At 43.8% G+C, this 274,771-nt stretch overlaps 6 protein-coding genes and 1 long non-coding RNA gene across 30 annotated transcripts; 4 read left to right on the top strand and 3 right to left on the bottom strand.

Annotated features, from left to right (window-relative positions):
• Positions 1-4,353: 4,353 nt before the first annotated feature.
• Positions 4,354-22,805, top strand: GOLGA5 (golgin A5). 10 transcript variants are annotated; one of them, XM_074584166.1, is made up of 13 exons: positions 4,354-4,472; positions 5,266-5,852; positions 8,661-8,882; positions 9,994-10,213; positions 10,763-10,886; positions 11,698-11,901; positions 13,085-13,255; positions 13,922-14,050; positions 15,999-16,097; positions 17,743-17,968; positions 19,197-19,302; positions 20,578-20,641; positions 22,292-22,805. In XM_074584166.1, exons 2-13 carry the CDS (start codon positions 5,288-5,290, stop codon positions 22,370-22,372), a joined length of 2,211 nt encoding a protein of 736 aa, XP_074440267.1. In that variant the 5' UTR covers positions 4,354-4,472; positions 5,266-5,287; the 3' UTR covers positions 22,373-22,805. The 10 variants fall into 10 exon arrangements, with proteins under 10 accessions (XP_074440267.1, XP_074440268.1, XP_074440274.1 ...); XM_074584167.1 differs by having other exon boundaries at positions 4,362-4,472; positions 5,279-5,852; XM_074584173.1 differs by having other exon boundaries at positions 4,367-4,500; positions 5,279-5,852.
• Positions 22,806-62,616: 39,811 nt separating this feature from the next.
• On the top strand, positions 62,617-75,255 carry CHGA (chromogranin A). 4 transcript variants are annotated; one of them, XM_074584162.1, is made up of 8 exons: positions 62,617-62,850; positions 63,627-63,673; positions 67,628-67,721; positions 68,150-68,218; positions 69,889-69,987; positions 71,613-72,116; positions 72,567-73,036; positions 74,683-75,255. In XM_074584162.1, the coding sequence occupies exons 1-8, from the start codon at positions 62,805-62,807 to the stop codon at positions 74,764-74,766; spliced, it is 1,413 nt and encodes a 470-aa protein (XP_074440263.1). In that variant the 5' UTR covers positions 62,617-62,804; the 3' UTR covers positions 74,767-75,255. The 4 variants fall into 4 exon arrangements, with proteins under 4 accessions (XP_074440263.1, XP_074440262.1, XP_074440265.1 ...); XM_074584161.1 differs by having other exon boundaries at positions 72,567-73,042; XM_074584164.1 differs by lacking the exon at positions 69,889-69,987 and having other exon boundaries at positions 62,669-62,850.
• Positions 75,256-77,030: 1,775 nt separating this feature from the next.
• ITPK1 (inositol-tetrakisphosphate 1-kinase) lies at positions 77,031-237,253 on the bottom strand. Of its 10 annotated transcripts, none has more exons than XM_074584153.1 (11): positions 237,166-237,242; positions 236,477-236,678; positions 199,774-199,798; positions 160,493-160,618; positions 146,898-147,015; positions 98,838-98,936; positions 96,890-96,930; positions 91,973-92,138; positions 89,755-89,822; positions 88,103-88,265; positions 77,031-83,684 (listed from the first exon to the last, which is right to left on the bottom strand). In XM_074584153.1, the coding sequence occupies exons 2-11, from the start codon at positions 236,569-236,571 to the stop codon at positions 83,362-83,364; spliced, it is 1,224 nt and encodes a 407-aa protein (XP_074440254.1). In that variant the 5' UTR covers positions 236,572-236,678; positions 237,166-237,242; the 3' UTR covers positions 77,031-83,361. The 10 variants fall into 10 exon arrangements, with proteins under 10 accessions (XP_074440254.1, XP_074440256.1, XP_074440252.1 ...); XM_074584155.1 differs by having other exon boundaries at positions 237,192-237,234; XM_074584151.1 differs by having other exon boundaries at positions 236,974-237,220.
• A 3,123-nt stretch (positions 237,254-240,376) lies between these two features.
• On the bottom strand, positions 240,377-251,840 carry LOC141742275 (uncharacterized). The gene is made up of 4 exons (XR_012586647.1): positions 251,641-251,840; positions 250,411-250,489; positions 250,126-250,192; positions 240,377-240,494 (listed from the first exon to the last, which is right to left on the bottom strand). It is a non-coding gene; the product is annotated as an uncharacterized LOC141742275 (long non-coding RNA).
• Positions 251,841-251,964: 124 nt separating this feature from the next.
• LYSET (lysosomal enzyme trafficking factor) lies at positions 251,965-255,114 on the top strand. 3 transcript variants are annotated; one of them, XM_074584148.1, is made up of 2 exons: positions 251,965-252,103; positions 254,254-255,114. In XM_074584148.1, exon 2 carries the CDS (start codon positions 254,270-254,272, stop codon positions 254,663-254,665), a length of 396 nt encoding a protein of 131 aa, XP_074440249.1. In that variant the 5' UTR covers positions 251,965-252,103; positions 254,254-254,269; the 3' UTR covers positions 254,666-255,114. The 3 variants fall into 3 exon arrangements, with proteins under 3 accessions (XP_074440249.1, XP_074440250.1, XP_074440248.1); XM_074584149.1 differs by lacking the exon at positions 251,965-252,103 and adding an exon at positions 252,139-252,259; XM_074584147.1 differs by lacking the exon at positions 251,965-252,103 and adding an exon at positions 252,323-252,478.
• Positions 255,115-260,665: 5,551 nt separating this feature from the next.
• Positions 260,666-261,694, bottom strand: GON7 (GON7 subunit of KEOPS complex). The gene is made up of 2 exons (XM_074584150.1): positions 261,220-261,694; positions 260,666-261,137 (listed from the first exon to the last, which is right to left on the bottom strand). Exons 1-2 carry the CDS (start codon positions 261,434-261,436, stop codon positions 261,016-261,018), a joined length of 339 nt encoding a protein of 112 aa, XP_074440251.1. The 5' UTR covers positions 261,437-261,694; the 3' UTR covers positions 260,666-261,015.
• On the top strand, positions 261,555-273,774 carry UBR7 (ubiquitin protein ligase E3 component n-recognin 7). The gene is made up of 11 exons (XM_074584146.1): positions 261,555-261,719; positions 262,197-262,330; positions 263,883-263,943; positions 265,511-265,606; positions 266,740-266,793; positions 267,977-268,082; positions 269,298-269,482; positions 270,036-270,167; positions 270,559-270,721; positions 271,527-271,588; positions 272,397-273,774. The coding sequence occupies exons 1-11, from the start codon at positions 261,555-261,557 to the stop codon at positions 272,487-272,489; spliced, it is 1,251 nt and encodes a 416-aa protein (XP_074440247.1). The 3' UTR covers positions 272,490-273,774.
• Positions 273,775-274,771: the final 997 nt, after the last annotated feature.

The following is a 274,771-nucleotide window of genomic DNA, read 5'->3' as shown; positions in this document are numbered from 1 at the left end:
ATTAGGTTACCTCCACTCCCACCCAGTCCCTTTATCAATATGGGATCCCAGTTTTTAAGATTTTGCATTAACAGGGGAAGAGGGTTGCCATGGAATTTACTTCAAGGTAAATAACTATGTCATCTGCAAGAACCAGTAATTCTTAGGCTGTGGGCAGTTCGTACATGGTCCTAGGAGGCTGCCTATGTAATATTGAACAAAAGACAATTATTTTCAAACATTTATTAATCTAAACTAGACTGCATCTCTAAGATGATCCAATCAAACAAGCACCATGCAATAGCTGCAGAGTGGAATAGGACGTGTTAAAATGTGTGTTGAATTCCACTTGCTGCTTATGTATCTCTACTGTGGGTATATTTCCTAAAAAAGTTTTCAGACTCTAACTAATGCAGATAAAAGCTTATTAGATACAGTGATGCAATTAGGTATTTTATTGAAATATGCTTTGTCTGTATTCTCTGTGTAAAAAACAGAAATAACCTAGGGCATTGGCTTTGGCCCTTCTTGTTTCTTTGGTGATAGATCTGTTCACGTCACTTTGGTCTTCAATGATCTAATACTTCAAACATTCACAATAGCATGTGAATTTTCCACTGAGGGGATTTGTAATGTGTTTTGAAGACCAAAGAAGTGGAATAAAACTAGAATTAACTTGTAATTAATACAGTCTCTTAAAAAAACCCTCCTCTTTCTTATTGGTTTACATGAAAATTAGTTGTGCCATTGCCTGTTGAAATCTGAACAGACGATACTATAACACTTAAAAACAATCCCGCCACATACTGCAAATATCTTTAGCTCTAGGATGTTATGATTAACTTGAGTGGTCTAGATGAGCTTCCCATCCCACACCGGTGGCATTGGTTGTTAGGGTTTTAAATATTATGTGAAAAGGAGTTACCCTACCTATTTCTGGACTTCTGTAGGGTCCTGAACTCTTTTTTCCTTAGTGTCTGAAAAGGTGATATATTCACATTAATTGAAATTATGATTATGCACAGCTGAGTCACATGATGTAGAAGTTGAAGGTTGTGAATTCATTTGGTTTATTATTTCCAATGTGTTGCTTAATCTGTCATGAGGCAAGATGGATTTTCTATTAACTCATCCTAGTACTAGTGCTGTGAGTACATTCTGAGTAGGCAGCAGGGCTGATGTCTCCTCCCTGGGTTTAGGTCCTAATGAGGCCCAATAATAATTCATATCTGTAGACAAACATTTTGGAGTCTTTGTCCTACATAAGAGCTCTTCCCAAGCCTTGTGGGTTCCCCATAGGGAAAGGATTACCATAATAAGATGTAAGGAAACTTCAGTGAACCAAAGGAGCCTACCTGATAACAACATTCAGCATACTTGTGAATTTATCCAGAGAATACTTGTAAGGTGTGATCTGACAAGATGACATCTAGAGCTCTAGGGAAATGTGGATGTAAGACACCAACCATGCATTCAGCATTATAATCAGAAACTCAGGAGGAGAAGAGGTCCTCAACAGAGGAGGATGTGAAGTGGCAGAAGCTGTAAGCATTGTCTTCATTCACATTCTTGCTGGTGCCTCAGGCACGAGTAGAAGTTCTGTGTGGAGAAAGTATCTGAATACTGGTTAGTTGCAATGTGTTGGTATAGAAGATTGTTTGAGGAAACAAACAGAGAGATGATGGGAGAAAGAACAACAAAGCCCCCTAACCTAATATTATATACACTTTAACAACTATCCTTCCTAAGAATAAGCATTTATAGAAGAGAGAAAACAGCCATAAAGCTTGAAAGGGTTTGGGACACTGAGTCACAGATGATGAGAAAGGAGTTGCAGTGACAAGTATGGGGACATCCACAGTGTGGGAGTCCCTCTAAACAATGCTTGTCAAGTCTTCATTCAAACACCCCATCTGAGAGAGAGTCTAAATAGTAAAATGGATACGGACAAGAATATGAGAGGCATCTTGAGATCTCACATATAAATCTGACATCAACCAAAAGGTTTTGACTTGAAACAGTGACTGAAAATTACTGAAAATACTATCTCTAAGTCAGAGTAGACTTACTTGTTAAGAGTAAGTAAATGCGAATTTCGTTTTGTCAAGGGAATTTGCCGTATTATATATTTGCTTTTAGGACGGGAACAATTGTGAAAGAAAATCCATTCTTATTCTTTTGCATGTGACATGAGCCATATTCCTGAAACCACCCCTTCCAACCTTTGCCTTAGATGACCTCTCAGATAACAAGTTGCAAGATAGCCTTCCACAAAAAGTTGTTTTTCTTTTTCACTCACCATCATGTGCTTAATATGCAAAACAGATGTCTGGGCTCCACTTCCGCTTTCAGCTAATGAGGACAGTAACTTCAAGACAGATGAAACAACATCACAACAAAATTATTCTTTTCTTCTCACCCTACTATAAAAGCTGTTCTGAAATTAGCTAAAAGTTACTTGCTGTTTACTTCAACCCCCATACACACAAAGCCATAGTAAAAGTCTCCTGTTCATCTGTCAGAAAAGCTAGAATCCTTCCTTCCTCCTGAATATTCATTTTATCTAATTAATGCTAATAAATATTCAAAAGTATCACTCACTGTTGAAGCAGAATTTTATTCCTTGCAGGATGTTAGTAGTTTTCACTTAACAAAAGTAATTTTTAAAGTCTTTTTTTTCTTCTTTGGGTGGAGGCAGAACTTGCCTAATAGTGCAAATCTATCCAAAAAGACTGCTGAGCACGTTCTTTATGCTAAGCCCCTTGGTTTCAGTGGGGCCAAGTGCCCTTCTTTTGTCATACAAACCTCTAAATCATGGGGCTTTGAAAAAGGAAATGGCGTCAGAAAATCGTGAGTGCTTTTGTGGAAGGGAAACCTAAGACTGAAAAAATCGGGGCTTTAATTTTTTTCTTTACCAGTCCCAGGATATTCTGTTATAAAGGAGTCCCTAAGCCCTTACGTTAACCTCAACTAATGTCTCTTCTAAGACTAGTCATGATCTTAATCTGAAAAAGAAGTAAAGACAACCTCAGTATATTTACCTGTTACCTAAGTAAGAGTCACCTTTGCTTGCACAGCACCACTCAAGTATTTTCAGCAGAAACAAGGTGGTATTAGTGTTACCATACAGGACAAACGTAGGGGAAGGACTGTTGCAACAGGATGAGTGTGAGCCTGGACATTAAAGGTTCTGATAGAAGTTTTGTGAATCCAAGTTAAAAGGATGCCTTTAGTTATTTGCATTTGCTTGGGGGGGGGTGTGTGTGGTGTTTATATCATAGATGTTTATACCCATGTTCCTTGGTATCTTACAGTTACCCTTGAGGATCAGCAGGTCATTCCCTTCACATCTTCCCCAAGTTGTGGAGAACAGAACTTAAGTGCCCCATGTAGTTTCTTCTTGTTGAAATTCCTGTCATTTATTGGCAGTATCAAGGCTGAGGTGTTTTTTTCCAGTGGGCCTGTATGATGGTCTAACATCCCAACCCAGGCAACAGAGACAAGAAGGACTTCCCGAGTCTGGAGCGAGACAGGGGTACCCCAAACGGCTCATCCGCCATTTAAAATCATTGAACTGTCTAGGTTGTAAGGGACCTTTAAGATCATTGAGTACAACCATCAACACAACACTGACAAAAACACCACTAAACTATGTCCCTAAGCACCAGATCTACCTGTCTTTTAAATACCTCTAGGGATGGTGATTCCACTTTCCCTGGGCAGCCTGTTCCAATGTTTGATAACCCTTTTGGTGAAGAAATTTTTCCTAATAGCCAACCTAAACCTCCCCTGGCGCAACTTGAGGCCGTTTCCTCTTGTCCTGTCGCCTGTTACTTGGGAGAAGAGACCGACCCCCTCCGGCTACACCCTCCTTTCAGGGAGCTGTAGAGAGCGATAAGGTCTCTCTTCAGCCTTCTCTTCTCCAGGCTGAACAACCCCATCTCCCTCAGCCGCTCCTCGTAAGACTTGTGCTCCAGACCCCTCCCCAGCTTCATTGCCCTTCTCTGGACACACTCTGACACCTTAATGCCTTTTTTTGTTGTGAGGGGCCCAAACCTGCCTCTGCCCAGAAAGCTTCTGTCAGGCCAAGCCGCCATTTTACACACTACCAGCCTTCGACGCTAGCAAAGACGGAGACCGTCGCGCTTGCCTGTTTCTAACAGCCACGCCGAAGACCTTTCTCGCCCCCTCTCTCCCTGCAGGGCTGCAGCTCCTCCTGCCATCCCAAGGCAGAAGTGCAGGAATCACGAAGGGCCGGTCTCCTCAGAGGCCGCCATTACCGCCCCGCCCCGCCCCACCCCACCCCACCCCACCCCACCCCTCCCACCGGGACGCGGGGCTTGATGCGACGTGCTACGTCACACGTCTCCCCCCGCGCCTGCGCGTCACGTCCCGGAAGCGCGGCCACGTCTGCCGGAAGATGCGGTAGCGCCGCCGAGCCCGGTCCGGGGCCTCGCTAGTGACTTTCGCCCCCTCACGACTCCCCCTCCTCGGTAAGGGGGTCTCCCCCGCTGGGAGGAGGTGAGGGTCGGGCTGTACCGAGGCCTCCGCCGCTCCTGAGGGCTGCCGGGTAGGGCTGAGGGACAGGCAGCCGTGCAGAGGGAGAGAGGGGGTGGGGAGGCTGAGGCCACCCGGAGCGTCGCCAGGCCTTGCCTGGAGGTGTGCTGGGCCAAGGGACCCTCCACAAGCTTGCCCTGGGGTGAAGGGGCCCTTCCTAGGAGCTGGGGTGTGACACGTCGCCTGTGTGGTCTCGCAGGCCCTGGGTGGAAGTGAAGGCCTGCTCCTGTCCCCCGTGTTGGTGTCATGGAAGGCTGCAAAGTTTGCTGGGAGAAGTTCGTCTGACCCAGATTATGAATCTGTAGGCCAAACATCTAAGGCTGTGTCGTTACCAATTGCTGTAATAATCATCTGGCCACTTCTCCTCCTCCAACAGAGTTTGGTTTTGTCAGGTGCAAGTAAATTTTATTTTCTGTTATTGTTCCAGATTGGCTATCAGGCTGGATGCTCTGCAGCAGGTGCAGATGCCAGAAACAGATGTGCCGGTCTGATAGCTAAGCCTTGGTTTTGTCTGCTTTCTGCAGAAACTGATTTGGTTTGTTTCCATCCGTTACCAAAACAGTGAAATACCAAGTGAGCAGCAGAAAAGTGTTAAAATAATTACAGCACTAAGAGATTACCACAACAGTTGTTTAGGTAACCCATACATCTTCCCTTACCAACACCAGTCTGATTTGTAATCATTCTATGTCTTTTGCAGCATATGGTCCTGAAATTTTAATTTTTTAGAGTTTGTTAACAGGCATCCATCATGTCTTGGCTTGCTGATCTCGCTGGAAAGGCAGAGGATCTACTCAACAGAGTTGATCAAGGAGCTGCATCGGCTCTGAGCAAAAAAGACACAACAAGCAGTGCAGCTTATGATCATAAGAATTTGGACTCTGCTAATGAATATTCTGAATTGCGTCAGCATACTGGAGAACTCAAGTATCAGACATCATCCAAAGCAGCCTACATCTCCTCAGCAGCTGAAAATATTAAACATCAGAAGGCCACAATCCTGGCAGGAACAGCAAATGTTAAACCAGCACGTAGGACATCTTCAGACGTCGCTTCTCCCGTAGAAAGTGTTTCCACACCCAGAGCTGCGTCACATTTTGTCAGAAGAAAAAAGTCAGAACCTGATGATGAGCTGCTCTTTGATTTTCTCAACAGTTCGGAGAAAGAGCCTAATGGAAGGATGGACTCTAAAAAAGAGAAGAGCAAGGCACCTGTTCTTCAAAATCACTCTCGGACTTCAAGCATTAGTTCTGTGTCTACAAGTACACAGAGTGCAAAAACTACTGAAGATAATTCCATCAGGAGCCAAGGCAATGGTAGTTAACTAGTATTGAACCTAGAGATATTTAAAACTCAAGTGTGTTTAGGGTAAGGCTAGGTAATGGATTTACTGTCACTTCACGAAACATTTAGTGGTAGTAGTATGTCAAATGTGTGGAGTACAGCAGGGTCTTTAACGTTTTTTCATCACTTAGATACCATGCTAATTTGACAAACTGTGTAATTAATACCTAAATCTTTTATGTTCTTCATCCACCTCATTGCTGCTGCTCATCTTGACCTCCCTGAGCTATGACCTAACCTTGCCTCAGTCCCCATACATCCCCGCTTGGAAGCACAGGCACTGCTGCATTTGTTTGATCACTCAGGGGCCCTTACCCGTTGTTGCCACGTAGGAGAGTGAGTGACTTTCACTGGCTGGTAGCTGGTGTTGGCTGTTGTCCAGTGTACTGGCTGAGGTGATGTGAGGTTTTCTCTGTTCCACCATGGAAGAGGGGTATGCTGTCAAACCCGCTGGTCCTGTGAAGTGGGAGTTTGTATGTGAAGACAGGCTGTTGTAGAGCTACAGGCGTGAGAGAGCTGGATAGATAAAGCGTTTGGATTTGGCAGAAGTAGGTCATTACTGCAGTCTAAATGGGGACGCCTGAAAGAACCTCCAGGCCACATGGTCAAAAGTTGGGGCTATGCTCAAGTCAATGCAAAGGACAGTGTGTCTGGGAAGTGTCAGGAACTTGTGTTCTCTGTCAGGCTGTCCGATCTATACTCACTCCTTGCTGTTGCTGTGCTACAGACTGCTGCTGTTTATTCTCTGAAGTTGAAGCAAATGGTTATATTATTTCCAAATAATGTTGTTAGAGTACTTCATTATTTGTTCAGAACTTTGAGTGTGTAAAGCATCGTAAATGCCAGTTTTTTACTTAGTACATTAAGTATGATGAAAAGTTTAAGACATAAAAAGGATCATTTCCAAAGATGTGAATATTTTTGTATTTCTGTGTCTGTAACTTTTCAGTAAGGTTTATTACTACTCCTAATAATAATTCAAATATGTTAGACCTGGCTATATCACCTTGCTGATTGGTGCTTGAGAAACATAGTTGTTTTGCTCAATGTGGTCTGTTGAATTTTCTTCTGAAGATTTTTGAGAGGAGTTTGCATTGTGGAACTGCCAGATGAGGAAACATGCAATTACAACATAGAGTTTGAGCACACTGGTTTCAAAGTTGATTGTATAGATACGTCTGTGTGATTTAAATGTTCTGTATAGCATCTGTTGAAGTAGCTTATGATACATTAGCTATAGACAAAAAAATTAACATTATTCTTTGTACATTGCCATGGGTATAATGTAATATGTGTTATAAATGGCTAATTTATTGCTTTGTTAGCTTCATTTATATATTGATTTTTCTGGACGACAGATTGAGGATAAATTGTCCGTTGATTTGGAAATTGTGTAAGTGAATCAAAAGGAAGGAAACGGCACTCGTTAGAACTGCTTAAATAGGAAAGGGGTTTGAGAAAATGTGGAAGAAATCTTGTTGCTGCCACTACTTGTCGGTATGGTGTTGTTCAGAATTAATAGTCTGCCCCAGCTCCCTGGGCTCAGGGTGATAGGGGCTGTTGCAGTGGTAACAAGGAAGGTGGAGCCAGGTTGGTTGGTGATCACAAGGTGGAGTAAAGAACGTTGTAACAGCTAAACTGCAGTCTTGTTTGCAATTAGTTGCAGTCTGTCCCCCTGGATTTTCAGCAGTTACTCATCTGGGACAGTAAATTCAGAAGTAATGTTTGTGGATTGCCTGCTTGTTTGCTTATTGCGTGCTATGTTGTTCTATGTTAATACTGCTTCAAAGCTTCCAACTATCTGCCCGCTGAAATCTGTTACAGTGGATGTGTCAATTTCACAGCATCAATCCAGGACACCCAGTGTGTGTTTGTGCATGATGGGGAAAGGCTGTTGGTTCCTCCTTCCTTGCAGGTTCAGAATACTGCCAGGAGTTCCCTTACTGTTCTCACCGAGGTTCTAAGATTTTAAAAAAGAAAAATAAACCCCTCTATTTTGGTTTCTATAATCTACAGAATTTGAGTTTGTATTGGCAGAAAGCTTTTAACAGTTTGACAGAGTATATCTACTTTATATTTTTATATTTTATATTTTTTCATTAGAGAAAGGAAAGATCATGCTCCTGCTTCAAATCACTGCAGCTTGATTTCTCAAGTGCTTTTGAAAAAATATTTTGAGAGAATTGTTAATACAGAATTATCAGTAAGATCATGTTTTGATCTTTGAAATAATTCTTAAAAGGCTTTTTTACATAAAGATAACTAAAATATGTAGCTACGTGGCTGAGTTACATGTCTAGGTTTGATATCAAAATAAGTATAGCCACCTGAAGAGATTTTTTTTTAAATAAAATTTACATCCTCGAAATCAAAATCGTAATGGAAAACTAGAATGAACTTGTACTGAAAATTCCCTTAGTTAGTTACTATGTATATTTAATCTCTTCTGTTGCTGTCTCATCTTCTGAAGACATCTCTGGGCAACATAGTCATAAAAAAGTATTCAGGTTTTGAAAATTGTGAGTTTGACATTAATGTAATAAGAAATTTTATAACTTCCACATCTTGTCTTGCAGGATTAACAAAAATGATGCATCTATGCTATGTAATAGTCCTATTTTGTGGAAGTCCCTTGGGAGAAGCAGCTCCATATTCCATTTCAATAAGCTGTTGTTATTTATTTATTCATTTAACCGCTGATGCAGAACATGGAATTGCTGTTTACATCAAGGCAACTTACAAATGCATGTGTTAGTTTTAACTTGCATCTCTCTGTACAGAAACTCCAGACAGTTCAGATTCTGGACTGGGAACACAAGGTGATGGTGTGAAGGATACATCACTAAGTCCAGTAACTAATCCCAGCCTTTCAGCTAATGATGATTGCAAATCACATGAGCTATCCAATCTTCGTCTGGAGAATCAGCTGCTGCGGAATGAAGTTCAATCTTTAAATCAAGAAATGGCTTCATTAATTCAGAGGTCCAAAGAAACACAAGAAGGTACTGTGGTTTGGAAGCTCAACTGTAACGTATTATTAAAATGCTAGTGAACTAGAAAACAATGCTATTTCTATGTTAGTGTTTTCTATTCATAATAAAATCTTTCTAGTTAAATTTCCATGTATGATTTGCCAAGCAAAATGATTCTTGGTTTCAGAATAATGAGCTGGAAAAAAACCTAAAAGGCTTGTTCAACTACAAAGATAACACAAATGTTGATTAAAATGGTGCAATCAAGTTAGTTCCAAAACTTACATCATATTAAAACAGCGCTGGAAAATCTTATCAGTATTAAAATACTTTTCCTGCATTTTAATGGCTATTGCAAAATACCTATTTTTAAATTAATAATACTTCAAATATAATACATTACATTTATACAAATAAAATAATAATACTTCAAAGTCTGACTACTTTCTGGCTCTAGGCTGTAATCTCTGATGTCTAGAAACTAACAGTAAAAATTTTTAGTGTTTTTGTATGACTTGTATGACTAGCTTTTTCAAAGCCAAATGAAGTAACAAATATAAAAAATATGAGTATAAATTAAACACTTAAGTGATAAAACCTTGAGCAAACTCCTGCTGTTAGGCATACAACTGAGGGACCACGTTTTTTTCAAAGTAATCAGATGAGCTAGAGAATTGTAATTTCCATTGGAGTTTAATATGTGATGTTTGATTAAAAACAGAAGCCTCTGTAAATATTCAGGCATTATTTCAACACTGGTGTGTTTTTCTACTGTTAGGTTGAGCTTATTGTCACATTGTCTTGAACTAGGTGCTTTATGCAGAGGTTTCCAGAGGCTTGTTTGCACAGGGGTATTTGACAGTAGATCATTGCAAGGGGTGGGGCAGGTAAAATTTGTCAAGTGCAGTGTGACACAGAATGAAATGCCTGTTTTGAAATCACCTGCACATTTTTATGGGTTGTGCTCTGCAGCCAGTCTGGCATTTGTTACTTCTTGGTAGCTTGTAAAGTTGTAAGCGTTACTTCAACTTGGTTGTATTTAATTCCTTTCTTTAAGAAATGTGATGTGTGTATCCTGACCATTTACAAGGCCTTGCAGTATCTGCATTTATAAACTTCAAAGAAACTTCTCATTTTATAGAATTGAACAAATCCCGGGAAAGGGTTGAGAAGTGGAACGTCGACCATTCAAAGAGCGACAGGATGGTTAGAGAACTTCGAGCTCGAGTCGATGATCTGACAGAAGCTGTTGGTGCCAAGGATTCACAGCTAGCTGTGCTGAAAGTACGGTTGCAAGAAGCTGATCAGCTCTTAAGTGCTCGGAAAGAAGCTTTGGAAGCATTGCAGAGTGAAAAATCACGGTACTTCATAATTCCATACTTCATAATTCTGCAAATAGTAATAAGTCGGAAAATTTAAGGTAGATAATTTAGTCTCTTTAAGAATAAAAATGAATAAATTAATGGGGAAAGGGATTGTATCAAGATTTGAAATACGAGGATTAAAGTTTGCTCTCAGCCCGTTATATCATAGCTGGCAGTGGGAAGAGGGCAAAAATAGGAGCAGTTGTCACCTCATTATTGAAATCCATTTTGTATAAAGTATTTGTGTTTGTGTCAGACGCCTGAAGCTGAAGATCTCAAGAAAAATGTTTTTGTCTTGAAAAATACATTTGCTTATCCACAAATATGAAGACTTCTCTGCCTTACCTCAGTGCTGGGATATGAATTGGCAATTGGATACTCCAGAATATAGGTCAGGGAGGAGATGCGAGTCACTAACTCCAGCCCTCACACCATGTTTAGTAGTTTACTGGGTAAATTTTCAAAGCTGGTCTGAAAACCAGGTAGTCCTATTACTACATGAAATTCACACTAGATTTCTTCTTTTTCAATATGTCGCTCTTTCAGGATAATACAAGACCACAGTGAAGGGAGCAGTTTGCAAAATCAAGCCCTTCAAACTCTTCAAGAAAGGCTGCGTGATGCAGACTCCGCACTCAAGCGAGAGCAAGAAAGTTACAAACAAATGCAGGTTAGACATGAAGAGTAAGGAAGAGTTTCAGACTGCCTTTGAGATCAAATCTATGAGGTTCCAACTGCTCTCTTCTCGTTGACTTCAGTTGCCGTGCAGGGTACTGAGTGCTTGGGAGGATGTGCTGTCTGCTGCATCCTCATGATGCTAATTTACTTTTTATATGTTATTTTGAAAGCTTCGTGATTAAAAGTTTTTGGGGATCAATGCTGATAATTTTTACTGTTTTTTTTCATGCTAACTTTAGCATGTAAACATGTTTTCAAACTAAATTAGTAATCAATTTAATTTTCCGTACTATGTTCTTACACAACAGATTGTTACACAATTTGAATATATAAACTTAAGAACATTAAGCTGGACATAACTTGTGTGGTAAATATGTGAGTACATCATTGCTAGAGACTGCTTTCCACACTTGGCTTAGCCTTTGTTATGTATAGTAGCGTCTTTGAAAATCTTTATCAGAGTCTGGTTTGGGTTTTTTTACATCAAAATATGGCAGACTACATTTGATAAAAATTTTGGAGGGGAAAGCTTGCTTTTTGTTTACCAAATGTAAAAATAGGAAGATTGTTATTCCCTCACTATTTCTGGTGGGGGGAAAGAAATGCCTATTTTTTACTGACACTAGCACTTGCTTAAGCAAGCAAGATTTCTTTGCACATGGCACTAATGCAACTTTAAGTTGGAGGTGGTAGATAAGAGGTGTTGTGTCATGTGTGGTTGCTTTTAAACTTTCTTTTTTCCTTTCTAGGTTAAAGTTGAGATTGTGTTTAAACACAAAGTGTTGTTTCTTTATTGCTAATAGAATGAGTTTGCGGCTCGTCTAAGTAAAATGGAAGCAGAACGTCAGAACTTGGCAGAAGGGATAACTGTAGCAGAAAGAAAGTATTTAGATGAAAAGAGGAGAGCTGATGAGCTTCAGCAGCAAGTCAAAGTAACTAAAAACCACCTAGAATCTGCAAAACAGGAACTGGCAGACTATAAACAGAAAGCTACTCGCATACTCCAAGTAAGCAGTTTTGTAAAGAAATTCACCTTGATTTGGACACTTACCTTTTTTTACAGTGTTGTCCTTCAAATAATCTAATTTGTGGATTTTTTTTCATGTGACCTGTAATATATTTTGGGGCATATCTATAATGATACCTGTACAGAAGAGCTACCAGTCTGCATTGTGTAAATTTAAGTTTACAGATTGAGTTAAGTGACTGAAATGGAAGTTCAGGTCCTGAACTTGAAAAATCCAGGTGAACCGTTGCACTTAACTGTGCAACATCCATCAGTGTGTTCTGTATCTAAGAGTCCAATCTTAGGCAGACAGGTAAATAGATGTAACCTATTATTTGTTCCACACCCAGTATTCTTGAATCAAGAATATTGCTCTATTCTACTTGGGGCCAAAGCATCGCATATAATGGCTTCTTATGTGTAAACCAAAGGAAATATTTTTATATATCCTGAAAGGTTGCATGTGATCAGCATTATATAAACAATGGCAAAATTAGGTATTTTGTGCAGAATTCTGTGCTACTTAAGTTGTCAACTATACCAACTCCAAAAGTGGTCAGTCTTGTTTATAAAAGTTAGCAAAACGTTGAAGATAAAGGTGTCTGTTTAGAGTTATTAATTTAGTCTGATATCTAAGGACAGGTTTTAAATCGTCTTGATAGATGTGAGAAACATGAGATCAGAAGTCAATGCCGAGCTGAGATTTGGTTGACTCTGAATAAAATGGTTCATCCTCTTTCCCAGGAGAGTTGTTGCTGTATTTGGCTCTTATTTGGGTTTGTTGGCAGGAGAAAGGATGGAATGAAAGGGAGTCAGTTTTGGGTTTAGTCTCTGTTAGTGTCTGTCTTCTCTCTTATGGTATCTAGAAAGTCAAAATTGTTATCTAGGACATGTTTGACATTCCAGGCACTTCTAAAGAGAAAAGCTGTACTTCTCCTCAGATAACATGGATTTTCAGTAAATGTGGTCTCATGGCATACAGGAAGTCAGAAAAATTATCAGTAGGGAAGTATTTTCACTTTAAATTTCATTTCATTAATTAGTAACTTGGCTAAAAGAACAAATACAGCAGTTCTTTTACTGTATGTCTACATTTGAATTTTAAAGCAAAGTCATTTTGGTGTATTGTAGTTGAGCACTTGTTAAATACTGCAATAAATAACATGTTGATTTAATTATTTCAGTCTAAAGAAAAGTTAATAAACAGCTTAAAAGAAGGCTCTGGTATTGAAGGCCTGGATAGCAATACTGCAAGCACAATGGAACTAGAAGAACTGAGACATGAGCGAGACACTCAGAGAGAAGAAATACAGAAACTAATGGGACAAATACAACAGATGAGAACAGAGCTGCAGGTAGCTATGATTATGTACACATGTATTTGTAGTTAACCATGCACAAAGGACTGTTTTCTGGTATACTTTAGGGCTGTTGCTTCTAGTGTTTATTTGACCTAGTTTTAAAATAAGCCAACTTTTGCTCAAGGTGAGGCAAGTGCTTATTGATACCTGATTTCTTTCCATGCCCTCTCTCACCACTTCAGGTCATGTGGGAGGAATACTATAGATAGCACTTCTCTCTTCCCTCACTACTGTGTGCTCCTTTTGAGGGAAGCATTTCTTTCCAAACAAGCGTGATGATTTCTCCAGAGATCGCCTATATCTCTTTCTGCAAGGGCTACTAATCCTTGAAGCAACTGTAATCCAAGTCGTCTGCTGGCATAATTGGCTCAACCCAGCAGTTGCACGCAAGTCTACTTTACACAGTTTTAGCCTGTAGACAGTAGAAGGGAAAAATTGGAGGCCTTTCATGTTCACAAAATGCATTTCTTCTGTTACTACATTAGTAAAAAATATTTTTTTTCTAAGATGACCAAATGCCACTTATTCTATACAATTGATTTTACAATTCATTTTCTTTTGAAGCAATATTGCAGATATAACTTTGTTTTGCTGTCACCTGTGACAGATTGCAGTACTGTGTGAACGTTAGTGAGATGGTAACATTTCTGTTCGTTTCAGGATATGGAGACTCAGCAGGTAAGTGAAGCTGAGTCAGTGAGAGAGCAGCTTCAAGACCTACAAGAACAAATAGCAGCACATAAAATGGCCAAACAAGAGGCAGAAGCTGAACTAGAACGGCAAAAACAGGTAAGGAATTCTTGAAAGCTGAAAGGCCTTATTTTAAGCCTCGTGTTGTGTCCTCAGTGAAGCATTTGGCTTAATAAGAGAGTAGCTTATACAGTATTTGGGGTTTTTTTTTGTGTCTAGTATTCCAAAGAAATACCCAAAAGCTTAATGAATGTCACAGGGACAAAGAAAGCGCAACCAGTATTAAGCAATTTTCAGGGCCTTCTGGATGCTCCTGGTAAACAGAGATCTCACTATTTTATTAAAGAATAAACATGACCCTAGGGAGTGCACAAAATTGATCATCATCATAAATTTTATTCAGCGGGGCAACAATCGAACAATGGGGATATAGTAACATTTGTAACTGTTATTTATATCAAAAAACTCAAATGCTAAAAATGGTTACTGTGGAACTTCCTGTGCTCAATTACTACATAAGATTTAGCTTGTAAAACAATGCTATTGTAGTACCAATTCATAGATTATTTTCTTTTGATCCACTTGTTACTCAGTTCTGAATCCAAATGTTGTTACTTCCCAACTGCTCCTTAAGACAAATTGCTGAAAAAAATTATATTAATGAATTTTGTCAGATTATTTCATCCTTTTAAGCAAACTCCCCCTTGATTTAAACAGTTTTGTGCTAAAAAGAGGGAGGGAAAAAGGCAAGCTCATATTCCACGTGAACAAACCTACTATTCAGTAGAAGCAGACAAATGCTTTGCACCCTATTAAAAAACTTCTCTGTAAGAAAAAACTCATGTAAAGAGAATGAATAATGAGGAGAGCAGGAGAGTACACTGTATCTGCTAGGAACAATTTATCTTATAGGATTATCTGTCCTTCCAGAATTTACATTTTAATGAGATGCTAGCAGCTTGAACTAATTAAAAGGCAGAAGTCGAGGTCTGCTCGTGATGGATAGCTGATGTTTATTACATTAAAGCAGATGGTAGATTGTATTTTGTTACTCCTGCCCTTCTGAGGGGTATATTTTAAGTCAACACTACATATAGAAAAAATGAGGTGAACTAAGAAAAAAAAGGCATTATCAGTTATTACGGAAACTGAAATATTCCTTTTGATGACACACGTTTACATGTGCTTTTAAAGTAATTGTGTGTATTGATACTTAATACAATTATAGTCTGTCCAGTCTGGGAGTTCCTTTAACTGTTGCCATGAAGTTTCTGAGACTGAAGATGGAAAATTAGTAGGGGTGTTATTTCTTGTAAATCTGATGGTTTGAAGGGAGAATAGGATTATCTGTTTTCTGTAGCAACTGACAGCTGAAGTGATACAGTGATTTGAAGACTGTCTTAATTTAAAGGAGAAGCACAACAGGTCTTTAAGTTGGAGTTAAAATAGCCACTAAATCATGGGAATAACAAAATTTATGGTTAGATTTGCTATTGAATTGTCCCTTACTAATATTCCTTCCCCTTTTTGTTATGTTAATTTATCCTAAACTTTAAAGGAAGATCTATGTCATACAGAATTACAGATAGATATACCGGGGGGTTTTAAACGCTTTAAAAAAGGTATCTCAGATTGACAGTTTACTTTAGGGATACAGATTCCCCTCCAAAGTATTTCCTAGTTGTTTGAGTTACATTATTGCCATCGTTTCAAGGTAGCAATATAATAAATGGTGAGAGTATAAGGAAGATAAATCATGGTCCCAGTGAAATTGTGTGACTCTTAGTAAACAAGTCTGAATTAATATTTATATTAGGTCAGTCTCCACAGAAGAATTTGATAAGTCTTTTGAGTTGTGTCTTTGTGATAGGCTCTCTTATTTTTTTTTCCCCGTCCTAGCCAGGCACTTAACTAAAATTAAATTTCAGTTTTTATTTGATTGCAGCATATTGCCTTTCTGTGTTCTACTGTGAAACTCTAGATAAGAGGATGTCTCTCAAAATACATATATGTATAAAATCTTTTGTGATTGTAATACGTTTCATAGGAACTCCATTATACCGAAGAAGAATTGTATCGAACAAAGAATACTTTGCAAAGCAGAATAAAAGACAGAGAGGAAGAAATTCAGAAGCTCAGAAATCAGGTACTCTGTGTGTATAAAAAATAACTTGATCACCTTCAGTAATGAAAACAGTGATGAGAACTATTAATTTGAATTAACTGTACAAAAGCAACATAAAGGCTCTACTAAGTACTATGTACTTGTTTTCGGTACAGAGTAGAGTTTTGAGTGGAGGGAGTACAAGGGAACCATGAAGTAGTAAGTGGCCTAATTCATAATTGTATGTGCTTTTGTCTTTGGCGGGGGGTGGGGTGGGGGTGGGAATCAACCTGTGTCCCAACTAGATATGATGGAGTGGTGCCGGATCAACACTCTTCTTTTTGAAAACTGAAAAAAGTCATTGGCGCTTGATGAGGTCATCAAGATTTCTACAAAGATCCCTTTAACTGGGCATAAGAACATAAGTAACGTCCTACAGACTCAGTGATCCATCTAGCCCACTGTTCTGTTTTGGACAGTGGCAATGGGGCCAGTATATGAGTCTGGCTGCTTTCTTCAGTCCCTTGTCCTCGCTCAGCATCAGCAATTGAATTAGGGACATTAGTGTTTAAGTCCCTGCTAAATCCCACCAGTGTATTTATCGACCTGTTTTCCTTGAGTCAATCTAATCCCTTTTGGAACCTTCTGATACTTGTCAGGCCCCGCAGTCTCTTTGGGCAGCATAAAGGCATAGGCCTCGTTTTCTGTAAATTATTTTAGCATAAAGAAAAGTACTCTATATGTAGAGAAATTGATAGTCTAGAGTCGACTATGGTCGGCTGTACAGTTACAGCATCAGAGGATTTGTAAGTTGTTTTGTTGCAGTACAAATTTCTTGAGCCTGTTAGCTGATGATTCTTGTGGTAATACTGGCTTCAGGATTACCTGCCCTGGTGCATTGCATATAATTTGTATTTTTAATATCTCACTGCCCTGGTTTCTGCTGATCCTATTTTTTCATCATTTGAAGCTACATCTTTGTGGTATATGATGCTACAAGTGGCTGAAATCCAAGACCAGTGAACAGATGAGCTATTGCACATAGAGCAATCTGGAGATTCCCATTTGCTTTAAATATTTTCTGCAAATCGGGTGACATGACCCATGTCTTCATTTGCTGTCCGTGCAGTTTCTGTTTGCTAGTATAATCATGTTTTCTGCCTCAGTGCTCCTCAATTCATCTGCAACGTATCCTGTATTTTCACCACTTCCATTCAAGCTTTCCTGTAGAATGGCGTCAGATTTTCCTCGTTTGTACTGAGTTTTTCCTCCCTCGCTTGAAAATGTTTTGCATACTTGTTTTGTGAAGTTGCAAGTATGATAGCCAGACTGGATTATCTTGCTACTGTCATGCCTACTGTTTAAACTCAGCTCTGAGGCGTAGCATTGATTTTTGTGATCAAACTTATGATTATAGAGAAATGTTCATCTGATTAAAGGTGGAAAATGTAGGAATACGTTTTTACACAGGGTTTCTTGTGTCAGGTAAAATCTTGTTTTAGCAACTGTCCAAATCAAGTTTCTTCTGTATTGCCCTCATTGGTCATTGTTTTGATAGTATTATCCTGAAAAATGCTGTGATGGAGTAACTTGGTTCTTGGAGGGCTTAGATTTTTAGAGTTTTGTAATATGTTAGTTGGTCAGGCTTTGAACTTATTCTGATTTTTTTCTTTGCTTTGTTTTTTAGCTCACAAACAAGGCTCTAAGTAGTAGTAGTCAGACAGAATTAGAAAACCGGCTTCATCAGCTGACAGAAACACTAATACAGAAGCAAACCATGTTAGAGAACCTGAGCACAGAGAAAAACTCACTTGTCTATCAACTGGAACGACTTGAGCAACAGCTGAAGGCTATCCAAGGCACTAGTACTAATGGACCTTCCATTAATATGGCAGGCATTGACAGTGCTGAAGGTAAATAAGGACGTATGATACTTAAAACTGTGTCCTTCTGCAGTTCAGGCTTTTGTATTTCCGAATGCCTTTACCTGATAGTCTGAGTTTATAAGGAAAAAACAAAATCCTGAAAATACGCAACTTATGCCAGAGACCTTGTCAACAGCAGCCAGTATCGTAAAAAATAGTTAAGTAGAAGCTCCTTCTTGTGTGTAAATTACTTACAGTGAACTTAATAAAGCCAATTTCTTCTTTAATTTTCAATGCTATGGCACTATTGGAACAATCATATTTACAAATCCTGTCACAGGTGCAAGTAAATCTGTCTTTTGAGGTTTAAACTGAATGTCAGAAGCAGGATAGAAGTATTCCCTTGTAAGAAGGGTTTGGGAAGTGAGCAAGAATGGGATACATCCTTTTGAGAGTTGATCAGAATCAATGATCCGATGAAATCAGTTTCCTCACTGCTCTCTGTTTTTCTTGAAAAGCAGCTTAAAATATGGTGGTTCTGCTGAGGTTGGTTTGTCTGTACTGTGTAGCGATCATCCTGTATCCCTAGGAGAACCTCAGCAGTCAATCCGTGGTTTTGAGATACTACTTTTCAAAGTCAAAGTTTGTAATTGTGTATGTATGGAAAGTAACTTTAAAATTACTAAGAGTTGAAAAATGATGGTCCAGACTCTTGTTTCTCTGCTAATGAAAGACTTTTAAAGAAATAAGTCAGGAGAACTAGCAAATTTGAAATAGATTTCCTTTTGGCTTGTTTTTAAGTAACTTCAGTAAGCTTAAGTTTAGTAGTACAAAGGTAACGTTATCTGAGAATCTTTTTTTTTTTTTTTAGTTGATACATAGTAAAAATTTAAATAAAGTAGAAATTTTGGGAATATTTGAATTAGTATCAGAAATGCTATCAAAGTTTTAACTGTGGCAGTATCAAACCCATCATTTTATACACCTAATAATAGAATTATTATATGATAGAACTATCAAGATGTCCATCTAGTAAAGCAAAATAAATTTAAAAAATATACTAAATTGAAGAAACATTTGACTTGATTGTAAGGCTATCAAGAATCTTACCCTCAAAACACACTCCTCTGACCCCAGCAAAACGGCAGTAAATCAGATTAATCACTATTTTTATGTTGTTTTTATCTTTGTTATACACTACGAATTGTTCTATTTAAACAACTACTTAGCTGATTTTAGACTAATGAGGTTTATTGCTTTTTTTCCCTTCAAATAGGTGCTCGTATGCGTAATGTTCCTGTCCTGTTCAGTGACATGGATACTAACATGGCAGGAATGTATGGGAGAGTTCGCAAAGCTGCCAGTAGTATAGATCAGTTTAGGTAAGAGTGTCGTAAGGGAACGTGTTTTGTAATTGCTGGAATCCTTTTGCAGTTTCAGGTGGCACACCTTCTGTTTTGAATTGCTTCTATGAAGGTAAAAGTAAAAAATAATAAAGCTAAAGTACAGTACAAATTACTAAATATTCACCTAGTTGACTTGTGCTTTCCTATGCTATTAATATCCTTTGGGCTTTTGCAAATTATAGTCAATTATTTAAACAACGTTTTTGTAGATTTGGATACAAGAGAATGACTAAACTGTGTACAAAAACCCCTAACCTTTATCATTACCACCTTCTACCTTTTTTGCTTTCAGAGGTTTTGACTATGTCTGTGATAAACTCTGTAAGAGTGTATTAGCGGGGGAATATCGTATGTATTCTTTTAGTCCTGTTTAGGCATCGTCATGAAGACAAGCTTCTGGGTTCTGATAGATAGGTTGAAAGATAATCTGTTCAAGGAATTAGTAAACAAAAATCATTCTGGGTGCAGCAAAAGACTTGCTTTGATCCCTTTTCTGAGCCGTTAAGTTAATTGTCAATATTGACAACAAAGATGTGTTCCAAAACTTGAATGAAATACCAATAGAAAACAAAATTTGGTAATACATATTAGTGCTTCGAAAGCAAGATACCTTCGTAGAAAGTCCTTTATGATTCCATGGTACGTCAGGTTCATTGTGAAAGAATAATCAGGATTTCCATGAGTGGGACCTATTACATGTGATGTTTTAATACTAAACTTCATTTGGCAGTATCATACTCACTTCAGTGCGCATGTGGGGTTTTTTAACAGATGTTACTGAGTGCACATTGAGTGCAGTATGCTTTGTAGCACTGTAGCAGGAAACTTGGAAAACCTAGTAAACTAATGAAATATAAGAATGGTAGTGATCTATCAGTTTTTTCAAGGGAATCCAAAGTTTTAGTTGCTGAAATCTTTTTGAAAGATTCATGACAGCTCCTCAAAGTAATGAAATTTGACAACTGGATAGCGTATTTGTGAGTTTTAAAAAACCCGTACAACTCTTGAGTCTTAGCTCTTTTTCACTCTGCGTCTAGGATGTAACGGAAAAACTTAGGAGAATATGTTTTATGGTCTGAATTCTGAATTTTCTCACTTCATTTACTGTCTTGAGAACGTGAAGTAAAATTCAATCAGAAACGCAGCCGTGTGTATAACTAGTCAGCTGATGTTCATGAGTTTGTGGTGATTGGAATGACAGGAATTTATTGCTCAGTGCTAACTCGTGCACTTTGGTTTTCTCTTGTGTAGCATTCGGCTGGGAATCTTTCTAAGGCGCTATCCCATAGCAAGGGTCTTCGTAATCATTTACATGGTGAGTAAGCTTTCTTTAAAGTAGGAAGTTTAATGCAACATTTCTATAGCCGATTATAGAATACTATTTAAATTGCAAGATGTTTGATGTTCAAAAGGCTATATAATTAACTTCAAAAACTCGATGTATTTTTTTGTGTAGCAGACTAAAGAGTACTTACATAGCAGCATTTTGGAGTTGCGTTGCTTGGCAGTTTTCAGTTTTCCCCAGGCATTCTTAGTATAGCAGTCCTAAAGGTGTTTATGTAACTACCGTTTAAAAGACTGTAAAAGTACTAAAATACAGAATGATAGTGACCTGTTGCCAAGGTTAACCCACCACACCTGCGTGCAATTGCATTTAGGAAATGACATGTTGTAGCTTTTTTTAATATTTGGCACTTCACTTTTCATTCAGTGACTAATAATCACACTTCTCTAGTAGCTGAAAAAGTAGCAAGAAAAGTTTTTCTTGCTAGACTTTAAACAAATAGCAGAAAGTTGCCCATCCTTACCAGATGAGATTATCTATCGAGGCTTGCAGTTGATAAAAATTAATTTCCTCCGTTTTCCACTGGAGGGCAGATGTCCCTCAGTTTAAGTGACCTGTGGTAAGGCAGGTTTGCAGTCTCCTCGCTTGAAAATATTCCACTGGTTGAGCCTTTGAGTCTTTGAAATGAAAGACAAAAATGTTCCTTGAGAAGGCAAAATGATTCTTCTGAACAGAGTTTCCAGGAACAGCTGTTACTATTTCAGGATATAAAGCACACAGACACAGGTGAATAAAGGAAATGGTGGTTCCCCCCTGCAATTGCTTCTTCCAGCCTATTCAGTACCAGAAGGAACAGGGATATTTAATTCCTAACCTCTCTCTCTCTTCTTGTTCGTGACTTAGATTTTTCAATATATGAATAAAATGCTTTGTACCCAAACACTGAAGACTTCTGCCACCTAAGCTGCTCTCTGAAGTGAAGCTCAATGATGGTTGCATAGGAGCTGTACATCGGGCAGTCAGTGGCAGTTACCCTTTTTCAACCTGAACCTTCACTATAACTATTATAACTTGAGTATTATTTTTTTTAAGGAAATGTGGTTTGTGTATTCTGTCAGTTATCGCCCTTGTTGCACCCTCAGCAGCTTCTATTCTAATTGGATAGCTTCAGCCAAATTCAAATGAGAATTAGCATTCCTAAAAAGTTCATAAAAGTGCCTCAAACCAGTGCCTGTGGTAAGGAAAATGGAACTCAGATGTTTTACAGTCTGGTATCAGCCCCTCGGCACAGGAATAGTGACTTACCAGTCACTCGAGGCAGATCACACAGTTCTGGCTGGGAGATGGATATCTGAGAGAACAGCTGGAGTTACTGGGGCACGGAGGGAAAGCAAAGCCAGAGGGTATAAAGCAGCCTGGTTTCCTACAGATTTAGTTCTGCTGTTTGTGTAAAATCTTCAGTTTTCTGCAAATGGCTTCTGTGGAATCTGACTCAGCAGTTCATTCTGCAAATAGGAATTCTTTTTTTTAGGAGTATCTGAATAATATAAAATATATTTAATCAAAATATTTTTACAATACTAGGTGTTATTAGCTCTCATTGAGAGCTCTCATTTTTACAGCTGCTCTGAAAGGCGGTTGTCAGTGCTGAGAAGTTAATTCTTTCTTTTCTTTTCCCAGGCATTGCTTCATCTCTGGGTCATGATTGTTCTACTCACCTACACCCCAGAAATGCATCATGAGAGTCCCAGTGGCAGATAGACCGAGACGGGACCATGCGCTGCGCTAATGCAATTTGGACCGGCAGTGTCTTTAGAATCATCAGTTCTGAAATATCAACAAACTTTCCCTCGTGGTTTTTAGGAAGAATGAAAACCATCATTCTTGATTTATCACTACTTTTCAAATACGTGTATAATACTCTGTAGCTTTTTCAGTTTACCTAAAGGAGCATCACTTTCCTGGAGAAATAAAGCTATTAAGTTAAGCTATGATTAGCCTTTACATTTTATGTAAACCTTCTGGTGATTAGTGTAAAAGGAAAGGGTTGTACCTACAGAGACATGCAAGGATTTCTGAAATTATAGATATATATGATACAAACTATTTTGGATCATACTGGATGTGGGCTATAGTCAGGTAATAAACTGTACTTAGCAATTTAAATAAACTTTATTCTTTCTGGTTTCTTTCAGTCTACTTTTGCACTTCTGTTTTTAACTTTGTAAATAATAGGTTTTTCCTTAACATGTTAAACTGAAAAAGGACAATGGATTGGTGCAATATCTTTCTGTAAATAAGTTTAAAAATAAAATATTATGCATTCTTCGCTTATGTACCTCTAGTGCAATAGATGTATCTTGCCTACCAGCTGAATAGTGGCACTGCCTATTTAAAGGCTGGTATTTTAGCTTTATTAGAGGAAGAGAGAGCTGGTTTTGAGGAAAAAAAGGTTTGAATTCTTTAGAAATAATGGTGTTTCTTTTTGCACTTAAAATTTATATATTTTAACTGCATTTTCTTATACCTCTCTCATTATACGTGTCTTAATCAGATCTGATATTCATCGAAATATTTATTTTCTAAAGCTTTGGGTACTTCATTAAAACTATTTCTATACAAAATCAATCAAAACATCAAAAAATTCTCATGTCTAAACGCGTACCAAATGTACTATTAACAAACCTCATCAAATAATTATCGTGAACCCCATAATACCAAATGTACTGTAATGGTTCTATTGTTAGACCGCGGCATTCAGCGATTATGAATTCTCAGTACATAATACTACAAGGTCACTTTATTTCCCTACGAAATTTTGTGTTTTCTTGTGTGGTGCTCAAAGCAGAGTAAGGAGAAGGTGGCTACAAGCAATTTTGTCACTCCTGCTCTTCAGAACACAGTCCGGTTTCCACGCAGCTTGAAGACACCAAGTATTAGTCCCGTGACCCAAGTCTGTCACGCCAACTCCTAGGAAATGTTACAGTAGGCAAATGACTGTATTGCTGCTCTGAGTCAGATCTCCCAGAGAAAACTGAAATGCTTTGATGAACTAACTAATAAAAGAGAGCATTTACTGTAAGCTGTGTCCCTGCCCTCTGTCACATTTGCTGTGCTTTGACTAATTCCTGTTACCTGTTTTGTTTTCAATTCTGATATTAAAGCCACTTCTGAACCCTGGGGAGAGCTGATTGCTATAGGAGGAGATCAGGTAAGGTCCTCTGTACAATCTTTTTCTATACATATGCATTTTTTTTCATGTAAAACCTTCCAACCACTGGATCTTTTTGTACTCCAGTATACTGTGACAATTTTGGGGAACATCCCTGGTGGTATATATCTCTTACAGCTTTGCTGACGTCGCACCAACTGCACATCTATTCTTGATTCCTTTCTGCCCGTGTTTTTCTCTTGTCCTTCCTTTTGGGTATTTCCTTTTGTAGAGATCACCTCTTGGAATCCACAGACACTTTTTTTTCCCCGATAACTTACTAAAGCCACTACAGTGCTTCTAGAACCCTTTATCATAGATTCGTACTCTTCAGTTCTTCCAGATTTTATGCTAGAAATTTTACAGGGGTGAGCACTGAGAGATTCCAGCTGACTTTTGCCTTTGAACTAGGCTCTTGCATTCCAGTATCAGTTTGGGCTTAGCTGATGGTGACCCCTGGGATGTCTTAGAGTTGAGAATAACATCCTTAGCGCAGGGCACTGAATAGCATCAGCCTCATGTGTGTTGCTAAGACGTTTCTGGTTTTATTCCTTGTCCGTGAAATGATGTATAACATACTTTTCTTGTTGCAACTTCAGTTCCCATCTCTACCATCTATTTTCCTTTTTTTTTTTTAGTGCTTGTAAAAGAAAGGCACGGCTGTTTGAGTACCTGATTATATTCTGATTTTTAAAAGGTGCAATGTTAACAACCAAACTGTGAATCGCTGTGTTTTCCCCTAGTAAAAAAAACCTGGAAGCAGGCAGCTGATAGTAGCAATTCCTTGCCAGACGAAGGGCTGTTCAGTGAGGAGAGGAAACAAATGCTACGGTACCACTAAAGGCTGTACTACCGTATGTAAACACCTTTAAACTCTCTTTAAAACACAGAGGAGTATGAAAAGCCTTTATTAGGGTGTTAAACTGTTTCAGAGCTATACAACAAATACAAAGAACTGCTCCTTAAAGCTTGTGTTTAAACACACTGGAGTTTTGTCCCCATAACTCATTTTAATAAGCTGCACGTGACGCAGTGCAAGGGCACGCAGGACCGTGTGATGGCGTCTATCTGAATATAAATGTCAGTTTTTGAGTTGAAGGGTAAGATACGCTTCCCGTCTCAGATCAGCAACGTTGGGCTCTGGTGTCATCTGTAGGGATCTGCAGAGTGTGCCACAGCTACGGGTCAAAGGTGACATGGGGACACACCATTTTGACAAGCAGCTCCTGATGGTGTCAGGAGGTTGCCATACTGAACAGATGGCTGCGGAGCCACGAAGAAGCTTGTGCTAGCCTCTATCCTCAGTGGCGGGAGAATATTCCAAGCGCCAAGTCTATTCTTGAGCGACTATCATGCTACAGGGCAGTTAAACTACCCCGACTTCGGGACACCAGCGTAGCAATTTAGGGTTTTTAAAAAATATTTTACAAATGCTGAGCCTATTTTTCCATGCTCTGTAGCCTAGCACCGGGAATAAATGCCCATAGTAACAACTCACGGAAAATAGGAATATCTGTCTCCCAGCTGCAGTATCCCGCTGTCTTGAGAGCACAATAGGCTATTGTGTGGCTGAAGAAAAGTCCTTTTTCATTTCTTTCCTGCTAGGAGTGAAACTGCTGCAGGTACCAAGCGTGCACCTTGAAAGAATAAAAAAATATGAAAAACGAGGAAGAGAGGGTTGATGGGGAGCATGAGATTATTTATTTATATTTAATATTCATTTCCCCCCTCCCCATTTACACTCCATTTACGTGCTGTGGTCCACAGCAGGACCGAGTGCACTATGCCGCCTTTCATGGAAGGGGGTGAGAGGAGATGTCCCCCGGGATGGCCGGCAGCGGGCCGACCGCAGGCGAGGGTGGGAGCTGCCCGGGCGGAGGGAGGTGGGATGTGTAGCAAGAGCAAAGCTACCCTTTCTCTGACTTTTTGCAGCCTAGAAAAGGCCTATTTCTTTCAGATGCTGGTCACCTTGGTACACGATCAGTTAGGCAGATGTCCTCGGTGCCAGATTTGGGTTTCTACGAAAGGGGGCTGTGTGTGTATACTCACCAGCCCCTGCGTGGCAACAAACTCTTCTTCGCCACCTTGGTTTGCTGATATCTGCCGTCTGCCTTATTGACTGTGCTAGGTCAGCCACGTGTACACCAAGACCCTGTACGAGGGTAGTGACTTTATTCCTTGATGGCAGATAACATGAACAAGGGGGAAATCAGACTTGCACAGTAATTAACTTACTAATTTCTCCTCGTTTTAGATGAGACAGATGCTGCTTTATCACAGAGAATGGATTTCTTTGCTTCCCTTCTCTGCTGACCGATTGCAGCCTGGTTGTAAGATTTGCCTGTGAATGTGTTGCTAGGTATTTAGCCATGAAATTGTAAGGCAATTTTTATGAATAATGCAGAGAATTCATTACAATTTCAATTGCTTTCCTCTGTATGTTACCGTCTTGCCCTATGGCTTGAGTTTAGAAAGCCTTGACTTGGAAACAGGCGGGCAAATGTCAGCCAACCAGAAATTATGAGAAATTAATAGTAGCTCCCAAAATTACCTGCATTATTCTAGCAGGCATCTGTGTACATGTACTCATATAAATAATCCTCTTAGACATACAGTTTCCTTTCAGATATGTGCTCATGAATTTAATCTGTATTTTACAGTGCGTGTTGGGCTCCTGGCAGAACCCGGCCCCACCGCTGAATTCCAGAAGAGTGGAATAATCTTCTGAGCTCTCCCTGCCTGATGTTTCTTCCTGCCAATATGGCTTGAATTAAATGCTTGTGCACCAAGGAGCCCGGGCAAGCTCTTCAGAGAAAGTACCCAGTGCCGCAGGCAGCTCGAGGAGCTGTGGGAATCGTGGAGTGTTGAAGAGATCCGGGGCATAAGTGAAGGAAGGTGAGGAAAAAGCTTGGGCAGGGAGCACAAAAACTCTTGTTCAAGTTTGGGAGGAAAAACCAAAAAGCTGCTGATTTATGATTAATAAACTTTCTAATGACATAGTTAAAAGTCTGACAGGTTAAATCTCACGCATGAGAGTTCTTGTGAGAAAAGAAAAGATAATAGAAGGGAGGAATGACCTTTTTGTGCCATGACTAAGGCTTCTCTAATGAAGGAATTGGAAGCATGGATGGGTGTCTTGGCTAAAATTGACCTTTCCTGTGCTGGAATTTAACTCTTTTCAGACAGATGTTGCATGTACAGCTTCTTATGTTTGCTTGTTCAGTTCAAATCAGGCAAAGTGTATTTTGAGTCCACATTTGTCGAAGAGAAACTGGAGGATGACACAAATAATCCGGAACCTGACCTCTGTGGCAGCAAGTGGATGGGCTCCACATGTTCTGCAAAATCAAGCAGATGTGTTTGATAATCATCTTTGATAGGAATATAGCATTCATAGTGAAGAGGATCATTGTCAAAGCCAAGACTTTCTCCAGTCTTGTGCTCATGTACTTGGCATGTTTTCCCAAAAGTTTATAAAGAAAATATCACCTTAACGCTAGTGTTTCACAGCAACCTGGAATAGAGAATAATTATTTCTATGTAAACTCAAGCAATAATTAAGTCCTAAATTGCTCATTTTAAAAAATTAAGAAGCTTGTTGAAAGCGTTTGCATTGATATCTTTAGTGGCAAGAAAACATAATGATTCACAATTAATTTGTAATTAGAAAATGTATTCTGCTGGCTGAGAGATGGGAAATGCCAGGTTTTTGCCCAAACAGGTAGGTGCTGGAGGAGATCCCTGCCCGCCAGCGTGCTGTCTCCATTGCAGCATCCCTGGCAAGCTGGGAGGGAGCCTTCCAGCTCCACTCCGCTGTGAGAGCTTGGGAGGCTGCACAGACGCAGCAGATGAAACAAAGAACAGAAATTCGTATTTCCCCAGCTGTTCATGCTGATGTTCAGCCTCCCCATACAATAAAGCCGGCTCAGCTTCAATTTCCTACCAGTTTCTGCCAACTGAATATGGGGATTGACACCTTCCCAAGCGGGATCTCCTAAATACATATTTATGCACCTGAAGGAAGGAGTCTGTGTTTTTGGTTTGGAAAGCCTTGATTCTTTAGCACTGTGCTAACTTAGTGGGCCATGACTTTGACCTTTATGGGACAGTCAGCTGGCCACAAGATGTTCAGATATGAACTTCTGCAGCCTTTACTTCAGGAAAGCAAGGAAGGCTTTGCTTTCGCAGCACCACATCTGCGCTTCTGCTTCTTCGGAGAGCCGTGCTGATGGTGGAAGGTGCCTCGTTTTGCAAGTGTGTGACCGTGGCCCTGTGGAGGCTGGTTTCCCCAGGCTGCTGCCAGACCCCGGGCAGAGAGTCCGGCATTGGAAATGCAATATCCTGGTGGTCACGGGAGTGGGAACGGCTGTGGTAGGAGATCAAGGACAAAGATGGGTTGGGCTTGGAGCAACCTGGTCTAGTGGGAGGTGTCCCTGCCAACAGAGGGGGGGTTGGAACTAGATGGTCTTTAAGGTCCCTTCCAACCCAAACCATTCTGTGATTCTAAGACACGCTGGTTCATCTGTGGTGTGCGTGGCCACCGGAGGGTGTCTGATCGCACATGGCATTTTTGCAGGATAGCAGTAGGGGAAGTTGTCCAAGCTTCTGCTTACAAGTTGGAAACCGAAGCAGTGCTGCCTGTGGAGGCCATGGGGTTGATGTTGCCTCTGCTGCTGGACCTGGGGGCTGAAGACACACCAGGGCTGGGCACAGCTGGGAACTGTTTACAGGATAAAAATCCTGCCTCTGCCTGCGGAGGTCAGGGAGGGAAATAAGGGTTGTGCAAGGACTGCGGCCCCGGCTTTGCAGCCTGGACAGACATTTCCATAGGCATAAAGTGGAGCTGTGTGATCGCCTGTATCAGTTAGTTATACATGACTATTTATCACAAATCCAAGGTTATTGAAAGCATCGGTTTGAACTTCCAGCATCTGCTGCTTCCCAAGGGTTCACGCAGAGATCAATTATGCAACGAGAGCATTTAATAAAAGCAAGTGGTGCAGCTGCTGCCTCGGCAGGGGCTGTGCCCTCCCAGCCTGGTTGGGCTGTGAGCAGAGCCAGCCACAAGGCCCGTCGTGGCTGCGTCTGGGCAAACATCGCCTTGCCCTGGCTTTGCCCACCTCCAGCACCGTGGGTTTGGTGGGATGAGAGGGTGCACCCACCCACTGTCAGTGCTGCCGGAGCAGTGGGTGGTGGGCGCACACCTCAGCAGCTCCGTGACGGGCAGGTGCCTCTTGAACTGGCTACTGGGAATGTAGAGTTTAGGATCCTGCACAACTTTGAGGTAGCGGCAATTTAAGGCACGTATTTTACCTATAACTCCAGAGGTGAGAGGAGCACCAGATGCCTGCACCAGGAAGAGGAAACCCATCAGCAATCACAGCTGCCAAAGTAACCCCAGGGACCTGGTGCCAACCTCAAGACATATGGAGGCGTTGAAACCTAAGGTGCTTCTGAGCAGCACTCTTCCTCACACGTCATCTGGTGATCCCTCAGGAAGGCTGCACTTTTCTTAGCGCTTCAGATATTTCAAGGCATCTTCTGAGTGAAGGAATTTTTTTGAAATTTTGGCATTATCATGTTAAGTCCAAGTTGAACCATTCCCTGCTGCAAGGATTTACGTTTATGAAAAATTAATTCTCAATGCTTGACCGTGAAAAAGTTATGGCAGTGTTGCCATGATTTCAGCAATTAATGCCATGGTATTAAAAAAGAAACCTGGTGTCATATAATGACATCTGAGCTGAGGTTGGGGTTTGATATGTCCGTTTCTTCCCACCAAGCTGGTGTAGCATCAGTTCAATGATTTCTTACGGCCTGAAAACCACAGTTTGTCACAGAATAAAGACAGACCTTGTTTGGTTTGAACTGTGGCACAATTCTCACTAAGTAAGACCCAAGTTTGTGTTTAAGACGTGGTGTTCTGAGGGGCAGCCGAGGCAGCAGCGGGCAGAATGGGGTCTAGGCTGCCTCCTCCAGCTGTGACCTCCACTGAAGCTAAAGTTTGGTGGGTTACAGTGAAACCACAGCCATAAAACATCCCCAATGGAGGACTTCCTTAAATGCGGGTGTGCTGAGTCCTCGGGAAACAGACTTAGGGGGAGCGGGAGCAGGCCTCGCCATGGTGGGCTGCTGCGGAGGGGAGGAGGAGCCCGTTCTTCATGGAGCTGCGACTCTCATCTTTTCCACCTAGTTATCAGCCAGATCTGGCTTTGAACAGTAGCATGCTTGCCTAAACGGCCGGTCGCTAAATGATGTTTTTCTGTGGAGAATGAGGTAAATGCGTATTTTATCTAGCTAATTAATCTGAGGGATAGAGCTAACATGATTATTGTGTTCTCCTTGCCCTCGCTCCTGTCAATATGGCCATGTGGCATTTGTATCTCAGAGCCTTTATTAAACTGGTTTATTTGTAAGCAATCAAACAAGGAAAATCATAAGGACGGGATGATTTTGTTCAGCCTGTCACCTTTATCCAGCACTAATACGGCAGGAAATGGCACTGCCTTTTATTGTCTTCCTATCTCTGTAAACTCGCTTTTATTAAAAAAAAAAATAAAGCTCTTAAATAAGCAAAGAGGAACGGGCTTGGAAAATTCTGTGGACTCCAAGGTGCTTCTCTGTTTTTCCTCTGCAGGAACAAACACCACCCGTTCCCCCTTTCCCACACTCCGAACCTTTTTATTAGCATGTCAGGAAACATGACTCAATCTGCAGCTTTGTCAAGACACAGACAGGAAATTTAGGTGCTTGCATTACCAACTGCTACTGCTTGTAACATTTTTTTCTCCTTAGATCTTGACGGTTTAATGCCTTAGCACAGGCTGTTTCTTCAAATATAGTGACTAATAAGATAGTCAAAGTTGGCTCAGCATTAAAGCTTCTTTGGGATGGCAATGAGTGAAGAAAGGTGAAGAAAATGCTATTGCAGGCTAAGAGGAAAGAGGTAGGAGAGTGTGTCACCTGTAGCTCTAGGGAAAGTCACCCATAGGTACCCATCCATAGGTGCCTATCCACAGGTATCCATCCACAGCTACCCATTTTTCCTGTACCCCATGTCTCCAGAGACCATGCAACAAAAATCTTTCCATGTCCTCTTCAGTTGGAGCAGAAGCCAAGGTGTAAGCTCAAATGGGTCACTGTTTGGTCCTGTCAAGGTCCTGTTTGACCAAGGTCAAACTGCCTGACCTCGGGTACAACTGCAGTACCATAGGCCCTGGCCACTCGTGTAAGCTACATCCTCATGTTTTGTTTTTTTTTTCTAGCAGCTGTCTCCTTGAAAATTTATGGGTTGCAGTGTGTGTTTTCCAAAGGCTGAAGCCCAGGCATAGACTCCAGGTGCCTCACTGTCCTGAGCTGTCTGTGCCACCACAGCAAGCACTGCAAAACAGCAATGGTCTGCCAGCTAGGAGACTGGAAAAAGTGTTTTCTTCCAAGTTTCAAAGGTTTTACAGCTTGCTCAGCACATTTTTTTTTTATTTTCCACATAGGTTTAAATAACAATTGAAATTACTGTTTAGTGCAGAACCTGAGATCTTTTGGAAATGACCATTCTGGCTGCACAAAGATTTAAATATTCACAGTCAAGTAAATTAATTCCATATTTTAATGTCAGAAGGAGAGAAAGAATATAAAGGTATTAGACCTGGCTCCGTGCCCAGGGTGAGCAAAGTGACCTGGCCCAGCATGGGCTGGAGAGCTGAGCGGTCGTCTCTGGTTTCATAAGGGCTGCAGCTTGTAAAAATAATAATAAAATAAAATAATAAAATAATCCCCGAGACCATAGCCTTTACAGAGCCCCCTTATGATCCCCTCTTTCACAAATGAACATCTTAGTTTTCCAGACTTATGCCGATTAACAAGAACAACCCCAACAGAGACAGTGTCGATCTCTTGCACCGTCCCGAAGATGGTTTTACAAAGCTCATAAATCCAGAGTGCTTTTATTTACCAGTGCTGCATTTAAAGAAGCCAGGATAACGTAGCTGCTCAGATTTGATTCTTACTCTGCCTAGCACAGATATCCTGCGTGAATGTCTGGTGTGTCCTAGCATGTTTTTATTGGAAAGAAGAGTTTGAGCAAAATAGTTCTTTCTAATCTTCTGACACCACAATGGCTACTTTCCCAATATGAGCCATGTCCCCCCAGCCTCTGCTCTCCTGCATGTAAAGAACGTGTAAGCTAATTAGCACGCTGTGCAAGGGGACATCTCGACGATCAGTGCCCTGCTGCGCTCATGGCCGAGCGTGGGTGTAAAGGGGAGATAGGTGGGCCAGCAGTTCCCAGCGTCGGGTGGATGGGAGGTGAGCTCAGAGCCCTGCAGGACGCGGGCTGGGAAGTGAGCGGTGGGACGGTCCTGCAGCCACCCCCCACCCCAGTCATGGCAAAGGGACGGTGTCCTGGTGTCCGCTACAGCAGTTGATCTCACTGGGTGCCTGTGATTATAAACCATGGGGTTTAAAGGAGGGATGGCTCCAGGGCTGCTTGGACCCCATCCTGGCTCTCTTTGAGCACCATCCGCTGGCTGTGTAGGTGAGAGGACAGCTGGGTGTCCTCAGCCCTGTTACAGAAGTGTGGCACCAGACCCGGGAAGAACGCTTCCCCTTCACTTCTCCTTCAACTCCAGCCCCTGGCTGTACGGTCTCTTAAAAGGAAATTATGTCTACACGTCAAATGCAAAGAAACAACTTCTTTCTGAAATGTCAATGCCTTTTCATTAAAATTATTCCCCTGACGGGCTGGAAACCCCGGTATGGTAAAATATCACATTGCAGGAGGAAGTGGGACTGACTGTCAGAAATTAATTCCTACATTCATCCAGCCTCTGGTCATTGTCCGCATGGGGTCAAGTAAGACAGACAAACTCGGAAGAAAAATCTGATCTTCTTCAAAAAAACAAGAGCAATTGTAATTTAAATAACTGAAGGAATTACTTAGGGCGTAGGAGAAGATGGTAACGTGTGCTGAAGATTCTTCAGATCCTGTATTTTTCAGTCTGGATCAGTGGTCAAGAAGGAAGTTTAGAAGATTCAGTGGTGTGTGTCTGTCCAGTTGACTGCACACAAGAAAGTGGGGTGTGCCTGGTTGCAAAACCGGTACTGCATGCTCCTTCACCTGAAGAAGAAGCAGGTCAGCAGTTCTGAGGAAGCAACTAGGTCTGAGTAACAGGTTTTGAAGAGGGACAGTGATCTCAAGGCCAAAGTTGAGCCGCATGCTCTGGACCCAGGAAGGTTGAGTTCATCCCTGGCTAATAGCATCACCTGTCTCTCACTTTTGCCTCAGCACACTGTAGACATTTAAGGACATGGACCATCTCCTAAATCTGTTCAACAGACTATTTCAACTTTATTCCCTCATGATGCCGAAAGAAATCAGCGAACGTCTCCTACCTGTCATTATTTTAATCATGTTCCTTACCTGGAAAATTAACTGTCTTCTGTACTGCAGAACCTGAGAACAGTACAAATGAGGCAGAGAACGGACATGTCTTTCTATGCTTTTAATAGGCACCTTGATGCAGAATTTCCCAGTAAAAGATATTTTTCCCTGAATACTTTATTAGCATGAGACTAATATACGTTTCCAAAGAGATTAGATTTCTCTTGTGCTCTCTCTGAAGGGTGAGAGGGTGGCAGCTGGTATTCCAGAGCACTGCTTTCCTGAGAAGCTGAGATCTAATATCCTTCTGAAGGACTGTCAAGCACATGTTATTGCTGATTGCTACTATCTATTCTGTTTTCAAATTAATTCTAAAGTGCTCCATTTAATGCTGACAGATGGGTTGTCCTGAATAGGCATGGCTTGCCCAAGCTAGTTTGGGGGACCTACATAATTTTTTTTTTAAAAGCTACTGCTCCAAGATTCCTTTAACTGTCCCATCTAATCCTGAACCTTGAATCCTTTAGCCCCAACCATCGTACTGCTTAGCCTGAATCCTGCCTCTCCAAACCAGCAACCCAGTCCCAGGTCCCTGCCTCCCCTTTTTGTTCTCACCCAGAAACATAACGATCCTGGCCATGGGAGGCTCAGAGCTAATTGTGGAACTCCTTTCCTCAGGATGTTAGGGATGCTGAAAGCTTAAATGGCTTCAAAATTTGATTAAACTCATTCTTGGAAGAAAAACCCACCAAAGGCTCTTAAACCAAAAGATGTCATCTCTGGCACAGGAAGCCTCTGTGCTGCTGATCACTGGAGGCATGCAGTGATCGTCCAGCCTTAGATATTTCCCTGAGCACCTGGTTTGGGCTGCTGGCTGGGGCTTTGGTTTTGTTCAGGGAGAGCTGGCACTGCCTCAGGCTCTGCAGACCAGTGTCCCATGGCCAGTGCACGCAGAGGACATCCTCCTGCCTGGCTGTGGTGTCTCCTGCCCAGATGGTATTGGGGACAGCACAATGAGCTACACAGACCTCTGGGCTGACTTAATAAAGCTCCTCTTATACCGAATGGATGCTAACATGGGCCCTGGCACTGTGCGAAGTCCTGCCAAACAGACATCTGCCCGGTTGCGTGGCTGAGCAGAGGGTGCAGACCCCCAAGGTCTCGAGCGGCCATCTGCCCCATGTATATCTGTGACAGCTCTGCCGAAGTGATCTCCACCACTACTGCAGAGACACCAGTGGTGGCAAAAGCAGCCTTATGCTAGATGATCATATTTTCATCTAAATAACTGAAATGGGAAGGAGTTATTCAGTCAGTACTAACCACTTGCCCTCTTTGAAAGCCAATCTTACGGGCCATGGATCGCAGTGACAGGTAAAGAGAGCGGCAGGTCTGCTGGAGGAGGTTTGCACGGGCTTCCCCTTGGTGCTGAGCTCCAGCAGTGGCTCTGACTGAACAGCAGTCACGTACATGTTGCCACATGCCTTAATCCTCTATCCATGATGTGCTGCAAAATTTGCCGCCCACGTGCTCGTACCGGCTAGGTGACTCATGGCCTCCCTGCTCCTGGCTCACCAGGCAGCCCTGAAAACACGGGAAAGCAGGGAGCCGAACTCCCACCCTGCCCAGTGGCAGGAGGGTACCCCTGCCTTCTGTGGCTCTCTGAGCACCCACAGCTGCCTGTGGCCACCGGTTTCGGCATCTCAGTGTACAGTGATCTGAGTTCAGATCCTTGTAATGAATTAAAAATAGAGAGGGTAGGCCTTGGGTTACTTGGGAAGCAAATAGTGTGAGGGGAAGGGGTGTTTCCGGTGGCACACTGTCACAGAGCAGTGTGAAGGGTGCAGATTAGCAGGGAACTGCAAGTCTGAATGTGAATAATATATGAGTCAAGCCATGCATGTGGAGAAAGCATCTTACACCTTCCAAATCTGCGAGAGCAAGAGCTGTGACTGAGAGGCACTGCAGCCTTTCCTGGCTGTGTGGTGATCACACTCTGCTTCCACAAGTTGGTGGATGAAGAAGCTGGTGGCAGCAAACTGCTGTTGGATACAGTTCACCGTGCTGGAACCACTGGCAGGGTGTATCTGGAGGTGTCCATGCAAGCCCCTGGAGCAGGCAGCGAAGCAGACCTGCCTTGAGACGGAGCTGCAGCAGGGTGTCCGGCACCCAGGTCTTGCAGGAAGAGGTCCATGTTTCTCAGCGACCTTCTGGTTTTGCAGGGGCATGAAGGAGCACTGTAGGGCTGATGTGGGTACATGGGAAAGTCAAAGGGACACTCTCTTTCACAAATCCGCCAGCGCTTGGATTGAAAGTCCACATAACATGGATGCATGCCAGTCTGAGTATGTTTTGGAACCAATGGTGGGGGCAGCTTCCTTCTGTGCGCTAGTCCTCTCTCTTTTATGTCTGGCCTAAAGTTGGGAAAAGCCCAAGTCCTTGAGTTTAAGCCCAACCTAGAGTGATTTCTGCCTTCACTGCTGTGACATCTAACGTAATAGCTTGACAACAAGGTGGAGCAGTTGGTGGTGAGCTGTGGGTGTAAAGGCTTAAGTCACATGGTCACCTGTCCACATGGCAGCTCACAGCTGTGGCCTGGGTCCAGCAGTTTGCCACTTTACCACTGGACCAGCCCTGGAGAAGTCTTGGACTCCCCAGGCCAAGGCATCTTATCAGGCTGGAAGTGCTCTTTTCCCTGCACCCCAAAGCCAACAGACAGAAAGACCAAAGAAACAACCCCCAAACCCAGAGCAGGGGTCTGTCCCCTCTCTGCATTTCTGTGCTTGCACCATCATCTTTTTGCAAATCAGAGCAAGAGGACAGGGAAGTGGTTGAGGCACCATCCCTGGAGGTATTTAAAAGACGGGTAGATGTAGTGCTTAGAGATACAACTTAGTGATGGTTTTTGTCAGAGTTAGGTTGATGGTTGAACTGGGTGATCTGAAAAGTCCCTTCCAACTTAGGCAATTCTATGATTCTATGATTCTATGACAGTCTGCCCAGCCACAGGTGGAAAAGGTCTTGTAAATGCGCAAAGCTGAAGAGCCCCGGGCTGCCTGCTGCTCGCTGCTCCCTGCCAGGATCCTGCCTCCCACACTGCCTACAAGGCAGATGCAGCCATGGAGCCGTTTGGCAGGGTCCCACGTGGCTGCATCATTCCTCAGCCAGCGGTAGCGAGCTGCCCACGTTCAGCAGGGCTGGTTGAACTAGCTGCCTTGGGGCCTCCTAGCACGAAAGGCTGCAGCACATCACCACTAGCAGAAGTGATACGTGCTCCACTCCCTTCCGTGTCTGCCATGCCCCAGTGTCAGGTGCTACCTGTCCCCCATCGCACGTATCTCATTAAGTACTTGCTTCTGGCAGACCTTTGGAAGCTGTCGCACAGTGGAGGAGTAGAGGAAGTAGGAGGGTGTGGGTAAAGGGTACAGCCAGCAGTCTGTGCTCCCAGGGGACCCTAAAACTAATGCATTGCTTTGTATGGCTAGGGATCCACTTTTGACCTTAAGAAGTAAGACCTGGAATGCTAAAGCAAAGAAGAAAACTCACCGCCATAAGCATGAGCTCATTAGTAACTTACTGATAATAGCTCGGCCACATCTGGGGCAGAGGGCAGTGACCCTAGCATGGTTTCAAAGGGACCTGAGTGATTGGCAGCTTGTCTGAAACACTCAAATTCCCCACATTAACGAGCACTCTAGGTCTGCCATGCGTCAGGTCCCATGCCCACCCTGCAATGTCACCTCACCAAATTAACGCTGCTACAGAGATGAATGAAAATGTGGCCCTCCATGTGCCTGTGTTGTACAAGACTTCAGGCAGGCCTTCAAAATCGTGCTCTGGCTAATGTGCCAGCATCCCCTAAAACATCAGAGATCTGGATGTGAGCAGCTGTGACTGTGACTTAGCCCTTCCCTGAGTATTTTAAACTATTTTAAACAACTGTTCACGTCTTAGCTGCTGGAACTCTCATAGGGAAAATCACCCCAAAGAAATTACACTTCTGCAGCAACGTGTCCAAGATAAGAGCTGCGCGGCTCATTGCCCAAGCTGTTGGGGAAAACAGATGAAGATAATTTGCTAATTTGTAGCGTCCAACCAAAGTGCACGGCTTGAGTATCAGCATTACCGAGCAGTGGAGGTTCCTGCTCATGTCCCCCAGGTTGGTGACTGTTTGGCTCCGCTTAGCATCAGGCATAACAAGTCCTGGCCACAGAGTCCAGAAATGGTGGCACCCAGAATCAAGACTGATTTTTAAAAATTAATGTGTTTTAAGCTGCATTAACCTGTCTGCACCAGGTTCCCCAGCTGTCAAAGAGGAGTGTGGTACCTGCATGCTAATGATGTGGTGAATTCCTGCTGCTGTGACATTTGAATAATGTAATATTCAGAAAGTTTGGAAAAATGGCTTTTTTAATTTCATGTTGTTCCTTTTAGGGGAGGAACTGAGGATGGAACTGATCATTTCTCTGCCATCCCCCCTGCTTTGCCAGTATACCCAGTGCTCTGCTACCCACGCCACCAGTGAGTCCAAACCACAGGACAGAGGTTTCTCACTGACAGTTCCTGGTCCCTTCCTAACAAGCCCTCTGCCCAGGGGCTCTCTTTCCTGCCTGATCCTGGAAAGGTCTCCTGCCTGATCTTGTTTTTCTTTTCTGCCACAAGGACCAGGGCTCCCTTCTGGCTCTGGCTTTGGGGTTTCCAAACAGGGAGGTGGAATGGGTTAGGGCATGTCCCCACGGATGAGAGTTGAGAAATGCTCTCAGTTACAGCATTTGATGTATACTGCACTATTGAAAGTACCCAGCAGCGTGCAGTATGCACAACCTGTCTTTCAGAGCCCTTTAACAAACTCAGAGGCACTTGCATTGGTCGTATCTGGATGAGGATGTAAAAGGGGGATGAGAGTTTTAAGGGTCTTTTGAATCCCATAGACCTCCTAAAACTCTTCAGATAATCTTAGAATATTATCAACAATATATTCATTCAACTAGCTAATATCTGTACCAGAATGGACTGATTTTTCTTGTATGTATGATTTAATCTCCAAATACAACAATTGCCTGCTGTGCCAGGAAGAAGCTTATTCTGATGCTTTGACCAAGTCTGAAGTCAGGCGTATTCACCTTTACCTGTTGTTTCCAATAAAGCAGTGTTCCAATATTTGGACCTTTTCCCTAGCAGGCTTTTGGCTTCTCCAGAGTTTGTGCCTGCAGCTTCACCTGTATTGTCAGGATGCACAGACATGGAAAATATGCAGAGTCTGAGGTGGGAAAGATCCGTGTTTTCCTCCCCAGGTCTTTGAGCAGCCTATTTCCAGCCCTTTGCTTAGGCTGCGATTTGGTTTTAGCCTTCAGCTGATACTGTTTGCTACCCAGACTCTTCTGCTAGCTCTTGTAACTCTAGATTTTTTTCCTACCACATCATAAGTCATTTGATTTGGGAATCCCAAACACCACGAAAAAAACCCAGACCTCCTGTGTTTGCAGGAACCATGTTGCATTTCCAAGGAAGTGCTAAGCCCAGCTTGAAAGCTATGAACATCTTTTTTGAAATCTCTTGAATCTCTCCTTTCTCACTTGAATTCCCACCTTCCTTGGGCAGGGTTTGAACCCATCTGGCTGGATCCTCTGGCTGCAGCACACACATGTACCAAATTCCGCTGGGAGCAATGTTAAAATGTACTTACTTCAATGGATAAGATATCAAGGTATTGACTGGAGGCACGAGTCGATGTCACTGTTAATTTGTGCACCTCATTATGGTACTCAATCAGAGAGTTCTCGTTCCACTGGGAAATGTTGCTCTAATTAAGATCCTGGAGCTTTTTGAGAAAAAGGAGTAGAAACAAAATAAATTGAAGGGGAGCTGCCCTCAACTTCTGTAAAAAGCAGTAGTTACACTTGACTTCTCTGCCAAGCCAGAAGAGCAGTGTTCGACACACGTCATTGATTGCTTGGAAGCAAATTACAGAGCCAGACCGAGAGTGGTGGTGTGAGTAAGTACTGGCTTCAGGGGGAAAATACGGTGTGCGACAGCTGAGGTCTTGAAGCGTTGTCTCAAAGAGGGGACGCTGTGCCGGTAGGACGCCCTGGGCCAGGCCAGGTGCTGTGCCCATGCAGCCTCCCAGCACACGTCATGGTGCTGCTTTCCCTGGTGATCTCCTATCACAAAGGTAATACGCTAACTTGACAACACGTGCCCCATTGCTTTATACCTGGATATAGGTTAAACAAGTAAATATAAAAATGCTCAACCAGTTAATCATAAAAGGAGAAGATACATCCCTTCTCTTCCCTCCTAAGCTCTTTCCTCTAACCTTCATTCGTTTACTTGTTATTGTATTAAAGATCAGTTAGATAAACCCTAACACGGATTTCTCAATAATCTCTGTTTGCATGGTAGAGAGAGCAGCTGGAGATGGAGACCAGGAGGGAAAAAGCTGTTTTCACTTCCCTATCAACATGAGGTGTTCAGCATTAAAGAGCAGAAATGAAGATCTGGCCTCACAGAGCTGGCATAAGGGTCACACCTTGGCAGGGACGTCACCCAGCCTGTAGCACTGGCCTGCAACCGATAATCTCCTGATACTATTACAGGCAGTGCCATTATGACTGTCAACTTTAATTAAGCGCACTCCCATTTGCTGTGTCCTTCTAAACATCGCTCCAGGGCCGCAGCTAATTCAGCGTGCAGCCAAGTTTCATCAGGAGCGGGTTTTGCCTTGTCGAAATCAGGGTTTGATCAGCCACTGGTGGGGTTCGCTCTGCATTTCTGTGCCTGCAGCGAGAAGACCCTTTGCATTGCGGTGGGGGACAGCAGTGGGAGGGGGTCACCCACGTTCCCCCAAACTCTCATCTGGTGGTGGTGCTGCTCCTGGGGCTCCTGGCTCCCATGGGGGCTCAAGGCAGAGCCCCCTCCCCTGCTCCAGGCCAGGGGGAGCCATGCAAAGGGGTGCCTGGAATCCTCCAGCAGCTGAGCTGTGGGGACATGGCCACCACAAAGCCCCTCCGCATACAACCTTCAACAGAGTCTTCAGCATTTCATGTCTTTCAGCCTCTGCCTTCAGTTTATTGCGCAAATATGAATTAAGCATTAGGGCACCTCTGTTCTTGCAAGGACACTGAGCACTGACACAGCCCCGTGTTTTATTCATTATGAAGGATTGAATCCTATTACTTTAAAAATTCAGATATTAAACTGTATTATATGGACATGTAGGGGATATATGTCTGTGTATTGACATATCCATTTATTCATAGGCCCTGTAGGGTCCTAGCTATAGGTACAAATAAAGGGAAATTAAGTTACTCACCCAGCCTCATACAGTAAATTGGTAGCTGAGTCAGGGGAAGCACTGAGGAGATGTTATTATTCACTGTTGGTCACACAGGGAAGCTTAGAGCCTCCACCCAAGGGTCGGTTTACGTTTGCAAATTATAACTGGCTTTCCTGAGGTGGGGTTTGTCTAACGCTTTGAGAATTCCCTCGTCAGCTGCTGAGAAAAAGTTGTTATGGCCTCTTTTCTATTCTTCCACACAGTTCTTCTTTGAAGTCAACAAATGACTTGTCCTGCTCTTCTTAGCATGTGAGCTTGAATGACCATTCCTAAGCTGAGCTTGGTCCTGCTTGAATGGGCGCCTGGCTCCTGTCAGCATGAAGAGCATGGCTGGAAAGACAGGCAGGGGTAAAGGCTGCAGGGTCCGGTCCCCCAGCCACCCCTGGAGGTATTTAAAAGACATGTAGACATGGTTCTGAGGGACATGGTTTCATGGTGGACTTGGCAGTGCTAGGTTAACAGTTGGGCTTGATGATCTTAAAGGTCTTTTCCAACCAAAATGATTCTATGAATCTGTGATTCTATGATTCATCTCTCACCTGCAAGGAGCAGGAGCCAAGTCGTGCTCTTACAGACCCGCTCCCCCGGCATGAGGTGCAGCTGGGGACACCTTCCCTCTTGAGCCCTGCAAGAGCTCAGAAGCGCTGGGCTGCCCGCACAAACCCCGGGTGTGTTTTGTGCACATCCAACCCGTACGCTTGGGCTGGGTGAATAAAGCGTTTGCTCCTCCAAAGCATCAAGGAGTCAGGCAGACAATGCTACACAAAAATTTCGCTTCCTACATCCTGAAGACTGAACACTGGCCTTCCCCATCCAGAGTGTTTTTATTTGTGCCAGAAAAACTCCTTCATCTCTGGCTCCATCAAAAGTCACACTAGGAAATTTGTCCTCAGCCCTTTGCCCGAAATAGCTGCTTTCTAGAGCAACATGCTCTAATTTGAAGATTACTGGCCATTAGTGGCTATATTATCCCTTAGCTAAGTCTTCCAAAAGAGCAACCCTGGCAGTGATCTGATCTCACCTGGACACTCAAGTGCATATTCGTGGAAAATACCCAGAGGGTAGAGGAAGGTCATCACTGTCCGCAGTACATAATTATGGAGAAATGACGGTAACAGCTGTAAACAATAGGTCCATTACGGCCTAATGGCTTCCACAAAATTTCACACATCTGTGAAGGGGAATGGCAGGGAGAAAAAGGAAAACATGAGTTGGACTGGCAGTGTAGTTTTCTCTCAGTTGAGATCAGGCCTGGTCAACAGAACTAGATGATCTTTAAGGTCCCTTCTAACCCGAACCATTCTATAATTCTATGATTCTATAAGTACTGCATAAATCTAAAGGGTATTTAAGTGGTGCATTGACAACATCTCCTTGTCCCTTGTGGTATTCCTGTCATTCCCCCTGCTGAAGTTGGAAAACTTTTTTCAGGGAAAACACCTTGCTGAAAAATGTATGTCCAAATTCACTGAAGCTAGTAAGAAAAGGGGAGGTGCATAAAGGACCCTCCAGTGCCATGTTGAATTTGGCAATTTAATAGCCTGTCCCTGGGGCAGCACAGACGGGATGATATGGGGTTTGTCCTCCAAAGGCACCTCTAAGAAAGGATGGCATAGTGATGGCATAGTTGCAGCCCAGTAGTCTGTGTCCCCTTGTTTAGCCGACTTTTTTTTTTTTAATGCCACTCACATTTAGCCAATAGAGTGGCTAAAAATTGGTGAATCTGAGTGTAGAAATAGGGTCAATGGAGGCCCAGTTTGGTTGGAGATCTCTCTCAGTTTCCCCAGCCATGAGACAAGGAGACTGGCATATAAGCTCTTGGTTTTGTGGAGAGCTTGTGCGAACTGCTCAGCTGTGTGTGAGTGCAAAGGCCTAAGTAATACTGCGTGACACCACTTATGTGTGAGAACTTGTTCCATTTCAGAAAGTACAGGAGACAAATAGACTTTTCAAACTTTAAAGAAATTAAAAAGGACAATTTCAGAATAATAAATTTAAAATATGACCTGAATACATAAGGAAGAGCTTATTCTGTGTTGCTCAAGAAATACAGTTTCCTGCAGTGCAGGGATCAGCACAGTGAGATAATCTTGAAGATTAAGGAGTGACTTGTTTTTTAGTTCTGCATTTGTTAGTCGTGACATTGTGGCTTGGGTGAGGTATCCAGGCAACAAGCCGGTCTTCATGATTAGCAATATAATACCTGGCTGAATAAATATTTCACACACACAGATCTAATGAGGCTGGTGCTAGGGAAAATGCACATTAAAAAGTTAATTAAGATATGCTTTTTGAAACGCATTATTCCTTATTGTTGCTGGTGTATCACCTGCAATGCCCAGCATGGTTCAGGGAAGGCTGTAGCCAGATATAGTTACAGAACATCTGCTGAAGAACAAAGCGTGAGTGTCCTCTGCAGAGCAGCCGCACCACACTGAAGGGAGATTTGATGCAATAGCAGTAGCCTTAGTTATAGCCTTGCATGCAGCAAGTCTTGCATAAGAGTGTGGAGGTCAATGCAGTGTATCCCAGGATCTGAGGGCAGCTCTCACCATCTAAACTTCTCAGGGTGAAATAAATTTAATGGTGGGTAGCCCTGTTTTAACCATTCCACGGGAAGGCACGTGGAGGAACACAGTTTGTCTCCCAGAGCATAGTTTTGGTGCTGGCACACCTCCAACCATGCCACCTACCACCCACCTGTGAGCCAGGAGGCACAAGCGTTCCCAGGCACCGGCTTGTTTAAAACATCAGGAGACCTTCTTCTCTGCTTGCTTGTCAACTGGGAAGGAGCTTCGCAGCAATAAATTGTTGTAATAGGCTTTGGTTGTGGTAGATAATGTTTGATCAAACATAGGTTAGGATACGCGCGTCAAACTAGTTACTCTTCAAGGTGATTTTTGCCCTAGTTTCTCAAAATCATTTTGTGTGTTTGCTTGACCATAAGTGTAGGGTACCTATTAAATTTGAAAGGCTTGTTGGGCAAACATGCCCAGCTAGAGTCTGTACAAACTGCAAAACATGGCTCAAATCAAGTGACTTTGTGTTTGAAAACCAATAAAGTAGCTATGTGTTCTTTGTACTCCCCCAGTTAATTTCACAAATACTCATAATGCAAAAGATTTAGTTACATGGTCCTTTTTGTTAGTTGATAATTACCGTATATGCAATGAAAAAATAATGAAAGTGGAAGTACGATGAAAAGACCCTGCTCCGAGTATCTTATTAGAGAAAAACAAAAGCGAAGCTACTAGGCTGAATTTGTTACTGGTATAGCTGTATTTAATTCCATGAGGTTGTAACAACGCTGCACTTGAGCCACTGAGCCTCAAAGCTCTTAATGCTTAAACTTTACAGCAAAAGGAGTGATTGGGATGCAAGTTTCAGAAGCTGTTTCTATGGTTGTTTGGGTGATTTTGTATGAACAAAGGCTTTTGGTACAGATTTCAGACATATGCTTCAGAAAGGTTGCTAACGCGCCTGCCCAGCTCTCTGCTTTCCTCCCAAGAGGTGCATCCAGCTTTGTGATCAGAGGCGCAGGGTCTGGATATAAGAGGCATCTTGCAATAAATATGCAGGTTTCCTAATGAATGGATGTATAAATTCAGAGAAGCTCCTACAAAGAAAAAGGAGGAGGAGGTTGTGTTCTGAAGAGATAATGATCCAGCAGCGGCTGAAACATCCACTGTCATTTTCTGCTTCAGACTTCCTAGAAAGGTTGATTATAACCAGGTGTTGAACACAATTGAAACATATAACAAGAGGATTGGAGCCACGGAGCGGAATAAGGAAAGAAGAGCTTAAAGAATATTTAGATTAGCGAGATGGGTTCCAGCCTGCAGAACCAGACAAAATTCATCTGCAAGGGCTTAAGAAACCATCCAAAGCCATTTCCGAGCTATTAGCAATTGCTTTTGAGTAGCTGGGGAATAAGAGGGACAGAAGAGGAATAGCAAGGGAGCGCTAAGTATCTACCTGGAAGGGAAAGCCAAGGAATTTAAATCAATCATCTGCCTAACTTTAATTCTTGGAAAGATTGCCGGAACAAATTATGAAACCCTAAATTTGTAATCATCCACAGGTTAGTCAGTTGATATGAAACACACTGCAGGGATTTGTCAAGAGTAAACTGTGTCAACGCGTTTCATTTTTTCCTCTTTGGTCTAGTGGTCAAGGGAAACGGACTTAATTCTAAGACGAGTTTGGACACTTTCCTAGAGAACATGCTCAGGTGTGCACTAGAGAAACATGGTCTAGACTTCACTGTGAGAAAAGGGCCCAGCTACCTGATAAACTGCAAGAGTAAAAGGTGGGCCAAAGCACTGTAAGAGCCGGGGGTTGTGTGCTCAGCCCGTGTCTGACCAGTGTGTGAAAGAACAGTGGATGATGGGGAGGGGAGGGCAGCTATAAGATGCCTGAATAAAGCCAAGTTGTTAGACCTTGCAAGACATTTGGAAGACAGACTTATAATTCAAAATTGTCTTGATGACTAAGAAAAGTGTTATGAAATCCTCAAGACAAAATTGAGCAAGGAGAAGAGCAAAGTACTGGAAGCCAAAAGGGGAATAAATGCACAACTACATAGGGATCCACAAAGAAGGTTCAAGGGAAACAGCAGCAACAAACTAGGAATGAATGGATACTGCCCAGGTATTGCAAAAAAAAAAAAAAAGAAATGGGTTTAAACTACCTATGAAAACAATTGAGCTGGAAACGAGAAGAATATTGGAGTGAATCTTTCACCTTTCTCTGATCCTCACAACTGCATCACATAGTATTTTCTCAAAATTTGTTCACACACCACAGGTGCACAGGCAGTAAAAATTCAATACTCTCTCAGTCCTCAGCTGCAATAACATGGTACTTCTTTCACCTTTTTCTTTCAGACATCGTTTGAAGAATTATTGTATTAGAAATCATTTTCAAAGCCACATGAACCTTAGTCCTGCCCAGTACCACAGGGCATCTTTTTAGTTTACAATCCTGAAACAAATTCTTCTGGAAGGGTAATAATTGGCAGCAAAATGAGAGGGAAAGAGGTGATGGGTGCGAGGAAGAGGGCACAGAAGGTGTGCCCCTGATAAATTCCCACACAGATGCTAAATCTTGGGGGGAGGACGACGTACCCAGGATTTAATAGTAAATGACTGTCAAGGGAAACCAATTGTTTTACTGTTTGCAAGACTGAAACCACAGTGGGTGTTAACACCAGACTTCAGAGTGTGATGATCTCTGTTCACTCTCCTAATAAATAATTTTCTTCAATTAGCCTGCCCTGTGAAATGGCTCTGACTTGTTGGACCCTTTGAATGGGCTGATGAATGTTCTCTCAGCTTAATGACTGCCCGTAACCTTGCTGCTCCCTCAACCAGTTGTTCATCACTGCCAGCTTTTTCCCCCCTCCAGGAGGTTGTTTATCTGACAATCAGGGGCACTGCTACTGGAGCATTTCTAAAAAGATTATTCTGCTAATTATTCAGAGGTCATTAATTGGAAGGTGAAGCAGGCACCAGCTCTCGGCTTTGAGCTCTCCTGTTCTACAAGAATGTTCCTGTTACAGAAAAAGCCGTTGTTTTTTTTTTCTTCTGCGGCACTTAATCTTCTCGCAGCCTTTGAAGGAAGGTTTCAGCTCCAGCAGATGTGCTTTGTTTGTAAGAAATGGAAGTTTAGCTTTCAGTAAGCACAGCAAGCTAAAGACACTTCTCCTGCCTTTTCCCATGACAGGTTGTGTCATGACTGGGGGGAAAAAGCAAAAGCGGGTGCCCAGCAGCTGCCCAGGCAGTCACAGATGGACATCAGTGGCATCCACAGATGGACACTGCAACTACCCCCTCAAACACAGGCAGGTTTTGCCTGAAAAACTTGGATTTTATTTCTTCCCTAATAACTTCAGAGGTCTATAGAAATAGATACATGTTAAAAGTCACCTATGGGTCGGGTAGAGGGCTTTAAAGGGATCGTGGACTCTGAACATGCCCCTCTGCTTGTGCTCTCACTCAGAGCTCAGCACTTCATGGAGAAGGGGCAAATCCCTGCAGTGCACAGCTCTTCTGGAGCCGCTCTGCTTCCCTCAATGGTTTTGTTTTGCCCAGGTCTACAGAGCTGCCTGGCAAACAGCTGCAAAAATATTGTTAAAGAGCTGATGAAGAAAGGCTGAAACAAGTCCCCAAAGAAGGTGCACGCAGGTATGACAGAAGGTGAAACAGCCATGGGTTGCAAAACAGGTTTGCAGGTGATAACTACGCTGTTTTGGGTAGCCAAATGTCATGCCAATTCTAGCTTCAGAGGAACCTCACAGAGCTGGTGAATGGACAAGGTGCTGGCAGGTGATCTTCAGTGGAGATAAAGCGGGTAATGCAGCTGGGGGAAAAATATCCTAAACCATCACAAGCACCTGAATCAATGTGTGGGATGGAGCATCTGAAAGAGGCAGGAAGAGAAGCACAAAGGTTGGGACCCTTTGGTTTAGAGAAAAGAAGGCTATGGAAGGATATGAGTGGGATTCACAAAATCATGAAGATGGAGGATAGGGTGAATGCAGAGCTGATATTCCCCAAATCCTGTAGCACTAGAAGTTGAAGATCTCTAGTTAAAGAGTGGGATACTGCATTAAAGCCAGTGAGGTAGTTCTCTGCAGAGCAGGCTGTGAACTGCCTGCCTGAAACTGTGACTGTTTGTCCCCAGGCTGACTCTGGCGGCTCTGGTTGAAAACACTGACTGGAATTCAGTTTGCAGTGAGGTTATACTGAGAAAAGCTGCATTCCTGGCTTTACCTACTGGACAAGGCTTGGGTGAAACCCAGCAAGTTTTACTCCAGCAGAGGTTTCAGTTCAAAACTAAAAACACGGTTCCCACAAAACGCAACATTAGAAAACTCATTTGGGAAGATTCCTAGCACCGGGGTGTCACCCAGCACATTTCTGAGTCTCCTTCAGCTGCAGAAGCCCAGGGGTAAGACAGACATCGGTGCCTCTGAAGGGCTGGCTCTCACAGCTCCTTGGTGCTGCATGGGCTAATGCGGTGGCAGCATTAGCCGTTTGGTAGAAGCATTTGGACCACTGACATCCTCAGTGACAAAGACTCTGGAGTCAAGACCCCATGGTGGGGCTGTTAGAGGGGACTAGAAAAAGCAGGTTTTGTTAACTCTGCTGCTCACAGAACAATTTATCATAGAACTATAGAATGGTTTGGGTTGGAAGGGACCTTTAAAGCCCATCTAGTCCAACCCCCTGCCATGAGCAGGGACATCTTCAACTAGATCAGGTTGCTCAGAGCCCCGTCCAACCTGACCTGGAATGTTTCCAGGGATGGGGCATCTCCCACCTCTCTGGGCAACCTGGGCCAGTGTTTGACCACCCTCAGTGTAAAAAATTTCTTCCTTATATCTAGTCTAAATCTTCCAACTTTTAGTTTAAAACCATTACCCCTTGTCCTATCGCAACAGACCCTGCTGAAAGTCTGCCCCCATCTTTCCTGTAGCCCCCTTTAGGTACTGAAAGGCCACAATAAGATCTCCCCAGAGCCTTCACTTCTCCAGGCTGAACAGCCCCAACTCTCTCAGCCTGTCCTCGTAGGAGAGGTGCTCCAGCCTCTGATCATCTTTGTGTCTTTATTCACTCAAAATGTGCTGCGGGGAGCGAGTCCCTTCTGGAGATGCACCGAGGAAGGTGCCTGACGGTTGTCCTTATCAGCACATCTCTGCTGGCCGGTCTGAGCCTGACAAGACCCATCGCTCTTTAAATCATGCTGTTTGTCACTAATTCCATTTCCAGCCTTGTAATTGCTAAATATCACTTCATGCACATATTTATTTGCTCCATAGTTACTACCAGGCAATCAACCAGTAGTTACTCAAAGCCGTTTGCCCAGTCTCTGGACTGCAGCCTTACAAATTCACAACCAACATTTGCAATTAAAGAGTGTAAGTTAAAAAATACTCAGCCTCAATAATAGAAAGAAAAAGCTGAGTTATGGCTCCCCGAGGGCTCGCAAAGTGCTCTGGCTTAGGTGGCTGCGACTCCCTTGTTTGCTAATGGAAGGCAAGGGCCAGAATTGCAAACATACAGCCTCTGACATGGGAGAAGGGCTTTGCCACAGAAGCAAGTGTTTCATGGTGAAATCCAGGCCTGCCAGAAGCGGAGCATTTGGGGAAGGGTAGGATCAACTGCACTTTGTATTTTCTAGATGTTTCAGCCAATGTTAGTGTCTGTAACACTAAGAGAGGATTTGGAAAATAACTAGTTGTGTCTAAAAAAGGCCTGGAGAACATGTCAAAACTAAGAAGACAAGGAGCAGCACGCTGAAGAGTAAAAGGTTTATATTTAATTTGTGTATTAGCTGTCTATTAATGATAGCTGTGTGGAGGGACATGGCCATAGCTCCCCAGCACACAGACATCCCCTCTGCCCCTTATGCTCCACGTGAGTGAGAAATGAGATGATTATATCATGAGCGTCAACTCAATCCCACAGCCCCAAGGACTGCTCTTCTCACCATCGAGCACTGCCGCTTTTTCAGCGCCTTCCCTGCTGCCATCGACATTATTGATCCCTTCTGTAGGGCAGTGGGGAAGGTCAATCCCTCCCTCTGCACAGCAAAGCCCCCCCACCGGCTTGGAGGGCCTGGCTACAAAGGCATTACGGAGACTGGCTGCGGACAAATTCTTGGCACCATGACCCACAGCCTGGAGAGAAAGATGTGATGGGCAGGGCAGCTCTGGATGGTTCCTCAAACCCCAGGCTGGAGGTTGGCCATGTCCCCCCACATCATGGGAAGAGGGGGCTGGAGCCACTGGTGAAGTGCTGGGCATTTGATGTCTTCTCTAGGAAAAGCTGGAGCTGTTTGAGGCGCCCAAGAAAAGCACAGGCTGGCCACCAGTGTCTCAGAGTTAATTTGGAAGATCCACCATGCCACAAGCGAACCAGGCATGATCCCTGGGCACAGACTGGCACCTACAAGAGACTTTCTTCTTCCTGCTGTCTGGATGAAAGGGGATGCTGACAGTCCCTGGAGACCCACCAACCACTACTGCAGTCTTGTCTTGTGGCGGCCTCTGCCAACAGCTCCCACTGCATTTTATTCAGGCACCTTTCCCCATCGACAGGACATGCCTCTCTGGACAGGAGGATGCTGAGATCCTGAGCTCCTAGGAGAGTTTTTTTGTACCAAGAGCTAAGAGTGATCTGCAACAGGGATTCCCATCCGTTGAGCAGAGCACACTGTACCCTGGCTGGTGGTGCCTTGGCTGCCACTGCAGCCCAGCTTGGAACTTGCTGGGGAAACCCAGAGAGGTGACTGCATGCAGCACTGCATGCCTAAATGGTACCACGGAGATAACTGGTGCAGGCAGCAGCTCCAGCAGGGGTGGTCACCATCCGCAGGCACCCCATGCCAAGCAGACAGACCAGCAACCATGGCACCACCTTTTTCCTCCCCACCCTTCAGAGAATCTGGCTGTGCTGAGAAGCATCTCCAGCTCTTTGCCTTTTCAAAGCAACCGTGCTAACGCGAAGCAGCGATACCATGCGGGTAGAGCATCCCCCTTGCTCTCTCCCCAGCCAAACAGGATTTACACTTGCTCTGTGGCATCTGCCTCCAAAATCCCTGGGCCACTGCCCTGCTGGGGGACACTTGGGCCCCTCAGCATCCTCCAGCCCTTGCAGACGGGCTCCCAAAGTGCCTGTGCTTCAGTTCATCCCTTCAGGGCTCACTCTTGCCCGAGGCAGCTGATTAGCAATTCTGCAGCAGCAAAACTGCTCTGCCGCATAAGCCAGGTTTAGATCGTGATCCGTGAAAACAGGAATGATCTCCGTCAGAACGGCTTTCTTAAATCCTGAGATAGATGCTGCTACTTGCACTAAATTGTTTTTCTGTGTATTAGCTATTTAATGGCATTAGCATAATATGTGCTCCCATTTACAGAGGAAGCGTTTATCTATGTGGTTTCACCAAAAAGTGGGTTTGATTAATTAAAAAAGGAGGACGGATGGGATTGCTGTGAGGATTTGAATGTAAATGCACTAGCAGATGCTTCCTGATCCTCCCAGCAGAGTACATCACTTTTAATAAACTCAGAACAGATGGCTGACTGCGATGGCAAAGATGATATGTATCAAAGTGCTCTGCGCTCCCCTCCCAGCCAACTCTGTCCTCAAGCCTCCAAATCCAGAGGGGTGGATCCTCACCGGCAGTTCTCTGGCAAAGCTCCCTCCACCCCAGGGGTGCTGCGCTGTCTCACTGCAGCCCTCCCAGAGCTGTGCAGGGTTTCTGCTCCACCACTCCTGTGGAAACGCGATAGAGCCGCTTGCTGGAATGCAGAGCCCGCAGTTAGATTAATTAGTCCGCACGAGAAGCAGCAAGAGATAAGTCCAGCTAGTTAGAAGTTCAGGCGTTCCTCTCCTTTCTCCTCCAAGGAAGCTGGGTCCTGCTGACCCTCTTAGTTCAAAAAGGTGTTGGCAGGACTGAAGTGACCTCTCCCTGAAACATCTGTTGTACCAAAATTGCCACTGAAACTGTTTATGTGTTTGCCTGATCTCTTGACCAAAAGACAGGATGAGGAAACCAAATAAGAAAATTACAGAAAATGAATAATCAATGCTTTCTCAGGTTTTTCATTCCTAGGTCCCAGTGCCCTCTCCAAAGATGTGAAGCATCACTGGGATTTTGTCTAAGGAGTAAACTGAGGCACAGAGCTGTTAAATGTGTTGCAGTGGTCATGTGGGAAGAAAATAGCAAAGCTGAGCATAGGCACCAGGTCCCCAAGCTTTTATCGCAAGCTGAGCTATTTCCTCAATTTAAGCATGTCCGTTACCTGACTCATTGCCAGCTTAGTTAGTGCTGGTTTGATCCAAACTATGCAATCAGGCTCCTGACTCCTTCACACCGATTTTCTGCCTGCTGCCACTGCTGCCTGGTCTGGCCGCTGGCAGTAATCGTGGGAGCTGCTGGCTGGCAGGTGAACAGCAGCAAAGTCTGTGTGACTACTGGAAAGGAAAAACAAGCATGATTCACCAGAAAATAGAAAGCAATTTTCTGACAACGGGGAGATGGGTTAAGTAGGTCTTTCCCTGGACTATTACTAGGAAGAGAGAATATTTATCTTAAGGGACTGCACAGCTCTGGTGTTGCTAGCAGCTATTTCAAAGGCCATAGAGGGAATTAGGTTAGCAGGCTGACTTGTAGGTATCTTTGCCATCTGGAGCTCAAGCGATGTAACCAGAGGCAAATGCAGACCTAATTCCATAAAATGAGTTAGGTCTCATGAACCGTGCTGGAGATGAGGAACATCTGGGATCTAGTGCGCAAAATTTCCAATGTGAAATCCTTATGAAGATAAGGGCTGGCATAGTAAGCTGTGCCCTGCTTTCACAGTAAGAAATCTGGCCTTGGTGCAGCCTAGCAGGAAGACACAGGGGCATGAAATCCTAAGCAGAAAACAAAGATCTGTGCTAAGACTGCTATTGAGATATCCCCTTTTGAGCCAAAACGCAAGAGAAAAGCACATGGATATTCAGCAGAAGGGATGACAGACTGGCAGTGGAGTCCAGGGGAGAGTCCAGGGGAGCCTCTTGGAGAGGGTGATGAATCTGGAGCTCAAGAAATCACGGTTCACGTCTCTGTTTACACTGCAGACCACCTACAAAGGTTTGGATGAGCCATACTGGGTATTTGCACCCACCCTTCTGTAGGTTAGAGAGGACACACGCAGGCAAGTGTGTAAAGCTTGAACATCCCAAGTTACACATTAAAGCAGACTAAACTTCTCAGGTGTTGGTGAGGATGGTGTGGGGACATAGCGTTCAGAGTAAATACAGGATGCAATTAAACTCTTTGGAATTAAAATCAAAGAACTGGGTCAGTGGTTTTAAAGAAAAGTTGGACGGATAGCAGGGAGAAGGCAAATAAAATGTCAGGTGGGATATTCTGGAGAGGAGAAAGGAAAGCATAGATAATGGACATTTTTGAAAGGAATAGAGAGGTTTGGATGGTCTTGCCCAGCGTCTCAGGGCAAGTTGTCTGGTCCTTGGCAAGCACAACCCCTGGGTATCACACAACCTCCCATAGCGCTGAGCATAACCATCAGCCAGTCTTTCCTGTTGCCCACTTCGATAGTCATCCCCTATAAAACCCTGTTCCCTCTCATTTCCTGTTCAAAAGTAAAATATTATTGTATGTTGCAGGTATGAAATTAATATAACTGCAGTGTGGTTGATCCTCAGGGGGAGGTTAAAAATATTTCATAAAACTTAGTCTCCGTGGGTAAAATGGAGACTTCGCTGTTGGATGAATGCCTGTCTTGGGAAGTTCTTTATTTTAAGCATCCATTTATCACTGTAGCAGGGACCATTGGCTGCAAGCATTCAGTGACTGCGAAATGAACTTTCCCATGAGTACAAACTCATCACTCAGCTCTAATGATCCAAAGAAAAGTTTCAAACTAATCCATACAAGAAAAATGACAGTGTCATCCTGGGATGTTAATAGGAAGAGAAACACCATGCAAGGTCAACCCGGTAATACGGAGGAGCCCTGTATTTTCTTGGAGCACCTAATATGTGTCCAAGGGTTTCAAAGCAAAGGCCATTGCTCCTGACAAAGCCAAGGGCCTGTTTCTGGGTCAGTCCAAAGTCCATGTGAATACTAGTGAATTCAGGAGTGGAGGTGAGGGTTACAGTTTGACGAAAAATTAGGTTAAATGAGGCATCAAGCTTGTTAATTCACCTGATGATCTTGTCACAATACCAGTAAACATATGCCAAGGCCCTTTCTGGTGGTAAGGGGATGCTTCTGATATGGAAGATGAAAATGAAAGTATCAATACCCCTCAAAAAAGGGGAAGCACCTCCTCTTGGTGGATAGGGTAAAGTGAGGCACAGGCTGGGTGTGAGCCTCTGAGCTGGGTAAGCAGAGCAGCTGGCAGAGCTGAGCCAAGACTTCTGCTCACTTTTACTCACTGCCACTGTTGCCTTGTTTTGTGGTGGTTTTATTTTACCCCTGAGGGTCTTGACTTCTCTAATTAGCTTTTTTTTTTGTTACATAGGAGTGATACATAAAGATTTCCTTTTCTCATCTCTGGCTAAATAGAGGATAACAGCTTCATTAGACAATTGAGTGCTCTTCCAATCAAACAGCAATATGTCATCCCCCAGGAGCTTTCTTTAACCACAGGATACAATCAGCTGCTCTAATTGCACTGTGCAGGAGGCCCACTGCAAGGGCAACCATGGCCACCGCTTTTTCTGCCAGTGCCTTGGGAGCAGAGCAGGAGAGAGTTCTGTGTTTGGTTCCCCTATTACAGCGTGAATTACCAATGGGCCCCTCTGCTTACCCACCTCTTCCAATTAATGAAGCTGCTCTCTGAATATGAAAAATTCATTTATTTGCTTGAGTCAAGGAGTAAACCCCAGAAGGCTGATGATTTTAACCCCTCAGATGTAAGATTTTAAAATTAAATTAAATTAAATAAAGCTGAAGTGCTTGTGATACCCAGAAGCGTGTGGACAGAGGTGGGGAGGTCAGGGCTGAACACCCGATTCCCCTTTGTGGCTGTTGTACAATGTGTACCTGCTGTTTATAAAGGGTTAACAAATCATCAATAGATGCAATAAGCATCTGAAAAACATGAGTAGCCTGTGATCCAGATGGCTATAAACACACCAGTTGATGGTGGTAGAGATGGTCTTCAGCACAGTTATAAATAGAGCTGATCAAAATATGGAAAAGTGTTTCTGCAAAATATTTCAATGAACTAAAGTTGTTTTCAGTTCAAAGTGTATGAAATATGTTTTCTTATATCTTAAAAACGCTTGACAAAATATCCTATTTAACTTCTGCTTTTATTGTTAAAAATATAATAAAAATAGATATTGACATTTTGTCCAGTGAATTTTCAAGGAGGGAGCTGAGTTGCTCTCTGAGGCACTGGTCCTGCAGGAACTTTCTACACAAAGATTTGGGGGATCTATCATTGTTAGGTTTACAGATGTTTCTCCACGTTTCACAAGAGATTCAAAGCAAGTCAGATCTGCATCTACCTATATTGTTATTCTTATTGCTCTGACAACTAAAATATCAGGTGTTAGTCTGTAGCATCACCTGTTGGATATTTCATAGCTTCAAAGACAGAGAGGCATATGGTTTTGTTGGGATGAATCTATTGAAATGGACAACGAGCACCATCCCCATGTCTGGTAGCAGAGGAAAGAGAAACTGGCCAACCTAGAATCATGGAGTGTGTTGGGTTGGAAGGAACCTTTAAAGGCCATCTAGTCCAACCCCCCTGCAATGAGCAGGGGCATCTTCAACTAGTTCAGGTTGCTCAGAGCCTCATCCAGCCTGGCCTTGAATGTCTCCAGGGATGGGGCCTCCACCACCTCTCTGGGCAACCTGGGCCAGTGTTTCACCACCCTCATTGTAAAGAACTTCTTCTTAATGTCTAATCTAAACCTGCCCTGCTCTAGTTTAAAGCCATTGCCCCTTGTCCTATCGCTACATAAGCAGTGGCCAGCATTTCCCCTCCAAGTGACCCAGGAGAACTGACCCTTCTCAGCCACCACGAGATGCAGCTTCAGTAATTAGGAGCCTGCTTCTGCTCAGGATTTGTCTGGGCGATCAGGATTCTTTCCAGCACCTTTTACTCTTGAAGTTTTTTAAATTATCGCAGGCTTAGGTCTACAAAAATCTCCAGCTGAGCAAAGCAAATCTGATCAGTCTTTGGTGGATCTAAATTGATATTCAGACGGAATAAAGTGTTGAGTCTGCTCTTAGACATAGAATCACAGAATTGTCTAGGTTGCAAGGGACATTTAAGATCAAGTCCAGCCATTAACCTAACACTGCCCAAACCACCTTCCCATCTTTATTTTTGGTGATGAATAACACTGACTGATTTTTATTTATTTTTTTTAAATTTTTGTTAAGACTTCCTCTGAACAGCAGTTATTCCCCCTTGTAGCTGACATCCTCATTATTACCTTTACTCCTTGCCTGAATACACTTAAACTATATCATTCCCTCTGGGAAATGCATCCCAAACTCAGGGAAGGAAGCCAGGTCAAGAACTCAAACCAAAACTCTCTGAAAAGGGTGACAGTCTTTCTATTGGCCTGAGCATGTTTGCATTCAGGCTCTTAATGAAAAATGTATTTAGAAATGCAAATAACAAATTTGCTCCTTACACTTCCAGTGTTCTCACTACATGAATCTATACCAAGCAAAACAGCCGCAATGTTCGCCAGTACAGACCGTCACATACTCACTGCAAAGTGAACGTAGTACCCATTTATCTTTTCTGCCTAGGGGAAACCCTTCTATTTCTGCTCCCCTGCACTTACACATGACAGCAACTGCCTCTTACCTGGCACCAAACATGGATTTCGCTATGTTTGCGGTTGTCTAGCTGCCTCCATAAAACAAAAAGCTGTTGAGAGCCAGCAGACATTGTTTCAGTAAAAAACCTGAAAAAAAGAGAGAAAAGCATGGTCAGGATTTTCTTCCTGTTTTTTCTTTTTTTTTTTTTTAATCCTCAACAAAGTTGAAAGCATGGTTTGTCCTGAAACATTTCCACAAGAAGTTAGAAGCAGTTAGTCTGAACTCAGCTGAGCACAAACAGAGAGATTTCCTCAAGGTCACTGGTAGAAACCCAAGTCTGTCCCTCCACACAGAGCAAACCAGGGGGGCAGAGAGCTCCCTTGGGATCCCCCAGCTCTCCTTTGGGCTCATCCTGCAATGCAGAGGAGCCTGTCTGGACCATTTTGTCTGCAGACCATGTAGATGGGGCAGGCTCTGCTGCATTTGAAGGTGCCTCGTGCTGCTGCCCCTTGCTCTGCAGAAGGTAATTGCTGCTCCCCAAGGACAGGCACTGCAGCCCCTGCTCTCCTGGGAAGAAAAAGCATTGGTGAGGAAAGAAACCTGAGCTCCTGTGGGGTGAGGAAAAGCCTGGTAACAGTAATTTAAGATTCTGTGGCTGTTCCTCAAGCTGCTCTGTGCTGATGCTCTCAGGCAATTTAATACCCGAAAGGCTACCTCCTCCTGTTCTCTGCTTAGTATAGAAGGAAAAGGTTTGCTTTGCCTGTAAAAAGAACACTCATTAACTGGCATTAATGTGCAATTTGGTGTTCAAAAACTGCCTTATCAACAGAACATCTGAGGTAAGAGCCATCTGCACTGCAAAGGCTGCCCACAGCTCTACTTGGGCTGTGCAAATAGCCTGACCCAAACCAGGGTGAATGGGTGGAGGAAGGGGACCAAGGTGCCAACTGAGACCAGTGAAGGCAGAGTGGGAGTTCTTTTCCTTACCTCCTCCAGCCTGAGTCAGATTGCCTACACAGGCTGAGACCACTCTCTACTACAGACTTACTGCTGAAGCGTGTCTAAGACTTCCAGACATCTTCCCTATCCTCTCCACGATGTCTTTAATATGAGGGAATAAATACATCTTGAAGAATAGTGACTCCTGAGAGATCTGCTTATGGTCATTGCTAAAAAGAAAAACAGGTATTTCAGGTATCCCCAGAAATTTTCTGGGACACCAGTAAGTGAAGACTGAAAAAGACCTAGTGAGTGCAGAATACACCTGCTCCTCTTTGCACTACGCTATAGGTAATGATATGCTAGAGGTAATTAGGCTGTGGACTCACTGGCTAGTAGCCAAGTTTAGAGGAGCCATAACGAGAAACGGATGATTGCAATTGTTTCTCTTGAAAAGGAGATTAGAAAGGGAGAAATGTAAGGATCTATGAGATCCTCACTGGTCTAGGGAAGACAGAACTTTTTTACAGCTTTTAGCATCAGGATAAGAGGCAATTTAAAAACAACAGGTGAAAGATTTTTGCAGAGTTTGAGTGAGCTGTGGCACTTACTGCCATGAGAAGTCTTCAGGCTGAGAAGGAACCGAGTTTGAAGAGAGACTCTATTCAGAGGGACAAGCAAACTAGCTACTTCTAATTAGCTCCACTGTCAAACGTCAGGGCTGATGCCCAGTTTTGGGGAGGTTTGGAAGCTGGGAATATTCCGGGGGACAGCAATGCCCTGGTAGTCCTTAAGTCTGGCTTTTGTGGCTGGCACTTTTGGGGGACAGAGGAGTGTGGGAACCAGATGCCCAGATGACTGTTCCTCACCCTTTTCCTCCATCCTCCCACAACAGCAGCAGGGGAGCAGGCTGTATTCAGTCTTCTTTTCATCTCTTCAAGTGCATTATTATAAATGTGATCCAAGGAAATCAAAGGAGGCATCTAGAATGGAAAGTGCTTATGTGTTTCATGATCCTAAACCCTGCCTTTAGAAAAAAAAAAAAAGTCTTTGTAATTGTTTTTTTAATTAGGGATTTTGTTACTTCATCTCCACGAATTGGGAAAGTTAGCACAAGTGCATCTAACTTATATCTCAAAAAAAATCCAACCCTGCCTTGATCACAGCATTTGATCAGTATGCATACTCTGGCTGTATGGGGAACACAGGAGACCCACATATCCCTGTGCCTCACCTGGTGCTCACTGAGCAACTGGCCTGGAGTGGACGGACAGCTTGGGACACTTCAGGAATGAAAGGGAAGATGAGGAATAAGATTAAGTTGTACAAAATATACCAGGCAGTCATCTAATGTACAGAATCTGGGATGACGCTGATGCTGGCTGATGGTCTGTGTGTCAGCTATGAGCTGCTGGCAGTGTGGAGGCAGTCTGGTGAGCCCAGGACCCCCAGGAGAGGTGTGCAGGTCCAAAAACCTGAGTCATTCTTGTCATTATTTTTTTCCTTAACTCATGAATCCTGTTAGTGCTTGCAGGGCAAGAAATAGGACTATTTGCCTCTTACTTTGGAGTTAAGTAAACATTGAGCGGTATCAATGGTCTTCTCATGAACTTGTTTTAGACCATACTAAAACTTATAAAATTGTTTTGTGTTACTTAATATGTACATTAGCATGACACCGACTTTGTTGTCGCAAGTCATATAAAACCATAGCCATGGACATAATCAGTAATTTCCTGAGGGAACTGTTTGAGATCACTCTGGCTGGGGAGAACCTCCATCTCCACATCTTTTCTTACTGATCCAGTGGGGCTCACAGGAATCAGTGAGGGCTTTCCCTAAGTGCTAGGCGAACTGACCAAGGCATTGGAGGGGCATGACATTTTCCAGATTGGTGTTTGAATAATGTTTAGAAAATTATATTGAGATCCAAGCTATTCGTAAGGGTGCCCAGATGGTATTCTGTGATTGCTACAGAGACGTCTCTTCTCCCAACAGAGAACATACTCCATCTGCCCCAGTGAGATCTGTGCATGCAGGCAAGGATGGAAATGGATAGGCAGAGCAGTAGCTACTGTCAGGATTGGGCACAATGTTGGGCTTTTTTATGGGACGTAAGTAAACCTTTGAACAGGAAAATCAATTAATTTCAGGTTGGATCAAGCACAGTCTAGACTAAGAAAATCAAAGAAAGTCAACATCAATTTGCCTCTGACCTGAAAAAGAAGAGAGAGGACTGCCTTTTAACAGTGTAGATGGATATTCACAACAGCAGTCTGAGTTTTGAAGCTTCTTTCTATTTGCAGGCAGACAAGCAGGGCTGGTATGAGGGAACTGAGAGGCGAGCGTGATTGACTAACATGTGGGAAAGAAGAAAAGGTGTGATGTGGGGTTTTAATAGATCTTGCTACTAAGTTGGCAGTGCGCTTACATTCAGGTTTTCAGTCAAAGAGCTGTCAATTGATTTTATATGCAAGAAAGTAATAGTTGCCTATCTTTTGCTTAATGTTCTTTTTGGTTGAGGTGTAGGTAATTACTGTGCCTTGGCTTCAAGCCTTCTTGATGTCTTCATGAAAATTACACTTTTCCTCTTTCTGTGCCTCAGTTCCCAGATGTGTGAAATCACAGCAGTCTGAAATGCGATGTCAGTGTTTCCAAGCACAGGAGTGGGGTGAATTCTTAACCCAATTTCTGCCAAGAAATTAGAGAACAAAGCTCTCAAAGTAGCTCAGAACCACACCCCAGATCCTTTGGGTTTAGTTCCTAAATTCTGAATTAAGGAAAAAAAAAAGGACTCTCATGTGTTGATTGAGAATAGCACTTAAGCCACATGATCTCTTGAGCAAATGACCTTATGCATAGGAAAATATTCATATACCAAGACGTCTTTCAGGCTGGCCCTCTTGTTTGCTCAGTTCAGAGCATGGGTGATGCAGCAGTGCTGGGTGTCTACTTCCATCCATCCAGACATTGCCATCTTCTCAAATCACTTTTCACACTAGGAAGGCAAATATCCTTTTCCCACCACAATAACTCATCTTCCTCCCCACCTACACGTTATGTTAGTGACCACAGGCAGATATGGTATATAGCTCTCCACATTCTCACACCCTTGATGCGCTAGAAATTGGGCAGCCATAAGAAAATCTGGAATTGCTCTTTACAGACATAAACAGCTTTTTTTGTAAGACTGGAACTGGTCAGAAATGTCCATCATCATCATCATCATCATCATCATTTTGCTATCCACCAAAGATTTACTCCTGTTCCTTATTGTTGCCTTTCAGTATTTAAAGGGGGCCTACAGGAAAGATGGGGACAAAATTTTTAGCAGGGCCTGTTGCGATAGGACAAGGGGTATGGCTTTAAACTAAAAGAGGGAAGATCTGAACTAGATAGAAGGAAGAAATTTTTTACACAGAGAGGTGGTAGATGCCCCATCTCTGGAAACGTTCCAGGTCAGGTTGGACGGGGCTCTGAGCAACCTGATCTAGTTGAAGATGTCCCCCCCCGAATTCTATAATTCTCCATATACTAAAACACAAACTACTTCAGAGACTCACAAATCTGCTCTTCCCTTGAAGTCTGCTTCTGGCATTTCACTTCTCTGTGTGGCAGAGTACCTTCCACTTTTTTATTTGATCACTTTTGCTCTTTGACAAAAATCTTTCCCTGACATGCTTTACTTTGACAGTTCCAAATATAGCTGTGCCTAATGAGACAAATTCCAATAGCAGAAGTACTGATTCCTGGATTAACAGTTTCATATTCATTCTCCTGGGGCAAGAAATATAAAAATTCATCACCCATTTTATGCTACTACAGTGGGAGAATGTATACCATACCTGGAAAACATTTAGTTTCTCCTTTGCAATGAACTTAATGGATGCAAGTCCACAGCTTGAGAAAGAGAAAAAAAATATCATCATGGGCATTACATATCCTGTGACATTTCTCAAAAAGGGGCCCCAGGGAAGAAAAGGACTTCGTGCAAGAAACTGGATTAGAACTGAGATAATTTGTTGACCTAATAAGATCAATGTTTATATGTAAGGATAAGTAAATATTGACTAGGTAAACATAACCTGATAAGCAGATCAATCTGTTTCTCTCTTAGGAATACATAGGAATTAACAAGCTTAATGATGTTCAGTATTTCATACTCAGATACTAAAATGCTCTGGTATATCCTGAAGGAGTAAAAGGACATTGTATATGACACCCACCCCCCTTTACCCGCTAATAAATAATTCAACAACTCACACACACACAAAACCCCCAACCCAACAACCAAAAAAAAAGGATATCTATTGTTCCTGGAGGATGAAGGAGGTGCATCAGGAACTGTCATGGGTGTTCATTTCATGGTCTTATAAACATTTAAATATCAATCAATGTCATCCACAAAGCACTGTTCAGAGGATCAATTTATTTTCAGCTTTTCTCCGCTATTAAATAGAAAATGCAACAGACAAGGGGAGCTTTGATTTTGTTTGAGTGCACTTTTACAATCCAAATGTGCCTTTTGAAGCATGCATTTACATCAGATAGATATCAGAGGACATTTGGGAGTACACATTTGGGAGCACATTTCCATATGCATATGGAAAGAGAAGGTGGAAACCTACAGTGCAGTCTGTACCCCCGGTCTCATAGAGAAGTTCTTGACAGTTTAGAACAAATATGTTCTCTCTAGCTCCTTGAGTGCAGGACTCCCCTGTGAGCAGAAAAAGGTAGGGTGGGGAAGAAGGACAATGCATTTTTCCAAATTTGGTTTTCTATTAGTATTAGTCCATGGCTTTTGTGACCTCTGAAATTGCCTGAGGGATAGGACGGAATAGCAGAGGTGCTATTCCTAAAGAAGCATTGTCTTAAAGAAGCATTGGAGTCACTTTCAAAAGAGAATCCATCTGTCTGACCTGACGGACACTCCATCCAAAGAATAGACAGACATTTTGGGAAGAGTATGGAAATACTTGTGACTAAGAGAATGGTACAATTTGTTACTTCCTCTCTCTCCTTTTTTAATGGAAACTAGTGACCAGGTAATCTTGATTACTTCAAGTTTGAAGTGCTTAGCAGTGAGGGTGTAGGGTGATGCTGTAGGTTGTTGTGAACCACTGAACAAAGGATAGCAACCTATTAAAATTTGCTTGCAGAGTCACAATAGCTGAGCAACAGACTCACTGGCCTTTGCTATTTACCCCAAATTATATCTTACTACTCAAAAATCTTTCATAAAATAGCTGTGACCTATAATCTTCATTGGCAAACCAGTTTCATGGTAACCAGTTCTGTGGTTCTTGACCAGTCTTACAGGCATTCCTATCCTCTGTGGAGGCATTTAACAGGCATCTAAAAACTTCAGCATCTGTTCTAAACTATTTGTCCAGGTACCTTCTGTGGTCAGTGAAAGACAAGGACACCCCTAGAGGGCAAATCTCTCTACAGGTGTCTATGCTGGCTGGGATACATGAGGTGACTCTAACTAGTGACTACTGGTACATACAGAGAGGGCACATATGCAGAGGTGCTTGTAGGTTGCTAGTGTTGGGTGAGATGCTGGAAAAGCGATATCCCGGAAACACACCTCACAACCATCCTGCTCCTGCTGAGTGTGAAAAGATGGAGCAACTGGACCCTGACACCTTGCTGCTGGAACCCTTTGCCCAGGTAGCCGGGGGGGAGGCGGGGGGGGGGGTTGGGAGGGGTAAGTCGGGGGGGATCCTCGCAGGTGGCTGCTCCTCTAACACCCGGTGAGTGGTGGAGGCTGATGGGAACGCTGTATGCGAGAGGAGGAGGGAGAGAGGAGGAGGTGGCTTCCTCCTGACGCCATTTCCGAGGGGCTGAGATATATAAATGAGCCGGTTGCTGCAGTGCCCCGTCTGGGATCTTCAGCCAGGGCACTGGCGTAGACACGCACGGTGCTGGTCTCCCGCCGGCACCTCGCCTGGAGCCCCCACGCCAGGGACAGGCTCACCCTCTGCCCCTGTCTCCCTTCCTCCATCCCGCCAGCACCATGAGCCGCCCAGGACTGCTCGCCGTCCTACTGCTGGCCGTGCCGGGTAAGTGGGGCTGGGCTGGGCTCCGTGTCCCCCCCGCCTCCCGGGACCCTCAGCCCCGCCGACAGCGCTCATCCGCCGCGCCCCCTTCAGCCCCGCGGACAGCGCTGATCCGCCACGGCCCCTTCAGCACCACGGACAGCGGCAGCCGCAAGGTCACTGCCGAGGGCCGCGCCGGGCCCTGCCTGTCCCGCGGGCCGGGTCCAGCGGGCACTGCCAGCCTGGGGACCTTCCTTTCCTTTCCCTTCCTTTCCCTTCCTTTCCCTTCCTTTCCCTTCCTTTCCCTTCCTTTCCCTTCCTTTCCCTTCCTTTCCCTTCCTTTCCCTTCCTTTCCCTTCCCTTCCCTTCCCTTCCCTTCCCTTCCCTTCCCTTCCCTTCCCTTCCCTTCCCTTCCCTTCCCTTCCCTTCCCTTCCCTTCCCTTCCCTTCCCTTCCCTTCCCTTCCCTTCCCTTCCCTTCCCTTCCCTTCCCTTCCCTTCCCTTCCCTTCCCTTCCCTTCCCTTCCCTTCCCTTCCCTTCCCTTCCCTTCCCTTCCCTTCCCTTCCCTTCCCTTCCCTTCCCTTCCCTTCCCTTCCCTTCCCTTCCTTCTCCTCAGAGGGTAGGAGGGCACAATGGGGGGGCACAGTGCACAGCTGCTGCATTCAGCTGTTGCACCCAAGGACCACTTCCACCATGCCCCTCTTCTCCACCACCATATTTAGCAGGATCAGATTTCTTGGCTTGTCTCCCAGTGGAGGTGAATAACAAGCTCTCTTTTTTTGCCCTCCCCTCATTTTACAGCCATCTCCCTTCCCGTGACAAACGACATGAATAAAGGGGACACTAAGGTAAGGATGGGCGTGTAGTGGAAGGGGCAAGTGACTCTGAAGGATGTGGTGTTTAACCTCCACCTAGATGGGTGGCTTTTGGCTGCCCCTGCTGAAACACCCTGTAGGAAGTGCCAGGGATTTGCATGGAATCCCTACAGCAGGATATCCCTCCCCCGTCCCAGCCTCCCTCCCTGCCAGGTTTTACCCTTTGTGCATCCACTTCTGGGCACCTGGGCAGGCAGGAAGTCCTTTAGGATGTACCAGAAGGACCAGACAAGCTTGTCTGGAGAATGGTGAGGCTGGGGATGGAGGTTGGATATAACCCTCCCAATCCTCCTACTTTCAGCTTTTCAAAGATCCCAACAGGAGGTGACTCAGGGGAGAGTGGGGGGAAATGTGATTCAGGAAAGGGCATCGCTGGAACTGTGTGTGTTTGGGGGTGTGTACACATCTGTGTTTGGGCGTGTGTGGTGTGCTACTTTAACGTTCATGTTCCTGAAAAACAGGCAACTGGCTACTCTCAGATTGCTAATCTTTCCTCAGCTACTGCTCAGCTTGTCTGGATGTCTACAAGCGGTGTCAGGACTTGGCTGACCTCTCCAACCTTCTTTTGTAGGCTTCTGTGTGTATGTCTGTGCCATCCCTCTCTGACATTCATAGCTGCACTTTGCAAGTGTGCGCACTCCCAACGGGCTCTCTTTGCATAGGTGTGTGTTTGCCTGTGTTGTTCTCTGACAGACCTCGTCTTCCTCCTGATATTATAATGCCCGCAGTCTTTCAGATGAGCTGATCTCTTAGCTGCCCAGATTAAGATTTCTACAGAAATGAATGTCCAGAAAGGAAACACCATCCTTCCCCCCCTGTTTCTTGAACGTCTTTGTTTCCTGAAATCTTCTAGCCGCATAATGGTTTTTTCCCAGGCAGGAGTAGGGGAGGACGCATTCATGTCACTCTCAGCCACAGGCTCCATTGTACAGCATCTCTGCCTGTTGTTACCTACAGGGGAAGCGCCATGAGATGTGCTTCCCTGTGTCCTGTCAGATGTGCCTGGGCCTGGAGAGCTGTTGCTTTGTTAAGATCTTTAGCCTGCTTAGCCCTTGCTGGGGCTGAGCCGTGAGCCGTGAGCCACTGGGTGCCTGCTTCAGGCTGCATGTTGCTGGCTGAGAAAGGGGGCTTAGGGCAGGCACTTGCCATCCTGTGCCAGGAAGGGGTGCTCATTGGGCATCTGGTGGTACAGTCCATTAATTCCACAGTTTTTCTTGTGAGATCTATTCCCCAATATATTCTATGTGCAAAACGTGGCACTTCCCAACGAGCCAGATTTAGCTTTTGTGGAAGCTGGTGCAACTCCATGGGAATGCTTCCACCAAGGAAAGGTTGTCTCCCAAGCCTGTCCCCTCCCTGAGTACTGCACTGCAGGCTCTAGCTGAGAGCAAAATCAAACCACACCTTTCTTTTGGTTTTTGCTGCAACTGGAAGGATCCATTAGGGCTCTTCCACCTTCACCACCCTCTGAGACACAGTATGTCAGTGAAGGAGATCCCGGTCTCACAGGACACATCAGGGCAGGGATATCATTACATGGGTACAGCAGTGAGCACAACAGCTCTTCCTACACACCATGCTGCTCTAGATCTGCTCTGTGCCACCAGCATTTTTGGGTGACTCGGGGCTGTGAAATGTGTAGTCAGCATCTGCAGGCCTTTCCTGGGCAGCTTGTCAGGCTTTCCATACACCGAGGGCTTTCCATGGGGAGCTGAACACGACCAAAATTTTTACAATATCTCTGGTGTTTGTCCACTCTTATGCTCGAAGGACACCATTTCCTGCTTACAAATATACATTTCAGAAGGGTCTGAGCACAGCCAAGCTCAAAAATCGTGAAGTCTATTCTTGTAAGGACACGATCCTTTGGAGGTTTCTGTGTAGGGATAGCATGAGCAGCTCTTAAGGATCTAGTTACATGCTCATGGTTAGAGGACAGCTATGGCAAAATTCCAGTCTGAGTTTCTGCACTGGATTAATTACATTCATTTGGAAAGGCTCTCCTTCATTTCCTGTTGCAGGCTGTTATTTCATGACCTTGTGAAGTCTCACTCTGCAAGACTCGCTCTTACAAAAAGTCAAGGAGAGTGTTGTGGAATGACTGCACTCTTCATTTTATTGTGTTACAAAGTTCCACCACAGAGTTGGCCCTATTTCTGTGGTGACCGATGTGTTTCTTTGTCTTCAGATAAAGATCTTAGATCAGCTTAGAAGTCTTCAAAAAGCTTGTACAGCGTGTTTCATTGGGCCAGGTTCTTATTTCTCATGCTGAGAAAGTCCTTACTTCTGAAGCTGCATTGAACACAGCTGCAATAAGTGGCTCCAGAGACTGGGAAACACAGGAGGGAAGTATCAGAATTTGGGGTTTGTTCAATATAATGGTAGAGTGAAGTGACTCAAAGTCATCTAAAATCAATATTAATGGATTGCTTGTGGCATAGGAGAATGATACCAGGGAAATTTCCCTGCTTTCTTTTTGTTAGATCTTTCCTGTAACATTTTTAATCCAGCAGACAATCTCCTCAAACTATATAAATAGTTAAGAGTTCAGCATTTTATGGCTGTGATGTACAAAAGCAGAATTCTCTCCTTACACAGGGTGAAAATTTGCCCATTCTGGCTCGTCAATGAATATATCTGATTGCTTGAATGAGCAACATTGAAGATGACTGGGAATTGCTGACTTGTGTTTAATTTCTACTGCAGCCGTAGTGCTTTGCTCTCCTGAGAATGGCACCTTGTGAGGGAGGTCAGGACTTTTAGGGCTGCCTGCAGAAATTGTCAGAAAAGGTTCAGGAAGTTAATTTTTTGCCCCCAAGGCTTACACATATCCTTTTTTTTCTTTTTTTTTTTTTTTTCAATTTAGCCTCTTTTTTCCACAGGCACTCAGGAGCCCTGCATACTCTCTGGGCTGCTTTATACATGACCATCCTTTTGAACTAAGCAGCCTGATTCCCGCACTGCTAACCAGCACTGGACTGTAGAGAATGTTGCTTTCTCTCCTGTGTGCCCATTTGGGTCTACCATGACCATACAGCAGGGCTGCTGATGGGGTGGCAAGGGTGCCTTTACCCTTGACAGAGGTGCCACCTTGCCTTTGCAAGAAGAGCTAGACCTGCAATCTCAGTACAAGTGACAAACTAGATTAATAATGATTTTCATTTAACACCAAAGAAAAGGGCTGCTGGAAAGGGGAGGCCCGGACTTCATTCTGTCTGAGAAGCTGCCTCAGGCGGTTGCAAATACTTCAGAGGCAAGTGTGGAAACTTCCTTGCTCTCAAATGACCTGTCTCTGACAACAGCTCTTCCAGTCTATAATAGATGGCTTGGACCCTCAAGCACAAAGTCAAACACTTCTCCAGAGTGTCTTGTCTTTCTCTAGGGCTTGAGAGCAGTATTTCTCATCCGTGTTGGAAAGTACAATATACCTCATGTCACCCTCCACGTCTGGCTGTAGTCTAATTGCGGTGCCCTTCTCAGGGCTCAAAGAGCTCACAGATTTCAAGGTCACCTGTTGGCGAACTTGACCCCACTTGTTCCTCTCTACAGTCTCCCACTGAGCCCTTTTATGAGATGCGTGTAGAGATATATTGACTCTCTATGTATATATCCGGATCCCCTTTAATATCCTGACATGCCCAGCCCCTGGGATGGGCTAGAGTAGTGGGATCCTCAGCTGAAGTGCGCGTCATGTTGAAGAAGCTCTTTCCATTGCCTTGTGCCATTTGCTCACTTCTCAGTTTCGGGAGGTACCTTCTGTTCTTGCGTTAGGTAAAACAGGAACCGAACATTCAGTTCTGGCTCAACCAGAAAAACAGAAGGATCTGTGCCATCATCTGCTGTGTTTTAGCCTTGGTAACAAATAGATTTAGGGGGAAAAAAAGACAATAAAGCAGTGCTTTAATTTGTATTTTTGTCTCTTTCTAGGTGATGAAGTGCATCGTAGAAGTCATCTCTGATACTTTATCAAAGCCAAACCCCCTGCCGATCAGCGAGGAATGCCTAGAAACACTCAGAGGAGGTACAGGCTCAGATTTAACGCTGGATATCAGCAAGAGCAGATCTGGCAGAGATACAAGCAGGGGCTGGTCCATGCTTCATGGACCTGACAAGGGGTCCCTGACACACTCACCTTCCTTGTGGTCACCTCACAAGGCTGCACCGGGCCCCAGAAGCAGGGACGGAGTCACTGCTGAGCCCAGGCCATGCATCGTGCTGGCACCGCAGCTGGGGCAGGCTCTGGGTGGCATGAAACTGCCTGGTTTTCATGGGACCTGGGACCTTCCTGTCACCTTAACCACACGGTTAAGAGATGTGGCAGCAGATCAGGCCAAGGGAGAGAAAAGAGTAAACGAAGAGGGATGTGGCATTTGGGGTTGCTTTTAATTTCCTGGGGGTGGGGGGAGGTTGTCTTTGACCACCTTCTGTACCAAGTCTCCCCTATTGCAGATGAACGAATCATTTCCATCCTTCGCCACCAAAATTTATTGAAGGAACTTCAGGAAATTGCGGCTCAAGGTACAGTTTCACTACAGTTTTGGGGAAGAAGGCTTCCTTAAGTTGAATGCAAGTTCCTTTGGTTTGGAGAGACGTGGGCAGCTCACCACTTGTCAATGTAGAAGCAGCAGCAGCACAGAGCTGTACAAAAGGGTGTGCAAGGGGGAAAAGGGTTCCCTTTTCCTCTCAGGTGCCCAGGTCCCCAGAGCTGGTGTGGAGGTCCCATGCAAGGCTACTTCAAAGCCAGTGCAGGTGCCTCTGCCCAGGTGGTTCCATTGAGGCTGCAACAGGGCTCTCCGCAGGCTGCAAGGAGAGCAGCTACCAGCCTTCCCTCTTCCTTCTTGGGGTAACCCACCTGGCAGACCTCCCTCACCAGGGCATCCCTGTGCCCTGTTCCTGTGTGGCACGGCTGCCAGGGATGGCTGGGACACAGTGCCTCTACGTTCCTTTCAGAGCAGAGGAGCCACAGAGGCAACAGGGAGAAGGGAGAGGGAAAATTCAGGAAGCCAAGATTAGGAGAGAGCCCTATGCAGCTCCCAAAGCAATAGTTTGATCACTGCCCAAATCCCACTGGTGGAGGGACCAGCTGGGCAGTAACCCCAGACAGGCTCCATTGATGCTCTGATGATCCAGAAGAAACCTGGGCCTCTTCAGTGTGCTGGGATGCTGGTGTCCAGGCACACCAGGGTTGTGAGGAGGAGTGCTTGGCTACCAGACAGGCTGTGCCATATAGCATGGAGTCCATGGAAGGGATTTGTTTCACAGAAGTGCATCCTGCTGGGCCCTTTCCTTGGGTTGAGCCCATCACACTGTTTTATCCTGGGGTACCATGAGCTGTAATCTACAGATCAGTGACCACGGATAGGAGAGTGGTGAGAAAAGCAAAGGTATTTACTTTGGTCTCCTCTGTGCTAGCTGCAGCTGGTCCTGCTCAGGCTGGAGAGCCCACACCATTCAGCTCTGCCCTGTGCAGGGCTAGAGAGGACTGGGCCGGCAGTGTTGGCTCTTGCCTTTGCATCAAGGCATAGAAGCAGGGCATGAGCTGGGTTGGATGGGGCTTGCTTGGCTTGTGGTTCCCAGTGGGATGGGGTGCCTGGGGAGCGCTGGTTGCCAGGAGAGCTGCGCTCTGACCTCCAGCTCGTGCTGCCTTCAGACAGCGCTTCCTCCAGGGTGTTGCTTTTGTTGAGCTGGCTCCATAATCCCAGGGGCTAAGGTGTGGTGGGAATGAATGCTGCTCCTCCCTCCCAGGTCCCCCACGACCAGGCAGGAGGGCACAGGGTCTCTCAGTGCTCACCTCAACAGAGGTACATGGGCAGCATCTGGAGGAGGCAACCTTTATCTTTCAGTACTCTTATGCTTAAGTCTTTTGTTGGCCTCAGTGTGCTGCAGTTCAGCAGCTCTTATTCCCTAGCTCTCCATTGATATTACTTTCCCTAGCAACCCTGCTCCTCTGTTTGTTCAGAGACCTTTTTCTTTCCTGCAGATGATGTTTTTGATGGTGGTTTTGATACTGCAGTTGATTCATGTATCCTCCCCAGTCTCACTTCTCCTCACAGCTCCCCTTTGGCAGAGTTGTCCATTGTAGAAGATATGTGTACAATTATAAAGGGCAGAGAACTATTTTCCTGCCTCTACTTTCTGAAGCACAGGTGGGCTTGTTGCCCTTCCCTACTTTTTGTTACTTGGTGCAGGTGCCAATGAGAGAACACAGCAGCAGAAGAAAAACAGTGGCTTCGAAGATGAACTTTCTGAAGTCCTTGAAAGTCAGAACGACAAGAACAAGCAGACAGGTCAGTGTCAGCCTCCCCTCCAGGAAATCCAGGTCAGGCTGTAAACAAGGATGTTCTTTCTAACAGCCTTGATACGTCCATCTGCTTCTCATTTAGGCATCTTCTTTGATACTGCTGCTGACACACACAAGCAACCCGGTGTTTGCTTTGTTCTTATTTACCAGCTTAAACAACATGTAATTTCTGAGCTATAGTAGCTGGTGATGGTCAAGCTACCAAACTGATAATGATCTTTTCCACTCTGCTGCCGACACCATCACTCACTCCTAATGCTTAAAGTGAGTCACAGCCAGGGAAATCCCATACTGAAACTCAGTGATATAGGCAAGAGCGATCTGGGCCTGCTCCTGCCGCCCTTGTTTCCAGGCATGCAACGTATTAGGCTATGGGTCTCTGGAGGGACAATCGAACTTGTGATATACACAGTGCCCACACCCACACAAAACACCTGCATCTTGGAAAGACCACATTCAGCTGGGATTTTCCCCTTGTCACTAGGTTTCTATGGCCTGGCTAGAGACAGGCAGTGGAGGGAAAAGGAAGGTTTGGCCCCTTCCCTTTTCCACATCAGGAAGAGAGGATGCCATTGTGGGGTAAGGTGATTTCTTGCCCAGCAGCAGCACCACCACAGAGGGTCTCAGGTGGGCTCTGGGATGTGTGTCTGCACCACAGCGGTGCAGCGATTCTGCGATGTCAGCCCAAAGCGATGAGGAGCGATACCTGAGGAGCGATACCCCTGTGGGCTGCTGCTGCAGCCAGCACAGCCAAAAGCCAACCGAGAGGATGGGTAGCACTGCGTCTCCATCCCACCAGGGCAGAGCTAAGCCTCTTGCTCCAGTAGTGTGGTGACTGCATGAGGATGAAGCGTGGCATGTTGGACAATCCAGCCCCACAGGCAGCCCAGTGATACCAGTGTGGTGTCACTGGTGGCCACCAGCCCTGCATCTCTGGCTCTCTGCATCCATCCCCTCACCCCAGCACACTCCTCAGCCCTGCCTGGGGCTCCACTCGCCTTTGCATACCCATCTGGCTTTTCCCACTGCTTTTAAACCCCCCATCTTTTCTTTTGTGAAGTGGCCAATTATGTTAAAAGAGGCCGGTCTCTGACATGAGCAGGAGCCAATACCCAGCCCACACTAAGCTCCTGCTGAGTCGCTGCTTTGGCAGAAGCGGAGTCGTCCCCCCCCTCCCTCCAGCTCGCCCGCAAACAGCCCGGGCTCCTTTTTCATCCTGGTGGGAGAAATTAGGACACGATGTTAGCGTAGCGCTGAGAGCAGGGAGAGTTCTGCAAGGGCTGTATCATTTCATTTTACATGCAATCTGATTTCGTGTGGGGCAAGTTTGTTGTTGGCATCTCAAGAAATGGTGATGAGGGCCGTGCCGCAGCGAAGCACTTCAGCATATGTTTAACTTCAGCCTTGCGAGTCTCTCCAGGAGAGCAGCCACCAGTGGAAGCACTGGCTTGCTTGAACACAAGCATATGTTGAAGTGAGTTGCGAAAGGATCCATGGGCTGGTTCAGCAGATTGCGGAGCGGGGCTGAAGCTCCCTAAGAAATGCACGGGCTTTGCTGGTTGTGAAATGAGCTCTCAGGAGAGGTGTTGCTTCTTGCTCCTCCCTCTGCAGACGCAGCAGGGGAGCACCCTGAAGAGGAGCAGCCGACGGGGTCCCTGCCTGAGCTGGCAGCACAGAAAACCCAGCAAAATGAAGATTCAAGAGAGGAAGGAAAAAACAGCCTGGAGGAGAGGGAGCCCAGGCCACGGGATGCCAACCCTGGAGAGAAGGAGGATCAGGAGGAAGCGGAGAGCAATGAGATTGGGCGGGCAGAGGATGCCCAGCAAGATGAAGCTTTAGACAACCACATCAGCAAAGACTTCAACGAGGACAAGCGGCAGCAGCGAGAGGATGAAGAGGAGGAGCCCAGAGGCTCCAGGGACAGCCTGGAGCTCGAGGATGAGGGAGAGCAGCCATCCAGGCAGGGAGAGGATCAGAGCAAGGAGGCGGCAGGGGAGCGTGTGGAGCGGGAGGATGATGGAGGAGACGATGCTGTAGAGGAGGACCCTACCGAAGCAGAGAGGTCACTTGATTTGGCTGAGGAGGAGGAGGCCGAGGAGATGCAGGGCGATGACAGTACGTATCCCAGACAACTGCACTGATACCTACCCGGGGTGAGCTGAGACCACTGAGACAGACGGATAAGAGGCTTTAAAGCCTAGAAGTTCAGGCAGGTGCTTACTGGGTTTACAGAAATACCTCCACCGACAGCCACCCAGACCCCCCCGCAGGCGCCTGTCCATGCAGGCCCACGCGCAGCAGATAACACAGGCCCGGCAGCTGCCTGCTGCTCAGTTTCCATACTGACAATCAAGGGACAATCAGTTTCTTTTTCTTTAACTTCCTACGTGGTTTTTGACTGCTGCCTCCAAGCCCTGTTACTGACATGATGATGTGAGAGTGGGTATTTCCAGAATCCTGGGAAAATGGGAAACCCACCTTGAATCACCCCTGAAGGCTCAGTTCAAAGTTGGAGTGTAACCAGGTCAACACTTGTGCTCACTGTTGTGTTTAATGCTCTTTCAGATAATGACGACGCTCTGGGATTTGGCAAAGATGAGCAGAGCTCGGAGGAGGAGGAGGAGGAGGAGGAAGAGAAACCCCGGGCACTGAGAGGAGGAAGGCATCGCCTGGAGGATGAGGGGATGCAGGGGGAGAAGGACACTTTCCAGCCCAGGGATGCCAAAAGCGAGGAGATGGAGGAGGAGTCCTCCAGGGAGTGGGAAGACTCCAAGAGGTGGAATAAAATGGATGAGCTGGCCAAGCAGCTGACATCAAAGAAGCGCATGGAGGAAAATGACAGTGGGGAAGACCCAGACAGGTCCATGAAAATGGTGTTCAGGTCCCGCAAGTATGACTTCAGTGGTCCAGAGGAAGATGTGAGAAGATCATGGAAGCATCATTCGAAAGAGGACAGCAGTGAAGGAGGCTTCCCGCTTGCTCCCATGCCTGAGGAAAAGAAGGATGAGGAAGGCAGCGCTAACAGGAGAACGGAGGTTGGTGTACGTAGCCTTAAGAATAAATCCCACTTGGTTATTACTTGGGAATCCAAACTATGCTTGGAGATGCTTGGAGATGTGGATAGTACCTTGGCATTATGCAGCCAGCATCGGTTCTCTGTGACATTAAGGAGATGCTTGGTGACCTTTTACCCATTCAGCCCTAGGTATTATTGAGATTTGTGCCTGCCTGTGCCTTTGTCTGTGCCTCACCTCCAGGTGAGTGGAGCCAGTTTGGTGCAGCTCTCTTGCCTCCAAAACACCCCTCTTGCCTTAATTACACACCAAAACTCTGCCCAAAGATTGCCCATCAGCATCCCCTGCTGAGAGGGCATCTCCAGTTGCATTGGTTCAAAGCAAAGCCAAACGCCTTGGTGCTGAGCAGGGATGCAGCGGATGCCTGCCGAGGAGGTGGGCACCGGCAGTGGGGGAAGGGAAGGCACAGGCTCTGGCTCTGCCACAGCAGCTGCCACCCTGTCCCCTCTGCTGGCTTTTGGGCCATGTGGCTGTATGGCTTGGCCAGTGAGGCTAGTGTGGGCACAGCCCGGGGCTGTGAGTGCTGTCCCTGCACTCGCCAGGGCTCGGCACGCTGCCAGAGCTGGAGCTTTCCCAGGGGCTGAGCTAAGAGCCCTGCAGAGGGGCAGGGTGATTTTCCTGTTCTGGAAAAATAGCTCTGTGATGAGAAAAATGACTTTTTTTTACATACTGATTTTTTTCACACTGCCCACATGCAGCACAGGCCAGTGGCTCAGCGTTGGCCTGTGCTTGGCAGCCAGCACGGCTCCACTCCCTCTGCACAGGAGAGGGGCCATCACCTCAGCGCTGCCGGCAGAAGAAGGCACTTTTAGCAGCGACAGCCCCCAGTTTGCTCCCGCAGAGCCCACTGCTGCCCCGGGCAAGCCCCAGGTGGCAGAGCTGTGAGGGACAGGGAGGGCTGGGGCTGGCAGCGAGACAGGGCCACTTGCATATGACTGGAGTTGGGGCAAAGCCACGCAGTTACGAGTTTGAGTTCCTGCGCTAAACGAAACAGCTTCAGGTGATGGCATAATGCACAAGAGCTGCTACAGAAAGGCCACCAAGCCATGGCAAGCTTGAGCCTTTAAACTAACAGCTTCCTCAGTCAGTATTTTCCCAAATGGAAAAGCCTCTTCTGGTACTGGAGGCGCATGTGGACGCCCAGCACAGCATGGGGAGAGGGGACATCTCTGTCCCCTCCACTTGCCACAGGTGGCAGGCACCCATACCCGTCCCGGTTTGACACCGCTGCCTCAACACAGGCGCCCAGGGCCATTTGTCAGTACCCACCCTGGGTGCAGCTCCCTGGCAGCCATCTTCCTCCCGCCCCACGCTCAGGGAGAGACCCCTCAGGGGCTGCCATGGCTGGCAGCAGGGCTGGGGCAGGATGGGGGTGGCATGTCTTGACCCCATCGCCAGCTGCAGCCATTTAACATTAGGACAGGACTAATTAGAGTTTGAGCACAGACAACATCTGTCCAGAGGAACAGGCTGAAGGGATGGGGAGAGACGTGGCTGTGCTCGTACCACCCCTGGCAACTAGCCCTGGGCAAGGCCTTCCATAGCTCTGTGGGGGCGAGGGCTGCCCAGCCATGGCCACTGATGTGTATCCCGGGCTTTCATTGCAGGACCAGGAGCTGGAGAGCCTGGCTGCCATCGAGGCCGAGCTGGAGCGCGTCGCCCACAAGCTGCACGAGCTGAGGCGAGGCTGAGGGCCTCAGCCCTCCCCGCCCAGGCGACCGCCGCCGCCCTCCTCCCTCCCCACCGCCTCTTCGTTTCCTGATGTAAAAGCAATTAAGCCGGAGCAGAAGCATCCTGCCTAGGAAACCAACCTCGCTAGCGCCCAGGCCTGCCTCCCTCGCCATCGTGTTGTGCCCATCACTGCTTCTCCACCTCACGCTCCCCTGTCCCAACAGGGACGCCCACCCGCCCAGCCGGGCGCCGGTGAGCGCGAAGTGCAACCTACACGTGTATTTTTCTGTCCGGGTGGGGGTTTTTCTCCCTCTTTCTTTTTTTTTTTTAAAAGACAAGACAGCTTTCTAGAAAGTTCTCCTTCCACTGTTAGTTTCACTGGGTTAAAAAAAAACCAAAAACCTGCAATAACTTGTTATCTTTTGATTAAAAGCTGAGAACTCTGACTGTAATATATTCTATATAAAAAAATTTATCTAAGGAAAAATAAAACTGCAGTGAGTTCCTTCCTTTGTTTTGGCAGCTTGTCTCGGTCATCAGCACGCTGCAGGGCTCGTAGTGTCCTGGTGGAGAGGAGAGGGAATGGAGGCCTACCATCACCACAGACACGTCGCGATGGCATTTCTGTCCTTCCCCAGGCTCCAACGCTGCTGCCCACCAAGGCCCAGCATGGGGGACACCTCCCTTGCTCTCCCTGCCCACCTGGGGCCCAGCGGGGTCGCACAGCCCAGCCCTGGTGCTGGCTGTCCTGGGTCCTTCTGTAAGACATGGGGCACATCCGTAGTTCATCCATGAACATGAGGTTGAGCAAAGAGAAACCAGTGTAGAAGTTTAAACACTGGACGGGATCCCATCCAGAGGGACCTGGACAGGCTGGAGAAGTGGGTCTGTGGGAACCTCATGAGGTTCAACAGGCCAAGTGCAGGATCCTGCACCTGTGTTGGGGCAACCCCTGGTATCAATACAGGCTGGGGGAATGAAGGGATGGAGAGCAGCCCTGCCGAGAAGGACTTGGTGATGCTGGTGGATGAGAAGCTCATCATGAGCCAGCAACGTGCACCCACAGCCCAGAAAGCCAACCATACCCTGGGCTGCATCCCCAGCAGCGTGGCCAGCAGGGTGAGGGAGGTGATCCTGCCCATCTGCTCTGCTCTGGTGAGACCCCACCTGTAGTACTGCGTCCAGCTCTGGGGCCCCCAACAAAAGAAGGACACGGACCTGTTGGAGTGGGTCCAGAGGAGGCCACAAAGATGCTCAGAGGGCTGGAGCACCTCTCTTGTGAGGACAGGCTGAGAGAGTTGGGGCTGTTCAGCCTAGAAAAGAGAAGGCTCCGGGGAGACCTTATAGTCCCTTTCAGTACCTAAAGGGGGCTGCAGGAAAGATGGGGGCAGACTTTTTAGCAGGACCTGTTGTGACAGGACAAGGGGTAATGGCTGTAAACTACAAGAGGGAAGATTCAGACTAGATAGGAGGAAGAACTTTTTTACACTGAGGGTGGTCAAACACTGGCCCAGGTTGCCCAGAGAGGTGGGAGATGCCCCATCCCTGGAAACATTCCAGGTCAGGTTGGACGGGGCTCTGAGCAACCTGATCTAGTTGAAGATGTCCCTGCTCATGGCAGGGGGTTGGACTAGATGGGCTTTAAAGGTCCCTTCCAACCCAAACCATTCTATGATTCTGTGATGGGAAAGACGTGAGTTCAAGGCCTGAGCGCTGGGCCTGGGAGGACGCCTCACCAGCTGGCAAATGCTGTCCCCAAGTCGGCTGTTCCTCTGCCCTACAGCGCGTCCCAGGTCACCACTGCAGGGCCTGGCCTTGGGGCTGGTACCATGCGCTGATCCCCAGGCAGTGTTTATAAGAGTGCCTCTGCTGAGCGGGCTTGTTGCTTAGCAAAATTTAATGCTGCTGGGTGAGATATTTATCTTTCCTGCACTAGCCAAAACAGGGTCCTCATTAAAAATCCTCCTAGGTTTTGAGAAATCAAGAATTCCCTACCCAGGATGATGCAGGAAGAATCAGCCCAGAAGCCTACGCTAGGAATAAATGCTTAAGTACAGCAGCAGCCCAAATCCCGGTTATGTTTAGCTGTGTTATATAGTAAGATAAAAATAGCCGACTTCCCACTCGTGTTAGAAATCACATCAAATCTTGCTGGTACAAGGAGGCCAAAAGTAACTGTAAACATCAAGGATGTGAAAACCAAATTCTCATGAAAACGGGCTGCCCCCAATGAGGTGGTCACCTCGCTGCCCTATCCGCTCATAAAGACAAAGCAAAGTAGAACTTGTTATAAGGCATTTATTTTCATTACGTGTTGGAAAGGGACAATTCTGTCTTAAAACAATTACAGAGATAATGCCACAATACCTACTGCATATTGCTTTACTGTTGAAACCAAAACATTGTCCAAAACAGGTGCTTGGCAAATGAAAACAAAACGAATATATTACCATCGAAATCAACGCTGTTAGGTGAAAGCACCATCTTCATTGTCAGATCTGATCAGTCATGCAATTGAAGACGCCAAAGCGCAAGTATTTTTGGTTTTTTACAGTAAGCCACAATCTTTTAAGGGTTTATATCATTCTATACAAATTTAAGTACAAAATGGGAGTTATGTTCCAGAAATCAGTGAACCGGGCTGAAGTGAATCACACGACACACTCGTTAACACTGTACAGCTGGATTTTAACATAGATTATCGATGAACTAGTGAAACTTAGCACGTACACAAAATGGTCCCCAAGATTCAGCCATGCTCAGGTGGGGAGCGACGCTGGAGAGTGAAGGATGATATCCAACACTATTCACACCCGGAGGGACAGTTTTCTCAAAATTGTTGGGATCCCAAGGAATTGTTGTTACTCCATTTTAGGAACGACCACATTTTAGTCTGTGGTTCTCACAAGGGTATACACAAGCTGTATCGAATACTGAATCAGAAATAAATAATAAAAGATACATCTAATACATCTTTTATTTTTAATATTTTTTTTTACAGCACTGACTTTACAAGAGGATAAACAACTCATTTTTAGGGGCTGCTAACATCTGAAACAAAGAAGTCACTATTTTATACTCAACATATACTCAACCTTTTAATAACTTCATATATGTATATATGACTTTTCACACCAAAAAAATGTTAAAATAATTTATATCTAAAAACTACTGTGTAAAGAACGAAGGAGGAAATAAAATGTGGGTTTCCTTAAAAAGGATGGAAGAGGAAGACCTGATTTTCATGAAACTCCATGCACTGTTTCAGCTATTTCTGGAGTTTCAAGAGATATCCAGGCCATCAACAAAAACTTCCCAACACATGACCAGCTCTTGGCAAACTCAGGGCACGCTGGGGAAGGTCACCTGCTGACGAGCTCTTGTGGCCCACAGGCATCTGCCAGCCTCAGCCCCAGTGGATTCAGAGTGCGAAAGGTGGAGAGAAAGAGAAAACATCTCCCCAGATTGCTATTAAAAAAAGATGGAGTGAAATCCTGGCCCACTGGTAGCACGATGTCCACTGGCCAGGATTTTACTCCCAAGCCCTACCTCTCCATGTCCTCCTTCTGCATGACGGATACAGGACATTTTCGTACAGTGGATTTTTTTCTTCCACAGGAAAATTGCCCCAGCAGCAGGGGTGGACCAGACCCCAGCAGCCACCTGCACGCACCCAGTGAGACGGATTCCCTTTGCTTGCTGCAGATGCTATTGTGCTTGTGTTGCTGAGGAATCACTCCAACAACTCCATTTATATATGGATCCTCTCAAATTTCAGCAATCTTTAATAATTTCTGGGGCCATGTAAACATGACAGAATCCAAGGAGGATCTGAAACCCATCTGGTCAAAAGCCCAGGTGTTGATGGCCTAGATCCACACTGAGGGAACAGGGAAAGGAAAGGTAGTGAAGATGTGGAAAGTACTTTTCTGGAGGTTACATTCCTCTGAAATAGATATTAAAGCAATAGTACAAATAAAATCAGCAATGTGATCTGCAACAGTGTGTCTGTTTATCTATGAAAGTGAGAGGAGATTATATTAAAGGAAATATTTTAATCTACACAAAGCATTTTCACATACTCCTGATTACAAAACACACAGTTGCAACACCATAAAGTAATTTTATACTGAATACAGAAATCAATACATCTCTTACTAAAAAGGAGAGAGGAAAAGAAAATGAGCAGGGTAATGCAAGTGAACTCCTGCAAGTGTGCACATGGGGAGACTGCTACATACTCAAAATAGCCTCTATTCACTACAAAACCAAAATCCAAGATTTTCTACACAGCTGTGGAAGGCAAGGCTGCAAGCTCGTGTGAAAAAGCCTGACTCAGTTGTCGCTGCTGCCACGCAAAGACTTTGGGAAACCAGTGTTAGCCTGCTGATAAGCCTGGGTATTTTTTTTTTATTGAATGGAAACAACAGAAGCATTTTTCCTTTGTTCTCTCCTTTTTGCCAGCCAATTCAAACATCTCTGGCCCCATTTATTCCTTTGCCTTTGGACTGCATCCTGCCTTTATTATCTATCCACCACTCCACCGGGTTGTTCCCTGGCTGGATACAGCCCACAGTTAATCTGGAGAACTTGAGGCTTTATCTTGAGCAACCCTTGTTACCTCGTGAAGCCTCACGGTCGGGTTCTTAATTTGTACTCATCTTTAAAGAAAACAAATTAAACCAGGGGCTTTCCATCTGAGCGACCTGCTGCTGACCTCCTCCGGACAAACATTCCCACGGTGAGGATGGAGATCTTTAAACAGCTGTATCATTCCAACAGCCTGAATTGTATTAATAAAAATAGTGCATCTTTTCTACCGACCAGCCCGGTCAATTGGCTCCTACAGCACAAAGGTTGACTAGCCAGACATGTGGCTAACCAAAGGCATAAGAGCATCGGCACAGCGGCAGTTTTGGGTTATGCCAACTGCAGGTGCCAGCACCGATGCTCCTTGTTAGGCTGCGTTTCTGCAGTTGGTTTTCAGGTACCGATGAGGATGTTCTGGTACAGTCACTGCAAACCCAAGCGTAAGGTGGCAAAGTCAGCCGGGGGGAGGAGGAGGGTGATGGCTTTACATCGCAGGCAGTGATAATACCACTCAAGTTCTCTTCAACAGGGAAAAATCTTCACCTGCTGAAGCAGATCACGTAATTACGGTGGAAACCAGAGTCCCATCTCCTCCATCACGCTGACACAAAACCTGGAGAAATTTCAGTTAAGGTAATGGTGTTCTTGCGGATTTCTAACAGTGAAGCAGAATAGAAATAGATTGCTAAGAAGCTAACTGGTGACCATGTAATTTTAACATAATTGCTCCCATCAACATGGCAATAATAGCTATGCCTCCGAAAACACGGCAGAACCTTTTCTAACTCACAGTAACAAAATTCAAACAGACATTATGGAAAATCTCCCTCAGATTGTCCGCAATTTTAAGAGCAAGGGCATTCTGGTGTGGTCTAAATTAGACTCCTCTACTTTTACAAAAAAAGACAAGGCTATAGAATATTAACTAACTTACTCTGAAGCTTATCTTAAATCAAAACTATCCTGAACTTATCAAACGAGGCAGCAATTCAGAAAAGCACTTCAGCACAGGCTTAATAACATATGCATGCTCAAATGTTTTGCAATAATGTAATTGTATGTCTGGATACTTGGTAATTCACAATTTTGGCTTTTAAAAGTTGGTCTCCCAATTTGCCCCTGTGATTTAGCAACATTCTAGTATATGAGCCACAATAATCATTTCTGCAAGGAAATATAGTAGTACAGCAACTGCATGGTAATTTATGTGAAAACTCTATCGTAATGCCACATCACAACAGGTACCTGCATATCTGCACCTGGTAAATTAAAGTGATACCAATACATTTGATAAATAAAAAATAAATTACAGGCTATGGGAAAAATGTCACTGATCACACCAATGACCTAAACTTGTTTTCTAGTTACTGCCAAGGTCTGGAGTAATATTTAAATATAGTATTTCTGCAAGCCTTCAGAGAATTACAAAATAAACTTCTAACAATCATTTGTAAACAAGTTTAAAATGCACAATTATATTTCAGTAGTTTATTTTGGAGAAATAAAGCAGTGCAAAATAGGCCAACCAAAATTCAGAAGGCAGCCAGGAAAATAAAATTCTTATTTGATGTTCTAACTAGGAAACAGCATACAGACATTTCCATTGGATCCAACACTCAGATTCATGTAAACATACTTAGGTTTGAAAGGTCTTGAGTTACTAACCCAGTTTTAACATCATTGCTTCTTCCCCACCACCCAATAAAAAAAAACAAAAAACAAACAAAAAAACCCAAAAAACCCCAAGCCATTGTAATAAAGGGAGCAAAAGGCAAGTCTACAAACACTCCACCAGCCGGTTACAAGAAAGTACCATACAAAAATATGCACTGGCAAGTTCCTTCCTGAGGGTATCTTTTGTTACACACGTAACATAAAAAACACTTTTTATTTTAAACAAACAAAAACAAACCTCAAACTGTAGATGTCAATTTTTATTTCAGTCATGGCTTTACGAAAGGTTTGGTCTATCATCAATACTTTTATAAACCCTTACCTATGTACATCTGACTCACTCACACCACGACCACCCGAGACCTGGGAGCTGCAGATGGCGCGGGGTCCAGCAGCCTCAAAGCATCCAAGGGCTGTGAAGCGCAACCAGCTCAGAACTGACCTGCGATAGTCTAGAAGTTGCTGCATTTATGCGCACCCTGGAATTTGACAGATACCACACTCATAAGGTCCTTCCAGTCCCTATAGAAATACCTTAAGGTTAGTAATCCCTCTAGAAGTGGAATAATCTCTTCTTAAATCATCCTCGAGAATCCGATCCCGGCTACAGGAAATTCCCAAGAATGGCATTTTGGGAACAAACTCGATCTCTCCTAAGGAAAAACCATTGTTTACACAAAAGAACTGCTACACAACACTCTTCAAAACTTTCTCCCCTCCAGGACTGGTACCATCAGGTAGGATGGTGACATCTTTATGCAGTTTACTCCTCTCTCCATGGTCTACCTGGGCTTTAAGCTCTAGATCCTTTCCTTTTGAGTAGATATCTAACACGCGATACTAAACAAACTGGTATTAAATGCTGCAGCGATGGATGCTTTACAAATACCTGCTATAGAACGACAGAAATTCCTGTATCTGCAAGCTAGGAGCTTAACTAAGCAAATTTTCTTAACACCACCCCTCTTAAATGTATTTAAGGGCTTATATGGGGAACGGAAGGCCACTCTGTCTACCAATATAGTGTCTCTGTTCTCAGTGCTGACAGACTTGGATATTTCCAGTTTAGTGTTCAGAATTGGCAAAAGTTTCAGGAATTCTCAACAGCAGAGGATGCTGCCATGCTACAAGATGCAACAGAGGGTGAACACTGCAGATGTACTGCGTATCTCGACAGATACAATTTGGACATTCTATAGTTTACAAACAGTATGAAGCACTATTGTAAATTACCACATGGTCTCATCCGGCAGCTTGCAACAAAATAATTTTATCTCTTAGCTAGAGCTACGATGTACTTATACCTCACATGAAGGTACATGATTCTGCTTATATGTAATTTGCAAAAGAAAAGCAAAATGCACGGCAGCATGGATCTAGGGAAGGCAGCAACTGTGTTATGCCTTAGGATCTGCAGATCAGGTGCTCCAAGGAAAATGTGTGGCTCTTTGCCAGCCTTTGCAGAGCTGCCCAGAGTCCTCACAAGCGCAACGGAGGGAAAACTAGATTCTCTGCTAAGAGATGAGCTGCTTCCATCAACTCCTCTAGGATTTCACCACTAGCAGACAATTGAAAGGATGATATTTAATCTACTAAATCACTCAACCTAACTATCGGCACCCTGTCTGGATCAAACGTGTTGCTGCTGGCGAGCATGGTTAGAAGCTGCTTTTGACTGAAGCAATGAGGCCTGGGGAAGAACTGCAAAGCTGGAACCGGGGTGGTCACCTCGGCTCCGCACCCTGAACATCCAGTCTGCTCTGTCCCACTCACAGTGCCACGGCTTCACATCAAGCTACCTGTCAACATCTGGACTGGTCAACGTTTCCAGGGATTTGGTTTAATGACACCGAAGTTGTCTTAGCTTTCTTTTGCAATGGTCTACCTGGAAAAAGGGAACAGGGAATATTTTAGGCAAAAATCTCTAGCACTGTTACATTCAGACACTGCATTTCAACATTATCATCTTCTTGATACCATGAGGTCCGATTTTAAAATGCTGGTCACCAGTGATTACAAAGAACAATAGAAATGAAAGAGCTACCCTCCCACAATGAAAGGACTAGTGTTAAAACCCACGTGTGTGTAAACTCACTACAGATTTGCAACTGGAATCTGATGAAATGGATCTGAATCACTTTCTCGACCTCCACCTTTCAGTCCATTTCATCAGCAAATCAGGTTAAATCAAATGGAAGGTTTTTTTTATTTTGCTTTTTTGTGTTGTGTTTTGTGTTTGTTTTTTTTTTTTTTCTTTTCATTTTTCGCAATCATATTGTTACAGCCTGATCTGGTTCTGGGACCACAATTTGTATCCCTGTGGCTTTTTCTCAGTCCATGGCATTGGCAAGTTATTGAGAAGAAGCTTTTGTTGCCAAAGTAGCGACGCAGTGCTGCTGGAAGCTGGGGGACACTGACGAGTTGCAGCCTAGTCTCTGGTGTTGCAGTTTTACTGAGCTGTTGGTCTCGCTTTCCACAATCCAGGAGGAGTCTTTTCCCATGACGCCGAGACAGCCCGTGCTGGCACAGCATATCCGCTCGTCCATGATTCCGCTGGTCTGCTCTGCCAGGAGCTTGCTGCGGTTTAGCTGGGTCAGCTCAGGTGCCTGACCCTGCAGGACAGCAGCTATATGGTTCAGAAGATCTGTGAAAAATTCAGAAACGCCCTCGTAACCTGAAAAGAGGAAAAATGAAGGAGAGAAAAAAAGGCAATTAAGTAATTTTCATAAGATCTTTGAAAGGCTTCTTCCACCAGTTTGTTTCTTGGGCTGTCTTTGCCTTCCAAATGATAATAAAAAGGCCTCTTTTCCATGACATCATTTTGAGTGACTGCACGAGCAGGTTAGCGTAAAGAGGAACAGAGACCATTGCCACAAAAAAACTTTTGTTCAACTTGAAAAACTGTCACCTTTCAGGTTTTCTGTTCCTTTTTCCTCCCAAGTATATATGTGTATCCAGAATTTTAGGTATATTCTATCATTTGTTGCCAAGTCCAGGTTTTTCCCTAAGTTACAAACTCTGTGGTACAACATCGATCTTTTCTATCCTGTTTCCGGGTTTACTATTAGAACTAACTTCAAATGCAGTTTCCTTGAGTGCCTGAACCCTCTCTAGAATTTGCGGAGCAATACCCTCAGTTAGGGAAACCTCCGAGGACAGCAGGGCTGGCTTTATATCTTACAGAAAGGCAGCTTCCCACTGTGTAAAAGGCAATGTGATGCTCATCTAATCTAACCTAACTTGGCACTTAAAACATGTTCCCCGCTATGAGAAATGTCTGAAAAAAACACTCAAGGGACAGTAAATGTGTATCAATGATACAGCATTTGGTAGAAACATCAGTCTCTTATTTCAGCACTGAAATCACCTTTCTGCATGTTCTGTTAATCGATTCCAGACAATTTACAATGCAGAGTTTAACAACGAGCTTCCTGGTTAAAACAGTTGCTCAAATACCAGGAGACACGACATTTTTGGTGACACAAAGGGTGGCAGCAGGTGTACAGAGCTTCTGGCTCTATTTTAAACACTCTGGCACAGGCACAGTTTTATCACTGTGTTCATTTTAAAACTGAACCAGACATGCAACATATTGGTACAATGTCTTGAAATGGATCTTAACTGCTACTGCGCTACCTAAAATTGTTATCAATTTGATTTAGTATTTAGAGGTGAAATATGACATTCAGTGTATTTAATGGGCTAGGCTGATTGTTTTAAAATGTCTATAAAGTATTCTGAAGGTGACCTGGTGTTAATACAGGAGATTGAAGCAATAAATAACACTTTAAAAGTCCCATGTGAATAGCACACATTCACCACAGCAGCACATGAGCGGCACCAGACACCACAAAGTAAATGCACATTTTAAAACACTTTTCGCGATGTGATCACAGGGCAGAAGAGTCTCTCAGATCCATAAATAATTCAGTTCTAATCTCCATTCTCCTCTAAAGACCAACTTCCTTTGGCAACAAAACCCCAACTTCCTGAAAAACGTAAAGCAAGAGGGTAATTTCACCTTAAGATAAATGTGGTGACTGGTGTATTTATAACCCACACGTTAACCAAATAACTCTTATTTAGGGTGCTACATTGCTTTGGATTTTATTGCACTTGGTCACAATTCTCCTAGGTACTTAACAGGTCACACAAAACACTAGCAATGTGAGACAACAGCTCCCAGTTTTTCTTTCTCAAAGGGCTCTTAAACAGATTCACCAAACAAATTGGCCATTTCAAAACATCGAGTTTCCCAGTGACCCATGCAATAATCCACCGGTCTGCAGGGGGCAACTAGGGCTCTTAGGGCCGGTCATGGGAGCCAGAACAAGATCCCCACCTCTTTCACAGAGGTGCTTGTTACACTTTCTAGCTTATGTAAAAGCCATGGGATTAGCCTTCAAATCTACTCAGAGTGCTTCAAACACCCTGGGAATAAGCCATCTCCATAGTAACAGCTTTAATATTCAGAGAGGAGATCCACAGTACCCCAGAGTGTTTCGTGTCTGCTCACTGAAAACAAACCAGCCTTGTTTGAGGGCACCTGGCAAACTCACAAAGAAGTTGCTTTAAATATTTAATGGGAATAAGATGGCCAGTCATTCAATCCTGCAATCAGCAGATGTTGCAGTGTAAGGAAGCTGTACGCATCAGGCAGGCTTCCTCTGTGCAAGCCCTCTGCACACCGCGTGGAAAGGCCCAAATAATTCTGCCTCATCACCCAGAAGAAACTTCACACACTTGTCAAAAAGAAATACAGGCAAGGGAGGAAGAGAACCAGGGTGCCTCAACTCCTGAGCCATGGAATACCCAGGAAAGGCTGCAAACTCAGTAGATACTGCCTCGCTCTGTTCACTGGCTGCTGCTGCAGACCTCTCAAAAAAGGCAACTGTAGGACATCACTGTGCTGTGATGACAAGGGAATTAAGAAGGGCAGATTAAATTCCACCTTTAGAAACTATGAATGAATTCGGGGTTCATGTCACACAAGGAATCAATGGGAGGATATAAGTTTTGAATGCTTCACAGCAGAAGTTGCATGAATTGTGCTCCAGCAGGTACTATCCTGGCACTGCCCACTGATACAATTTTGGAAACACCTTTCTACAAGAGGCCTGAATTTTGCTTTGTTGAAAACAGTCTCCAGAGTCCTCTGGCTGAGCATGGCGAGGAAGGAAGTCCACCCAGCAATGCATCTGAAAAAAAGTACCTGCTCCCCTGAGCTTTGCAGAGTCAAGAAATGCCTGTGAGCATTTTTAAGCCAACATTAGAGATGCTAACTGCCAGATTTTCAGGAGACTCTCCCTGGTCTGGCACACTCTCCTGCTTTTCTGCCTCTTCCCTTGGGCAGAGAGAAACGGACGGCCCATGTACTGCATTTGCGGCAGTGTATTTACATACACAAAGCGCACACCGAGATCTGATGCCTTTTCTCTTGGCTACCTGAGGTCAGACAAACATAAAACCCACATGCTACGTGACTGTGCCTACAGTTAAATATCTCAGCTGGTAACCACAGCTAAATATAGTCCTGGTGGTTTCCCATAGAACAGGACATACAATAGGCCTTTTACAGATTTATCTTTAAAATCTTTTTGAAGAGCTGCTGGTGCTAATGGAGCAGATAACAGACAACATGCTCCTAACAGGTACCTCTGCTCTCAATCGTGATGTTAAACTAACCTCAGGATGACAACCATGGAGTGGCAGGTTCGAGTGAGCTTCAAGCCTGGTAAACACAAAAGACAGCAGACAAGGAAGCCAAGGGGCCATTGGACAAGGTTTTAGTCAGGCCTGTCCCCAAGGCAAGCAAATTCTATGATTCTATGAACTGGATTGAAAGATTAAGATGGCTAGGGGCTCAGTGCAAGATCTCTAGATGTAAAGGTATCTCAGCCATACTGAAAACTCAAAGTCTTCAACAACAGGTTAAACAAACTGTAACAGCCTGGGCATATCTCTGGAAACAAACATCACTATTCAAGTAATGAGAGGAGATTCTTAAAGAGAAAAGACCTATGCAAAGAGCATCACATGGGATGATGTATTCTTTTCCTGTGTTAGGCTACTGAGCTTAGCGCAACTGACAGACCATTATTGCCTCCCATTATCATAGAATGGTTTAGGTTGGAAGGGACCTTAAAGACCATCTAGTTCCACCCCCTGCCATGGGCAGGGACACCTCCCACCAGACCAGGTTGCTCAAAGCCCCGTCCAGCCTGGCCTTGAACACCTCCAGGGATGGGGCAGCCACAACTTCTCTGGGCAACCTGGGCCAGTGCCTCACCACCCTCAGAGTGAAAAATTTCCTCCTGATATCTAACATAAATCTACCCTCTTAGACACACTTACGACCTCTTTTAATAATTCCAGTGGCCAAGGAGCTTGTTCAGTTGTTCCCGATACACATGTTGCATTAAAAAAAGTGAAGGAAAAATTTAGCCATTTTCACACACTCTATTCTATCGTTCTACTTCAGGATCCATTTATGAGAACATGTAAGGATATTTAAACCTTTATAGCAACTTCTGTGAACCTATAATTTTAACATCTTCTTCAGATTCCTGGTGTTGTTGCTTTTGTGCACAAAATGTCTTTTCACGGGGAATCAATTTGCACAGGAAGAGATTTTCAAGGGAACAGTTTGCTGCTTCCACCCCCTCAACACTTTTAATTGCACAGAGCCTGGAAAAAAAGAAATCTTAAAAGGCTCTCCTAAAATAGAATTTATTATCATTCTTTTCACCTTCAGAATGAGGGACAGGCCCAGAAAGGCCAGGTCCCAGCACACAATCCCATGCTTCAGTTCCTGGGCAACCCTTTGCAGGGAAGGGCATGACAGCCATGTTACAGCTGATGACTAAAATTTGACCGTATGTCCTAAGAGCTTACATTTCATTAGCACATTCCATATCCGGATTAGGGTTCTGCCCTTTCCAGATCAAACAGTATCTGATCTCAGAACAATTTGGCTGCTGCTCTCCTGTTCCCCACCTGGGAAGCAATGATGTGAGACACCAGCAGTGAAACTTCCCACCAAGCACACACTGCACAGGTTCCACAAAGCATGCGTGGAAAGGCCTTTCTCACCTGGAAATGCATTTATATCAATGACCGCATGCTGCCCGGTCTGATTGTTAATGATGATATCGATTCCAAAGAGGGAAACTCCCAGAGCTTGCCGCAGCGCCTTAGAGATTTCCCGGATGACGTCGTCATTTGGCCGCTCATATACTCCTTCGATTTTATCCAGCTATAGTGGAAAAAGAGATATTAGTAAGGGACTCCAAACCAGCCTTTTTAGTGGAAAGATTAATTTTCAGAGGTTTCCAGGTGCATATCCACCAAATCGAATTGCAGAGAACCGGTGACATGAAACAGAGAAAGACACCAAAGAGAAACTGCCTTTGTAATTCAGAATCCTATCTATACTGGAAGTTCACCTGCTCTAAAGCACCTAGTTCCTCCTCTTCATACTGGTGCAGCTCCTCAAGAGACACAGCAGTATAGGAATGAATGGAGAACCAGAATCACTATTTTAAGTACTAGGATCTACACCTTTAAAACCCAAATACAGCTGGTGTGTTTAACTCTGTGCTGCAAATATCATTCTGCTATTTCAAGGTAGATTAAGGTCTATGTGAAAAGACTGATAAGCCAAACTCCTGCTGTTAGTTTCATCTGAGCCATACAATACAACTCAGCTGATATCTTCAGGGCAGAGGCTAATTCAAAGGGATATCTTTTATGTGGGTTTCCATGTATAAGTTATTCTACAAACAGGACAAAAACACAGGTTATTCATGACCAGAAGATGCTTTTTTTTTTTTTTTTACTTTTTAAACCCCAGGTTATGCAGCAGAAGTATGCTGTTATGCCTACAGAAGTGTGTATGGAGTATGTATGTGTATGAGAGAGATGGCCGGTAAACCACAGGAGCACGTACTCTCTCTCTAAGTTTGAAAGTAAATTTAGCCATAAAGAGATTTATGACTAACACAATTACAGCTTGAATATTTAGCATGCCCATCAGTGTTGCACAGAAATTTAATCATTGCTGACTATGAAACTGCTCCCCAGTAGAGCTTGTGAAACAGAAAAGAATCTGGAGACTCAAGAGATTGAAAGGACCCAGTCCTGTGAAGTGACTTACTTTCACAGCAGCTGAGTGCCTGAGAACTTCTTTGTTTTTATATGCTCAAAGCTTATTAAAAGGACTGGTAACGCAAGCATGAAACTGTGCACTGTGCTGGCACTGCTGGACTGGGAAGACACCCAGAAATGGTCCCGTGGCCACAGCTCGGGTGTGCTCGCACCGCAGACAGCTACTTGCCCTCTGTGGCCCTGCCCAACCCAATTTCTCTGCTTGAATTTTCACCGTTTGTCTTTCCTCACAGAACTGAGTCCTAGAAGGATGATTTATGCTTATTAAGCTCTCTGGACAGGAAAAGGCCAGGTATTTGCATTCAGAACCTCATTCTTCCCTTTGCCTAGATTAGCTCTGGGGCGTTTAGGCCTGGCAAGCAGCACAGGCTTGCTCCATCAGTGCTTCCTCACCGGAGCTCGGTAAGGAAAACCAGAGGGACACACAGTCATGCTGCTTCGTTGTACCAAACAGACCTCAGCCTGCAACACAGAAGCAGACAACTTGTGAAGAGAGTCACTAGCTACTAACGCTTTGGTAAGAAAGGACTAGATAGTTTTCCAGCCATGCGAGAGCTAAAAAGAGCAAGTGTACTTACTGCTGTTAAAACAGATGAGGATTCCGGCTTTGAAACATTGTGGCTGTTGAAAAATATCGATTCTCTGTCTGGAATGAAAAGCAGGTTGTAAATAACTTTATACCAGATTTTAATTTCCAAAGGATTAGTGCAAGGAACAGTAGATGGCACTGCAGTCCGTGGAATCCAGTCTTGCTCCCTCCCGGGCAGTCCTCTGCCACCACCCCACCTCTCTTGCCTGGCACCCACGGCCTGGTCACCCATGGTTTTCCATCCTCGGACCACAGATAAATAGAACTGCACAGGGGTAATAGACACTGTTTCTTTTCCTTCATCAGAATCAATTAACTAGAGTTCAGTAGGATAATGAAGTTAATTTCTACTAATTTGCCATACTCAAAGTGACAGTTCCAGTGGGAAGGCACGTGATAGAAGGGAGAAGCTGAATTCCCTGCTGGCGGAGTGCTGACAGCACCCAGAGTGTTCTGAGATCGCTGTGAACCTGGGGAGGACACTGCCACCATGGAAGAAAGCTGTATGTTTCATGTTCAGGACCTGCCCTGCCTTTGGAGGCACCACAGAAATGCAGGAGACACCCCAAGGTGACAGAAGCCACCAATGTACCACAGTGGAAACAATGGGGAGAAACGTACCAGCGCCTCACGCCCTGTTCCCTCTGTGCAGAAGGTTTTACTGGTGGGGAGAAACCCACCATGACAAGTGTCCCCTTGGGATTCCCACCACAGCAAACTGACAACACTGTACAGACAACCCGCATGGGAACACCCGGACTCAAGTCTCAGCAGGCAGGTGGCACCACTCTGGGCGGACACTGAAGAGGAGCCACAGGGCCACATACCATAAAGATGGGGGAGCTGTGAAAAGCAAACCCAAATCCCCTCCACAGTCTGACACCACCATATGTTCTTCTTGCCTTTCTTCCCAGACCAGAAGGGCCCTGTTCTTTCAGACATTCAGCTCCTGTCAGATCTGCCGAGTCAGGTGCCTGTAGCACGGCCCCCTCGAACTCTCCTGATGAGGGTAAAAAAGCCGGGCACTTACCCTAATCTGCCCACAAAACTTATTTTTATGTGGGCTTCCAGACACCTTTCAAGTCTTACACCAACAGATGAGATATTAGCTAAGGCATTTTTAGAAAAGTGCCTTAAAATGTTCTCTTCCAGCAAAAGTAAAGACCAACTGTCTTAATCGTTTATATGGACACAAGTTCTGGCCTACTCAATTTGATCAGGACGTAGAGCAGACCTAAATGTAAATACAGCATACACACCTACAGACAAGAATTTTTACCAAGATCCTACTATACATATAATAAAAAAATACATATTTGTGTGCAGAATGCAATGGTGAGCAAAGCATGGATATACTAAGATCAGCAGAAACTACTAAGAAAAGTGACAAAAAGCCGGCACTTCTTAATTAATCTCCTTTAGTTTGATACCTTCTCCCCTCTCCTCCCACCTCCTGGACTTGCCCAGTTGCAGGCAGATCATGCTCCCATCCATGCCCTGCTAATTCCTTCTTGCTTCGGAAGGTCCACGAAATGCAGTTCTTGGGAAACCAGCTTTTTTTTCCATAAAGGAAATTTTAGTAATGTTTAATGAAAACCCTTCAAGGCCTGCTGCCTAGTGACATACAGGGAGGATTACTGTCCTCACTGACAAATCCATTCCTCCCTCCCCACAACACAGCTGGTATCTACAAACCAAAGGACGTTTCCCACCAAGGTTCACAACACTGTGCCTCACATGAACAGAGAGGCTCGTTTAGGGGAGGGCAAGAGTGATCTTTAATTTAAACACACATATATAATTGAGGTAAAAATAGGGAGAGGAAGTTCTGAAACGACGGAATCCAGGAAATTCTCTCCAAAGCGCATTTATAAACAAATTCCGGAACAAATGACACATGAACTTACTGTGAAATTAGAGAATATCTCTCTCTCTCTCCCCCTCCACATGACATAAACCACTTTTTTTTTAACAGGTAAGATTCAGGTTACTCTTGGATAAATATTTACTATACGAATGTCATTCGTATGTATTCCAGAGCAGATGAGTTATCTCCCTTCTTACTGAAATAATACAGTAGAGGAAACATGGTATGTAAGAACCATCTGCCTGCACTTCAGCAGCCTTCTCAAAGGTATTTTTCTTTTGAGTTGTTTGCTGCCAAAGCTCCAAGAACTGATACTTCCTTTTAAATTGGCACAACGTACCTGAGATTCCCGCAGAGAAGTTCTTTAAAGATGGTCTTTTCACCACTGTGTAGGATTCCCCGACCACAAAGACTTTATACAGCACAGCGTTGTGATTGATGAAGCTCTGAATGACGCAAGGCGGGCGGACAGCTTTCAGGCCCTCCTGGTTGAAGATGATCGCCATCTGCAAACATGCACACACAGTTGTGCACAACTCTTTCAGTAATTTCACACTTACCCACCTCCTGACTAGCAGTGAGGGGAAACATCTACTGGTGGATATATATTGACCATGCGTGAATTCCTTCTCAGCAGCTAATCCTATTTCATTACGTTTCATTTCACTGACACACAACTCTCCAACACTGCTGGCAGTGCAGCTTTCATTTTCAATCAACGTTTTCTTCTCAGCTCTTTGCAATTTCATTTACTGCTTTTAGTTGGGAAGCTACTGCAACTGCAGGTACAACAAAAGGAGAAAACATGTGACCAACACAGACGACAACATCTGTATCGTATACAAGCCCGTGTCCATGACAGGAACAGAAAGAACAGCTCTATGTACTAACTGTAAGAGTTCTTCCCCACGGCTCTGCTTCCTGTGGTTTGGTTTAGTCTAGTTGCAATCGCCAAAGAACCAGGGTTTCACCCACATCATCAGAGAACTTTTTTCAGACTCCAGTAGTTCTTACTGCTAGCATATGCTGGCCAGCCAAATAATTTTCTTGGCTTGGTTTCACCCCATTACACTAAATGGATAGTCCTCTTGCAGGGACTGGAACAAATATGCCAAAAAGGAAGGCATTTATAGGGCCTGAATGATGAACAAGAGCTGCCTCAAACAGCACAGAAGCGATGCTGGTAGGTGCAGAGAAGTAATTTGAGGAGCCAATATATTGAGAACATGCTACGCTGCTCTTCCCATTGATCCCTCCATTACAATGCTTACATGCACGTATAATTAACATAACCACGGTTTGTTGCTGAAGTATGGATGCTGCCATGGCTCCTACACCGAACCGGCAGCAAGCACCATTCTAGCACAGCTGATGAAATTACTTTATACCAGTGTGCCCCTACACAGCGGTGAGGATAAACTTAAGTTTGCTCTCCATCGTCAAAGCCCTAAAAAAGCTATGCTCTAGTTATCTGAATATAGACCTGTCTTCATTACTCCAGCGATGCTGGGTCTTGTTATCCATGGGGGCAGAAGGGCATGTTAGTTGTCAGGTGAATACGAGTAAGGACTGTCCACGGCCAGAGAACCTGACATATGGTTTATCTTCCTTTCCTCTGGGCAAAACTCCCTCCCTGCTTTGGTCAGAGCATCTTCCCCCTCTGAAGAGGCTTGAAGACAACAGCTAACCATCCAAGAGCTGAGCCTGCTGCTCTCAGCAGCACTCAGTCAGTGCAGGATGCACAATACTTGCCAGAAAAATTCCTAAGCTCTGAAACACAAGTCTTTTCTTATGCCTGTTAATATTTTCTCATTGGCCTGCTTGGGGCTAGTGTTCTACTCGGCATGCAAGACAGTCCAGAGAGACTAAGAGAATTCCCGTGCGTCCACAGTGATATACAGAATAAAACTGGAGCTTCCTGCCTCAGCATGATGCAGATGATGAGTTATACTGCCTTTTTGCTCTTTCCATATGCTTCCTGTCGGTCTTTGTGCCTTCTGAGATTAGCTGTATCTTAGTGAAGTCAGGGTCACTGGAAGGATTTTACAAAGAAATTTTACCACTTTGTGCTCTCTCTCATGTATTATATATGATCAGCTGCACATTTGATGTACACTGTACTTTCAGGCTGAATTTTTGCTAACACCTTAGTTTGTTCCTGTAATAAAAATAGTAAATATAATATGTTTTGTTGCTCAAAAATGTAGTCATGTTAAATGATGTACTGTTTACATATTCATAGTTAAAAGTCTGAGCACATTTTTGTCCTTATTCCTCCTTATCCAGTAGACCACATTAGATCACATAACTGTCTGCACGCATGCACAGTGACTCAGTAGATTAACATTTTTTGAGTTCAAGTCAATGTGTGCATTCAATACCTTCTTGCAGCTGATATTCTTACTGCATCTCTATTATACCAGATGCTATCTATTTGACAGCACAGAGTGAGTTTGCCAGTGGTAACAACCTCTGCAAGAAACCTACTCTGACGAGCAGAGTCATCCATCAAGATGATTCACAGCAACAACAACATCATACCTCACTGATCTCTCACTGGTGGCAAGAAACACTGCTCTCTTTCTCCTCCTGTGTAGACTGCTGGCATTATAGCATCTACAACATCATACCGGCAAGAATTGTGCTGCTGCTATAGAGTTCTCTTCAAATATTAGTTAATTAATCCCCACAGACCACTCCTTCATAAGATGAGCAGGTACTTATCATCCTGTTTTACAAGAGTGGAAACACAGAGTTTATCATCTTGGCACTGAACTGACCCAGGCTACTGGAAACCATGTGAAACTTCTCTTCTGCAAAGCTCTGTGCCAACAGCCCCATGGACCAGCACACAACCCATATAACTCCCATGGTGTTGCATTATGCTGGCTCACTGCGATGTCTTACGGTTTTCAGCATGCATGAATACAGCTCCAAGAATTCGCTTGCAGAGCGCACTTGCTCTTTGTCATCTAGCACAGACCTGCTGTGTCTGGCAGTAACATGGGAACAACACTTTATATCATAATTTCCAAATAGCATTCCTCATTATAAATGCAGAGCTCCTTTGAAGGCAAAACAAAACATTTGGCACCAAGAATTTTTACTGACAACGTCCTTAAGGAATTCAGTCTCGAAAAACCCAGCAATTATCTGCCTTTTCATTCCTGTCTGCTCAACACTTAGAAAAAGTCATTCTGGACACATTTCTTCTCCTCAGGTTATGGGTCTCTGTGATGTCTGACGGCAGCTTTACCAAAGGTCAGTTATGTTCTGGCCTGCTGGCAGCTGGGAAGGACAACCTTCAGGCATCATCTCTGTTCAAGTCTAACAAAATGCTGGCAAAGTGGGGTTCAAGTGCTGAGCTGGCCAATGTGACTTCTAGTGTAGGTCATGTAGGACTGTGGGACACCACAAGAAGACTAACTGCACCTTGGCTTAACTACCTCATGTTTTCACAGCGAAATGCGGAGTCTGCCAGCTTTGGCTGGCACCAGACTCAAGCTCAAGCCTGCACCGTCAGCTGTCCCTGTTAGCCAGTCCTTGAACTTTCCGAATAGTCATCTTATGAAGAAAAGCAGGTTTCTGGTCAGGCTGTGTTCTAGTTCCAGTGTCAGCTCTGCAGTTGGAATATCTCTACAGAAAATGAAGCGATTTACCAAAAGCCAAAGAAGGAGTCATTAATAAAACAGGCAACAATTCCTTGCTTCTAGACCTATGCTCCATCTTTTAGACAAACCGTACCGTAAGCAGAGTATTTATTCTACGGTTCCTTTGCCATTATTGATGATAAAAGAGCAATTACAAGACAGTTCCTCTCTGATCATAAATACACTTTTGGATCACTCCTGAGAACTCAGCAACTCCAAAAGTGACTACTACTACTAACTATGTAAAGTACTACGCAAGACTTCAGGCTTTTTTCCAGTGGTCTTCCTAGTCTCTAACCAGAAGTTCCTGTGATAAAGTGCAGCCTATAACTGTATTTTAGTCTAATTTTTGCACAGAAAATGGAATTCTGGCAGGAGGCTGAAGTATGTCTGCACTGTATGAAAGAACAGCAAAGAAACATTCACCAGGGAAATGAAGTCCAAGCCTGACTGGACAAGCACTGCAAGGTTCATGCATTTCAGGCTGCAGTTGCAGAGAAAATTTCTGCAGAAAAATCAACAAGGAAGCTGGAGTCTTAAACTAATTCACAACCCAGTCCCCAAGTGTTCTCAGGAATGATAGCGAAAATTTATAGCAGCTGCTCTGACAAACTAACAGGGCTGTCTGTCATGCTTGTAAAATGATCCAAGCTAAGGCCCGCATGAAAAAATTTAGCTTGCATTTTCAAATGGAAGTGCTGGTCACTCAAGATTTCAGCAGTAGGCATCCAGCTCGTCTAGATTTACATTTTACTTCAGGGCTTTCACCTCTCAGAGACGCTGCAGCAACATACTGCACATTTCAGGGGCAGCTGGGAAACCTGGACGGACGACCACGTTGTTAAAAAAGGAAGCCAGGCATTACGAGAGCCAGCAGCGAGGGCTGGATTCTCAAAACTGAGCAGCGGTGAGCAGGAAGGCAGGAAGCACAAATGGAAAATAATTAAAACAGGACTCGGCTCGCCTAAATTTAGAGGAAGCTAGGCTCACAGGGAACGCACTCCTTCCAGGAATACACAACAATTTTACCTGCAATTGCCTTACGGGAAGGAGGGAAAGCAGATAATTCTACTAGCCCTGTTCTTCTCACAGCTCCAGCCGTGTTATTACAACTGAACATGCCTAGAAACCGTCTCTATTTGCTAGTCCCTTCCCCTCAAGGAGAGAAACCATCTGGCCTTCACTCATACTTCTGCTTCGTCTGCAGCACAAAACCATTTCTCACCTGCACCACATACAGGCTGGAAGAAAAACATGGTGGGGTGGAAACATCACTTAGTGTGACCTCCCACCAAAGGAGAAGCTGAAGGAGATTCCTTGCAGACAGAGCTGACTGGAGACCACAAACTGCTAGAAGCAACTAGATGACAGAAGCTAGAAACAGCTAGAAGGAATTTCCATGTCAAAAGGTTAAAGCCATATTTAACTTCATTTCAGATAAATCTGAAAAAATAATGGTGTAATTAAACACAAGGGAGAGGCGAGGGAAGGGAAGTCCTTTGGGCATAGCCCTCATTCTGCCTACTACAGGATCGGAAAGCAACAGCCAAACCACCATGGCGGGACTGGAAGCAGGGGGATAACACCGCAAAAGTTTTTAAACTCACCTCGTGAGAGTTGGTTCCATGGGCCACTCTGGTTTTACAAACTGGGTAAATAAAAAAAAAAAAAAAAAAGCATCACTGAAACAGGACACACAAAACCCTTATAAATCCATTCCCACCCACATGTGCAAACACTGGAGTTCACCAGACCAAGACACTGACTGTACCAGATACCAGTGACAGCCTCTGCTTGAACAGTGCCCTCAATCTCTACAAAGCTTGGCTTGCTCCAAGCCCTACTCTCTCAGCTCCTCCCTGTAACTAAGGTGCACGCAGAGGTCATTATTAGGACTAGACAGAGGTGCAAAACATCAGCGAAGAAGTTAGTACCAGTGCTGGTATTGCCACCCTGCCTACTCAGAGGGCATCTGCACAAGTACGTGATTTTGCCTGAGGCTGGAGCTACGTTACAGGTACCACAAAACACCACTGTGCTGAAAGCAAGGGAATAGGGACACAGTGGAAACCAGCTGCTTCTCCTGCCTCCCTGTTTTTGGGGAAGAGGATGAAACCAAATGGGCCGAACCAAACTAAGATACAACAGATTTTTTGCAGGCAACCGTAGAGGGGGACAAAAAATGCAGAAAGAGCCCAGCAGTTCTTTCTTCTTCATATTTCTTATCGGCTCCATATATCTTGGTTCTCACCTCCATCCTAAAACCAGTAAGAGGAAAGAAACAACATGCTCCTGCTATTATGAAACCAGAGAAGGGCTGAAGACCCTGGGACCCTCACGATGACTAGAACTGATGTTATTTATGTTAAGCAGAGGAGATGAAAACTTGGAAGTAGTGAGGGGGTGGATAGGACAAGACTTCTCTGGGGGTTGTTGGAAGAGTCAAATTACCAGGCAAGAGGACAGGCAGCTATGAAAGGCAGATGACCTACACTAGCGTCCAAAACAAGCTGGTAACTCAAAATTTTGCAAAGTGGTATGTGATGTCTCACAGACACATGCTCTGGAGAGCCAGGAGCGTTTTTTTTTAAAAAAAAAGGAGAGACAGGAGAAAGAAAAAGCACTCCTACAGTACCACATTATATTGATTTTCCATGGTATTTTTTAATTTCATCCTCATTTAGAGGAGTTGATTCAGGCATTCGGAATATATGGGCTACGCTGCTGACTTCTGAGCACTAACTGGCCTGTATGGAGAAGACAATGTGCCTGGGCGAGGAAGGGGGAGGTCAAAGCCATTCAGTGGGCTTTAAATTACTGCTTCACAATCTGGCTTCAGGAGACCTGTCTCATTTGGGAGTGCAATGGCAGGAAGGGAAAAACATGCTTTTTTCCACATGACTTTACCTCTGAACTTTATAAATGAGGCAAGCACCAAGGAAACAAACACTGACTAAACAATTCTGCTCACTTTATACTGCAAGGAATCAAATAAAGGAAGGAATTAAAGCACAACCACACCAACGAAGCTTGCTACAAAGCACAAACAGTCCATAGCAGCTGTTTGAGGCTGTGGGCCCTTGCAGCCTGCTATCCATAGTAATTTTTGCACTCTTTCTTCTACCCTCTAAGATTATCTTTGTAGCCTGGACCAGGGAACGGGAGGGATGGGTGAAAAAATGGGGCAGTCAGCAAGGCAGTGATTTTCTCAAGAAAAATCATGAACACAGCTGGCAGGAGAAACTTCTTGCACAAGTTCAGGGCAAGAGGCTAACTTTGTTAGAACTGTTAGCTTTTCCCAGAAACACAAGTTTACTGTAGCAAGGTGTTTAAATTAAGGAACATAAATAAAAGGCAAAGTAAAAGCAGATAGGGATGGGTTTTGTTTCACATTCCAAGCAGATTGCTTCACAGCATTTGCTTCAGGAAGGTTTTAACATGCCTGGCACTTTGGCAGTGAAACCCTCAGTCCTACAGTGTTGGCTACGTCTCAGGGGGTGCATGTGCAATATTCAGAACCCACCAGAAGCACCAAGGAAATGCCCATGTACATACTGAAAGGGAATGCCAGTCCATTCTTCTCTATGAGCTGCAAGGTATCTTCTCCACAGGCACTTGTCAGCTCCATAAAGGGTGGTGAACAGATCCTCTCATCTGCAAGACAAAAAGAAGACTCAAATGGAGATGAGGGGCTTAGCTTCTCAGCTGCATCATTACCAGCTCTCTCCACGCTAACTGCTTCTTGCTAGTCAGCTTTACTTTAACAGTTGATATTAAAGCACTGGAAAGACTATCAGCCAGGCCTGAATTTGGGTTTCCGGAAAGATTTCAGAAGATGAACAGCCAATTTTCAGATAATCTAAATGGAAATATAAAGCCCATATTTTCACAGTTAGGCAGCAAAACCAATCACCTGCTTAGGAATACGTAGCTGCACAAGACTTAGCCAAGTGAAGTGAAAAGCAATTGGGATCTTGGCTCTTAATGTTATGGCTTCAAGCATAATTTTTCTAAAGCATTTAAAAAATCCCCGAATGGTCAGCAAGCGTGGCTGGAGTTGGCAGTCTCACAACGCCATCATTACTGTAGGGCCGCTCAGGTGGCAGATTCCAGTGTGGGTTTACTTCAGCAATACATCCATCCCACTGTCCACTGGGACCTCTGCGCAGCGTTCATTTGGTGTGGCAAAGCCAGTCAGAGCACTGCGGAGACACCGAGACACCCTGGCAAGACTGCTCAGTGGACTTTGGTTAAAGAGAAAACACAGGAAACCACAGTAAAATCTAACAGAGTAGATCTCCTCCAGTGTGTTTCTGCTGATGTTGTGCTTGGGGTTGTGGGAAGGCTGAAGTCAAACCCCAGCCCTCTTAGTGACTCAGTAGGTTGAATTGCTCTAGGATTCATGTCCTCTTCACTGTAGGAAAACTCTGATTCCTCCAGGAATGCAGCAGGAAAAGGGGAAAGCACTATAGGACTCAAAGTACTTGAGGATAAATCTCCACCGCTCAAGAGGGCTGGGTTGCAATTTCAAGTGCAAAGAGAAGCCTGGCTTCAGCCATGGCTCTGGGACAGGTCAGTGGACCCAAAGACTTTCAGACAAAAGCTGCACGCACATTGACAAATTCAAAGCAAGAACATCACCCAAGTAAGAACAACTATCCAACTTAACTCCTCAGTGAGCACAGCCTTAAACGTACTGCCTCCAAGGAGTTTTAGCTATGGCCAGGTTAACTTCGGAGTCACAAACGAGTTATAACTCCAGTTAGCACCGTAGTACTGAGCTGCAATTCAGAACAGGTCTGCCAAAACTCACTTCTAAGACTTATTTCAGGAGAAACAGTGTGACACCTTCCTCCAAGAAGCAACTAGAGACCAGCACAAATGATGGGAGCAACTGTATCTCGCAAACTCAAGTCACAGGTTTATATCAACCAGCAACTTGTCTTGAAAATAAGTGAAACGTGACTGTTTCTACCATCCACATCTATCCCAGCGAGCACAGAGAATCCAAACAGGTGGGGGCTATGCTGTGCAGATGGTGCAGAAACTGGAAAGTACACGTAAACTAAAACCCCAGCAAAACTAACCATATACTCCGAGAGAGCCATGCATCTAGAAACCAAACCACTTTATAAGCATTGTTTAGATTAACACTTTTCACTTCATTACAAGTATACGTTTATGCACGCTTCCTCACACAGAACAGAAAATTGAATCACTGAAAATAAGAGAGGCAAAACTTTATGTATTTTGGTATGCATATCTCAATACATGCTTCAGCGCTCCAAGAATATCTGAGAACTCCGGTCATTAGCAATACTGTTGCTACAAGAGGTTTTCTGCGAAAAGAAAAGGCTATTTTCATGCATCCTAAAAGGCACAGAAAGATTGATGCTTTGAGGTCAACCTCTACAAAGCTAAACAAAACATCCCAGACTTCAAAGCTTTCAGTCTGCTGCTATGAAAACACAAAGCAGCATCCAAAAGTGACAGGTACTGTAATATTTACAAGCCTTTGCCAGAGTGAAAGTTCTTTAGTTGGATGAATTTAAGGAATCAGATTTAGTTTACAGATACTTGGGAACAACTTTGGCTTGGCAGCCCTCCCACCCATATGCTTGAGGCTCGCAAATAACTTTGCCTTCAGAGTGCAGATGCAGAGGGGCGCATGGTTCCATCTCACTTCCCTCCGTTTCTCTCCCATGCAAACAGGAATGGGAGACAGGGAGGATTCAGCATTCCTGCCGATTACATGACACTTGCATGGGGAGATGAAGGAAGGGGCAAACAGTAATTTCTTTGACTTTGTGCTTAGAAAAGACCACCTGGAACAACAAAAAGTGGCAGAGAGAAGACTCTTAGCATCTCAAAGTGCTCCTGCTGACTTTGCACAGAACTGGCATTTTCTCCACCAAGAAGGCAGTTCTAGCCCACTGAAACCTCTAAACCAGACCATTAATTCACAGCCAGACCTGAGGACAAACAAACTTGCTCTGCACAAGATTTCAGTATGGCCTACAGCTAGAAAGCTGCTACTCTGAGTTTAATTGCACGCACTGCAATTCTGAAGGTAGTGGCAGGTTTAAAGGAAAGTCACCAGCTGCCAGCGATGATCCTCTCCTCCTTCCCAGGGTGGCAAACACATGCTGAAGCATTCTCTCATCACCAAGCTCCTGCCATCACAGTGGCAGCAGTCTCAGCACATCTTCTCTGCACTGAGGTCCAGGACAGACCTAATTCAATGACTGAGGGCCAATCTCAATACTGTTTTACATCAGCATGGAATTACACCTTACAATCCATGAAGTGCAAACGAATACCCAGTGGTACATTGAACCCTCCCCTCTTCTCCGGTCAAGGTAAGCTGCTTTAGCAGGGTCCTACTGAGCTGCGGTCAGGCGCTGGACTCTCGGCCACTGTCATGGCTCCTTCGCAAACCAGTAGTGACCAGTCACCACAGGAAACCATTGCCCAAAAGGACAGCAGTAAATATACAAACAAACAAACGTAACAGTCTAGAGGCGAGAATGGGCGACATGAGCCTGGCTCCACCGTTGACCCTTCATGTTGACACTACAGCCTAACCCTCCAGTCTAAAACCAAGCAATATTCTCATTTGCATCAGAAAGCCCTAGTGTGGATGAAGCACTTCTATAAAAGCAGTCTGAGAACTATTAAAGTATGAGGCCACAGCCATGGCATGCCTCCCACGGAGCTGCATTAGCCGTGCACCGCTAGCAGAAGTGACTCTGTTATGTCTGTCACAACACAGAGCTGACACAGCTCAGACCCCATGCAAGGAGCCAACGCTGTCGCACTTCTACCACCGATACTCAGCTCTAAGCTGTATGTTGGGATGCTGCTGACTGGAAGAGACTTCTTCTAAAACAGCAAGTTTGGAAAAGAGGCTGCCTCATCTTCCATCCTTGGCTAGCCCTTAGTTCCCAAGAGATTATTACAAACACAATTTCTATGCTTTCCGCATAGAATTCCGCATTGGATCCGCAACTAAAACTCAAGACACTTCCTCCCTCCTTTTGGGTACACACATTGAATCACACAATAAACCCCATCTTCATCAGCATTTACTGAACCGAAGATATCAGCAGGAAAAATCTCTCCCTAAGTCAAAGGACCACTGTGATTCAAGAGCTGTATATTTTTATAGGGCACACTTAGAGAGCGGTATTTCTTTCTTTTTCTAAGTGCCTGGTAGTCTCTCAGAGACCTGCCTTTGAAATACATCCAGGATTCCAGGTGGACCATGTCAGGTCCAGAACTGCCAACTTAACAGCAAGAAAGAAAGACTTCAGATCAGGAGAGGGTTCAGCTCTCACTTCAGACAAGTACCAAAAGTATCTGTAGCATTTTTGTTATTAGAAACAACACATTATAATTAAATTTAAAATTCAAAATGCTGTCACTGTGTTCCTCCCCCGTCTTTGTCCTCATTTTTATCGTATGTCTTGGCACAAACTTTGTGGTGTCTGCTTTCTATATTTTCCTTAAATTATTCTCCCTTTTGTTCAAGATTATCTGATCTCATAGGGAGCTCCCTCTCTCCTCTTTTTTTAGTTTCTGCATTTTTTCTCACTGCCATCACCATTTCTTCTCTGCTAGTCTTTTTTTCAACTGTCATTTCTGTTCTTCTGCTGCTTCCTACACTTTATCCCTCTGTCACCTTTCAATGGAGATCACCGCTGGGATCGTGTTCATTGCAAACACAGGGGGAGTGTTTGCAGTGGGACCTCTGAAGACAGGAGGGAAGCTGGCACTAACAGGTTGTGGGTGACAAGTAGCCATCACCTCCTTCCACCCAGCGTTGGGGCAGTCAGCTCCGGCATGTCCTGCTCTGGGGTGAGCTTTCTCAGAGCACCGCTCCATTCCCATGGAGCAACAACGTTATGATGAAGGTGGAAAACATGGCTGATGAGGACCAGTTTACAGGATGAGTAACACAGCTAACCAACAAGAGAGAGGTGAAAAAGTACTGAAACCAGGGTGTTGGTGCCAAGGAGGGGATTATTCCAGATAAAGTTCAACAATAGTGACAGAAGCAATGGGATGTGAAGATGGGGAAGATGCAGACTGGCTGGGGAAAAAAGTTTTCTGGCAGTGAGAACTGGTGGAAATCTTTATGCTCGGGACTTGCTTTAGTAAGAGATGTTGAGCAGTGCTCCTCTAGCCAGGGCCTGTACACCACTGGCGGCCTGCAGACAGACTGCCAGACAGTTACAGGATACCAAAACCCCCAAAAGAAAGAAGGCACAAGAAACCTAGCACTGAACACACACTCCCATTTAGCAGGTAGGCAAAATAGATAGAGGAAAAATAAGAGCAATATATGGCTGTGCCCCGTTGAACCAAATTGTGCATGATAGCAAATGGAAACCCCTGTGACAGGGCTGTACAAGACAGTCCCTGCATGGTTTCGATGAGGGTAGACAGTCCTTGTACTATAAAAGGTTGAGAAGTACTGACACAGAAGACAGCTGTGGGTCACTAGGGAAAAAATAAACCATAGGAACAGAAGAACCATAAAATAGTTTCCTATTTAGATTTCTTTGGTCATTATGATTTTGGAGAGGTAAAATAACAAATAGTAAATTGCAGATCCAATGCTCTGCATTCATAGATCAACAAAGTGCATTTCCTTATCTTCAGAAAAGAGAGTTCATGGTCATCTGTGAGGATAGCTCAAAACCTGTGACTAGGAAAAAAAAACCACGAGGAGGCCACTGCCTATTAAACTTCAGATTTACAATCTCAACGTGTCTCCCTACCTCATAATTCACCATCTTTCACTACCTAACCTAGGGATTAGGAAGTGGAGCGGACAGGCTGAAGAACGAGTATTTATTCCCAGCACCACCAACCTCTTGCTGTGAGACCATGACCCCATCATCAAACATGTCCTATCTCTGAGTTCCCATTTGCAAAGTGGGGAGAAGGCTTCGCCTCCCCTTGTCAAGGGAATCTTTATGGAGCTAGTTAAGGAGTTTCAGGAAGACGGCTTTTTGATGCTATTGGGGTCGTTACAACAGCTGAACAAACTACCTATTTGAAGTTCACTCTGAGCATTGGCAATCAAAATCCTAAGAGTGTTACCAGAAAAATATAAAACAACATGTGTCTATTCAAGAATATCCTATCTTCTGACCAGGCTCAGTATTGTCTTGTTAGCAGCATCTTCTGCTCTGTTTACACACAGAAGGTAACAGGAGCACCAAACGAGGGGCATGCTGAGGAGAAGGGAAAGGTAAAAGAAGTTGGTGCGGTGAATTTCTGAAACAGGTGGAGGGAGGATGCAGTTTGTCAAAGGAGCACAAGAGGAGGCCTGGAGTCTGCCAGGTGTGCAACAGACTTGGCCCAAAGCACATGAGTGTGTTACTCTCTAATTCCGCTTAGCAATTACAAATGGAGCACAGCTTGTGCCTGAGTTGCTCTCTGTGGCTGGAAAGGCTGCCAAGGATTATTTCTGAAGAAACACGGTGCATGACCTCCATATCACACAATGCTCTATGCAGAGAAATGACAAAGCTGCTCCTGAAAAGCGCTAGTCTCTGCTATAAACACCCTTAAGATAAGGAGAAAACATCCGTGTCAAAATCAGGACTGGCTCAGGTCAGTCATCATCCAAAGCTCATGGAGCAAATGTTAAGCTTTAAGCGCTCTGAAAGATTTACAGCAGACCGTATCAAACTCTAAACTTCCTACTTTGTTGAGAAAAGCCACTCTTTAATAGAATAGTTGGCTCTGAGATTTGAAAATGCTTAAGCCTCTTTAAAAATAAATATATTTTCAGTAAACTGTGCTTCACTGTAGCTTCCACCAGCTTGCACTGCTGCACTCTGCTCCTGGGGGGATAGAGAGGATGCACAGTCAGGGCAACATTTTTTTCTCCTAACACAATAAGGGGAGGAAATCTGAACTTCCAGCTCACCCCTGCCTCCTAAGTTCATTTTCAACCAAAAAAACAACCAACCACATAGAGAAGCTGGCGGGTTCTTTTTTTAGCATGCAGATGATCCTTATCTTGAAGGTATCTCAATTTAAATCACTACATGACTGGGTTTTTTTGCCCTTCAGAATCCCTTCAATCACTGTAAACTTATCACAGCTTTGGACTGTCACTTCTTCTAAGGTCAAAAGTTGGCACGTCAAGGAGTCAGCCAAGCTAAGCCAACCCCTAACTTCACAGCAGCCCAGACTCTATCACCTGGAAGAACCCCTTCCTCTCTCCTTCCTCCAGTAGATAATTTTTCAGTTGAAGCTTCATAAACCCCCCAATTTTAGTCATAAAACCCACAACTTTACAGAGTGTTCAATCAGGTTTATTTTATCACTTCTGAGCTGTATTAAAAATACTCTCAAGTTGTTTTCCCTTCAGACATGTGTGTGCATGAGGAATATTGGCAGAACAGATTTAGTTCAAACGTATGTCGATCTGTACTCATCACTGAAAAATCAACCCATATTTGAACACCTGCGTGTTTGCATCTATCTAACTCTTAAGTCTGCGGGGGGGAAATTCCAGTTCTGACAATAAAGTAGCTGTATTTGGGGAGCATTTGGCAGCACTTTCCAAAGACACAAGAGGGCAGAGCAGACTCAGCTTTGAGGGCACGATTTTAACCTTACCCTAGCTTGATATACAAGGAATTGTGCACTGAATATCTGTTAAATGGAACATCTGCAGAGCAACAGTCTTCATTTCTAATATAGTAGTGATTTTGAAGCATCTGGGCAGCGAGCGAGGAAATCTCACACTTGAATATAAATAAGAAACTATTCAAAAAATTCCCAATAACTTGCCATTTCCATGCAATTTAGGAGTGCTAATTATGGGTTTTGAATATGATGAATTCAGCTTAGATTGAAAAGAAATGATACAAGATAAGAAGAAATAAAGGTGAAAGTCAAAGTAAACCCAACCTGATGGAGTTTTTTTCCCCAGCTGACCTCTTTTTCAGAGACAACCATTTCACGAAGCTATGTTCTGTACAGGATCCTCCCTCACCTTTTAGTTCTAGACTTTCATCTTATGCCCACTTTCCCCAGTGAGCATGATGCTGCTGTCTGATTCCCGAGAAAGGAATTCACCCTCATCTCTTGGGTGCTCAGGCTGAAAGAGGCTGGTTTTGCAAACAAGCATTATTTAGCTTACTCATGGTGATGGGGCCTCACGGGTACCTGGCAGCAGAGGAGAACAGCTACAGACATGCCTCCAGTTAAAACAGACCTGTGGTGAAACACCTTCATTGACACAGTCCAATAAAGTGAGCTCACGGCAACGTAACAAGATAAGAGGTAAAAGATTATCTCATTCAAGGGACAGAGTAAAGGCTGGGAGATGTGTGTTCATCATCAAATAGCCTCATCTTTCAGTAGGTAAGAGCAGTTACCCACCACCCTGCAAATGCAAGGGACAGGAAGCTTTGTAGTTGAATTTAAAAAAACAAGCACAACTCCAATTACTAAAGCACATGACTGTAGGTGTTTGAAAAATGCAGGGTTTTGGCTATGTTTATACACTTACTGTACACAAAAACGAAAGCCTATTTCCTGCCGTTTGACAGGATTATCCAAGAGACTGGTCTATATACCAACTTCAGTTCATCCTCCTCCACTGCCATTCAGGTTTCTCAGTAGCATCACAAGCAAAGGCTCTTAAGGAGATGCTCTGGCACACCTGACCATAGGAAAAGGAAGCAAATGGATTAACTTGCCAGGAGAAGGAAATAAACCTTCTGGTGCTTCTTAGACTGTGTAAAGAAGAATCTTAGGCAAAACTCTCTGCTAAGTAAGGACAAAAGGTGGAGAAAGCCTGCTAGAACAGCTTTTGTTGAAATGGTAGCATTTATTCCTGAGATCACTGAAACTGTATCAAAACTTGGGGAATCATTTTACAGGCTGGAACATTTCCAACATTACAGGAAGAATGAATGCAATTTTCCTTATCAAGGAAAAAAAATGAAAGGGATAGTTTGGCAAGCTCAAAGATGACTTTAGGTGCATTTTTATCCCAATAATGTTTCACTCGGAACCCTCGCATTGAAAGTATTGATATCTGTGAAACTCCAAAAGCACTTCCAGAAGAGAGACAATGAAAAGTCCGCTGTGAATGTCTGCTCTATATTAAAATGCAAAGCTCAGGTTCATTGTGAATACCTTCAGTGTGATTTTAGCACTCTTACCAACATGGACTACCCTAGCACACAGAATGATAAATGAGTCTCAGAACCAAGAGCCAGTGTCCAAATATGACTCCTTCCTCTGAAATACAAAAGGTATCTAATGGTCCAAATGTAGCTTATTTCACGCTTCCTCTCCAAAATACTCTTCCTCTCCAAAATACTGAGATAAGAAACTATTTAGACTAGTACAAAAGAATTTCCAAGCTAAATTCGCATTTGCAAACTACGCACCTCCAGGACAGGAGCCGGTGGGATGCTGGTTTGCATCTCCCTGGCCTAGACAGTGCATGAGAACAACAGACAGCGGTGTGCACTTCCCTGTATAAACAGACACCCGCCACCCATGACAGAGTTCATTTGCAGACATTAGAGTACCCAGAAGAGTGGAGTCCACTGAAGCTCTTTATAGCTCTAATCTAAGAGGGTTGATGGCCCTTAACCAGATCAGTTTAATGAGCTTTTGGAAGCTAAATCCTGGGAGAGACTACACAATACATGTCCCACGCTTTCAGCAAATATCACTTTCAATCTCTACATGCTGGGTCAGAGGCAAAGCAGCAGCCCACAGGGAGTGCGAAATAGCAACAAAACTCCCTCTAAGGTAGGAAGGCATCTCAGGGACACGCTGGAAGGGGCTCTGACACTATCAGCCAATGCAAGACACCTGCAGCAGCTGTGCCCCAGCTCGAGCCAGGGAGGAACAGGGCTTTTGGCTCCTTTTCCAGACCATGCCACCAATGACAGGGGAAATGTGAATAACTACCTGCCTTTCATTACTTTCCTAACTTACATGTATGTGAACACAAAGTGAAGTGCAAGAAGATCTATGACACACAGTAAGATCTTGGGATAACACTGAATAATAGGAGAGGCACATCACCGCCGCTGCACCGCTGAGCAGGGCTGACGGCAAGCCCCGCGGCCGAGCACCTCCAGTCAGCTATGTCGTGCGTCCACCTTTGTCAAACACTGGTTCTGGCCTTGAAGGATTCTGCTCTGTGCTTGTTTGTGATGCCTTAACTGGAGTACAGCGCACCAACCAAGGCTGCTGCTCACTACAGGGACTGGGGCGATTTGATGATTTTTCCGAAGTGGGGTGGATAGAGCCCACTCTGAAAACAAGGAAAAGAAATAACTTCTGAGACAAACAAGCTATGTGTTTTTTAAACACAAAAAAGAGCAAAGACCTATCCACGTGGGAAAGCTTTGTCAGTGTATGTTTTTCTGTTATAATTATGCTAGTATAACTATAGCAAAGTAATGCACACACACCACTTTGTTTACATTGGATTAGTTTCTTCCGTTAAAAAGTCTTCAGACAGCCCTGTACATTTTTTTTCCTGAACTGCGAAACACTCTGGGTAGATATTGCAGGGAACAGCATTGCCACACCGAATCTCAGATGATCAAAACACTGTGCAAGACTGTGAAAAGCTACTGGGAGGCAAGGACCAGCAGCGCTTACTGGCTACCCCAAAGTCATGTTATTTTAGGGAGCTGACACTATTTCCACCCTGCTGACGGGCTGCAAGGAGGAAATCCTGTGCGCCAGGATTCTGGCTGGCACCATGAAGAAAAGGTAGTGGCGGCTGAATTGGAAGGGGCATGTGTGCAAGCTTGGTATTTCTGTGGATCTGCTCAGACGCCAGCCCTCTAGCAGTATCCAGAGCAAAGTGGTTTCTATTTTCTCTTGCACTGCAAGCTGGGTCTTTGGCCCCACCTTTGGTGCAATCAATGCCTGAGTCCCTGGTTTGATGCTGGACATGTCAAGCAGCTAGCAGCAGCCACAAGCCTCTTATTTCCTGAAAACCTCAACACTTCAAAGTAGCAAGTCCAGCATTTGATCTCCTCTAATAACACTTGGTCAGGAGGAAGATGGCAATAAAAAGAGAGCGGGAGGAAGGACAACTCCACAAGAGCAGAGTCCCTGATGGACGTGCCAGCACACATGGCAGTACCAGGAGCCAAGCGCCCTGTGACAGCAGCCTTCTTCTGAGTGTGACCGTGAGCTCCCCAAGCCCTGTGCCAACAGATAACCATGACAGAAGGGGAATTTGTCTCACCTAACTCCAGCCAACTTGTCTACGAGACATGTTTGTCTACCAGTGTAGTCATTGGGAATGGGCACATCTGGACAGTGATTTACTTCATACGTTCAATAGTTTAAGATTAATCAGTTCTGGACATACCTATCTCTGCCCACTGATTGCAGAAAAACGTAGACTCCTAGTACTGAATACACAGGCAACTTCTAGCTCGGAAGTGTCAGGTGCAATGAACTGCCCTTTGCTGCCAGACAATTACCTTCACAAGAACTGTTGCTGCAAAGTAATCTTCCTGTTTTCCTGAAATGTGCATTCCTGTCTTGCAGGGAACAATGCTGACCTGTACAGTCTGAACACACAAAGAAATACAGATAATTTTCTGGCTTCAGTTACTACACTGACTCCTTGTTCATTAACTTGCAACCATCTCCTGTCAAAGAAGCACAACAGCAAGAGAGGGGGAGATGTCCACATGCAGAAATACCCTGAAGGAAAGCCCACGAAAGACAGAGAGCTTGCGGCTGATTTCCTCAGTTTATATCTAGTAACACTAGCCAGGACAAACAGTCTCCGGAATCATATTCTCTACTTTGGCAAAGATTAGCTCCCAAATAAACTTATTAGTATAAATGTATTTGTTTAAAAGGGAGTGTAAATATTACTCTGGTCCACCTGACTGGAGGTTTGTCTCTTGTTTCATGTTGGGCTCCTCAGCACAGGCTTGCTGATGCTTATTAAATCTTTTGCTTGTAACAACATATTAGCCTTGGATTACACCTCCTGCTCTTCCCTAACCGATTAGTATGGACTCATGCAGTGAGGGGAATTCTTTTTCTGTGTATCTCTTTGTACTGCATTGGGCTGGAGGAGTTGTACTGGCCTCTGTAAGTAGTTCCCATCTGCTGACATAAGGACCAAATGTACTGAGGTATAATTTTTTTTTCCCCATCAATTTATCCATTTAGGACTTAACAGGTATTTCCATAATGCCTATTAGTCAAGACATAAGGTGTATGGGAGGTGCTTTTCCTAAAAATTAAAACATTCTAAAAATTGCTATGCTTTCTACATATAATGGCCACTTCTTCATTTATCTCTTCTTTATCCTCTCCCTTTTATGAATGCAGTAAAATATTCACTGTCTAGACCCTCTCATCCTGGGGGCCCTTTAGTTAAAGCTCTGCCCCCAGGTCTTCTCAGACATTGCTGGTTGTCCTTTTTGTCCACCCCAGGGTCCCACCTGCTCTTCTAACTGATGACTCAACCCTGTCACCATCCGTGACCTTCCCCTTCCCACCTACACTGCCATCTTGTCAAAAGCTTTCTCAAGGATAAACTCCTTCTGTGACATTTTTAAAACCAGGTCCTTCCTCAAGCCCCCTTTGCCAAAACTCAGGCTTAAACAATCACTTTTTTCCTTTACCTGGGTGACTAGATCCTTTTTACGTCTCTCCTCGTTAATCTGTCTAACAAATTCAAAGTTGTAAAGAAATGTCTTACATTTACTAGTCTTCTCAATAAAGTGTAGATGAAAACGCCAAGTAACACCTCAAGAGGAAGAAGCCTCAAATATCATGAAGGAATTGAAGAAAACTGAGCCACAGCATAGCGGCAGTCTGGATCATTAAGACGGCGGGCGTTGAGCGGGTGCAGGGAGATGAGTAGGAAGCCCTTCAAACTCCTGTCAACTGTCCACAATTCCCCAGACATGCTACACCTACGCCAAGAAATACAGGGGCCGCAGACTCCTAGAAGGCCAGACTATATCATATCCACCCCTTAGCGACCCAACACAAAGGGGGCTGGGAGCCCTATGAGTTTGTACTGAAAGGATGAGGGTTTGCCCTTTCACAACAGTGACAGGACGCATGACAGTGACAGAGATGGAGCCTCTGGAAGATGCCTTGAGCCACACAGACACATCCATTTAGGAAACACCACCATAGTTTGCGGCTCAGAGTATCTGACTGGTGAAGAGGAAAGTTCCCAGTTTTCACCAGATTCTTTCCCAAAGGAAAAGGAACATCCCGTGTCTCCAGGAAATGCACTTCTTGCAGAAGTTAATGGCTGCAAAGACTTAGAGAACTTCATTTGCACCTGCAGGCTATCTTCCAACCCACTTTTTGGTGGGTGACAATGCTGCAAAGGTATGTTGAAATCCTATGCTCTACATATGATGTGTCCTGCACAAAAGAATTTAATAGTTACTAAAAGGATAAGTAAAATCACAGGCTAAACTCTAATCTTAATTATGTTGTAATGAAAGAAGCATTAAAGACTACTCAGTCAGAAGAATGCTGGGTTCATATCATACCAGTTGTAGGATCTGTGTAGGTGGATTAGAAAGTTATGGAAAGAGCTGAATTCTTGGCTAATTTTCAAGGAGAGAAACATTGCTAAGCTCAACAAGCTAGACAGCTCTCAGCATGACCCATCACGGTTTGTATAAAACATCTTTGATTTAGCAGACATGCTATTTCCTTTTCGTCTGATCTATTTAATGACCTTTTTCCAGGCTTCAGGAATCTGGGTACTCATTTTCTTTTGGACAGACTGAAAATGCTGTATAACAAAGTCAGGGCAACAGAAGACATTCAGAGACACAGCATTTCCAAAATGAGGAACATATCCGTAGGTCTGGGAAAGCTAAACACTTCAAGGGCAATTAGTAGATTTCTGAGACATGCGGTCATGTCTTTCAGTCAAAACTTTACTAATCTGCTTCCTGGTAGATAAAAAGAATTAGCTTCTATTTGCAACGATTGAAAAAAAACAACACACAAACCAACACAGAATAAATACGAAGATTAAACTTTTCAACTAGCTAAAATGCAGACGAAAGAATGCTCACAGAAAATCCAGGCTTCTGTCACTGATGTCCATTTCATTTATACAAACTTTTTTCAAATACTCAAAGTTTCACATGCATCAAAGATTCTTCCAGCATCCCTGGGCTATCCAACTGGGCTTTCATTTTACTGCCAGGGAAGCTGAAGCAGCCCCTCAGTGAACTGACCAGAGCAACGACAGGTTTCAGCACAGGCTCCGGCTCAGGATGGATCAGCAGTTCTCCCAAGCTCTCATACAGCACTCCTCATTTGGAGACCTTTCCCTTTGTAAAAAGGCAGCGCTTGTCACCGCTCCATTTGACAAACAGTGAAAATAAGAGAGAAAACCCTAGAAGGACTCCCCAAGAGAGAGCGTGCAGACAGGGGTGGAAAACCTCATCTTTTGTGCCTGACTCTGTCTGAACCAAGAACTTACCAGTTCCTGGGTCTCTCCCGAGTCACTAGCCACTTGCAATGCAACAGCTGAATGATGTTTGTTAAGGCATTTCCATATAGAGAAAGGAAACAAATATTGTAGTAAAAAACTGCAGTGGAAAAGTTTATAAAACTATGACCAGCACATAGAGTACGAGCATTTTAGTTTATTCCAAGAATGTAGAACGTGATCCTAAATAATGTTAGGATTTTCAAAGATACATAACACAGACACATGGATCAAGCTTTATATGAGATTTCCTCATGTGTCTGGAAGCTCAAATCCTTGTCCATTTGTTTGGTTTTAACTTTATGTTATTGCATTGCTGTGATTACCAGAGATTGCTTTTTTGGCCTTTGTGCCCACGGATGATTTCATGTAATTGTAACCATGCCACCAGCACCACATAGGTATCCAAATGTGCTCAGTCCTGTGGAGCCTCTCAAACACAAGGATCTGCACATCAGCACCCGAAGCACTTTAGAAACAAGCAGGACACGTGCTGTACAAACACAGCAGTTCTCTGGGGCGGAGAGGCTGCTCTTCCCAACTTGAACTCATATTTGGAGAAGATGAGATTATGCAAACACAGGACTTCTGAGACCATGGATTTGCTCTGACAGGAACATTTTAGCTTTCCTTCCTCTTCCCTGGGGCCAGCGCTGGCGCCATTCATTAGCAGAAACCCGAGTGCCATGTGTTAAGCATCAAAGCAAGAGTACACACAGCTTTTCTGGGTAATTTCTTCATGTTATCGGAGAGAAGAGCAACAGAAGATGTTAGGCCACTGTGGACGGGGTACGGTAAAATTCAGAACTGTGCGAAAAAGCAGGAGTGATAGACCTTCTGTCTCATGGGGAAAACCTTCCAAATTTGACCTCAGCAGCTTCTCTCCGAGATGCAACGTGGAGGAGGATGCTGCTTCTCTGTGCTGCTGAATTCAGCTCAGTAAGGAGGGAAAACACTCAGAAAGGAAAGCTGTGTATGCCAAACAAGGACATGTTAGCACCCTACCGGGACACCAACCCAGGCAGTACCAGCATTTGTTTTGTTCCAGTAAGTCTGACTATTAGTCACATTTATGCACCGACAGCAGCAGCCAAATGCCGTAGTTAGACATATGAGACTTGTACTGGCAATTCCAGAAACTCATTCATCCTGTGCCAAAATACAATGTGCTGCCAGTTACAGAGGGGGATTCTCACTCCAAGAGTAGGGGCGATATTTTGTTTCCAAAAACGTACCATCAGTCAGAGGTGACATGGGACCTGAAACCAGGCAGGAATGTACCACAGCTCACTCTGACAACGTGCTTGTCCTCTGGAAACCCTTAGTTTTAGCAGAACAAGAGGAGGAAATGCCCTGAGCACTCCTCACAACGTCTCCACAGGAAGAGGAATTGATTGTACTGTTGAACTGAGAAAGTGGAAAAAAAATAAAATAATCCGTGTTCAGAACTAAAAAATAACAGCAGGTGCCAATATTTTCCAGTCTTCAGGCATGTAACATCAACATTTCAAGCTTCTCCATCAAGCGTTTAATAATAGTCTCTTTAGGTTCCTTAGGAATTGTCTGCACAGCATATAGCAGAGCACAAAGGCAGGAAACCGTTGGGAAATTTGGTGCTCTACTAAAAGGGGAAGCAGAGAACATGCCAAGTTTCTTGTGAAGAAAAAAAAAAAAAAAAAAAAGACGTTCACACATTGGGTAATGCTGCGAAGGACACGGCTGCGATCCTGATGGTGGTTAGGCTATCACAGCTTTTCAAAGTGCCAGGGAACCACAGCCAAGATGACAGGGTATCTGCAAAGAGCATGCGGCAGTAAAGCCTACCTCGCTCATGCAAAAACCTGTCACTGCTGCTACTCGATTTTGCAAACCACTTTCATACCAATACACAGAGGAGGGAGGCAGCCTGCGCACTTCGTTCATCTGAGAGCAACAGTTCAGGCTTCCAGGTAGGAACAGGCAGTTAGGAATAGAGAGGAGACGAAGTTTAACAGGACTCATACCCTGCTGCTCCTTCTAAATGAGAGACTGAGGACACGAACTCACTTCAGAGCACTTAATACAGTTGTTAGTGGACTTTTGGTGCTGCACCAACTAAATGCACCCTGTAGAACTAAACTCTTTGATTTCCTTCTATTAGCCCTGTTTGGGGCACAAGGACACAGTGTAAACTCCAGCAGACTCACAGAAGGTAAGTATTAGCTCCAAGACCAACCAATGAGGAAACCACAAAACTAGAAAGGCCTCTTCCTTCCCAACAAGCCTTCACCGTTCACCTGCATCTTCGTGGTGTGAGGCTGGGGAAGAAGGCAAGCACCCACCCACAGTTCAGCGGAGGACAGGACACTTGTGACATTCACACATACTTCAACCATAAGCTATCCGGACAGTACTGCAATCAGCGTGCAGACGTGCCACTGGAACAACCAGTGGGAACCCAATGCAACCACCGTGCTGGAGGAGCTGGATGCTCCTGTGGTGCCAGGACTGAATTCCACTGCAGAGGAAAGCAGAGGTAGGCTGCTTCCCAGATGGATGCAACCTCATGGCCACAGAAGGCAAACAAAGTGAGATCCTGAGCAGGATGGCACTGCCATGGCTCCTGCTGGCTAAAACAAAGCAGAAGATGTGCCTAAGCCAGGCCATGCTCTGGGCATGCAGATGATATCTCAGCATCTTCTGAAACTGTGGGTCTTCTACACTGTGTGCTTTATTCAGTTCATATTATTTCCCCGTAAGGCTGAGGTAGATACTTATTTGAATTTGCTTTTAAATCTGCAGGATGACCCCTGCTCTGTATACCATGAAACAGTAATTATGTTCATTTTGGCAATGGTTATTAGTCTGTTATCGAAATGAATACCCTGTCTTCAATGCCTGTTTCTTAAGTCTGCCCGAGTAAGAGAATATTCTATAAATATATCCCTGTCAGCTAGCCAATACACTCACGTTATTTTCGTTAATTTGGTGTACTTTTATAGCTCTTCCCCTATAAATACTTTGCAAGTCTATCTCAGACAAGAAGAAATTCATCTTCTGTATGAAAGGCAAATAGTAGGATAGATGTTCATGTAGTACAGTGAAAAATGAAGCATTGCAAACACATCGTTGCCAACTGGGCAATTATCGTTTCTTCACTTGGCAAGAGTTGGAGAATTAGGCATGAATGAAGTTACCACCCTTTCCTCTCCCCTTTCTCTTTACTCTTCTAAGCAGGAAATCACAGAGAAGTCTCAGCACCCACGTTTAGTAATGTATCCTTCTAAGAACCAACTTAAGATTTTTAAAGGATTTTCATTTATTACAGCTCACGATCGCTTCTACACGGCCCTGTACTCATTTTATTTCAGCTTCCCTCAAAATATACCCACGGATTTTAATTTAATTTTATTTTTAACCTTTGCACCCCATTTCAAAAGCACTTATGTTCCGCAGCATGAGTCTAATCATTATGTTCTACCTTACATAAAGCTGCCAAAATCCAGGGTTAAACTGCAGTCAGCCAAATTTCAGACCGCTTCTTCAGGAGAACACAGCCCAGGAGTGGTTCAAAAGCTGCTCCTCAGCACAAGGTGAGGTCCTCACAGGCAGCATCCCACCTCAGTCAGCAGGTACAACCTGCAGGCACCGGCACCAACAGCTTTAAAATAACTTCATGTGCATTTCATTCCAGATACTCATCAGAGAAGACCAGAAAGACGCCATCTGTCTTTTTATTTCAATACCCATCTGACTACAGTACAACCAATAGGAGGGACAAGAGGGGATGGGACTTAAACACACCATGTGAACCAGCTTATGGGTTTCTAGTTTTCCTTATGCCCTTAGGCTTACCCTAGTCCACAAGAAGAGAGTGGTCTCTCTAAGAGATCAAAAAGATTCATCTAACCGGGATCAGGAAGGTGTGTTTGCTCCCCAGGATGAAGCTCACCCTTTGGACTCCAAGTTTGCAGAACCCTGTGATGTTTCCAAAGGATGCAAACTCGGATGCAAACTCAGATGCAAATTTATAGTGATGGGGTACGTGTTCACACTCTCCTGTGGAAACTGTTCCCTAGTGTTCACTTTGCTTTCTGTATTTTATTTTTCCTTTAGCTTCCCCACTTCCTCTTCTCTTTGGTCTTTGCCAGGGAGATCTTCAGTATTGCTTGCTCATTTGTTTTGCTTTCGGATTTTTTTCCCAGCATCACAACAACACATGATCGTAATAGGACAAATCAGCAGAGAAAAAGGCTAGTGGCAAATGTCTAGGGAAAAGTATAAAACCGCAGAAAGCTTACAATGACATTGTCCACGTCATAGAATCATAGAATCGCTGAGGTTGGAAGGGACCTTTAAGATCATTGAGTCCAACCTTTAACCTACCCTGACAAAAGCCACTTCTAAACCATGTCCCTCAGTGCCCCATCTACCCTTTTTTTAAACACCTCCAGGGATGGTGAATCCACCACCTCCCTGGGCAGCCTGTTCCAATGTTTAATAACCCTTTCAGTGAAAAAATGTTTCCTAATATCCAATCTAAACCTCCCCTGACGTAACTTGAACCCATTTCCTCTCGTCTTATCGCTTGTCACCAGGGAGAAGAGGTCAGCCCCCATCTCTCTACAACCTCCTTTCAGGTAGTTGTAGAGGGTGATAAGGTCTCCCCTCAGCCTCCTCTTCTCCAAGCTAAACAACCCCAGCTCCCTCAGTCGTTCTTCATAAGGTTTGTCCTCCAGACCCCTCACCAGATTTGTAGCCCTTCTCTGGACGCGCTCCAACACCTCAATGTCCCTCTTGTAGCGAGGGGCCCAAAACTGAACGCAGTACTCGAGGTGGGGCCTCACCAGTGCCGAGTACAGGGGGATGATCACTTCCCTAGTCCGGCTCACCACACTATTCCTGATACAGGCTAGGATGCTGTTGGCCTTCTTGGCCACCTGGGCACACTGCTGGCTCATATTCAGCCGGCTGTCCACCAACACCCCCAGGTCCTTTTCTGCTGGGCAGCTTTCCAGCCACTCTGCCCCAATCCTGTAGCGCTGCATGGGGTTGTTGTGACCCAAGCGCAGGACCCGGCACTTGGCCTTGTTGAACCTCATACCATTGGTCTCAGCCCATCGGTCCAGCCTGTCCAGATCCCTCTGCAGAGCCAACCTACCCTCAAGCAGATCAACACGCCCGCCCAGTTTAGTGTCATCTGCGAACTTACTGAGGGTGCATTCAATCCCTTCATCCAGATCATTGACAAAGATATTAAAGAGAACCGGCCCCAGCACCGAGCCCTGGGGGACACCACTTGTGACCGGACACCAACTGGATTTAACTCTATTTACCACCACTCTCTGGGCACGGCCATCCAGCCAGTTTTTTACCCAGCGAAGAGTACACCTGTCCAGGTCATGAGCAGCCGGTTTCTCCAGGAGAATGCTGTGGGAAACAGTGTCAAAAGCTTTGCAAAAATCCAAGTAGATAACATCCACAGCTTTTCCCTCATCCACTAAGTGGGTCACCTTATCATAGAAGGATATTAGGTTTGATAGGCATGACCTGCCCATCACAAACCCATGCTGACTGGGCCTGATCACCCTGTTCTCCTGCATGTGCCGTGTAATGGTACTGAGGAGGATCTGTTCCATGACCTTCCCAGGCACCGAGGTCAGACTGACTGGCCTGTAGTTCCCTGGATCCTCCTTCCGGCCCTTCTTGTAGATGGGTGTCACATTTGCTAACCTCCAGTCAGCTGGGACCTCCCCGGTTGTCCAGGACTGCTCATAAATGATGCAAAGTGGCCTGGCGAGCACTTACGCCAGCTCTTTCAATACCCTTGGGTGGACCCCATCCGGCCCCATAGATTTGTGCACCTCCAGGTGCTGAAGCAGGTCCCTCACCGTTTCCCTTTGGATTACAGGGGCTTCATTCTGCTCCCCATCCCTGTCTTCTAGTTCAGGGGTCTGGGTACTCAGGGAACAACTGGTCCTACTGCTGAAGACTGAGGCAAAGACTTCATTAAGTACCTCAGCCTTTTCCTCATCCTTGGTCACTATGTTGCCGGCCCCATCTACTAGAGGACAGAGATAATCCTTAGTCCTCTTCTTATTGCTAATATATTTATAGAAACTTTTTTTTGTTGTCCTTGACAACAGAAGCCAGGTTTAGTTCTAGCTGGGCTTTGGCCCTCCTGATTTTTTCCCTACATAGCTTCACTACCTCTTTGTAGTCCTCTTGAGTGGCCTGCCCTTCCTTCCAGAGGCCATAGATCCTCTTTTTTTCCCCTAAGTTGCAACACTAGCTCCCTGTTTAGCCAGGCCTGTCTTTTTCCCCGACGGCTTGTCTTCTGGCACATGGGGACAGCCTGCTCCTGCGCCTTTAAGACTTCCTTCTTGAAAATCATCCAGGCTTCCTGGGCTCCTTTGCCCTGGAGGACTGCCTCCCAGGGGACTTTGTCAACCAGGCTCCTGAAAAGGCCAAAGTCCGCCCTCCGGAAGTCCAAGGTAGCAGTTCTGCTGACCCCTCTCCTTGCTTCTCACAGAATCGAAAACTCTATCATTTCATGGTCACTGTTCCCGAGACAGTCTCCAACTTTCACATCCCCCACAAGACCTTCCCTGTTTACAAACAACAGATCCAGCAGGGCACCTTCCCTAGTTGGCTCTCACTAGCTGTGTCAGGAAGTTATCCCCAGTACATACCCCCTTGCGGCAGCCACATAGGGACTTCTTCAGGAAAATAAAGTGTTTATCCATTCTCAATAGGTTTTTCTGCCATCAATCTAATTGCTTTTTCGAACCCACACAAATTGGCATTCACAGCATCCTGTGGCACTGAGTTTAGGATAGTGAAAATGTTTTGGTTTTGTGTTTTTTTTTTTTTTTTTTTTTTTTTTTTTTTAAGCTTACCACCTACTACTTTCATATTTACCAGAAGAAACAACACATTGCTGTTCCCATTCATCATCAGCATGCTGTTCCTGATTCACACAGGCCTCCATTGTGCTCCCCTCTCAGCCGCTTCAAGAAGTTTTGAGTTCTGCATTTCAGTTCGATCAAATCCCTTGCCAGTGAAGCTACTGTACTGGGAATGGAAAAGAAAGGGTATGGCCACTGTAGTGAACCATTTCCGTAACACAGTGCAAGTTTCTGTCAGAAAATCTTTGATTTTGCCTGCAAAGACTTACGCTGAGTCTTTAGTAGAGACTCTTAACAGCGCAGGCAACCAGTATTGCACGAGACTTGGAGGGGGAAACAAACAAACAAACAAAAAAATCACACTTCTCTAAGCTTGCTTTGGGACTTGAGGCTACTTAGGTTGTGTTTCAATGTACCAGGTTATTATGTAGCCCTTGTAAAGCTAGAACAGCCACTTTCTGAAAGAAAATGAGATATTTGGTAGGACCAAGTTGGAGAAATGCCAGAGAATACTATATGATTGTAGATGCCGGTCTCATTTTGAACACAGTTGAACACGGTCTCCTACACAAAGTCCCTACCTCTCATATTAAAGTGCGCTAAACCAACAAGCCTAGTTATTAAGGACTAGAAACTGCTCTAAAAATATCATGAAATACTTAAAAGTTAGCTCTTTATTTAAATTTTCTTAGTTCAGAAGGGAACTCATTTCAGCGGTTATAATGAAGATGTGAAGCTGTACTTACTGCAGTTACAGTGCATTAAACATACCACGTTCCTTTTGTGTGATTTAGAAAAGGAATCAGAGGCCATCATAAAAGAGATATTCTGTAATGGCTATGCAGTTAACTTGGGCTGGAAATCCTCCAACCCTTGTGTTCAGGAGGAGGGAGAGTCCTGCTCTAAAAAAAGTGCTGCAGGCCCAGCTCAGAATTTGGTACTGCTGGTCAGACTCTGACTTGAATCCACGATTGTGTCTAGACATGAATTTTCAAAGACTAGCATGCAGGTAGGCAGGGAACACAGTGTGATACCTGCAGGAAATCAGTTTGCTTAACACCCCCCACTGCCCAAATACACCACACACACCCCCTACTCCTCCAAAAACCCCACTTGCCTCATTTGAAATAAAAAAAATACCATACTATATATGCTCTGCTCATCAATTCCAATTAACGCATAGCTAGAAAGAAGCTTTAACTTGAGGTTAACTTTAAATCAAGACTCAAATTTTGTAGCTGGATTGTTTTGGGTTGGGTTTTTTTTTGTATTTGCTTTGTAGCAGCAGATGTCTGGTTCGGGGCTCAGCTTGAAGAGCTCAGAAAGCTGCTCAGATGCTGGTTTTGAATCATGGAGAAACTTCGTATAACGCTCTTGCTCTCCCCCCTCCCAGAGATGTGCTCTGATGACACGGGCATCCCCAGTTCACTGCAATGTGAAAGGAACCAGACTTGCGTAACTCCCTTCCATAGCCCAGCTTCTTCATTTTACCCTGAAAAGGAGCTGAAAATTCAGAAGCTGCTATGATTCTGAGCTAACACATGCCCAGCAGTGACAGCTATCTCACTACCAAGAAAAAGATACAGCCTGATGAAAAGTATATTTCTCCTGGATCATGCAGTGCTCATGGACAGATGCAACTGTGACACAGAAATAACCTGTCCCCTGCAACGCAACACAGAGCACGCTCTGCAAAGCCAACAGAGGACTACTGCTGCCTTCGGCTTCACCTGCTACAGCCGAGCGTAGGATTTCAGGACTTTGTAAGACTGAAAATCAAAGCAAACAGACATCTCTGATCTCAGTAATATCACTGGAATTAAGAACCATCAGAGATGATGGTTCTCAGGAGAGCCGTTTGCAGGACGATGGTGAGAGTTTGGTCGATGGACATTTCCCCATTATGGAAAACCCTTCATAGAGGCACTGCTGGTTCTCTACCATAAAGGCCGGCACTGGCAAAAGACACTTCAGGAAGCCTTCAGGACAGACCCATTCCAATATTATCTTTTCCAGCCATCAGCTAGAGATGTCTCAAATGGTAAATGCAATAGAAAAATAACAAATAAATTCAATTTTAGGAACAGCAGTTCTCTGGTCAACTCAGTCCACCAAAGTTTAGCTGCAACTCTTCATAGACACATATATTATGCTTAATTAAAACCCAAATATAGTCTTGTTTATTTAAACTACATTTGCTGACTTATCACCAGCCCATGGACCTCTCCTCCCCTACATCAAACTTTGACTTTAGCATATGTAATACTTCATTTTGTGCAAACAAGTCTCCCTACGGGATAAGGATCATTACATTAAATTATCATTAATTTTAATTACCGTGCTATCTTAACTCTGGATACATTGCCCAGCCCTAAAGATATGTTTCGTTTCAAATTACAAAGCAGTCTCTCTCTTCTGGACTGTTTTTAAAAGCCACGACATTTATTTAACCCTAATGACAATCAGTATAAAGGAGAAAGCTAAATCACACCACTGAAATGGTAAACACCGAGTTCCCAGCAGCGTTAATCTTTCTCTGATCCCTTCTTCCAAGAGGTTGCTCCTTGCAATCTGATCAAACTTGAAAGCCCATAAGTACTTTTGGAGATTGGCTGGTGAAGCAGAAAAGAGCGTGAGTTAGGGTGGACAGCGAGTGTAAGAAAAGTGTTTCATTGTGCAAAATTCTTCACACTTGATCCCCAGGGCTCTTTTCATTAAACATGTTCTATATCACTTGAATGACAATTTCTACTGAATTTCCATAACCCCTCTTCTGTCAACAGTCGACAAAGCCCAGCACTGACATGGGCCTTAATTTAACTGACAAAGCAGAAGAAGATGGAGGAAGACAGGTAGCCAGGGGTCCCACCAGGTCTCCTGCACCCCTTACATCACATAAAACATGAGTTTTTCACTTGGTTTGAGGCAAATTGAATAGAGAAAGGCTCTAGAGACAAGAACAGGACACTACATTTTTGGAGATGTTGACGGATGGGGAAAAAAAAAAAAATCCTACTGCTTTAGGTTTTGGCTACTTTGGGGGACATTGGGATCTGAAGCCTAAATCGTATCTCTTCTCATTGTTCTTGCTTGCCAGAAGTATTCTGAGGCAAATATCACTGCCTGAATGACTAACAATCAAAAGACTAGGCATTAGACCCTGTGCATAATACATTGCTACAAAGTAAGTACAGATCTACTGCTGGTATGGAGTCTTCTCTTCTCCAGGCTGAACCAACCCAACTCTCTCAGCCTGTCCTCATAGGAGAGGTGGCTTCACCTCTCTGATCTTTTTTGTGGCCTTCCTTCTGGACCTGCTCTAACAGGTCCATGTCTTTCCTGCTCTGAGGGCTCTAAAGCTGGATGCAGTACTCCAGGTGGGGTCTCACCAGAGCAGAGGGGGAGAATCACCTCCCTTGACCTGCTGGCCATGCTGCTGGTGATACAGTCCAGGATATAGTTGGCTTTCTGGGCTGTGAGCTTTTCACCCACCGGTCCCCTCAAGTCCTTCTCGGCAGGGCTGCTCTCCATCCCTTCATCCCCCAGCCTGGATTGATGTTGGGGGTTGCCCCAACCGAGGTGCAGGACCCTGCACTTGGCCTTGTTGAACCTCATGAGGTTCACACAGACTCACTTCTCCAGCCTGTCCAGGTCCTTCTGGATACCATCCTGTCCCTGAGGTGTGTCAACTTAAAAGACAAACAGTGTCTGTCAAGCTCCGCACCCAGATTTAGCATGTAGGTAAGGCATCTGCATTCACCTATTGGAACATTTTGTCTGTTGGGTTTTTTTCTAAGAATAAGCACTCTCCAGTGGAATTCATGCTCTAGTCTTGTCATGTACAACCTAGAATTAGGTGGCCTCAGGTTCTCTTACAAATAACCTTGCTTGATGCTTGCATGCATTGAACTAGAGCAGATGTTCTCTAATTGTGGGGGTTTTCTCACTCGGGTGAGAAGAGAGCTGCAGTATGAAAAGAGCTGCTTCCAGCACTGCTGACACCTGGAACCAAGGATAAACAATCGGAAACTGCTTCATTTGCTTCTTTTAGCATGTTATTTGATATGGACAGGGAAACCAGATGATTTGTCTAATTTTTTTAAAAACCTTTTTCACTGTTTGTTCTTCTAAAAGTCTAACTGTTATGGTCACGCCCTGACAGGAAAATTCTGACATTTGAATATTTGTTCTCTCACTACTTTGTAATAACTGGCATTCAGTTCCATCAAATAATTTGCTGACTATTTAGGTTTTAAATAGCTTCACAAAAACCCCAAACTGCTTAAATTTTAATTGCTGACTTCTTTTGCAATATCCCTTTCAAAAAACAGTGAGAGGACTAGCAACTTATTCTCATGATTATTAATGCAACCCCATTACACAGTCTGATTTTCCTATTCCTCTGAATCTGCCTTCTCTCACTCATGTTCCCTGCCTCCTTTTTAAGGGAAACAGATGAATATCCTCCCGGAAAGGATCCCTGCTCAATCCTACATTCATAGATCACGTAGCCAGAATTAAAAAGGGAAGGCAGAGAAGTGACAGAACAACAACAAAAGGTCAGAAAACTGAAATTCTTCCGCACCACCATTCTACATCAAAAGGCAGTGAACTCACAGATCTGACCCACAAATGTTAGTTAGAATCAAATCAGCCGGATGACAAGTGCTGGAGGTAAACCAGGCTGCCCTGAGTAATTTCCATTCATCTTCCATTTGCCTTTTGTAAAAAGCCAAACTATCCCAAACTGCACCCAGACCAGGGGTAACTCAAAGCAGAGCTATGCTCCATGGTCACCTCACGTCTGGCACAGAAATGAGATGCACGACCCGCGAAGAAAATGTCATCCTTTTAAAATGAACACTGCAATCCCTCTGCTTCTTAAAATCAATGCGTGTTCCTTCCCACTCCAGTGCTCTGGCATAATGCAAGCTCTGCAGGGGTCCCTGGCAGCGGGCGGGCTGGCCTTTCCATGGACAGAAGGAGTGGGGCATCACCCTTCGTGATGTGACAGGTCTCACTCCTCCAGAGCTGCCTGAGCATTCCTGCCTTGCTGCCCCATGCACTGTAATTTTCTTCACTCTTGAGGTCTATTTTAAGGTCTGAATTAGGTTCTACAGAGTTTGACAGTTAGTAATAGGTCTAACAAGCTGCAATTTTGTTTCTTTGCAGGAACAAGATTCACAGCAGTTCCCAGTAAAATGATTTTACAATCCTATTTTTCAACTTGAAGCAGGGTGTGCAGACTAAACTCAGAGACGTGAAGGCAACTGATGGAGCTGAAGAACTGGTGGACTGGGCACCGATGACATTCATCACTTGACAGAAAAACCTAAGGCAAAATTGTGATTCATGCAAGTAGGGATTGCTTGTTTCTGAGAATTAAGCCAAAAGATTCGCTTCCTAATTAAATCAGTCTTGAGATCCTTAAGACTTTCTGCTGTATGCTTGCTACTTACACTCCTTCCCAGCTCACCTGCACTACCAATTCCCATCTCACCCACTTCCCTTCAGCTTGCGTAGTACAAGCTTGCACCTACGCTGATCCCTGCAGGTTACATGTGACATCCTACGAATTATTGTTCATAACTGTCCACTGTCCAGATAGACCCCTTTCAGCACCAACCTTTTTTCTTTTCTTTGGTTTTTTTGACCTCAAATGCACTTGGACTTCTGGGAGCAGAATATTTCAGTCCAGAAAGAGAATTGTGGGAGTCTTTTTGTTTTAGTCAAGATACCTGGATTCAGGAGACTGACTACAGCACAGATCTTGCTACCCTGAAGAACTCTGCCTCACATACAAACAGTTCATCTCTGCTTTTTCCCCTCCCAGTTATAAAATATACCTTCTACCAATAACAACAGAACCACCAGGACTTTCATACCACTTGGTGTTTCTGTTTTCTACTTTGAAGCATTTGATAGAATCATATCACAGAATGGTTTGGGTTGGAAGGCACCTTAAAAACCACCTAGTTCCAACCCCCTGCCCTGGGCAGGCACGCCTCCCACTAGACCAGGTCACTCAAAGCTCCATCCAGCCTGGCCTTGAAACCTGGTCAAACCATTTCTACAAAATGGCTGTGAAATCCGAACCATAAAGGACTGAAGCATTTGACTCTATGCTTATGCTCAAAGCACAATGACAGACTATTAAAATATTTAGCTTAAACCTTTTTAAGGTGTTCAACTGTAGAGGTGCAGGCTCAACCCTCCACATTTCACAGCTGACTGAAGAATTAAGGAGGATTCTCCTTAGCCCTCTTTAGATTTGCCTAGATACTGGAGAAATGACAAACTAAGCCATGAAATGACTGAAATGATGCTATAAAAACAGAATCTAAATAGGTCTAGGAACTCTCATTCTAATCTGTGTTTTTCTACTCAATTTTGGTTTGCTCTGAGCAAATCCCTTATGAACTGCATGTCAAGATATTTCTATAATGATCGAGTGAACAAGTATTATTTATGGCAAGATTTATATAACTCCCTACACGTGGGAAGCTCAGCAGAGTGTATTTTTAGAATCAGATACTGCAGGCTTCAAAATAATGACGAAACCTGAATGTTTAAAGAAACCAGGTCATAGCTCATAGCTCAGAATTCAGCTTTCACTAAATGCTGTTTCAAGGCATTTCCTCTATATGTAGTTAGAATTAAAAGCTACGTGGACAGTGTGGAAACCTTACTATTTTCCCCCCAAATCATAGGATTATTTGTATTAACGGGGCATTGGAAGGCAAATATTTTGAGCATTGTGAAAACATGTGATAAGAGGTAGTGTCTCCCTCGGAGAAGTGTCAAACCAAACAAAGAGGATTGCTGAAGGACAGAGGTGTGAAAAGAAGAAACAAGGGGGTGGAGAGATTAACACCTACCCAGGCATCACCGGAAAGGCTTGGCACAGGCTCGAGCCTTTCAAGCCCCAACACAGCAGAGTTCTTCTATAGGTTTGTCTTTAACTACTTCAAATCTCCTTCTGTACCTTTCTCTAATGGAGATGACGACAGCGTAGTTCCTAGATTAATAAATACTATGTGCCCTACAGCCACTAAAAACACATATCAACACCTTTGTCTTTAGAAGCTGCAGTACATGGTGTATACAGCAGTAAAAAAAAAATCACACCACCAGAGCGCAAAACAGAAAACACTTTGAAAAGATCAGTTGCTTTTTTAAAGTCAAAAAAAGAGAAGAGGAAGCCTACTTACGTTTAGGTTTCAAAGAAAACAAACTTCTCTATAAGTCTGAACAAGCATTCAGTGCGTGTGGATCTACCTTTACAAAAAGAAAAATGAATTTTCCTATAAAGGCTAACCAAGTACAGAAAGTTATTAGAAGAAATTCTCTTGGACAAAATAAAATGAAAAACAATGACTGCCTGAGAGGACAGAAGGAAAACGGATCAAAAGCAGCTGCATATGACAAGACACATTAAATTCAACATAAAATGCATTTGTTTTACTCTTCAGTTCCAAGCAGGCTCTTACTTTCACCGCAACTAAACAAACACTAATGATTTGATGCAATTCACTGACTTATAAGGTTAAAATTATACCTAAATTTGGGTATATTTCTATTTAGGAGATAAAATTTGTTTAAGGATTCTTTCCTATTCCTAAAACAGAAGGAAAAATTAATGTGATTGCAGGATTAGATAGAGAACTATGACTGTTTTTGTTTCTTTTTCTAAAGATAATATCCTCATGGTAGATCAGATATAAACAGGGAAGACAAGACAAGTACTGCCAGCCTCAGAGAACCGTGTGCGTGTCTAGATGTGATTCTCACTCAGTGAATGCCTACTGTGCGTTGAATCCCAGCTCTGTCTCAATCCAAGCTGGTTTCGTTTGTGCCAACATTCAGGCTCCAACAAAAGGTGAAACGGCCAATGCAGACAGAAAACTGTGTTTTTAAAAGAAGATGGTACAGGCAAACCTGACTGTGAAATCAGTTTGGACTTGAAATTAGAAGGGATGCTCAACTATTTAAGAATCCAGGCTCTTGTGCCACCTGCCAGTTGGAATAAGGTGGGGAGAAGGGGGAAAGCTCTTCCCACTGGCTCACCCTGGGTTTCTGGAATGAGCTGGATGATGAAGTGCCTACAACAGGCGGGCCAGGACTCGATAAGCCTGGATACTGAACTAACACAGAAACTCTTATTTCCTTGTAGGAAGAATAAAAAAAGGAGGATTTGGTGCGTGTAATCTGTCTGTCTGCCTTGCAGTCTCTTTTTCGTGTTTTGGGGGAGAGAGGTAGCCTTACAGGCATATATACATACATACAACTTATTGAAGCTGCTTCAGCTACTTCCTATGTTTTCCTTCAGCATCTCTGGCCTTTCTGTGTTTTCTCCCAGGCTGGGGTTTAGCATGATGAAGGGTTCAGTAGCAATTCTGCTTTAATTTGTTCTTCCACCCCATACCCCACAAACACACGCTCTGTCCTGCTTGTTTCTGCTTTCAAGCCCTGGCACACTGCCCCTGAGCTGTACTGGGGTAAGCGTTTGTGGGACCATGCTGGTAAACACACCTGAGGAAGAGGAGGGGCATTAAAAGATGAATTAGTTCTCTGATCCAGTTCACGAGAAAAACAAGAGAGGGGGTGGGGTGAGGGGGGACAACAGGACACACCAAAAATACCTTAGACGGCCACTGCTGCTGCGTGTGGTGCACGAAGCCAGTCCCAGGCAGACAAACCTCCACAAATCAACCATGAAAGGTCCTCCACCCAATACCTGCCTCCAGAGAGCAACACATGCCTGTGTTTGGCACAGGTAGCACTGCTGTTTTAGCTACTCAACAACTTTGAAAGTGTATCCACAACCACTTAAATGGTGACACCAGTTACACACCTTCAGCCTATTCACAAAGGATTTGTCCTAATTCACAACAGCGTCTTTAAAAATAATCACTCTAAGGAGTAAGGCAAGGGAAGAGGCAAAGCACTCCATGATCTTGCCTCAGGACAGGCGTGCGCTTGCGAATAGCTGCATCCCTGGAGCAGCTCCTGCCAGAGGTGCAATTACCACCTGGAATGGCTCCCCTGCCCCAACACCTGCACAGATGTAGTTATACAGAGCAGAAAGGTGCTTTCTGCTGGGACGGTTCATCCCTCCTCCCACGCAGGAAGTTGTGTAAGAGCATCCACGTTGGAGCTGTCATTCACTGGGAGGAATGGAAAGCAACACACCTAATGCAGACAAGCCCTCGGACCCTCCTAGATGGGACCCTCCTATAACTCCAGCCCCCCACCAGAGCGAGCACAGTTTGGGTTTTACTTTTGCGCATTACTAATTTACAGCTATAGTTGGTCCTTAATGTTAAGTTCAAAATAAATGGGTGAGCCAAACTGCCTGCAAGACGGCTTGCACTTTCATCACAGATGTGAAGCAAGATGCTTTTCCGTGAAGCATAAAGCAAAGCTCTTTTACTCTCACCTCATACAGGTGTCCAAAAGAACAAGTCACCTTTCTCACAGGGACTCTCGGGCCAGCAAGCTATGGAGTAAGAGTGAAAGAGGAAGGAGAGAAAAAGAGGAGATATATTCTTCTCTCTTCTTCTTCTCCAAGTTCTGAAATCTTGAAAATGCCAACTCTCTCCACCACCCCTTTTAGGTTCGTTATAAATGATAATTTCTTCAGTGAAAATAAAATGGATATTTTCTGATCTCTTCTAACATTATTTTCTTTCAAAATACTGAAAAACAAAAGCAATTACAATCAGCTCTAGCGTCTAGGACATTTACTTTCCCACAGCACAGGACCTTGAGGGGAAGCATCACACTTACAGAATCGCCTTTATTTCACAAACAGCTCATAAAATGGGAAGGCATCCAAACATTGTGGGGCACTGTTGGAAGACACAACACTCACAATGACTACAAAACCTAGCAAATGCAAAGCTCGGCACTCCCCTAAGCACTTCTGCTATTTAGGTAAACACATTTCCAGATTTAGCAGTTTAACTAATTGGTAGCCTAACAACTGCTTACAAAACTCAGTATCAAAATTCACAATAACTGCAATACAATGTCAGCGTAGATTTTACCCCCAAAACTCATACCAGACTCTGGGTGACAAAGGCAGCGAAAATCAACCAAACAAAACAACCTAGAAGAGATCTATGCAATGCTGAAGAATTTACGGTAAAATTAATTTCCCTGCAGCAATATACAAGGAAAGTGCATTTGAACTGGCTAGCTTTCTTGGTGGAAGCAGCTTTCTCAAACTGCATCTGCCTTCCTGCCAAAACCAGCAGGTTTTTTTAAGTGTTTTCTTAAGTAGGAACTAAAAAACTGTCCCCCAAGAGCAACAATAGCATCAGCAAATTACACAGTACAAGAAATCAGTTGGCGTGATGCGCTTCTCTCCTTCTAGAAAACCAATGCTAATTGCCCAATACTGAAGTAACTGCAGTTTATCTCCTAGCAAATGCTTGTGAGGATTCCCAAATCAGCAATTAGCATCTGTCCCATTGTGCTTCTCTGCCTAATATTTTATGCAAATTATACAATTTATAGCTTTAGATTTAATGTGCGGTTGCCTAACTAATGCCACAGGGCAAGAGGAGCCTGCTGATTCAGGAATGCATCACTCAACTGCCTCACCCTTGTGAAGCAAGTGACAAACTCATTCCATGGATTTCTCCACCAGGGAAGAAGTATTTACTCCTGCTGCGCCACGTCCACACAAGCAGGTGCAGCCAGCCCACAGCTCTGCTCTTGGCATCTCAAAAAAGCAGAATGAAGCCAGCTTCAGCTGAGAAGTCATATGGCTAGAGTAATGCAACTATGCCCAGCTAAAACATACCACTTTTTGTATGGGAGCACAGCCCATATTCAGGTCTGGCTGCATTAACCCATGGAGACTTTGCTCCAGTGGGAGCCCAAAGTCTACTCGGACTGCGTGGCTCTTATGCCAGCACAGGACAGCGTACACATTAAGTGTCTCCTTCTGTGCTTGCCCCGCACAGGACAAGTATGTATTAACATTTTTCAGCATGAGTTGGTTAAGCTCAAGGTGTCAGCAGTTGATGCTTTTTGTTCCGAAGGACAATCAACATCAGGAAATACTTGTCTGGAAAGGACCTCACCAGGTTACCTACCCCAGTCCCACTGCATTCAGGCAAGATGAAATGCTAACACCAACACTGACGGATGTTTGTCTACCTAATCTGTTCCTAAAACCTCCAGTAGAGCAGGTTCATAACCATCCCACTAGTTTGCCCGAGCACTACAGCAGCCTTGCAACCAAATATCTTACCATACTTACCTCCTCCCGCTGTTCAAACAGGACACTCACAGGCTTCCCAAGCGTTGAGTAAGCCTCAAAAGGTTCCCCTGGTGAAGCAGGGAAGTGTGGCTGCCATTTTAGAGATCAAGAGAGTAAGCAGGGCTGTTGGGAATGCGCTGAATCTCAATAACAGAGATCAAAAATGCCTGGTTCCTAGCACTGATTCTCTATGTGCTACATTTCTTCAGAAACATCAGGTAAGGCAAGTCAAACTGGACTACTTGAAGAACAAGTAACCTTGCAGATTTGGCTGCAATGAAACTGCACTGGCATTACAGATCCCAAAATCTCAGTGCCATATTCTGGCAAAGTTCAAAAATTCCCTTAACACATGCCTTGCCTGCAATGCTGCATGTTGACTGGCGATAGTACGCATGAACCAGGATGGGGCTCAAATTCAGTGTCCTTACTACTCACCCAGATGGGCATCCTATTCTATCACACCAGCTTACTTAGTTGCTGGTGTTGTTGACAAGCTCTCAGTTTTAAGCGAAGAAATTACTTCAGTGAAGCTGAACTTTCCCACAGGACCAAGATCTTAGTGGACCTTCAAACACTAATAAAAATAAATCAGAACGGTCAAAGCTCTTCCTGAAGGTTAACATCTTCCATTGCCTTCATGATATGTTTAGCATCTCTTGGTCAAGAGAATGACCTCATTCAGAATATTCAGTAAAGAAAATTCTGTCAGTAGAGACGCGTGGTGGGTAGGTGTCTGCACGCCTGACACTTTGCATCTCCACAGGATAGATTTCACTGCTGGCTGCTCACTGGCACTGAGAGCAAAGACCCCTGCGGCGTTCTCAAGCTGGTTAAGAAGGACCTGGAATATGAACACTCCCTTGTGCAGGAATCCCAGTGCTGCGTCTAAGGTTAACATGCTCAGTAACAGCTGAGTGCTCACTTCCCTCCTCGCCCCGGCAGATACTGAAGAAGCCGGCAGCTGAGCTGCAGCTATTCCGATCACAGAGCAGGCTGGTTAGGGCGGGCAGGAGGGTGAGACCTGTGAAGCACTATCCGTTCAATCACTTTTTACAGGGGAGATAAATTTTGCAAACCGTCAGTCTTCATGATTTTCCCAGGCAGGGAGGGAGGAAATGAGGAAATGAAACAAAAAGTTTTAAAAGTTGCAAAGTCACAGCATGCAAAGTAACACCCTGTCCCAGACAATCCCCCAGCGTGATCTGGAGGACAACCTTCTTGATCTGTTAGTCAAACAAGAGCTAAAAGACGATCTCCTTCAAGGGTGTTCAGCGCCATTAAGTCCCTGCCATGTATTATGAGTGCCTGCCCCGCGGTGCCACCGTTCCGTGCCCTCACGCACACCTCCCTGCCTCGCTCCATGGGGGTTTGTGTGGGCTTCAGCGCAGCGGGAGAGAGAGCTATCGAAGTCATAACCACATCATCCAGCTGTATTTCTGAAAGAATAACAGCTTTAACACACCAGGCTGTATTTGAAGTTCCCGTTTAACATGCAGAGTGCTCATAATAGTTAATATAAAATCCCAAGAGTTTATTCACAAGGCGGTAAAGAGTGCCAAAATGTTACTACTTGTACCGGGTTTAAAATTTATGTAGAACTAGAAAACGCTTTAAGTCATCACTGCACTCTCAGGCATTCATGCTTCCTGGGTGATGAGAACTGAACACAGGAATTACCAAACGCGATGAGACCATAGGTCAGATGACAGGCATCGCTATTTCTGCTACGTGGCAGTGGATTTCAAATCAGAGGAAAGGGAATTTATACTATCCCCCAACATAGTCCAAGTTATGGAGTTCATAAATGGAGCTTCTTTCTAATGCCCACCCGTCGGTACCATATACCCCCCAAAGCAACAGAGGCCTGTAAACCTCTTAAACCTAACTGTAAATGTTTCCTACCTTTTTCAGTCCAGCTATGACCTTAGTTGATATTTTATGGCAACTGCACAGATATTCAGTGGAACTCTGACATGGTAGAAGAGAAAAAGGAGAACATTTCTCCATTTATTCATATTTTGTTTGCTCAGGGCTTGGTTCCACCTCTGCTAGCCCCAGGTTTATCTTGCTCTCCCCTCACGTGGCTGTCTCTTGGCACTGACCGCGTCCCTTTTCTCCAGGTTTCCTCTCATTTCTAATGCATATTTTAAATTCAGGAAAGCAGAACTGAAACCAGTCTTCTGGGGAAAGCAAGCACTTTATTTCCATGACTGTATGCTCAGTATCTTCAATGCTATTTTTGGCCACCATAATCTCTTTGTTTGGCTCTGTTGGCGTGTTCTCTTTTGACTATTGAGGAAAAGGGGGCAGAAGTTTCCAGTGAGATACCCACTGTGACGCTGAGGTCTTTCCTGAGCAGTGAGTCAATATAGAATTTAACAATGCATGAGCTGTCCGTATTATTTCTTTATGGGCCCAAGAGACTGCAGTAAACTGGATCCATCATCATGCTGACTCTTCACTGACTTTTGGAAGACCCATCCAAAAGCGTTGTCTCCCATTACCTGGAAAAAAACTAAACAATTTGGACTTATCTGAAAAATTTGCCATCCTGTGTTCATCTGCCTTTTCCAAAGTTATTAATAAATGTCCTGGAATGCAACTAGTATGGGATGCTTGACTTGCCATATTGAAAGCAGTTTATTTATCTGTCTTTGGTCTGTGTCTCACACTTTCTGATGTTTCAGTTTATTTAACATCCGCCCTCAAAGGAGGGATTTATTTATTTATTTTAACATTATTTCAATGTGTTGACTTATGTCCAGCTATCCAATCTTTGACAGCTTTGAAGAACTCTAACAAGCTAGAAGGCCTCAAGGCAACCGAAGCAACGTGGCCACATAGTGCTGTTTGGGACACAGAATTTCTACTACTCAGATTATTTTAACCTGATTTAACAACCAGTGGTTCACTCTCAGTGTACAGAACTAAACAAGTTTCATATTTCCCTACAAATGCCACAAGTTCTGAAACATCCTCCACATACACCTTGCCCACCAAAGAGGGTATGAATGGATGCAACATACGACTGTAACATCACCACTCTTCCCAGCGTAGCATCTTTCCATTTTCATGGAACTAAGCTGTATCCCTCAGAACCAGTTTTGTTTTGTTTACACAAATGCAGTGTAGTGACCTGAATTGCAATTACTGACAGTCCAGAAGAGCTGACTGTCTCCATAAAGCCATACCAGCCTATGGATGCATTTGGATATCTCTATTTCCAGCCCATCTGCAGCGTTTACATGTCAGAAAAACAAAAAATCAGCACTTTCCACTAACTACTGTGAGAAGGGTACCCAAAACAGGAAGAAAAGCAAGATGTTAGTGGTGTAGTGTATCAAATGAGGATGACAAGTAAATGACCTTGTCTAGGAAGACCACCAACCAACTGACTGCAGAGGTTTGGCTCCACTCAATCATAAACTATAAAAGAAAATCGGATTATCTCAAGTCCCTCCCAAACTTTACACTTGCAGCCTCTTCTGTTCTAACTTCAGAAAGCCACTTGGAAAATTCATGAGACAGAACCAACTACTGACATCAAGGAACATAAAGGCACTCAAGCTTTCATAATTTTCTTTGCTGATACACTCATATGTTATAATGGTTGCACAAAGCCAGCAGATAAGTGAAACAGGAGCTGATAGTGCTTTTAGAATCATAGAATCATTTAGGTTGGAAAAGACCCTTGGGATCATCAAGTCCAACCACCAACCCCAGTCTACAAAGTTCTCCCCTACACCACATCCCTTAACACCACATCTAAACGACTCTTAAACACATTCAGGGATGCTGACTCCACCACCTCCCTGGGCAGCCTATTCCAGTGTCTGACCGCTCTTTCTGTGAAGAATTTTTGTCCTAATGTCCAGCCTAAACCTACCCTGCTGCAGCTTGAACCCCTTCCCTCTTGTTCTATCACTAATTACCTGTGAGAAGAGGCCAGCACCAACCTCTCTACAATGTCCTTTCAAGTAGTTGTAGAGAGTGATGAGGTCTCCCCTCAGCCTCCTCTTCCTCAAACTAAACAGTCCCAGCTCCTTCAATCGCTCCTCATAAGATTTATTCTGCAGGCCCTTCACCAGCTTTGTTGCCCTCCTCTGCACTCGCTCCAGCACCTCGATATCTCTCTCGTACTGAGGTGCCCAGAACTGGACACAATACTCAAGGTGTGGCCTCACCAGTGTTGAGTACAGGGGGACAATCACCTCCCTACTTCTGCTAGTCACACTATTTCTAATACAAGCCAGGATGCCATTGATTTTCTTGGCCACCTGGGCACACTGCTGGCTCATATTCAGCTGCTTGTCAATTAGAACCCCCAGGTCCTTTTCTGCCAGGCAGCTCTCCAGCCACACTTCCCCAGGCCTGTAGCGATGCATGGGGTTGTTGTGGCCCAAGTGCAGGACCTGGCACTTTCCCTTGTTGAAGCTCATTCCATTAGCGTTGGCCCATCGATCCAATCTATCCCAGTCTCTCTGTAGAGCTTCCCTATCCTCATGCAGATCAACACTCCCGCTTAACTTGGTGTCATCTGCAGGCTTACTGATGATACACTCTATGTCCTTATCAAGGTCATCAATAAAGATGTTAAACAGAAATGGTCCCAACACTGAGCCCTGAGGAACACCACTTGTGACTGGTCGCCAGCTGGATTTAACTCCACTGACTACCACTCTTTGGAACCATCCATCCAGCCAGTGCTTGATCCAGCAGATCGTATGCTCATCCAGGCCATGAGCTGCCAGTTTTTCCATGAGAATTCTATGGGGGACAGTGTCAAATGCTTTTCGAAAGTCTAGGTAGATAATATTCACAGCCTTTCCCTTGTCCAATAATCGGGTCATCTTGTCATAGAAGGAGATCAGGTTCGTCAGGCAGGACCTGCCTTTCATAAACCCACGCTGACTAGGCCTGATCCCCTGCTTGTCCATTATATGACTTGTAATGGCACTCAAGATGATCTGCTGCATGACCTTCCCTGGTACCGATGTCAGACTGACAGGTCTATAGTTTCCCAGATCCTCCTTTCTGCCTTTCTTGTAGATGGGTGCTACATTTGCTACCCTCCAGTCCATTGGGACCTCCCCAATTAGCCATGGAAAGTGGCTTGGCGAGCACGTCTGCCAACTCTTTCAGCACTCTTGGATGTAACCCATCCAGTCCCATAGACTTGTGCGCATCCAAGCAGTGTAGCAGGTCACTAATCACTTCCTCTTTAATTGTGACGACCTCATCCAGCTTCCCCTCCCTGTTTCCTAGCTCACGAGGCTGGGTGCCCAGGGAACAGCTAGTTCCACTGCTAAAGACTGAGGCAAGGTAGGCATTGAGCACCTCAGCCTTTTCCTCATCCTTTGTGACTATGTTTCCCTCTGCATCCAGTAAGGGAGGGAAATTTTCCCTAGTCCTCCTTTTGTTGTTAATGAATTTATAGAAACATTTTTTGTTATCCTTAACAGCTGTAGCTAGGTTGAGCTCTAGCTGCACTTTGGCTCTCCTGATTTTCTCCCTGCATAGCTTCACTACATCTTTATAGTCTTCATGAGAGACCTGCCCCCTCTTCCAGAGGTCATAGACTCTCCTTTTGTTCTTCAGGTCCAGCCAAAGGTCCCTATTTAGCCAGGCCGGTCTCCTTCCCTGCCTACTTGTTTTTTGGCACACAGGGACAGCCTCCTCCTGTGCCTTTAAGACTTCTCTCTTGAAGTATGTACAGCCTTCCTGGGCTCCTATATCCTTCAGGGCAGCCTCCCAAGGGATTTTGTCAAGCAGTCTTCTGAACAGGTCAAAGTTTGCCCTCCAGAAGTCTCAGATGGCAGTTTTACTAACCCCTCTCCTTGTTTCTCCAAGAATCAAAAACTCAGTCATCTCATGATCACTGTGCCCTAGATGGCCACCAGCCTTTACTTACCCCACAAGTTCTTCCCTGTTCACAACAAGCAGGTCCAGGAGGGCACCTTCCCTCGTCGGCTCACTTACCAGCTGTGTGAGGAAGTTATCCTCCACACATTCCAGGAACCTCCTGGACTGTTCCCTCTCTGCTGTGTTGTATTCCCAGCAGATATCCAGGAGGTTAAAGTCCCCCACAAAAACAACGGCAAATGACCGTGAGATTTCCCCCAGCTGCTTATAGAAAGCTTCATCCATCTCACTGCTTTGGCTGGGAGGTCTATAGCAGACTCCCACAGCGATATCAGCTTTATTGCCCCTTAACCTAATCCAAACACTCTCCACCCCATCATCACTATACTTGATTTCCGAGCTCTCATAGCATTCTCTAACATACAGGGCAACTCCACTGCCTCTCCTTTCCTGTCTATCCCTCCTGAAGAGCTTGTAGCCATTGATTGTGGCACTCCAGTCGCGTGAGGCATCCCATCACATTTCTGTGATAGCCACTATGTCATAGTTTTCCTGGTGCATCATGGCTTCAAGCTCCCCCTCTTTGTTGCACATACTGCATGTACTGGTACAGACGCACTTCAGATGAGCTAATGATTCCAACACCTTTTTGTGAGTGTGGACCCCATTTCCCACCAGACCCTTCTCAGGTGCTTCCATGATTTCTAAACATCTATCCCTTCTCTCAAATGAAATGGCAGAGCGAGAGTCCTCACTAGTCCACCACCCTTCAAGCCCTGGCATGCCTTCCTTGGGTTTAGTCCCGACAGGCCCAGGCCCTACCTCCCTTTCCCCCCTCATATCCAGTTTAAAGCCCTGTCAATGAGCCCTGCTAACTTCTGCCCCAAAATTCTTTTCCCCTTCTGGGACAGGTGCATCCCACCTGCCACCAGCAGGCCAGGTGTCTCGTATAGCAACCTATGATCAAAAAACCCAAAGCCCTGCCAATAACACCCGTCCCAGAGCCACAAGTTGACCTGTTGCCTCTTCCTGTTAATTTCATCATTCATGATTGCCACTGAAGGGACAGAGGAGAACACAACTTGCGGTCCTGATCCCTTAAGCAGCTGTCACAAGGCTCTAAAATCTCTTTTAATTGATTTTGGGCTCCTTCTACCCACTTCATCACTACTCACCTGAAATACTAAGAGAGGGTAATAGTCAGAGGAGCTTACTAGGGCAGGAAGTTTGTCCAACACATCCCTGACCCGTGCCCCAGGGAGGCTGCAGACTTCCCTGTGAAGTGGGTCAGGACGGCATATTGGCCCCTCTGCCCCCCTCAGTAGAGAGTCACCCACAACAATGACCCGTCTGCTTTTCCTTTTGGAGCCAGTTGTGATGCTGGGTCCACAGCAACTTGGTCTTTCTAACATTTCTGGCCTGGGTGTATCATCCTCCTCTCCAACAGCCAGTTCCTCCTGCAGGGCTTCATACCTGTTCTGCAAGGGCAACTGGGAAGGTGGGAGGGGCTGGGAGGGGATTCTCCTGCTTCTCCAAGCAGGGACCTGTTTCCATTCCCCCTCTTCTCTGAGATCCCCTCCTACTGCCTGGTGACGAGAGGGGATGGGGTCCTCTGATTTGTGTGGGGCCTCAACCTGTTCCCTTTCTCTCAGGGAGTGGGTCCACCAGTCAATCTCCCTCTCACGTTCCGTGATACTCCTCAACCTCTCCACTTCATCCTTCAGCTCAGCCACCAGAATGAGCAGATCATCTACCTGTTCACATCTGACACAGGTGTTGTCTCCGCTGCCCTCCATCGCAAGTGCCAGGCTCTGTCACTCTCTGCAGCCAGAGGCCTGGACGCCCACATGTTTGCGTGGGGGCTCTGTCTGGGTGCCCACAGCTTTTCTAACAACAGCTTTCGACCTTTTAGACTGGATGTTAGTGGCCCTGGTAATGGAAAGCATCCTCTCAGGTACTGTTAACATCAGCTGACCCCATGCTACCCTGATAAAGCCTTAAGGTCCCACTGGACTCTTCATGAGGAGAGATTAGAATCTAACCAGGGGTCTCATACGTTGGCTAGGTACTTGTCTGAGGAAATGTGAGGGATGTTACTTTTCTTGTCCACGCTAGACTGCTGTAACACATCTTAAAATAAACCGTTTCTTTAGCAGCAAAGCTGACATGAACACATCATGCCAGAACTAGAATAATGTTCTACCAGCTGAGTCCTGATTTCCAATTCAGATAAAAAGGTCCTATTTTTCAAGACTTATTTCTCGACCTCTGATCTTATGACAATATGAGTAGAAATATCATGGAAAAAGCCACTTGCTGCAAAAAATATTCCCCGTTAAGTTTGTACATTGATACTGTGAACCACTTACCGTTTATTGCCCCTTCCTTACTTTTTCTAGCACCCAGATACTTGGGAAAAGTATATTCTGTTGCTGGATGCCAGCCAAGGAAATTTCTGCTCAAGAGGATCAGAATAACTTGAAACACAACTTTGCCAGAATTTCAAATGTCCAGTTTATTCAGTCAAGACTTCCTCATGACAAGAAGAATCCCTGTTCCTCCTTTCCTAATTCTAGAGAGATGTCAAACCTCAGGAATTAATTCATGTTCTGTTCTTAAAACCCAAACTGTCTATGTCTTAGGAAAGCCCCACAACAATGGAGTGCAGTCATGGCTTGTATCTTTACCCCATAAAAGCAGATTCAGTCATTCTTCAGATCCACCCAAGCCCCAAACACAAAATTCATAGAAGCTCTTGCTTAAATTGCTATAAACTCTTCCACATTTTCAGCTTTATCAAGTATACAAATGCTTTGAAATTATGCATGTAGATGTAAAACAAAAGTTTCCAACACTGGTATGCAATAAATGGATAAAAAGTCCAGCCTTGTTTCTTTTTAGATTTGGATAAGCAAAGGAGCTGAAAGTGGGATGCAGATTCCCCATAACTGGCCACAAAAGCACACAAGATTTAAAGATTAAGCCTAAGTGGACCCAAAAGTAACATCTGAACTTTACAGACAGGCTTATTTTGAAAGCTCTGTGACCATCAAGACTACTAGGATCAAAGATGAAAATTATTTGTTGGTTCAAGCAGTTCTGGCTGGCACACTATGAGACAAATTGATAAAAACGCTTTCTGTATTATCATCTGGGATAATACAGTCTGTTGGTCTGCAGAGGCAGCTTGAACAATACCAGCCCGATGTATCTCAGCAGGCCCAAAACAGCAAGCCAGCACACTGCCACTCCTGGCTGGGAGAACAGGGAATGTGACCGTCATTTCCACAGTGGCCCTCAGCTCTCTGGCCCCTGCTACCCACACAGGGACAGAGCTGACAGCTCAAAATAATGAAAACCTGGGAAGGGAGAGGAGAAGGAGGAAGGGAAAGGAGAGACTGTTCATATTTTCTGTTTATGAAATGGCTAACTTTCAGCATTCTTACCTTAGAACACCCTTTTGTAAACTACCTTGGCAAGAAGCAAGCAATGGTACAAGAGAGTAGATTCCAGGTTCTGTTTGGAGCTTCCCACTTTCTTTTCCTGCGGGAAGCTTTTCCTTTCTTTTTCCACCTCTCTCAGGACAGGACTAGTCCCTTGGAAGCAGCTGTTTACTTTAAATTTCAAAGCCAGGGCTTATTTATTGTCACACCAACAGGTCCGTGTCCCTTTGTCAACCTCCTCCTAGATGAATTTTAGGACAAATTTCCACACTGAAAGGGTTATTAAGCATTGGAATAGGCTGCCCAGGGAAGCCTACCATCCATGGAGGTATTTAAAAAATGGGCAGACATGGTGCTTTGCTTAGCAATATGGTTTAGTGACGGTTTTTGTCAGGTTGATGGTTGGACTAGATGATCTGAAAGGTCCCTTCCAACCTAGGCAATTCTATGATTCTATGAATGAATGAGCTTTTAGGAGAAATATGTCAAGTGGCACCTCCCTGGGACAAAAGTCCCAGGGCCTTTCCAGTTTGACAGAGCAGGGCTGAGACCTACCAACTGGTGGCAGCCGGGATGCAGCACACCGCCACCTGCAACGCTGCTGTCTGCCGATGCGCTTTGGACAAAGTCTTTCCTTCCAGTCACAGAGAATATTAATTCCATTCCAATTCCTTCCCTCCATGCTTGTACACTGATTTCAGACAGAAATTAAAATGCAATGAGTGAACATGCACCACACTTGGAGCAAGGTAATGAGACATCTGTTTGCACACGTTTTTGGTGGAAAGAGAGCATACGATCAACAAGGGAGACTTTTGCATCCAAAAATGGCGGTTATTTGCAGTAGCTAACATCAGCTCTCTAACTTGCATGCTTTACTGATATGTCCCTATATAAACAAGTGATCCTCAGATGAGTCATTTAGAGCCTTTAAATTAAAACCAGATTTTTCCTTTCATTTTAATAGGACCTTCAAATACGGATAGAGGTGCTTGAAGTTGACCTGTGGGACTATTCTTCTCCCTCCCCCCTGACCAAAACTGCTGCAAAAAATAGGCCACAGACAGTAGTGGCCACAGTTTCAAAAGGTGAATGCCTAGAGCTACAAAACTATTTTCAGGCACTTTAACTGGGTGGCCTGATTTTGAGAAGTTCTGAGTACACACCACTCCTGCAATGTACGTGCTCCACAACTTCCAAAAACTATAACCAGATTACCTACTTTGGTGATTAATTATCAATACCTGGTTTTCTACTCAACAATACAGCTACAGTTTCTGTTAAGACACCACCTATGCAGATTGCTTGGCATCAGACTCACTATATAACAGTGCGCATACGTATATTTGGAAAAGAGGTTCCTGCCCAGAAAAACATGGCATTTAAAAGGAATGGACAGGCAGATGAGTGTCAAAAGGAGATGCACAGGGGTGACATGCTGTGCCCAAGGTCATGCAGCAAGTCGGAACCAGCGCCAAGCGGAAAACCCAGAGCCCCAAATCAAGTGCCTGAGCCCTTACATCATGCCGAGCCTGCCTCCTAGGCACAAAAGATACATGCAGCTGTTCAAAGAGTATTTCTAAGACAGGCACACAGGATCTGATAAAAAGAAATCCAGGGAAAAGAGAAGGGTGCCGTCATCTGTTCCGTAATATCCCCCCAAATCAGAAAGTACGCACACAGCAGCAACAGCATCTCATATAACAGTAAACAATCAAACATAAATTATTTCGATTACATGCTGGGATGAAAATATCACAGCTAAAGGCTTTTATACTGTTTAAAGTGTCCTGAGGAAATAGTTCCCATACTTCAAAAAAGCAAGAAAGTCAGGAGTCGCAGCTTGGCTCATGCAGGAGTTCCCTCTTCCAGGGGAACCCCACAAAGCCTAGTTTTTGGAGAAATTTTAGATTTGGAGTTAAATTTAAGAATCTAAGAACAAGAAAATTTTAAAATAATGGAAAAAAAAAGGCCAGGTGGAAGCGGTTAAAGAAATTAATGACAGGGTGTGTAGTATCTGAAGTTCAACCATTATCAAAGAAACCTGTAAGTCACTTAAAACAGCAAGAGAAGCTGAGTGGTAGATGCGAACGCTAACTAGGTTGAGCGCCAAGTAGCATGCTTACCTCAGGTTTGGTTTACATTCTTTCAGTTTAGATTATTACTTGTAGGATATGTAGGGAATTTTTAAAGCTTTTAACCTTCAAACTTAAAATGTAATGTAAAAAGGTTAGTTAGTGCCTAGTCACAGTGATTATCTATTACCATCTTAAGCATAGTTTAAAAAGTCAGATCTTGAATTCCGAGGCTGTAGGATCACAGCTTTTCAAGATGCCTCACAGAATTTAGTTATTTTTCACGAGGCTAAAGCTTAAAAAAAGGCTGACACAGCTTCAAACATACAACACCCTCCTGAAAATGAAATTTTCATTAAATAATGCTCCTAATCTTTCACTGTGCATTACAAAATCTGATCTAGAGCACTTTTATATCAAAAGCAATTCTTCATAAGTAAGTAAACAAAGTAATACAGCTGCTGAGAGAACTAACTGCCGTAACAAAAAAAATCTATTCAGTGATTTATTTCAAGACAGAACTGCCAGCTATGCAGGACACAAGTTGGGAATGCAAACTTGGACTCAGAAGTGAAGGTTTCAGAATAACTAGCTCTTTTAGAGCTTGCACTCAAAATAACAGAGAACAGGAAAAAGAGGAAGTCACAGCCCTGGTCAGACTATTGCTTCAAAAAGAACCCAAACCCATTAAAGTCTATGTTAAAATATCTCATTAAAGCTTTTTTCTATTTTTTTCTTTATAAGGGAGTCCCAATTTTGTCCAAGGGCCCATTGTGTCTGACAAATCTGGTGGCCTTCTACGATGGGGTTACAGTGTTGGCAGATGAGGGGAGGGCAACTGATGTCATCTACCTGGAGTTGTACAAAGCATTTGACACTGTCCCAGACAACATCCTTGTCTCTAAATTGAAGAGACATAGATTTGACGGATGGCCCACTTGGAACTGGCTGGATAGTCACACAGAAAAGGGTTGTGGTCAATGGCTCAATGTCCAAGTGAGAGCAGGGACGACTGGCATTCCTCAGGGGTCAGTACTGGGACCAGTGCTAGTCAACATCTTTGTCAGCAGCATGGACAGTGGGATCGAAGGCACCCTCAGCAAGTTTGCCGGCAACACCAAGCTGTGTGGAGCGATCGACATGCTGGAAGGAAGGGATGCCTTCCAAAGGGACCGAACAGGCTCGAGAGGTGGGCTAGTGCATAACTCATAAAGTTCAATAAGATCAACTGCAAGGTCCTGCACTTAGGTCAGGGCAATCCCAAGCACAAATACAGGCTGGGTGGAGAACGGATTGAGAACAGCCCGGACAAGGACGACTTGAGGGTACTGGTGAGTGAAAAGCTGGACATGAGCTGACAATACGCACTTGCAGCCCAGAAAGCCAACCACATCCTGGGCTACATCAAAAGTAGCTTGACCAGCCCACTGAGGGAGGTGATTCTGCCCCTCTACTTCGCTCTTGTGAGACCCCACCGGGAATACTACATCCAGCTCTGGGGCCCCCAACATAAGAGGGACATGGACCTGTTAGAGCGAGTCCACAGGAGGACCATGAAGATGATCAGAGGGTTGGAGCACCTCTGCTACGAGGACAGGCAGAGAGAGTTGGGGGTGTTCAGCCTGGAGAAGAGATGGCTCCGGGGAGATCTTATAGCAGCCTTCCAGTACTTAATGGTGACCTACAGAAAAGGTGGAAAGGGACTCTATCAGGGACCGTAGTGATAGGACGAGGCCTAATGGTTTTAAACTGAAGGAGGGGAGATTTAGATCAGATATTAGGAAGAAATTCTTTACTCTGAAGGTGGTGAGACACTAGAACTGGTTGCCCAGGGAAGCTGTGGATGTCCCATCCCTGGAGGTGTTCAAGGCCAGGCTGGATGGGGCTTTGAGCAACCTGGTCTAGTGGGAGGTGTCCCTGCCCATGGCAAGGGGTTGGAACAAGATGACCTTTAAGGTCCCTTCCAACCCAAACCATTCTATGATTCTATGATTAACTACATAAAGAGCAAGCTACAGGACTTTCAGAAAGCCTAACAATGTCCAGATGTCCAGTTCCCTTCAAAAAGGGATTCCCTTGTTCAGGAATCATGGAGAATTGACTGTCAAAAAGACAGGCAAGACATTAACTTGGACATTTGAAAGATAATTACATTTAAAATCAAGCTGTTTATAGAACACGGGGTCCTACTGCTACAGAAGGCAGTCACCTCAGCAACACCTGACATTTTCAAAAGTGCAGGCAACACAGAGGGAGGAGGATTCAGCACTGTGCAAACCGGAGTCAGCAGAGCACATTGTCATCCTCCCTTTAACTCAGCTATATAGTTCTTGTAAGGTCTTCAGGGTTGAAATGAAGTGTAAATTGAAGATCATAAATAAAGACTATATTTCATTCATAGTTACTTTAAAACATAATTCAAATAGAGGTAATTATCACCTGAAGCCAAAACTAGTCTGTAAACAAACACAGAGTTTTCTTTTGAAAGACTTTCAAAATCAGATTTCTCTTTCCACACATACTCAACCCTTCAGAGTTTATGGCATTCCTTTGGAAGAGATAATCCCTTCCACTGAACTTAACCCACCACATCAGTTTTGTATCCTGTGATAAACTGGGCTCTCTAGTTACCCCTAAAGACTAGGATATTATTTACTTGGTAGTGACTTCCATTTTGAAATTCCGGACCAAAAAAGACATGGCTCTTAACACCTCATGCTATTCACAGATGTATTACTTCTTGTTTGAATTTTTCTAAGTGCTCATGGCCTTGGGATATGACATGACAGCTGCAAAGTAGAAAATACAATTTAGCAGGTGAAAACAAGGCTGGGGGGGGGCGGGGCGGGGCAGGGAATCCACCACACTGTCTAGAGGGATGTAACTTTTTTGGTCTGAATTCCTTACTGCAGATCGTTATGTGTGGGAATACAGAGGCTGATCCACTTGGGCCAGAATGAGAAGTTAGCCAATTACTCAACTCTCCTGAGATTCCCCCTGCTAAATACAAAGTTGGTTCAAGGTCTCTGTCATGATATTTCTGATCATAAGACAGAAATAAGACGAGACTGGGGGGGGGGGGGGACGGGGCGCACAGGGGGACACAGGGAAAATATGGTCACTTAACACTGCAGTGGCCAGTGAGAACAGGTGAAGCTTTTCCTTACCTCATTCCTCAACTTTGTTAACAGCCTCCCTTTAAAGTGTCCGTTTTAACTGACTACAGACCCACTTTTTTCCTTTTCTTCCTTAAGCATTTATTCCTTTGTCTCATCAGTTTGAGCAGAGACTGAAATATGCACAAGACAAACTTCTTGCAAAAAGTGGATGCTCTCCCGAACATATAGTTCTCATAGAGATAACAATAATAACGCTCATAGCAATTTAAAAGAATCCAAAACCCTACTGAATCTCTCCGCTGCTAGAACCAAATCCCAACCACTTCCTCAGAGCGCAGGTTTCCCTCAGCACCTCTCCCCCACTCACAAACAGCAATAAGCACTGCAAAACAAAATCCTTTTAAGCTACTTGAACATTTTCTCCTAAAGAGATTCCAAAAGACATGGGAGAGTGTTGCGAATTATTGGTCTTATTTTCACATAAAGACACTGCCGATGCGGCCAGGCAGGTCAGATGCAAACAGTATGTCTATAAATCCACAATTATAAAATGCAAATTGATGAGCTGCTTATCTGCCCATCAAGATAGTGATAACACAATCACAATGGTAATTCCAACAATGCCCCATTAGAACATAGTTCAGCAACACAATTTCCCTCAAGTATAGTCAGCTAACATATGAAACAGCGACTTCAAGAGCTAATCTAGATTTAAACTCAAAAGCCAATAAATGTTGCAAGAATATAACAGTAACAGAAGTAGAAAGGGAATGAGAGACTAACTTAACCCAACGACTGCAGTGCTTGAAATGGTAAGATACTAGAAGTATTCAGGTTGAAAAGGCATGAGTTCGAAACGTGGGAATACAACTCAAATGATGCCAATTAAAGGCAACAGTCTATGCCAGGTAACTAGCCAACACCAGAAATGCATTTAGGTTCCTCCTAGCAATTAACTTGTGCAAAAGGCTTCCAGTGCTTCTCAAAGATCTTAGCTCTATTTACAATTTAATTTCTTTCAGTCCTTTCCAAAACCACGTTTTCTTCTTCCATAATGTCCTCCAAATTCAGGCCTCAGGATTCTTACGGCAAGCTGCTAACTTTGTGCAGCCATTCTCCATTTACCAGCATGGACAAAAAGACAATGTTTTCCAGAAGATTTCTGGAAGTGTTTGCTGCAGTAAATATGCTCCCCATTAAACCCACATCGTATTTTTGACCAGATGCAAACCTCCTTCGTGTAGATGGAAAAAGAAGAGTGTGGGATTCCAGAGGGCAATCCTGTGACACAGGAATGCTTGTGTTTGTTCTCCCACAGAGAGACAGAATGTGAGGGGCCCAAAACCACTACTTCAAATCTCACATATAGCTTCCAGAAGCCAGCTGCTTCCTTCTCTAGTCACAATAAAAGCCTTTAGGGAGAGCAGGTATTGGCTTACCTTGCATGTATGCCTCTATTTGCCGAATTAGCTCATAAGACTTGGATCGGTCCAGAAGTGTACGAATAGCTGGAAGAGGGTCCAGGATAATGGTTTCTGGATGAGCATCAATATACTCCTGCAAAACAAAGACATAGGGGGGAAAAAAAAGAAAAGGCATTAGGTTGGCTAAAGAGTGTGGAAAAAATAACAAGATGGGGAAGACAATAGATAATGTTAAAAACCACAATCTCCAGTTTCTCTTCAAGGGGGTGCAAATGGACATTGGCAATGCAGAAGGTCTGACAGGAAAGTCACCAACCAATCCAGACACTGACACTTGAAACAAACGTGATAGCTAACTGTTTTAGGATGGCAAACTTCTCCTGTGCACTCACCATGAGCAGTGAAACCTGCGCTGCAACCACATCAACTCAGAAGGGAGCCAGTGGCAAAGTGCCACAGTAACAGCTGGGAGCAGGGCTGAGAAAAGCAATTAGGAGAAGAAAGATGACACACTGCTGTCTTGGGGTCAGCCTTGCATTGTATTACTGTACGCGAACATCACAACTGTCTGAAATAAGCTCAGAACTACATCTGGGTTCTTTAATGTTGTTGTTACTGCTGTCCTCTAGCTGGGCTGAAGACACTGTTAAGAGCTGGCCTATAGGGCTAGAATTTTTTTTGGCAGAGCTGAAGAGATTGCTGCTTAACTGTGTCTTCATTAAGTTTTGAGAGCACCTATCTTGTTACTTCTCTAAGTTCATACTCTCCTCTCCTGACTACAAGAACAAAGCAAAATTGATGTCCTCATGGATCTTCATCTCAGGATCTCAATTCCCCATTCCCTAAGGTCATGACTGCCCTACTCCATCTTGGCCATGAACACAGACACAGCTGCCAGGTATTGCCCTTGCAAACCCAGGAAAACTTCCTTTCTGTTTCTCAGAACAGAAGCTGAGTTCCTTCATTATTGCCCCAACCTGGCCCCATAACGTCAATGGGAGAAACAAGCATCCATCTCACCCTCTCCAAAACCAGACAAACATTTCCAAAGTTAGAACCTGCCTTTGTTTTACCCAGCTTCCCAAAGCCATCTTTATGTTTCCACTCATTCCTTTAAATGCATTCATGCAAATACATGGTAAATGCTCCTGCAAGTAACAGACTCCCATGAAGTCCTACTTCCTTATGTTGGTTACTTCAGACAACAAAACATACTCCAAAAGGTACTTTGGAGTATGATGAGGTGGCCTCAGGAGATGCGCTTTGCTAGATACTGAGCTGGAGAGAGAAGAATGGCATCACCTGTTCCCAGCAAGCTCCAGACACTGCCTGGGGACACAGACTTCCTCCCCCTACACCTCCCAGCGCTGTCAAACTGTTGCTTTCTGCTGACTCCATAGTTTGAACTGATGGCTTGCGAGAAGGGGATTATTCTTTTGAGACTAAGAGGATCCAACATTGGGGTTTAACGAACCCACTGCACCATCCGCAGCACACAAGTAGCTTTCCTTCACAGGGCATGAGGCATCCTTCAGTGGCAATATGTATGTCTGACGTATTTAATAATCCCCACAGAACACAAAGAGCGAATTCCCCAAAGATGCGCTTAACCTTGCTGGGAAAAGTAAGTGACAGAGCCTTTTGCACAGTCAGTCATGAAGACTGTCAGACCCAGCTGTTGTCCCACCCTTGCAGTGTGGCCTGGATAAAAAGCCTCTTTGGTTCATCGGAGCAGCAGCTGGATTCATTTCAAGTCATTAATACACAGGACATAAAGAGAACAGTTTTCAGGAGTCTCCTGCCATCCGTAGTTCCAGAGCACTCAAGCAGAGCAGTCAGCTTTCAACTACAGAAGAGATTTTATGTTTTTTTAAAGGGATAGAGTAACTTGTTACCTAATGCCTCTTAAACACCTATGTGTGCCTATGCATACATGCCCTTTTACACAGCAGCTAAAAGACACCTTGTAGAGGTAGGATGATCCAGTGATTAGGGCATTAGCTTAAACTTGCTGATCATGAAACTACTTGAGTATTTCAACATACCTAAAACATAACAAGACAGCTCTTTTAGCCCCTCTATGCCTCAGCTTAAAAAAGAGGGAGCTACCACAGTGTGCGCCTTCATGGGCACACCGAGAGGATGAGCACATTACAGATGGCCAATATGGTGGGGCGGCAGGTAAGTATACATGGTAACCAGTCTGAACAAGCCACAGCTCCAAAACTTGACCTCAGCAAAGATATGACAGCAAATATCAGCGTTTCTGATGCGTGTGCTAGCTCATCCTTCACATGGTGGTGACCAGCACCCCTCTTCCTTGAGTGGTCTCTGGTTCCACATTGAATTCAAGCTCCCCATACTTCCATCCTCACCCAGCCCCTGCTCTGTACATACTAATCCTTCCCCTCACACATACATTCGTCCTGCCTGTGGCCTCCATCCCCTTCACTCCCCTCCACAGAGAGAGTGATTTTTTCCCTCTCCCAGCTCCTCGTGCACCTTCCCAAACCTTCTCGATGCTCATCTCCGCATTGAGGACTATCCTCACTTCCCTGTGTTAGGTGTGTTCCACTTGCTATTTTTGCTCATGGTACTCTAAGCATTTCCAGGGGGAGCCTTGATTTTTTATGCTTTCTGTAAGGAACTTCACAGTGCTTTATTTATAATAGCTCTAAACCATATTAAAAGATCATCCAAGCAGTAAGCTTGACACAGCATAACAAAGTTTAACAGGAATGAAGGCGTGATCCTGAGGCCATTCTACACCAGGCAATGCATCAACAGAAGTGAGCATCTTAGCTGACTTTCCAGTGACTGATTTCTCATCCTCTTGCCTTAAGGAGCCTCCAAAAAGCTCCGAAAGGCAAACGTGCAATAACTGATGAAGACAAAGGAGGTAGGGGCTGTTTTCCAGCAGCCATGTAGAGTCTGAAGGACTTCAACAAACTATTCTAATGTTGAGAACAGCATTGTGTGTAAGGCAACAGACCCTTCACACACACAGAGAGAAGCCTGAACATGAAGTTTCTTTATAAAACAAGGAAATTTCTTGGCATTAAACCTATTTCAGCTACTATTCTCCAGCTCTCCTCCATTTACAGGCCTAAGTCCTCGGACAGCCTGAGGGCACAGGAATGGCAAAACTCAGAGACTGTCAGCAGGGCAGTGAAGACCTGCATCATCTGAGTAAAGGAAAGGACTGGGACCTGAAGTAAGTGTCTCCTAGAGTTAATCTGGGGATGGACTACAGATCTCTCAAAGGGCTACAGAACTCTCATTTTAACTGAATACAGAAACGGCTGCCCCTTTGAAGCAAAGGAGTCTGACAATGCAGAACAAGGTCAATGCATTTGTATAGTGCATCTCTATTTGAGCACAGTGAGTGGTTAACTGCTGGAGCTGTTTAGGGGACAGGAGCATCAAAATGCACTCAAGTCTTTGTAACACTGCATCTTTTTCTCAGGGTATCGTGTGTTGCTTGGATTTCCATCACAAAGCATTACCTCTGCATTCAAAACCAGAACCATCAAATTGCACCGGGATCCCCACAGCAAATCACCCAGACTTCCCTTGGGCATGTATGCTGCCAACACTTTCCCAGTCTCCCACACCTCACACCAGTACATCACCAGCACATGCAAAAGAAAGAGCTCCAATACCTATGCACAGAAAACTAGTTAAAATAAATAATTTTAAAATCCAACACCAATTCCCCACGACAGGAAATTACAATAAGAAAAATCAATTTTGTTAGCTTCACAGGAACAATTACAGTAGCTGATGTGAAACCTTTCATAAACTTTGATTCTTTACTAGGAACTGATGCATGCCCAGGCATCACGTTTTACTGAGTATATAACTGTGAAGATCACTTAACAGATTGGAAAACTCTTGATGTAGCTTAAGTAGCATCACTCTTCCCATGGCACAGAACGGCTCCACTATCGGAGATACAGATCTGGATGAATGTGAAGGGCTTGTGTCTAAGAATTTTGATAGCAGATGAGCTATTACACATATGAACTTGAAAATGGAGCAGTTGCAGAAGGAAAAGAGAAACGCTGAAGCCAAGAGATAGCTTTCAGTACAGCACAACCTTTCAACTTTGAGTGTTCAAATCTTCTCTGATCATCCCAGCAAAACAACACTGCAGTCTCCTTTCATGGATTTATCGAAGACTGGTATCCAACAGCAGACTCCAACAACACAGGCAACAATCAGAGGATATTCAGGCTTCCCAACAATATTTTGAAAGGGCTCTGTCCTTGGACTGCAGTTCAGCTTGACCCAGACAACATCTATGTTTTCCTCTTTCTAATCTTTGACATAATAAAAGCAAACAAAAAGAAACAAGGACTTTTAGCAGATCCTCCTTTGTTTGTATTCCAGGCTTGGTCTTCAGTCGTGCTCTGTACCAGCCCTGTTACTGGCAGAAGGCCAGCAATGAAACTTGAAATCAAAGAGAGACCAAGTATTTCACATTTCCTATTAAATACCTCTGGATGTAACCCAGAGATTTAAGAAAACACACCTTTTTTGAGAAGCCTATGTATAGATGAGGACAGAGTTGATTGTCAATTTTACCCAAAAAGGTAGCTAATGTTTTTTTCAAATATATATATTTTAACAGAAAGTTGATACAGTATCTACTGCAAATATTAGGTCATTAATTGATAAGAGAGACTCGCTGACTCATTGACTTGATTTTATTACTAAGTAATAAAATTTCTATAATCTTTTGTTTAAACAAAAGTTCCGTATTAAAAAAAATGTTAGCAAAAAAACCAACAGCGTTTGGATTTGTGTTTTCCCCGTGTACAGAAACATGAAGATGACCACTTGTGACAACAGATTGACATTTTCCAAGGGGGAAGCAGAGGTAAAGACAGACACAGCTTGTCTAAAGAGTTTGCATCAGATTCAGACTTAAAATTTCCTTTTTGTTGGCCTGGGCTGCAATGGTCTCTTTTCACAGACACCCCCTTCCAAAAGGAAAGGTTGGATCTTGAACAAACATTCATCTCAGAATTGTTTGTCTCTAAATCTAAAAGAGATTCCTGCAGCAGTTGGGAGGGATGAGGGGGGTGGCAACAGGAAGTGGGGACAGATCTTCTCTGTTACGTTTCTATTCACGGTACACCTCAAAGCAACTTTCTGAGTACTTCCCTGTCCTGCCTTCAAAATTCCATGACTGCTTCATCTTGCAAATACCTACCCACAGAGAGCTATCCTACCAGTTAGGACTTGAATGACAAATTTTTAGTTAATTTTGCCTCCTTATGAAGCTCTTCCAACAAAGGTAAGACAGAATTATTTTTCAAATGGGAAAACCACAGGTATTTGCCTGTGAATTCAGGTGCAAATAGACCATTTCAACTTTGTGTCTCACCCTGTCCCCCCATTAAGAAAAAAATTGCTAAGATTTTATAGTTTCCTTTGATTTTTCTCTTGCCTTTTCTCAGCAGAGGACATGAAAAGAAATTTGAAATGTGAAACTATTTTCAGAGTACAAAGATGAAAACCAGGAGCAGAATGGGCTAGTATCTTAAGGAAAAAAAAAAAAAAAGCAGCATTAAAAATCCACTGGCATAACCTCCGTGAGTACACAATCCAAATCATCTCACAGCTGAGACTTCTGAAGAAAGCAATCAGTGCAGCACGAACAACGTGCTTCTCCCCTTCCAAGCAACCACAATCCCCTAACTCCTTCCCTTCCAAAATATCTCCCTAATTTTCCTTCCTCCCAGTGCCAAACACTTCTAAGGAAGCTTCTGAATCAAGAGTAGAGGAGCCTTTCCTGGACCACTTCAGAGTGGGAGAGCCAACAGTTGGAGGGCAGGTGGGGAATAAACACTTCAAATTTTCATCAACCTGATAGCAGAAGCCTAGGCATAAAACCTGCTTCCAACCTATCTTTTTAAGAAGGCTAATGCACAGAGAACCTGTTTAGAAAATGCTCTGAATGACAAATTAATAACCCTATTGATTTTCCATCACTTGAGCCATCATTTTGAATGGAACAGACTAGTATGAATTTGCAACGAACGAAGCTACTCAAGCCCCTGCACAGCTATGACAGCAGAGCTGTCTAATCAGAGCATAAAAAAGATTCCCCAGTCACTGTCTTACACAAGCCAAAACATAACCACTTTTCAAAGTCATAAACTTTTCCTAGAAGGCAGGAACTGGGGTAGTTTCATTCTCTTCCTTACCAAGACAGGAACTGGAGCACCAGCAAGTGAAAGCGACCCTTCAGGACTATGCCTCTTCCCACCTGACTTCTCTCCATGTTCCTCCGGTCAAGAAGGAACCACCAAGGATTGTAGCAATTTTTTACTAGACAACAAATAAACTCTGTTCAATCAGTTCAGCTCAGTATTACAGTGGGTAGGGAGACTAATCATCATCTATACACATAATCATCATCCCCAAAATCAGGATCTGAGCGTCCTACGAAGCAAATGGAAAGATTTCTCTACTTTACACTTCATGCGCTACACTAGGTGCTGCAAGCAGTCTTCATTTTGGCTTTGGATGAGATCACTAGGCACTCACCACTGATCTTCAATGGCTCTGATCTCCAGTCGGATCCACACTGACCTCCAGCACCTACCAATGCTCTCAAGAGAAAATGCAGTCCAGAACGCATCCAACTAGCATGAAGACCTCAGAAAGCTCAGCCCAAAGGTCTTCTGCAGCTAAAAAGCCCACTGGCAACAGGCAGCCTCTCTTTTCAGAGTCTCCTGTAATGATTATTTTTTACAAGGCAATTGAGAATAGTCGTTAAACAGCAAGATAAAAAAAGCAGGCTAAGAGGCTTCCTAGTCTATTAGCACTCTCCACCAGACTGTACACCACTTCATCACAGGCCCCAGAGCGCAGGCACGCAGACTCATGTAAGTTTGAAGCTAGTTTCCACCTCAGCTCTTGCAGACGACATGGTCAAGGCTTCTACATACAGCTCTGAAAAAATGTTATTCTCACAAAGGTCATAAATAGCCTCCTCCTGGGGTCAAGGATCCCTTGCTCTTCTGCTTCCTGGAAGACTGCTTTATGGAGCCAACAGTAAGACTGGTGCCAGGTATCATCATGCTGTTACATTTATATTCAATAGCAGGAAAATTACCATCATGAATTTTGCACTGTTTGGTCTGGTTAACATCACCAGAACTTGGTCAATTTAATGAACAATAAGGGAGCCACACTATTTCCACTTGTGTGCAGGTGCCAGAAATACCACAGTGATTACACAACATCACACACACAGAAGCAGCTCTATTGCAAGGTGGTCACTTTACATTTTCTAAGTTGATCATTGATTTGAGTTTAAAGAGCAAAAAACCCCAAAATAACCCCAAACCAAACAAAAAAAACCCAACACCAACCACCGTACACACTTTATACAAATGAAATATTACAATTTATTTTTATTAGGGAATATAATTTTCTTCTTTTTAATAGTTTCCAATATCTTGAAAATAATACAGGACAGATGGAGGCAGGCAGCAATTTCCTGCCAGTTTCTGCCCTGTATACAAAATTAAATGAGAGTATACCATTTAAACACACTTTGGCATGTAATTCAACACTGACAGTTGTTGAACTCTGCTCTTCTCTGCTCCGCTGCTTCCTGGGTACTGTGATGTTCATCCTGTTTTACTGCGATGAAGTTTCCTGCATGCCAGCGATGTGGCACAAATCAGTCACATGTGCAGAACCAGAAGCCCAAGGCCTTGGTTTCCTGGGGAGAGGCTATCATTCAGAAGCCTGCTCACAGGGGTCCCTGCCCTCTATCTCATTCCCTAGAAAAAGATCCTCTCCCAGTTTGGAAGGCACTGGGAGACGATCTTTTTCTGACAAGTTTTGAAGACACTGAGAGACTGTAATTCCATACCCACAGCCAGAAGTAAGCATAGTGCAGTAATGGAAACCTACATTCTAGTTCAACTACATGGCTGTGGACAAGTCATCCACGGGGCTATGCTAAAGAACACTCCATCTGTAAAGAAAGAGCATCAGACATCAGTGTGACTACTGTAACTTGGTCTGTAAATCAGATGTCATCATAGCTACTATGAATTCATACCAGAGCTCCAAACAGAAACAAAGCCCAAGTCCTTATGACAGTCATTCTGAGTTGTCCTAAAGGGTTTCTCAGCTTAATTTCAAAAGGGAGTTAACACCATTTCCTTTAATGTACAGCTTGCAAAACATAAAATTAAGGGATGCAAAGGGGATGGTCTAGATCACATAATGAAACTGTGGAAAAGCACGTGACTAAACCCACATTCTAGGATCCCCTTCTAATTAGGCATTAGATTGCACTTCTTTGCAGGAAAATGGCATCCTCAAAAAGAATAGATATATTAGATAATATGGTGTTTACTGTACAACCAAGAACTAATGACAGGGAGAGAAGAAAGAACATCAAGTTCTCCTCTAACATTCTTGGCTTTTTCATTATTTTCTTTTGCGGTTAAATTTAATATTCCTAAAAATGAAAGCCTTGAAGGCACCAGCCAGCTGGATCCAAGCATTTCACAAGAAGAATTAAGCGAGTTTCTTAGCGTAGCCCTGCAACAGTCTTTCTAGAGTATGCCTGGCCAAAGCTCGCCACTGAGAACACAGCAACGCTAAACTGGAATTAGGCAGAGTGTTCAAAAAAGACTAAAACTACTACCAACAGGGACATGTAACAAAGATGAAAATGTAGAGGAGTCCTCAAGGCAGGAGCCGAATTCACCACCATCCTCTGCACAGAAGACACTGGTGTAACACAACACTCTGTATCCATGGGTGCTTTCACCCAAATTATTTCCTTCTTAGACAGTTCATGTTGTTAGTTGAACAAGCTCAACTGTATTTACCAATCAAGTCAGGAGACAGGGAACTATTTCTTCTCCATCTGAATTGCTCAGAAATTTATCCTCACTTCCACCTGTCTCTACTACTTGAACTCTGGAAAAATATGCATGGAGCATGCATTATAGTAGAGAGAGGTATTCTAATAATACACTTGCTTATTGATTAACGCAGCTAGTGACAATTAAAGGGTGCTGACTTAAATGCAGCATGTATGAACAATACCTTTGCTTTCTACAACAGTTGACACACAATCCAAATTTCCAATATTATAAAAATTAAAAAAATGTTTCAACTTCCCATCAGCCTACTGCAAATTAGCTTCACAAGAACTGAAGTATTATTTTGCTCTAATACTGATATTTACAGGAAAATTATGAAGTCCATTGTTAAGAAATAGAAACCATTTTATGAAAGGGTGGTGGTAAGCTGAGGCACAGAAAGAAGTAAGCGTTCTATAACAATAAAATAGCGGCAATGGTAAAAGACAAAAGACTGAATTTCAACTCTACTATCTAGTGTCTAGATTACAGCTATTTCTGTTTCAATCGACTGTAACCCAAACCTGCTCCAGCCCAACTTGTTTCCCCTTTTGTTCTCTGTTAACTCTTAAAAGGCGGCAGACAGGTCTGCAAAAGTATCTAATGTAACTGAATGCTCTTGTGCTGTGCAGGTATTTAAATCAACTTATGACTATGCAAATCCTACAGAAAGAATCTGACAAGCTGTATCAAATACCTCTGTCACTACTCTCCACGACTCCCTGGGACCAACAACTGCTCTCACCTCTCCACATTAGTTGGCATGTCACAAGAAGCATATCCCCAGTCCAAATCAATGACCCGAAAGCTCACCCATTACTGTACACGCTCTATGAGATTAAGGCCATGCTGCCAACAAAAAAAAGGCCGAAGAGACAGGGGAGGTGATGTTAACACAGGTGAACTTAGCAGTATGGGAGAGAAGAGCTGGGTCAGGAAGCACAGAGGGATTAAGATTTGTTTGCCCCAAATCTTACGGGAAGGTTTCTTATTGGTTTCCTTCAGAGGCCACTAAAAAGAAAGCTCTGTGATTTCCAAGATTAACAAAAATAGCAAGAGCTGCAGCACAGTCCTAAGAAACAATGCAGCACAGGGATGCTATTATGCAGCTTCCTTTGACAGGGGATCACCTTGAATATGGTGAAATTCTTGATTTATTATTTCTAATGGGACAGAGAGGAAAGGCAAGGCTGAATTGTTCAACTTGCACACAAGGCTATACTCAAATAGATAAAATAGGATTTTAGGGCAATATGAGTTTGGTTGTTCATCTTTTATTAAGGCTATGATTTAAAACTGTTTTCAACAAGTTGCTCCACAGTTGTAAGACAGGAGGAGTTAACCAGCCTGAGAGACGCTGGAATGTTTCAGTAAATTCACTGTAGGACACGGACAATCCCATCTTGCAAAACAGCAACTGTGGTGAAACAGAAGCACAACACGCCGCCTCCGAACTTTGCTCGAGGGCACAACCTGACAGGTGAGCCATGCAGGAATGACAAGGAGCACATACAGTAATAGGTGGCAGCTGCCAACAGGAATATAACCGGAGGGGTCCCAGTGCCACACAGCACCGTACGCGGGATCTGAATATAACTATTTCTCAGCTGCTCTGAAATGAGGCAGCTCAAATGAGATTTGCCAGCACTAGTGAAGGTTATAATATTGTCCCAATAAGAATATCCCTGTAAATCAGGGGTCTGCAGCCTTTTCTGATCTGTGTACCTCTAGAAACTTCCACCGGGAGCGTGGACTGCTGTACAGAGGACGTGAGCCTCCTGGGAGTATACCTATACCTTCACAATAGTCAACAGCCTCCTTCCCACCTGCCCAGCTCCCCCCACATCCCAATCTCCTTGTGGTTGAGGGCTCAAGAGAGCAAACAGCCATTGAAATTTACACTTAAACTTCCAGCCTGAATTCAGTCTTATGGCCCAGCACGTTGCAGGAGAGCACTGCTCTAGCTGCAGTCAGCTCTAAGCACGCAGGTTGGACTTAGCCCGTGGTGTGAAGAAACAGCACCAGGTGAGGAACTGGTGGAACTGAAGTTCTACTAGTACTAGAGAAAGCATAAAAAGCATGACCAAAAGGTCCAGGTCGTAAAATCGATGCCATCGTGTATGACAGTAGCAAACAGATTCAATAAGCCTGACAGAAATGTACGATTTCTTCAAGTTTTGCAAAGCTTTTGCCTACAGTCTCCTCTTCCTGCCCCCGCCACCATATACACTTTGAAAAAAAGATGTGAAAATTTGAGAACTCTGCAGAAGGCAATTCGGTACTGAAACTGAATTATATCTTACTTGCTGAAAAATATCCAAGCTGTGCTATATAAAATACCTTTTTCCTGACAAAAGTGTAGAAAATGGAAACAATATCCCCACATACATTTCTGATTTTTTTATGCTGTATTAACTGTTACATAAAAACTAACTATTTATAATTTCTAAAAGTTTATATGAGTAATTTCACTTCAAACAGTCTGTGGTTAAAAATACACTGTATTTGATATTATCATTTGAAAGAAAATAAAACCTGTAAGATCAGTGATACGTTTTAACTTAATAGCTCTCTAGAATTTGAGAATTTTAGGAGAGACTTTGGGTGGTGGGAGCTGGGGTTTTAGTTTGTAGTTGCAGTTTTGGTTGCAGATTGGTTTAATTTTTTTCATAAGGGGATGTTCCTGTTGCTGTTTTTAGGCCGCTGCATCTCTATTCAGGTGGTATTATTGTTTTCCAAGTGCTAGCGAAAAAAAAAGATACAAAGAGCAAGTCCCTGAACTAAAGAATAAATGGATATTTATCCATAATTATATATGGATAATATATCCATATATACTGCTTCTCTCTCATCGCTCTCAGAATCTATCCCACAAACTTGTTAGGTAAAAAAGTGTACTTTCACTGAGGTTTTCTAACTTAAATATCTTTAAAAACAAAGCTTCAATATTTAACCTATATAAAAATAACAGATTCGGTTATTTAAACTGTAACAAAGGTACACAGAACAACGTCAAGGTATATTATGATTACTTTAATAAATCTATCAGGGTAAGAAATTTAGTTTTAGCAGGTCATTTTACCTCTACGAGCCCAATAAGTCCTCAGACAAAGCTAAAGGTCTAACTGCAAAGTGCTCTACTCTGCTTCATACCAAACTTCACTTGCAGCCTTTGTACTTACTACTGTTTCCTCCAGACCTCACTTTGGCACTTGAGAAAGCATCAGCTTGTGATTTTAAGCTATTATCTACGATAAGTTGACTAGCTGGTGTTCTTATTTAAAATATTCCATATCCTTTGAAGAGTTCTTGCTCAGGAATAAAAGAAATGTGGTTTAGATATTAATTGTACTGCTACACACCAACTGTTGGTCTACAACTGCTTGCACAAGTTCCCTCCCAGCATGTTCTCCAGGTGACAAGGGAGGTGCCACCATACTACAGAGAGCTGAGCTCTTTGTGCCTCATAAAGCCTGGCCTTCAGGAATGCATGCAACAACGTAAGAATTGGGGATGACAAATCTCATGAGTCTTAATCAGCTGTGAGCAACTTAACGCATGTGCCCTTTTGCCTGTTTGGTCATCAGTTTTCCCCATCAATAGGATGGGTATATTGCGAAGGCAAACTAGTTAACATCTGAAACAGGGAAAGACTATGCAGAAAGCCCCTGAAGTCCATCTCTCCACATGCTTCTTTGGACATTTACAAGTTTCCAAGTAGGTACCTGTACTACTTAGTGACGAACTGTCATCTACTATTCAGAGAACTGGTGCCAGAGGGTCAGGCCCACAAGCCAAACCTTTTCGTCTCCTCTGTGTAACATACAGGCAGGAGGAAGCAGAAAAGCTTTCCAACTAGAGAAAAGAGAATACTGACTTCATTAAGTAAAATATTTTCTGCATTACTAGTTGTAGAACATTAAGCAGAGCAAAAAACATCATTTCCCAAGAAACCAAAGTTGTCAAAATAGCAGAATTTGAGCCATTTTTCCACCTGACATCAGCATATTCCATAAAATTCTGAAAGTATCTTTTTTAATTTTGCTTCTCTTTCTAAGAGAAGAAAGGAATATACCTTTGATCAAAGACATCCATCAGAAACAACACCTTTTAAAATGATAAAGGTGTTGCATTATCATTTTCATCGGCATTCAGACTACTGACAGGAATTCTTTGGGAAGACAGTTCTCTGTATCACTCTACCCCGCATATTTCTGACCTTCAATGTAAACTTGAGAAAAAAAAAAATTAATAGAACAGGATTCTCAGCACTAGAGGACAGAATCACTCACGGTAACCTTGATGTTACAGAAATTAGCATTCCAGGAACTGGGAAGACTAGACAGAACCGGGCCAAATTAATTCAGTGCCTTCTGTCATGAAGAGATGCATGTGAAGGACTCTGCAAACACCTGTTCCTCTTCCTGAACAGCACTAATGCTCTTGGAATGACATCAGGACAATATTTTTTGGGAAACCAGTTCTTAATAACCTTACCAATACAACATAAAACCTATCCAAAAGTGCAAGTCGATTTTAGACTGACAGAACTATTTTTGCTGGACTATCAGTAGCAGGTCAGCAGTGTGCCAGGGAGCTCTTCTTCATCAAACCCTACCAACTGCACAGGAAACAGACTGAATTTGCTGCACCAAGATCATCCTCCTGCTTGAAATGCAGAAGGACTATGAAAGAACCACTCACCTGGAACCTCTGAACCAACTCCAGTGACTGGCTGTCATTCTGGTCTGCTTCAAGGATGACATCTGTCAGTTTATGTATGATCACATCCAAAGGGCCCTGATCTTCAATGGGTTTGGTGAGGTCAAGCTGAAGAAACCAGAGAGAAACCTTTTATTAATATATGGAAGATCTGAGGTTCTTGTTCCTGCCACCATCTAAGGTGTTGCTGCCACACAGAAGGCATTTACTTTACACGCTGCCTTTATTTTGGTATGTTACCCAAATCTCGGAGAATTTATATTTCACTGAATGTCAGAAAACTTTACTCAGACATTTATTTCTCAGCAGTGTAGATCTAATCCCATGAAAAAGCACTGAAGTCAGTAGCAAGCACCCTTCATCCAAACACCTTCCTGTGCTTCTCGGAGCCAACATTTCCCTCTTCAGCTTTCTTTCCTGGAGCTTACACATACATGCAAAAGTAACGAGTCAACAGAGATTATCATCACTAATAAAAGGAACGCCTGCTGTGCCCTTCGCCCTTTAGGATTGCACAAAACAGCACCCAGGACAGTAATACAGGTAACACAAAAGTAAGTGACTCAGGATCTTCGCAAATTCATCTGCTGCAGGGACCGCTATTTAGCTGGCAAGGAGGAGGGCAGCTCCCAGAGCACTCCCAGTGCTTTGGCAGTTGGCTGGACTGGGGACAAAGATTTGGGGTGGGGGGTGTAGAAATTCTGCTTCACACAGCATGGGAAGGCATGTGGCAATGTGTCACAGGGCCTGGTCCCCAGTACCAATACAGGGTTCAAGAAGCAGAGGAACCACCTGTACCGGAAAAGGACTGAGTTACAGATCTCTTGAGGAAATCTTAATGCAAAGAAGGCTACTGGACCTGATGGAATGTATGCAAGGGTACTAAGAGACCAGGGTACTAAGAGAACAGGCCAATGTCACTGTGAGGGCTTAGATTTATCAGGACATAAATCAAAACTGTGGAGATTCCAACTAAATCTGAAAAAAAATTCCACTGTGAGGACAGTCTGGTTGCAGCACAGAGTCCCACAGAGGCTGCAGGATCTCCATCCTTCAAGGTTTTCAAGACCTGACTGGACAAAGCCCCAACCAACTTAGTCTAAATTTCATGCTGAATCTGCTTTGATCAAGGTGATGTATTACAGACCCCCAAGGTTCCTACCAAATTTAATGATCCCATGAAGCTACTTACCAGATTTGAACATTTGTACAATGTACAATGTATGAGAACTGGCTCATGTTCTAGCCAACATATCAGGCTGTCCATGGCACAAAACCTGCCACATTATCAAACACTGCTCTTCAACCAATTGTGAGATCTACTGCATCAGAGCAACTTAACCTTGTGCACCGCAAACCGGGAACATCTTTGAAATGAAAGACAGACATGTGCTCACTAAAGTAAAGCTAGCACCTGATTTTACAGTTCCATGCATGCGCCTTTCCATTGCTGCTATCCCTTTTATACAACTCTGGCAGAGAAGCGGGTGGGGGGCACAGGAGGGAGGGGAGGGCTGGCCAAAGAGGCTACTGATGCTCTGCTTTGATAGAAGCCTGGTCTTCACTGCCTCATTAGCTTGAGTTTTGTTCTAATAAAATTACCCACCGTAAAAAAATACCCTGCTTTGAATTAAGGAGTGCCTTAAGGAAGGTAATGCTAAAACAGGATGGCTGGAGCTCAAGCACCAATAAAACTAAAACAGCAGAGATCTAGCAGCCTTATAATATTTTTCTAGTTGTTAATCTAACTGATCCATGTTGCTGAATTGCTTTTCTTGTGTAGGCACTCTTATCCGGGCTAGGCTTACTTGAGTAGAATAACTGAAGTTACCTACGGCACAAAGGCAAACAAAGACAGCCAGTTCTTCCCAACAGAGATCACCTTTGCTTGCCCATCACTATCTGCACCTGCCAACAGTTACAGCTTGAGGCTCTAGTACTATCTTTGAAGTACTTACATAGATTCTAATGTAACTGGAAGACATACTGTGCATCTATCTTCCGAGGGGACTAACAGAGGCTCTGTTCGCAGCTGGGCAGCAGACTCCCTGCATGTGAAGATTATGCAATAGCAAAGACAAATACGACAGACCCACTGTGGATGCTCAGTGATGGGTAAGCTGTGGCTGGCTGAGGCTGTCCACAGAAGGTCTGCCTGTCCTGGCACTCACATTTTTACTCCCACAAGTAGTGCGGCACAAAGGCTAAGGGCAAGCATAAGCACCTGCAAAATTAAGGCAAAACGAAGTGAACTGCAGCTTGGCTAAGGACATGGAAGGAGATGATCTACTTCTGCAACCAAATTCCAGAAAAATCAGTTAATATCCTTAAAAGAAATCTCAGATGACCACACTGCTTTTCCTGAGGTTTTTTTCATCTGCCTATCACATCTGGAAGGAAGCAGCAAAACAAAGGGTCCATTTAACTGGGTCAGAAAGTTCCCAGTTGCCAAGGTACAAAAATGCGAATTAATCCCTATTTTCAGGACTTCCAGTTTGAAAAACACTGAGAAGCAAGTAAGTATTTGATTGGTTACCCCTCTACATTCTTCCTGCAGTTGCAGCTCAATCTGCACAGAAACATTCAGAAAATAAGAAAACAGTCCTCCCTTTCAGCCTTGACCCAAGAATAGAAGCAAGCCTCCAAGGCATAGCCAGGCATTTTCAGCACAGTGGTGTCCAGAAGCATAAGACATCTGGGCAACATAACTTCGTCACGAACAGCTGTGCCAGCTAAAAGCAACTGGCATATTTTGAAAACGAAACCTTTGCACATTGGGAAGTGTTAAAAAAGGCACCCCAGAACAGCCCTCTGTTTCCCCTTCACCAGGAAAGCAATGCTAGAAATGACAGCACGCTACGGCAGCTCCTCCGATAGGAAGTTCAGTGACCACTTCAATTGGCTCAACAAGGACAGCAGGTACATTTCAACCACAAAAACCTTCAAAATTTGATCCAGTGTTTTGTGGATTGGAGGATCAAACCGTTTGCAAGAATAAGTTCTCTGTGTTCCGGGCCATGCTGCAGAAAGCAAACATCCCTGGGCTGTGCAGAATTTGGAAGACAGCCACCTTCCTTTTATATATCAAGAAGAAAAAAAAAAAGTAAAAATAAATGAAAGAGAAGGGAAAAAAAAAAAAGGTTTGGGGGGGGGGGAAAGAAGCTTTTTCAGGTGGAGCATCAGACCCAAGCACAAGTCAGTGAAAGAAGAGTGCAAAATTTCTGATGGCCCTCTGCTGAGACAAACACTGATTCATTGTTTGTCATCAGCTGGAATTTGAGCCCTCCTACTTCCCTTCTCTTTCAGCATCTCTCTCTCCCAACGATCTTTGCATTTGACATGATCACCCAAAGGTTTGTTTTTGCACAGAACTAACACCATAGCAACAGAAGTGAGAGAAAAGATTTATCAGCACCAGCCTGAAAAAACAGAGAGATATGACTATGGTGCCTTTTCTTCTGCGAAGTCGGCTACAGCCTACTCCTCTTGTCTTTTTTTGATTAAAAACAACAACAAAAAAAAGGAAACCAGGTATTGGTTTCATGGCATTATCACTTACCATCAAAACCCATCAGAAATCACACGGAAAATGCCAGACATGAGGCATATGCCTTTCCAGGTCTCACACACCCATATATGGAAGAAGATAACCTCTAGATAAATGCTGTTATCATAGCTGGCTGTAGCTGCGCTGCTCACCTTCTAACAGACTGGCTGGGAATTAAAAAACGCCCCAAGCTTAGAAACCTCACAGTCCACTCTATAGCCTTCCCAGAGCATCCACTGGAGAGCAAGCTACAGGCATGTAGAGCTCCATCTCTGCCCTCCTCTGCCCTTCCTCTGTTCTCCAGAAACACGCAGCCAGCACATTATCCAAATCATTACCCAGGAGGGCAAAGAGAGTTTATTTCCATTAAGCATAATTTGTTTAAAGTTTTGGGGTTGTTTTTCTCCAGAATGCTGGCAATCCATCCATATTGCAGGGACGGGGTGAGCGCCTGGCAGAGTGCCACGGCCTTCCACTGGTCCCAACTGTAATCCCACACGCATGCATCTCTGGAAGCCGCATTTAAAAATAAAACTATGTCCAAGTGAAAAAAAATCTGGATTCGTTCACTCAGGAAAAAAACAAACAAGTGCAAATGTTGGATTTAGCAAAAAAAAATATCATTTATCTAAGTGATTAAAAATAGGTTTGTATTTTTTGTTTTATTCAGTGTTTCCAATCCACGCTATAATCAACTGTATTTCAGAATCTGGCTGAGCAGGATTTGTGTTTTTTTAAAAGCTCTTCTTCAGAAATAGTTTTTGGATTACCATCCACATGAAATGAAGTCTTAATACCAACCTGTTCTGTTCTCCGAACTGAAGACAGATCTGCCCGCTGCTATATCCCTGAGGAATTTACAACTCATCTCCATTCTATTCATTCTCACTTTTTTCTCTTAAAATATTTTCATTTAAAAAAAAAAAAACCAACAAACTCATAAATCTATTGTTTAAGCATTTTGCTTCCAGTCACCAGTCAGCTAACAAACTCCACTCACCAGGATGCTGCACTAAGTTCTTGCTTTGTTTCAGTTTTTATTTGATGCACTGCTTCAGAGCAACAGGAGTGCGCTTCCCTCCACAGCAGTCTGTCTTGCTGCAGGTGGAAAAAGCTCACGAAACTTTCCCCCAAAAGAGGTGAATGAAAATAAGGAGAAAATCATCACAGACGGTTAAGCACATACCGCCAAATCATCAGGTGTTATCCTGAGTGCTGGAAAGCTTGAAAAAGTGACACAAAAGGGAAAGAATCTGTCCAATTTTCCGGTAGAGAAGTGTCAGTGCTCTGCTACACATTTTCACAAGTCACAGTTCAAAAGTCCCTTTGTGGTAATTTAACCATTTTCCTCCCTTTGAACCAGACATACAGCACCAGCCTGACCTGACCTCTCTGCTCCCTGACTCCTGAGGCTGTATATAGAATTTTCTACACAAATCTGTTGTATCCTGTTATTCAGATACTCCGTTAAGGCTGCACTGACCCCAAAACATGTGGGGTTTATTTCAATCTTAATTCAGCTTCTTAAACTCCACTGCACGTAGACCTTCAGGTTTTTAGTCATCATCTTCCTCTCCTGGGGCTATTTTCTACCCTGTGTTTTCATCACATGCATTTGTATCAAAAGGCTTGTAAAACAAAGCTGTTTAAATTCTCCCCTTCTTCCCCCAGCCCCAGTGTTTACCTTTGCTGGGCATGAATCCTGAGCAAGTCATAATGGAAAAGAGTCATGATCTTTGGGCTGGAAAGCCAAGACTTCAAGAAGGTGAACCCTGACAGCTGATGTATTGGTGGATGTTGTTCTCTCCCCAAAAAGCTCAGGGATGAAAGCCTCTAAAAATATCTTAGGAGCTCTGGAGAGGGAAGGGAAGGCGCAAAGATCAATACTGCCAAGTTCACTGTTTTGCCTTATGGTAAAAAAAGTAAACAAAACCACAGAGAATAGTCTAATTACAAAGATGCTTCTATTTGAAAGGAAGTGGGGAAATTCCCTGAAAAGAAATCAGGGAAACAGTTGTGCACGTCCATTCACACACGTGAGACCTACTTACATGGAGCAACAGCAACAGAAGAGAATGGCGCAGAAGCCTGCCTGCTCTTCTGACAAACCAAAGGAAATCCACAGGACCAAACAAGACCAGCACGTCCTCCTTTCCCAAATTAAATCCGGCAGTTGCCGTCCAGTCCTGTCCCTCCACCGGGACTACACTCCCACAAACCCCACTGTCAGGTCTGTGCAAGTACAAAACTGACACGAGTGACACCCTGCCAAAGCCTACGAGGTGACAGAATACACGTTGGTATATGTTTCCTCATGAGGAAAGACATTATGTTAACTGGTAGATGAAAACCAGGTATTTTCACTGATACACAGGCTCTCCACAGCTCCCAAAATATTCACACATTCAAACTAAACAAACATTTACGTATTTAAGACAGTTCCTCCTCATCTCTCTGGTCAAGCAAGAAAGTGATCTGGGCTGTCGTCATGCACAGCTAGTGCAAGGATTCACCACTTGCGGCCAAAGGATATTGAGGGAGAACATAAACCCCTCTGTGCGATGGAAACACCAGTTCTGTCCCACTGCAAAGGGCAAACATGGACCCGACCATCAAGAGCTGTAAAGAAAGAGCAAAAAGCTCACCAAGAGGCCCTATTTTCTCTCTCCACATTCCCCCTTGCCCAGCAATCCTTCTCTGGTGCCAAATTAACTTGCATGTCCTGTTGCAGCGGTGGCCATCTGAGAAAGGAAATCCGCTGCGGTGAGGAGACTTCCCCCCTCGGCTCTCCCCTCGCGCTGACAAGAGGAGAGAACACCACAGCACCAGTAACAGCCGCCACGCTGGAGGGGAACTCCTTCCCAAGAAGGAAGGAAATGTAGTTTGAAAATACCCCACCTTTTCACTAGTCTTCTCGGAATTGAGGAAATTAAAGACCTACCAAAGAGCTCACCTTTTCTATCACCGCAGGATGCTAAGTCTATGGGTCACCTTTTGTTGCTCTGCCTGGCTTAGTTTAAGAGAACCACCAAAGGAGAAGGAAAGCATGTTCCACACTGGGACATGTTGCTCCGAATCTCAAGTGCCAGTGACATCCCAAGCAACAAGATATGCCTAAAGGTGAGGAGCAGCACAGCATAAGCTATGAAGCCCTGCTGGGTTCCCATTTTCTCACATACCGAAACTTTAACACCAGAGGAGAAGATTCTGGGTTTAACAGATGGTTTCTTTGCATTTTCTTGCGCTAGTGCCAGAGTGGATCACTTTGCATTCTGCTTGGCACAAGCTGCCAGAGAGGACGTGCAAGCACTTTGCACATTTTCAGGAGTCACACACTGGAAGCTAGGTACGATCTCTGAAACTTCTGAGAAGTTCTCACTTCTGTATTCCAGATAAAATTAGGTAAAAGGAATCTCATTGCTTCTTTTACAGTACATGTACTAACATACATGGACACCATTTATGGATCACTTCCCCAACTACTACCTAAACTGAAGGGCCTTTGCACATTCAAGGCTCGTCCTGCAGTTGCGCAATCCCCCGGGACCCCGGGGAGCGTCGCCTCCCCACAGCTTCCTCTGCACCCTCCCACAGCAGCAAACAGCGAGCCAGCGCTGCTGTCGCCTGTGTGACAGGGACAGACTGTGGCTCGCAACTCCTACTCGGTGTGCAGAACAACGCTGGGACAAGTCACCGCATCTCAGTCACTCAAACCTCTCCCACTGCCCCTCTCTCCTCCCTCCTTGCTCCTCTGGCCCTGGCATATGAACCTCCACCGAGCATCACCCTCCTCTTGGCGCTAAGTTTTGCCCCTTCACTTCTTTAAAAGGAAAACAAGCAACCCCATGTTTCGTCTATGGCTAAAGCTCTTCACAGCAATGACTTTCTTTTCAGTAGAGATTTTTTTACCCAAGAGAACTTTGTTACCAGATTGTTTTTGACTTAATGCAAAAAAACCCAAACCAAAACGATTTCTAGAAATTAAACTGCAACTCGGCTTGGCTTATCTCCTTCTCTCCTGTACAATACTTTGGCAGTTGCAGAAAGTTCTTTCCAGAACTTGCAAAGATGTGGGACTGGCTGTTTCTGAGCACTATGTTAACCCAAGAGCTCACGTCCCATTAGGGCTGGACTGCTGCGAGCAGGTTTCGGTAGGCAAGTGGTTAAGGAGTTCAGCCTTGTTCAGGGACAAACTCCCTGAACAATCACTGATTTTCAGCACTGCAGGAGGAATAATCGATGTTACTGGAATCCAAAAACGTCTCTTGCCAAGGGTGTCTCCTGAGGTCATCAACGCTCCTGTGGATTAGGAAGGGCAGCAGAACAAATCCAGAGATTAACAGAGGAGAAAAGTGTAACAGAAAACGTGTGACACAGGAGGATTAGCGCTCCAAAGAAGGAAAGCAAGTTACAAAAAAGCAAGATCATATGGAGAATTCGCAGTCGGCATAACCGGCTCTGAGACTGCCTTGCTTTACTTTCTGTAACTGTCAAAAAGACAGTGTTCACATACACCAGATTAAAAGGACATATAGGCAATCCTAGTATTGGAAGGTATGGGAAAATTACAAAGTGGTTCAGAAAATTTCTGTCTCACTTCTTGAACTTAAGGTTCAACATCTGCTTTGGAATGGGCAGATTGGATCCAGAGAGACTAGAAAGACTTTACAAGGAAGATTTTTAATGTTTCTTTGAGCGAACTGGGCCAACTCTAGCCCAGCTATTGAACTGCCAGATCAATCAATCCTTTAGGAGAGCAGGCATTAAAGGAGGAGTGGAATAGAGAAGCCATCCATGGAGAACGCTCCAACTCATCCAGAATACAGAAATACTGTAGCACTGCAGCCAGTACAGCCCAGGAAAGCAAAGTGGGGAGGGACGAGTGGGGTGCACTTCACTTCTTGGAAGCTTTCAATGCTTAATTATAATATCATATGAACACTCAAAATATCAAGATCTGATAGTACTGCAAATACCTTTTTTTTTTTTTTTTTAAATAATTACTGGATTAGGATAAAGTTAAGGTGAAGAAAACACGTTCTTCTGAAAGTTTCTCTTGGAGCCATGTAAACATGCACTGCACAACGTCCTTCCCTTTGGCCACGGGATTAAATAAAATGATATGTAACAAACACTCCCCAGAAAGCCCGGCTACCGCCCTTTATCCTAAGGGCCGAGGAAGCTCAGCTCTGGACTTGCCCCACATGGCTCAGGCTCAGCTTAAGGACAATTCTTCAGCAGAACCTGTCAAACACCAAGAGCAGTCGGTGCTGCAATTCCCAGGAGATCGCCAGTGTCTCCGCTGTAATTCTGCCTTCAAAGCCTCCAGCTGGTGAGCAGAGAGGCACAGCCAGGCCACCAGCACCCTCTGGACTTCTGTTAGCTGGATTTCTGGGTGCATTTCTCTTTCTCAAGAGGCTCTGGATGACGCCAAGGTGTGAGCAAATACAGGTAGCACCCAAAGTACATTTAATCCACTCTGCTCATCACTTTGCTGAATTTATGTTGTCTTTATTGTGTACTAGGAAGCTTAAATACATGTGAAGAAAGCAACAGCTGTCGGGGTAGAAAGTTTTTATGCTCTTTATTTGCCCCCTGCCTACACTAATTAGGATTCCTTCTGAAAAAATGAAACTGAATTGAAACATACTTCTTTTAACAAAAGATCCTCCTTCATCCAAACATATTCTTATTGCATTTCTCATGGACACTGGGTAGCTAGTAATGTTTGTGCAACTGTGAAGGACAGAGGAGGAGGAGGGAGAAATACACTGGAATACAACAAGGAAGAAACCTAAAAGCTTTAGAAGACTTCATCAGCCTAAGGGGGAAATAAAATTGGGTAAGGCTGCTTTTAAACAAAGAGAAGGCCATGCTCAGGCTGATCTGTATCATATCCCTACGCTGCACGACCAGAAATCAGAAGAGAGACCGTGAAGAGATAGCAGAGATTGTGGCATTCCCTTCCATCCTGTTCCAGCAAGTATTATTTATGGGAGAATGAAGTTGCCTTTCAACTACAAAGCATTACTTCAGCTTGAAACCACTGCTCCCAGTAAGACAAAATAATGAAACTGTTCCTTCCAAAGAAGAATTGAAAAGCGTTTGAAATGCTCTGAAATGAACACGGCCACAAAGATAAAAATAGTTAACCCATGATTTCTCGAACTGAGGAAGAAGGGTGTGGGTGGAGATGACAGTCACCACGGACCACCTTCGCAGGTGCTGCACTGCTAGAAGGTGTTGGAAGAAGGAGCAGAAAGCGAAGCCAGGAGAAGGTGACTGGGACACAGGCAAGGCTCTAACATGAGGAAGAGGAGCCCGGTAGGTCTGGCTCATTGCTTTGGCAAAACCCCTGGCACAGAGAAGGTGATTGCAATAGTTAATGGCCAACAGTTTGTTTCTCAGCAACTGCAAGGCATCTTTGCTTTTTATTTTCTATCCTGTCTGACAAAGTCCTCTCATATGCTCCACGGCCCAACCATGCAGACGCCTTTTCCCACCCAGGTGAACTGTCTACAATGCAGCACCTGCCTAGCACATATGGAGAACCACCACCACAGGCAGAACATTTTAGGTAAATTCCCTTTAAATGAGAGTAATAAGTCTTGTTTTTGCTGTGCTGAGGAGATCTGACAATCCCACGGTATTGTTTGGACAAAGCCAGATATTAATGAGAATGAAAACAAGAGAAACTGCATCATTAGGACAGATCAGCTTCTTTAACTCAGGAGAACAAACACTAGGACTGAGGTTATGGACCAGCTATTCCGAAGCAGGAAAATGAAGAAAAAACTGAGTAATATAAAGAATACTACATCAAGCCAGGTTAGTTTAAATTATAGGATGAAATGGTGTACAGCTCAAACATATTTTTATGACCTCAGGATGACAAATTGATAAATTAAAGGAAGTAATAAGTAAAGACTGCTGAGCTGTAAAAAGCTCAAGGATTTGAACATGAAGGATGTTTGGCATTCCTTGTAGGCATGCCAAATAGTGAAATGTATTTCAGGAACACAAGAAAAACAAGAAAAATTGTGATCTCTGTGCAGCAAGTGAAGGTTTAATATTAAAGAAAATATAAGAACGGCCCCAAACTTTACACAGGTATTTGGCCTCAGTTTTCACCAAGGATAAAGATGCTGACCGTGGGAGCAAGGAAAGGTGGTAAAGATGGGTACAGATATATCAACAGGTACCAGCAGTCAAAGCCAGAAATCACGGAGTGAGATTCACTCCATCTCATTTTAAGGAGTCAATAAGTACACTGTAATTTCAGGCCTCTCCTTGCAGTCAGAGAGAAATGAATAAATATATATCTTGATGTTTTTAATGTAATCTAGCCTACTTTACATTAATATTCTAGGACATGAGGAATTGCACCTGAAATATGCCTGATCAGAGGAAGCCCAGTGGAGTGGCACAGGTGTCAGATGACTCCGAAGAATTTCACGTTTTGAGGTGAGGGGAAGCTGCCTCTCTCCCATAATTGGATACTTTAAAAAAAAAAAAACCAACCTAAACAAAACCCCTCTAGGAAACAAAATGCAATTAACCAAAACATGGCACAGGAAATCACAAGATGGTGATATGAGGGTTCTGAATAACTGTATCCATTATGAAGTGCTTCCTCAGGATAAAAAAAAAAAAAAAAAAGCAACTATATTAGGAAAAGAGTAAGAGGGGGAAAACGCAGCTATTGATTGTTCATCTGACATAGTATTATGCAAGCATTTCAGTACATTTAAAGATACTGAAAAATAATCAGATCTCCAGAGGTAAATAAAAAAATGTACTAAAACATGACATGAGTCTACAAAAGATGGATTGAACCCATATGGCTAACTGGCTGTATGACCACTGATTCCCTATACAAAGAAAACGCAGCAAAGCTATTTTCTCAGACTTCAGTAAAGCATGTCGTCAGGCAAACTGGAGAAAGACAAGGACCAGCAGAACAACAGGAAGGTGAATGAAGCACTAAATAAAACAGAAGATGACAATGGCTTGCATGCTGAAAGCAGCAGTGGCAAACCAGAGAGGGTGCGCTACTGGCATCGCTCATTGACAATTGCAACTAGTCTTCTAACTATTTTATTTAATATCTTCATTAGTGGTCTTAGCACAGTAAGTAGATTACTGATAGACCTTAAAAATTACACAGAAGCGTAACAGACACCACCACCCAGACAGAAGTATCATGCAGATGGGACATTCAGAAATAGGACAACATGACTAAACAAAAAATAAACTTCTACATGTAGCTGGACTCACGATGCAAAAAAGTCTGCCCTATGCCCAGAGAAGGATGCTAGTATGGTAGCTGAAGTACGACTGTGACAAAGATAAACTCAGTTTCACCGTGATCAGGGTATTTTGAGTGAGGTTTGTAAGAGTCAAGCTAGTACAGAAGGCACTACTGAGGCCCTCCATGGAACAGCTCCACCCAGTTTAGGTCATCTGTATCTAGAAATACAAACTCAACATGAAAATAAATGCTTAAGAATTCAACCAAACTTTCTAAGCTCTAGTCTCAAGAGCTGAGAAAATCCCTTCCACACTTACATCCCATGGTCATGGGTCCTTAAAAACTAATAAAAGGAACGCTTGGGCTAACATAGATTCTTGGAGTGTTAACCGCTTTCTGGCAAGAAAATGCTTACTGTAATCAGAAATACTGCTGCTGCACTTGAGTACTGCTTTACTTTATACTATATTGGCTTCAAGCTGCAGCAGGGTAGGTTTAGACTGGACATAAGGAAAAAATTCTTCACAGAAAGAGTGGTCAGACACTGGAATAGGCTGCCCAGGGAGGTGGTGGAGTCACCAGCCCTGGATGTGTTTAAGAGTCATTTAGATGTGGTGTTAAGGGATATGGTGTAGGGGAGAACTTTGTAGAGTGGGGTTGATGGTTGGACTCGATGATCCCAAGGGTCTTTTCCAACCTAAATGATTCTATGATTCTATAAATGTGCATTCCACGGTGCACAGTACGAAGACAAATCTGCTACCCAGGAACATGTATGGTCCAGGAGTTCCCTAAATACTCTTTTAGGAACAAAAGAACCAGGAGGTGCAGTAATAGCGCTCAAGTAGAAAAAAATCCAGGTTTCAAATTATTCAAACTCACATTTCACTTCCATCATGAACAGAGCACTAAGTGAGCAGCACACAGGCAAGATTAAGAAAAGACCATCAGAAACATCACTTAAGCAGAAGCAGGCAAAGAAGCACTTTGTCATCGAGTTGCAAATGAAGTCTGGCACACACTCTTAATTCTGGGCTCTTTCCTCACCCACCTTGACTGATAAGTCTTCCTCACCAGATGGAGTAGGAAGCTGCAGCTCCTCCCTTGGCAAGGCACCCGGGCCTCACTGGACTTCTGCAAGGATCCTGCAGATACCTTGTCTCACTAAAATGGTTGAGCTGACTTAAAGGAATATCAGTGACACTAGAGTAGGTCAGAACTTCATTTTAATTGGTTAATAATAGTTTCAGGTGCTATCTCCCAAGCCTACTACCTGACTGTTGGGGCTTTAAAATTACATTACTTGCTCCCCATTATTCATTTTCTTTTCCCTTTCACTGTTTGAAAGGTTCAAGTGAACAGGAAAATGACTTCCTATTCAGGCAAGACAGTGAATACAACGGTAATTAAATGAGCTAGAAAAAGAACAGCTAAAATTGTAGTTCTTATTCCTCACTCAACTCTGTTTACAGGAATCTCAAGTGTTCCTGTCACAGCAACAGGTAAAACACTCTCAAAATGGAGCCTATAAATTGTTGGTATGCCTTTCACAGACATTAAATCCCATCCTTAGTATTCATACTAATTTTCACAGGCAAAGATGGGAAGAGGAGAAAGCAGTTAAAATATAAGAACACAGCTAGAGTGTGAAAAGCCTGTTTGTGTAGCTTATAACCTCACTGACAGAGAAAACCAGATAAACCCCTAGAAGGTCTCATGTGATAACCTAGTTTTCAAAGCATGTTTGCATGCACTCTCTCCCTGAGCTCTGGATATCAAGGCACTTGCCTTGACCATCATTCATCTGCCTGTCAAGATGCCCTAACAACTTCCTACATCCCTCCGCTGCTTCTTGTCCATCAGCACAGATGATGCTTCATTTACTCTCACTTTCTTTCCTTCTCCACTCTTTTGCACTCCAACAGCCCTTGTTGGAAAGGATATACATACACGTTTTCTTCCTCTCCTTCCCTTCTGAACTAGTTAACTTTCACTTAGGACATGGCACAGAAGAAACCTCCACACGTGGCCACTCCAAGCCATCTTCCGAAATAGAGAACTTATGTTAAGCGTCTATGAATTTCCCCATAGTCAGTTCTCACCAGTGTAGTATTTAAATGCCTACATTTTGGGGAGGAAGGGGAGCTTGAAATCATTATGATGCAGTTAACTGACATCACTTCACAATTCACACTCTTCCAACACAAGCGCTTTGAGCTATGACATGAACACTAACTCTTTCCCTTGCCTGTCCCACACCCAGGAGCCAAGCACCTCACCGTAAGCAGGCACCTCTGAGGTGTCTGAGCAGGAAAAACTGAAATCACACATCATTGCTGGCACAACTTTTACACCCAGAAGTTTTCACGTCTGAAATTGAAAAAGAAGAGCCTGTTTGATGACAAAACCCCTTCCACGTACTTCCTGACTGACTGTTTGGTCTTCACTGTTAGTCTAAGCAAAAGATCTTGAAACCTTTTCGGCGCAAGCACACTTGAAAGTTTCAGGACAAGTCTCAATTTCCAAATGAAAAACACTTTTGTTATTGAAAGCAAGAGATGTGAATAAACTTCCCATTTTAATTTATGGTAACAGTCACATAAGAATCAGCTTTATAAAACTTCAGGGAAAACTTCTATTTAATGAGGATTTTAATGCACCATGCTAAAAAAAAAAAAAAAATGAAGGAGCAGAATTTGCCCCCTTTGCATTCCCTGACTTACTGTACCTGCTCAATCCCCTAGCACTGAAAAGCTGACTTGAAAACCTCAGATGATTGGTAAAAAGAGTTCCTGCAGATGAAGTTTACCCTGCGCATCACAGCAGCGTAGAAAAGCTAACTGCTTCCTAGCAGGAGCTGGTAAGGTGATTCCCAAGGGCTGCTTCCTCTGAGCTGTGTGGTGGCGTGAGTGTGGCCACGGTTGGCCAGGGGGTCCCACCAGGAGTGGATCCCGAGCAGTCCAGTTCCTGATCCTCGCCTTAACCCAGAGATTAAAAAGAGCATTTCAAGTTTTCTGAGCGTGACTTCCCTCTCTGATGGTTTTTGTCTCTCTACAAGCCCCCTTTATCTCCCTCCATCCCTCCTTGGCAGCTGGGGATTTCTGCCCAACTGGCATCTCCCTCCTCTTCAGCCAGTTCGTGTGGCCATGGCTCCACACCGGCAGCCTGCAGGGCCACCCCTCGCTGCTGGTTACAGACAGGAAAGACCAAGGTGCGTGACCCAGCTGGCCCCTATTAAAGATAATGTTATCACAGCCTCAATTGTTCCTGTCTACATCTGCTGGTGGGAGGAAATAATCAACTTGTCTGAGCTGGAACAGGGGATGTTGGAGAGCTATGAATCAGAAAGCTGCTTGTGTCAGGAAACTTCAGCCATATGCTGCATTAATAAAGGATTTTTTTCCATAGCTGTGCTAATAAATGGCAACTTACCATTATTTCTCCCTATTTCATTCTATTTGCATGGAAGTGAGAGGCAGGGTGTTGGGGAGGCGGTGCGGGGAAAGGCAGAGACCTACACGCATAACCAGAGGTAAACCTTCCCAGTGCTTCACCTTCCCAGTGCTTCATACGCAACTGCAGCCATACACAGAGTCTAACGTGTACGAGATCCACACTGCAGTGAAAATACAACTGCTAGGAAACAGGAAGCGCTGCAGGATCTACATGCATGTCCTGAAGTGCTGAACTCTAAGCCAAGTCATCAGAAAAACACACAAGACTGAAAAACAATGCTGTCATCCTCCATACCAGCTTCCTACTGACCTACAGCAGGACCCACTGCCAGGGGTCCCACAGGCCAGTTCAGCCCTGGTTGCAGGTGCCAGGAGTGCCCTTCGGTGCCGACCTTCAAGGATTTTTATTCTACACAGCAGCCTTTAAGAAGAAAAATACTAGAAGTGGAACTGGTCAAGTTGCAACGTTTTAGCTAAACCACAATAAACTATGCTCCAAGGCAACATACTTTGAGAAAGCTTGTCTTCTGTCCCATTACCACCAGCATTACCTTAATTAGTTTTAGCAGACTGTCTTCCTTTAAGCTGCAGTGCCTGCTGTGCTCTCACATCTGGAAGTTCATCATCCGGAAGGTCATTTAGGACCTTCCAAGTTACTTCCTGCACCATGCTTTTTTATCATTAGCCTATTTTACTTGGTGTTTGAATACTGGATCAGGACATCAGAGAGATGCCTGTGAAGCTACAGCAGCTGTGAATCTTACAACAACAGAGGTGGCACCTGGGCTCTTTTATTGTGCCTCAGGTGTCTGGACCATCAGCCAAACTCAAGGATCCTGTAGGTTGTTACAGTGGTGTATTTAGCACAACTTGCCTACTCCACTTTTGTGACTAGCCAGGAGCAGAGTCTGTTACTACTTCCCAACGGCGTGGCAATAGTGTAAGTTAACTCACCATCCTGCGGTTGATTAGAAGTGCAGAAACATCTCTCAACACCCGTTATTTGCTATCCGTAATACCCAAATGGTCTATACGATATCCTATTTCACTTATAGACAATTTTATTGTTTTCTCCTATGAGAAACAACCCATGGGACCAGGTGACTCTGAATTGCAACTTTTTGCAGCAGAAGTTCTCAAAGAGAGGGAGAGAACCCCATCCCACAGTCCTCATGCTTTGACGTGCTCCCCAAGGATGCTGCAGGCTTGGAGTTGCTTTCCTGTGACAAAGCTCCGCATCTTTAAGTGCGGCTACCAAATATTCCTTCTTCGGCAAGCCAGCGGAAACTCATCTCTGAAAAAGCAGACTGTTTAGGACAGTGACTGGTTGTACTGGGTTTGGCGGGGATAAGGTTAATTTTCTTCACAGCAGCCTGTATGGCACTGTGTTTTAAACTGGTGACAAAGCCAGTGTTGATAAGACACCCATGTTATAGTTATTGCCGAGCAGCACTTGCACAGCGCCCAGGGTGGCCAGGGTGGGCAAGCGGCTGCAAGGGGACACGGCTGGGACAGCTGAGCCCACCTGAGCGAGTGGGCAACTGGCTGTGGGGACTTAGATGCCATCTGGAGTTGACTCACCGCAATGGTCTACAGAGCATCTTCCACATTTGGGCTCATGCTGTTGCTTAACACAGATTTAAAATCATGTTATACAGTTAAAATTAGACGTGAAAAATATGTTTTAAAACTTCTGGCTGCCACAGACCAGGTATTTCTGTTGTTCAGGTAAACATCAAAACTCTTTTTGAAAGTCCCCTTCCCATCTCTACACAGGCATAAGCAGGCATCCTTCTAAGATGGAAAGACACAGAGACAGAAAACTTGTAACTACAATTAGCATACTTATGGCAATGTGACATTTTCAGTTGTGCAATTTAAAAGACGGAAAGTCATTTCACTATTGATGGATCTTGAGTTTTGGCATTCCACTTTTTTTTTTCCCCTCCAGTTATTTCAGCTGTTCAAAGCTTTTCACCTCCTTCAAGAAATATTTAAAATACGCTGACTGAATATGCCCTTTCCAACACTAGCACAGAAACAATTTCCCTAATTTATGGCTAAGACAACGGCCAAGAGACACTCCCAATTTCCTAAGAAAATGAGTGGACTATCCAGTAATCACACCCTTAGTGAGGCCACGTCATTACTTATGGCTATGACTGCTAAACGAGGCCTAGCTAACGAGAAGACAGCAGCTCGCTCACCTTACATGAGAGCCACTTGTGTGTCACTACTCCGGTAGCACAGGCTCTTCAAGGAAGGGGGTTACACAAGCTGGGGGGGGGACACAACCAACCTTCGACAGGAAGGGGAACGCGCCGGTGAAGTTGGTTGCTATTCAGAGCAGTAGCAGAGGGACCACTGCTGAAGCCTTGTTTGCATCGTCAAAGGAAGTGACATTGCAAACATGGGTTAAGGGTGGACAAAAAAAACCAGAGAAGTCATTTAATTTTGATGATGGTGTGTTTGCTCCAAAACAAATACTGAAAGTCGTATATTGAAAGTCTGGCTGAGTTGCTTATTCACATTCTCCTAAGTGAAATTTGAGTGAAACAATTTGCTCAAAATTGGTAAAAGTTCTCCTCTGAACCAGATAGTTTAATTAAAGGCAAAAATAATCTCAGAAATTTTTAAGAAAGCCTAGACATTCTTCTCACAATTATTATAAAATGTCAAACATAAGGAAGGAAAAACAGCCCAAAGCATGTTACTTTCAGGTTACTAAAGAGCCCATTGGGCTGGGCTGTCTCTCTTTAATAAGTCTCTAAACAACAACAAATCAACAGGGGGGAGGAGGGAGATGGAGAAGGAAGGGCTCAAAAATAAACCAGTGTTATTCAAACACTGCTAGATCCTAAATAGAACACAACAATACTGACCAAGCAGAGACACAGAAGACCTGGCATGGCTCCAGAACACAATAACCATTTGTCTTCTTTGCCAGAGGCAAGCAGCAGCTGGGGATGCCACTCGGGGGGATAAAATAGCACCACGCTACAGCTGGAGGATTACTCCCAGGAGCAATGCAATACATAAGAATAAAAGATGACAAGTTAGATGAATGCCCTTTGAGAACCTTTTCAGAAAGGACTAAGTGTTCTTCAGGAGAAGCAGGAAAATTAAGGATGGAAAAAACCGCCACAATCGTTTTGCCAAATTCACTTGAGAGTGAAAATGAATCAACATGCAAAAGGCTTCATCTGAATTGGCCTGAAATCCTGCAAGAAAACCCCGAAGGGCAGATCCCAAAACACTGGAGATGCCCAAACGGTATTTTGTGAAAACAGAGTATTTTCCTAAGAGTTAATGGGAACCCTTTGAAACACTCCCCAGAGTTTGCATGATGATTACACACACTGCAATGGGAGCTTCTGAGTGGCAGAAAACGTCTTGAGCATTTCATAACGTAGCAGGGGAAAGAAGCAGAAAGCCAGCAAGTAGTATTTATTTATTTATTTATTAACAACACCTTCTTTAAAATTAATGTTTTAATACTACCTGTAAACCTGCTGCACAGCAAAATCAACCTTTTGGAGAAAGGTGTAAGACTGGAATCAAAATATAAAACCCTTCACAACACTATGTGCTCTGTAATGTAACCAATGCCATTGCACCTACCTGAGCACACTCACCACATGGCTGCTTCAATACGAATACAGTAAGTGAAAGCAGAAGTGTAGGTGCTTCAGGAATAGACCCTTGTGGTAATATAATCAAACATGCAAAAAGGACCAGACCAGCAATACAGGAAGCTCTTCTGCTGTGGGGTTGGGGAGCTAAACTGGGAGAGACTTCCCAAGTGCAAATGGGAGGGAAGTGAGAAAAAGGAGAACAAACTTCTGTGGTATGACATCAAGCTTTACATAAAGTAAATTATAGCCCTTTCTAAAACACCATTAAGTCAATATACAATATCCCTGCTAATGACATGGAATGGAAACAATTTCTTTCCTGCACCTTTCAAGGCTGCCAGGAAAAAAAAGCGCGACAAGACTGGAAGGAACGTGGTGACCAGCAACAAAAAACAGGCAAAAGGGCTCGATTTCCAACAAGAAAGCTAAAAATAGCTAAGATATCCAAGGCAACATAAGGACTCAGGTTCCCAGGTCACAGCTAAATTTATTTAGGTACCTAAGTCTCCAAGGTGGTTAGTTCGAAACTGTTAGGTAACAACCAACCAAACAAGTTACTTTAAGATAAAGTCTGTGGATTTGCAGCTCGTGAACAATGCTGAAGCCAGGGAGAAGCAGCCAGGGAGCAACCCTGCTTTCACCCCTGGTGAACAGGCAGTATGGTAAAAGAGTATCAGCATCTAAAAGATGCTCTGCCCCAGAAAAGAGATAATGTTCAAGATGAGCAGCATACAAAATGGGTTAACTAGAATTGATGCGATGGAAAGGAAAGGTATGAGCTGATCTGCAGGAAGACTTGCTGGCAAACAAATGTGTTAGGCCATGGAGCAATCTCCCACAGGAACTGGTGAAAGCCCGATTGGTTGGAGCTTTTTGAAAAAAAATTACACCAAACAATAGAGAAAACATAGGAAAGAATCCTGCACTTCAGGGAAACAGCGCGTAGGTATTTCCGCATCTACAGAGCCTTCCTCCCCAACTCAACCAACCAGAAAAGCTTTACTCAAGCCGTTTTATAACTGGGTCCTTCCTTTACCGCAGCAGCTTTGCTCCCACTTGAGGCCAGCCACGGTGTGGGGGAATCAGGCCTGTCCCCTTGGGTAAGGCAGCACCAGTTCTGCGACCACAGGCTGCCCCGCTCCGATCTCCGCGCTGCCCACTGTCAGCTCTGGACCATGCCAGTCTGCAAAATGTGAAACTATGACCGAGAAAAAATACCTCCTGCATTTGAAAATGACTGACTTAATCCACTCTGTAGAGATTGCCATGTCCATAACCAAGGCAGGCTTGCAGGGCCAGTGTTCTGGGATATTCATATATTGCTTACTACAGACATGTGTCATTCAAGCTCTAACTAGAACATTCCAAATAAATCTGCTCGGAGCTTTAACAAGTCCTTACACAGCTCAGCTCTGTGGTAACCACAATGCAGTAGACAGTAATGCATCTGAATACGCTCATAATACAAAACAACCTGTCGTAGTTAGATTTCAGCCCATTAACTATCCTGTAGCAATACAGCGCTGAGTAAACACTGGTTTGTTAGCTGTGACCTATAGCTTTTTACAGAGGAACGTACCAATATAAATGTATTATGGTAAGTGCTACGTGCTGTAACGTATGCTGGGGTTCCAGGCACTACTTTGTATCAACGACCAACAACCAGGATTTTTAGAAGTCCAGGTCATTTCACCAAAGGACAAGAGCCTCTCCCTTCAGCACAGAAACTTAAAGGAGTGATGGTTTTTAATATTCGGCAAGTTCATAGTCTCTACAGCACATGTACTTTGACACCAAACAGGCTACCAATGCAGTTAGGGAACGCCCTATGCAAACATACCAGGGAGTAAATAAAATCAGTTAAGAGCTTTAAGAGGCACCCTTGGCTCACCAGTAGCTAGGCAGCAAAGATTACAGAACACACACTTCCACAGTACATCCTGAGTCAGGTGTTTCAGCACTGTGGGCATCTACATGTGATAAAGACACTGTAAGAAACGGAGGCAGGTCATGAAAAGGATGCCCTGTCATATTTATTACTGCAATGAGTAACTGACAATAAGACTTCAAGTCTCATCATCCTTTGTCACTAAAAATCTGTCATCTTTCTTCCCCTTCCTCTCTTTACACACCCTACAACCCAGGATGACCCCAGAAAGCACAAGCAGTAGACAAATCATCTCCAGACTGCCTTGGCAATGATGGTATGATGCTGTGGGTAGGTCCACCTTTGGCCTTCCTGCTAACAGTAGCAATTTCATTTTTAAACATTTGATTGCCTGTAGACATAAGCAAAGAGGAAGAGTAGCTGAAACACGCTAAATACCATTAAATTTATGAAGATAACATGCAGCAGGAATTGTTTCTATGATTAAAACCAACAAAACATACGCACACATGTAAGGTACCTCAATACTTTTTTTTCTTTAATGTAGCTGATCCTATAATATACAGGAAAATAGAACAGGATTATCCAGAAAAATTCAAAAAGTTACTTATGCTTATTTTGGATTCACCTTATTTCTACTTGCCACAGTTAGTGGTGCAGCAAGAAAACGGAAAGGCAGAACCAGCCCAGAGCAAAAATTAGCACCCGCAACAGGGTGCAGCATGTGAGAAAACTCCCCAGACAGCTACAACTGCAAGAGCACATTCTTAAAACATACTGATTTTGCAGGAAATCTCAGAGAGCTGGTGTTATGAAACTAACAAAACTCAAGAAAAGAAAAGGAGAAAGCAGCAGCTGGAACCATCAAGGCTGGTATAATGGAAAACCAGGTGCTCTCCTGCAGAAAAGGCAGTCGGCACTGGCGGAGCTGAGGCGCTGCAATCCAGTTGTGTTACCACCACAGTGGTGGGCTCTGTTAGCAGCTACCTAAGTGTAATGAGTGATGCTTGAAGGCAGGGGCAAGAGAGCAGAAAAGTGTCTCCTCTCTCCGTTGCCCAGCACTCAGCAGGCCGCATTGCACAGAGCACCGACGGTACAGCCTGTACCTGCAGAACAAAGGAGAGCAATCCTGCAACAACGATTTTTAAGCCAAAACACCCCCAGATGACCATTAGCCCCATGCATCATTGTAGCTTTCCTCCCCTCCTCTTCTAGCCCCTTCCAGTCACCTCTTTGTCCCAGAGTCACTAACAGACCAGCGCCCATGATGCAGGAAATCTGTCTTTACCAAAGCAACTGGGTGACAGGTGGTGATACGGTGAATTAGCGAAAACAAGCTCTTGTAATGCAAAGGTGTGTGCTGAGCAATGAAGGGTAAATATAAAACTCAAACTACGGCAGTAATTCCATTGGGAAAAGTGTTTCACTAACTCTCAGAGGATGTTAAAACCTCTTTGATTAGTTTAAGGCTCCTAAATCCCTGATGAGGTTCAGACCAATACTGCTAATTAAGGCCCAGAAAAATTATCCAAAGTCTCCAATGTGGGAACGAAAACAGGTATTTTAACTGCTTGGAACACCCACCACAAACTGGCTTAAAACATGCATAGCTAGGGTTTCGTTTTGCTTCCTTTAGCCAGCCGTCTCCCCAGGGAACAATAAAACCCACAGACAAGCCAGCCAGCCTGACCCCTCCAGAGACCTCCTGCATCACCCCACCTTGCAGAGGGATCAGCTTTCCCAGCCATTTCCTTCTCCCAGCAGTTCTTCCCTCTGCTCCAGCAGGATGCAAGTCACTGAAATGGGCACCTCCACTCCAAACCCTGTGCTTGCGGGCTAAGAAACTAAAGCTTATAAAAGGCAACTTGCCAAATGCTTGACCTAGTGTCCTCCTGGTTAACCTGAATCATGATTACGGTGATACGTTTGGGATCAATAGGCAAGAAGAGTAGAATAGAAGGTTAAAGCACGTTTTGCCTAGTAAAGCTTCCAAATTCTTACTGTCCATGAGACAAGTGGGAGCAGGAGACAGAAATACAGACAGAGCCTGTCAAAGAGAAAGAAAAAAAAGGAGATTCACCCCGCAGCAGAGACTAAGAATATATACAGGAGAATTCAGCTGTTTTCTTCACTGCCAAAAATAAACGTCTCAAATAAGTGCTTCAAGTAACTTTTAAGTATTAAAAATAGTTTATGAAAAATGGGTGCCTTTCAAGCTGTCTCCTTCTAGGGAAAAGTTCCCAGCAAGCATAATGAGAAATAACTAAGACCTAACGGCAATTAGTTTCCAGCCCATCCAATAAATTGCATTTTATCATTTTTATTTCTACCTCAGATTGACACAAGATAGCTAGACATAAGCTAACAACCTACTACACAAAGGTGACAGCAGCAGAGTAACAATTTATTGGACTTACTCTGGGCTCTTTGATTTGGTTGGATTTTACTTTAGGAACCAACAGCGAGGGAATTATTTTTACCAGGGGATATAAAGCTTCTCCCTCTTCATTCTGTGCCTGCAGGAGGGGTGACCTTTGTTTTCTTGGTAATAAAACTTTTCTTTCCCAGTCTTTCTGTATGGTAGACATACCAAGCTCATGACATTAGTCTGCTATTTCAGAATCAGAAAGTTGTCTAGAGTTCTGGAGAGAACGGGTGGTATCATCAAGAACATGTCTGGGACTGCCCTGTCTACAATACATGGTATTTTAAAATGCAATGGGAGACGTGGTTGTGGCACAGTCACACATTTGTGTTAACTTGAATCTTCCCAGGCAAACGAGCCAAGGAGGATACAGACTGGTCCAGATTAGCAACATATTTCATGCTCTTCAACAGATCGACTGGTCCACATGGAAAAGATGCCGCTGTTGCTACCCATAATGGCTACTCCCGCAATCCTGCTTTCCCAGCTACCCTGCAGGAGCGCTCCCACGGCTCCTGCCCAGAGCAGTCTCCTTTGACCTCAGGATGTACCAGACCACAGAAAAGGGTTTTTACCTGCACTGATCTTGGCACTGTAAAGCTCATCTTGTTTACACAACTGCCCCAGTCCCCTCTGGCAAAACCAAACTAAGCAACAACCCACATCAGCCATGGATAAATTAAAATGTTAAGCTCAACTATGCAATGAGAACAGCATTCAGATCCTGCCTGTTAATTTTCTCACAGCCTGGTGCAGACTCACCAAACACCCTGCTGAAACCCTGCTTCGCAAAGAGCTGCTGGGGCAAGAAGTCCCTCTTTACTACTGGAAAGAGCAATCTCTCACTCCCTCACCTCTTCAAACCCCTTCAAAAAAGCATATTAAAAGTGCAGCAATAAGCTGCTGGTGTTGTGGTTTTTTTTCTTTATAGGGGAAGAGAGGGCAGAGGTTCTGCAGGTCACCACACTACTTGGCTTCTATATTTACATCTGCTAAATTTGACCAATTCCCACAGAACCGAAGTCCCTCACTGAATACTGAAAGTATCTCATCTTGTGGGGAAAACCTTTCAGTTTAGGGGGAAAAAAAAAAAAAAAAGAAAAAAAGAAAAAAGTTCTCATGCTGGAATTTGTATTACATTTGTATCACTTGTCCTATGGCCCAAGTCACAGAACTTCCCCTCACTGTGACCTCCATCATAACTGACAACCTGCTGAAATACTTATGTTTGTGAAGAAATAATTATTTTAAACAGTTTCAACTAACTGTGAAGTTAATTTGATACCTAGTAGTATCTTTTTATGATGATTTCCCCTCAACTAGAGCACCTCATTTCCACTGCAATGCTTGCAAATTTCATGTACCAACTGCACTTTCTATGCCATAGAAAAAAACAAATCACCTTTCAAAATCTGGAGAAACACATGAAAATTTAGTGCTGGCAGTATTAATTCTGCCACATTTTTCTTTCAGAACATTGCAGCCAGTCCCAGGCTGTAACGCAGCATTCAGCAGTGGCCCAGAAGGCAGGACTCCACGCTGAGGTGGGTTGAGCTGAGCAGTTTAGAGGAGACTGTCCTCACAGTTCACCATGCTGCAGGAGGCTTCCCATCATCAGCGCTCTCTTCATATAAACAGTCATTCAAATGCTATACTCACATGGATTAAGAGATTTGGGTAGGTCTGTGGTCACACACAGGCAGAGACATGCACGATCTGCCTCTTTGCACAGCCAGAGCAGACGTAACCTGGCTCTGCCGTGGATGCTGCCTGGCCTCACTGATGTGGCACGGGGCTCGGGAGGCTAGTAAGTCCCAGGGAGAAACAAAGCCAGTCCTCTGCCACGCTAGCACAATTTTGCAACCTCAAAACGAAGAGCTGGCTTGCCTCCAGCCAACTTCAAGTACAGGACAGGCCCCAAAGACACGTCCTTCAGTACAGCCTGTTCTGAACACCACAGCCCAGACATTTGTGAAGGGGAACAAAGAAGGATACGAAGCCAGTGCAAAGAGTGGTTTGAAGTTTGAAATTTGTTCTTCAAAAGCTCTGTCCTTCAAGCTTCACCTGCTTATGCTAACTGCAGAAACATTCACCTCAAAAGCAAGTTCCATACGCAGAACTTAAACAAATGAGCCAGTAAAACCATAAAATAAGGGACAAAATGCAAACCAATGACCAGCAAGTTATGTGTATTCTTGACATAAATACACACTTTCAGCATGGAGAGTGACTTGAACTTTTTGGTAGACATGCCATGGCTCCACTACTGAGCATCTTATCCCAAAACTACAACACACAGAAAAGCGTCATCTGATGTTTTTAGTGTTAGCCTTAATAAAACACACACACAAATACTATTTAATGGCCTTTAGTTTTAGAATAGCTTGTACAGAGTTTATTCTTTTACACATTTATTCTTGGTCAAATGCACAGCTTTTGAAACAGGTGAAATGACAAACACATGAGGCAGTGGATATTAAAGTAGATGGGCGTTCACCGTTTTGCACAGAAATCAGACAGGAGAGAAAAGTCTGCTATATAGTTCCCAAAACTGGACTGAAACGACAGGAAACACTGTGTGTGTTTTTAAATGCAAACCAGTGCAATGAGGGCACTTAGCTGTGCACTCTAGCCACAACTAATGGTTTCCTGTTCCCATCAAATGTAAGTTCTTCAAATCCCTGACTGCTGTAAGCATCTGCAGAAAGGACAGCACAACCTTAGATAATCCCTTTATGCCACACACAGAACAAGACAATCAAGACAGGTTTGGTTTGACCTACCCCGTCAGGTTAAACAAACTGTGTGATAACCCTGCCCAAAGCAGACTACATGTGTAAGGGCATAACCTTGCCCTACCTCCTTGTAGCTGGTTCATGTCAGATAAACCCACGACCTTGACAACACAGTGAAGTATGACTTTCAACATCTATAGTGTCACGAATGAAGTAGGCGTGCAGAACGACAACCTTCAAGTCAGTGAAGTATGCTACACCAAAAAATCTCAGCCCCTTAGTGTTGAAATATATTATAGACACAGTTTTGGGTTTGCAAACCGAGATGGAGAATTCAGCAGACTGTTCTCTTGTTGAGCTGTTCCAACTTACAGGTTTATTGTATGGCAGGGTGAGTTCGCAATTAAGGAAAGACTTGAGGTCCTTCACTAAGTCAGTCTCACTATTTTAGTAGAAAATATCACTGCTCATGCTCAGCACCGTATCTTCATACCTTCCTTAGTATGAAAGTGTATTTTACACAGGATATTTTCCAAGCCAAATAATAACGTTCTTTGTTTTCTCCTCCTTGAAAATGCCAGATTCTAAGGTCAGGGGACTACAAATTTGAAGTAACTGCAGGAATACCAGCAGCAACAAACTGAACTGGGGAGGGACTCTTTATAAGGGAGTGTAGCAATAGGATGAGGGGTAACGGTTTTAAACTGAAAGAGGGTAGATTTAGATGAGATATTAGGAAGAAATTCTCTACTGTTAGCGTGGTAAGACACTGGAACAGGTTGCCCAGGGAAGTTGTGGAGGTCCCACCTCTGGGGGTGTTCAAGACCAGGCTGGATGGAGCTTTGAGCAACCTGGTCTAGTGGGAGGTGTCCCTGCCCATGGCAGGGGCTTGGAACTAGATGATCTTTAAGGTCCCTTCCAACCCAAACCACTCTATGATTTTATGAATTCCACTGAAATCTCACCTTTTCCATTAAAACTTAGTTTCATACCCAAACTCAAAACTCAGGTAACTCAAGACCTAAATGCAAATATTGCTGTTTGGTTTCTTCTTGAAAAGCTCAAGAAATGGTAGAATTTCTTCAGCCCACATCACAGAATCAGAAAAAAATAGTTAAAATAAAGCATTGCCTTTCAACACTCAACATCTCCCCCACCTACCATGTGCTCCTTGAACCAATAAGATCCATAAGCACAATGTCAGCCGTGTTCCTGTCAAGTTATGTTGCCTGACAAACACAGATGTGGGGCATTTCGCATGTATTTTTGTCCATACCTCAGACCCTGAGGACAATTTTTTAAGAAGAAAATGTTTTCAGATTGCATTCAGCTTTCCCCTCCAGTGCAAGCTAAGTCTTTTAAGTCAAGCAAGTTATTGGTATCAATATACAACAATAAATGGCCTGAAATATACAGACATTCAGACTTGAACTTATAATCCCTCTTGATCTCGAAAAGACCCCCAAACCTAAACAAGATAAAAAACCCATCACTCTCAGGAAAATAAATGTTGATTATTAGAAACAGCAGAGTCTTACTGCATTAGTACAGAGCTGTAAAGTTGGAGTACCGGTCTAGATCCCAGACCCCTCCAGGGAGCTTTTATTCCTTAGCTATTACTTGGTGAAGCACTAATTAAGAAGATTTAACAGATTAAAGTGTGAGTTGCTTTAAAATCAAATAGTTATTTCTATTTTAAATACCCAGGAGATGCTCCATTACAACATTTGCAGACATCCCATGAACATCTACAGAAACAGAGAGAATCATTAGATCAGGATGACAAACATTTAAGTGAAGACTGAAAAGCAAAGAATTTTACAAACAGTGCCCCACAGAAACATGGAACTCTTCAGTGAGTGAGATGCTTTGTTTTGCTTTAAATTTCTATTTACTTGCTGTTTCTGGGTGTTTCCTCATTGTTTTATACTTCATGGTACTACTGTGAGCATGTCATGGGCAACCTCATTGTGCCATAGGCTGTTGCTAAGTGATCCTCTGCAAACACTCAAAGTTCTTGAGACAAAATCATAAAAAATCCTGACAGATTCAATAAATAAAGTTGCAGAACGTCAATCTTAAGAAAAATTTATAAGAAATTAAAATTCCTAATCGTCAGCAACTATGCTTGGTACTCCTATCTACTGAAGATGAAGTAAACTGTTAGCTCTTCTTTTAAACATTAACTTGATGGTATTACTGCACCAAAACTTGGCTCCAGGCAGACATATCTGGGCAGTAACAAAGACAACCTTCAAGACAGCATTTCCACGGACAGCATATTTTTCATACATGATTATGCTGCATTTACATTGCAATTCCTTACACAGAGCAAAGACAGCATAGCATTACTTGCAAATCACTTATGCTGTAAGTAGAGTTAAGCTGTACTCACTCCAGGAGAGTCTTGGATAACAGTTATAAAAAACAGTCCACAAAAACTGGGAATACTCAGCACTAAGGAAAAGGCACAAGCAGTCAGACTTGTTGATTTGAAAAGGACACATCAGAAGAGTCACAGAGCTGAGAGTTACAAAAAAACCACACACCAGACCCCCTTCTGGCTGCTAAGAAAGCACAGGGCACCCCACCCCACAACATCCGCTGATTTGGGACTAGTTCGGGACAGATTTCCTGGGACATGACCATGGCTTAGCATGAGAACAGCTTTCAAGACCCAGGTGGCTCAAGGGCAGTGGGGGCTGGCCTTCTGGAAGCACCTTTGGGGTTTGAGCTCCGCCCCTACAAACTGAACAAACCACTCTCTGACTGCAATGCTGCAAGCATGGTGCTTCCAGCTGGTTCCCTGGTGTTTCACTGGGACAACCTCTGGGTAAGGCGCTCCCTCCTCCACTACTGTCTGGAGAGGTCCTCCCTGCACACAAGAGTGTACGTTGGTTGGCAGGGCAGGGGCTTAACTAAAGGCAGGCGTGTGATGAATGCAGACCTGCTGAAAACGTCATTTAAATCTTAATCAGCACTTCGCCATTTAAGAAAGAGCTCGACAATGCAAAAGTTGAAGAGACAAAATCTATTTTCACTTGCTATCTAACTTTCAACAATGCAAACTAACTACTCACTGACCATCAGGATGTGTTGCCATCCTCTCTCCTTCCTTGGGCTATATTGGAGTAGGACAGAAGTAAGTATAAGCCACCAAACTGCTGTACGAAGAGCTGACTGACCTAAATTAGTAAAAAGACATTACACCAACCAGCCCTTAAAAGGCACTGCAAGGCCTGGACCATACTGGATAGACTGAACGTGCTCTGGCCCTAGAAGCTGCATACAAACCAGAGGCTGGCCGTACCAGCTCAGGCACGGCACTGTCACACCCACGCAGCACACAGCGCTCAGAAAGCCAACGCTGCTTTTGTGCGCATCCAATTCTACATGCTCAGTCGAAAAGATCCAGATTTTAGGAAGCACAGAAAGAATTAGAAATGCACCGATCTAATCATACACGAAGGCTGAAGAAGCTGGGAAGAGACCCAGCGGACAGTAACATCTAAGACAAGCAATCACAGCTTGCTTGTCACAGTTTATCAAAAGAAAGCAGAGAACTTGAGCATTCAACACACCTATTAGGCAAGACTCACAACCGGGGTGTAGTTTCCTCACCCAGCAGGAACTGGAAGTGCTGCGAGGAAGGTGCATGCACTTTACTGGCAGGAAAAAGGTCCTCTGGCCAACGCAGAAGTGTCACTGTTAGAAACCCACCAGCAGCTCTAACCTGCCCTTTTTGGCTCAGAGGTGGGGAAAAAAAAACAGGAGCAGGGACAGTGGGAGGATCTGTCACCAGCAGGGAGCAAATGCTATCTTTATCTCCTTTTTAGTCACTTAGTTCACTGATAACCAGCCATTAAGGCCTTCAATGGTATGCAAGTCATCACAGGGGGCTCATGAACATCTAATCTGCTTTGACTCTGTTTCAAACTGTTCTGTAGTTAAAGTTATAAAGAAAAAGTTCTGTTTCGCCCTTTATAGCTGCTGTTCTTTTTTCAGCCACTTAAGGATGTTATCATAAAGGAAAGGGTATTACAAGATAAGCTCATCTAGGTCACAGGAAAGAACATTTTCCAAGCTAACCTAAAGTACAAATGATCTCTCTGCAATCAACATAAATTCTCTATAGACTGCAGTTAGCTTGTCCTCTAATCTTTGCCATCAGTAAGTCAATGAACAGTTTTAACACAGTAACTCTATGCTGCTGAGGTTCCAGGACAGCAGAGTTGTGCAACGAAGCTTCTTGTACAAGAAAACATTTTCAGATGCACTTAGACCTTTGAGTAAAGGAAGCTCTTGGCTCCAATCAACAATTTACTACAAAAACAAAGCTAAAAAGCTTTTCTCCGTTTGCAGTCAGCCAAAAATTTCTCTGCAACAGTTGTTTCCCTTACGCTTCAGTCTCTTACAGTATTAGCTCAGACCCAATGGCATCTTTTCCATCCTGTCTTCAGATGGCTCTGTCAAAACACTGTAAATAACTTGTTTGCACTTTGTCAAGGTACCAGGAGGAATTTAAAAAAAAAAAAAAAAAAGTCTTCAGTAACTACCGAATATTCACCTGATAACAAACACTCAAATGAGGACACAATATACATATAAGTTAACATATATAGCAACTTTAAACTAGATACAAAACCCCTTTTATTCAGGGAAGCATGCCAGTTGGGAAGTTAAAATGAGGCAACTGTAATTTGTTGCCGCAACCTCAGGTTAAAAAAATTATTAGTGAACTCAAGTAAGACACTGAAGTACCCTGGATCCTAAAATAACAGCCAAAGAATACTCTAAGGCAAGTCCATTGCTTAGCAATGACAGAAGCAGTCTATGGTTTGTATATAGGTGTAGTTTCTGCTCTCCCACTCATAACCTCTGTTGTGCTATTTTTCAAAGACAAAGGAGCAACACATTATGATTTAAGTTTTTGTATCATGACTGAAATGTCTGATACCTTTATGACTGGTTAATTGAGAGCATTGCCTTAGAATCCTACAGGTCAACAAGCAAACTTTAAACAAAACTACAGAAGACAAGTTCTCTTGACATGTTTCTATTCATCTCTAATATAAACAACAATTAATTCTTCTGACTTCTTTAGGAAAATAACCTTAACATAAGAAGAGAACAATTAAAATAAAACGTACTATGGCATGAATGTTTAAGTGACAAATCGATGCTGTACACCAAAGGCAGGCTTGGATTTCCTTTGTTTTTAATGCACAGTTGAGTCCAGAGAGCACACCTGGATACGGAGCCTCCTAGAAGCAAACCTACAGTGCTCTATGGACGGGTGAGCAGGAGGGGAAGCAGCCGAGCACCAGCTGTGACTACCACGAGTGAAGGTGCCCCACAGCACTGCACAGAAAAAGCTCGATGGCTTTTGTGGTTCCTCTGTCTTTGGGATTTATACAGACTTATTAATATGACAGTAGCACCTGCCTTTAAATATACGAACCATATCATGCCCAGTAGAAATCTGAGCAACGGAGATATATGCACGCAAACCTGCTGGAGGAGGCTTGTCTCCAGGCTCCCCCCCAAGTCTATAGGAGGAAAATTATCTCCTGCCCTCAACCTTCTCCTTGAAAAGAGCTTTCTAAAAGGAGGAACTCTATTTCCACCACTTCCTAAGGGACCGCTTAGGGCAGATCATACCCTTAGGTATCCAATGACTATTTTGATCCCTTTAATAACCACGGTTGTCCCACTCTTGCTCCCCGGATAGCCAGCGGAGGGCCACACTAATCTCATCTAGGAAGTTGCAGCAGCAGTCTACTTTTTGACAAGTCATGTGAGGGAAGGAAAAAAAAAAATAACATACCACAGCTCTCAAGAAAGGAAGTTCAGCTGTTCTGATTAACTTGAAGCCACTCTGCTTTCTTCTGCTATAATTCCACAAAGACAATCAGGTTCAGGAAAACATTTCCAGGTTTCGCTGTGTCTGAATGTGCCCTGGTTTATATAGGGGCAGCTGAAATACACGTTAATAGTTTCTCTAACTTAAGGCTGAAGACCAAATACAGGAAAATTTAAGAAACTTTAGGGCCTAATGTCTTTAAGCACCAGGTTTTACTGGAACCCCATTCAATCTTGTGATATGAATAGGTTTATCTCATTTAATTGTGAAGTGCCAGAAGAGCAAACAAGCAGGCAATGATCTCCAGACACAATTATCTCAGGTCACAGCTAAGATCAAAGGAGTACGTAACTTTTGCAGAAGCTGGAGAAAGGAAGAGTCAACAACATACACTAAAAACACTTCCCCAAAGCACCGATCTTCTGCAGAGTCCTCTGGGAGTTCAGACCTACCAGCACCCTCACTGAGGAAGGCAGGCATACAAATAGTCTTCTTTACTGTTCTGATGACATTCTCTCTATAAAGCTTTGGTTCGAAGCAAGCAAGTCTGAGCTATGGTGGATACCAGAGTCATCGCACCCAAAGGAACGTCGTTGTCCCTGTGGAACAAAACCCCAGGTCCAAAGACAAAGCTACAAGTGCTGTCACAGAAATAAGCTTGCAGCTCTGCTTGAGCAGGAGAATTGCCTGATTTCACACCCAAAACAAAGGATGGGGCATTCAGCTGGGAGAGGACACCTCAATGCTATGGTGAGACGTACAGACACCCTCCACACTGTATTAAATTAACTCCTCAACCTTCCTACTCCAAGAAAAAACTTCAGAAGAAAAGGTCAAAAGAGCTACGTGCGTATTTGTACTTCAACACAGACTTTGCAGTTTCAGCAAACCACAAATGAGACAGGTTGGTTTTAAAATAAGGCATTTCCTGAGTTACATGTCTCCAAACACACAGCATTTGCCCTGCTTTGATACCATATCACAACACCTGCATCCAGTGAGACAAATAATCCTATTGTTTAATGGAACCCAAAATTAAAGCCTGGTCTTTGTTGACCCATAGGTACCACTGGAGTAATCATGATTAATAAAAGCAATGTCTAATTGTTATTTTGTGCAAAGAGTGGAACTGCATGCTGCAAAATATTCCTAGTCAAAAGAAGGCAAATACAGAGTTTTACTCCCCAGCATTTCTGTCAGGGTCTCATTTATCCATACTATTTCTTGAGGAGGGATTTATAAAGCTTTGCAGTATGCAGAAGTATCTGGGAAGGCACATGCTGATGGTTGAGAGAATATTATACACAATAATCTTCAGAAATTACCTGTTCCCATTAATAGTCCCATTTTCCTTTACACACTCATCCTACTCTACATCTCCACGATTCAGATATCTCTAAGCAACTTAAATGGCATTCCACGAGAAGGAATATTACCTTCATCAGGAAACAGAGGTAGAATTTGAAAGAGAGTTGCCCAAATTGCCTGCAGTAAGTGACAAAGCGAGGCAACTCCCCACTGCAATCTCAGTCCCATTATAGTAACCAAAGTCTTTCGCAGAGGTCCCATGGGGACTAGATTTCCACCCAGGACATCCCAACTCCCAGCCTTTAGCCCTATTAGGAATCACTGCCTCATCACTACATACCAAGAGTCAGGAGAAGACAAAGGGGCTAGGCAGAGCTTGCTGCATGGCCCAAAGCCATACAAGCTTAAACCTGACAGCCATTCATTCCACATTACTTACAGATTTCTAAATCTTTAGTAATGTTTTCACTCACCCAGGTGACTTCTGCAAGTGGCTGAGGAGCCCACACCTCTCCTAGGCCACTGGGATTCGCAGTCAAAAGAAAGCAGTCAAACCAGTCAGTAAGAGACTCTCTCTGAGCCACAAATTTTTTTTCATGGTTCTCTCATTCACTCACCAAGATGAAAATAAATCGGATCTAAAAGCATTTTGATTTGTTTGGCTTATTCTGTCTAATTTTTAAAAATAAGTGCTTATTTATTTAATCTGCTTAATCCACATGGTGGAAGCGTTCTGTAGTTTTCTCTTCCTTCCCTCCCCAACAGATGTGCAATTATTCTTCTTCCCCACTGGACCAGAAAGGGCCACACTGTACCTAACTGCCCAGTCTGCTGATGCAATACGTAGCAGTGTGCCAAAAACATCTCTCCCTGCACTGGAGCCTGGGCTTCATTCCTGCTGGGCAATGCTGCTTCTTAGCTATCAAGAAGCTCTCACAGAGCGGGATCTCCACTTCTGAGAAGAACCAGAGAGAGGATTCTGCCTGGGATTTGTTTTTCCACAGTCCTGCTATTTCTGGGGTTGAAGCTGAGATTATTACCATTTTGTTAGAAGACCCCACTTTGTGTGCTTAGTACACTCTGGGTAGCACCAAAGCTAAGAATTATCAGGATCTTCTCAAGGTTTTAACCAGCGAACCCCCACTTTCAAGCATGCACAAAGCACTTGACACAATCCAGACTGAGGAGGGCTGGAGGGCTTCTGTAGCATCATTTCCAAAAATGCACTGAAGGCAAAGCAGGCTGCCATTCTCAGGAGAACATGCACTTTACTGAGGGGCTGGCATGCATGTGAAAATAAACTTTCTTCTCCCTGTAGTAGAGAGCCAACTCCCCAACATCTCAACAGCCCTGCTTGCTTTGGAAGCTTTCCAGTCACATCTTTCTGTATATGCTATCAGCTATATATTTTATAAGCTCCTTTTCTCGGTTAGAACGCTGCCGTTCCAAGCTTATTCCATTAATGCTTCATGTGAAAATAAACCTCTCCACATTTCAAGAAAACAACAGTTCCCTGGCAACAATTAGTGGAAACTGTTGTCATTGGTATTTCACTTTGATTGAAGAATTAAAAAGCGGGGGGAGGGGACCCTCAATTCTCCTTTGCAGGCTTCAGTAAACCCACGGCTCAAAGGACAGTTTTCTTCTCCAAAGTAAGAGATTTCAAATATCTCAATTCCCAGAGAGTTTGGGGGGAAAAAGGAAAAACAAACCAGCAGCCGAGACCATTGTAACTACTACAATCAGCTGTTCCACATTGAAAAACATGTTGTCCTCCATATCCCACTGCTATTAAAAAATGTGCAGCTTGAAATACAATGACTAATCCCACTTTTATAGCCAACTGACTAGAACATCTTTCTAAGATAAAAGAGAGCATTAGTGTTCATTTGAACCAAAAATACCCACCGAAAATAGGAAATCTTTGCTATTTTAAAATAAAAAAAATGTGAGCAAGAGCTCTAGGAAAGCTTGGGCATAGAAGTGCTTGAAACAGCTTTGAAGTTGCAAGAAATACGAAAGCTCCAAACTTTGTCACACAAAGACCGAATTGGCAATTTGTCAGAAGCCAAAGGGCTGCAGCTAATTATTCTGGATTTGCATAGCTTGTGAAACAAAAATAAATGCATGTCCCCATCAGAGGTACTTGTGATGATTTCCACTTCACTGCACATGTTTTCAATCTTGCATTCTTCAAACTAAGCCAAACAGATTTTTCCTGAAAAACAAGGTAGATGGAGATGTTCTCTCTTCCCCTCGTCAGCATACGAAATCATAAGAAACTGGATACTTCACTAGCTAAAGAAGAACGAACAACTTGTGATTTTAAATTTGGCCCTATGCTAATTTTGGGAATGGAGGGGGTAAACCGAACAAAACCAAGCTTTTACTAAAAAAGATCAGAAACAGCTTTACGTTTTAGAAAACACCCAAAGTCCTTCTTTGCTAGACTCCATTATTAAAAAATAGATTATTTTTTATTGTAAATGTCTCATCAGACAACGACTGCATAACTTCAGAGGCAGTCTGTCCCTTGAAATAGTGATGAAAGAAATCATTAAGAAATGCTTCAATGTAAGCATTTACTGGCAAGTCACCCCAATGCCAGTGCAAGTACTGCTCGGCCTCAGCCTTGCCAGCAGGCCACGGCAGATGGGCTTCGGTCACATTTGTCACCTGTTCAGAGCATCCTCAGGCCACCAGCTGAAGCCACTCCAGCTGAGCAGGCAGCTGCATGAGGCTGGAAGAGTTGGCAAGGGAAGTAAAAAAGGAGGGGATGACAGGGAGCAACTCAGACAACGAGAAAGCCCACTCTGGCCTTCTCTTTCCCTCCCTGTAAGGGGAGGTATGTAACAGCCACAGGAACAGCCTTAAGATTAAATGCAGCTGAATCGGTGCAGTCTTTCACTGGAAGAAAGCCAGCAACACCAGGTCTGCTCACCACCTTCACCTGCTCTTCCCTTCCCATCGTGCCCCACAGAACAGCATGGGGAAGCCCTGACACTGGGTGCCCCACACCTCTGCTGAGACAGCCACAGCTGGAACTCCTCCTGCCAGCACAGCTCCCAACAGCGCTAGGGCTGGTACAGCAACAGCTTCCCCCTAGGAGCTCGGCCGCATCCTTCAGTCTTCCCACCTGCAAAACTGGAACAAGAGCGCTTCCTCACCTCACAGGGTACAAACAAGTAAGCACCCAAATTCCAAAAGCACCCTGAGACTGGGGGGATGTCTACTTAAAAATATTAAGCAAATGACCTATCACAAGGTAAGAGACATAGCCCAGTATTCTGTTAAGAGCCCATATTTAAAAGTCAGGAAGACATTTGTGTTTTTTTTCTTGCAATATAACACAGGTCTGTAGCTGCCCCACTGACTTGGATTTTAGCTGCAGAAAGCAAATCTGGATCTAAAAGACTGCCAGATCTTAAAGATGCTGCTACTCAGAGTTCTGCCACTGCCTACTGGAAAAATAGAAATGAGCTAACCCGTTCATGCTCCCAAATGTTTGTGTGCAGGCTCAGGCTCATACTGTCTTTGGAAAGTTCATAACTTTGAAAGCTTTTTATTTAATTCATCTACTGTACTATCTTTCAAGCCAGATAGCTTGATGGATGTTACTCAGTTGTACTATATGAGGTCACACATTTCAGCTCTTGTGCATTGTGTTCACAGTGAAGTCTCGTTATGTTAAAATTTAATCAGTATTTCTAAAAAAACCCAATTACTTATCGCCGCACAAGTTGAGAGTTTCTTTCTTTGTTTTCTGTGTGATGCTTGAACAACATCTACCGCTGGATAAAGGAGCATGCCTGCTTAGCGTCCCACTGCCAGTCCTATTCTTCCATTATTTCTCTTTGGAGGATGTGCATGTTTCCCCACTCAATAAAAACAAAAAGCTGGAACTGCTCTTTCTGCTGAAACTGGAAGTCTGAGACAAGACAAAACACAGAACTTGAATACAAGTCACAGAATGTTAATTGCTGTCTAGCAGCAGCTCGCTGGTCATCTGTACAGCACAATCAGCCTTAAGGAAGTGAAATAAGAGGATTTCATTGGTCTAGGTAAAGACTAGAGTACCATCCTAATTCCTCACTGCAGAAGGAAACAGAAGTCACACAGGTGCTTATTTGAAGACTTCCCCTTAGTAGCAGGAAATTCTTTCCTGCTCCTGTGAAACATCTTTGGAAAAGAATAATCTGATGTCTGTTCACCAAAGTCAGCACATACCAGTCCATTGTGCTTTACTATCTGGAAGCCAGTAACCGAACCTTACCTTCTGACTCACTACTTATTACTGGAAAGCACGTCTATGTTCGTAAATTTTGAATTTATGCAAAGAAGAAAATAGATAAACAGCCTGTGTGGTTTTATGTTCTGAGTTACTTATCTATTGTCAGGATTAAGAGCTGGTTTCTCTTGAACAGATAGGTTCCTTAAAGGAGCAGAATGGGAAACAAATCAAAAAACCCTGCTGCTTAACACAGGAAAACAATATTTCCCCTGCCTAATAAACTTTGTCCAGCAGAGCAACACCAAGACATCCTCCATCTAGAAGCAGGGCTAGTGGGACATATCATGTGAGGTGACTCAAGCAAAGCTTTCTAGTAATGCTGCATGGAGAAAGAGCCCGTGTCTGATACATCCCCTACTGGCTACAAGTACATGTATCAGGAGATATGAAGCAACACACAAGTGATGGGCGAGTGGTGATCACACACAACCATCCATCCCGCTGGAGCAGAGCAGGTGGCATCGGTGTTCAAGGTATGCCTTTGGGGCACAAATTCCCAGTATAGGTTAGTCTGACATCTCAACTATGCTGTGAAGTTTGAGACCATGAAGTACTTTTACACAAAGTCCTGCATAGTTCTGTCCAAATGTATCCCAAAATGCTCTTCTAATAAAGAAATCCTTTCCAATCATTCTGTGTCTATCTGATGACTAGCCATTAAGCTACACAAACATCAGAAGACGAAAAGGCAAGCCATGGAAGGACAGCAACTTTAATCCACAAGGTAAAATGTAATTTGCCGTCTGTTCAGCTCATCTGTGCATCACTGAATTCATCTCATATGAGCACCTTGCTTCTTCAATGTACAGTGAACGCACAAGGCACATATAACAAATGCAGACATTGGATTTAATACACTGGGGTTTTATTACAATAAGTGTCCCCTAGACAGTGACACAAATATAGGCTAGCTTTCTCCCTGTGCTGCCTGTGAAGCTGTGCTTCACAAATGCTGGTTTGTATTTATCAGTCTGGAGATGTTACTATCACAACTGATAAAGAAGCCGGTCCTTAGCTTTGAGCAATAGGAGGTACAAGTAAGGAAGAAGATGCCACAATGGTGAAAGGTTAAATGCAACTAGTGAAGTATATGCCTGTTTTCCTTGTAATACTGTGCAGTTCTCAGAGAACCACACATACCTGAAAGACGTATTCTCCAATTTAACTAGCAATGAGAATTTTTTTAAGCCTTTTCTGATAGTGGATTCTTTAAAACACATAGCTCTTCTAAGTACACAAAATAAGCCAGAAGGAGAGAGCATGCTTACCCTTTGATCTTTTAGTGCTATAGTGCCCTACATTACAGCTGTCACGGTAACATAATTCCTTTCCCAAGTTTCCATCATCCTTTAAGTAGCATTCTTGTGTGAAATATGACCATTCAGACCTGGCAAAGAACAAATGTAGCCAACACCTGAACTTATCTGTAGATGGGCTACAACTTGAAGGCACTTTAGTATCATTTCTCTGCTCACTGGGTTACAAGAACATTCCTTCTGCCATACTTTTTTTCCCAAAGGCCAGCTCCTGTTTCTGTTAAGCCTGACTGTGAACATAATAAACAGAGTAACATTGCCTAATCAACTATCAGATCTTATTAATCATCAAACACAAGAAAAGCCTAACTGCATTCCCACTTTCACCAGGGCACCTGCTGAGTTAAGACTAGATGTGCTCAACTCATGCTTCACAAAAGGGGGATCCTCTTTTTCCAAGAACAGTATACACAGCAGAGAATTGAATGGAAAAGAAAGAAAAATAATTAAGCCCAGGTCATGTTGACATCTAAGTGACAGCATTTAAAATCAGTAGATCTTCCTCATAAGAAAATAAAAGGGGGGAAAAAAAATACAGTTTTTACTCACCTGTACTACCTCTACTCCTCTTTTCCTGGAAAAGAAAAGAAAAAAAAGGAATAGTTAATGTTGGAAATGTGGGCAAAATGTAAAAACAGATACTAATTGAAAAGGGTTGCTTCGTACTAGAACACAAACAATAAAAATCTGCACTGATGAACCTGATTCAAATTCAGGAAAGCACTTGTTCAATTCCATTCCCTGCCTAGGAAGCACTTCCGCAGCTCCTAAATCATGGCCTCAGCAGTGACCCAAGATGCGTATTAGCAGCTGCCAGGTGAGCAGAGGTAGGAAGTGGGTGATGCTAGGGAGGGAGCATCTCCATTTTAGTCAGTTCTACTTTGCTCTTCATTTCTCATTTGCCCTCAGAGTGTGCAAATGGCACCACAGCCTATTCCACATGCTTGACAGATCTTTGATTTTGATCCAAAGATACATGTATAAATGTCAGGGAGAATGAACACAGCACCTTGCAGCCATTTATCCGCTTATTTACAGCCTTGCTCTACCCCGTCACCTTAGTACACAGCACGCTTCACAGAGCTACACATACACACACAGTGACTTGCATCAGTTATTCTCTGCTTGAAACCCTTGCCAAGAAACTTTTAAGCTGTCCCATGGCTTGTTTTCATCCCAAGCACAAAGATACCCACACTGGCTCCATGGAATAGCCCTGCAAACAGAGCAGGGAGGGGACAAAGGAAGGGTACAGGCACAGGCCAGGTTCGGAACAAAGAGACTGCCCTGCAGCTGGAGCACCCTGCCCAGATGTGTCATCCTGCTCCAACTCCATTGCAGATACATCCCCATAGATCCGCTGCTCAAGACAGACAATCTGTTCTGGAAGCAGTGGCTCAAAATCACAATTATTTAAAACTCCAGCTGGTGGTTTTGCACTGTGTCAGATGGACCCAACTGTGCTGGCCTCATCAGAGGCAACAACCCCTACACCATGTAGCTGTGCCCGAAGAAAAGCTAATAAATTATGCTAATAAATTATACAAGCAAACATGTACAAATTCAACCCCATAACGTGAGTATGCTCCACTGTCCCAGGCCAAGCAGGCATCAAGCTACATCCCATCAAGGCTGGATGGGACTCTCTGCATCCATCTACCACCGATGCTGTGGTTTCCTTTGGGCAGAAAGGGACACACAGCCAGGTATGTGTGAGGAGACAGACATACCCCGTTCTAGATGGGAGGCACTCTGGATGTGGGGACACCAGAGAGTGCAACGCCCCATGGTTTAGACACACCCTTGGACCTTGTAGTCACTCAAGTCTGGCTCCCACAGGAGCAGAGTTCAAATACTTGGGGTTTGCCAGAAAGGCCCAAACCTCTGAACACTGCTTTGGCCACACAGGGACTAGTTCTAGTGATCCCAACATGCCAGGGATAAGAGACTGGAGAGGCCTACTAATTAGACACCAAAACATTGAGAACTGCAACTGGTAGAGCTGATTTAGGCAGATGTGTAGAGTTGGTTATCTACTCTGCTGTATGAGAATTGCGATTCAGGTACATGCATCCAGACAACGTTCAATCACTGCATTTGACAAGTTATCAAGCAAAACAAACCATTTCTGCTCTAGTCTTGAGAGCAGAACTGAACGCCTGGCACAAAGCCCAGCCATCCCTGCTCCGTGCCACCCTCCCAGTGTATGCAGGCTACTTAAATATGTTAGAACCTCCTCCTCACTTTGAAGGCATGGGAAATTTAACTTAAAAATCAAAAGCCTCAATAAGCAGAAGACAGGAATCTCTCCTCCTCGTTCCCACTAACCCCATGTGTGAAAACCAAATACCCTTTTTGGGGAGGTCATGGAGCAGGACTGCCTAACTCTGCCCTCAATGCTTTTCTATATAAGAACGTCTGTGTTGTCTGTAGTCGCAACTGCTGCACGGTGCTGAATACACAATGGCTCCTCCAGTTTTCCACCCAATACAGTCAGTCTTTCTTTTGGGAGGCCATTACAAAGATGCCCAAAGGGACAGACGATCAATCAGCATCTACGACACAAATTGCTCCCTTCTTCCACTTTACCAGTCTGGAGTTTCTCTGGCCTAGAAGCAGCATGCGCTGCACAGCCACAACAGAGAGCTTGTAGCTGTCAGCAAGGAAATTCAAAAGAAAATGAAACCAAGCACCTCTCACAGAGAATTTCAAAGCCCTCTTGCAGATAACAGTAGCCTGTAAGTGGTGGGTGATTAATATGCTGCCATTACGGTGTGGGAAGCTTTGCTGCAGACCATCACCTGAGGCTGGCCAGATGCGTTCCAACTGTGTTTTGAGAAGAGAATATGAATCTCATAGAGAAAGAGTTAATAGCCAAATTGTTGAAACCCTGATTTTCACACAGCTAAGCAAGAAAAATAAGAAATATTAGGTGGGGAATGCTTTTTCATAACTTAGGGCAGCAGCCTACTCAGAAGCATTCCAAGTATTGTAAGCTAAAACTTAAAATAACCAAACTGGCCACATTTTTGCTCTGTCTGCCCTGAAGTAAACAGAACTCAAAACTGCCATTGAAATACACCAGGCTTTAGACAGGACTGCTCCAGAGCCCCTGGAAGAACGGAGGCTGATAGCAAAGGCTGCATTTCTTGCCATGCCTGCACACACACGAAATAAGCTTTATTCTACTTTAAAGAAGAAAAATACTTGCAAGCTAGTTGCCAAACCTACTTGAGAAAGAGTCAGTCCAAAAAGTTTTCTATAATCCCCCCCAAAATGGACTTTGTAAATGTACTGGGATTTACTGAAACTGACTGTATTGCTCCAGCAGAAGGGAAGAAGCCAGACCAGCACACAAGCAGGGAGAGAAGGGGTGCCTGCTTAAAAAGGCACAGGAAGGAGGAAACAATTACCAAGGTTGGCTTGTAGCACTGGGTCTTCCCCTTTTGCAGAAGGGGGGGGGGGTTGGGTCATCCCTTTTGGTTACCTGAAACATGAGAACTTTTTATACTTAAGCCCAAGGGACCAGAAACCATAGAAGCATGCATATTTTGAGGATTTGTTAATTTGGGAAAAATCCTCTACCAAAATACCTTTTTTTGAAAATAAGTTATTTTAAAAACAAAAAGTACGCAAACAACCAGGATGTCAAGCAACCATGGACCTCAGTTCTGCCATTAGTCGATTCTCCACCTCGAAGATTTCCTAAACCAGTGACTCCAGGCTTTTCAGCTGGGCAGGTCAGAGCTGCAAGATATCCCTTACGCAACCAAGCAAACAACACCATCTAACCACACTAACTGCCTCATGTCACACGTGAAAGGGCTGAGGGACAGGCACAGAAAGAAAGCTTATCCTACACACAAGAAACTCTAGGGCCTTCAAAAAATAAGCAAACAGAGAGAACAAAGCAAGCTGTGGGCCACAAGCGATTCCCCAACAAGGGGCTGTCTGTGCAGGACACTCAATGGAGGTGAGACGGCTGCTGAATTAACTGCTCTGGGAGTTTGACGAAGCCATGGATCTGCCACCACTTCTTCTTATGCTGCTTAAAGAGCTAGTAAGAAAAATACATCTTACAGTCTTGGTGTACGTTCTTTTGGGCTGTTTCGTTAGCAGAGGACAGGCTTTCTGTTAGCTATGCTGAGACGTGCACCGCAGATGCACTTAACATACACGAGAAGCTACAAACTCCTCTCCCAACGCCAACCACAGATGCTTGCATGGGTACAGGACATGAGCAGGGAACTGCAATTTCTGCAGACAAGCCAGACAGTTAAGAAAAATTAAGTGAGGGAGACTAGAACCGGTCCAGGCTAGGCAGAATGCTTCCACAGGTACCAATGCCTATGTCAAAGGTGCTGCCTCCTGCAGGGAGCTATTTCACTTGGAGTACTGACCACTACTCTTGTGTCCCTCATGGTATTGTCCATGATCCTTCTTTCTTCCCACGTAACGTGAAATTGAGCCACAGCCTACCAGAGGAAGAGCTGCCATTCCCAGCTGGCCTGGCTGCCTCTTGATATTGGCAATAGACTACACAAAACCAAGAGCAAGTCTCTTTCTCTGAGGAAAAGAAATATCATTATTAGCTGTATTCCCCTTCTCCCTCCAAAGAGGCAACACAACCAGGTCAAAGAGACACTATGTCTGCCCACTTCCATTGAACAGATGTTTGAAAAACGGTCAGTTCTAAACTGTATTGCCAGACATTACTATTTTTAAAATACATTTCATTACAAAGATCATCTGGACAGCAATCTTGTACTCCAATCATCAGTAACAACAACAACAAAAAACAACCCACAAACAAAAAAAAAACCCAAAACAAAACCAAAACCCGATTATTAGCAAATGTTAGTAAACCTCTGGGAGGAAAAAAAAAAGGGAAAAAGTCTTTGAAGGTGATAAAACTAAACATCTAACTTACAGCAAGGCTTCAATGTCTTCAACTGGCATCATATGCCTAAAGCTATGGAAACCTACTCAGATGCAACACAAATTACTCACTGGTGCTTCATGTGTTCCCTTCCTTCAGCACACAGCTCTCTAAATCACACACTGTAACATTTAAAGGAAAACCATAAACATTTAAGAAATGGCTGCATAAGCCTGCAATACCAAATCAAACCTAGAAACTTGTTATGACTTACTAGTTCTATACCTGAAAGCAGTGAACAACTCTAATGGATAATGCAAGCCTTACCATACGCAATAGTGATTAAAATAATTACCATGCAAGTTGACTTCATGTTTAAGTTAGAATGATGTGTGGATTTAGAGAAGAATTCAATATCAAGTTACTAAAAGCACATGAATTGGTGTTTTGGAATTCATGTTTTACCACAGCCTCAAACTATGTAGAACAGTTGGCTTTTGGGGTTGGGGTTGTTGTTGCTTTTTTTTTTTAACATCCAAAGTAAACATTTTTTACTAATTCCCCATCTAGGACCTGAACATTATAGTGAATGACAGTTAAAAGAGAAAATGACTATCAGGTCACATATCATAGTCACAGTTAAATTAAGTAACATATTTTTGCTGTCTGGTCTGAGTGACAGATTGAAAAATGCCAAACAGGATTTACAATTTCTGTTTTAATAGCCTAAGAAGTTATTTGTGCATGCAGTGAAGTTCATTTTCTCAGATAGGAGAATGTTTCACCTCCAAAATTTTCCATGTAAAAAGTGGCAAATAATAATAATGTATTACTTTGATATTAAAAAAAAATCATTTTCCTAAAAAAACAACACACTGGCATCAAAGGGAGTTCTATAAATATTAAATGCATCAGAGCAAAAACCTGCAGCCACAAAGACTTCCCACCACAGTGAAATTATCAGCCACAGAGGAAGGCACCGGGCAAGCAATACCAAAGCAAAGCATGAAAACCAGCCAATACCGGCCATCTGCAACCCTGCAGACAGCCCGTTTCTCCTCCTGGCACAAAGGCAAGCTCAGCTCATTTGCTTTAGTTTTTCCATCATCAGAATACCCTGCGTTTCTGTTACTAAATATTTGTGAGGGTCCTTGCTTTTATTACTTTTCATCACTGATGGACTCCACCTTATTGTCTATCAGGGAAGCAACCAGGTGGCAACCTCAGCGCAGGGGTGCTCGCCGCCTGGGGCCCCAGCTTGCAGCCGCAGCCATCAGGGCACATGGAACTTAAGTGAGAGCATCTGAAACATGGCCAGACTCAGCTGTAACGTGGGGATTTTTTGTGGTTTGTTTCTTTGCACACAGACTACCAAGCAGGCAATTAAACAGAGCTAATTGTACCAACTTATATCCAACTATTCTTATGTTTCAGCAAGCTTTTCCCCTTCAGTAATCAGTATTTTGGAAAGATTTATGACTGAAATGGATCAAAAGTTGGCATTTGGGGGAGGAAGTCCTCAATCTTCTCACTCTGTAAAGCGTCATAGATCCAAGGGAGAAAGGAAATAAAGTGACAAGACTTTGGGCTGTCACAGAGGACCTTTTCGGTAGGAAAAAAAAAAATAAATCACAGAGGGTAGCCACATTTGTGCATTTCTTCCTTGTTTTATAAACAGAGAATGGTCCAAGCAATAGGAGCCCTCATACATCAGACACTACAATACCGTAAGTGATTTTCACACCACCACCCCATTCACACATGACATTTGGTAGAACCATCTGATCTGAACCACATCTTCAAAGCATTATGTTATTCCATTTACAGCTATAAAAGTGCTTCTTAAGAGCACTGTATCAAAGCAAAGCACCCTGAAAGGGATGAGAAGATAAGAGAGGATCTTGGTAGACAGCAGCAGCATCACTCTGGTATTCACCTGCGACACCGCAATGCTTCCACGTGCCACAAATTCCCACCACAACACACACACACATATTCACCAGCATCTCACAGCGAAGATCCAGCCAGAAACCCACTAACCCCTTATCCTGCAAGAGCAAAGAGAAAACGAAGCATCCAACATCACGACTTCAGAGGTTCAAGTAGCAGGGAGGAAAAAGCCATGAAAGAAAGAAACCAGACACTGTAAGCAGTGACTAGAGGAAATAAACTGCCTTTAGTCACTAAATATTAAGACAAAGTTTCAGTAATAGCTTAATGAAACATTGCAGGGCTACTAAGTTCAGCATTAAAACGCAGGTATTGCAGAAATAAAATCTGTATATCCCAAGTTATAAAAGCCATAAAGTCAGTATATGCAAACTCAGAATGATGTGTTTTCTTTTTAAACTAGGCATTTAAGACGGATCAGTGCTGCTGAGCTCTGCCAGACTCTTTTCTTGGAACTAGTGACCCCAGGTTCTGAGAGCCCATACTCGCTGCTTTCCCAGCAAGGACACAAAACCTTTAACCACAGTCATTTGAGAAAAGAACTGAAGAGCCATCAGTGGGGAGAAGGAATGATTAACAGCTGCACAGAAAAATTATTAAAGGCAATGAATTATTCGTCCTACCAGACATTCAGAGACATATTTAGTACCTGATGACAATTATAAGCAATTGGGCAGGGTTCAGTCTTCAGCCATAGGCTTACACCACCAGACATTATCAGATCCAGCTCCCAGCTATGGCAGGCAGCCACACCATGTGATCTCTTTATAAACTTATTAAAAACCATCTTCAAACCAAGACATTTTGGCACTGTATCTTCCATTACAAGACATTAATTTCCCAAAGGTCAGAGTCCTTCAAATTTGCAGGCTAAATTGTTCCAGCATTATCCTTTGGCTTCAATAAACTGCTTGCTTCCTCAAGCACTGGGAAGAGCAGACATGTCCTCTCTGCTCCCAGCTCCCATTGTCTCCCCATGGCCCCGGTCACCCCAGTGTTAATATGACCCTCTGCAAAAAGCAAACCCATGACCCGTCCCTTTCAAAAGTCTTTCTTGGGTCACGAGGTGATGACTGAAAGACACCTGAGAGGAGGTGGCAGAGTCACAAGGCAGAAGACAGTATCCCTTCTGGGGACAGATATGGTATTTATCTTTTTTATATCTATATTAAAACTCTTACTGCAGAAGCTATTAGAGGCCTCTAGAAACACATGAACATATGTATATTTCACAAGGAAAATGAGCAATAACTTCACACTAACAGGTTTATAATCTGAAGGATGCTTAATATTGCATACTTGCTCTCCAGTGCCACGATACTTTCAATTAGCTGCCACACTGAAGCAGAAGTTTTCTGCATGTGTTAATAAAACGTCTTGTCACTATAAGCATAAAACACTTTAATATTTTATTCTCTGAAATCAAGCTTCTGAAAATCTATGTTTTATATTATTCTTAGCAACTCTCCTCCTATATTAATTTCAGCCAGCAGTTGCAAATTACTGTCTTATTTTTCCAAATCACAGAATAAGTCACTAGTCAGCAAAAAGATTCTAAAACCTTCCATTTTCCATTGCCAGTGGAGCCCTGGAAATCAGGTATGCAGATTTTCTTCTTCATCAAGGGAGTCTTCACGCAACTTGGGCAAGAAGGGCAATCCCCTCTTTACCAAGAGGTACATTGATTAGCAGATTGGTATTTTACTTCTGACTTTCCAGATATTGCCAAATTGCAGGAAAAACTATAATCCACTCCTTAACATCTATTATGCTTAAGTAGGAAGGCAGATATTAGTGTCCCCTCAACTCCTCCAGTACTAAAATGGAATATAAGGCAAATAAAATCATACTGAAATACTTTCCATGAAAAGCTACCTACACTGAAGCTGAAAAGAGAACTCGCATTGACCCAATGGATGAAGATTTCCCCAGTGTAATTTCTGGATAATGTGGCTAGAACTGCTCCAGCCTGAAAACTAATGGGAAATGGATACTTCCACTTTTCCCCTGCGCCAACAGTGGATCCAATAAGCAGATAGTATTTTTCAGTCTTCCAGATGACACAAGTCACCACCTTTTTCATTTCAAAGAAGAGAACACCCAATGTGCTCAAAAAGCACAATGTAACAGTCAGCAACTATGCGAAATGGCATTAGAAAGGGCTGCCAGAACAACGCCATTTTAAGAAAGTTAACAACAAATTACCATGGTCAGTCACAAAGAGTTACATGAAACAGAGAGTAGTAAAAGTAAAGAAACACTTGGTGGCCCAGCTGGCATTTAACTGGATGTATTTACTGTCAGGAAATACCTGTGGCTACAACTAATAGACTTATGCCAAAGCTCCTAAGAGGACTTACAGACAAGGGCACACTCAACTACAAGAGTGCTGCAACCTGAAAGTGCAGGGCTGCAGGTTCAGTTCAGCCTTAAAGTTTCTCCCCTGCAAATCATCACCATCTTGGGAATCTCCTTGTCACGGAAGGGAAAGCTGGCAGTGCACAAATTGTGCAATGACGGACTGACACAGTTTTACATCCATACTGTATGCCAACTGCATTTTGATGCCCTCAGTGAGCTTTGTCCAGCGATAAGCAGAATTCCTCCTACCTTTGCACAGGTCCATCTAACTTTACAGTCAGTTGTCAAACCAAGCTAGCTAATAGCATTAGTCAAATGCCTGTTCTCTTAAACTGAGATACCATGGCATCTAGTCAGTTGCAGTACCACCCCTCCAAACTCTACCTGTCATTATGTTGGCCTCTGCATTGCTTGAGCAGTATCAACTCTTGGAACAGACAGATTTACCAGTAAATCCTTGAACTGCATCAGAGAAGATAATCAAGCTTCCTGTCTGTCTGCCTCCTTTCAAAGACCACATCTTTTGCAACAGGAACTAAGAATTCAGAAGTGCTGAAGCAATACATAGAGAGTCAAATCCACGCATACATCTATGCTTCTGCCTACCTAGTGATAAACCTATCTAGAAAATGGAGCCTTGCCTAGCTTTAAACTCCTCACCTCAGGTACTAAGAGATATTTTATTGTGGCAGTGCGCAGCTTAGTGCAGATTGCAGGGCTCAACTGAGGATGTAGCCAGCTTCTGGGTTTTGCAGCCAAACTTCATTTTTCAGTCTCAAAATCCCCTGAATTGGCTTGTTTAAAACTATCTCGCTGGCATCTTCTTGTACTACAGTCAAAGCTAGACTGAACAGTAGGCCCATTCTGACTGGAAAAGAAAAACAGGATGAGAAAGGCAGAGCAGGGGTAAGAAGAGAAGGGATCTTTTTGTTCCAGCATAGGCAAGGCTGTCAAGGCGAGTGGGGAAAAATCTGGTCCACAACACACTTGTACTAGAAGGCCAACAAAATCAGGTTGCTCCTACATATATCCATCTAGGAGGAGAGCAGCTCACAGAAATAAAAGATTTAAGACAGATGCAAGCAAGCCTTGGTTTATTCTCAGGCTTCCTTTAGGCTCCTGCCTCACTGTTCATTGTGACCCAACATAAAGTTACTGTTCAATGTATGTTTTAATTTTTAACTCATGTACATCAAGTCTAGTAAAACCTGCATGCGTATTTTATGGAGAGCTTTCTCTCAGAATTGTGACAACTACCAATGTTCCTTTATTAAAACTGTTACCTCCCATGTTTTGGTTAATCAAATAATTAAAGGTTTCTGGGGCTTTTGTAAGGCAAGATGAGTTTTACATAGGGACGGCATACATTTTCCCCCTGTTTGAACAATACAGAATCACAACGTTCGTTAAGACACCCAGAAAATTGTTTCACTAGTGGTTTAAGACTTATGCACTATCAAACAGATTGAGGGATCAAATTATTCTTCTCTATTATTGCAGATAAACTGTATGAATCACCAGTATTGGTTTACCAGTATTAAGGCAAACGGCTACTGTTATCGGCTACCAAGCAAGGTTAAAGAGACATTACAGGGATTTGGGCCGAGAATATAAATCTAGCTGTATTTACCTATCTATATATCTCACTGTATCTTACCCAGAGAGAGAGGGATCTTCAGATTAAATATGTTTACGTCACATATAAGCCTTCCCAATACCTCCCTGTTCTATTTGGACAGGGAGAATTCAGATTCAAGAAGTGCAACACATCTGGTAACCTAACCTACAACGTGCGTAACTCTATTGACAGCAGTTGTCTTTTTTTTTTGAAAGAGGAAAGCAAAAGAACAGAAAAGATGACAAAAAGTGAACAGGTTTGGTCTCTCAAGCTCACATCAGAATTTTGAGTGCCCAACCTATCTTAACCTACAGGAAGCAGACTCAAAGTGCCTGGCAATTGCCCTCTGAGAATCTGAGCCTTTCAGTACTTCTCTTAGTTTTAGGTATCTGCCGTAGCCACTGTTAACAATCTCATTGGAGCTTGCACACAGCTACCTGACGAAAGCATACAGAAAAAAACTGTATTAGAAACACTCATTTACCAGAACCATTATCCACAGTTTGTCTTAACTAGACCGTAATCCCTCTAGGTGGTGCGTTTGTAAAGCATCCCACAGCATCAACCTGGAGAACTACCACAGCGTTCTGGGGATCTAGCAATGCAAATCAGCAATGCAATAACAAAAAATGATTCAAGAAAACAGTGTGTCTTCTTCAAGTCTCTGGAAGGTTTGCAGAGCGTACCAAGGTGACGCTCAGCATATTAAGACTACTTGGAGGCATTTATTATAACAGCATAGACACTCTGAAGAAGAAATTTTGTCACAATCCTATAAACACCAAGAATGAATTAAGAGTATCCAGGGTGGGGGGATCTCCTTTCTACAAATGCCTTTCTACAAAGGGCATAGGTATGGCAAGCCAATCTAAAAAGCCCTTAGTGTCTGTTAGATTCTCACATGCTAATCAAAGCTCAGAATTGAGTAATTTTAAAGAAAAAAAGGTTCCTAAAGTAGACTTGTGCATAGGCTAGAAGCTGCTGCTTCCACACCCCTCCCTCTGCCCCCTCCCCATCACCTCTCTCCAGCATGCTACAGGTACCCCATTTACTTTCCTAAATCCCATCTGGATTCCTGCCTCTTACACAAATAAAAGCACTCTAGTGGCTTGCCTCGATATTCTGAGAAGGAGCTTCAGCTGCTCTCATTTTCAACATAAGCATGCTGCACAAAGACCATCAATCAGTCCAGTATGGCCAGTGAGATGAGGCTCTGCTGGGCCCCTGGCTGGTACTGCAGGTTCTGCAGGTCTCCAGCACACCACAAGGGACAATGAATGCACACCTCCACTCAGCTAAAACCAACAGGTACAGAGAGAAGAGCCTGTCTGACAAGCCAAGTTTCATCTAGAAATGCCTTTTAATCCACTAACCCTGAAACCAAATGCTGTACATCCACTGCAGCTTTCCAAGACTTTGGCAAACAGCCCTGAATAAACCTTTTGGGAGTTTTTATAGAGGCCAGACACCCACTGAGACATGCATGAGAAATGCGTAATACACAAATTTTTTTTTTTCACTTCTTGGATCTTTAAAAGAGACTAGACCAGGCATTTTTTTGGCAGAAATTAGAGACGTATTTAAGTCCAGAAACTTGCCATGCAAAAATGAGTTTATTCGTCTCCAGCCAGGCTTCAAGTAAGATATATAGGTGTCTGGGGCTTTTTCCTTCATGCGAAACTTCATTATACAACTTCATTATACGAAGTTAACACAAGAAAGTTAACATGGCTGTTCACTGAGGAAACCTGATTGCAACTCTTTTTTCCCCCTCCATATGGGACAGCCCTAGTGTTCTGGCATCGCACAAGTCAGACACCAAGTCTCCCTCCAGTTTTTTAGCTTTGAGAGCACTTGCAGTTTCTTGTCTCCTGCGCTCACCAAGTGACCACTGTTTGCATAAGCAAGGAACACATTTTCCTCTTCATTTACGGAACCAGAGTCTGTCATAGATTCATAGACATAACTGACAGCAAAAGTCAATGCCTAGAAGTTACTGTGGCCACCTATACACGCTGTCAGATACCAATCCAGAGTTTCATCAGGCTAAAAAAACACCCATGGAAAGGTTTAGCATGACATAACTAAGTAAGAGATATTCCTAGAAATCTTTTCTCCTCAAACTCTGCATCAGCTTAGGCTCACATAACTCATCCAGTCAGTTCCTCCGTTTTGTTTACTCCCTTTGAGATGCATCTCAAGCTTCAGCTTTTAGTTTAGGGCACTTAAGAATGCCACTGTTAAAGAGGACTGGCTGGTTAAGCCACAAACAAAAAGCTGGCTAAAAGCAGTTCCAGTATCATCTGAAATTTGGTTTCACCTTTTTTTTGCTACGCAGCTCCCTCCAAAAACTGTATTAACCATGTCAATAGAAAACAGAAATTCCCTTGGAATCTGAAAAGTGCAGTTCTGCAGCCTTGTACCATATTTGAGAAGAAAATGATGTTCAGCAGGAAATACATGTTACAAATTAAAGAAATGTGAACTGGATTGCTTTTCTCCATTTGAACAGATTCAGATGCCAATACCAATAATGGGAATTTCCTTCCCCTGCAACTGACTCTTCTGCTTGAGTTTACATCAACACAGATCAAAGAAAAATGATTTTACTATATTTGGAAGCCTCATTAGAGAGGCTTGCAATAAAACGAAAGCTTGGCTTCCAACAAGTGATGATCATATTGTTTGAAAATATTCCATTTATTGACACATGGCCAACTTCCCTGAGAAGCAACAGGATAGAACATTTGACAGTGCTGCAGTGAATCATCTTGGTGACCTGCACAAATTACACATGATCCTGGAAATCCAATAAATTGTCTTCAACATACAATATTCGAGTGTGGTCCTACTTACAAGAAAAAAGGATCTAAATGGAGAGACAGCAAATTAATAAATGTTTTTTATTATACAGCATACAGAATAATATTAATAGCTGATGTGAACATTGGAGGACACACACAAAAAACCCCAACCACACACCCTGGCCAAAAGCCTTACCAAAAGGTTCAGATAAAAGAATGGAGTTTTCCATTGATCTCGATGGATGGGGCTGCAGTTTGAGGAGTTGGAAATCCAACACACGGAACAAGGTACTGCTGCCAACCTTTTAATATAAAGGCAATGTGGGTCATGAAGATTCATCAAAATACACCAAAAACTTTGAGCAGGGATCGACAAAGGATTGTTATACATAGGATCAGCCAAGGTCAGAAACCACAAACTTGAAGCTGGAGCAGAGATTAGACCATGAGACAAAAAGTCTCCACCACTCACGATAGTTTCTGCACCTGAAAAGGGCAAAACAGTATCTCCGAGGAATTGCCACCTTAACTGGTGAAAATTCCCTGTCCTGGTGTCCACTTCAGAGAAGCACACCTCTGTGCGTGTGTTATGAACATATCTATTTTATCAGGCATTTTGTCTCCTTTACATTATACTGAAGTTTGCCGTTAAAGAAAGATTAAAATCCTTCGTATTTCTTCCAGTCCATGGGCTTCTTGCTTTAGGCGGTGGCATATGTATAAGTCTGCCAGAACACCAATTTTCTTGTTTGCTTCAGTGGATTGTTTACAGTGCAGTAAGAGGGAAAAAAAAAAAGAACCCACTTTTATAAACCATAAAACACAGCTACTGCCTAGTTTTTATCCAAGCTGATAGACAAAACGCACATCCCTCCATAAGGTAAAGTGAATGACAGAGACAGTCGTTCTTCAACATAAATCCCGTTCACTCACAAGAAATTTAGAGCATCCTATCACTCTGAACCAATTTTTTCCAATGAGCCTCAGCCCTTCTGCAGGCACCACTTCACCCAAGAAGATCACCTTCAGAGCTCTGTCTTGGGCCAAGTGAGTACAATATCTGCCTTGCTGTCTCCCACACCCCTGACCCTCCATGGCACATCTTGCTACTAATCTCTCTCACACAGACACACTGGGGTACACACACACACAGGGTGCTCTAATTAATCCTGCCCTTGTTTTTTTCATAACTTATCCTAGACAGCAGCTGTTACACCCATCGTTTCCATCAGTGACTGAGCACATGTGTTTTAACACAGCAACTTTCCCAAATTTGGCCAGGACACGCAGAAGCTGATATTCAACCCCGAAAACGCTATTACATTCTCTAACCAGACTCGGTTGTAGTCCAGATCCGGATCTGCTGGGAGGTCTGCTGCACTGCATAACTGGAAGAACCAGACAATTTCTTGGGCCTCCTCAGATTTTCTAGAAGCTGCCTCAACAAGCTAAATCATACCATCATACCAGAGCTCTGTTACTCATACCCTGTTCTCCCTCTCAGGAAAAAAAAAAAAAAAAAAAAAAAAGCCTAAGGCCAACAGTTCAGCTGCATCTTTTACATTCGTTTCCCTTTATGGACTTATCTAGATTCCCTGGTACCTGCCCCTCCCCATTACAACATTGGTTTGATCACAACACGCTGATGAGTTTGTAAGATAACCTAAACCCCTCTTAAAGGGAAAAATAAGAAGTTACATTTCTATTCTAATCTACCAAATTTTCATTGTCGTTATCATTGCTAAGGAGGCGGACGTATAAACAGCTGATCCAGCTTTTGAGTAGGAACTGGAAAGGCGGACACAAAGAGCAGCAGCTAGTTGTTTTCCTCTGGGTTATTTCTGTCCAGTTCCGCCCTGAAACTCGCTCTTCAATCCCAATAATTGGCAGTAACTAATTAGAAGGAAAAATGCAAGCAGTTTATTAAATGTTTGATTAAATGCTGATTACATGTTTGACTAAACATGATCACAGAACAAATCTCCCTTGGACAAGCGTACTTGTTTTCTCTTGCTCACTTCTTTTGTTTGTAGACATAAGAGATAAGAACTATGGAGATGATGCTCTACCACACACTGGGATTTCAAGCCTATAGGTGACTGCACAACACAAGGCAAGGAGAAGCTGACGATTGCTCTGCTGTTTCAGGTTGCTTTTCACATTGCCCATCGTCGGATGCATGCTGCTAACTTCTCACGTTCTCTCCTTAGGGCTTTGACTGGGGGGTGTCATATGCAGGATCAGCTCAAAGATACTGCCAGAATTACATCACAGGTTAACTGGAGATAAAATCAGCATAAAAGAAAAGGACTTGCAGAAAGGTTCCAACTTTTAAATTGCTGTCATTCTGAAATATGTACAAGGACTTGAAGAATCCTTTTACATGGGGGAAAAAAAAAATCTGCGTTAAATAACAGCTTCAAGTGATGTTGAGAATTATGGATGTTTTGGATGGATCCTTGAACTATATCTGCTGAGGAAAGTGATTTTTGTTCATTCCATTTCCTGTCACTTAAGAGTTATCGAGTAACAGTTAATGAAAGTGACTGAACCATGTAATACTTATAGAATTTTACACACAGAGAAACATACGCATTTACCTCTCAATCTCTTAGTAAAGTAAAATAACATTTCCTCAGAATATTTCCAGGAATTCTTGTCTGTGAGGGCAAAAGAAAATCCTTGACCAAGTGTCTGCTTTTACACCCTACTAGCACATCTATCTGCAACAGGAAGATTTCTTATCCCAAGAAGTCTTTTTTTCCCAGGCAGCAGGTTTTCACAGCTCTGCGCACATCAGATCCCTGCAGTCAGCCCTGTTTCATAAAGAAGGAGGCTGCTCCACACCCAGCTTTGCGTAACCCCCTTGCATGCAGTTGCTCGGCCTCACTGACTTCACCCTGGCACTGGGTAGGTATTATCTGCCTACCGGGACTTGCAGGGTTTCATGTTTGGTCAGCACACAGTCCAAGGTGCCACAGTGAGCTGCAAAATACACAGGCATCACCTTAAGGGCAGAAGCTATTCCAATCTAGCAAAAACGTTCTTCTGGAACAATGAAGTTGTGACGGTTATAAAATGATAATCAAACCCTTGCAAAAGTTGCACTCTAAGAGGCCAGATAACTGTAGTTATCTTATCTGGACTACTCCCTTACACTTCAATGAAAAAACTACATCACCCGTAATTATTTTGTCTAATTAGTTTCCAGATAAAAGTAAAAAAAATGCCAGGGTAATAATTTTTTTCCAAGAATAATCTGAACACCTACATTTTTTTCCTCTGTCTGAATTCTAGCATCACCATCCACAATGTGTAAAAGAAGTCTTCCTCCAGCCTGGCCTGCATGTCTCCGTACCACCACGCCAAGGCAGACACCAGAAAAACATCACCCCCATCCCACAGACAGCTCTCAGACCTGCAGGGCTGCAGACCATCCTCCACAAGACACAGCCAACCAACAGCTCATCTATGTCAGTCCAACGGTATCAAGGACAGACAGCCTTGGTTTTGCAGCCGAATCCTCTCTCAAGGCTTCAAGAGAAGACCAGCTTCAGTGTAAAGTACTAAAGCAGAAATTTTCTGAACCAACAAAAAGCACTGGCCTACATACTGGTGAGACGTAACACCTATGGTTCCAATTACTGATTTCAGATAGAGTTTAAAACATCAGCTCTGTGCCCCAGGGCACTTTTAAATCACAGACCCTACTTACAGAGATACACTACAGCTTTATTTATATCCTTGTCTTACTTCAGGATATTCAGTCAAAAGTGATGCTGGAAAGATAACTGACCACTTCATTATGATTTTATTCCACTGTTTTCACATTGTGGTGCTCTCCTTAGAAAAATCTTTTTTCAGGAAGACTTTCCCTGGTGATGAATAACTTCTCTACTCGCATCACCAGGAAAAAAAAAAAAGCCTACAGACAAACAATTCGGAAACGAAAGGGAAAAAAAAAAATCTAAAACTGCATTTTTGGCCATTTAAGGCTATGAACTGAGAAAGAATGAACAAGCCCTTATGTCAAGACAAAACAAAACTGTAATATTGTTAAAAGCAGGAAGACTTCTCTTTTCCAAGTATTTGTCCATAAAATATGTCACTGTAACTAAGGCCCTAACCCACAAAGTTTTGCATCCTACCTAACAATAAACTGCTTACAGATGCTTCTAAACATAACCTGCATGCTAAACTTGCCATTAAACTCCTCCCTCTGCCCTTACACGGGAGAGAACTATAGAATTCATAATATCAAAGGTGAAGTTTCTTCCTCAAATTTTACCACTGCCTTGCTGTTAGGATTGCTCAAGATGCACTATCTAATGTCCCTGCCCACCTACAGCCACACAGTTCTTGTGCTGTAATTTAACGGCACCCAGCCAAACATCAGCGGTCTTCCACCTTTCTAGTAGTGTAAGGAGGCATGGCAAGCTTATGCTGTTGCGTACCAAACACCTCCACTGATGATGAATGTGGTAGGAGAACATGGGTGACAGAAGCTGTGGATGAAGCTTGCCATTACAGAAACTTCCACAGCACTGCTCTTTCTCACCTCTTTTCTGGGTTTTGCAAAAGAGCCACGTGAGCTCTTGTCTGTAAGGTGCCTCCCCTTGAGATGTCTGCTGTTGTATGAGACAGCTACAAGATTAACACTGCAGTAATCTATCCTAGGTAAGATCCCACTAGAACCAAACAGCTTTTCTCAAACTACTTCCACAAGGCAGAACTATATGCTAAATCCTCTGATTTTTGTCACCTCTCATTGTAGGTCCTTATCAAAATAGCCAGTCAAGCAAAGGCATTTACAGTGCCGTGCTGCTTTACCGTGGGTAACAGCAATCCTTCTCTGTTGTTGATTCCATGACACTAAAAGCAAAATCACTGTAAATCATTTAATACTTGTACAGAGAGATTAACTGGTTTTGTCTGGAAATGAGCCTTACTTGGGAAGGCATTCCTCCCACATGCACACATTAGAATCATATGAAGAGTTGCATTCTATCCATCAACTCTTCCACTTGCTATATACCTTCTACATGAACATGCAACAGATGACAGTTACTTCCCAGTAATTAAGCCACAGAGAAGATTTCCAAGGCGTTCTTGAATAACTAGCTTACCAGATTTTCCATGAACTGACACCATAACATAATTAAAGCTACGGAGAACTACCTTGAAGTAGTCAAGCTGTTCCTCTGAAAGCTCTCCTTTATGGCAGAAGTTTGTCTTTGTTCCAAAAGCCCAGATACAAAGGTGTTTTTAAAGAGCTAAAGTTAGAACTCAATTTTCAATGTACAGGTTACATATGAAACAGGTTTCAAAACTGATAACCTCTGAGGAGGACATACTGAGTACCATCAATGCCTCAATCAGAACACATCCCAGGGACAGGAGGCTGGGACCATAACCTCTGCCTCTCATGCTGGCCCTCAATATTTCAGCTGATGCGTTTTACCCTCCCACACACCTCACTTAAATACTCCTTGGAGCAGTAAAGGCTTCCACTGGCTGCATCCCGCAGGCTCAGGCTCAACAGTTATCCTGGACACTTCTGCATCTCACTCCAAAAGGCCCATCCATCCTACACTCCTTTTGTGTGGAAAGAACTACTCCTTCCACGTTCATCCTGCAGTACCCACTCCCTCCATTTGCTGTTATTAGAAGCCTTGAACATGACATCTGCTCATTTTGGAACCCAAAGACAGCGAGCTGAAGAGCCCTCAGTCTTGCCAATCCTTGCCTGGGAGGGTACTGCAACTATTCCAGTTAGTCTCTTGCTCTGGTGATACAAGGTAGCAGCTGTGGTCCCGGCCTTTCTGTCTTCCACAGCAGGGTAGTCTGGGAGGAAAGAGAAAAGCAGCTGCTAGGGACCATTCTATCTTTCACACCCAAGACAACCAACAGTGAGCTTTTGAATGCCACTGATCATTTTGGACACTGTCTACCACAGTCTGGCACCTGTGGGGCAACAACAATCCTGAATTTCATAGTTTTGTGGTAATGCTCAAGACTACAGTTGGATTAGCCATCCTGGGCTAATACCATCACGAAATAGTCCATTCAGAATGGGAACTACTCCAACAGCCCTTTACCACTTACCACATACCTGACTGATGGACAAAGCAGTCACAGCTTTGCTTAACATAATTTCTTCAACACAAGTGGGACCATACAGAAATCCTTCCGAAGGATTTCCAAAGCCAAAATAAAAAGACGACATTGAAGTCTCCTCCTGCTGAAAGAAAAAAAAAAAAAAACAAACCAACAAACACGCACGACCTGAAAACCACACCTTAGAGAAGCAAGACAGAGTGGGCAGAAAGAGCAACCTCCAACAGGTCAAGGGCACGGGAAATCTATGGGACACTGTCAGTCTGAGCATAAAATAAGAATACGTGTAATAAGGATCTCCTGAAGCCATATGTATTACATCAGGGCAGGAAGCCATTACTAGTCCACAAGTAATCCAGAAAACCATGGTAAAAGTTTTTCTCACAGCAGAACAATTCAACAACCTGAACTTCCTTGAGAAGGAGTAGGAACTGCACCCCAATTTAAGTGCATGCATAACCCCTTGCCTTGGATCTGGAAGGGTGTTTACAGCAGCTCAGAGCATCACGCACCCTGCTCTGATCACCATGTCCGTTTTCTTTCCCAGTCGTGGCTGACAGCTTTCCATTTGAAAAGCAACCAGGAGAAGAGGTACAGGGCCTTGTTGTCTAAAAAGCCTTCATTCTGTTTGGGGCATTTTTTTCTCTCCCATGAGTGAGACCACTCCTTGAAATTTTTACATACACAGAGATTAACTGAACACACTATGTTCTGCAGACATACTGTTTGCAGTCCTGTAGGTGAGACAGCCAACATAAACAGAGCTCACCTTAAAATACTAAGCTTCATCTAAAGCAAATTAACTGCCCCCCTTATTTTCATTTGGGAGTGTTTAGATTACACTCGTCCACTTTCACTGCTAGGATGTGACCTGGACAGTGGTTTACAGCTACATCCTCACCTGTAAAGGAAGACCAAAACACTGCCTGTGCTGCTTGCTGGTCACTTGAAAGAGGTATTCTGCTATTTCTCAGGCATCATTTCAGAAGACGCATCAAATGATTCTATTTTTCAGAAAATAAATAAGCGGTCTTAAAATCTCCTAGGAGATCTAGGGCCCCATTTAGAGGGGAAAAAAATAGTTTCTTGGTACAATGGTGAATAGCAGCTTCCTTTAGAAAAAAGGCTGCAGAGCGTACCTGACGTTTTAATTTTTAAATAAGCATAACAAAACCAAGCTGCTACCCACTTCTGATACAACCCTCAGCCAGACAATCATTCAAGTCTTTCAGACGTTTATTACAAGTAAAATTGTGTATAATGAACACAAAGGGGTAAAGACTTCATGAAGAGTCAGTCCCAGTAAACGACTTGCAGATGTGAAAGAAAACTAATCACTTCTCAGAAGGAATTTATCTTTTTTTAGCTCACAGCTAGATTAATAAGTTACATAGCACCTTCTTAGATAAGTTGCTATAGAAATAAGTTTCCTACTTTGAGAGGGTTTTTTTTCCAAAGTTCCCATGTTAGGTAAAGTGTTTTATACCTAAAACAACCCTCCCATTGGCCTCAGCAGGTTTAGGCTCAAGCTCAAATTTATTTGTAGCTTCCAGAGTTTTTCACTTTTCTGTGTTTCGTCAGGTTTTGTGTGCACTTGGAGAACAGCAACTCTGTCTACAGGGCAACAACAGCCTGCTTGGACTTCAGGCACCCACCCAAGAAGTAGAGAAAACCATAAGAAAACAACCCTTATCACTATCACTGTCTCTTCTGGACTGGATTGTTACACAGCCTCCTGGCTCCTTTTCTCTTCTTTGCTTTTCAAACTATAGCTTCATTTTCACCACGAATTAAAATGACCAAGTTAGGAAAGTCAATGCAGGAAGATGAAATCTTAGCTTGGCAAAAGCTGAGTAATCACCTACTCTGCATATGATAAACTGAAATCATTTACTAGTTAAATAGGTCCGAGAGAGAACAGCGGTTAAGAGAGCTAGAATTGTTAAGACACACTGGAAGCCTCAACGACCAGGATCAATGATAATTCTTTTACAGAAATCACCAATGAGGAGGAGACACATTTTAACAATTTGAATTTTAATTTTGAACTATGCTTTGGAATAGATAGATGCGAATTAAGAGCTGATGACAAATGGCAAGACAATGTAATAAACCCTTTGGCTCTCATTTGAGATCCAATGATCTATGAGCAATTTGCAGTCAGTTCAGCCACATGACAGCATTCTGACAGGTTGGTATTATTTCTGCATATGACAGGTAGAAAAGGAATTAAATTGGGAAATTCACTGATTTGCTTAAGTTAAAACAAAGTCTATTACAGAGCCAAAAGCCAACCCTATTTTGGCTGCCAGGCCTATGCCTGATTCAAGAGACTTTTCTCTATCCACTCTCTTGGATCTGAGAGTATTCCTTGATTTGGAAACTCCCTGTACCTCTCCCCCCAAGTGAATACATGAAAGACATCAAGATTTAAACACATTTCCATTTTTGCAGCTCATCTACATACACCTAAGACTTTACCATACTTCAGAGCTGTCTGGGCAGCATGCTTCAGAAACCCAAATGTATAGTCAAACTATACATTTGCAATACAACAGGAAAGAGCCATCTCTCAGGTTCTTTGGGACTGGCCTTGCAGGAATGCCTCTGAGTTCCTGAGCTAGTATAGGCATCCAACACCGACATCAGACATTTTGAATAAACAATTTAATTTCCTGAAGTGTTGGAGGGGAGGGAAAAAGCCAGGGAAAGAATTTTCACATTCAAAGAAATATAGGGAATGGAGGGAAAAAAAGTTAACCCTTTAATAGTTTTTATTTCATCAAAAGGAGGTCAAGCTTTACTGAAAGAGAACCTTCATCCCTGTTCTTATAGAAGGTTCGAACAATTAGCCCCTTGAAGCCAAAGTGGCTGCTGAAAATACCCCCACACAGACATTACTGTTTTAAAGACCGAAAAATATTTAACCAAAAACATTCTCCAGCACAAGCCCTCCTTTGCTGTAATATTAACAGCACTGCTAGGCTGCTCCATTCTGCCTGGATCAGCACCAAACAACTGGCAATCTACTTCGATTTAATGGGAGAGGAAACAGGGAGATTTTACACGGACCACGTGCATTTTCCAGAAACAAATATTTCGTGTTTCAGGTTTCACTACCAGCAGCAGCAAGCATGCTAAAAATCTGTTGTTACAGGGAGCTTTCACACCCACGTATCAGTCAACATAAGAAAAGGTGGCAGCAGCACCAACAAGTAACAGGAAACTCAAATACTATACTTGGTCCTACAAAAACATTTCAAATTATGCTACCGGATACTTCGCTGGGCCAAGTAGGCATTCAGAGCACTTTCAATGGCATCGTAGTTGCATGTTTTAATTACTACCTAACACACTTTTGATTCTTGGCCATCAATCGTTGTTATCAAGCCATTACATCTTTTAAGTGCCTGCTCTCAGTAGTTATGGTGCAACAAAGCAAAAGTGAACCAGCAAGAGGTCCACGTGTTGATCCCAGGTTTGCCACCAAATTTGTGCCACTGTGAACAAATTCAATTTCCATCCGTTAAAAAAAAAAAAATTAAATCTGAACACCAGGTATATCCAGTTCCCAAAGAATCCAACTACAGAGATTTCCAACAGCTTCAGAGGGACCTGGATTAGGCAGAGGTCTGCAAACATGCTCTGCTCTCACCAAGGTCAAGAAAACTCAGCACCTTAACAAGTAGGAGCTTTTGAGAATATCAGCCTAATTCATATGCAAGGATTAGTATTTTAGGAATAAGTACTAGTACAAAGAACTCAACTCCCATCTAACTCATCTACAGAACAAGAGATTTAGAGATGTTGATCTTACACATCAGGAAACAGCTTTGCCCAAGAAGAAATCTGAGGTAAAGCTGCCTTAGAATAAGTGACTTTGTTTCCAAATTCTTTGCCCAAGCTACGAACCAAGCATTTTAATTAAGGCCTCCTAATTGCAGTTAGCATAACTTGGGGGTAGGGGGCAGGGAGGAAATACGCTTTTCCACAGTCCACTTGTACCAAAGCTGACAGACAAGCAAAGAAAAGTAACTTTAAAAATACACGTTAGCTGCAGTAAATACTGTACCCGTGTTCTGTGGTTTCAGAAACACATTTTCCTCTTTGAAGACAGCTCTTCTGTCTGATTCTACAGACCTTTTTCACAATGACAAACAGGAGAAACTAGGAACAAGGGAAAATCAGGGAATTACGCCGTTAACATAGAAACAGCCACAGCACCTCAGACCGAAGGTCCGACCTACTCTGCCTTTAGTGTGGCTGTTCTCTCTGTTCTGTAGCCAAAGACACAAAAGAAACATCCCAAAATACTGTTTTTCTTCAGTGATCTCTTGCAACTAGAGCTACACTGTTTCATTACCACTGCAACAATACTAGAGGAAAAGATGCCAAAAAGGAATGGGATTAAGCATTATATTTTAATAGATGATTCAAGACAAACAAGAGATCAAATCACAGCACAAAAATATTGTGCCAACCCCCACCCAAACAATACCTATTGTGAGTCAAGATGCAGCTGATCAGGAAACTGCTTAACACAGTAGCACAAAAATGAAGAAAAAGTTTTACTAGGAGAGCTGGTGGTTGGCACAGCACACATGGAAGCGATAATCTCCTGTAACCGTAATTCTGTACTACACACCTGAGTTTACTTTAGTTAGAGAAAAAAGACATAACTCCCCAACGACCCTATGCCTTCCTCATTCAATCACTTCTGGCTCCTTTGGGCTCCGAATGTCAGACCCCTAGTTGACTCAAATGAGCACTTGCGTCCCACCAGCCTCTTAGAAACATTCACAATTAAAACACAGCAGCTGACCAGCATCAATTAAGTAAAGTCTTCTCTGCTCTCCACAGCCTTCTCAGGGAGACATGAGCTCACATGCTAAAGGTCCATGCAGTTTGATTACAATACTCAGGACCAGCAATAACCTGTTACATACTTGATGGAAAAGATGGCCAAGAGAGGCTTTAAGTTAACTTCAAACCATAGTAAGATCCATCGGTTTTACTGCAAAAAAGCAAGTTCTGATCCACAAGAAAGCTCTACGCTGAAGTGCAATGCTATTTGAGAACAGGCAATCCATCATTAATAAGCAACAAAATGATGAAGATCAATGCCCTACAGCACACATAAAGAGTAAAGCTACAATCACATTGTACTAACAAAGGAATCGAAAGGAAAATTAGCTAGACAGTTCTTGAAACAAAGTTAGCCGCAAACAAAAGCAATTTAAACTTGGGGATGTCTATGACCAAAGATTTTTCACTCCACTGAATTGTGAATAAAACAAAATTCAAAGCACAAGTTCTCACAGATGCTGAAAACCGAGGGCCTAAAATAGCATCAGAAAGAGAAAGAAAAAGAAAATGGAGCTTCAGCCCCCCCACCTAGCAGAAAGCTTGTACTTTCTATTCCTCAAAGCATGCTAAAATTTCTGTTCTATAAAGGCCAGGAAAAAGAGCAAAAACCCCTACTCTCTTCAAAATTCACTCCAGCCTGGATAGAGTCCCTGGACTTTGATCTATTCCTTGAGACAGAAGGAAAGGTTACACCAAAATGTCAAGCCCCAACCAGAGCTTGTCCACCTGCAAATAGATGTCCTTCTTCCTATAGCCCCAGCTCCCACTTGCAGTCCATGCGACCAGGAACAGCTAAATCATTTTCTCTCCATAGATTAAACCTGCTTTAAAAGGTGTCAATTTTGAAAAAGAAAACTTCTGCTGAGTGACAAAGGGATGCTGTTCAATTTGATTATCACGTACTCTTTGCACAGCACACAGAGCTTTAACCCAATGTACTGGCAACAATAATTGTTCCTTTTTACTCTTACGCTTTCCCCTTTTCTGCCAGATAACCGGGTGCAGGTCAGCAACTACTTTTTTTTTTTTTTTTTTGCCATCAGCCTTTCATCAAAATAGTAGACTGACTTAGATTCTTTTTCCCTTTCCTCCCTCACATACACTTATGCACACTTTTACAGTTTTCTTTCAGTGCCTGAAAACTACCAGATTGACAGCTCCAGTGAATTAAGCTCCCTCTTTGTCGGCAAAACAAGAGCAGCACCACAGGCAACCTCAGAACAAGCTCCTTCTATCCTCCTCTTCCCACCTCTCCAACGAGCAAGCATATCTAAATGCTGAGCTTCGCACACAGCTCTATCATACCAGGGGCCTTGTAAAAAGCCTCTGATAACGTGGTTTACCCAGAGTATCTCACAGGAGACTAATGTTAAAGCCATACGTGACGGACACATCATGAGTCGACACATTATCAGCACGCACCTGTGCCAGACAGCACAGTAACTCGAAAACCATGAGGCTGGCCTGAGTGCACGAAGTCTGTGCTTAAAGACTGACTGGCAAAGAAAATCCATTTTAGACAATAGTGCGAAAGAACGCTGAGTTGAGGCAACTCTTAAAGCCATACTCGAAACTACAGAAAGGCACTGTTAACTGAAAACAAACAGAAAGACCAGAAAAATTCAACGCGTTCAGTACCAGACAAAAGATGGGTGCAGATTTTATTTGAAAATTAATTGTACATTTGGCACAAATGCTACAGAGACAGAGCTTCCATTACTATTGCAGTACTAATATTGTACTTCACTTTGGAGCGCACTCCTCTGCAGTGTTACCACTTAACCTGGTCAGGCAGCAAACGTGGGTCTGGACACTGTCCTCTCTTCCATTACAAGACGGGTTTAGGTTCTACAAAACCCTCTACTGCCGGTTGTAAATGCACTAGGTGAAGGTAGAAGACGGCTCCTAAGATGTACCCAGGCGTTAGCTCCTCCTCCTCTCTCTTTTGCAAGCTTTTTAACAGGAAAGTCTTTACTCTTTGGGGAAGAGCTTTTGACTTCTGAACTTTTTATGACATCTTGACTGAAATGATTTTTCTTTCATTGGTCAAGAGCCAGGGTGTTTTAGTAAAATGAACATGTATACACTTAAAAATAAGTAATGCCTATTCCTTTACAGGTTAAAAAAAACCAAAAACACAGCAGAAGCAACTTTATATTTGCTCGTGTTTTACTCACAACCAAACTAGAGAATAGCCAACATGTGTGAATAGCATCCTTACGTTTCTGTGATGTCAGGAACGAAAGTAAGTTCAAAAATGCATTAAAAGTTTTATGTGGAGCAGATCCATGGACACAACTGCTGCCACTGCAGTCTGTAAATCACTGACTGGCAGAAGGCAAGAGGGTCTGCAGAAGGGAAGGTGAGCACATTTGCTCTGTGCCTCATACTTTCTCTAAGCATCTGCTACAGCCACCATCCAGGTGCCAGCTGGCCAGGTTCAGGTCTATTTGGCTGGCCCCACGCCCTTCGGCTGGCCTGTCAACCAAAACAACTCCGAGCAGTTAGGACCTCTGCTCCGAAACAAGACATACTGATAAACTTGTGCGGGAGAAACCTTGCCATTGCCCCGTGCTACCCCCTCACCCTTCAAATGGCAGCAAGGAGAGCCCATACCGGCTGCACCAGTACCAGAGCCCAGCGACGGGAGGCAGATGGACCCTCAGCCTGTAAAATCTCCTGAACTGAGATTGAGTTTTTGTAATACAAAGGAATAGCACGTTCCTGAACAAAGAAGCATCTACACACAGCTTTTATGACATGCAGACAGAGCTAAAAAGCAACAGCTTCATCCCTGTGGTTTGTTTTTTAACTACAAGGAAATAATCAAGATTCTCATTGAAACATACATGTCTAAGAAATAACACACCCCATTGGGTTTAAATGTTCATTGCTGGGCTCGCTAAAACAGCGTATTGCTGAAATAGGTGTCATAGCCCACCTACACAAATTATGACACTTTCTACCCTTGTAGTAAAACCATGCTGACAAGATAAGGAATAAGCCCTAGTCATTACACCAATTCTTGTAACCACAAAAGTCATTTCAGAGTGGCAGGGAGAAAGGACTGCAGTGCTGTGTCTGCCAATGGGGCAGGCGTGGCATGTCACCAGTGGACCTTTATGCTATCATTTCCTTCCAGCGTCATTAATCACCCCAGACATCACTTGTTCTATCAGCTATTAACCAGTTGCCTCAACGCACAGATAACTTTATCAAGGTTAGTCAGTAAGAGTCATTACTAAGCACTACTACATGCAGTGCCCAAGGCCTTGTTTCCAAAGAATCCTCTGAACTGTTTCCTTCTGCTGTAAGAAAACACATTACACTAGTACAGGTACCTATCCATACCTAACATCAGGGGGGAAATTACAGAAAGTAGCAAAAGTCACCAGCACTTTAAAGCACATGATATCAGAAAAGGACAACTACGTTGCTTTTGGCCAAAATATTCAACTAAAACCAGGCCTCTTAAAGCACCGATTTTTAGCCCATTAGCATTCTTCAAGGGGGAGAGACTCCCTCAACGTGCATGCACATTGGCGGTGTGGTCTGAAGGGACAAACATGGGCCTTCAGAATGACAGCCAGGAGCATCCCAGCCTCACAGGTCAAGATTTAGTATTTTTTCTTTTGCTACAGATATGTCTCATTCAAGTATTTTTCCCCCTTTGCCAGTGCCATCATGGAGAATTCCGTTTCCCAAGGCAATGCCTCAGGACCCAAACCAAACATGCAGAACCAGTGCGTTACTGAGAGAAAGTACTGAAAACGGCTTGCTGACAAGGAAAGAGGAGTGTGAGCAGTGTGATGAAGAGAGAAAATAAGCCTGTTTTTTTAAGGAGGAAGGACCGACTTCAAATTCTTCCAGGCAAGCAAGCATGACTCGGCAGTATGCGACAAGACAAAATGAGATGCATTATAAATCTTCACTAACTGGCATCTGAGGGGAGAAGATTAAACAGCTCAACATGAACTCAACCTGCTTCCAAGTTCTGGGCCTGGCCCTGCCAATTACATTCCCAAGAGTGCTGTTAGACCTAGAAACATGACTTTCTCCACTCTGCAGATCAGACCCCTGGGAGCCCTCAATGAGCACACACCCTCCTCCCCGCAATCGGTAGTAGCCCGGCTGTGGGAAAGAGCAGACTTCTGCTTTGGTTCCCAATTCACGGGAATTATGTGACAGAATTTGTACGAGTGGCAATCCCACACCGGACAAAATAGCCCAAGCACTGCAGCTGGGAGGAAAGAGAACTACAACTAAGGACATTTTACTTGGAACTAAAGGACATCCCCCCATCAATGAAACTCAGTCATTTTGAAAGCCATTCTTAAAGTATGTGGCTGTCCTCCAAAGAGGATTTCTCTCTGCAGAGAGAGAGAATACTAACTAGTATTTGTGTAGTATTTGGAGAGTTTGGAAGTATCAGCAGTTTCCTCATTGATCATATAAAGGGCGTAACACGGTCTGAGGAGAGTTAAATTCCACTAGTACAAAACAAACCATTGTTATGAGGATTGAACGCTGAACTCAAAAACGAGAAAATGAAGATAACCAGACAGAAGAGGGTTTGTTCCACAGCACTATAGCACAGATGTGCCCATCACAGGTGCTTATTTTATCTATTATCACATTTATTTTAGTGTGTTTCACATGCTCTCCTTCCTTGTTTCCTTGGAATACGTTCAAGGATGTCACTGCACCAAAAAGTGACAACTGTTGAGATGAATAGCACATTATCTGGCCAATATCACGAGATATACTGTCAATCGGTGCTTCCCAGGTGCAGTACACTAAGGCAGAGCAAATGCTTGCCGTCATCTCTGATACCCCTCGCAGGTTGAGCCTATGTATTTGAAAAAGTTGCATACATTTAGACTGTATGCCTCAACTTCCTGACTCCTGAATTACTAAAGGGACTTCAAACCACTTAAAGTTCACAAAGAACTGTTTCTCAGGCACCTTCTGCACTACTATAGATCGTGCCAAACCAGGGACAGAGGTGACCTCAGGAGAGGTCAGCATCTCTGCCTTGAAATGGGACCAGAGGCCCACGTCATTCCCAGCACATTTGTCCAAACCGGTCTTAGAAGTCTCCAGCGATGAATTCCACTGTCTCCCTAGACAAACACAGTATCTTTTCCACTTACCTACCATCCCTCCTTCTTGGCACAAAGTCCATTACTTTTTGTTCTGCCTACAATGGAACTCGTGAATACACTGGGGGTTTTTTTGAGGGATTGTTGTTTTGGGTTTTTTAATTTTTTTTTCCTACAACAGCTTTTGACAGTGTCCAGAGATCCATCTCCAGCCTCCTCTTCTTTATGCTGAATAATGCAGTACAATACACAGTATTTTTAAGACCTCCGATCCTTCTCACTGCTCTCTTTTGGGCACTTTGCAGCTGATCTGCCTTTTCCTTGAAATGCCGTGCCCCAAACCAAAGGCAGGAGGTGAGGCTACTGCAGCGGCAGCCTTATCAGTGCTGTGCAGAACAGAGGCATTACTTCATGTGCCTTGCAGGCTGTATTACAACTTATGTACCCCAAGATGACATTCGCCTTTTTTTTTTTTTTGTCAACGCTGTCAATTTGTATTCAGCCTGCGATCTGCAAAAGAATGCAGATCCTTCTCTGAAGAGCTGCCACCTCACTAAGCTTACTATTGTTCCTCGCTGCGTACCAGTTCAAACAGTTTGTGGTAAAGGGATGCACCATAAGGAGGACGCAAACTTCCTGAAGCTGAGGTAAATGATTGCTAGATCATGAAACAGAGTTCCTATGAAAGGGTGATTGTTACAGTCACTTCTGTTGCAGAGCGGCTGTGCTCTGTGTTCCCATGAAATGGTTCTGCAAGCGTAACGCAGTAAGCTTTTTGTGAGGAGGATGCCTACCAATAAGTGCTCTCAGAGATTAAGAAAATGCACATATATCCAGTTCTTCTGGGATGTAGAGTCTTCTCTGCAGACTACTGGAAGAATGAGCAAGAACTCAGAAATACAGTGAACTTTTTCTCCAAGAAATACATGGGGGCTTTTGCTCCTGCCTTCAACACTTTTTCATGGCTTAGTATAATTTCTACTATTAGGCTAGTTGTAAGTCCTTGTTAGACCTGATGTCAAAGAAACTTACCCACCCATCCGGCCCCCGGTAACTTCTCATGATATAGTATTTCAGACTAACACAAGCAACAATGGAAGCTATTGATCAACACACGTATGTTTTATTTTTAGGGCTTTTAAGGCTGTAAAAGCTAACTGGCACAAGCCAGGCATTTAACAAAAGTAGTATTTAGGGTTTTTTGTGGGGAATTGGGGTTAAAGAAAATCCCCTGAGTTCCTCCTGGAAAAAAATATGCAATATACTTCATGGTCTGCTATATAAAGAAACAGATTAAATTAATACCCTCAAACCAGCATTATTCTTAAATCTATCTTAAAACTCACATTTAGGTTCTTGTGCACAGGCCATAGCACACAAGAGACCACAAATAAAGTTTACAAGAGAAAAAGAGAGCTCTACAGCACTAACAACAGTGTTTACCATTTTATGGTAGATTTACTAAAAGAGTAGTTTCTCGTATGTACTAAAAGGAGGCTTAACTATCTATCACTGAAATGAAATGTGCAGAAGTGGAAGAATGAATTTAGCTTAAAAAAAGAAAAAAAAAAACAAACCAGATTGAGTCACACAGAAATTTAAATTAGGCATGCTAATATTCTGGTAGGAAAAAAATCATCGTTTGCTATGTTCAGCAGATCGATCTGGTATCACCACCAAAACAGCTTCATCATAACTCAATTAAAAAAAAAAAAAAGAAAAAAGAAAAAACGCACAAAACCAACCCAACCCACCACGGTGACCTGTCATACTCAAGTGGTGTTCAGCACAGGTGATATAAACTCTAACAGGAGCTACATACCCACAGAAAAACACATCCCCTTGCATAAAACCTAAAAGCTGCTGACCTGATGCAGGTAGCAATTCAAGAACACGGTCTCAAGTTTCAGAACAGCCTTCAGCAGCGAGTAGCACCTGTGAACCCAGACCAGGCCAAGAAGCCTTAGCTTCCTGCGTGACAACGAATGAATGCTATCACTTAGTCATGGATGATCTTCCAAGGAGGGAAGATGACAATTTGCCTTGCTCACTAAAAATCAAGACAACTGGGCTTTACTAGAGGCATTCTTAATTACCTCACTTCCATTTAATTCTTTTGTGGGCAGAATTTGATTTTCCTCATAATTTCTATAATTTCCTGAGAACTTTTTCCTTCCAGACACTCACCCTGCTTTTATGAAACACACACAGCACAATAAATTCTGACCATAAATAATATGGACATTAAGATGTACAAGCACAGTTCTTCTGTCTGTCAAACTGCAGGATTTATCATGACACGGATTACATCTTCAGGCAACCCCTCAACTCCTTCACTATTCATTTTGTACATGCTATAAAGAGGAAATTCTGACTCATCATGTATATAGCTACACAGAAAAGTTACCACATTACCATGCAAACTTACAAATTGCACATGGGAATGCTTTTGCCACAAATAATTGAGAAGTAGCTTATTGTTCGGAATGGGGGGACTTTAAGTTACCTCCTCTGGATGAAGCGTATTTCACTTCACCTCATATCACTGTAACTTATTCATGTTGCCATAACCTTACTGCCTGGCATCTCCGTGGCTCCCAGAAGAGACTATATTAACAAATGACATGCAGACCAACTGCTAAGGAAATGGAGGCTTTTACAGAGCAAACAGCCATTTGTAAATGGCTGCACCTTGCTACTCTGAACTGGTGCCAAACACAACTCATTTTCTGAACACATATATGCATTTTTCTGCATCACCACTACTCCTCATATGGCGTGAACAGGAGTCTTTTTATTCACAACGTCCATAGAGACCTGGCAGCACATACATCTGTGCATATTTTACAAAAAGATAATATGGGTATCCAAGAGTCCTTACCACCATCTACAATTCACACCACAGCTCTGTCATCTCTGTAATGGAACAGAGCAATTCCATTTCCCTAACTTTGTATTAGTGCTCTTGCACCTGCACGGTGACAACCATTCCAAGGTCAATGTGATGAGCAGGGAACTGATTGTATTGAGAGTCTTTGCCAACTGCATAACCACTAAACCCAGCCTGAGACAGAGGACGAGACCAAGCAGCTAGAGGAAGGAGGAACTTTTCCTTTCAGTGGTGGCAGGGACACATGACTACCTCAGAGCTACACACTTACACCGCAGGCTCCTAAATTCTCAGTTAGGAGTCCCCAGAAAACCTTGTCTTTCTTTTTAGCAGGTGCACTGGTTTTGGATGGGATAGAGTTAAGTTTCTTCATAGTAGCTAGCATGGGACTAATGTTTTGGATTTGTGGTGAAAACAGTGTTGATGACACAGGGATGTTTTCGTTACTGCTGAGCAGTGCTTACGCACAGTCAAGGCGTTTTCTGCTCCCCACCCGTGAGTGGGCTGGGGGTGCACAAGAAGTTGGGAGGGAACACAGCCGGGACAGCTGACCCCAACTGACCAAAGGGATATTCCATACCATATGACCCCATGTCAGCATATAAAGCCGGCGGAAGAAGGAGGGGGCAACATTTGGAGTTACCGTGTTTGTCTTCTCAAGTAATGCATGATGGAGTCCTGCTTTCCTGGAGATGGCTGAACACCTGCCTGCCAATGGGAAGTCTTTATCTCAACCCACAAGTTTTCACACTTTTACCCTTCCAATTCTCTCTCCCATCCCACTGGGGGGGAGTCAGCGAGCAGCTGTGTGGTGCGTAGCTGCCAGCTGGGGTTAAACCATGATAGCAAGCTATAGATACTCTGTATTTTGCCAGTAGCCAGCTACCTAAAGCTCTGAGACTGTGCCATCACCTTGGTGGAGCTGAACATAAAGACTCACAGGAAAATCTGCTTCAGATGCACAAACCAGACATGTGAACGCTGCAGTCCTGTAAGAGGCCCTAGTCAGGGAACTGCAGCTGTAGCATATATGCTAACATGCAGATAACACTGAGTTCAACACAAAGCATGGTGACCTAGCATCTTTGCTCAAAAGCATATGACAACTTGGCAGTAGTAGCTTCTTAAATTGCCTCCTGACTAATAAACTCACTGAGGAGATAAGAAGCCTGTACTAAGTGCCCTGTTCCACACAGAAGTGCTCAATCCCACATCACAACTCGGTGGGAATGCCCTCTTATCAGCAAGGCTGAGACAGAGACTGTCTACTCCCCAGTGAAACCGTACCGATGCACAGAAAGGAACAGAAGAGTCTTACTCCACTGACGGCTTATGTAGAAAGGAGTCGCTGGGTGGAACCGAAAACCGCTGTGGGAAGCAGAGACCAAAACCGATGACGCACCTGCTCCCAAAGGAATGCCCCTGCCATGGTACTACAGACATGGCACAGAGCTGGAGAGCTCTCAAGGTGCTACCCCAGGGACCACTGACCTTCTGCAACAGGGCTGTGAAACCACACTGCCTTTTTTGCTCACCACACCACTCAGAACTCTGAAAGAGATGTAGAAGTATTAAGGGATGCAGTGGGCTGTAACCCAACAATCTGGGGACCGCTGGTCCGGGCTATAAATGTGGAGGTAGGTATGACCACAGGCACTGCTTTCATCTCCTTGGGGTACACCTGGAGGGCACAGCCAAGGCTCTTATGCTCTACAAAGAATACAGCTTAAGTAGGACGTATCTAATGTGCTGCAGTGAGGAACAAAAGTGCAGGTGACCTCAAAGGCCTTTGATACAAGGAAGATTACCTCGTGGATACAAAATTTAGGTAAAAGTCCCAAACACTGTGTTCGGGCAGGACAACTGCTGTGCCAGTCACACATGTCACCAGAACTTTACATAACGAAGCAAAAACTTTAAGAAAAGGCAGCAGGTGCCTATAAGTTCTCCAGTAACAAAACTGGAAGAATTCAGATGCCAAAATTTAACAAGGAAACCTATTGAAACCCAGCAGCCTAAGCTGCACTTTAAAGACAGATCCAAACATGAGGAAAGTATTTAAGGGACTTACCCAGTCTTTGTGGAGCAGAGACCTGAAGGCAGGTCTGCCTATGCCCAAAAGCAGCACCTTAACTGCTGGTCCACTCACACTCACTCACGACTCATTTCAGCTAGGACAATATAAGAACTTTTCAGCTGCTGGACACAAAAGCTGGAACCACTCTTAAGAAAGCGGTTCAGCGCTTAGGCTCTCTCTCAGAGGATGGTCCAAAGAGATTTTAAAATGTCTGTCCGTGATCCCTTTAGGACAGCCACTAGAAGTGGCTGCACTGGCAGATTTTTCTCATCCTAACAATATCCCTGATTTAAACCCAGCATGCTTCAGAAGTTCATTAGGAGGCTTCTCTTACTTTCCTGCATTGTATCACTGCTTCACTGCAAACCCGTACAAACAAAACTGAACTTTGTAGTCATTCAGAAAGTATATCCCTAGGCAACATGCAAATAAATTCCAAGTAACAGTCACCATAAAGTACATAGAGTAGACAGACATAGACACATAGTCCACTCTAAGGCATGAATCACTGTACAGGAATGAGTACACTTGCCTTATTTCCTACCATACACAATATTTCTGTTAAGATGTACGTTGAGCTTGGCACCGCTTTTTCTACAGCAACAAAAGCTTACAAACACACAAGTAATCAAGTAGATAATATGTATAAAATACTTGAAATCTTTGCCTAAATGAATGCAGCCTCCCATTGGTGTCAATGGAAGTTACGGGCAAGGAAAATAGAGCATCCAAGATATCATCGCAGCTTGCTCCAGTGACTGTACTGATCTTTAAACTAGCTTCTACAGAAAGGCTAGTATTAAACACTTTTTAAAACACCAAAGCATGACTGAACAGACATATCTATCCAACGTCTGTAAATGCTATTCAAAGTGAGCTTAGCCTGTACAGAATGAGATAGCCTAATTTTCATCAAGAAATTAGTAAAGTGTAACAAGAGAGACACTTTGGGGTCAATTTTCACAGTACTGCAAGGACCTAAAACTATTAATAAATCTGTACAGTACACAAAGAAATTGTAGATCCATGTTATGTAACAAAAGTGTAAGGAATTTCTGAAGTAGAGAAAAATTAAGCAGAGAACCGAGTCAAAAAGAGAAACAAGGACAGTGGAGGGCAGAAAGTCAGTTTTGGAGATTCCTACACACAAGCACATAATACCAAGAATGAAAGACAAATTACTACAGAAACTTTTCTGAGATTCCCCTTATTTTCCAGGAACAAAAACCAGCCTATACAAAACCTCAAGTCCCTAAAAATTACATTTTGCTTATGCTTATTAGAGTTAGAAGTATATTCTGGAGTGTCACAAAGACTAACCAAAAATCTCTTAGGCAAGGTCAAAGCACAGCATTATTCATCCCAAAGTATTTTGTTTGGAGAACCACATGAAATTTAAAAATACATTAAACCAGAACCTGTGGCCTTTTCTATACTTTGAAAAACTCTGGTAAGTTTTGCTGAAGTTTGACAGAGAAGATACAGAATGCCAAGAACACAAGCTGATGTAAAAGCTTCTGTTACGTTCTTGAAATAGTTTTCTGTTTCTTCTGCCTCCTTCATCTTTACAGAAAGGAACAAGGGCTGCCAACAGAAATCTTACAGGGACTGGTGGTTTTAGCATGGCATGCTGCAATACAGTGTATTTTATGAGACTTCAAATATATTCTGCAAAGTTTGAACAGGCATCGCAGAAACCAGAACACAGGTTACTTAGAATATTTTCAATTATCAAAATTAATTTCATATACTCAGTATAAACTTACTATTGGAATTAAATAAATAAGAAAAAGCTGTTATTTGGTATCAGAAGCTGTAATGCGTGTGTCACAAGACCTTGGACCCGCATGGAGTTTACATTTACAATTAAATAATAAAATTGTGTAATATACTGCATATATTATCCTCTAAGCCATTCAGATAAAGTCTAATTACAGCAGCTTATCGAACTAACCTTTACCTCTAGGAGTGTGGAAAATACATGGAGTTATATTACCTTCAGACATCCCATTCACGTCTGCGGTAAATACAAGCTCATTCGGGGGTTCGTATAACCTAATTTTATGTGTTTTCACATGACATGAAGGAAAGTTACTCCCACTGATTTGACTCTTTCTAATAATAACTCAGCTTCAGCTCCAAATTTTAGCAAGGTCCGTAGAGAGCCCAAATGAGAGTATTTCACCGGGAATACTAGAGACCGCTCGGGAAGTGCCAGACACAAATTGACCCTGGCAATAAACCCGGGTAAATTTCTGTGCCGGGCCCTCGCACACACACACACAGAGACGCCGGGCACCGGCCCGGACCGAGTTTCCCGGGAGCGTGCGGCAGCCGCCCAGGTGAGCGGGAGGCAGGAGACCTCAGCCCCGTAGGCACCAGCCAGCCCTGCCGCCTCCCGCTCCCGGCGGGCAGAGCCGGCTGAGGGGAACCACGCACCCAGTACAAAACGCTCGAGGGCCGGCGCAGGCCACGGCCGAGCCCGGAGCGGCCCGGCCCCGGTCCCATCCTCATCCCGGGGCCGCCGTCCGCCCCAACTGCCTCGGCGGCCGCCCCGGCGCTCCCCGCGGCGAGGGCCGCCTCCTTACCGGCACAGCTCGGCGAAGGCCTGGAAATTCAGCTTCCTGATCTTCTTCTCGCTCAGCCAGTAACCCACCCGCTTCCCCTTCAGGAAGGTCTGCATGGTGCCGGTACGGAGAGGCGGCGGCCGCCCCGCGAGGATGGGGAATCAGCCCGGGGAGGTGGGGGCAGCCCGGCCACCGCTCGCACTCAGCGCCTGCCAAGCAACGGCTTTAAGAGAAGAAGAGAAAGAAAAAATCAGTCCGTGTCCGGCGGAGGACGCCGGCGCTACCCCCCGCCCGCCCAGCCCTGCGCCGCTGAACCGAGCCAAGCGCAGTCTCCGCCGCGGCGTGCAGCCCCCGGGCAGGCCTTGCCCCGCACCGGCAGGCACCTCACCGAGGCGGGCGGGGAAGGTGCCTCTGCTGGCGGGGAAGCCGCTACCCCCGCCAGCCCGCCCGCTGCCAGCCTCGCAGGCACGCCGCTGCCGCCCGCCGCCCCCTCCCGGCCCGCCTCCGCCCCCACGGACCCCGCCGCCGGCTCGCCTCCGTGCTCGCCCGCTGCTGCTGCTGCGCGGCCGCGGTGCTGCTGCAGCCGCTCAGCTCCCCATTTGCCCCCTATTCGCAGCCGCCTCCACTTCCTCCTCCTCCCCCGGCTCGTCCCCTCCTCTCCCCGCTCCCAGCCCACAGCACAGGGGCGGGCGACCGACGGCAGGACACACCCGCCGCACCGCGGCCCCGCGCGCACCGAGGGGCCTCGCCCGCCGCCCGCCCCGCGCCGCGGGCACGGCGCCCGCCCGCCGCACCGCCGCCAGCAGGGGGCGCCCGGCGCAGCCTTAAAGAGACAGTGACCCTTTTTTCCGGCTGGCGGAGAGCTGCCCCGGCGCGGCCCCTGTCCCGCCGGGGGCACCGGCATCGGTCTGGGGCGGATCTTGGCCCCGTCCCGGCGTGCTCAGAGGGATACCGGCGCTACACCGCCGGGCCATCCGGGCCGGAGGTATTCAGTGTTCTCCGGGAGCGAGGCCCGTCGATGCGCCATGAAATTGTGGTTTCCAAGGGAAGAACAGTTTATACTACTACTTATACTCCCTATTAGAGCTACTAAAAATGGTTATTCAGTATAAAGGTGTACATCTTTCACAGAAAAAAAGATTCCACTAAATACGCCCCAAAAAAGTATCCTTCTTCCAGCATTTGGCAAGTATCTGTAAGGATTTAACAGAAGTTTTGGTAACAGCTATTTCTTATTTAACTTTTTTTTTGCAGGAGGCTGGAGAAGGCAGACAATCACCAGCATGAGCAGGCATTCTGATTTTGGGGATGTGCATTCCTAAAGACTGAGGCAGCTGTCCTCTGCTTCGTGTCGGAGGATGAATGTTTCAGTCTGAATTACTGTGCTATCTCACAGCACAATTTTCCCCTCTTTGTTTCTCCTTTTCAGCTGAAATGAGCATCATCCAGCCTGAACATTTTTCTCTGTTTCTCTGGGAATGGAAAGCACAGCTTTTATAATAATTGTGCCTTTCGCAGAGTGGCTGGCAGTACCTGTGATCCTGCCCTGAGATGCCGACGATGCTCCCATGCCGATGCTGTCTGTGAACCCAGCCTGGAGCCTGGTGAGGCTGAAACCGCTCAGCGAGTTCTGCTGACTCACTGTGCCACCACGAACGCGGTTTAATAACTTCAGCGGAGTATCGGAAAAGTGGCAGAAGCGTCCATTCAAAGGAAAGAAGGGAGAAAGCCAGGAAAGCCTTAGGAAATATGAAAGGGGTCATCAACCTAAGGAGTAGGTAGAGACCGTTCTACATTCCTGTCGTTATTTACATGAACAGCGAAGTCAGAAGTCATCCTAAACCAAGAGCGTATTAGAAAGTAGGTGGGGAGTGGAATCACCTACAAACAGCTCATACCGATGTTTTTCGAAAATCTGTGTCATAGAACCATAGAATGGTTTGGGTTGGAAGGGACCTTAGAGACCATCCAGTTCCAACCCCCTGCCCCGGGCAGGGACACCTCCCACCAGACCAGGTTGCTCAAAGCCCCGTCCAGCCTGGCCTTGAACACCTCCAGGGATGGGGCAGCCACAGCTTCTCTGGGCAACCTGGGCCAGGGGCTCACCACCCTCAGAGTCAAGAATTTCTTCCTAATATCTCATCTAAATCTACCCTCTCAGTTTAAAACTGTTATCCCTCACCTTATCACTACACTCCCCGATCAAGAGTCCCTCCCCATCTCTCCTGTAGCCCCTTTAGGTACTGGAAGGGGCTATAGGGTCTCCCTGGAGCCTTATTATACACAGTATAATAGCACTTCTTCTCCATTTGTGCTGGCTTTGAGGAATAAATATCTTTTCTTTTTCTCCTTCATCTTTAAATTTTTTGCCACTGATATGTTATAACCTTTATTTTTCAGAGAACTTTTTATCTAAATCATATTCACAGATTTTTGCACAGTTCATTAATTAACATAATTAGAATTAGTAAACGTATTTTGATAGCATGATTCCTGCTGCAGAATGTTTCACTGATATTTAAACATTTTGGGGAAGTGTGGTAACTTCAGGAAAATTTGTAACTTGAAAAGGTCCAAATACAACACTTTACCAAGCACTATCAAAATTAGGTAAGAATCCTGAAACAAAATGATTTGGGTTTCCTGATTTGAAGTGTTTCCTTTTGCCAATACCAGCGCTTTATTTCAGCTATCGTTTCACTGGATTTATTTTAGACTTTATAAAAATTTGTATCAGGATGTTAAGCTCAAAATCTGTATTTGTATCAGAACAGAATATGAATGTATTAGAAGCTGTCTTCCTAAGTGATTTCTTTATGAATGTTTTTTAAGAAATGTCACCATTCCAGACCAATCTAAAACACAGTCTGCAGAGACAGAAAGATTTATGAACTTCTTCCCAGATTCGGGAGAGCAGGATGTCAGAAGTGTTGAACATTCTTGGCTCCTGAAGAAAATTTCATAGAAATGAAGCACAGGAGCTACAAAGGAGGAATTTGTTTTGCTCCAATATAGACAAACTTGAGTGATGTGTATCAGAGATTCAACCTTAGGAAGGAGAAAGCTGGTAAATGCCTTCATTTTAAACTGCCTTTTTGTGAATCCTAACCCTTGAACAATTTCAAACGTGGGAAATATATTCCATCTGGTGTGCCACTGTGCTGCATTTTGCTGCACAGTGTTGCTAAATAAATTACAATCCTCTGTTTACATTGCAGAGCCAGTTCAAGCAATGCCAAACCTGTGACCACATGAAGCCCCAGGGTAATGTTTACCCAATTCCTGATCAGGAGCAAGCTGACTATCCCTGTGACTTTCTGTGGCCCAGTGCTGTAAGCTGCAACTCGTGTGCTGCTTCATGCTAATTAAAGGGTGAGAGTTGATTAAGATCTTGAGCCCTCCGGCAATCAGAACTATCTTCCTCTTCATCTCAGCTTCACCTACAGGTCAAAGCAGGTTTCCCTTGTTTATCTGGAACCTCTCACACCTTGTCTTCTAACCCTTTCAACAAATACAGGGGCTCAGATGAAGGTTGGACACTTGCGATGTGGCACAAGTTAGTGAAAAATTCCATGGAAGTTAATTTTGGAATAAGATGAGGCACCTCCATTCACTTCATTAGTTATCGAAGTATATTTTCTCAATGAATGACTAAGGGCAACTTTATCAGCACCTGGCAAAAGTCATGACAGGATCTTTTGCAAGGAGTGGAAAGAAGAAGATTAAGTGATTTTCATTGTCTGTAACTTAAGCTTTTTATATTTTTTTAATTTTATTTTTATTATGACCAGACAGACGTTATTCTTCTGCAGATGGCCAGGAGGAAGGGCCCAGCCTCCCATACCAGGACAGGCGTCTCCGTTCTCCAGTTGGTCAAACCACCAAGTCAGATCATGTGCTAACACGGCACTGTTGGAATGAGGCTGCAGGTGGGAAGGAGCACAAAAAAAGCCTGCACTGCAGCTTCTTCTTGGCATTGAGAGACTCAAAGAATAGTCCTGGTGCTGCACAGCACACGTTGTCATCACCAGTGAGGCTGCTAGAGAGAAATGCATGAGAAGCATGATGGGATACCATTTACTTGAGGTCTCTGCTATATCTACAACTGATTCATTACTGCAAGATTTATAAAAAGTCCAGATATGACTTCTTTTCACAGTGGTTCACTAGAGGATATGTGTAAGTGAAGCTGAGCTTCTCCAGTTTGTGGTTGTTTTTTTGCCTAACTTCTGGCAGAACACTTTATAATCTCAGCTATTGTTTGGAAACTTTTCCAAATGTAGTCTGGACAAGCAGCTTTTAAATGACAAACCAGCGAAAGTTTGTACTTGGGGATGAAAGCTCATTTCTGATTTTTGTGTTCAAAATCACAAAGGTTAACTCTGGGCAAGGGACACGTTTCAGCCAGCTGCTGCAGGGTTCCTGTAGTGGCTCATGGGAGGAGACCCATCTAGTGGCTGCTTCAGCCCAGCTCAGTTTCCCAGAACGAGCCATTGCCCACAGAGACTGCACTGGAGAACTGGGCTCACTAGCTGGAAATCAAACTGTCATTTTACAGTGAACTAAATCAGGCGTTGCTGTTTAGAGAAGCAGACCCTCCAAAAACTGCCACTTGTTCTCACCTTCTGCCATGCCCTCCTTCACAACAGCCCAACTGCTCACGTGGCTATGCGTGAACAGGATCAGGAAGCTAGGAACTGAGCTGGATGAAAACTCAGAAAGCTGACAACAGTGTTTTAGTCTTAATACAAACCAGTTCTCCACTCTGGATCACCATCCTTCTTCCTACCTGTTTATAGTGGCACAAGGCAGAAGGCGGTGAAGAGGCTGGAAGGGGGAGGTCAGGTAGAGAAAGCATTGAGCTGCCTCTTTTGGTGGCAATCCCATTTTACAGCAGCAGCAAAGGATTGGTGTTCACCCGTGAGACTACTCCCCTACTCACCTAACAACCTATGCAGTTTATACTTTATATATTTTGATTTTATAAAGAAAAGAAGGATTAGTGAGGACTGGCTGCGACTCATCAGTATTTCTAAGACCTTGTAGAAAGCAGAAGGAATTCAGGCAGAAGGGCTCAAAAACCTTCCAAAAGAGGGTAACAATGATGCCTGGCAGATGACCAGATCTGTGCGGGCCAATGCAGTGCCCTTCGGGGATTCCTGAGCTAACGCTAACCAGCCCCAGGGGAGCACTGCTTAGATTGCTACCTGTTACACTAGTAGCACAACAAGCTCTTATGTTCCACTCATAAAGACAGGATAACTATGGGGTTTTTTTTCAACTGCAAGGAAACCACCATTATGAGAAGATATGTCTTACTTTATGTACAGCTCAAAAGTTTGGCTATCCTGAGCTCTGATGAATGTACATGCTGCAGGAAAGTAAAAAAGGGTCTGGCTGCCAAGTTTGCTCGGTTGGCTTGTAGCACTTTGGGTGCAGACTCTGTATGAGCTCATAAGCCAAGGAAAGCATATCATCAGTGAACAAAGAATTTAAAACCACAAATAACATGCGACCAAGATGCAAAAGATGGAGAAGTCCTGTGCCAGTATAATTTTCTCAGTAGGAGTAGATTTTTTAAACTGAATTACATTTGTTAGTCAAATCCTAAGTGTGGATGCAGACTGTGCTGCTATACATTGCTGTAGCTCTCTTGCCTTCTGTTATGGGAATAAGCTACACGGAAATAATGCTCCTGCAAACTCTTTAATTACAGACACACGGAGAGATTTACTTACCTGATTGCTTCAGCATAGTTAAAATGATTCAAACTATGTGTGCAAGTAAGTCCTGAAAGACTTCTCTGAAGAATTTGGGTGACCTGACAGCGCATTAGGTTTGGATTGAGACTTGGATTAGGACTGAGGTTTGCTGTACCTACAGTTTCATGCTAACAGAGTTACTCAGGTTATAGGTGGTGTGGGGTTTTTTTATCAGGTAGTTTTAAGTACCTATGAGAATTCTGGGAGCATGCTCCCAGCAAAATGAGCCATCTTTCCACAAGAAAATCAATCATATATATTTTGTATTGCTAGAATTCATTATTTTTTTAAAACAATATAACCAGTTTAAAAATGATGAATGTAAATAAGACTGACATGGATGTATAACTCTTGCATATAAAGTGACCTGGACATATAGGAGTCCTACCACTATTATCCCATGTTTGCTGGCTTACATCTGTCTTTGCCTCTTGTGTTAAGAACACATAGTTCCAGATGACCTGAAGTACACATCCTTGTTCCAGTGGTCCTCCACTTCCCCGAGTTGTTTGTGGCTACAGCTGAACCTTTTAAACTGCTAAAACTGAGAATACAGGAAAGATAAAAGTCCAATGTGGCCCACAGTGCCACACCATCACTTGCACTTTCTTCTCATGCTTATGCCTCTGAAGATTGAGAACCCTTTTCCTGTTTTGTTTAAATGCTTCCTTAGAGTTCACTAAAAGTTCACAGGCCACTAGTCTCAGAAAACCATTGTGCTTTCTGCTTCTGGATGGTCACATCAGGAGACACTGGCTTTTCTGCTGTCTGGGAAGGGCAGCAATTTTCATCTTTTCAGAAGCTACCACAATGTGTAGATTTAAAAGTGTAAAAAGAATAGATGCAGAAAAGCATTTCCAAAGCCTATGCCAGCACATTCCAAAGCCAACTAACTGAGGCATATTAAAGAAAAAAACCAAAACCAATCAATCTGATAGTATCTTGAACATATGAGCATGTTATAGAAGGACAGACCTCATTTTTGCCTGTGATGCAGTCACAGAGCAAACTCATGCTTCATCAGCAAAGTTTAGAAATGTTTTTTGAAACAACCCGAATCTAATCAAAAGGAGCTTCTCCTGGACAGCCAAGATTTCTTTAGGACATGCCAAAGCTATACTGAAGTTAACTAAAGACGCTACCGGGAGATAATCTAGGGATACAGTTGGGAAACCCCTGCTATGAGTTAGGTGCTGTTCCTTTTGTGCTTGCAAACTTTTCATACTTAGCAATCAGTGCTGCGCTCACTTGACTCCTACTTACCACTGTACTGGAGGCAGGAATGGTACCTGTCTTGCTGCACCAGTCATTCCCATCCTTGGCTTTTTCCCACTCAAGAGTGCATTTTGAAACATTATCCAATCTCACTACTCAATGACCAAAAGATGCCTTTTTTCTTCTTGCTAAAATACAAATCTCGTATCTAAAGATTAAACTATGCACATACATCTCCTCCACATTACCAACATTCTCTGTTCTCTAACACCCCATCGCTACCTCCTACTACATGCAGCTCTTCTGAAGGAAGAAAAAGGTCATGTAGAGAAGAACTGGAAACTTGGAAGATGAGTAAGTTACAGAAAGCAGGAGATAATCAGCTGTAGTGTAAAAAGGGAGGGGAAAAAAAAACAACTCCAAAAAACCCAAAGCCAAAACAAACTGGAATAATCAGCTGAGCCCACAATTCGGTTATAGCTATGAGTTTTTGCTAGATGTTCAGGCTTGTTAAGTGAGATATGTAGCTCATTTAAGATCACAAACTTTCAGACATTTTAAATTCCCTAGATCCTATAAGACACTTGCAGTTGCATGGATGATAAAGTCCATTAATAGTTTTTTGTTGTACCACCATGCTGTTAAACTTATTGTCTCACATACTCAGTGCCTGTCATTCTGTAAATAAAACCTAGGCAATGAGAACATCAGAATGTGGGACATGTTACAATGCTGTAGTGTCATTATGGAGCTGCCTGGACAGGTACTGCGTCCGAACCATTTTTCTGACAGCTCAAAGGACGCTTCCCCAGACAGGATCACTGCAAATATTCCTAGTGGTTCTGCGCATCTGTGCCTCACATTAATACACCTGATATACAAGAACAGCCTTTAGAATTGAACATACAATTCCTATGCTGCCCTTTGGGATTTTCCCTTCTCTCAGAGATTCCTGTGGAAAATGCGGACTGTTGGTGACTGAAGATTTTTATGCACATTTTACAACATTGTTATAATATTAGTACCTCCTACCTATATTTGACTGGTTAGTAATCTACATACAATTACACCATCAAGTTATAGCGACCATGCATTCTCAAGGGAAGGGTCTTCACCTGGACAAGGCTCTTCTTGAACTATGGGCAAAACTTCTCGTATTATAATGAAGGTAGTTCAGCTTAGGACACTAAGAATTTTCACTTCCCTGTCAAGTTGGCTAAATTTCTCAAAACGCGTAGACTAGTACCATCCTCAAGGTCCTTATGCTCCATTTGCCTCCTCGAGAATGATACAATACTTGCCTCCCTTGATTAGGAGTTCTTTTCATTAACTCATGCTTGATAAATTCAAGGATAGAATCCTCATTATTCGTAAGAATACATATAAAGCCTTTCAACACTAGCTACTAATAACTAGTCTACTAATAACTAGTAGGATATGCTTTGGAGGTACTAATATTATACTGATATTGTAAAACGTGTATAAAAATCACGCAGAGAGTTCTGATGGGGGTGCTTGCTTTGTGGAAACCACCGAGCACCCAGCCTTGCGTGCAACTCTGAAATAAATAATCAATGTCTCATCCTGGCGTGTGAGATGATTGGCTATTGCACACCAGGTAACAGATCTGACTTTTCGGACAACAGGCTGTGTGACATTTTGAGGCAACAGTCACTCCCAAGTGCCCAACAGAATCCTTTCCATTGTTAACGTGCAAAACCTAAATTGTGGGCTTCAAGAATAAGCGAAGAATATGTAGAACAGTTCTGAAAATAAAACTGCATAAGACTATGGTTGACAGACAAACCAGTGCGCAAAATCCTCAAGTAATAAAATGTTACAAAGTGGCTAAATACCAGGTGATCGAAGTATTCTAGAGAATGAGAAATAATAAAGCTTTTAAGAACAGAATAAATTGAAGTGATAGAAAAAGGAAGATACTGATACTTCTGCAGGAAAGTGGGAGTTCTATTTTTTTATAATGTACACAAACATTTCTGTGACTAAACTTATCAACCCTCACATTATATGGATGGATGTCTTACACGTATGCCTCTTGCAGTACATTTTAGAAGTTGGTAACTAAGCGCTAATTCCTAAACTCTAACAGGACACAGGGAAGAGGTTCCTAAAAGAAGACAGACACACACATACACAAACGCCTTTTTTTTTTTTTTTTTAAAATGAAAGCTTAGATTCAGCAAATCTCAAACAATACCCTCTCTACCACCCCCAAACATCCATCTTGATCTATGCAAAAAAGCCGGGATCCTTTGAATGTGGGAAAAGGCCTAATCTGAACTGTGTTATTTCAGTGTTTGTTTAGTAAAAGAAAGTTATGCTTCAGGAAAGTCTAAATATAGATATTCCCTGCTGCACACAGTTCACAGTCTAAGCAAGATAGGCACAGCCTGGGAACAGGGAATCTCAGAGAGACAATAACTAAATCTCTTTAAAGTCATTCTATGGTATTATTGATTTGCCTCACAAAGGCTCCATAGAAGGAAAGATAATTAGTGGAAATTTAAAAGGAAAAAAAGCAAGACTGTCATTGAAACCCCCTCTCATGAGGAAGAGCTGTCACTCCCTCAGATGGTCAGATGTTTCTCTTGGAATATGTATATGGAGGGAAGAAGGAGGCACAGTGCATATCTCTAATGAGTGACCTTTAGAGAGGATTTTTTTTTTACTCTTTTTTTCTGTTGATGGTTGAAAAGTGCCTCTTTTAGGCCAGCTAACGGAAGCCAGCACTTTCGGCCTGCAGATCCCTGGTTGTGAATCTGTTTTTCTTTCTAACATGGGTGACTTTTCAGTTAACTTGTTTACATGAACAAACATGTTGGCAGCAGCAAACTCAGCATGGAAATACAATAACTGTTCCTTTTAGGCAGTATAAGCAGACTTTAGCTGAAATAATGGAGAAGAGTATTTCTCAGAAGTTTAATGGCAGCTTTAGGAGTGATTTTTTGCTGTATATTATTTGTGGAGATTTAGTTAAAAACAATAAACTGTAATGAATATGCTTTTGCTGAAATGCAGTTTATAACTGAAAACTGCTTTGACCAAAGTTCCTCAGGATAGCGCTCTTTCATTCCAGATCAGTACAATGCTGGGTCATATTGCTGGAGCTGTGAGATCAACACCTAAATTGCTTCTGCATAAATTGTATTTGTCCTCTGTTTAAATAAATGCCACAGAGAGAAATATTCAGTTATCAAACATCTCTGATGGTATTCTCTTAGTGTGTTTTGTCAGTTCTTGCTAAACTTTGAAGCCACTTTGTAACTGGTTGAAAACAGAAGGTACCAGCAAAGATTTTATCTCCTTCCTGTCAGAATTATTTTGACCGCAGACAATGTAAACACGAAGCTTATATTCAGTGGTAACCAATGAACAAGGAGCATCACTGTAATAAAATCTAAAAGTTCAGTCTAAAACGCCAAGGCGCTTCTTCATAAGACTCAGTTCTTCAGAGGCACTCTGACAAAGGGTAACTCTGTGTAATTCTACCTTTGGCAGATGTTTACTGGGGATGTTTGTGAGAATGAGTCAGCTATTCCATTTGCAAATCCAAAAATGTTTGTTGGAAAGATGGTAAATATTTCTAGAACTAAGAACAAAGTATGGCTGGTATTCCAAGAACCTGGATAACATGATTGCTTGAAGCTTAACTCAGATGTGGCTGCTGCTAAGAAACAGGCTGGAGCAGAATTTCAGGAACAGAGAATTAGAGATCCAGGTAATTTAAGGTCCCAACATTTCAAATTATAAGAAGCAAGTCAAAGGAGGAAAAGATCTCCATGGATTACACACAGCTCACCTCTGCTTCATGTGGTCAATGTAGCCAAAACAAGCAAACATAATATTGCAATTCAAAATGAGAAGAAATAAAATACTAAAATGCCAACATATAGAAGAGCATCTTTTTTACTCCCAAAATACTAAATGTACTACCCCCCGGTAAGAAAACACATGTTTCCAACACAGAAGTTCAAAGAAAGACAACAGTAAAGGCAAAATAACCACACAAGGAAAAAAAGGGAACCAAAAGACTGTACGCTTACTTTTAGAAGAAACAAAAGTTATAAAATAAAAAATAAGGATTCATAAAACGTGAAATAAAGCATATGAAATTGAAACTGAGCGAACCTAATGTTTCTGACTCATAACAAACAATAATATAAGAAACCAATCAAAACAAGTTATTACACCACAACAGGATACTATGAAATTCACTGCAACTGCATGCAATAAACAAAACTGCTACAAGCTGCAAAAAACACTGGGCATTCATTCACTCACTGATAAAAATTCACATGAGCACTATAAATACTGTTCTGAGAAAAAAAAAGCTAAAGGTATTCTCTTTTCCCAATATGCCTCCTCACTTTTTCAGGCGTGTTACTTAAGATTCTCTCAAAAACCCCTTCCCTTCTGTATTTCTTTACAAACACAGTACTAACTCTTCTTGTTACACATATGGGAGCTTGCCCATCTGGAGCTGAGGGCAGAAGCCATGTGAGGCTTAGGCTCTGAAGAAAGTCTTCTTCTTCTACCAGTTGTCCTCCTCCTCCGTAAGCCAGCAAGTGAGCATTTTCAAGGAGCTCTGTGCTTCATCCCTCACTCCTCAGAAGCTTAGCCCTACCCTAAAACTACTCTAACCGTCTTGGCTTACGGTTAGGTATGACCTTCATAGCACCATCACATGGGCTTATGCTCTGTTCTCTTCCTTTATGCCAGTTTTCTCCTCGGAATCACAACACATATGGACTCCGTAGGGCTCTCAGATATTGAGACAAGAGTTTGGCTTAGAGTTATGATTAAGAAGAAAAAAAAACAGGAATGTGGTGTTCTTGATGAATCTAAAATCAGTGTCCTACAAAGTGGAAGGCAGATGCCTTCTTAAGAGAAGTGTTTCTGTAATTGGATTCTCATTTCTTGGTTACTTGTCAATAATAAGAACCTATCTATGACTATACTAAATCTTTATCCACCCAAAGAACACATGGTATGTTCTGTCCTTTAGCTGCTGCCTTCTATTTGGAAGCCCAACTAATTTTGGTTTGGTAATTATCTCAGGTCTCCTATCTTTGCTCTTCTACTTTGGCCAAAATCTAAGCCTAGTGAAGACCTTCATTTAGTACTAAGTTATGAAAACTTTGTTTGATGCAAAGTTTAGAACTAATCTTTGTTTCCTATTGTCAGCCCTCCTTTGTCCTATGTACTTTGTCAGGACCCTGAGTGCACTAATAGGCCTTAATAGCCCCAACAAGCCTCACCTGCCCCCCACCCATGGGCTCCGGAGCCCCATTTAAGCTGAGCCCTGGGCCTTCAGTCTACACCTGAGCTATGTTGTGGGAGTACAGGTCTTTGGTTCAGCCATGATTGTGTCTAGGCATGTTCATTGGGCTCTAGACTTACACGCTGACTCCCTAGCTTGACCTTAGTCTTTTCTTCTCAGTATGGACCTGTCTGGCAACCACCGGCTTATGTCTGACCCTAGTTATTCTCACCAGACCTGACCCTAACCTGTGGGCTGCCTTCCCAGCTTGACCTTGGACTTGCTTCGTTGCTTGCCTGATGAGCTGGCAGAATTTGGTGTGCCCTGCTTGCTTTGCTCAGGTACCGTGGGACTGGGTTCTGGCAGTGAAGTTCTGCTCTGTCAGCTGTGTTATCATGCTTGGCTCCTGTCCTTTACGGAGCAGCCAGCCCTCACTGAATCATAAAATCACTGCTCCTGATGCTTTTCCATTTTACCTTCAAAATAACCCCAGTATTTCTATAGTTAGTTTCACAGTAACTCATGTGTCAAAACTAAGTGAAATGCTCATTTTTCTTTTTTAACACTACAAAAATCCATTGTTAATTCTCTAATTCTAGGCCTGAACATTAAATGTTAATTCCTTTTGATTCAACAGACTTCTGTCTCCTCCTCCTGTTTGTGGCCCTTTTGAGTCTCACCAGGTGTATGTCCCCATTTCAACATTGAGAGTATAAGTTGTTCTTCCTTATTGTTACTAGCCTTGGTGACTGGAATTTATCTTGAAACCCCTCTAAAGCTGAGAACGGTCTCTTGTTCCATTAATTTTGATATTAGTGGAATATCTTCCCCTCCAAAGGGTGCTGCTAAAAAACCCCAAACAAATCCTCAACTGAGCTATTTGCTGTGTCCCTCCCTACACTATGCCAAAGGTTAAGCACGACACTGAATTTATGCAAACTGAGATCTAGCCCAGAGATATTACAAATCACTCTGTCTGGTGCCATGCCTTAGCTTTCAAAGGCAGCTCGTGTTTGCTATAACAACAAATTTTTTAGGTCTTTCTCTTCATCACTGTAATTTCAGGCCTATAATTAAGACTGAAGAAAAAACCCATAAATCAAGTGGGTTAAACCCTAAACCACCCTCCCTTTCCAACTCCAATCCTTCAGAGGAGAGACTTGTTAAGTAGGAGTAAGCTGCACATTTCTCTTCCTTTTCTTCAGAATCTTAAGTGCAACCGCAGGCTTCACGCTTAGCATGTATATCCGCTGCCAAGCCATATATTCACACAGCCACATATTCATCTGACTGAAACCCTTCTCTTTGACATCTATGTTGATATTTTAGAGGAAATAGGCTCTACGTGGTAGCTATTCCATTTCCCATCACAACATCTAACCCCAATAGAAGAAAATGCAATAAAACCATACTTGAGTAGAAGGTTTGTCAGCTATACAAGAGCTATGTTCACTTCTAGATGAACTGGGACCTCGCCACCTGTAAGAAGGGAAAAGAATGGCATTTAGTTGAGAGCAGTGTCTCAGGGATAATTACCTGTACGTACTTATTCACACCTACATCGTCCATCAGAACTACACTAACAGTTTATTTAAACTTCATGAAAGATGATGAAATCCTCATTCAACTGAAGTCAAGTGCAAAACTTCTGAACTGGGAGTTGGGGTTTCACCTGGCCTGCAGAAGGCTGGCTTTACCTGTGGTGTTGAGCACCATCTAGTGTCCTCACAGCGGCCAAGGAGAGACACTTCTTTGAGCCTTTAGTTGAACGAGCAGCTAAGCAAAAAAAAAAAAAAAAAAAGGCAGCATGGCCTAAGGTGAAGTTGCTCTGTGCAGGGGAACTTATTTCTGACTTTTTTGGGCCCTAGACAGTTTCATTTTTCTCCAGTGACACCTGCAGCACCATGCATTTAGTCATCAGCGGCTCTGAATATAATCCAAAACACTAGTTTCTAACATTTTTCATTGAAACATCAAATGTAGAAGGCTAAGCTATCATAAATTTAATTTTGCAGCAGCTTTTATATACAGCCTCACAAGCACCTACTACATCCCCCCAGAAAAATGGCAGGAAATCCTACCTGTATGTATTTGTTTACACCCAAACAAAAAATGTCTTTGCTTTAGCACCTTTCATTTCTTATTTGACATCCCTTTTTAAATTCTATTTTAGCCTTCTTTTTAACTATAGCTGGATGCGTGTGAATTGTGGCCACCACTGCTTCTCTGTAACTTTAGAGGACAGAATTCAGCGCTGACTGCCAATGAGTCAGTCCCAACACTAACGGAGAGCAATAGTCAAGGTTTTGACAAATCAAATGGAATTGAAATCCATTTTGCTCGTAGTTGATTCAATTTGTGAAGCAATTCAGAAAGTTACAACAGCTCCCAGCATAAGGAAACAGTTTTTTCATGACACCGGGATACAATTTAGTAAAAAGATTTCATTTTACATATACTACTATGTAGTTACTGAATTCTTTTAACTAGCACAGGAAGTATGCCTTAAACATTTACTGAATTCAGGCAAACATTGAAACACTTTTTGCACAAGCAAACTTTCCAAACATCATTGTGATCCACCTCAGTGAACTGCACATATGTGACCAAATCACCCATTTAGATCATCTTTTGGCGTCATTGAAGTTTTCCCAGTACTGTATTTCCTAATAATTTCATTCAATATTTACGTATAAATACATACTGTTTTTAAGTACATATATGCAGTTGTTGGATGCTGTTCCACAACATACTAGTCTCCATTGGTATTTCCCTCAATGTATCGCACCTGGCTAACGCAGCCAACTGTTCAAAACAACTGTTTGGAGTTTCTCCTCTCCTCCAGCGCCTGCGCAATTAAAACAAACGCAGCCAAACGGGGAGCGCGGGAAGAGGTGGGCCCTGCGTCAGGCCGCGGGGGCACAGACCTGTCAACTATGGAGGCCGCCGCTGCGGCTGGGCTGCCCGACCCCGGCCTCTCCTCCACCACCATATGAAGGGGCACTAGCGGTGAAACAACGGCTGCTCAGGGCCGGCAGCAAGCAAAGGGTGAATAAGGGAGATGAGCAACGACACGGACCCGCCGCCATCAGCGGCGGCCGCCATTTTGGGCGAGGCTAACGGCGCCACTAAGGGGCGCGAGCCCGAGCCAAGATGGCCGCCAGCCAACCGGGGCCCGCCCCGGATGCAGACGGGCGTGTACCCGGAAGTAGTTTCCCCCATGCCGGAAGCGCCGCGGTTCCGGAGCTCTGGCCGGGCGGCGATGGCGGCGGGCCGGCAGTGGCGGGCCGGGCCGGTGGGGCCCTCCGCCTCCCGGCGCGGCGGCGAGGGCTGAGGGGAGCGGGCCGCCTGCCGCCGCCCTCCCGCTCCCTCCTTCTCCGCCGGAGGAAGGTAAGCGGCCGCTGGGGTCGGTTGCGGCGGAGCGCTTCTCGCCTGGAGCCCGGTCGAGCGATTGCCGGGGCGGGGGCTGAGCGCTGAAGGTGTCGCTAGCGGCCGGTTTGAGCGGCCTGTTGCGGGAGGAGAGCCCCGAGGAGCGGCGGAACGGGGGTGAGCGGCTGCGGGAAGCACCGCGGGGGTCTCTGAAAGCTGCAAGTGAAAATCGTGTTTCGGGGAGGAACGTACGAATGAGAAAAGTCTTAAGCGTTATCTCGGCCTCCCTTGGTGTAACCCAGGGCCGAGGCTTCTCTTCTGGCTACCGCTGATGAGCGAGGGCAGGAGAAAAAACGACTAATATTTACCTTCTTAAATGTGCTGCAACTTCACAGTGTAGGTACTTCCAATACTCTTAAATCTACTGCAGTTTTAATAGTGTTTGTGCTTTCAATATGCACGTCCCTTTTGAAGATTTATTTTCTCTGAAGGCAGCTACTTCTTTGCCATCTCCAAAATGGCTAAGTACTGGAAAAAACGGACAGTGACTTAACTACTGGGTAAACATGGACTCTGGAATTTAAGTTTTTACCCAGTGAATTAACAGCTTCGTACACAAGTTTTTCAGTTGTCCTACAAAAAGTATTAACTCGGTGTTTTGAAGGAAAACATACTGTTAAGCTATATAGAAGTATAAGCTAAACAACAAACAGCTGTCACACATGTAAGTCATGGTATTCTCAGGTATTTACTGCCACTGTGTGTTTGACTCTTCTAGCCAAGGTAAATGCAGCAGTGTGAGGGCCAGAACAACTTCTCCAGGGTGACCCTGATCAGATTCTATCAGGTCAGGATTGAGGATATCCTTCAGATAAGGAAAACCGGAAAGTCTTTCAAGTTTGCTAACCCAACAGGTTATTCTGGCCTCGGGAAGGGGGAGTTTAGAAAGGTGTAATGATTCTTTTTTTTAACAATTATGATAAAATCTCTCATACTTAGATTAATAATTATTGTTCTGTATGCATAAATCATCCTTAAATAAGCATTTCTGCCTAGTATTCTTAAAGCCTGATATATTTTCTTGAAACAGTACTGCAGAAATTGATTTTACCCCTCTCTTAAAAAAGGTAGGGAAGATTAACCCGCCACCTCCCCCAAAAAAAAACAAACCCAACTTCTAACAAAAGCATATTTGTTAGGAGAACTCTAACCAGGTGCAGTGAAGTGGTGGTTCTGCCTTTCCCGTTTTTGAAGGAAGGTGGTGATGACTTCTTGGTATGAGTGGAGGTACTTCAGCCGGAGCGTTTGTGACTGGTTTGAAGGTGTCTTGGTGACTTAAAACACTCAAGATCTCAAGCCAGAGATCTTATGCAGATAAAATAGAGCCCAGGAGTGTTTGTAGTGTTTCAATAATTTGTGCTTCTTCTGAAAAGTGTCAGTTGACTGGTGTCTGGTTTGTTCTGCGCCAAGTTACCTACTAGTACAGATGTTCAGCTCCTTTCCTCCAGAAGGCAAACTGCAACTGTTCACACAGGAAGAGCAGAGATACGGTTAGGTGCAGGTAACATGCGTATAGTATAGTCGTGTGTGCAAATACATACCATTAGCGTATATCTTCTCATGTTCAAATTGAAAACATCCTTTTGTATGGTTCATAGGTGGGTACTCAGCCAGAGTTTAATAAAACTGAATGTTGCTGCACTGCAAACAAGCAGTGATGCTCCTGGTACTGGCTGGCTATCAGCATGTTTGTCTTGCAGATGTCAAAGAACTTTATAAACTTTCCATATTTATAGAAAGTCTGGTATTATCCGCGCCCTGTGGCTAGAGACACTGGGGGCAGATGGGGTAACTAACTTAGCCGATTCATGACCTGTTTTCTTCACTCAGTACTTGACTTTAGCCTGGGATAACTTGATAGCTAGTAGGACTTAAAACTAGCCGGAGCCATCAATGGAGCATTGTGTGTAATTACCATTAGCCTGTTGCTGCCATAGTAGTATGATTTTCACTGATGTAGAGAGAATTCGGGTCTTCAGAAATGTATGCGTGGGCTGTTTTTACTATTGTGTAATGAAAAGTTTTAAAAGGTAACTTGTGAAAACCAAGCTTCATCTGTGTCCCCTCTTTCTCCAAGATGTACTGAATGTATACGTTGCCTTTTGTTCCAGGTGCAGAGCATGGAGAATGATGAACTTCCGCCAGAGGATGGGATGGATTGGTGTGGGGTTGTACTTGTTAGCAAGTGCTGCAGCTTTTTATTACGTCTTTGAAATCAATGAGACTTACAACAAACTAGCACTGGAGCACATTCAGCAACACCCCAAGGAACCACAGGAAGGAACCACATGGACGCACTCCTTAAAAGTACGACTGCTATCCTTGCCTTTTTGGCTGTGGACTATAATATTTTTAATACCATATTTACAGATGTTCTTGTTCCTCTATTCCTGTACAAGAGCTGACCCCAAAACTGTTGGATATTGCATCATTCCTATCTGCTTGGCTGTTATCTGCAATCGTCATCAAACATTTGTGAAGGCCTCTAATCAGATCAGTAGATTACAACTGATTGACACTTAGCTCAATTTCTAATTTCCATAACTGTTTTGAAGCAATTGCTTATGCCTGATCTAATCACAAGACTGAAGTTCTGAGTAAAGGCTGGAAAGAGCCTTTTCTTTCAAACTGTTAAGCAATGAAGAGAGTGACTGTTTTCTATTTAAAAAAAAAAAAAGTAACTACAAAGGTTTTTAAATATGGGTCTATCAGAATGGCCAGAGTGGGAGAGCCCTATGTGACACTTGATGGAAGGATTCCTCATTTTGCCTTAATGATGCAAAATTGCAACACTCCATCTGAAATGTCTTGTGGGGAAATAAGTTTCTGGTCCCTGACTTTACTCCTCTGTGCAAAAAAGTGATTTCCTTTGTTTTCCCTTGGAGTAAAATCAATGAAAAGATATTTCTTTTGTGGTAAATGTAAAAGGAAAAAAAATCAGAACATGATTATAAAAGCTGCACTTAACACAATTCTTTGCTTTTTCTTTTTTTTTATTTAAAGTAATTAATATCTACATCAGTGCTGGTTTTTAATGATTTTTTTTAAAAATAAGTTTAGAAATAAATACAGGAAGCAAAGAATAAAGTTTGTGTGAACCTTTAAAGGAAAAAGGTACTTTTTTTTCTGTGATAGCATGCTTTTTTTTCAGTGGCCACAACAGTACCATGCTATAGCAGGTAGGCAGCGAGGAGTGGTATAAGCCTGGAGGTTGGTGCTTTAAACTCTTTTCCTAAGACGTTAAAATCAGCTTATGCTGGCGTTGGCCTATAATCTGCACAAAACTTAATTTGTGTTTCCTTCTCCTATCTGTAGAAATCTCCTTTGATAAAATTACAAGTGATTGGAATTTACTACCGTTCTAATTTCACTCTGGACGTGATGCAAAACCATGTTGTGGGAGCACTGATGCATTGGGGAAAAACTTTGAATTTGGGAAAGTGAACTGGTGCTAGGTTGGGAGGAAGCTGAAAATGGGTTGTAAGACAGATAATCATGTTTCTTCCAGAAATGTGAAGACTTAAGAGACCACCTTCTCATTCTTGCCATGCATGCAAATTTCTTCAGTCATACTGAAATTCCACTGAGACTTCTTACCATAGTTTCAGCCTCTATTTTTCAGTGCTATTTTGGCATAGCATTTAATGCTGACTACTAGATTGTGTATTTTGAATAACATCACATCTGTTCTTGTCCTTTTTTTGTTTCTTCTTAGAATAACTAAATTTTTGAGCCAGCCATGATGGAAGTAACCTTCCAAATGTGAAAACAGTGCAAAATACGCTCTTCAAAAGCAGTAGGCCCAAAACAATTATGAACTAAACTCCTCGGTTATAATTTGAATCATATGCGATTGTCAGTACCTAATCATCACAAATGCTAATCCATTTCTGACGCCTTTAAGGGAATCCTGGAGAATATCAGCTTTCTCTTGCTTTGGGAAAAGAACACTCTTTTCAGTGTTGCAGTTTAAGCATGGCAGTTGACAACACGTTAAACTTTCTGTTTGCATTTGGAGATATTTTAAGACACTGGTTTCAATTGTCAGCGTCGGTGCTAGGACCCGTAAACAATGTAGCCTTTACAAGAAGGTTTTCATTTCTAAGTGCAATATGAAAAGGAGGAAGCTGCCACCTTAATATGCTGGAGTAAGACTTAAAAGTATAGACTCTGACTTGTATATTTGGGAGTCAGAGCTTCTAAGTTGTGTTGTTTCTTAACTTTAAAAATCACCATCCTATTTATCTATAAAATAAAAACTTTTCAATGTTTATAAACAGAAGTCTGTTACTGCAGATACATATCAGTGGTGCTTTTTTTTTTTTTGCATATGTTTGTTGCTAGATAGCAGTGCTGGCGGGCAGCTGCTGTAGCTTACTCTCCTGTCTTTCCTCGAGTGTGTGTGTTTGGTTGATCTTTTTTCTTGTCCTATGCTCTGTGCGTAATTACTTGTCTGTAGCCTGAAGTTTTGGGGCTGGCTGGGTGCAACAGAGCCCCTTTTTCATTTCTCCACCTTTGCGTAACAGGGCGATACCGCTGGCTGGACTGTGTTTTTTAACTTGATGCTGTAGTTTTTAAACTGGGCAGTTGTGTTGTGACTAGGTGGAGTTATTTAAAGAAGAACAATGTAAGAGGAAGCATCAAAAATAGACATTTTTAGGGAGAACTGCCTAAGTTTCTGTTGTGCAAGCATGTGGCCTTTAGCAAATTCGTCAGGGCGCCTGATGCGATGAGCCAAGCTGTCTGGATGTGGAGCACGTGCTGGGTGCGGCGGTGACTTGCTGAGCAGAGGTTTCTGTTTGTAGGCTTCTCCATCAGAAGCCTGCTTTCAGATTAAAGCTGTTGACAAGCTTTACAACTGACTACTGAAAGATACACAGTCTAATTCAGGCAAATGCTGTGCCTGTAAGGATTTGAGCTTGGGGTAGAAAGCGGCAATAGAGAGAACTAGCATAAACTATTAGCATAGTGCATAGGAGTACTACACAACAGGAGTAGAAGAGGAAAGCTACCTCCCCTGCTGCTTTCAGCATTTTTGGCACTAGTGGAACATCAACAGGTGAAGTCTTACCACAAAACAAAGGAAACACTATAGAAATTAATGATTAAATTGTTTTTTACTGTAGTCTTTGAAAAGTAGTGGTGAAATAACTTTAAGCTTGATTATCCTGAAGATTTGTATATAGTGTCAAGGCTAATTAGTTCTCAGTCACAGAAAATAACTGCCTGTAACACAAACCGACGTAAGAACTAATTGAGAAGTACTGTAGGCTTTTGAGATAATCAAGCTCAAAGAAGTTTTACAACCTCTTTAAAGACTACAGTACTTCTCAATTAGTTCTTGATTGTAAATGACAGATAATAGTGCAAATCTGTTTCTACAGCAGTGGCATTAATAAAAGATGTGAGACTAGCTTATACTAGAACTTGCTCATACAGATCCATTTAGTTCTTTTCACTGAGTGGGCAGAAAAGACGAATTGCTACAACTTCCACGTAGGGGTGGGAAAGCTATTTTTACTGATACTCTTTTAAAATGAGTTAGCTCTCCTAAAGCAGAAGCTGTAATAATAGAGGCAGTAATGAAGTCCTCAGAAGATTGCTAACCTCTACCAGCTTAGCAATCATTCAGAGCTTAAATTTTCTGCCAAGAAAGTGAGTAGCTGTAACACAAGGTTGATTAATACTCATGTCTAGGTAGTGCCGCCTACCCTGTATTCCTTTTTACTGTGTCTGTATCACAAAGAAAAGCTTTGTCAGACCGTGTGAGCATCACTCTGGGCAGCCTGAGTGTTTGTTTCATTTGCTGCTTGACCTTCACCTGACAGTCCCATCCTGGCCCAGGGAAATGTCTGCCACGTTTCCTTAACTGCTGCTGAGCGTGCTCTTCCTCGTTTCCTCCCATGGGAGAGCAGGTCCAGTGAAGAGCATCACTTCAGGCTGCAGCCCTTCAAACTTGGACAGAAGTAAGTTGCGATAAAATGTGTTCATTGTGATGCGTGTTTCTTCCAGCAGTGAAGCAGAATATTTCTTTTTTAATTACAAATACAAGGATTGAATTATCCTTGGAACAAAACTTTCTGGTTTGTGCAGGATACCTGTTTACTCCCCTTATTTTCTCTTGCCTGGTCCATTGTCTTCTTAAAAGGATGCTTTCTAGTTTATTATTCTATTAGTTTCTAAAAAACACTGCTTTTCATATGCCCGTCTTGGATTAGAACCTCTTTTCTACATATGACATAATACATAATGCGTGAAAGCAGTTTAATAACTTTGTCGGGTAGTTAATTTGTAAGAACTGGCTCATCTTAGCTCTCCTTAAAGCTAGCCCTAAGGTACAGGTTTCTTCTGGAAAGAGCAAAAAGGCTACAGCCACAAGAAGGTACTTCTGCTCAACTCTCAGTCCTCAAAGCCTATGACTAGCCCAGTGAATTTTGGCTACTGGATGTGCCCAAAACCACTGCTCAGTTGTTTGCCCTGCTGAGTGTTAACCTTGTTGCCATATATTAAGCCCCATGATACATTATTATGTCCTAACTGCCAGATTACTGTGTAGAGAGAATATGCTATCTGTAGTAGCCTGTGTATAACTTAACTTTTAAGCTAGAATTGAGTGGGAATTACACAGACGCTGCAATGGGTGAATGGCATTCGGACCCTCTTAATGGAAATAATAAGTGAATCTTGCAATTTTAGACAATGTGCTGATTATCAGGTGTAATGGTGGGATCACCCCCTTTCCCTCACAGAACTGAGTGCCTAATAAATATATTTTTATTTATTAAATAAATAAATATTATATTATTTTATTTATTTATTAAATAAAGATCACAAATTCATGCTGAATGTTAATTGTTGCTTTTTAGCCATCCCACAGTTCCCACTGTTGTTGGGGTGTTAGGACTGTAGTCTGGAGGGGTGGGAAGTAGAAAAAAAAGAAAAAGAAAAGAGAAGAAAAAAAAAAAAAAGGAATATGGTGCTCTCAGATGTTGCTCTACAACAAGCTTCCAAAGCTGCAGAATAGAGCTCATCTAAGATGCCATCGCTTTAGCACAGGCTTTTTTTTTTTTTTTTTTTTTTTACTAAATGTTGCCTTTGCCATTTTGATAAGCCACTTCCTTCAATGAATTATCTACCCTAAAACACTTCAAGCATTTTACCACTTTAAGATTTTGCAGCCTGACAAGAGATGAGAATTAATGTTTCATTTTCTCTCACCCTAGGTCCTCAGCAACTAAAGCTCACTAGTTTTCAGAGTTGGTCTTTTCTCCTTGGTTATGCTTCTGTCCTATCTGCTAACAAAATAATGGGGGTGTGAATCTTCTAGAATAAGAGTACATAAAGATGTCCAAAATATGTTTACTGAACCTCTCTTCTAGCTCCCCCCCATTTCAAACAAACGCAGTCAATTTTGTGCTCATAAAAAATTTATCATCTTATACTTTGTCCTCTGTACACAAGTCTCAAGATTTGCTCAGTTTCCATAATACATAAATTATGCTAGTGGAACATATAGAAATGAAAAAAAAATGCTTTTCACACTATTAAATCAGTCAGATTTAGTATCTATCTGCATTGCCATCAAAAGAAAGAACAAGCTGCTTTGGCAGGGGGATTGGGTTATGCTGGTTTATACAGCCAAGAAGCGCTACACATCATGTACTCGTAGGTGTTACTTCAGTATTTATATTTTCTTCCCCTCTAGAATAAAGTACAGCAACCAGTGTAGAACCCTGCTACTTTTACCCTAGTATCTGCCCAAAGTTTTGGTTTTAGAAAGCATCTCCAAAAATAATTATGCTCTTTTCTTATTTCTAAGCAAAAGTTGAGAGTTCTGCATAGGCAGAATATTAAGTTTTGCTCTTTGCTTTATTTGACTCTGCTACCAAATGACCCTAAAAATCCAGCTGGATAAAACAACTCAGTGATGGAAGAAAGTATGTAAGATTGACCACTGCGTGAAAAAAAACCTAAACATTTGGAGAAAACATGCTTAGGACAGACAGCAGTTTTGAATTGTGGAATATTAAAAATAATTCCCTAAGTTGCACCGGCTTGTCACTTTCCTGGCTGTCACAAAAACTGAGGATTTCTTTGAAACCGAGATTCCCAACTCTTTCAATCTACTTTGTCTATGATCTTTCCCAGGAAAATGATTGATGGGTCACTAAAATAAGCCTTTTAGATAATGGGGGAAAATAACCTTTCATTGTGGGACTGTGGAGGATTGTTGTAGGACTGTTCGGGAATGGATGGAGTCCTACAGGTGTGTTTTAATTTTGAACGCTATAGTGTACTTTGTCTCCATACAAATAGAAGTTGTCTTCTAGAATCACAGAATGGTTTGGGTTGGAAGGGACCTTAAAGACCATCCAGTTCCAACCCCCTGCCCTGGGCAGGGACACCTCCCACTAGACCAGGTTGCTCAAAGCCCCATCCAGCCTGGCCTTGAACACCTCCAGGGATGGGGCAGCCACAGCTTCTCTGGGTCTTGTACCACTCTAAGATCACATCTGACAAAAGTTAACTCTTTCCAGATTTTATTACTTTATTTTAAAACTCAGGTAAAGAAATGCCACGACTTGGAAAAAGCCATCAGAAATGTAGCAGTCGGGAGACTTGTGAGAACAGTTTTATAGTTGTCAACTCTCAAGGTTCCTCTCACCGTAACAGGGGTCCCTGTCACCAGCACACGGCCAACGCCACGCCGCGGACCTTCGTTCAGGCTCCCGCCTTAAAATCGTGTCGGGAGCGACATTTCGCTTTTAAGCCAGGAGCAGCAGAGACGGGCGCGCCTGCGGCCCGCCCCGGCCCGGGACACCGGCACCCGCAGCCTCCCTTTCTCGGCCTCAACCGGGTCCCCAGCGCCACCGTCAGAGCTGCTGAACTCGCGTCCGCTTCGCAGGCGGGTCGCTGGCGCCCGCCTCAGCGTCCATGATGCCTTCGCCTTCATCATCGTCATCCTCCTCCTCTTCCTCATCGTCCTCGTCGTTACCTGCCCGGGGTTCAAGCGGGGGGCGGATGAGCAGAGCCCGCCCCGGGGCCGCCGGAGCCCGCCCGCCCCCGCCGCCACTCACCGGGCTGCCCCCCGCCGCCGCCGTCGCCCGCCGCCTCTCTCTCCTCCTGCACCAGCGGCGCCAGCAGCTCCACCACCCGCTGCTGCAGCTCGACCAGGCCCCGCCGCAGCTCCCGCAGCTGGCCGCTCTCGCCCTCCTCCTCCGCCGGGCGCGGCAGCGGCACCCGCACCGACCGCGTCCGCCCGTCGCGGTCCCGCAACTCCGCCACCAGCTCCATCCTGCCGCCAGACCCGCCCCGCCCCGCCGTCACGTGGGGCGGGCGCGCTTCCGCTTCCGCTGGGGCGCCCCCTGGCGCCTCGGCCGCGTGTTTCCCGCCTCGGCCTCGCGTCCCGGTGATGGAGGCGGCGGCGGCGGAGGGCGCCGAGCCGGCGGGCGGCGGCTGCGGCGCGGAGGAGCCGGTGGTCTCCTTGGCGGAGGTGCTGGCGGAGAACGAGGAGCTGGAGAAGGAGGCGCGGGCCGTGCTGGGGGGCAGTGACCACGAGCGGTGCAGCTACTCACAGGTGGGGGCGGGGCCGGGCGCCGCGGGGGGACGGGGGACGGGGGGCAGCACGGTGGGCGGAGCCGGTAGGCGGGGCCGGAGATCGGGGGCGTGTCCAGGTGCCGCGGGGGGCGGGGCCTTGAGAGTCGGGGCGAGGGTCTGTGGGCGGGGCCGAAGGGGCTGGGGCGGGGCCTTTGGATTGGGGGCGAGGGGCTGGGGGCGGGGCCGGTGGGTGGGGGGGCCTTTTGATTGGGGCCGAGGAGGTTGTGGGCGGGGCCTTTGGATTGGGGCGAGGGGCTGGGGGCGGGGCCTAATGGCTGGGGCGGGGGTTTTGGATGGGGCGAAGGGCTGTGGGCGGGGCCGAGGAGGTTGTGGGCGGGGCCGAGGGGCTGGGGCGGGGCCTTTGGGTTGGGGGCGAGGGGCTGTGGGCGGGGCCGCCCGGTGCCGGGACCCCCCTCTCCTCCCTTCCCCGTTCCGCTGTATGCCGCCCGCCCCGCAGGGCGCGGTGAAGCGGCAGGCGCTGTACGCCTGCAGCACCTGCACGCCGCCCGGCGGGGAGCCGGCGGGGATCTGCCTGGCCTGCAGCTACGAGTGTCACGGCACCCACCGCCTCTTCGAGCTCTACACCAAGAGGTACCGGCGGGGCGGGGGCGCGCGCCCGTCGCGGCGGCGGGAAGCGCGCGTGCGCGGGGGGAGTGGGCGGGGCCGGCTCTCGCCCCCTGAGGCGGCGGCCGGAGGGGTCTCGCGGTGGCCACGGGCCTTGTGGGCTCGTCATAGCCCACCCTCCCGCCGGCGGACACCTTCCCTTCTCGGTGCTGGGCCGCTCCGCGGGGTGAGCCGGCCGGGGGATTTCCCCAGAGCGTCCTCTGCTGGATAACGCGTTCCGGTGAGGTAACACAATGGGAAAATGTGTAAACTCCTACAAAGTACAGCATTCCCAGCAAAACTGCGTGGGTAGCGGAGGTCATAGAGTCGTGTAGGTTGGAAGGGGCCTTTAAGATCATCAAATCAAAACCACCTCTAAACCATGTCCCTCAGCACCACGTTTACCTGTCTTAAATACCCCCAGGGATGGTGATTCAACCACTTCCCTGGGCAGCTTGTTTGTATGTTTGATAACCCTTTCAGTGAAGAAATTTTTCCTAATATCTGTCCTAAACCTCCCCTGATGTAACTTGAGGCCATTTCCTCTTGTCCTGTCGCCTGTTACTTGGGTGTAGAGACCAACCGCTGCCTGGCTACACCCTGCTTTCAGGTAGTTGCAGAGGGCAGTGAGGTCTCCCCTGAGCATCCCATTCCCCAGGCTGAACAACCCCAGCTCCCTCCGCTGCTGCTCGTAAGGCTTGTGCTCTAGACCCCTCACCAGCTTTTTTGCTCGTCTCTGAACAAGCTCTAGTCCCTCAATGTCTTTTCTGTAGTGAGGGGACCAAAACTGGACACAGTATTCAAGGTGGGGCCCCACCAGTGCTGGGTACAGAGGTACAACCACTCCCCTAGTCCTGCTGGACACAGGATTTCCAATACAAGCCGGGATGCTCTTGGACACGTGAGCACACTGCTGGCTGATATTCAGCTGGCTGTTGACCAACACCTTCAGGTCCTTTTGCACCGGGCAGCTCTCCAGCCAGCGCTGCATGGGGTTGTTGTGCAGGACCTGGCACTTGGCCTTATTGAACCTCATACCATTGGCCTCGGCCCATCCATCCAGCCTGTCCAGATCCCCCGGTAGAGCCAGGTTGGGTCACTGAGGTACCCTTTTCCCTCCATTCACTTGGCATATCAATCCTATTTAAGTGAGAGCTCAGGTGTCTGAGTCAGAGACAAGAGCTTAATCGCCTTTGTGGGTCCAGGCTGCGTAAACCAACCAGTTCACACTCCTCTTTCGCCAACACACGTGCTTATGTTTTTGAGTGTGGTGGTTGCAGCACCTGGGGTTGGCTGTGCTGCTGCACTCTCCCAGCCACGCACTGTCGCAAATGGTGGTGTTAGCTGACATCTGCCTAGAGCACTATGTGAGAGGGTAGGGCTGCGAGGCCCTTTGGCTAGTTCTGACTGATGCTGGTGTTAAAAAGCAGCAAGAATATTTTTATGGCTTCTAATAAACCGCAGGGAATTGTTAGGAACACAAAAATTTAAAGTGTTTTCAGTTAATAAAAACACTGAAATGCTATGTTTTTCTCCCCAGGAACTTCCGCTGTGACTGTGGAAATAGCAAGTTCAAAAATCTGCAGTGCAAGTTGCTCCCAGTAAGTTCAGACACAGGTTTCATACACATAGAACCAAAATAACAGTCATGGGTGGTTGGTGCCTTGCCTCAGCCGGTGCTGACGCATGCAATGCCTCTGCTTTTCCCCACAAGTTAAACTAGGTGGGAGTATTACAGCAGGAGATAAAACTGCTGAGGGACTAAAGGGGAATGTTGAGAGGAGAGAGGGCGTTTGATCCTCGTCACCCGTGAATGCAGCAGTTCTGCATCCATGGTCAGCATAATGCCACAAATGTGTTGTGGTGCCTGCACTAATAGATCTCATTAACTTTAAGCTGGCTTCAAGAGAACCTTTTGGGGTGCGATTTTGCAGTTACATTAAGGAATTTAAAGGTTGTGCTGCTGTCTGAGGGACAGTTCTCGCCCCTTCTTCCTGGTGGCATTAGTGCCCTAATCTTTTTTGATAGGTTGTCACCAGAGCCTACTGATAGTATAGTTTTTTACTGTATTAAGCCCCCTGTGCTTTTGTACTCGGCATTTTGGACTCATCAAGTAGTTGGTAATCTTGTGGGAAGCGGCGACAGGAAGCTGCTTGGCTTGCCTGCAGTGCCACTCCCAGGGTAATAACAGTCCAAATGTAGAAACAGCAAGTGGTTTTGTGTATGCCCATTTTGTTCTGGCAGAATTGGGACGGATCCAGAGCTAGTCAGCCTGGGGCTACAATCCTGCAGAGACACCTGTGACAATTTTAAGATGTTACTGTTTCTCATTTGTGCCAATGAAATGGATCACGTGGTTGTTCCTTCTCCTTCTGTTCAATGCAAAATCAATTGTACAGGTTAGGTGACCTTCAGCATCCATCCATTAATCTGGCGGACTTTGTGGATGCTGGGTGCTCGCATTGTCCATTCTTCCTTTGTGGGAATAGCAGTAGAAAGCATTTTTTAGTAACATCATAAATGGTCACAGCTGTTTCTGCAGGGGCCGATGGTGGCCTTAGGCTGCAAATACGTGCAGTTCTGAAGCCCTCTGGCTGCAGCTGTATTAGTTGTTTTTGTTTTTTCTTTTAAATGGGATTACTTGTAATTGAATTTCATTCAGCATGTTTTGTAATTTAGATAATCCTCTCCTGTAGAGTGAGGTTTATATGACATAGAATTTAGTGGAAGCTCAGTGGTGAGATTAAACAAACTTGGGTTTGGATCACAGTCTGGATGTTTAAAAAAATGGAGGGGAAGGTGCACAATAAATGTATAGACGTTGCTGTAACGGCAGCAGGCACGTTGTCGATGAAAATTCTTACATCGTTTTAGATTAGCAGTAGCTTAACAAAACACTACAGTTGCCATTTGTTGCAAAGCTGGAAAGACGTTTTTTCCTCTTTCCTTTTGAACTTCAGTATTCCTCATCTGCCCAATCTGCTGCTTACTGTATAGCATAGGAATCTGGATAATATTTTTCTTTTTTTGACCTTCAAGCTGATGAGTATAGTGATTGCTTTTAGGAATTAAAGTGGAACAGGAATCGGGTTTTTCTAGATGATACATCTTTTCACTTTTCGTTTTTCACTGCATTGCCTACTGAGACATTTTTTCCTTTCCTTCTAGGAAAAGAGCAAGGTGAATTCAGGAAATAAGTATAATGACAATTTCTACGGATTATACTGTACTTGTAAAAGACCTTATCCTGATCCTGAAGATGAGGTAAGAAATGCAAAACCCAGTAGTAATCATATATGGATGGTACTTCTGCAAAATATTGTGCAGAGAGTGGTCGCTGAGCTGCTTTGCAGGGAAGATCCCACTTTAAGAAATCTTATGTTCCATATTGCTTTTGGTTGTCGTGTGCTGTATAAAGTAATTACTTTACCAGTTTTTTTTTTAAATGGTACAATATGTTTATGCCTTAAAGACAGATGAGGGGGACAAACCATCATTTGGACAAAAACCACTGCTGCAGTTCTCTTTGCTTTCCTCTCTCTGAAGTTACAGAGTTCCCTTATGGGGTGGGTTTCTCAGTGTCTTGAGAAATGTGGCAAGCGCAGAATAAACACATTGCACGTGTTAGCAGAGACCAGAATCTGCTTCCTTGTGTCAGCAGCAGCGCTCTGACAAGGCTTCTGGCACGAGGAGAGTCTGTCCTGTAGCACTGGCTTTAGCTTCCCTTTACAGTAGTCACAACACTTTTTCTCTGTCTGAAGTATTAAAATATACCACTTGGTTTGCACATGCACACTTTTATTTGCAGTCAGAAGTTAGGTGTTTTAAAGAATAAGGAAGGCCCAAGTCTTTCAAATACAAAAAAATATTTTATAAACTCTCTTCTCCGCAGTTCAAAGATAGCTAAACGTTTCTAAAGAAATCATAAATAATTGTTTCTTAACAAAGCAGTTTGTACTGCACTGCATTGTGGACAGCTAAGTTAGGATTCTGGCATTCCTATATAAACCTGGTGACGTCACGAATATCAATGTCTCTCCTTTGCTAAGCTGCCTGCTGATGCATTTCTGTTTACAGGAAGAAAAATACCGATAGAGTATTAACTTTTATCCACTCTTTTGTGTGAGAATGTCTTGCTCTACTGGGAAAACTAGTTTTGTAATAATAAATGGGAATTTCCACAGTCTTGATAATAAGACAGATTACATATGCTGTTGAACTTTAGGGAAGCAAACTGACTAATGAAGCAGTAACTACTTATTAATGGCAGCTCCCTGTGGGTGGGTGAAGAGGGAAATGTAATTCACTTGAGCAGGCTTTGCATAATACTGCAGTCTGAGGCTTGTGAAAGATTCTGGAGGTTGCTATGAATGCTAATAATGTGACCATTCGTCTAGATTCCAGATGAGATGATCCAATGCATAGTTTGTGAAGACTGGTTCCATGGAAGGGTAAGGAAACTATAAGTAGCAGAATTGCCATTTGCATAGAAATAAATTGGTGTCAGTTAAGTTTGCATGGTTAGTCTTAGTTGTGAAGGTTTGCTGTAGTTCTCAAAAGATTATGACACAAATTCTAAGGTTATTTATTTTCATCCTGTGCAAAGGAATATTGAAAGTTTAATCCTGTGCTGCTGTCCACTCCAGTCCAAAAAAAATAGGAAGAGTTCTACCTTTCTGAAGGTTACTGCTGCAGAATAAAATAATAACTTCATAACCGTCTCTTTAATTGGAAAGTTCTAATCAGTAGAATCAGTGAGAAGATTCTTACTGAGGCACATCATTATGAACTACCTGGATAGTTCTTCATTCAAAAGAATGCTTTTAAAACTGTAATTACTTTAAATAACAAGGACCAAACTGCACTGTTGGTTCCTGATTACGAACTTTGGGGAAATCTTTTAAAAGCAGCTCAGCACTCCGATGAGTGCCCTACTTACCGTGTAAGCATTAAGGATTCAGCCTCTTGTGCCTCAAAGGGCAAGAGTGAAATTCCGTGTTTGAAGTTGCAGGATCAAAGAATTTTAAAAAAAGATGATTGTCTTCAATTATGGGTTCTGTAGATAAACTATGGGATTCTTTTGTATAAGTGTATGTATTAAGAATGTTACGCTGCACACTGTGAGCTTCGCAAGAGTGCTTTTCAAAAGAAAGCCCGTAAGTGCTTTTAATTGTCTAAATTGCTCTCACCAGTTTATGGAGAGCTTTGGGACCTAATTCTTCTCAAGTTCAGTATGAGGACTTACAATCTTGTACACGTAAGGAATTAATCATAAGTTATTTAAGAGTTTAAATGCGCAGTGTGCAATAGGTATCTTTATCCGTCCTATGTTTAGGACAGTTCAGAAAAATAATGTTCAGAAAAAAGAAAAGCATAGGACTGAGATTTCTGGGTACGTAGAAGGCATAAAAGGCTGTAGACAAAGAAAGAATTATTTCAGTTTTCCCCTGGAATTTTTGTCAGCTCTTTACAGCCTTTAAATTATACTGATAATCGTTGTAGAAAGTTAGCAGGAGTGTGTGCTTGTGCTGAAAATGTGATGGCAATTGATGTTTTACTTCCTCTAAACCTAGAGTTGAGTCTGTTAATTTGCAGCGAAGGCTTCACTGCCGCGTGCTTGTTTCTTTTTGGTAGCATCTTGGTGCAATTCCCCCTGAAAGTGGAGACTTCCATGAAATGGTATGCCAAGCCTGCATGAATCACTGCCATTTCCTATGGGCCTACGCATCACAGTTAGCAGGTAAAGAATATTAAGATGTCTGAGCCAGTATTTCGTTAGCATGTATTTCTCATTCTTGCTTGATTAATGACATAATTCTGTTTGAGTGGTTGGAGAAATGATACTCATTATATTGGACAGTCGCCTTCAGCAGTGGAACATGCAGGGCTGCAGTAACTGTTCTGTAAAAAAAAATAAGGCAGTTCTCATTCCAAATCTTAATTCTGTGGTGCTCACTCTTCTGCTTATTTTATCAAAGATGTGCTACCACACAGATGGGTGAAAATTTAATACTTGTCTCAAGGAACTTAATTTCTAAAGTGGATCAAAGAACCGAAGAGCCGTCCTAAGAGAAGCGATGAGGCAAACAGCTGAGGCTCTGAGCAGCAGAGAGTTAACGATAGAGTGACCTGAAATGAATGTGTAAAACCTTAATCTGAGCAGGGCTGGTGCTGCGCTTGGGACACGTGTTCCCTGTGGTCACACCAGGCCTCTGTCTGCTGTGTGGTCTCTGCGGGATCAGAAGGGTAGATGGCGTGATTTCTGTGGAAAGAGCTGGTTTCACGTAGTCTCCTAAACGTTGCTTATATCAGCTGGTGATTGAGCTGTCATGTGCCAGAAACGTCAATGGTAATTTTAAGGATTCCAAGCTGGCCTACCTGGCGTTCTCTTCTTTCTAATATAAATACAGTACACAATGTTTCTTTTCATTTGTTTTTGTTTCTCCTTCTAACCAGCTATGTCACAGGGCACATATTTGAATTGATATCAAAAGAAAAAACTTGCTTTAAATAAGGAAGTGGTTCATGTAGTTAATCTGTGGTGGAGTTTTTGGGGTGTGTGTCTGGAGAAAATGAAGGACTCTGACACAAAGTCAGCAAAAATGTACACAGCAGCTACTGAACCTGTGATAGCTATCAGGGGGTGTGAAGAAGGACAAGCATCTTGGTATAGAACTGTCTCAAATTGTGATACCCCTTTCCCTCTCCTCAGACTTAGATTTTGGGAACCAGAATATTTTAGGAGCATGAGAGGGGAAGAAGACTATGGTGAAATAGGGAGTGGTTTCTTTGTATACTTAGGTCACCGTGTTTTTGGACGGCTCTAGAGTAGATCCAGGACGCTGCAGTGGACCCAGTGATCCAGGTGCTCTTCAACACTGCAATGTAAAGCAGAGAACATCTGTGGTAGCCTGTAGATTGTCTGATGTGCTATTTTCACTTATATATCTTCCAGTTCCTGCTTTGACCAAAGTGAACTCCCTTGAAGATGAAGGGATTGTCCTGAAGGTTGAGGAAAGCGAAGAGCAGAAAAAAGAAATAAAAAAAGAAGGTGGAGTGGAACACCAAGAAATGAAGGAGGAAAAGCAAACGGAACAGTTCAATGAGCCATCCACTAGCTCTGGGTCTGCCTGTCCTGAGGTGAGACAGACCTTCTTTTTGGTCCTGTATGTCTTCGTACTGATGGTAGGTGAAGCAAAGCCCACCTCCTCATAGGTGCGGTGAAGAGGTAAATGCTTTCAGCCTATTCCCATGTTCCTCTTCAGTCAATGACACTTCAAACGTGGGGTCTCTGGAGCACAGCGCAGGCCCTGGAACATGCTTGTAGAAGTGGGTGCCAAGGGTGCAACGTCTGTTGCAGATGGGTTAGATCCATCCCTTCTTGTCGGCCTTTGCACCGAGGTGACTCCTGAGTTTGTTGTAACGCAGGGGTATAATGCATTTGCATGGTAGTCCAGCTCTGATTTCTTAAACATTTATGGCTTTTGCAGTAAATTTCTACAGAAATTCCCAGTGGAAACTGCTAAAACCGCATCAGAATCCTCACGTGGATGAAATGGTAATATAGGTTGTTTATAAAAATTAGTGTCTGAGACAAAAGAAGGATCTTGCATCAGGGAAATGACATGCTGGAAAGAGCAGAATGTATTTGAAGTGACATTACAGAGCACTGAACACTCTCGTTTTAATTCAGGTAGTTACGAAGAGCGAGGGGCCAGTCTGCAAGCTGAAAGAACTCCAAAGCAAGCAATTTTTAAAAAAAGATACTGCCACCTTTTGGCCATCGAACTGGAGAAGCAAATTATGCACCTGTGCAGACTGTTTGGTATGTACTCTGTCTTCTTTACCATCACTGAGGCAGGGGGCAGCTCCCAGAGCATCTTCAAAGAGAAGCTTTTAGATAAAATCTGTGTAAATGTTCTTACTCTGTGTATAAACACCTACAAACTCCCTCCACCCCACATAAAGAAACACACTGAATCCTTTGGAATTAATACAGCGTGAAGGAGCTTCTAAATGTTTGGGTTTTTTTGCTGCGTAAATCCAGTATTGCTTTGGAAGTCATCATGGGGAGATGTCTGAAATGCTGGATTTAAAATTTACGTTATTATTTTTATTGTTACTATTTGAGATACTGAGCGCCGAAAGGACTGGGGGAGAGCATCTCCATCTGAAAAGTTTTGTAACGTAAGACTAAATTTTACTTTATTCTCCAGAAAATGTATTCAGAGCTTGAAGTCCAGTTCCTGACAGATGAATGCGACACCGTCTTGGCTTATGAAAATAAAGGTACCAGTGACCAAGAAACAGAGAGGAGAGATCCTTTGATGGACACCCTTAACAGCATGAACAGAGTCCAGCAAGTGGAACTCATCTGTGGTAAATACAACTTCAGTTTTAGAACCTGCCTTAACACTTTAACTGAACAGTTTCGCCTGAGAGATCAGTATCAGGTCTGGCAGCGTGGTGCCAAACGGCTTTTGCGGCCACACGTAGCAGACTGACAGACGGCAACACCTCTGTCGGGGTTGCCTGGGGAAGTTTGTCCTCGCTGGCCTGTGGCTGCAACTGTCGCTTACATTGAGGAACTAGATGGGGCGGGAACTTTTCCCCCATTTGACATCTTAGATGTTGTATTGATAGTAATTTCTCGTAACGTGAATATTTAAACATTAATTCTCACTGCTGCTCTCTGGCTTGTTTACCTCACCCTGTCGTGTTGTGCTGGCGCGGGCCAGCCCACGCGAAGCTGAGCTGTTTCCTAACTGGAGCCGTGTTTCCCTCTTGGGAGTGAGGGGCTGGCGCTCCAGCGAGGACACTTGTCCTGAGTTACAGACTAGGGCTTCCCACCACTGCCCGCACAGCAGCGGTCTGAAGTAATTGGACTAATTCACCCACTGTACTTCTGTACGTTTCTCTGAAGATCACTGGAACAGATACTCAGACTGCATAGGCTAGTCTGATAAATCATTAGGCTTCTCATGTTTACCTGGACTTGCCTTTCTTTTTATTATCATTACTATTACTATTATTTATAATCCAGTTCAAACCTGGATTTGTCTCACGTAAGTCTAAGTAATGACAAGAGGAAGTAGAACAAGTTGTCTTCTTGAGCCAGTGTTAAACTAAAGCTGAGTAGCTTGTTTTTCTGTTTTCTTTCCCTTGCCTTCGCTTTTCCGTCCAGAATACAATGATTTAAAGACAGAACTGACGGACTATCTCAGGAGATTTGCAGATGAGGGAACGGTAAGGCGCAACTGCAGAATTTGTTTGCCAGAAAACATATTTTAAAGTACCATTGAGGGGTGGATGTCGAATACTATGATGCTATTGTTACAATTCCTGTCTCTTGGAGTTGCTGGTACTGCAGTAGGAGTTAGAAGTCCCTGATTTGATTGGAATGTAAAAGTGGCGTTTCCTTAATGACACTGTTAAAAGATAAAAGGGACCTTGCAGAAATCTGTCTATAAAGCACTGAGAGCAGTTCATAAATTTAAATGGAGCTTCTGTTGCTCTAGGAAGAGTATTCAGGAAAAAAAGCTCTTAAGCTTTATGTTTTCTCTTAGATTGAATTTAAGCCCTTTGAAGAATAAGGATTGACTAAATATTGGCAAACAGTCTTGGAGGAATTTGCATGCTATTATTAATTAACGAACGCATGCATTTTGTTGGCTTATTTGCTAAATTGCTGTTCTTAGTTACATTGTAGTGAGCCTGAAGTGAGGCACTGGAAATCTTGCTTTGTGTTAATTTGTTTGATGATAAAAGCAAGTGGTCAGACCCATTAAAATTACCCTTGGGAGCTTTGCTCCATGTCCTTGTTCTGCCTTCGGGGCTCTCATGTCCCTGTTTGTATTCTTTTATCATAGCATTGGGGCATTAATCATTTCCTTCGGGTCGGAGAGGATAGATGTTTTGCTGGAGAGATTTCGGGATACCTGCTTCTATATGCTTTGTGTGTTACGTGTGGGAGGCATGCAAGGGGGAGGAAAAAAAAAGGATCATTTAATTGAATTCTTGTGCCACAACGTGGGTTTTGTATCGCTCCCCCCAGGTGGTTAAAAGAGAAGACATTCAGCATTTCTTCGAAGAATTTCAGTCACGGAAAAGACGACGGACTAACAGGATGCAGTACTACTGTAGTTAGACTGAGGGGGTTTGGGGCGGAAAGGACAGCTGGGAAAACAGTACTCATTGGCAAACAGATGAGGCATCTCCAGTATTTGGCTTCTCATCAAAATCCAACTGTCCAAGAAACATCTTCGTTTTGTCTCATTCTTCCCTTATTTGTAGCGACTGAAAGCGTTCTTAGCAGGTACCTTGCAATTATAGGGATGTCAGTTCTGCCCGACTGTGCTCCCCCCAAAGCTGGCCTTGTCCCAGGGGGGAGGACGGCTTGTTACACCAACGGTGTGCCACCGCACCTTCCCTTTGGCCTGTCACCTGTGTCACTGTGCCTGGCGCTGTGCTGCGGCCTGGGTGGGCTCCGCAGTGCGGGCAACACGCACTCGCTCTGCTTTCCAAGACTGGAGCTTTCCTGCTTTCCTTTTTTCCTGCTTTTCTTTTTTCTTGCTTCCTGCAGCACCGCTTCAGGGTGTGGTGGTTCTAGCGAAGGCTCCCCGTGCAAAGACATGTCTCTCTACTGCGGCAGGGGAGGCAGCGCTCCTGGAAGGGTCGAGCCGCCCGTGTTTGGCCACGGTTGTTGGGTGAAACTGCGTCCCAACACTGGGGTGGGACCAGGGGAAGCAAACAGCACTGGAGCGCCGCAGGCTCGCTCGCTCGCTGCTCTGGAAGCGCTCCCTAGGCGGGTGAAAAAATGAGAAATCAGAGGGTTCTGTTTTTATAAATTCAAAAACTTCATTTCTAATATTGTACAGGCATGTTTTACATGCAGAAATTTGTCACGTGAACCTTATCTCCTCGCTGGAATGATGTACTAAATTACAAATTAAGCATGAGCGGGGTGTTGTTACAGGAATTCTAACATGACTTTTAAGAATCTACACTTAGCTACAATTAAATACTGACTTTTCCTAAGTTTGGAGCTTAATGTAGTTTTTAGTTTTCTTTACCCACAAACCCCAAACATACTTTAAGAAAGTTCTGATTTTTTACCTCCTACTTTATGTAGTTGGAGGGTTTCTTTCCCATGGGCTACTATTCTGCTTCCACGTTAATCACTTTTGAGAAGTAAATCAGACCTTTCTCTATCATTCTCCCTATTAATAGTTTCTGACCGCTTTATTTACAAAAGCTGGTTCTAGCGTAGGGGCTCAGCTCATCGGTTTGTTTCCTGCGAAATGATTAGTTGCTTTTAAATTTAACTGGGGGTAGTGGATGTGCTTTTTTTTTTTTTGTAGCAACTGTTAACGGGAATTGTAACTGCCTAGCAAACTTAAAATACCTGCAAATTAAAGAACTGTTCAATCTGTGCCGTGTGAGGGTTTTTTTGACATGCTGCTGTAGGGGTTGGTGTTCATCCAGGAGCCACTCAAAGGCAGCAACGACCCGTTTGCCATGGGGCCAAGATATAGCTCTGGAGCCGAGCAGGAGAAAGAGCAGAAGGGGATGATGTTTCCTCTGTGCTGCAGTTCGCCAAAGGTGCCCAGAGGAAGGTGCTGTCCTGGGCTCCAGCTCTGAGCTCAAACCACCCTGAAGTGAAGCCCTGGGTGTTCCAAGTGGCACTGTCCTCCCCCAGGACATCAGAAAGCAGCAGGAGGTGCTGGGGTGCAGGTAAATGCCCCTCCCTGCGCTCAAGGAATGACAGCGGCCTCGCACAGAGGGAGGAGGTTTTTGAACCAAGCGGGTAATTTCCACAAAAAGGAGTTATTGCAGCTAGTTTCACACCACAGGGGCCGCGCTGACACCACACGTCCATTCTTGGGCCACTCATGGAGCAGGGGTTACCTGCAGCAGCCCCAGCCCCTAACGCTCCCCCTTTCCAACTTCTTCCATGCAGCTGCGCTTCCTTCCCCAAGGCTGCCCTGGGAAGAGGCAGCCTCTCCTCTGTCAAGTTAGCAGACCTAGAAGAAATTGTTGCAAAATGAACAGAAAGCCTCTAACAAGAAGCATTAAATTTGTCTGGTTCAGGAAGTTGCTCCTAAAACTGTCCCTGGCTGTGGGAATGAAGGTGTCAGTAAACTTTTAAGACCACACAGTTCTCTCTGGCCCCCCCCCTTACTTGATGCCAGGACACAACCCCCCCCCCCGTTTTTCTGTCGTACATCAAAGCCAGACTAGTCCCGATTTGATTTTCTGCTGCTGGACGGCACTTCTGAGCTTCAGCCACCTCTTTGAAGTAGCGAAGCACTTGTTTCTGTGGAAGAGATTTTAATGAGTGTTCCGCTGATGGGGGAAGAGGAGGCCGGGTACTTAATGAGCAGCTTTGTCTGGCTGCGCCGCTGAGAAAATAAACACTTCCTCCACCAA

The sequence above is a fragment of the Larus michahellis genome, chromosome 4 (genome assembly GCF_964199755.1).
Source record: "Larus michahellis chromosome 4, bLarMic1.1, whole genome shotgun sequence".
Taxonomy (NCBI): Eukaryota; Metazoa; Chordata; class Aves; order Charadriiformes; family Laridae; genus Larus; species Larus michahellis.
Note: the sequence above shows the minus strand (reverse complement) of the source record. Positions and strands in the feature narration are given on the sequence as shown.

What these genes read in the sequence shown, in the direction of transcription:
- GOLGA5 (XM_074584166.1), top strand. Translation starts at nt 5,288, where the DNA reads ATGTCTTGGCTTGCTGATCTCGCTGGAAAGGCAGAGGATCTACTCAAC. An exon ending in CATCAGGAGCCAAGGCAATG is followed by an intron (nt 5,853 to 8,660) that starts GTAGTTAACTAG and finishes CTCTCTGTACAG; the next exon opens with AAACTCCAGACAGTTCAGAT. An exon ending in AACTAGAACGGCAAAAACAG is followed by an intron (nt 14,051 to 15,998) that starts GTAAGGAATTCT and finishes TACGTTTCATAG; the next exon opens with GAACTCCATTATACCGAAGA.
- CHGA (XM_074584161.1), top strand. Translation starts at nt 62,805, where the DNA reads ATGAGCCGCCCAGGACTGCTCGCCGTCCTACTGCTGGCCGTGCCGG. An exon ending in CCTACTGCTGGCCGTGCCGG is followed by an intron (nt 62,851 to 63,626) that starts GTAAGTGGGGCT and finishes CTCATTTTACAG; the next exon opens with CCATCTCCCTTCCCGTGACA. An exon ending in TGAATAAAGGGGACACTAAG is followed by an intron (nt 63,674 to 67,627) that starts GTAAGGATGGGC and finishes GTCTCTTTCTAG; the next exon opens with GTGATGAAGTGCATCGTAGA.
- ITPK1 (XM_074584153.1), bottom strand. Translation starts at nt 236,571, where the DNA reads ATGCAGACCTTCCTGAAGGGGAAGCGGGTGGGTTACTGGCTGAGCGAG. An exon ending in GAGGAGTAGAGGTAGTACAG is followed by an intron (nt 160,619 to 199,773) that starts GTGAGTAAAAAC and finishes TGGTTTCTTCAG; the next exon opens with CTTGACCTCACCAAACCCAT. An exon ending in TGGACTGGCATTCCCTTTCA is followed by an intron (nt 96,931 to 98,837) that starts GTATGTACATGG and finishes TTATTTACCCAG; the next exon opens with TTTGTAAAACCAGAGTGGCC.
- LYSET (XM_074584147.1), top strand. Translation starts at nt 252,459, where the DNA reads ATGTGCTGCAACTTCACAGT. An exon ending in ATGTGCTGCAACTTCACAGT is followed by an intron (nt 252,479 to 254,253) that starts GTAGGTACTTCC and finishes CTTTTGTTCCAG; the next exon opens with GTGCAGAGCATGGAGAATGA.
- GON7 (XM_074584150.1), bottom strand. Translation starts at nt 261,436, where the DNA reads ATGGAGCTGGTGGCGGAGTTGCGGGACCGCGACGGGCGGACGCGGTCG. An exon ending in CGGCGGCGGGGGGCAGCCCG is followed by an intron (nt 261,138 to 261,219) that starts GTGAGTGGCGGC and finishes AACCCCGGGCAG; the next exon opens with GTAACGACGAGGACGATGAG.
- UBR7 (XM_074584146.1), top strand. Translation starts at nt 261,555, where the DNA reads ATGGAGGCGGCGGCGGCGGAGGGCGCCGAGCCGGCGGGCGGCGGCTGC. An exon ending in AGCGGTGCAGCTACTCACAG is followed by an intron (nt 261,720 to 262,196) that starts GTGGGGGCGGGG and finishes CCCGCCCCGCAG; the next exon opens with GGCGCGGTGAAGCGGCAGGC. An exon ending in GCAAGTGGAACTCATCTGTG is followed by an intron (nt 270,722 to 271,526) that starts GTAAATACAACT and finishes TTTTCCGTCCAG; the next exon opens with AATACAATGATTTAAAGACA.